The sequence below is a fragment of the Neodiprion pinetum genome, chromosome 2, assembly GCF_021155775.2.
Source record: "Neodiprion pinetum isolate iyNeoPine1 chromosome 2, iyNeoPine1.2, whole genome shotgun sequence".
Classification (NCBI taxonomy): domain Eukaryota; kingdom Metazoa; phylum Arthropoda; class Insecta; order Hymenoptera; family Diprionidae; genus Neodiprion; species Neodiprion pinetum.
Genome location: NC_060233.1, coordinates 7,554,152 through 7,836,936, shown reverse-complemented (window position 1 = coordinate 7,836,936; position 282,785 = coordinate 7,554,152). Strand labels below are relative to the sequence as shown.

Below are 282,785 nucleotides of genomic sequence, written 5' to 3'. Positions count from 1 at the left end.
GGTCGGGTTCGAATGGGACCCGATAAATAAATAAAAACCATAATTATTCAAAATCGTTACATAATGAACAAGAGTTTAAATCGCAGGATTCTTCCTACGCTTAGATCTTCCGTAAAACAGGTATTGAACCTTTTTTTCCATAAGCTTTGACGTTTTGAACATTTGACTAAAAAAAAAAAAACTTCCGCACCTAGCTCCCCGTTTTCCAAAACTCCCTTCCCTTCCCCGCGACATTTCTCCACGCGATCATCTTTTCCGCTCACCTCTCGCCGTCGTCGTTGAAGGCATAGTCGCCCAGGATGAGGTCCCGCAGCCGGTACCTCGGCGGCAGGATCAGAGGAAGACAGGGATCCGGCTCCGCCATCCCGCAGGAAGTGTCCAGGGCGACGGGGCCTTCCTGGCCCTCGTCTCGGGTCTCCGCCCTCGAGTAGGCCCCGCCGTTATCCGGGGCACCTCGAAGGATCGTGCTGATTACAGCCACCTTAACTGGCCGCGATAAGACTCGTCAATTTGGACCCCGCGCACTGTCCAACTCAGCATCACTTGGGTCCGCCGATTTATCGCGAGGCTTACCGATTATTATTATTAACCGAGACGATGAGTGGAATTTAGTATCGGCTCGATGGGTCTTAGCTCTGTTTTTGGAAATCGACAAGCCGCGCGAACGGAACTGACGAATTGATGCTTTTCCTTGGAGCTGACTGAGGATCGAATGTCAATTTAATGGACATTCAAACGTTGCTCTCGATTTTATTTGCCGAAGAATTTTCACGAGGACGTGCGACGGAGTTGAACGGGGGAAAAAGGAAAGGCCCGTTTTCAACTTCTCGTATCTCTGTTGTCAGAGAACAAAGGAAGTCATTCTAATCACCCTGATAATGAAAAGTTTAGCTTTCGCTAGATCTCCACGTTTTGAAGTTTAGACAATCACCTCCAATAATTTTCGGACGAACGTCTGTGTGTATGCGTGTATGTATGTACGTATGTGATCAATTTTTTTTTACGACGATATATTGGTTTGGTAATTTTTCGATTATTCAAATAACAAAATTCCAAAATGTCAAATAAAAATGACGATATCTCGAGAGTGGTTGAATGGATTGGAATGAAATTTGGTACCGTTAGGTTTTTTGCGTCGTTAATCGCGAATCTAAGCTCAGATTTGCGAAATTTAAATCTGGCGTATTCGATAATCCGAAAAAAAAACCTAAAAACATTTGGATATTGATGAAAATTGGTACTCGTCGGTTAGTTGGGTGGCTGACCACGAATCTGAAGTCAGGTTGCCAACTCGAAAATGGCGATCCAACGTGGTGGAAAAAAATCTAAAAATATTCCGATTTCGGTGAAAATTGATAGGCGGAGGTTTTTTGAATCAGCGATAACGAATCCAAGGTCAGACTTCCAACATTTGTAATGATGGATGTATTACACTGGTAAAAAATAAAAGAAATCGTCATGTTTTCACGTAATACAATGTTCGAGGGCTTTAAAATCGTTAATCACGCATCTGAATTTGTAGTTCGAAATTCGAATTGGTTATTGTTCTTTATTTTTCTCTATGAACTTGGAACCCGCAGTGCGAGAACGGGAAGTTCGAGGACTGGCTAACGTCTGTTCTAAAGGTGCTTGTTAATTCTGTTATCGCGCCGAAGAAGGTGGAAAAATGTCGATCGATCGAATTGGGTAAACGTGGAAACGAATTCGTACCACAGACATGTTCGATCTACGCGCAGGAGAATACAATCGAGTTGCGTGCAAGCTGCAGAGAAAGGAACGGAGAGGAGGAAAAACAAAAGGCGAAGAAACTCTTGGGAGTAAACCTATATAAGAGAAGTTGAGGTACGAATGGGAATCTTTCTAACGATCCGAGGAAGTAGTTTCCGCCGCACGGAATTCAGACATAAAACCAACAGACCGACGGATTGAGGTGAAGCGGAATTGATGCATCTGCACGCATCCAGAGAGAATTCGGGGTACAGGAAGATCGATCTCCCGGGAGATGATAATAACCGAAGGCGTATTGAATAACGGGCGTGAGTTGATTTGTCCGTTGCTCGAATCTTCGAACTCTGTAACATCAACGTAGCTATGATAGTCGAAAATTGGGACAAATTTTTAGGCACGTGTGTTTTGAAAATAACGGACAAATCGGTTCAGCGGTGGAAGCTTGATTGAAGATAAGAATTAAAAGAGGACTGTAATAAATCATCTTCAATCACACAGGCCTGCGATGATTTTCCCACGACAAAACTGAGTAGTAATTTCGCTAGGTGTTAGGTACGAATCCGTTAAAAAAATATTTAAAAAATTCCATCACTTAGATTTTCTGAGAATTGTTTCTTTCTGCTTTCTCAGTACTACTGGAGTTAAATTTTAAATTTCTGTGTTAATTATACGTATTAATGGTAGTTTTGATATTTAAATATTCATCTACCCTCACTAGTTGTTGTTTATGGTGATTTTAAGCATATTCTCGAGCTACGTAAGTACAAGAGAAAAATGTTTAACAGAAGTTTCGAAGAAAGTAGAAAAAGATATTACAAGTCTTTTTCATTCATCTCAAGTCTTGTTACAAAACTAACGCTGTTCATTTTATAACCAGACATTCAGTTTTATACTCGTTGTATTTTATTGTTTCGTAAAAATTGTTAAAAGATCTGTAATTCTGCATATCTTGCTTAAAAATAAATCTCTATACGCTGTAAAAAACAACTAGCGCTATATTTTACTTCAACGTACCAAAATACCTAAAAAAAAAAAAAGTGAGGAAATTGGAAGTTATATTTCGCAGGCCTGTGTTATCAATTGACGACACGAACGGGATGAAAGAAAGTTTCGGCAAATCCTCCGACCCTCGATGTACAATTTCGTCTCTCACGTCACGGCAACGGGTTGATTATAAAAATCGTCAGAAAAAAACCGTACACACGTAACAATCGTCCGACCGTTGATTGAAGTAGAAATAATCAAAGTCACTTGAATCGCGTCGCGTCGCGGTCACCGAAATATTCGTCAATCAATATCGCGTTACGTCACGTTGTGTATTATTATCGGCAGGTGTTCCGATTCGTCGGTATCACTCGCGCACTCACCTTGTTCTCAGAATGCCGAATACCGAATCGTTGTAACCTTACCGAAACAATGAAAAATCACAAAAACACAACCGCACAACTGGAAACTCTTCACTGATTACACGCATCTGTTGATCGCCTTGAAATTTCCCCCTCCCCGCTGTAAGAACGTGACCTTTTCGTAGAGTAGAAACAAAAAAAAAAAAAAAAACAAAAAAAGAAAAGAAAAAAAAAAAAAAAACCCCCCATCGTCGACGTCGTCGAACAACGTCTTCGCAGTCTCGCGTTTCCTCCGAGACTGAACGGTCTCGATTTTCAACTCTTTCCCGATTTTCACCCCTCGTCGAGTATCGGGGCGCAAGCTCACGTGCGGCGAGTTTTTACGAAATCTTTGTACCTCTCGATAAGATCCGGAGGATCGGACGTCGGCGTCGCGACGCTTGCGGCACGTGGATTAAGAATGCCGGGAGACGGAGGCCGCGTCCAGGCGAACTCGACGATGCCTCGCGTGTCAATGACGGACGAAACGCGGCGAGTCTCTCGGCGTCGCGACGCTGACGCCCCCCCCCCCCCCCCCCCCCCCCCAATTCCCCCCTTTTCCACCCTATACCACCCCCGCATATCCGTCAGACGTTTATTATTCATTCACGCGACAAATACAGCTCTACTTCCCGCAACGTGAGGGAGTTCTTGAGGGCGTTTTTCAACGCTACTAATTGATCGTTCAAGTTCTTTTTCATTGCGATTTCTCTCTCTTTCACCCTTTCGAGTTGTGTTGCGGAGGCAACTCGGAAAAGCTGGAGACGTGAAACCCGAGCGCCTTTGCCCGGCGATTTATTGTTTGAATAACAATTCGGTGTTTGAATGAAAAAATTTCATGCATATCCTTACACCTACGACCGAGGGGCTTACCACTCTCATAATGACTGTCCCAAGTATGACACCATTGCATATGTATTTCACATATTACATAGTTATTACACTGGTATTACATGTATGGCATAGGGATTACAATAGTATTGCATGTATTGCATAAGTATCCCATAAGTATTGCACGTATTCCACAGATAGTGCACAAGTATTACATACGTATTGCATATGTATTACACATAGTATTACATGAATTACATGACCATTGCATGACTATTGCATACTAATTATACAACTATTACAAGACTATTACATGACTATTATATATTTATATAGATACACATTATATTACTGTAAGATGAGTATTTCTCAGTATACCTATTAACAATGGTTTTTGTCTCACTGTCATTAATTGCATCCCTGAAGTCTTGCTTGAATTACATTAAATAGTTTATTGCAACTATTTTTTTATAACCTCTTTTACCCTCTAAATTTCATAATAAAATTTGCAAATCAACCTTTAAATATAGTAAAGAATAATTCAACGCAACCATAATTTATATATTATAATAATATTCTCTGTATATTTATGCTAATAGTACTCTGGAGAGGTTAACGATACATAATTATATATATTTTTTAGCAATTGAGACGATCTTCAATTAACTTTTAAATCACAGCGTACTCTAACAAATCAGAATCACTGAATACATGATGACGTCTTCGGTCAATTTTCGGGTTGCTCAGAATTAGCTTTATTTGATCTCCTGTTACATAACTTGTATCGTCCACATCTGGAAAAACGAATATGGAGCTCGACGAATTCGTCACTTTTCGCATGAATTTGACTTCATAATCTTCCTCGCAATCTCTGTCTCTTGATTGGATACTTTTAACAACGCCGATGTAGTATTTTTTGGTTTTTTTGGTGAGAAATTCGATCAGCACAAAATTTCCGATATTTGCATCTTTACCTGAAAATTCAAAACGTTGTAACCAGACGTGCAATGATTTCAAATGAAATTTTTTCACAGCAGTATTACCTTGGAGTGAAGTTGTAGGAATAATCTCGAGGATTAGTTTCAAAACTAAATCCGAATAAAAAATATGCCCATCAACTATCTGTGGTGTTGGTAAAGTTCGCATATATCCAGAAATGCATTTGTAATCATGTGACCCCACTGGTGCCGGACGGAGACTAGAACTTATTAATCTATACCAGGTACATAGTACGCCAATACTTTCATTATTGACGTCAGCGCTTAATCTGGAGTATTCTCTTTGTGGGTCTGTTTTTCCAGTTAGATAGACGAATCCAAGAACAAGGCCTACTCTGTATTTCGTTTCTGCCTCAGTGTCTTCTCTAAAAAGCATCCATGTCCCTATACTTATTTCCGGATTCTCTTCGACAGTATTTGATCTAGTAGCTGATTCCTAGAAAAACAATAACATTATACGGAGAACCAAGAAGTTGAAAATTAACACTTTTTGTAGTCATCACAACGACAGGATGTGCCAATGATGGAATCTAAAAAATTTATGAGGTTGAAGTTCGTAACGTTAACGTAACGACACATTATTTGAAAAAAAACTATGTTTTTCAACTTCGTAATTGCTTTACAGAGGCTGTAGTTCTGATGTGGGTTGACTTTGCTTGATTCAAGCCACTATTTATTGATTACTGCATTTCTAAAAAATTCTAAAGTTGCAAAATGGCGATTTTCTTCAAATTGTATCGTCTCGTTAACGTTACGAACTTCAACCTCCTAAAAATTTAGAATCTCAACCAATTGCCGCATAAATTATACAACTCTATTCGTTGGGGTTATACATTTACCATAGAATAATGCTGCATTATATTTTTTTTCTAGGTGTAGGTAGGACATTTTCCGCAGTATTTTAATGAGTCTGGGTCATAAGGAAAGATATTCATTACTTATTTAGGAAGAGTTAATATCAAGCTAATAAGTACCTTCTTGGACAAATGCGGCAGTTCGATTTCTCGTACTCTCTGAAGTCTGTCGCTACTTAAACGGTGCTTGGTTTTATTAAGCAGCCAACAAATGGACGATTTTCTAACGACGTATTCGGCTTGCGACGAATCACGCACGACTGCAAATGGACTCGTTTCATTTAGTTGAACTGTTTGGGTGGAGTAATTTTTGAGTTCCAAAGTTCCTGTTACAGACTGCAACGTAATCATATCATGTTCAAGTTCTGCAGATATAGTGTCTTCATTTGCGCTCTCCGTTTCCTCGCTGATTTCTTCGCTGTCAGATTCGTCGTCTGAGTCTAGTTGAATAGACTTTGCAGAAAAAGGCAGTGTACATAAGATATTGTTGAAAAATATACCAAGGTTCCCGAGATCTTCAATAGCTCGACATTTCGCGTCTTCAACGGTTTTCTGTATTTCTTGATTAGAAGGTAGTGGATATGTGTTGACATTGATTACACTTTTTCTCTCCCTAAATCTTGGAAATATAATATTTTCTGACTCTTCGATGATGATTTCATTTTGTACTTGAATTCTATTGAGACGATGAATGATGTCCATCATGCTGCAGTTGACAATAGTCGAGTACGTGGATGACATTGAACGGACTTGTCGGAAAAAGCTTTCACATGGTTGACTACTATATAAAGATGGCAGGAAGAGTTCTGGTTGGTCCGAATCTCTCAGGCGTATGATGACGTCAATAAGCGTATGAGCATTTATTTCAATGCATGTGTAACAGTTGGAAGTTATAAAATTTTTGCCCAAAGTGTAACTGTCATTTGCCGAAATCCATGCACGCCACATCCTTAAACAAAACACAGAATACCAGATGCTAAATATTCTTTCCAACGGCGTTAATTCAGAATCGATGTATGAAACTACGGTGTTATGTAGTATTTTCAAATACTGACATGTTCCTTCGCTGCCAGGTACTGTATCATTGAGTAATTTTCTGACATTTTCTTGACATATTTTTTGAACAGAAGGGAAATTCATTTTATCCTTTGGGTCCAAGTCAGAATAAGTTATCTGGTGTTTGTCTTTAGATTGTGACTGTATCAATAGTTTCAGGTGACTAACAGTCGCTATATTGTTTCCCATCGGCAGAACAATTGAGTTTTTGATGAAGCGATTTCTTAGCTTTGTACCAATGTGTACAGTATCCTGGCAAACAAAGTACTCACTGCAAAATTCACTGTTGAACCATGTCCAATTTTCTTTACCAAAGAGTAAATCAAGATTCGAAATACCTATTTGGCTTTCAATCCTCATCGCTTTTAACAATCTTGGATCACCATCCGAAGAAAATCCTAATACTCTTATTCCGAATTGCTGACATTGTTCGTAAATAAATTGGAATCTGTTAAGCACGTGTTCGGCTGTGAATTTATTGTCGGTTCCAAATATGCACAGACAAAATGACGCCGCATTTTTTTGTAAAGGCTGTGCCATAATTGTGTACGCCAAAGAAGCAATTGGAATATTTTGCATCGTTTCTTCCATTACTTTTGGTGACGTTGCCATGAAAGATTTGCACTTAGGCATTCCATTTTTATCTGTTGGTAATACCAACCCAATTAATTGGTTAGTTTTTGGGTCATATTGCACGGTGCCAGTAATACGCGTCGCATCTTCGCTTACCCATATGACTAGAGGCAGGTCGGCCTTGATTAAGTAATTTTTCAATTCCTGCAATCGAAGCTGCCCTTCAATGATGTCTGGTCCGTTTTCTAACAAATACCGACTGACAGATGAGGGGGATGGTAGAGGCAAGTTCGCGCATAACGTTTCGTACGACAATCTTCCACCAATCATGAAAATATACGATGCAAACTTTTTCACTGTGCAATCGTATCTGTTCCCGCAAGATTCGGCCTGACTTTGTTTGTCAGAAATTCTCATCAATTTTCGTACTAACAAGTTACTTTTACTGTTTTCATTGACTGTTGGACAAGACTTCGTTAATTTTTTCGATGCCGATTGTGCTAATAAATTTTTCACGCAATCCTTTAATTCTGCATTATATTTCAACAGCAATTCCATTTCGTTCAATGTTGGAAAATAATATGGAATCGTTCTCTCTGTAGTAATACTCTTCACTCTTTGTCGGTAGGATTTGTCACTTCTAGTTCTTAGATCTTTTTTAATTTTTTTTTCACAGTCGGAACTTTTTGTATCTATAGTCTTAGTATTTTTGGTATTACTAGTCAATGGGGTTGATAGAATTTTCTCGGAACAAAGAACCCCTTTTACATTATTCCGAGGTTGAATTCCCCCTGTAACTCATCATTTGTACTTTCAACTATCACAGCTTGTGATCTAACATCCGATTCATCATTTGGCTTGTCACGTGCAGATACTTCGAGTTCTTCATCGCTTTCAATTCGATTTTTCGACCGTTTAGTAGGTTTCGCTTCCGTTTCGTCATCACTCTCAATTTCTCTAGTAATATGCCTTTTTCCCCTGCTTTTTTCAATTTTAATAATATCCCTTCTTATTTCAACGGGTGTGACTAATTTCACGTCTTCGATAATTCTTGGTAAATTTTGGCCGAGCTTCTGGTTCTTGTTTGCGATACTGTCGCTCAAACTAGCATTTGTATTCCAGTTATCATTGTCATTGGTGCCTTTATCGAATACATCCGTAATAAGTGGTTGAACCTCGGGTTGAACCTTTTTACAACTAGAAGTAAAAGCTGTAGTGTTAGCGACGACGTTTTTGAGAACATTTGCTGTATTTTTTTCCGCCTGACCCGATTTTGTATCAATTTTATTGCTATTGTTATGCTTGCGAGGAAATAAATTTTCCTTCGAATTTTCCACAGGGTTCAAAGTCAAATGTTTTTCCTTTACGTGCTTCATAAAATTTTGACATACCCAACGAGTTTTCCTCGGTACTGATTTCCCGTATTCGGCTTTATGCGCGGTAATTTTAGTTTTACACAGGCAACACGATATTTTCCCCGAATAGGTAATTTCTTCGTCAACGTCTTCTTTGACAGATACCTCTATATACCGATTTTTAGGGCTTTCTAAATAATCTTTGAAGGTTTCTTCACCATCTGGTTGCTTAGAAAACCAATTTTTAATGAGCATGTATAATTGATCTTCTTCACTCAATAAGTCCTGTGATTTTCGTGACTGTGGATCTGATTTTTTTCCCGATACAGCTTTTAGCGTTTCCTTGGTTTCTTTTTTTGCTTTGATGTTAGTTAATTTTTCATTAATATCCTGTTCGGCCGTAGCAAAATGGTTCAACCCCTTTTCTATAATATACTTCTGAATTTCGAAGAGGCAAAACCTATGTCCTCGTAGTATGCGGAATTGTTCAGGTGTATTACTGTAGATACCGAAGAAGTCTGATTTTGTGTAACCATCTTCGCCTAACAATCCCAGCATGTCAGTTTGGGCAAATTTCTCCATTTCTAGAAAGGCTTCGCTTGAAAGGTTTTTCAGAGCGGCCGCTGAATCGAAACCCAGACAGGTGAGGAGATGCTTCAGGTACAACGGTGGATCAACTCCAAGTTCCTTCCTAATTACGACCCAAAACTTTTGTTCTTTAACATTTCCAGCGATGGTCTTCGCCATACTCTCCTTTTCTGCCTTGCTCGCTGATTCCTCCATGCCTAACTCCAAGCTAGTTTTAGATCAAACATCACAGTTACCTGCTGACATTGTGAATGTCAACTAGAGTGATTGATTCCAAAATATAGTACAATTTGTGACACTTCTGGAATGAACAATGAGTAAGGAACCAGGACAAACTGATAGAGATCTGATTTCTTAGAACTTTCAACGAAATCGTATGTTTTCATGAAGTCAATTGAAAAACGCATAATTATTGAATCTATTTGGAATTTAATTGAAATAATTGATAGTGTGTCACAATTTTTGAGCACTTGTAGATGATTCTGTCCTGCACTATGCGACAGTTAGGATTTTTCTTTTATTTTTCATTTCATAAATTGGTAGGTGGTAAAAAAATTAGGTCATATTCTTTCTTTTCTCTTGGATTGACGCAAACTTAGAAGCAATACAACGGATCGGAAATTACAACAATATCACGTCACCCATGCTAAGGTATATTTACTTATATTTATATAACAAAAACCGCTGAAATTCAATTGCCTGTAACTTTTGTACAGGTCAGCAAGAAATAATTGAATATTTGCCAGATCTAAGCGACAGATTAAATTAAGTACGTACCTTTCCGTCATTCACGTGTTGTAGCCGGCAGACTCACACAATCAAGTCGAGAAATAACGGTCCATAGGTTATACAAACAGTTGCCAATACGAATTTCAAGGTTATGTCACGAATCCGGTAAACACTGTAAAGCGCATGCGCTTGGTACTGCGCGCGCAGGTATTACATGACTATTACATGCTGTATTACACAGGTATTTCATGGTATTTCATGACTATTGCAACCACCATTACATAATATTACACGACTATTACATGGTATTTGCATGATATTGCATGACTATTACAGGGTATTACATAACTATCGCACAGTATTACACGGCGTTACACTACTATTGCATGATATTACACGAATATTTCATGGTATTGTACTGAGATTACATACCATTGCATGGACATTACATTTGCAGCTGTCCCAACTATTACATGAGTGATAAACCCCTCGCCTACGACTCGTGACTCCATGGAGTACGAACGAACCCCGCGTGAACTTTCAACTTTTCACTCTTAGAATGGGTTTTTCATTAACCAAATGTAAACTAAATCAGATTTATCGTAGATCGTTCTCTTCCTTATGAAAACGAAAGAGGAAAACCGTGCATGAGAAAGTCTGTTTAACGGCATAGGGCCGGTTTCGCGATCAAGAAAAGCCTGGGGTACGTTCGAACCCCGGGCATGCGTTTTAAGGTGAAAAAAAATTAAGTCATGAATTGTAGGGATAATATGCGCGTAACGAGTATGTGGAAAAAAAATGAAAATAACTTGTAGGTAGAAATTTTTTCCCTTCTTTCTTCCATTAAACGAAAATTTAAGGAGATTGAAATTTACGGTTACATTATATGAAAACACCCACACACTTATTATGTCTAAATAAATATATATATACACGTATTTGGATGGTTCAAAGAGAAAAGTTTTTTTTTTTTTTTCACTCTTACACCCTCAAATATTAGCGTGTGGTAGAAAAAAGAAACCTCCCAAAACATGAGTTCTTTAGCTCAAGTCCAGCAGGTCACCTTATACAATTTCTATTTCCCATTCGTTTGACATAGAAAAATTTTAGTTCTCGTTGAAAGTTTAAATACTCGGTAAACTGATATATCTATATACATTTTTTGTTATTCCTATCATTACGATAAGTGACGGTTGGATAATCAACGTTCAGAAAATCGACATCCTCGTCCTATAACTTTGTTAGTTTCAATTTTTTATGCATCTTAAGTAGTCTTTAAAACCTTTGTAGCATAAGAAAAAATTGGCGGTTACGACCTTCTGTTTTCATCGTTTTTTGGTGTATACTTGTATCAATGGAAGGTAGTTGTACCTCCTTAATATACGACCTTTGACCTTTACATTTTCAAACGCATGGTTTCAGTTGCGTTATAAGTTTTGATCATTTTCAGAGTGAATGGTAAAAAAACAAAGTTATACGCTCATTTCCCACTAAAATCGCATTTTTGGCGGTTACGACCTTTTGCCATCAGACACACGATATATATACATAAATAAATATATATATATATATATATATTATATATATTGTATACGAAATTCAATTGGTTATAAATTCGCAATTATATTTTTTTTTACGAAAACGAAACTGTCCGAGAAGATCGTTTTGTAAATTTCTGCTTTACGCTCATACAAAAATTGTTTTGTTTCTTTTCATTGCAGTGGAAAACCAATTACTATTTATTTGTTTTTTTTTTTTTCACAGACGCGATCGCGAAACAAGTCACTTCTTATTCACTCCCATGGAGACGTGAATTATTTCTGACCGAAGAAAACGTGATAATATAAAAATGCGAACATTTATTAATTTATTATAGAAACATAATTCATTCGATTACGAAAACACGGTGAGAAAAATGATGCCGGTTTTATAAAGAGGGACAATTTTTTCGCCGTTGATCAAAATATTGTCGGTTCAGCTGCGTCGACTGTAAGACGGGGTAGAGCTTTCTTTGTTGCTGGTAAAGAAAGACCCGGATAGTAAGGATAGACATCAGTTAATTAAATAACAATTAGATTGTACGAAACTTTTATCTAAGGTTCACTTACAGAACACGAACGCGCGAAAGGCTTGGATAAAGAAGTCAAAACAAGCTTACAAAAATTAAAATCGGAACGGAATTTTTGTTTGGAGACGACTTGTCGGAAAAATTGCGAAACGCAAAATTGCTCGAGGAGATAGAGTTGCCTTTGAAGCCCTTGGCACCAGCTAAAATGCCTTTCTTGGGAGCTTCTTCATTAGGAAACTGGCGAAGCCGGCCTGTCAGAAATTCATATAACCCTCGGACGGGCAACAAATTGAAAAACAATTACCGTCAATTCTAATCGAAGAACCGAGGCTTCCAGAAAACCTGGCACAAAAATAATAACGGTGAGTGCAGGACGTTAAAAATTATTTTTTCACTGCTTGATCCGACATTACAACAGATTAATTTATTTTGGATGTAATTAAAGGTTGTAAATTAAAATTTATAAAACCACCTCATCGGTCTTTTGTGCACGAAGCGTTGTCGTTTTACAAGTTTACGGAATCTGATTATGGCGAAGTCGTAAATCGGTTCGTTATGTTAGACGTAATTTCGATTTGTTTGCCGTGCGGTGGTAAATTAATTTCTAATTATTTAGTTAGTAAATTCTACGCGTCAAATCCCTTTGTTTTGAATTTAAAAAAGCTAAATAAGTTGGTGTTTGCTAATCGTTTCAAAATGCGAGACATTCGTACAGCAATTAAGCTTTTGCCTCAGAACTCATTCATGGCGAAGCTAAATCTTCAATATTCACATTTCATGATTTCAATTCACTCGTATAGCAGAAAATATTTGGGTTTCGTTTGGAACGGTAATTTGTATGATTTATTTTTTCTCTCCATATCTGGTCAAATATTTTCCACTTTCCCGAAAAGTAAAAATTCGTCAGTCGTAAAAAATTATTCCAATCAATTGATGTTTAAATCAATGCTACGTCCGGGCGAAATTCCGCGTCGGCAATTGTTGCTGTTCTCGTAGCAATAGAAGAAAAAAAAATAAATAAATAAATTTGAGAAAAAAAAAAAAAATAGTTACAAAAACGATGCGTTTGGGTCGGAATTTCGCGACGAGTGGACAGCCTTACATGAGTAATATCAAACGGTATAAGAAGTAAGTTCTTCCGGACGATTTACTCGCAAATGCTGACAGCGGTAAGCCGAATGATTCGCGGCAGGTCTCGCTTCGCGATTTTCTGAGAGACCGCGATTCCTGCAGAGCTGGCGAAGGCTCTGCATCTTCATAAAACCCGAAGAGCTACACGTCTCGGTTATCCGCGCCCTGCAATAAATTTTCCAGACCACGAACAGCGAGCTTTTTTTCACCCGGCGCACGTATCGGACGGAGAAATTCTTTCGAATCACATATTGCGTTGATAACGCTCATAAACGAAGGTGTTGGTAAATTATGGCTCATGTGGACGCTCTCAATTTGACGTTCCTTCGCGTTTACCGCCCGAACATGAAATACGCGTACCTATCTACTTGGAAATAAATAACGCAATGACGATCAATAGCTGGTCAATTATAAATTATGAGAAAACAAATGTCCGAATTTGGGTTGAAATTCTGAATTTGAAAAGTTCCGACTGCGTCTAATTTCGAATTTCCTTGTGGCGAAAATTTAAGCAATGAACTCAAACTTTGACGATACATCAAAGTTTCGAAACCCGACGCTCAAATTTCCGATGGTGAAATAGAAATGGGAAAATTTTATGATCTTAAGCATCGAAATTCCGAATGATCGAAGATTTTCAGTTCTGTGAATATCTTGTTTTGTTGAAATTTCACCACTTTGAACTTTCTTTGTTTTGGATTTTCTATATCTTTACGCTCGGAATTCTGACTATTCTGATTTTTAATTTTTCTTTCGATTTTTTACGCCCACTCGTTTAGTAAACTACGCTGTGTGAGTATATTTTAATATTCGGAATTTTACTCTGTCGAAACTTTATTTTTCGGAATTTTGGTCTATCGAAACTTTACTTTTCTTTCAATTCAACCCCGCCCTCCGAATTCCAGCTGAAATCATTCTCGCAGTAAAATTTTCGATTAAAGATACGAAAAATTAAAAAATGAGTCACCTCGGGATACTTGAAATAAAAAAGCGAACAAATGTTGTGGGTCTAAAAATATGAACACCAGTCGACGTCTTCATTTTTCCCGACCACATTTACGGGAATGAGTCCGTGATCTTTATCCTTTGCAAAAGTCTTATCGAGGACATTGTAACGTGTATAAATATTAAATATGACATTTTGATAATTACGCAGGTTTCCCCTGCGTTCTAAATTCCACCGCGAAGTTCGGGTGGCGTGAGTATGTTTTATTCATGAATGATAATAATCCGCGTTGTTTAGCTTTTGCACTTTAATTTCCGAACCCGGCTCCGGGATAATTAGAGGAGAATACCAGAGCTGTAAATTATGTGAAAAAAGATAAGGGCACCGCGTGTTCCATGGATTCGGAAGAATGTAGTAAACGGCTAAGCTTTGCGGAGAAAAAGCGAGATTGACACCTGCTACCGGATATCCGGTGCGATCGGCTCGTGGGCCGTAAGAAAATACCCGTACAAAGCCCCCATCGAAATAGCACATGGCGTAAAGATGGGCAACCATAAAAGCGACGAAAACGGCTTTTCGGCTTTGTCGAGCAAATATCCACCCCCGAAAATTCTCACCCTGCTGCCGAGTCGATTGTCCTCTCGACGATGGACCCGGGGAAAATAAAAATAAAGAAAATGGCGAGGAGGATGAAGGAAAAAATGAGTGGGACTGAAATAAAATAAAACGGCGAACAATCCCTGGCGATTTTACCGCGTGCGTTAATATCTGAAATATGATTTGGCTCGAGACGCGGCGAAGCATGAACGAAATCACTTCGTCCCTTACAGAGACATATTTTACATATTTCGGTGAAATTTCATTCGACAGATTTGAAATCGCGAAAAAACGTGACGCGATTCTTTTCAGTGATTTTTAACCGTTGATTACCACTTATAACTTTCAAAGAAAACAATTAACCGAATTTCAACTTATTACTCGAGTCAAGGTGTGATGTATAATACTTGAAGAAAACGAATAAGAGAAAAGGCGTTATGTTACCTTTGTGAATTTAGGCTTGAGAAATTTGTTTACCATGTGAAAAATTCCTATTTTATCCCCAAAAGAATCCTTGACCAGATTTGTCAATGCTTTGTTATTTTCGTTTCAATTTAAACCGAGTAGTGGATAATAATTTAATTTGTGCGAAAGGATCGAGGGGCATAAATTGACTCGTGCTTCTAACGTGTTAAACGTTCCTTGCTCGATTAGCCAAACTTGCCGAGTAACGATAAAAATGCGAGAAGAACTTGACGTGTGCGAATCGCGTTCAAGCAAATTCGGGAAGTGTGGAAAAAAAAAGCGAGGAAAAAGCAAACAGCGTGAAAATTCAAAGCCCAATCGGACAAATATTTGATCTTCGATAACAAATTGAAAAAATTTATATTTCAAACAGAGAGTATATCTCCGTGTTCGTTAATTTTCGTTTGGCCGCGGGAAAAAAAATTTCCGAACGTACGAGCACTCAAGAATCCGAAAAAAAATCACCAAACACAACTGGTTAAAATAAATTCGTTATAATTATCCGTCGTTCGTACAGAGTCGTTTAATTGTAATCCCCGATCGCATCGGGTTATATAATAATTAAAACGCATCGAAAATCAACCGAATAATAAATTCTGTCAACCGCAGTGCAATCCAACAATCATGTCAACGATTTGTCAATACAATCGATTCTATTCGGCAAGGGTGGGAAGTTGATGGGAAGAGGGAGAGAAGAGAAAGCGAGAGAGAGAGAGAGAGAGAGAAAGAGAGAGAGAGAAACTACAGAGTATAGTATAAGGATTATTATTATTATTTATAATAAATGAAACGTGGTAGCGCCGTGACAAGTTATTACAGGTGCCGCGTATACATATACAGGGATTTCAAGAGATTGATATTGAGCGACGATTTTTGCGCTTATCGCTGACGAGCAACGGCGTATTTCCGTCGACAGGAAATCAGCCAAACATCTTAAGAATTCATCTACGAGAAATTAGATACTCCGATGGAATAACATCAGTTTCTTATACACGGATAAGTTCAGTATATATTTTGAAAGCTGGTGATCTGATTAGTTTATGTTTGCTATTTTGTAGAGGAAGTAGGTTTCGTTTTTCGTACAATTTTACAAAGATACGAGACAGCTATGTGAATTGATGAGGAAATCGGATAAAATATTTAAGGTACTTTGAATGTTATACTTGTTGTGATTTGGGCGGCGGGTATATTTTTTTTACTACGTCGTAAGCAGCTATGGTGTATTATAAAGGTGAACGAAAATAATTCGCTGTAGAATTCATGAATTTTCAAGTTTACCAACAAGTTCCAAGTTTCGCTAATTTAAAAACCAAGATTTTATTTCACATCGCACCAAATATTTCGACTATCCCTTCACAACTACGGAATAATTCCCAGCAACGCGCGGCAGGAGCTAGAATGAATCTTAATCTTTCCATTTACCGGGTGATGGGTTACCTGCCGTCGATAAGTCAGGAAATCGTCGACGCGACGAAACAAAGCTAGGCCTTAGGATCGATCTAAGATGGCGTTAGCTGACGATTGAAACAGCTTTCCGACGTTACCAACAATATTCCAAATTCAGCGTAAGACCCAACGGCCGCTGATACGGTGCGAAAAAGTTTTCGCACATTTGAAACAAACTGCTTTGCGTTGTTTTTTCGTTGTTCGGTGGTCGGTCGTAAAGCGCGGAACCGGTATTACCGACCGTCGGTAAGAGGAGACCTTCGCTTCGTCGGAAGCAAGCCGGCGTTCGAAAACGCGCGTAACACGTGTTACATAAACGTCAAGCGCAAGAACGTAGTCGGCGCGATTACGTAATTAAGGCTGGTGTATTATACCGCATTGCAAACAGAGAACGCGCGGAGTAAGCCGGGCATAAGTGAAATATTTACACGCTCGTGTAACGGATCTCTTACGACGTAGGCTTGCTTATGTGACCCTTTCCTGCCAAGGTGCCAGAGGCTGCTGCCGAGTTGGCAATGCAAGAAAATACGATCTACGCGTGGTCGTTTCGTAACGTCAACGAATGCGATAAACGGGAATCGGAAAAATCTGCAAAGATCGATTAATCCGGCCGCATCGAAGGTCGCCATCTGGCGGTAGGAGATACGCAACAGAGATCGAGTCGTATTTGATTATAAAACTTGTTTTCCGTCGGGTTTTTTCCTCAAAATCAATTCGTTCTAACGAAATAATCGTCCGGCTGCTTGCACGCCGCTTTTCGTCACTCGACGCTCGAGTAATCCACCAAAAACGATCGGCTTCATTACTTTCCTTCTCTCTCTCACCTATTATATGACTGACACATTGTCTGTTAACATCCCATCGATCACTTTCACTATCGAGTTTACATGTTTTCTCATTTTTATACAATTTACTAAGAGGGATCTCGATCGCCCTTCTCTTCAACGTTCGGGTAATCAGATTTTCCCTTCGCTACTTTTCCGCGGTAATTCGCATAAAAGGTAAAAAAAAAAAAAAAAAGTCTTGTAATAAACAGAAATAATATGTACATACCTACGAGTCAGAAAAACTAACTCAGCCGTGTGATTCATTGCGTTACCGCGGAATTAACGACTGATAATAATACACGCGACGTTTCAGTCTCGTCAAGATAATTAATTCGATTAGCTTATTTACTCGTTTGATTATTCGTTGAGTCATTTCTTTCTTCTTAATTTCGTCAGTTCCCTCACTAATTTCAAACATATTATCGCTTCGAGGAATTTTTAAACAAATTTTACCGGTACATACGTTATTTTTTCCTTCTCTTCCTGCAATCTAGATTACGTAAGTTTGGTAATGTAACCAAATGTATGTAACGTGCTTGCATAAGGCGCAACCTCCTCTCAGCCCGCACCGCGGAATAATCTATTGTTTGGTAATAGTTATGGACCGTTGTGTAACTCGGAAATTAACCAGGACAATTAACACTACACAGCTTGCGGTGAAACGGCGCAGGGAAACTTAAAGCTTCCGTACATGTGACACTTTCCGATTTGCACCGTGATGTTACAAATATATTCGTAAATTATCAACGTATAAATATTTTTTTTTTTTTTCTTTCTTTCGTACGAAAAACATAGTCTGACAAGCGACAAGTTACACGCATATGCGTACAGTTATTGCATACATAGTTCAATGCGTGATACCTTGTGTACACACGTATATTATAATTTTTACACATGCCGTATTCATTTTTAGATATACGACTAGGATTGACATTTTTTCTTTTATGCAAATATACTGCACAGCCGTGAATTTGTATGCAAAAAATAGGCCAAATTCCATTCACGTCTTTAATCGGAAATCGTTAAACGCAATTTGCCATAATTTTTCCATATTCTTTTTTCAACACGGGGTGAAAATAAAATCACACGTTTAGTGCTGTACGTGAATGAATAAAAGGATTCGTTCCGACCGAAGCTGGTAATGAAATAATATGCGATTTGGCCTGCATAATCGAATTAACGAAATCTGCATCTTCCTACGACAGAGCGCGAGGCACTAAGCTAAAAATGCATCGATTGAACGATTAGAAAAAAATAATCGAAAGTGACTCGATTAAATCGGAATAAAATTAATCGATTAATCGAATATTTCTTATTTTTTTGAAACGGTACATTTGAAAGAAAAATTTCGTAAATTTCAGCACGTAGTCCTGACGATGGCAGAAAAGTTTTATGATAATTTACAGTTTGATTAAAAATATTTTGTCAATTTCGGGTAAAAATATTCATTAATTTTTCACTAATTACATGAAACAGGTACCTAGTGAGTAAGGCAATGATAATACTCGACACTTTAATCGCATAAGTTGATTTTGTATCGCTTCGTTAATGGGAGTAAAAAAAACCAAAAATCAATTGCGAGGAAAAATAATCGATTATACATGATTAATCGTGTTTGAAAAATAATTGTATTATTTTTGGTCATTCTTAGGACGAAGACGCGATTGCACCACGTGTCGACGAGGTACACGTGATCGCCCATTACGAAATGTCCACGTGTATACAGAACAAACCGATCCGACCAACAAACGAACCAGCTAGCCGAGTTTAATGCTGACGCGATAACCTTCTTACGTTGCCCACTATTCCTAATCAACGAACTTGGCTGATTTTGCGTAACTGCAGCAGCTCACCTATCTCGCGGGCACTCCTTTGTACCTGGCGGTACAAACGCCGCTGGTGAAATACGACGTCCAACCGACGAAAGCCCGACTTTGCGTCACCCAGCCTTCCATATTATATACCTATACGCCCATTATGCATCACCCTCTAGTTACATAATTGTGACACGCAGAGTCCCTCTCGAGTCAACGCTGCCGTAACAAAAGTGCGCGGGTAAAGATTTTCGCCACCCTTCGCCTTGACGTCTATCGGACCATCTGCGGAATCGAAATGTTTTTGCAATCGGGGGATCGAAGATTTGCGAGAGAAATTGATTCGGGATACCGATTGACCGCCCCAGAGACAAAACCACGTCGAAGAGCCAATTGATACGTTCAATTTCCTGAAAACTTTTTTATAATTAAAAATGCCACTCTCTTTCCTCCGTGGAATGAAAAAATAAAAAAATTGAAAAAAAAAAAATAAGAAAATTCCGTCCGAAAAATATCGCCACGGTTTCTATGCAATGATTAATAAGTTTATTGCTTTATTATGGCCTCTTAACGAATTTAATACAGGTGTTGATATGATACGTTCGTATCAATGGTACATCGAAAAATTGATGAAATTTCATCGGTTTAAATTTCCCGCTACGAAACAAACAATTTCTCTTCTTCTCTTAACTAAGCATTACACAATAGTTTGATATTGGTGCACGACAAGAAGTTCATATCAATACTTCGGTTAGCTGAAACAATCCAGTGAACTAAACAAACAGTATTCATTCATTGCATTTAACCGAAAGATTTAGTATCGACAACTAAATAGTCACAATGAATAGTTACTTTCACCTCATTTGACCGGAATCTTTCAGTACACTGAGAGAAATTTTTATTTCCGGTTACCGCTCAATCCTTAACTATTTTCATTTTTTATCACAATCGAAAAATATAGTTCCAGGTAGAAAATGAAAATTAGTTTTCTAGCTGTTGCCGGAAAGTCTAGTATCCGTGACTATTCTTTCTCACTACGATCACCGTTGCTATATTTTCTTGCAACTGTTGCAAAAGTTTAATGCTCGTGCAAGGATAAATTGACGTTAAAGCCTTGTTTAACTAAAAAAGTAGAGCAATCCTCAGAAACTGATTTTGCGTTGCAATTACCAAACAAGGATCGACAATATCGCAAAATGGTCAGGCGTACTTCGTTTTTCGTAATTCCAACAATATTGCAACTGTTTTTTTAACGATACCTGCTTTACTCAATTTTTCTATTTACTGTAACGAATGAACTTTTTCTTCGTGAAATGTAGCAGCTTAAAACACAAAGTCGTTGGAGTGAAAGGGGGGGGGGGGGAGATGAAAACGTTAATCTTGTACCTTCGAAGGAGTCGCCTTGCACCCACTCGCATTGCGTAAAAGACTACAAGTCACTAGTCAGCCAACGGCAATCGAGTATTTCACCTCGTGGCTTGTACTTTCACGTAAAATTTTTACAACCGTGTTTGTTGCAGTTTGTATGCAGTCATTCTACCAGCATGGCAGCGCCCATGGCTGATATACCTACACTGCAACCGGGCCATTCAGGGTATTGCCGACTTTCTTACGTCGCTGCATCGTTGTGCAATATATTACACCGCCTGCAGCGTTTCCACATCCATTTTTCATCCAAAGACTACCTTCGCCATCCATCTTTTTCGACAGCCTCCTCATTTTCAACACCAAGGAGTCACAAAGAGCCCTTGTCTTGTCTTCAAAACTGTGGGAACAAATTGCGCACATTTTCGATACAGAATTCAATATCAAAATCCCTGAATTTAGGCTCATCAAGTTTCATCGATTTTCGTATCAATTATTCTTGTACTCTAGTTTACATCGCGAATGAATCGTCCGGAACAAAATTAGTGAGAAAAAGAGATTTTTCTAACGCGTCTATTGACATCCGTTTTTGTCAGAATCTACCTTCATACACGGCTCACAATTAGACCTATTATACCTGTTATAGGTATAATACCGAGTGTTGAATATAATGTCCGCAATGCTGCCGCACGGGTGGAATAAAGAGCCGCAACAAGCATCAAGTCGAGCGGCTGCTTGTTTTACCATGCAGCGTTATGCAAATCGCAATGTTTTCGAAACAATGAATATTACAAATTGTAGGTACAGTTATTGTACCGTGCGTATCTCATTCTTATATTCCTGCCCACCAAACTACCAAAGTATAATTTTCTCGACGGGTAGTTGCGATTTTAAGCACAATTTTTGAAAATATGTCCATTTCGCACTCTTTCCAGAAAATTCTAGTGAAGCGTGTATCGCTGGAAAATATTGCAGGAGCAAAAGCTCTAGCGGTATACCTACTCTTTCGCTAAGTGAGGAGAAAAATAACTGAATTCGAAACCAGTTCAAGTTCGGGTAGGGAAGAATACAAGTAACGTGAAAGTTATGACGACATTGGATCTGTTCGTTTGGTTTACTATATTTTTTTTATCAAATAAGGGCTTAACATTATTTCATTGTTGCGCATGTCCAATATCAAATTTTAGTCCCAGTAATGATAGTCAAAAAGATCGGTAACCAATGCTGGATTTTTTGGTTACAGCTATAAAAGTCGTCTTCATTTTATAACCAGAACTGTATTTTTCAGTTAGATACGATATATAGTGAGAATAGTTAAGGACCGTACAGCAACGAAAAATTAAAAATATTTTTCGGCGTAGCTACTTGCAGAACCGCGTAAAGTCGAAGATTTAGCAAATTTGGAAAAGAATTCTTGTAATTCGTAGGTTATCAATAGTTTTTTTTCTTTTCAATTATAGATATCAATGATCGGTTTAATTTCTTCCGTCCATAAAGTGACCTTCCCTGATAGGAATAGAAAAAAAATAACAAGACGGAGTAATAAATTTCTAGTATATTTTATATCGCGTTTTACATAATAGGTACGTATTATTCAGGATGAAGTCACAGGTTGTTGACGTAACAAAGCGAGAAGTAGATAATATCTGCGACCGGCCAGACGCGGATTTGGCAATCCTTGAAATTAGTTGAGCGTGCAGCCGTAGTTTCAACCAAACGATAGTCTCGCAATTATATCGTTCTCCCGCTTTTGATACTCCAAAGAAATTCATGCGTTCCTGATGTTTACACTCGATGAATCTGAATCGGATATATTACCGAGCAGCGGATCCGTAACAAAACTGATTGGTCGACGAAAAATTATTTTCGAAAAAGGACCGCAACTTTCCTCTTTGACCAGGAATTCGCATTTGAGATTAGTGGCATTATTCTGGTGTCAGGAGAATGATGAATTATTTTCAAAATTTTTATTTTTAGCAACGATTTTTTTAGGAAAATTTCAAGCCAATTTGGTTTTCCGTGTTTTTGGGAGCAATGAAAAAGGGTCAGACGAGGAATGCCTCGTATATCGAAACCGGAACGAGTAACCAAGACCCCAAAGGACTTACACCGCTTGCATTCTCGGCCCCTCGCATAACGTATCATTCAAATTCACCCGATTACATATCCAGCAGCGGTACGAACAAATTTAATCGCAACGTTGAACTACCTGCAGGTGGAATTCAGAAATAATCTAAGAATCGAGGGCGCGTTAAAATACCATGTACACCAAAATCAACGAAACAGGAGGGATCTATAAATTGACCGGACAACAGTGTTTCGAACGATATAAATTCAACCACTCAACGACTCACGGCAATTGTCTTGCAAGCCTCTGCCAGATGTATATATACTATTATTAGTATATTATAGTATATAGTATATTATGTATAAACGGCCGATCTTTGGCCGGAACAGCGGGTGATTAAACGACTAAAATACAACTGACGAATCACTCATCTGATCGTAACATGGAGATGAATAACGAAAAATCAATTAAAATCGTAAATTGTACGGGCTGCTTCGGAGGTTCGCTTTTAACATTGCGACTGGACCGAGAGAAATTTTTCGTTCCGATTACCGCTCAGTCCTTAAATATTTTCATTTTTTACCACAATCGACAAAATATAGTTCCAGGTTGAAAATGAAAATTAGTTTTCTAGCGTCAAGTTTTCGCAACAGTTGCAAGAAAATACAGCAAGAGTGACCGTAATGGGAAAGAATAGTAACGGATACCAGACTTTCCGGTAACAGCTGTAAAACTAATTTTCATTTTCTACCTGGAACTATATTTTGTCGATTGTGGTAAAAAATGAAAATAGTCGAGGACTGAGCGGTGAACCGAAACTAAAAATTTCTCTCAGTGCATGTATATTATACTGGATCAAAGTCGAAAATCGGCTCATCCTGCGTCCGAATGTCATCATTGTCGAATGTTGGATTGAATATTTTGCGTAAATGAAACGACATATGTAACAACAATCAGCGCTGGGGCATCGTTACGACGATTATGTAACTTAGACCAGGGAATGTGACACGCCGACAGCGAGTCTGTCGATTCTGTAACACAGTTTTACCAGCTGACTATATAATTTGGCCGTGAGGCGTCACGCGTGTTATATTATTCGTGCAAAATCGGTCGTCTGTTAGAATCTGCCTGAGGAGGAAATTCGAGTCTATCATTGCGGTGCACTGCTGATACGTGTATGTATAACAATAACGGTTAAACAATAAATAGCGAATCAATTCCACTCCAAGGGAAAAAAATCAGTAGGAAAGCTTCGATCATATTTATCGTCATTGTTTTACCTTTGTTGCGGCGAAATATCTCAAGCCTTTACAATTATAATATCGGGTCTACGAACTGAATAAATTCTTTCTACCATATGCGTTCAATCCTGAAGAATTGCTTCAATTTCGTACGATTTGTTTATTTGTTTTATTCGATATTATCGCGAGCTATGCCTGTAATAAAAGGAGCGGAGGATCGATCAGCAACGGTTTTCGATACAGAGCGGAATCTTATAAATTTGCGGTTTTATTACCGAGGTAAGTAATGTCGTGGCGAGGTAAATTGATATCGCTTACGTCCGGTCACCAAACGAACCAAACACTTTGCGCTCTTCGTTATTCCCCGTTTATGCACTTTCGAATCATCTATTTTAATTTACTGTTCACGTTTCGCCTCTTTTTCTTCTTAATTATTCTCATTTATTTTCTCACTTAACAACAAACAAACGAGATTCTCTTCACGGAATTCAATTCCTGCTTGCGGGTTCGTTGAAGAGGAAATAGCGATAATACTTAAAATAACATGAAATCAGACTCACACATATGGTGATTGGGAAATTTTTTCTTTTTTGTTTTCTTTCTTTCTTTCGGATACCGTAACGAACGGTGCAACGCGTATAATAATCCTCACCGATTGTGAACAAAGTTCAATAATTCGTTGACGTTGCACGTTTCAGCGACAAACTTTTTCGCGTTATTACGAGTATATAACACCGGAGTTGCAAGGGCGAATAATCAATCAATCCTTGGCTGTGTTGGTAGTAGTATAAGGCCGTTTTTTTTTTACAGATTCCTGTATACCGACATTGGGAGTGTCGGTAATGGGTCGGTGCAGGAATCTGCATCGAGAACCGGCCTTTTACTACTGCTTCGTCAGACCAACTCGAACTCGTAAGTGAAAATGGAACGACGATCGGCCGGCGGTGATTAATTTTCGATCCCTCGTCCTCGCCGGCTGCATCGAGTGTCGCAAAATTGCGCAATTATCGCGATACAGCTGAGAGCTCATGCCGAGATAGACAAGACCCAATAAGGCAGGTGATCCTCGGATTGCGGGATTGCGGGAGCGTTATTGCGAACCTATGCGGTGGGCCTCGCACTTCGGCTGTACAGTGTCATAATATGGTAATGTGTCCCGAGTTACGTAACTAACTCGGCGTAAGACGTCGTCGTCGTGATAGCGTGGCAGCTGCCGCAGCTTTTTCTAGGTATAGGTGTGTATAAAGCCTCCGTGGATACACGGTCCCCGTGTATGCCGTAAGCATGCCCGGCGTGCCGAAGACTCGGCCATTATGCAACAAAGTGTTGTACGTGTGCGACCAGCGAGCAACAAAGGATCGCTTAGATGACACGGTATCGTAATAGGCTCGGACTGCGCTCGTGATACCGATAATTTGCCAACTCGCTTCTGGTGATCCGCACTGCGGATGCGAGTAACGCGTCACGAACGAGCGAGAAATTATGTAGAAATCTGGCATTCCCATCCCGACTCAAATTTTACGATGCGGATGAAAATGGAATGAGAAATAAAAAAAAAAAAAAAAAAAATTGACGAAAAAAACCCGGAATAAATTCCCCGATTGACCTTTCATTTTTCTCGCACTGTGACAAAGCGACGCTGATCGAAAACTAATTAGTATCGATTAAAGAAATAAGTAAATAAATAAATAAAAAACAAAACGCACGTTCGTTTCGATACATCGTAGATTCGCTCTCTATTCGCGACGATGTATACGATATTACATAATATCCAACGCGTCAAAATATTAACCAGTATATCCAGTGTTGAACGTTCAAGATTTTTCGTCGCATGTTGCAATCGAAAAAAAACCACGTATTAAAAAAAAAAAATGAAAAAATAAAAAAAAAAATTTCGTAACTAAGATAATGCACGTAATTGTGTATCTTTTTCATAACCACCGTGCGGAGGAGTGAATTTCCAACGAATCCAGCTCGAGCCTTTGCACAAAATTTCGGCAATAGGATATAATAACATAATAAAATCCGACAAATATTTGTCCAGCGTTAATAATGAGATGTGATTATAGGATAAACCGTGAAAGCGTAACTCTCCGCATTTCGTTTTGCAATATTGTTACTCGCGTACTGTATATAAACAATTCGCTCGGCTCTGCAGTGAGAGATAATCTGTCACGGCGCTGTGCATAATATATATATATATATATCTTCAAAAAATATACCCGCAGGCTTCGCAGAGTGTTTAAGAATAACAATAACGTAACTAAATGCTCAATGACTGTAATTTTACAAAATGTTATTATAATGTCATCTGCACGTTATAAATATTCGGTTAATTGAGTATGATTATAGGAGTCAAAGCTCAATTTCTACCCCACCCTTTAGCCTCTTAATATCGTACCTTACGTAACTTCACCTCATTACGAAAACTTTTTCGCAACTACGTGTAATGCCACACGACTCGCCTAAATAAACGCCGTTGCTGCTGTATAACATCTTCCTCTCCCCCCTTTTTTTCAATCTTATTCAAGTTTCATCCCGTATTTGTTAAACGGTGATTTGTTGTTTTTCTTTTTTTTTTCTCTCATTCATTATCTTTTTTTCACCGCAAGTCAATTGTGTTATTTACGGAAAATCAAGTTTCAATTACATTTTTGTCACGTCACACGTCAATTTGCGAGATTATAATTCGCCGTCGATTTAGTTATTTTTTTTTTTTTTGTTTTTTTGTTCTCTTATTCCTCGAGAACCAAAGATTATGTAACCGATTTTACCATTTTCACGATGCTTCGCGTCGTTTCGTTGAGTTTGGTACGAGACGAATCGTTGAAAAATATATAATATACCTTATTGATTTTCGCTCGGACTTTTAAAACGATTTTTCTACACGGTTGTTGGATTTTTCTTTAGTTTCTTTTTCTTCTATTCATATTCCTTCCGTTTCGACACATTGCGCAATCGGAAATTTGTGTGAATATCTTTTTTAATTTCACAGGTCTTATAGGTGTTGGTAAAAATTGTTCCGAATTATTAAATACGCGAGAAAATCTTCCCGTACACGCGTAATTTGTAAATTTATAACCCTGCACACGCAAGCATAATAAATACATTATAACGTAGTAAATAAAATGGTTCAAACAACTATGTAAGACAAATAATATACAATTTTTTCGTCAATTTATAACTGTGTATCATAAATTTATTCAATTTACACTTATAAGAACTGCAGTTTTAATATCTTCGCGATTCTATACCTCGCGTATTTTGAAAGAAAGGGGTTGACGAACTTTCGCTTGGATCGTCAAGTATCCCGTAAACTATTTCAGTCAATTAACAAGACCGTATTCGCGCAACAGTATTTCGTTATTGAAATACGAACGCGTGAAATCGGGAATAGAAGTAAAAAAAAAAAGAAATTAACCTCGATCTTCGCTCGCAATATTTATAAAACGAGTATAAGATGCAGGTGTACGTATATAATTGACGAAAAAACATGAAATAAAAAATAATCCCCACAGTTCTTGGCAGTCAAGACGAGAAGCCAAAATGTAGGCGTTTTACAGCTGCATCGCATAGAATAATCAAACGAATCGGCTGTGCAGCAGGAATAATCTGCAACCGCCGATGAAATCCTTGGCGAACGATTCGATCGTTCGTTCAACGAGGCTTTATTATTAGATACACCAGTTATGTTACATATGTACTTATACATATATACATACACACATATATACATTTATATATATATATACGAGGCGAACCTTATCGCAGATAAAATCCGTGATTTGGTTAATATTGATTTCTATGGTAGCGGCATGTGGGATAATATAATAATCGTAGAGTTAGGTACGTAACGTATTTGCGTATGCGAAACCGCAAGCCGCGTTATGCAAAAATCTTGCAGCCTCGTGAGTATATATTGATCGTGTATAAAAATGCACGAAATGCAGTAAACGAGCATGCAGGCGGTACATAAAAGCTCGCGAGTCAATTTAGCATAACGTTGTGTAATAAATTAGCGTCGTAGCGAAAAATGTTCATACTCGGTGTATAAAAATATTATGCGAATTATTCTTGCTGCACGCATACGCATAGGCGTAAAGTTTGCACGGTGACTTCTTACACGCGTTACGCAAGTATAATCTCGCACATCACCGAACCGCCAAACAACCTCTGTAAAGTAGGTGTAACAAGGTGTTGGATCGATGCACAACCGTACGTAGGTGTATACCGGGTATACCTCGCATGCTCGCAATTTTTTATTCGCGTTAGCTAGCCGAGAGACGGCTGTCTAATTTTAAAGGCAGACCAGCCAGATTATGTAAACCATTTACTCCGAGCGTTGATGTCGCGTGTTTTATTGGCCAGAGTCAAACGAACCAAACCGAACTCTAGCTTCGGCCTAGTCGCGAATTCAATCCGCGATACGATCAATTATATCGACGATTTTGCGGTTTGGGAAACCAGCGCCGTTGAAAATACCGATACGGTATTTTTCCGAGGTATTATTTCGCCAATTCGTACGCGAATTTCGGAGAATATCCTGTGCAGATCGAATTAACCCAGGAATATTGCCAATTCTTGCGTATAATAAGTCGAATTTTCCAGTTTGGAAAGGTGAGATGGTGGAACGAGTAATTATTAGAATTGCCGCGAGTAATGAGCGATCATTTCCGAGGTGGAAGAATTCTGCAAGGTCTTTATAATGACATCGGATTTACTACAGTTGTTACATAAAAATTCGGACGAATTTTTGTACATATGTATACAGGAAATGAATACCGTAATATGCAACATTGCGATAATATTAATCTGGCATTTCGATCGTTAAAGATTCAAGTAATAAAATTTTACGAAAATCAAGATTTAGAATGTTACCGATTAATTGAACGGTATACGTATATACAATTTTTAAAAAAACCGCACATTTCTTTATTTGAATTTTACACGAAATTTTCTACTTTATTCATCTATACGTAATGACCTTATGGAATAAACTCCGACCAATTGCGAATAAATAGTTTTATTTTTTTCGTCTGAAAATAGGAACATATTTAAATCACTTTAAATATTTCATTACTCTCGAATCTTGTTAATTTTCTTCTACGTGGCTGAAATATTTATACCGATTCAATACTTGTATAAAAAAAAATCGGCCACACTCCAAAACGTGTGAATTTTACCGTATAAAAGAAAAAAAAAAAAAAAACACAATGAATACAATTTACGTTTCGGTCGTTGTCGTATTATTATTAATACGTGAAAATGTAAGCAGAAGAAAAAGTGCTTATTATTGGCAATTTTCGACAATCCTTTTCACGATGCATTACAAATTTGGAAAGGCGGGACTGTTTCATTCTTATCCAAAAATCACTCATTAGTGTTATTTGTTTTCGGTACACAGAGACTGCTAAGAATTCCAGGAAAAGTATCGACGAATCGAAAACGCGTAGATAAAATTTTAGGTTTTCCATATAATTTGATGCTGAGCGTACAAATTGGGTCGTTGAATTAAAAATTTCGAAAAAGTCCGTCGTATAAAACGTCGAAAAATAATTCACACGTATTTTTGTTTTTTTTTTTTTTTTTTTTTTTTTTTCAATTCAGTGTTTATTAACAAAGATGTAACAGTTCGAAATTAACGCGTGACGTCACGACGTGCATAGAGATACAATTATATTACAATGTGAACGTTATGACTTCACGCAAAATTCAACTGCCTATATCTTTGCTAACAAACATTGAATTGAAAAAAGAAAGAATAGGTATCAATCATTTCTCGTAATTCTATCCGACGAACCTAATGGAATTTTTCATTTGAAACGAACTAATTGCAGCGATGAATAAAAAATGTCAAAAATATAACGTGTCTTTAACCTCGCGTCGCAGGACGAAAAGAAAAGGTGGTCCAGGAAGATCTAAAAAAATACGATGAAGAAAGATGAAGCGAGAATTGCGGAACGAAGGGCTGATTCTGAGAGATGTTTTTAGTCCAGTCGAAATAGGTCTGAATTAAAAATATTCCCGATATGGGTGCATTTTTGTTCACGGAGGTTTCAGACTCTCAAGAACTCAAGTCTGAAGTAATTTTTGGGTTTTCCTCAAAAACCGCTATCGATAAATGAAAAACGACTTGACAATCGTGTAGAGCGGAAAATTCTACATCGAATTACGTCGTCAAACGTCAAAAACGAAGTCGGATTAACAAGTTAAGAAAAAAAGTAACTATTTCATAAAAATTCCCCAGATCCTGTCGATAAGTAGAATTTCTTTTTCCTTGATTTGTTAATCCTACGCCATTTCCGACGTACGAGGACACAAATCGTCGTAAAATTTTCCGCTCCACGCGACGGTCAAGTCATTTTTCATCCGTCGACAACGGTTTTCGAGAAAATGGCAATAAAAAAAAAAAAAAAAAAAACGTAAAATTTTGCCGTCTTCCCTAAACACCGGCTATGCGGTTAAAAAATTACTTCGGTTTTGTGTTCCGGAGGTTCGAAAATCCCCGTAATTTTTTCTACCCAGCCACATCCCGAATATTTTCAATTCATGCCTCTTTTGACCGCATCACTATCAGTCAGTCAGTCAGGCAAGGAAGAAAAACATCTCGCGATCCCTTCGCTCCTCGGATTCTCGCTTGGCCGGTTAGCTCCCGCCGCCCCTCATTAAAAGTCGTTGCATTGTGCAGTCGGGGAATGCATCGCAGCCGATGGGATTGACCTTGTCTGGGTGTTCACCTCTGCTCGTCTGGAGACCGACATCGTCGTCGTTTCACCGGCAGCGGCAGCCGTCTGCACGACGACGTTGAACACGTTGGCCGACGAAGAAGCCGTTCTCACGATGGTGCAACGAAACGGTTCGTCGGCCATCGCGAGACCGTGTAGTTTAAAGCCTTGTGTAATTGGAACCAGGTCATGGCCGACCAAAAGTTGGATACCGGCGAGTATTCGACAGTCTGCTTCCCTCCCTCTGGGCTCCGAGCCTTTCTCCGTTTACCAAAATTTCAACAAATTTCTCAACTTCTTTTGGGTTGCAGCATTTTCGTCGTTACAGAATCGTAGAAACAAGCCGGAAAAAAAAAAAAAACACTTTTTTCGCAATACCTTTAATCGTCGCTGTGAATGGGGGAAGAGTTTGTCGCCCCGTTCGACAAACTTCCGCGATGATTTCGAAAAATGGGCCGAGTGAAAATTCTCAGACGTTTGAAAATAATAATTGAAGAGAGAAAAAATTTGTGAAAAACTAAAAATTTATTCATCAAAAAAAAAAAAAAGGAAGAAATTTACACACGTATAAGCTGGGAAAAACTTGATCGTTTACTTTGTTGGAAAAACATTGAAAATCGATTTGTTACCGGTAGAACCAGAAGTTCTAATTTTTTTTTTACGCCCACCGTTTGATTGTTAAATACTATATCACTGTGAACTTTTTTCATCCAACCGTTTCCGAGATCATCGCGATGCTTTGTCGGACAGACATGTTTCTAAAAACCTATTTTTCGGATTTTCATGAAATCTGTATGTACAGAAAAATGATGGTAAAGATGATTTAAAAAAAAAAAACAAAAAAAATAATCGAACAAAATGAAACGGTAATTAATGACGATCAGAGCTAAGCGTATAATCGTTAGAGCTGGAATTCCGAGTCTTCGGACATTTTTATTTTTTGTTTATCAAACTTGTCTCTTGGCACGTTGGCGAATATCCGAAATCGTTAACCCGCGTATCTATGATCAAGCTTAAACGCGCGTGAGTTTCGGATCGCTTAGAAATTCGGCGCGCGTATCTGGAGGCATAGGTACATACATAAATTGAACGAAATGATATTACGTATATACCCTGCCTCGAGGAAGAGCGGCGCGCGTTGCGTAACGGGTTTATTAGTTACAAAGTGAATAAGTTTGTCGGTTGTAATAGTAATAACGATAATAATTATAATAATGATGATGACGATGATGACGATGATGATGACAATGTCCGTGCGAATGAAGGTGGCTAAGATCGCGGATTAAAAAACGTTTGAAAATTTTACACCGATTGAAACCAGCAATCGAGAACTTCGCTTCTTAAAAATTCAATAATCATTTTATTTTATTTCACGCGTCACATCGCCTCTAAATTCAAGGATTAAGCTTCTTCTTTCACTTCCTACTTCTCGCAATCTGACCCTATTTCGTATCGAAATCTGCGTATGATATTAAACGTCAGGTATTCGATCGGCTGAGGCTTGTTGTAAAAATAATTTTCACGTGCAGGTAGCGGCCGTTTGTCGTTTGTGGAACGTTTTCACAGTGACATAATTATCGTGTGACGTACATTTTGAAAAAAGGAAAACCGAAAAAAAGTAAGCTTATTTTTGAAATCCGTTATTACCGTATTACGCATGACCGATTCCTTTTCCCGCAGTGTTGTTTCAGTGAGAAAATGTCGGTGATGAAATAAATCCACAATATCGTGTGTAAGTGTAAATTTGCGGAAGAGACGAAGAATGAGGGGCAGTAAAACTTTACGATGCTCCTTCCAATCCTGCGGGGCAAAAATTGTCTCACGCACAATAATTTCGTACCACGGAATTGTGTTGCGTGGCACGAAACGCGAGGTGAAATCAACCGTCTCACTTTTCTTCCACGATATTTTCACTAGAATTTTTCAGTGAAAAAGAAAACACCCATTTTTTTTTCACTCAAACGTTGTCTACGATTACAACGAACTGCAGAAATCGCGTGTCCCGAACAGCGTCCAAACACGTAATAAGACCCAACTTTCACTATATCGACAATTTAATTCCGTGCATGAAAAAAGCAGTTCAATTATTCATCGATTCAGAGATTATCAGAAACGTTTCAAGCATACGTTTATACACCTTGTACAAAGGCATTGGAATCTTTTTCAGCCTCGTAATTCTGTTTGCTTATTCATTCGGCATGATTTAAACGCCACGAGGAGCCAGTACAGGATGAATGAATGAAGTGGAATACATTGATGAGCAGGCTTCTATCTTTCTTCCCTCACAGTTGGAAGTTTGCATTGTTTAGAAAATAAATTGACAGAGTCGTTGACAGCATATTGGGTAACAAGGAGACAAACTCGGTCTTTTCGGGCCGAGTGTAAATTTGGAATACGAGTCGTAGGTTTAGTCAAATACGAATATTGCAAATAAGCGAGGCGAAAAGACCATTGCCTTCTTGTTGCACACCGTTCTTTATATAACAAGAGTTTGTTGCGCATTTCTTCGCGAAACATGAAATTGAGGTTGGGTCGCGTAATGTCACATTTGTTCGCGACAGCGCATGCGCGCTGTGCAGAAAATACCACTTTTAACTCCTAGTCCTTAAAAGTGGTCTTTTCGGTACTCCGCACATGCGCATTCGCAGACTCACTGGACCGTCATGGAAACCTACACCGAGAGAAATTTTTATTTCCGGTTACCGCTCAGTCCTTGACTATTTTCATTTTTTACTACAAACCGAAAAATATAGTTTCAGGTAGAAAATGATCAATGAAATTTCATTCAAAATGAAATCAATTAAAGTAGGCAAAGTTGTTATAAATACAACCGAAACAACCCAACGGTAAGAAGATAATTTTCATCAATTCGTACGTTTCAGTAAGGTGAAAAAGGACGCAAAACCTTCGCATGAAAAATTCAAAATACTGCAACTCGAGGCATGTATGCAATGGACGAAAAGGAAATGGGAATTTTTATATGCGTTTGACCCGGGACACGAGGAAACGACGACCAGCTCCGTCAGTCTGTACCGCATAATTTGGCATTCGAATACGGTGCAGGAAGGTCGATTGCACGAACGGACGTCGATACCTACGTGTGGAAAAATGGGATCAACAAGTTGTTCAGGAGTCTGACGGAATTCTGACCGCAGAGAAATAAATAAAAGATGCTCGTGCACTCTCGATATTAGCACCTTCGGTGCCACCCGAAACATCCATTCCTCATTCAGATTCCGGACACGTTCTACCGACTCCTCGGCTTACTTGGCTCGACTCCGATGCCACGAGAAGTACGTCATGGGCATGGAAAGGAAGGTTGAAACTCGAGGACCAATCGGCCTGAACGAGAAGTCGGGAACGGAGAAGAAAATCCGTTCCAAAATTCTATGGTGAATTCCATGCGAACCCAACCAACGTTTCGTGAGCTTCGCCGTTTTTCATTTTGATTAAAATTTTTTCAGCAATTTTCCTAATTCTGAAACAGTAACTGACCTGAATTTTGTTCAAAGTTTTGATAAATATTGAGAGTGACGTTGAAAAGGATAACAAGATGATATGTTGCAAACAAAAGTTGATAACGAGAAATAATTTTTTTAGTACGGGTTTATTCACACAGCGTAAAATGTAATAAATTATGATTGCTAATAAGAAATTCTTATTAAGATAAGGGTTTGAAAATATTGTCGAAATTACAAGAAAATTTTTTTCAATTAGTAACTATCTAAAGTGCGGGTGATTATAGTTTTCAACACTACAACTTCCGGTATTTTCAAGTTAAATAAGGCCTCAATAAATCAATTTATCGTTGCACCGACATTAAATTACCGTCATTCATTATTACAAGATAACGAAGTACGAGTTACCGTTGTAACAAAGAATAGTAAACACGTGCTAGATTATCTGTTCACGACTGAAAAACAAACTTCCATTTTATACTCAGCATTGCAGTTTTCGGTTATGTCAAAAAAAAAAAAATTAAAATAGTATAACCGTGATCAGATAGAAACATTGACTTCTGAAAGCGAAGGAATTTTTATTCGCATAAAATGATCCTGCAGTTAAAAATTGACACTCAGTAGATAGCTTTAATTTTATTAGAAGAAACTTTTTATTTCAGTGACAAAGAAAAAAAAAAATCGAAATTTGTGTCCAAGTGTTGAAATGCGAATATAACACGGGAGGGAAAAAATGACTTCCTCAAATTCAAAAATCAGCCCGTGAATTTGGTTGTTGTTTCTGGTTTTCAAACATTACTTCATGTCTGTCCGTTTCGTCTCTCCGTACGTTGTGTTCCTCCTCCTCCTCCCACTATCGCTACTATTTTGGCAGGGTCGACGACCGCTAAATCCGCTCCGACAATAAATCTATCAAAACATTGCTGACAGTCAGAAAATACATATTAGGTGTAAAAAAAAAAAGTAAGTACATAACAAGTGTAAGCAAAGGCGGCTAGATTTGTTTAACGCGATATTTTACACCGGTTTATACACGTATAGGTATGAAATAAAAGCTCTGAGACTGAAGTCGCGGTTAAAGAAAAAAAAAAAAATTAAAGATGCTTAGTCAAAACTCGTGAAATTCTCCACAGATTTCTTAGATATGTTTTTTTCCAAAAACCTCAAAACTAGGATACCTGTCGATGAAAACTTTTTTTTCTCATCTTATTATTATTTCAAAACCAGAAACAAGTCGACCAGCTTCACGTGATGATTTACTTAGAACTATCCATACAACAAAGTGCAACCAATGAAAAAACTCGCTTACTCGTTTTTCTCCTGGATTACAATTTCAGAATAAGTACAACAAAAAACACGATCAAAAATTTCGTAAACTGTGCAAAATTTACTTGATGTTTCTCTGATTCATTTATTATATCGTATTGAAAATTAGAGTGTTGTTACTTCGAACAAAAAGGGGGTGCCGATGATAACTCTGGATGCGAGAAAAATAAATAAATAAATAAATAAAAATGAAGAGAAAGAACGCAACATGTTGGGGAGAATTTCACACGCGTGGAACGGAAAGATGGTCTGAGAAATAAAGATCGTGGCAAATGTGAACCGACACAGCCTCGCATTGTAATCGAAAGATGATATAATCTATATTTAAGACTGGATCTAGCGAGTCTCTCATCTAACGTTAGGACAGTGAACCATCGGGGAATCCCCGGATTAGCAGTTCGTTGAACGGGATTATATTGTTGGTATATTGGTGTCGGTAACTTATGAATTTTTTATTACATTTTGTTTATTTATGTATTTTTTTTTTTTTTTTTTTATTGTTTCAAATTTTCATTCCATCTTATCAACGAAGGAGATCGGTCGGTCGGAAAGAAAAAAAAAAAAAAAGCTGCCAATGAGCAGCGAACTTTTGTTGAAGATACAGTTTCCAATTATACGAGCAGGGATTGATAGAATTTAAATTTTCTTTTTTCTTTTCATATTTTATTCCAGTCTATTCCAATCGAATACAGTAAATCGAATTTTGATTCATCGTTGGAAATCAATAAGAAAAATTTCTGTTTTTGGATCGAAAGGGAAAAAAAGCCCCCCTCCCCCCCACTACGACAAAAAAAAAAAAAAAATAAAGACAAACAAAAATAGCAAAATACAACGCGTCAATCGTGCAGCGAGTAAAATTTTTTTTTTGCCGTGCATACGCGCACCGTAGATTTACTGTAGTTATGAAAAAATACAAGTAAAATTTGAAACAGCAGAATTTGTACGTTGCGCTTGCCTCGCAGAAGGCTACGCAATTTTCTTCAAATCGTACAGTCAGAGTCACTTTATATGCAAACCCAAGTGATTACACAGCGCATTAGTGATTAGGGAATGCATATAGGCAAGGTGTTTAAACTGCGCGGTAGAAATGCGCTCGGCGTGAAAACATCTCTCTCTCTCTCTCTCTCTCTATCTCTCTCTATCTCCCTCTCTCTCCCTCCCTCGCCGCCCTCCTACTTTGCCGCGATTTATACTCATTCATTACATAAATGATCCCAGTGTTTACCAAGCTGCTTTATTTTTAGTCATGCCGCGGGTTGGTATTTATTACTCGTACTAGCGATATATTTTGTAAGGCAAGGCAAGGCGAAGCAACAACGCCAGCGTTAAATTTGTGCCTGTAAAGAGTTTTATCCCTTCTGACAAGCGAATTTCTCCATCGTTTCGCTTTGGCGCCATGATTGTAGAAAAATTTCGACAACGGTTATTTGTTATCAATTTTCTTAAGTGAATTTAATATTATTCACAATCATTATTATACGTAGTTGTAAAAACAACGCTGAGGAACACGGATTTCATCCGCCTTTGTTTGATTGATTGTTTTCTCTTCTGCTCTTTTACTATACTCTAAGATGTAACTTTTGTTTTTTTTTGTTTTTTTCTTAATGCAAACATTCCACTCGCGAATCTTTTAAATTTCAAAGAGTCACGCTTTTTCACAGTTTCTTCAACTTCGAATAATCTATCGTTGATTATATATACTTATTTTATAACAAGAAACGATTATGATTATGCCGATTAGTTGACCACGAGTGAAACAAGTTTTTTCGCATCGGTATACTTGTTTCCAATAATTTATCAATTTTCACGGATTTCTAATCAATAAACTCGAGAAAACGTAACGTAAGTATATTTTAATAATATACACTTGCGTCCGAAGTTGCAAAACTTTTCAAAGCATTTCAAATGCCACATTCAGGTGTAAAAATAAAAAAAACTAAATCCCCGGATGATTCCGCAATAAGTATCGTCGATATAAACCTAGGAACGAACTCCAAGAGTCGTTATTCGATAAATGATCATATAATAATTTTCAAATCGATATGTTCTCGTACAGAAACTCGCAAAGTGAGATTATTTCACTTCAGTAAAGAAAATTGAAACTTTTCAATTCATCCCCGTTAAAAAACGTTACCACCCAGTCGGATTAGATTGACAACTACTTACGTGGCCGATAAAAGGGTCATCAAATTCGTGACGATCGGGATTAAACGCTTTATTATGCACCGAAATCTGCATCGTATTTTACAGCCAATAATAAATAACGAACGATAAATTTTCACGATTCGTCGTAGACTGGAATCGTTATCGGTCGTCCACTATTGCCAATTTAGTTCCAGTCGAGACCTGTTCGCCAATTCTCAACTCCCTACGTCCCTGTACGTATTATATAAAATAGACGCTTGCACACATAGACATAATAATCACAATACACGCATTATGCAGGTGCGTGTGCGTATAATATAATATTGTTAATAACGTACAGAGATAGATGTGTCTTTATGTAACGGTGGGGCTATTTTTGAACTTGTTTGCTCCTCGTTGAGCTCTAAGTGTACGTTTGTGCGTGTGTCTTTCAAAGTCATTTAATTCCACCAAAGTGCATATTGCAATATCGTATACTGTGCAGCGACCGATTGAATTTCAAAATTTCCTTGTCGCTTACTCAATCACTGTAATTTCTTGATTTTCTTTTATAGGAACGAAAAAAATTTCAAGGTGAATAAGTACCGAATCGGTGATGAGATTCTAGAAAAAAGCTCCGCAACTTGCGATTGCAATTTATATTCTCCCTCGTGTAAAATTCAAACAAATTATCATACCTACTTTCTTTCTTCCTCTCTTTTTGCGATATAAATGATTGTGAAAAAATTAACGTTGCAGACCCGATATGCAGTGTAATATGATCACCGATTACGCAACGGAACTTCGAATTCCGTATTGTCAGTGTGCAAATACGGGGGCTTAATTTCACAGGCAAACTGTGAAAGATGGAGAGGTAATATAAGTAGGTAATTGCATGGGGCAATTATAGCACGAGTAGGTATCACGTTTCTCAATGAGGAGGTGAAAGAGCCGAGATGAGATGAAAAGAAGGTGCGGGAAGCGGGAGGGAACAACCGTTGTCGAGATTACTGTAATTTTCAACGTCTTCGAGAAGCATGTAAAGCGTGAATTCCGTACGCCAATGTAACGTATCCCGTACTAAAACGACTGCAGTGAAGGTAAGTGTACCAAGTTTTGACCCTGTTCCAATTATTGGTCTTTTTTGGTTGCATCTGTTTGATCCTTGGATCTAAATTTACGGAAAAAATAAATTTGTAACGTCTGAAGCTCTAAGAATTGGTTCTAATCGTCGAGAAATTTACAATTTGTGACGTCGATTTGCAATTTTGTAAAATATAAGAGTCAATAATTGGGTCTGAACGTGTCAATAACTGATAGACTTACCTTATATGATCGGTGTGTGATCAATTGATATTTATATCTATTTTCGGGCTAGAAAATTTGGTCGCAATCGCGTTACACGTGTAATACGTACGGTATATAGCGTAAAATATATAATTTCTTGCGAAATCTTGTATTCGGCAGTTTTTGCGGTTTTTTTTTCAAATTGGCAGAACTTTTCCAACAACTCGAGGGCAGAGATGAAGCTGGGTATCCAGGATATGACGGTCGCTATTACATATATTCAGCTGTGGAAATCAACGTTTAATATAATTTTTCCATTTCGTTATTAGTCCTGGATTTTTAGCAGGTATATTTGCGCAATTTTACAGACTCACAGAAACCAGTGATATTATTTTTTTGAAGAACATTTCAGGACGCGGGATTTTCTCGCATCGGCATGAACCAGCTTCTGTCATCAAAGATATAGAATTATAATTAGTAACCAAGCGTTCCTTTCCGCCAATATGGCGTTTCCTCTCAAAATATCGAGTAAGGGTATAAATTTTAATCAATCAATCAGCTGCATAGAGTTATACATAGTTATACATAAATATCGTAATCGTCTTTCGAAATAGAATTCCAATTATCAGACTAACGGGGAAAGAAGAGAAAAAACCAGTGAGATCGACATAAGTTCAGAGCTTTAATTTTAGTTCATTGACTTCGAGAAATTGGCGACAGTTGCATAAGCGATTTTAATTGCTCTTCACATCGATTGATCAAAAGTTCTGTAGCGAAAAAAATTCAGATCGTTAACCCTTTCAGTCACAGTGGAATGCTCAGCGTCCCATCTCAAAAATTTCCATTTCCAAGCCTTATCACAATTTATTTACAACTTCAAATGATCTTCGTTACTTCGTACAACCCCAGAAACCACCGAGTAATAAGTTTTGGCCAGAATCATCCAACTTCGCTAGTTTTTTCGATTTTACATCTGACATATTGAATCCGCCATCTTGCATTGAGAAATCAACAAATTCTGACCTCAGATTCGTAATCAGCGATCCAAAAAACCTCCGAGTAACAAAATTCGGGCCAAAATATCGAATCGAAAAATGTGTGACCAAAAGTTTTAATTCCTAGATACGGTAAAAACGATCACCGATTAAGCCAAGATGAGTTTCAGAACGCGCGAATCGCACATTAAGTATAATGTAGATAACAATCAGCATTGCCAACATCTTTCGATCGCATTATGGAATCAGGGCCGTAAAATGACGGTATTTTTATGATATAAATCCTACTCGGGAAGGAGAGCAAGATAATGATTGGAGGTTGTTCGTAATTTTTTTTCTTCGAACACTTATTTACTTGCACAAGTGAATTCCAAAAATATTCTCCACAGTAGCTTTTTGACGGAGAAAAATGAAATGAACAAATTAATAAACTAATTAAATACGTATCGTATGCCGCTTGCAGTGACGTGCGATGATAAATTGATTCTTGCCGATAAAAAAAAAAAATAGTGCGAAAAATGTAGACATCGTTTCTAAACATCGATATCACGTTACAAATTATGGAATAAAATGTGAAATGGGTGAATTATGGTACATCTACGGGTTATGGCACGTGGTACGCGAGATCATTATATATATATATATATATATGTATAAATATACGGTAAGGTTTCCGTAATTATGGTAGGTGTTGGCAACACTGATAACGATCACCCCGAATCGCCGTCGCGTTGACGATGCCGCCGCGCTTTTCGCACGTAGAAAACACCGTGAGAGTGAGCTTTTCCGTACGTCCGTACGGTGCAACATCAGCGTAAGAGTAAAGAGAAGCTCGCGCATGCGCTGAGAGACCTGGGAGCCTGAGTCGAGGCTAGCCCGTGAAATAATTGATCCAATCAGAATCCGTCGAGCTCCCGCCACGGCGTGACGCGTTGTTGACGTTTTACGTAAGCGAAGACGTGCGAGCGCCGACAATCGGAGGGAATTATTGGGAGTGAGGGAGGCCGATTTTGACAATGCGATCGGGAGAATATCAGAGGGAATTTGTATCGATCGCCCAGCGAGGATCCCTCGGTAAAAAAATAATTCTGGTGAGCGTGTAACGAGTGCGGATAATTTTTCTTTTTTCTTTCTTTGTTTTCATCACTTTATACCACGTGGGTAAAAATAAGCTCAATCGTTTCTTGTTAGTTTTTTTTTTTTTTTTTTCCATTCCCCCCGATCAGACGAAGGGAAAACATTATGTCGCTTTCTCAAGACCGTTGTTAAAGCATCTACGTGTAATTGTTTGGATATAATACCGCACACGGTGGAAAATGTTGAAACTTTTCGAGGGAATTCGTTCTGGTTTTGAAATTTTTCTTTTTCTCCAATTGCTGCTATTAATATTTCAATTTATATCGCGTTTATCGCACGTGCTTACGGGTGAAGAAATGGCAACAATTTCACTGCAGGACAGGACTCTGGTGCCCTGTTCATCCGGGACCTGCAAGCTCTCTTGCTGCTCCGCGCTGCGCGCGTACACTTTTATTGATTCGCGAGGAAGCTCTCACGCGTAGCGTGTAGAGGAGGCACAGTGTGTATAATAACAACTATTCCACGTTGACGGTGCGGAGCTTCGCGTTTTTCATTGTTCGTGTATTTTGCAGCATTGCTTGTTCTCAATTTTATTACCATTAACGTCGATTTGATTAAATTATATAAAATTTTTGTGTTTTTTTTTTTTGATTTTCCAAGTTGAAACGTCATTTTCTCGTTTCACAATTGAGACGAACGAGATATTTCGACAATTTTCGAGGCGGCGGTTTCGCGCGTTTTTACCTTGTTCTACACCATGTATATGCATATAATCTGGCTTATACAGCATATGAAATGTCTGTTTTGTCAAATGGCGAATTAGCGACACGCTTCGCGGCCCCGATTCGTGACTTGTTACGTAATTCGGTATTACGTGTACAAGATATCACACGTGTGTAATGGAGCAAAGTGTTACGCGAGAAACTAAAATTTTTACTTGAAAACTTCGAAACACGTGATAGGTAATAATAAATCCCGTTTCTTACCCGCCAATTTTATAACTGCGTACTCTGCATCTTATACATCTTCAGAGTTTATAGAAAACTTTTTTTTCTCACCTGTCAGTTTGAGCTCGTTGAAATTTCGGTATTTTATTATACTGTTGCAAATGTATATAATATTTAATCGGTATTCAACTATTTACGAAAACGATTGTAACAAGTAACGAGGTATAAATTGAACCGAATTTAGTGGAGTATAAAAATTTTTAGTCAAAAACGATGCTTCAAACTCCTCGCTTATAACGACAGCTGTAACAGCATTATGTAACTATTGTAAATCACTAATTCCAGTTGCCAGTTTTGTGGGCATACCGGTTGGTACAGCTTGTAACTAATTGTCTTCCGATCCATGCACCGTTTCAGTGGCATTCCAATATTTAATTATACATCAAACACCCGAAAGCAATGAAATGCCGAAAATAATCGTTCGGTGTGGATTAAGGTTCGGGCTCACTTAGGCTTCTTTCGGATAATACTTAAAACATTACTATCGACTGATAATGATTCACCTATTTTTTTTTTTTTCAGTTCTCTTTTCCCTCTAAACGAGTCGAAGACGTCAATTGTCTAATTTGAAGTTTCAAGGTTGCGTGTTTTGCAGTTAAATCAGTCACTTATTACGCATCTACATTTATTCCGGTTTTGCAGTGAATCAGGAAATATTTAAAAACTAAATATAAAACTAAATATAAAAGCGTAAATCAATATTTTGGCTAAGATATACGTTATTTTGTTTTGAAAAGTCAATTTTCGCAGCACCTGTTATTCTCATACCGGTATTATATTACCTTACGATGTTTCAGCGAGATCAGTTGTTTTCGAAAAAGTAAGAGAGAAATGAATTGAATCAAACGGTAATCGAAACCTAATACGAAAAGAGTGAAATTAAAAAACATTAGTAATTTTTCACAGAATTTTCTCTCAATATAATTTCCTCTGAAAAATATAACTGTACAGTCGATAATAATCGACCGTCAGAAACAAGGCTCGTTCGATGAGATTGATTTCGCATTAATTACTCGTTACGCTGAGTCGATGAGTTTGTGTGTAGATACGTGCATATAAAAAAATAAAAAAAAAAAAAAAAAAGAAACGTATCGCATTACAAATCGAGTGAAAGAATGAAGAATCTTTTCGAAGAAAGTGACCAAGTTTCGTGCGAATTTCTCGTGAAACAATTGCATAGACAAACCGCGTAACTAAATTACGCAAAACCAGTCATCCTGTAGACGTCAATTCGAATATCATTTCGAAAGTTGCGCAAGCTCCCCGAAAATTGGTCGTCGAAGGAGCGATAAGGAGGAGAACCGTGGTAATCGCGATAGCCGGTCAACGGTGGACATAGTGAAAGAAAGCGGTGAGAGGGAGAGAGAGGGAGAGACAAAGAAGGGAGAATTACGTCGACGCTGCCGTTCAGACGATGACGCCGAGGCGGTGCTTTTGTAGTGGGGGCTTCGACGAACGCCGCGCGTCTTTGCCGCGCCGTGGGGGCGCTGCCACTGACACCGTCTGACACTTGCCAATGCTAGCGAGGCCGCTTACCAGTCAGTGACAGTCCGGACACCACACGGACACTTGCGGACCGACTTCGTTGGTCCAGAGATCCGATAGACGACCGCGTGTGCGGCCACAACTGTCAAACTGACAAGTGGATTTTGCCCGTCTTCTTCGTAGCGCGAAGAGTGAAGCGGCAAACTTGGCGATACAACAACCAAAAAAAAAAAAAAAAATAATCTAGTGTAGTTCCAGTGTCTCATTTCAGGAAAGGATTAAAACGCGATTTTAATAATTGGTATCGTGTAGTCGAATCAAACCTTGGTCTCTCTCTTTCTTCTCCGCTACCGCGATGTGATAAGGTTCGTATGAGCGTGCAGTGCTAGATACCCCGTCGAATTGATCGACCGTTTTGTGCCCGTCGAATATGTGCAGTGTGTATATTTTGATAGTCGCCGTCTCATCGCCATTCGGTATTGGCCGTTCGGAATTGACAAGTGCGAGAGAGAATACCTCGTAGAGCCCGATCTAACCCAAGGTGTAGCGTCGTGATTTTCCGTCGCGTTACTACCCGGTCCGAGATAGTAAAAAGTCGTGGAAAAATAAAAAAAAAAAACAAAAAACAAATAAGCAATCGGTAAGAAGAGGGGGATCTCTTTAAAGATGACGGAAGTTGGGCGAGAGCCTTCCCGGAAGTACGGCCTTGCCGAAGAGATCTACGAGCGTTATCTTGACCAGCAGAATCCAAACTACGAGATATGCCTCGGTTACGGAGACTCGCTCTCGAGATGCGGCCGCGTGCGCGAGGCGATTGACGTTTACGCCCAGTGCTTCAGGCTGGGCAGCGTGCCCTTGGAGAGTCTGAAGCACCTGGCCTCAGCACTGCTCGACAGCGTCCGAAGCGCGGCTGGACCGCGAAGACGAAGCGAGGCCTCCTTCGTCTGCCCGGCGTGCGAGGGCACCCTCTTCCAACCGGTGACCGCGGCCTGCGGACACACCTACTGCAGGACCTGTTTCGAGCCGAACAAGGGCTGCAAGGTCTGCGGTCAGAAGCTCGGCGCCATCGGCGAGACGAATGTTCTGGTTCAGAGGCTCGTCGAGAAGTGGTGGCCCCGGGAAGCCGAGGCGAGCAGGGCCCGACACGAGGGCGACAAGCTCATCAAGGAGGGCCAGATCGCTCAGGCCCTGGAGCACTACGACCTAGCCGTACAACTCGGTGAGTTCCTCCTCAGCCACTTTTTCAGACACCTTCGTTCGGTAGAGTAGTCGCAATTACGGATGCCGTGCTGAATCGGGTTCGTGAGACACTCCTGAACTGGACTCACGTGTAGCAAATACTCCTGGACACGAGGTTGGCGATCGGCAACACCTTGCTTTTCATTTCGATGCGATGAGACGGTACGAGTAACGAAAGTTTTAAACGAGACTTAGCAGCCAAACGTTCCAGCGTTCGTTCGAACTAGGTAGTAGAGTCCGAAAATCACAATCTTGTGAAATACCGTCAAGCTACAATATTTTTTTCATAAAATTAAGAGGATAAGACTGAACTGCATTTTTCTACTTCCAAAAAGTTTAACACGTTTTACTGCTAACTCTGGTGGCAAGCTTCAGCTTCGTAAATTTTCACGGTTCCCTTAGTCGTGTGACACGTAGGTGCGGTAAGCCTGCACGTCGTAGCCGACATGTAACTGAGTTACGTTCAGTTCAGGGCGGTCGTACAGTTACGTAGGTAAGCTGGTTATTGGTTATACGCTGATTTTATGACGTAGCGCGCTGCACGAATGACCCGCCTTTGTTGTAACCGATTCCGGGAGTTATCTGATTGCCTGAGTTATTCTTACGAACGGTATTCTAAACAGTTCTGACCCGCGTTTTCGATAATTCACCAACTGATATTTCCACTGGCACTAATGGGCCGAGGCTTGTGTGCCCATGCTTAAGCAGGGAGCGATGATACATGCTCACATGCGCCATGCGCGGAATTGCCCAGCCACTCCAGAGACGAAGAGAGAAGGAGAGTAAATAATGATGATGAAAAAAGCTATTCCCCGACTAACTGTGAACTACTACTGCACCGCAGTAGCGGCCAGCAACCGAGCCGCAGCGAGGCTTAATCACCCAGCCGTATACGACTCTGGTTGATGACCCGTCTGTGACACACGCAGGCAGCTCCTTTGTCTGGATTTCCAGACTTTGAAGTATAACGGGAATTGAAACAGACTTTTGACAAATATTTACCGTAGGGTGTTGCGGCGACTGGTTACGGTGACGCTGCTTCCGACTTTTTCTTCGGGGTGGCCGGATATCTCGTTGCAGGGTGTTCGGAGAAATGGTCAGATAAACGCTTCCCAACCATCAGCCATTCGACGTTGACCGGCTGAAACTTGTACCATTAGATTCAGTTGTTGAATAAGGGTGATAATTGACACGATGACACAATTTCAACACTTCTGTACCCATAATACGAATTCGATGTGTGGTTGAAGTTAGTAACGTTACTGTAACGATGCATGTTCAGGAATAAATCGTTACTTCTCACCGTTAGAATTGCCTGAAACTTGGTAAACCATACCGAACCAAACATGTCCATATGATCAAACAGCCGACTCCTTGAAAGTCATTCTAAAAATGCAAAATAATGAATTTCTTTCTGATATTTCTCAACGTTAACGTTACTCACTTCAATCTCGTAATTCGATCACTTTGCCAATCTTTTGGTGTTACACGGTGAAAAGATATATTATAGAACAAAAAACATCCGCTCCTGTCTCGACTCGGCTGTATGTGGTACTTATGTATAAAGAAGGAAGGAATCTGGTCCTGGTTATCCACTCCCCATTGGCTGCTATATTTACACCTTCGTAAATCTCGTTGGTACGATGCGACGCTTTTTTCGTTGGCTTCCCGTTACGTAAAAAGGAGAAGAAAAAAGAGGGAGAAAGTATAAATCACACGTTATATCCCAGCGTGGTGGTAACGTCGCATCTCCGCTGCCTGTTGCACCAGGCTTTACGAGACTAGCTCACGTCGATTCATCTATCGCCGATATTCTTTATCAGACATTACGTTAGAGCAATTTGATTCCCGCTGGGATCTGAACTCCTGGATTTGAAGAATATATGTCTCGAATACAACGTCAGCAAAGTACAACAAGCCCACACAGTATCGTAAACTCATTCTTGAAAATTTTCCACGTCCTACCTAGTGTGGCTTTTGTGCTTTTATAACCAACCGATCGACGATGATACATATTTTTAGCATACTCTCAAGGAGTTTTCCCGATTCAAGATATTCAGAATCTGACAGACCAGGCGCACATGCGACCGTCTGGCAGTTCTGCCTTGAAAGATAATGGCTCGATGCACCGGCGACGTGCACACGCTGCACCAGTCTGAGCTAACAAAAGACAAAGCCAAGCACCAGAACCCTAGCCTGGTGCAGTCGACGTTCCAACGGCGTAAGTTCATGGCCAGAGTGCAGAGCGCTATACCTGGCACTCTGGGCTCTTATATAAACCTTCTCGAAAAGCCAAAACGATTTTGAAATGTCGTAGGAAAAGCTGAGACATAGTATGCGCACACGAGACCACATTGACAGCGATGACTTGGTGCGAAAAAGAAGAAATGACTTGATAACAATAAAGAAAAAAAAAAAAAAGAAAAAAACACACGATAACGGTGAATAACGGACTGATAATGAACGTGAAACAGAATATCCAAACACATCGTCACGCGGAATTCGTATTCGCACGTGTGTGTTTAACGTGCCTGCACACACTGTAGCACTGCCGATGGAATCTCTACGACGCGATAATACAGCTGACGAGAAGAGAAAGAAAGAGAACGGCTAGTCGGCGTGCCTGTCTCAGCTCGGCAGGGCCTAGGAGATAAGATAGTCTTGAACGGACAAAAGCCACGTTGTCGCATCTGTCACGATGACGTTTATACGCCGCGCACGCTGCTCGGAAGAAACTCGTGTCGCTCATCACGTCTCGACCATCATACACGACGGTTTATAAACACGCTTAGAATAGTTTTTGTTACAACCACGTGACTGAAGCTTTGGCTTTGCTGAAATTAGTTTGAAATCTAAGGAAATCTTTGAACTTAAAAATCAGTAAAATCCAGGCTTAAGCAGCATTCATAGTACAATCCCAGAAATTGTTACCACTGTCAAATACGTGGTTCCATTCCATTGCTGGCTTGGGTCTTCGGTTGCCGCTGACGTTGGTACGAAAATTGGAAATTACAGTCGATGAAGAGAAAAAAATGGAATGCAAATAGAGGCCGGTGGCAGCAGAGCCAGGTGGTGGCACGGGGGTCGTTTTAACGACCAGTTGCTTCAAGCGCAACGCGATGTGTTCCATTTGCTTCTGTATCCTACCACTCAACTGATCCTCGGTACAACTGTAGGAGTAACGTAGAAATCTATTTCTGCTGACGCTTGAAGAAGTCTAAGTAGACTCTTTGACTTCAATTTTTGGACTGTGGTAGGAGACCGCTCGTCGTCCGACGACGCCGGCGTGTAAATGAAACTCGTCTGACGTGCTGGGTTCCCTGATTGTCTCAAACGCCCTTAAAGCTGTGGTCATCGATGACCCATTAATGTAGGTTTAATCGTCGAATCGATGCACCTGGGCAGCGGTTGTCGCCATTACAGTACATCCACACCAGGGAAACTTTCAGAACACTCTAACCAAGTTGCGATACGCGACGTTAGATAACGTTGCATATGTAAAGAGTTATTACGTTCACTAGCTGCTGCAGTGTGGCAGTTATAGTGAAATACGAGAGCGGATTCAATTCACCGATAAAAATCTTCGAATAGCTCGAGCTTTAACTGATGCATTGGCTGGCTCGGTTCTTCGGTTGAAAAAAATTAGCATTCCATTTAAGCGACACCTTCCATGTATGTACGTCGTCCCAGTTCCCGCATGATCTTATCCTCTCGAATAAGTGACGATGTCGCGGAACACGTTCTGCGGATACTTCTATAAATGGTGTACGCACAGGTACTCGGTGCGCCGTTCAGAGTTGAATCATTCAAAATGACGTCCCTGGCTGATCGATTAATTCTCGAAACAGGCCTCGACCTCGTTTCCTAGGTTTGGACGCGCAAGGTCAAATCATTCCGACTACGATCAGGAGGATGTGGCCAAGGACGATTATTATTGGAGGGAGTTTCGTTGTCAATGGAATCTGACAAGACTAACACCAAAGGTGGGAGGTCTGCGAAGCCACGATCAGCGATCTCGAAACTTTAACTCGATCGTTCTCCTCAATTTAAAAATGTTCTATGTCATCGAATCTACGAGAAACCCGAAGATTCGTGTCCAAGCTTCTCCGGGTCAATTTCCTATCGAATTTCTTATCATTCTTTTGATCGTTGAACCGTTCAACGTTGCCGATAAGACGTGACGCACTTGATCGTCACGCTCTTCTGGAAGCGAACCAAACCGAAGTGAGTGTAAGGACTTACATCGGTTCTATCGAGTGCCCCATAAGAGGAGAACATCATCGAATGAATCAATTCATGTCCGGCAGACGATAAGGTGTATCGTAACTATGTAAGTATACTTGAAATCAGAGGACAGAGAAAGGGGAACATCGCCAAAGTAATCCGGCACGTTCACCAGTTTAGAAGGGGAGTCATAAGTCGCGAACAATCACCGAGTCAATTTATATAAGAATCTGACTAATCAAATTGGCAATTGCACAAATCTCCAGCTACGAGTATTCCTGCCACATTACGTCACGAAAATTTGCCCATGGCTTAACAGTCTCGGGTATTCTTCCGTCGAGTTGGTCTCAAGAGCGGGCAGCCGATAATTGACCGACGGATTGCGCGGTTCCATCGCACCTAATAACGCTGCGTTGTCATCGGGCTCGTAACGTCAACCGGATGATGTCAGTCTCGGACGAGCGACTGCAACGAGGCAGGAATCATCTTCCGGGAGCCCGTACTTGGTGTACGTTACACGATCGACCCCCTCGCCTCACCAGTCCGATGAGTAAACGCGGAGATATCCCAGCCACATGACCGGTGGTGTACGTGCTTGTACTGAAAACCGACTCTTACGACGAACGGAGTCAAAAATAGAGTGTCGCACGAGGCGCACTTACCTAGCTATACGGAATCAAGAATCGCGTTGATTACGAGAATGCCGACAACGGATCGTCAGCGAAATTAGAGAAGTTGTCGGTGATGTTACGGCAAGTAGACTTATTTTGTGACCTACGCCGAGCGTTTCGTTTCACGAACGAAACGGCGTTCTATCTTTAACTTTCAAACTCCAATCTGTGAAACACCATAACAGGGTTCACGATGTATTGGAATCGACAGCGTCCGAAGTCCATACCTTGCACGAGGTTATCTTTACAGTGCACCGGTCAACTTGTGTCTGAAATATTGAGGGTAGAGGTAAGGCAGACTATATCTCCATGTATAGACCGTGTCCGTAAAGTTGAGGCAAATTAAGAATGCTTTCTTGCAGGAAAAGTTCCTTAAAGCGTCAGTCACATCGAACCCGATTTAACCCTGATTGCTAAGCGAAAATCGGATTGTGACCCTTATTGCTTATGAGCGCCATTCTGGTGACTTGTCAAACCACTATTTGCTGCTTCTTGGCGGACACTTTTTCAGTTGTAAACCCATACGAGATACTTCTCCTTACCTCTCCTCCTTCCACCTTTCAGGCTTGTACACATGATACCATGAACTCACGAGAATCATACAGGCTTATAACGACGCATCGGTTTTCGTCTATGAATATGCCTCGGTAACGGTTACACGCTTACACGTTTAAGCATTCTAGAATTACGTCCCCACGTAAGGTGCCATGTCTATAATTAACTCTTGTCCTAGGGGATAAACACGTCGGAGGAGGTATAAAGAGTATGCATACGTGCTACGCGATGCGTAGGTCAGCGTTGATAGGAATATGTGACAGGAGAGAGATCAGGAACTCCGCATCGACATTGATATATTACAATTAACGAAACCAATTTACTGCAGGGATCATTTTGACGAAACGTATTTCCGTACACAGTGTAGAAAATTTTCGGCTGGTTGAATCAATTGAAATTAACCAGTTACCTTTCGATGGAACGTAAGAGTCCATAATAGTTTTTCTAGTTTATCGTGTTGATTTTATTATTTCACTTACGCACTGGGGCATGATGTTACATCATCGAATTGTTGGCGTTCCGTTAATCTGTAATTAATTAATTCGATATGATTGAGGTGTGAACAACTTGAGGAGAGGGAAGCAATAGAAAAAAAAAGAAAATAAAATCGAAACAACGTGCGAAAATAAAAATTAGACTACTTAAGCCCCACTCAAAGTATTCGGTCAAAGGTGACGCATCTCTACACGCTCGACCTATGCCTCTTACGTAACGCGAGCAGTCAGCTTGCCGGCTCGATTATACAATGTATAGTCCGAGTACATACGGTGTGTATACGTGTATGTATATACATATTTATACACAGAGAGACACGTTTGTGAGCATAGCGTAGAGCGCACCTTATCGACAATGATAAGCCAAACTAGCCAACCGAGAGGCACGATGAAAATAAAACATACACGGTCTCGAGTTCAGGTCCTCTACAACGTCTTCTAAATAATTCGAGAAACTTCGATCTTCATGATCCGGGAAATCCCGAGATGCTGAGTGAGAGAAAGGGGAGAGGTTAAACCGGAAATGTAACCAGCCACTGAGCTCCAAAGCTCCACCGGGGAGCAGCTTGGTCGAAAATAGACCCGACCCGCAGAGCTTATGCGGCCGAGGAATTTACCAGAAGGAATAAACCACTTCCGATTACACTTATTTGGTTATAGGTATACTCTGTAGGCATTCGGGAGGAACAATCGAGTACCGCGAAAACACGATCGGGTCCATCCGACTCCGTGCGGAACTTGGAAATTTATACAAAGGTGCAACCGCAGCACGGATTACGAAAATATATGGTGGTCGAAATTGTGCATATGATGTACAGTTTCCGGTCCGGGGGTTTCAAGGGATCACACTGAGAAAAATTTCATTTGTTACGGTAACTGGAAAAATTCAGTGAAACAGGTATCGTTAAAAAAATTGTTTGAATATCGTTGGAATTACGAAAAAAGAGGTACGCCTAACCATTTTGCGCTATTGTCGATCCTTTTTTGGTTATTGCAACGCAAAATCAGTTTCTTCGGCTTACCCTATTGTTTTAGTTAAACAAGGCTTTAACGTCAATTTATTCTTGCACAAGCATTAAATTTTCGCAACAGCTGCAAGAAAATACAGCAACAGTGATCGTAATGAGATAGAATAGTAACGGATACTAGACTTTCCGGTAACAGGTAGAAAACTAATTTTCATTTTCTACCTAGAACTATATTTTCCGATCGTGGTAAAAAATTAAAATATTTAAGGACTGAGCGGTAACCGTAACTAAAAATTTCTCTCAGTGCAGATAATCAGTTGGTTGCCACGAATAAGGATAAAACAGCCTTCCGGTATTCACTACGTAATGATTTTTCGGTAAAACTTGATTTACATCTTGATGTACAGATAACGAACAAGTTAACGACCTGAATGGATTACGTAAGGTTCGGACTTACGGAATAATCGTCCGATAGTTATATCGACCGTCAGTAATCGATGATGGCATATTTCATTGCAGTCGCGTATAAACCTGAGATAAAGCAAGAACAATATCTCATCCGACGCATTTGTTTGTCATGACGTTTCTCAAGTTTAGGAAATGGTCTAATTTCTGTCTGTCGGGGTCTCTGAACTCATCGCTCTCTCTCTCTCTCTCTCTCCTTCTCCGTCGTTCTCTAGAAAAGAATCTCTGCCAAAAGAAATGATATCCAATTCGAAATATCTTTCGTACGACATTTCCGAAGAGCCAGACGAAGGTCTGTATCAATTATCGCGTTACGACGAATACGTGGCAAGCTTATTACGCTTGAAAAATGAGCGGCAATCAATGAATTCCGGTTGAATATAACTTAAAAATCTCAACGGATATACCGGCAGAAATAAAACAACTTGACCGATGTACGTACAGAATCGCAGTTCGCTTCAAAGCCTAATTGCAACTTTTATCGTAAATGAGATTCTCGTTCCGTGAAATGAATCCCAAGCTCGCGTACAACGTATAATGTACATAGAAATGGTGAACAGAGGTTTTATCCTGTCGTAAGAATTGTCTCGTAAATTTGTTGTTGGGATGAGAAACGAGATGAGAGAAAAAGTACGGAAGAAAAAGCAAAAGGATTGCGACACTGTCAAAGTTAGTCAGCGGATTTGATGCGCGTCGTATTATGCCTGATGCACAAAATTCACAGTGTGTACCGAAATACCTATGTTTGTTCCGTGCATTTGTCAACGGGCCAAGGCCGAGGTTGAGGGATGCCCGTCGAGGTGTGGAGTAGGGATAATTAAACTTGTATCGATTAAACTTTGGAGCGCCGGACTTTTGGCGCTTTCTGTCTGCGCATATTACATTTAAAATAAGCGTCGAAGGTACGATTAAGCGCGATATTGAGGGCGTTGATAACGCGCGGTAAAGCCAGCTGTAGTTTTAACTGGCGTTATTTTTGCGAAAGTAGATAAGAACTAGCGTTAATTTGTCACCCGGATTACGATCGAGTCTTTTCACCTGGTCCGGCGGCGATTAGACCGGCCTGCGAAATGTAACTTTTAATTTCCCCGTTGAGTAATGATGGTTTTTTTTCAGGTATTTAGGTATGTTGAATTAAAATGTAGTGCTAATTTTTTTACAGCACATCGAGATTTATTTTTATGTAAGATATGCGTGTTTACGGATCTTTTTAACAATTATTATGAAAAAATAAAATACAACGAGTATAAAACTGAATGTTTAGTTGTAAAATGAACAGCGTTAGTTTTAAACAAGACTCAAGAGATTATAGATAAATCAAAAAACCTTGTGAAATCTTTTTATACTTTTTCCAAAACTCCGGTTCAATATTTTTCTCTCGTACTTACGTAGCTCTAAATATGCCTAAAATCACCATAAACGACAACTGGTGAGGGTAGATGAACATTTAAATATCAACTCGACTGTCAACACATATACTTAACACATAAATTGAAAGTTAACTCTAGTAGTACCAAAAAAACAGGAAAAAAAAAATTTCTCCGAAAATCTACGATATAGAATCTTTTAAATATTTTTTTCAAAGATTCGTACCTAACACCTACCGAAGTTACTACTCAGTTTTATGGGGGGAAAGACGATCGTAGGTCCGTGTTATCAGCCTCGATGCTCGTTAGCCGGAGTCTGCAATTCGACCCAAATTTCTTCATCTCCTCGTCTTCCCGCATGGGCTTATTTAGCTTCGGGGAACGAACGGACCTCGTTCGGAATTAATTAAGACGACTAACCGACATCTTCTTCTCTCGATATTAATTCCTGACCGCGTTTAGACTACCTCCAGTATGCTACATTATATACATTATATGTATCCTACATGCCGTCCGGTTAAATTTTTTACGCAATTGGAATTCACGATGGTCACTCGCCGGTTATATGCTAATAATAATTTTACACTTCGTTACTTAGACTATAAATATCGCAATTGTTATTTAATCAAAAGTTCAGTTCGCGCGTCATCAGAAGGTTGACCGCGTCAACTTGAATACGTTTAGTGCCTGCACAGCAGTTGCGAATGAAACTCGTTTTGGAAACAGCTTCCGTCATTACCGCCGATTTAGTTGCAAATCAATACAAGGACAGCGTTTTTCTTTTTTTTTTTTTTCTTGTTTTACTTTACCTCCTTTCGTCTCGATGAAAAATCTCTTCGCTCAAAATTCCGCTTGGGTGTAGTTGCCGCAATTGCGTAAGATCTTTAGTTCGCAATGGAGAGTGTAGCACAATTGAGTCTAATCAAGTTACACGACAACTCTAACGGTAACTTGATATTTTTAGTTAAAACGATTTGTAGGCTGTCCATCGCGCGTTTTGTATAAAATTTGATTAATCGATATTAGAATGATCGAATCGCCGACGCGGTGAAAAAAATATGTATGCATTCATTTTGGAAGTCACACATGTGTGAAAAATTGATTAGATTCGTCGAAATTGCCGATCATTGACGTTGAATTCGTTTGATAGTTTCGTTTTTGATTGTTTTTTTGTTCTGTTTTTTTTTTTTTCGCTTTTGCTTCTCGCTTTGCCTTATTCGGATTTGTAATACCGACGATAGATCGAACGTAGGAGGTATTGTCTTGAATTTCGATCGGCGGTAGGAGGCGTGACCCAATTTTCGTTACACATATTACAAATCCGCGACCAAGTTGAGGTTATGTAATTACGAACGAAATTAATCTACCGTATGCTTGTACAGTACAAAGTGTGTCAAGGCAAAAGTTGTACACTTTCCTCTTTGTAAACCGCGCAGCCGGTGCGGATTTATAAACCTGCGAAATTCAAACTTGTCCTTTTCAAGCAATAGCAACGCAACGGCAGGATATCGTGGCGTGATTATGATCGCTACATCGCGCGGCTGCGTGTCAGTGTTTCGGCAATGTAATTGGGAAAACATATCAATTGTACAATAATAGTAATAAATGATGACTGGTCAAAGAAACTTTTCAATTACGTTAAACAGATTTACAGTTAGGTACAAATTTTTGTCGATAAACATTTTAAAAGGAACGATCTGATTCGTCGGCATATTCCGATTGAAAATTTCCGACGAATTTTGATTTTGATATTTGAATCGTCAACTTCGCCTGCTTCTGTAATCGGATAAAACGTGTAATTGAGAAATCGGGATATTATGTGGAAGAAAAAATATTACCGCTTAATTATCTATACCCACTGAAATGATTATGTTGGAGTTGGTAATGTTGTCGTAACGATTCATGCTGAGGAAAAACCGTTACCTCGCAATTTTGGAACTGTGAAATTCAGTTAAACCGTAATAAAACAAAGCATACTCATATTTTGAAATCTTCGTTCCTTCAAAGTCATTGTAAAGGTAGGAAAATTTTGATTTTTTTTTTTTTTTTTCACCCATTTCGTTACGGTAACGTCGCTAACTTCAACCTCGTTTGAAATGAACCTTTCAAGGTGTTGGATAAAAATAAAAATGAATCACAAATTCTTGAATACTGTGGTGCAATTGATAAATCTTTCTCACCGTCATGACGCAGCGAGGGATTAAATATAAAGAGAGCGAAGTTAGTAAGGTCAACGCAACGATTAATTTTTAGGAAACAATCATTGTCTCTCAACTTTAGTATCGTCCCAAATCGATTAATCTATTTTTAAAAATCAAATTGCATTCAGATTTTGGAAATGAAATTCCTCCAAAGTCCTTCTAAATTTTCAAAACAATGATGTTCAGTTTCGAACACACCGTTAAATTAACGTTACTAACTTCAGCCTGGTCGAATACGCCTACTGGTAGGTTCTACGAAAAAAGTCGCGGATGAATTTTGTCGTACATCGATACAAACTGACAATATACTTATGTCGTACTTTATACCTGCTAGGTATAACCGTACCAAACCGCAGGCGGTAATTCAATGAATCGAAAGAAACGGCCGACCGAGTTTTACACGAGAGTTGAATAATACCTACGCGTTATGTGACTTTACAGACACAACGGTTAGGTTAGGTTACGTCACGCGTGTATTACGTGTGCGCGCGTCGCGGACGCGTCGACGCAAGTAAGCGCGGGAAAACACCGATTCAAATAAATCTGAACAAACGACGATCCGCAGATCGAGCCGAATTGTTCGATTTGGTCCCTCGAGGATGCAGCCTTTTCAGTTTCGCGTAAGGTCGAAGCGCCTTTCGACCGGATCGAGTCTTTCGATTCAAGTCGCGCTTTGCGAACACCACGTTGTATCAGCGAGTAGTGAGTAAGACTTATGTAATTGCTTGGGTGGCCTGCTTCGAGAGCTGCTTCGGAGTGGGCGGCCGACCAATTTAAGTCTGGATCAAACGCTGATATATTCGCGTTAACATTTTTCTTCATCTTTTTTTTTTTAATTTTTTATTTATCTTTTTTATTTTATCTTTTCAACCTCCTCGCTCCACCCCGATTTATTATCGTATATATATATTATTTATACAGTCCGTGAAAGCAAGTCCCAAAACGACAAGTTATTACAGCGTTTGCCAAATTGAATCATCCCGCTTCCATCACACCCCAAAATATCGGATCTCGTTTCAGGATAAATTGCACGTTATAGTTTGGTGAAAATATACAATGATAAATACGTAACATTGTTAATAAATAAATCATGTATTCCTTGGGGCGTGTTTTCAAATTTCATTTTCGACTTACGTCGTTGCGATTCGTTGGAAATGAAAAAATAAAACTGAAAAAAATAAAATAAAACGAAAAAACTGTGCTTGCAAGAATTTTTTACTCATTCCCGATGTGTAGTTCTAGTAAACTGTAACTGTGTTTTATTTTTTCTCTTTTTGCCACGGTCACGAATTCTTTACGCAAACTTCTTTCGCACGAGCGTGATGTAATTATTATCATATTGATGTCTAAAATTATATCAACATTTCGATACAATGTCGAAATTTATCAGACGCGTGGGAGAAGGACTTCAATAGTTACCCTTTAAATAATCGAAGTGATAAGATCAATGGCTATTATTAAGTATGCGGGACATTCGATGACACAGCGATCAAGATTCTACACCGATGTCTCAGATTGGCTTTAAATTTTTTGTGTCAAACTACATGACGAAAAACGCAAACGAGATTTTTTTTTTCTAGAATCTGAAAAATTTCAGAACAATCTTATAGAATGCAAAAAAAATTTTGAAAGCTGTTAGAAGACGGAGATTTCACAACTTCAAAAGATTATTGAGAAAAATGAAGAAAAAAAAAAAAACATTATTATCATTCTATTGCATTTTTGACATATGAATGAACGTCAAAGCTCACTGTAATATGGGGCAAAAAATATCTATTCAATATTTTGCAATGCAATCCAATACTACCTGACAACTTTTTTTTCCATCTTTCTTTTTGAAGTTATGAAATCTTCGTCTTCTAATAGGTGTCGAAAATTTTGTTACATTTTGTAAGATTTTACAAATTCTAGATAGTCGGATTTCTTTGTCCAGTTTCCAAATCACACTCCAGATACGCTGATTCAAAATATTCTGAAAAAAAAAATTGCGATTGCACTTTTCGTCATAAAAAAGCTTCATAAAAAAAAATTATAAAGCCAATCTGAGAAATCGTTGTAAAATCTTAATCGACATGTCGTGAAATGCTTACTTATAGTTCGCATGCGTTTAGAGACTAGAGTGTAAGTCAGGGGAAGGAGAAAGAAATAAAAAATAAATATGACAGACGGAGAATATTTAATAAAGCGATTATATCGGTGTACACGTATATGTGTATGTATACATATAATAACCTACCTAAAAACCGATTGTACAAATATGCATATTCGCAAAGGTGTATAATACGTATATATAAGTATATATATATATATACATATATACATGTACGCACGTCTCTGATTACCGTTGAACAATAATAAGATAAAATGTCCGACTTATCTTCGAACACACGCCGGCGATACTTGTAATTCTAACAGACATCACATTTAGATAGCGGTTCCATGTACGTATGTATGTATGTATGTATATAAAGCACAAACAAATATGTACATTATTGTATTATTATCCGTTAATAATATCATCCTTCTGTAAAGAAATTGAAATTTAACCACCTATTGTATCGTTTGCATGTACGTGCATATAGGTGTAATAACGCAGCGGCAATCAATTATACGTATCGATCCGTGATCCGAGAGGGACCGTATATTTTCAAATATTACGTCACCGATTATTTTTTCATCCATCTCACAATATTTTCGCAAGATAACTACGTCACGCTCGATAATAATGTTCATTATTATTGTATTTGAAATTACAGAAACATTTCTCCTTCGATTGTTTATACATATAGGTGTGTGTATATATATATATATGAATTCCTTCCGGTGTTACATTGTTGTTACGCGTTGTCGTTTTGTTTGTTCCATTTTTTCGCCATTCCGTTTTCATTACGTCTCGCCCGAGTGTCGTACGTGACGTAACGTCTTTACGGCCCCTTAACCCATTTGCTCTTTTAAAGATTAGGTGCTGCTGCAGCTCCTGCTTATGTGCTGCACGTTGATTGAACGCGGATCGCTTGCAGTAGAATTAAATCTTACGTAAACCGTTGGTCGGTAAACGGAGATAACTAACGAGACTGAGGAGAGACGAAATCCAACGGAGAGAAAGGAAACATCGAATTCCTCATCTCGTCTCAATGAGACAATCTTAATGACACTCGTTACGATTATACCGTTATTTCGATTCGGTGTAACCCTAGCGATAATTAAAATAACAACATTACAACGAATCTCGTATTATTTCATTTGAAACCCTGATTATATATATATATATATATATATATATGTACAATGTGTGCACGTATAATTTCATAATCCACACATCTCGGATGAAATTCAAAAATTGTGACACATCGATAAAGAAGTTTCGATCAATAGTTATGAAAGAAATCGTTTCAATTTTCACCGAGAAGAACGCGACATGTCTAATACATATTCAATGAATCGCGTTCGTGGTTAATGGAATTTTTCTTTATTTTTTATTCAATAATTATTACACTCGTTACTCGAGTTTGACGCAAAAGAAAAAAAAAAAGAAAAAAAAAAATGCCACACGACTGTATAACATGTATAATGGTACATATTATATACATGTATACATAATCTAGGATTACGATTGAAGTTGAAAATAGATAGGCGTATACTCTCCGAATCGGTTATTATGTAATGGATGAATACGATTGTTATTATTATTCTCTTTCCTTCTTCTTAATTTGTTTTTTTCTCTCCGTCTCTCTCTCTTCTCTTCCTGAATTAACGACAACTGCCCTCCGCGGCCGCAAACAGTGAGTCATTCCGACATCTGTGTTAAGCAAACGTTATAACACCGTTAAACCTTTATCGCGTACAGATATGCCCAGGCCTTTATGTACGCGTGTCATATACGTACACCTTGTATATGCATAGCAGCGGCACCGGGTATAAGATCGATGTAAAAATGGTGCACAATATGGGAGCTTCTTCTTCGGCTCGCGTCTCGCGTTACGTAAAGCTCTTGCGTTTGTCGTTTTCTTTCCGATGGAACTTCATCGTCATCGTTACGTAGTTTTTAGGTATAACTTACCTACACGCGTGTTCAGCCTGTTTGTTTGATAAAATTATAACCCTGTGTATAACGGGCCCCGAAATTTGGCTAAGAACAAAACATGTGTTTTCCAAAGTACCTAACGCAGTAACGTCACTTAAATAGAAACGGATAATTATCAGTGAATTACGGTTGATTATACATGGATATAAATGTGTATAAAGAATTCTTTCCACGTGATCTTTCGACAGATCATATCGTGGCAGATGACATAACTCGGGTAACGGAGCGAATTTTTTTATCAAACAGATCGAAACTGTGAGAAATTTTCAAAACAATGAAACTGATCGGGAGACTTTGAAATCAAATTTCGATTTCATACGTGAAAGGTAAGGTTGATTTTTATTTTTTATTTTTTTTTTCTCTTTTTATTACTGTGCCAAGTGCACGCAGGCACGTAAGTGTGAATATACATATATACATACATGCATGCATGGAATAACAAATACACAAAGCGACGAGAAGCGATCGCAATTGATGCTCGCGGTTATATAAAGGTTCAAAGATAACAGTGAAATCGTGAGAATTTATTCGGTTAGATAAGATAACATTAAGTCACGTGCTCGCCTTCTGTCAAACTCTGTTATGTAAACTTTGATCCCACCGCGCCGGCTGCATGTCGCCACCTGCCGAGACTTCTTTCAACTGCAGCATGTAACCTCGGACTCACAGATTTATTTGTGGCGGTTAAAACACACTGGCGAATCGTAATACGTTAAACCCGATGCGGATCATCTTTGTCCCCTCGCAGGCATTTCTTTATTTCTTTCTTTTTTTTTTTCATCTCTCTTTTCTCCTTCTCTCCGCCAACTTTGGTAAATTATTGTTGAATTTTACACGAATTTTCTTTCTCTGCATTTTTCGTTTTTTATTGTTATTTATTTATTTATTTTTTTAATCATGGTTGTGTCGATTCTTCAATTCTGGAAAAATTCTATTTTCAATAAAAAAATAAATAAATAAATAAATTGTCAGACAATATACCTGGCATTACTTGCCGGATGACTAACTTTTTTAGTACCTAAATTATTTATATAATAAAACTGATTATTCTTTTCTACGGAGGAGGAAAAGTATACTTTTCTATTATAAGATACAGATCAACGGTATATAGAAATAACGAACATCAACGCTTTTTCCTGTGTACACCGATTAATCGTCTTTTTTTTTTCACTATCAGAGCTTAAGTGACAAATCAATTCACTGTTATTATAGTTATTCCTGTTACAGTTCCAGCTAGACACAATTTCATTGAGCCTACCGATTAAATTTTTAATTCGCTTCTCGTTTCTTGAATGATGATAGAGAAAGTAACACTCTCGTACGAATTGAGCGACACGTGTGTTCAGTAAAACGAGAGAATGATTCAAACTTGACGGAGTTGTTTGGCCTAGCCCAGACTCGCTCGGTAAGTCGGTTCGGAATCCCCGGAATGAGGTTCAGACCGTCAAGTTCAAAAGAATCGGTCCTCGTCACTGAAATAATGTGGTCAATGGAACACAGAATTTTCCCCCGCCGCGTACAAACGCCTAAATATAAATACAAAAAGCCAGATTCTCCTATTTTCATTGATCTGTCATTTATTTTCCACCCCTCTTCTATGTCAGATACGAAATTAAGGCGTAACGCTTGTCCGGTTCATTGTTTTGCAAATTTTCGTCAACCCTAAACCGTGTCTTTGTTCGGTACGTAAGACACTCGAAACAGTCTCAAACTTACGGGGAAAAGAAATAAATAATAAACTATATAATCAAGATAAACGAAAGTTTAACTTCTATTGTGTCAGGTATAATAAATACTGGCAAGAACTGTACAGAGAAAAATAATTCATGTCATTATGGCTAAACTAGTTTATCGGATCGTACGATTCGTATTTCAGGTCAAAAGTTTCGATGGAATAATGTAGAGAATAAATCGGTGAAAAATTTCCACGCTATAAAACATTTTCGAGAAATTTGTCACGTGCAACAGATAAAAAAAAAAAAAAACCCGAGTTCATGATTGCCAAAAAGTTCTGTTTACTCGGTTTTGCGATATTATCAACGAACATTTGCCAACCAAGTATCGTGTATATATATATGTAGGGTGGTGACAAATTTTTTTCAAGCCACCCTCGCCCAAATCAACTTTACATTATTCATAAACAATTCCAAAATTTTTTCACATCTTTATCTCAACTCTAATCCGTGCCACCAACAAGATGGATTTCTCTATTTAAAATACACATGTTTCGAAAACATTCTCAGCATATATTTCAGAGTAAGAGTAATAATGTTAAAAAAAATTTGTTACCGCGAGGTTTTAGTGGACATTAAAATGTGCATCATCGTACCAGGTAATCTAGACAAATTGCACCTCACCTAAACGGAAAAAAAGTCAGACTTCGAGGGTGTGCAATTTGTCAAGATTGCATGGGGTACGATGATGTGAATTTTTTCTCAAATAGTAGCACTAATGTCCACTGAAACCTCGCAGTTACAGATTTTTTTCACCGCTATTACTCTTAAAATAAAATATATGCCAAGATTATGTATACGAAACACGTCTGTTTTAAATCGAGAAATCCCTCTTGCAGACACTAGTTAGAGTTGATACAAAAATCTGAAAAAAAAATTAAGAAATTACGTATATTTGAATTGCTCGAAGTTGATTTGGGGGTGTGACGCACAAAAAAAAATCAACATCCTAAATAAGGACCATCCCAATACATATATTATTTCAATTTGAAAACAAAGTTTCAAAGTTTTACACATATATGTAGATCTCTCTCTCTCTCTCTCTCTCTCTCTCTCTCTCTATCTCTATATATATATATATATCTCTGGGTATCCGAATGTAAGCGTTTCTCGTGTAGGTGTACGTACAAGATAGGCTGTGTGCAGCGTCGCGCGTGGCGGCGATAAAAATGAAAATAATGCCAGCACGTGTACCGAAGTCGCGCGTCTCCGATCAGCGTCGCTCCGCGTTACGGTTTTTCGAGCTACGCAGCGCAGCGCCGCCATACGACCCGTTGCGTAACAATAGATTTATATAAATGCCGGTTACGTTGACACTGCGCGTGGAGAGAGATCAGCCAACGCGCAGAGCTCACGTAGGTATAAACTCTGCCTATCCTATCGAGTTACCCAACAAGTATCCGTCGTTTCCTCGCTAATTGTAAGTTCACCCTTAAAACTGGACAGCGCGAACGAAAAAACTTGCACAAGTTACGTCTGCGTGATGCAGCGTTTTGAAATAATTATGTCGTGTTTGTTCCTCCTCTCTTGTAAGAACAGTTATCAATTTTTCCAATTTTATAGCTGCGATACGATCGAACTTCGATGTACGAAAGATATTACGCGCATCTTGGCACGGAAGACGTCGTAAATTTGTCCTTTTCAATTCGTCGTATTGTACAAATAATGTTCACGAATCCCTCTCCTTTACGGCAAACTTGTTTTCGGTCGAAAACAAAACGCGAGTTTCGATTCTATACGAATTACGTGTCAATGACGCTCAATCACTCGCGTTGACCGCATCGTCGGTCATTGTCACGTAATTCGTATAGAATTGAACTCCCGTTTTGTTCCGGACCGAGAACAAGTTAGCCGTAAAGGAAAGGCATTAAAAAATTTTAAACGCACGTTCGACTCCGTACGAATTACGTGACAATAACGTCCAATCACTCGCGTTGACTGCGTCGCCATTATTTGTCACATAATTTCGGACCGAAATGAAGTTAGCCGAAAGAGGAAAGTCATTAACGATCATTACCGTAGATACGTATTAAGCTATAACTTTTGTCAAATTGTAAAAACGGCAAAAAAATGTCTTCTAAAAAATTATTCACGAGTATATCAAATGTAGCTGCAAAGTGTGTAACGATGAAAAATTGGGATACGGCTAGAAAACTATCATCCTCTTCTTCCTCCGTATAAATTACGTCTAACGAACTTCGGTGCACTTCTTCTCTGCGCAGTTTAACTCGCCTTCTCGCAATTGCGTAATAAAATCCGTTACATAAAGGCGGACGACCGCGAGACGCGACGCCGTGTAAACGATGCAGCTTGCACGTATAACCGAATGACGACGTGACGACGTATCGATGATGCACTCCGCATGCTCAATCTGCGTATCATTATGCTCGAGTTGTAACCGCAAACACGCGGCGTTCGCCTGGCGGTAGTGCAGAAATATGTATAACAATCAGATCCACGTGCAGAGGCGTTATTGTCAGGCGATTTTTCGAAATTTCATGACGACGAAAGGGCATTTTTCAGCGTATAGAATCTACATATATATATACATATATATATAATAATGGAGATTTACATGTGATTGTTCAATTTTGTATAAGATAGGTAAATATATATATGAACAAATAAACACACGAGGCAGTTAACTTAATCAGTTCAATAAAATTTTTCTCGACAGATTTACAGAAATCCAGGTATGTAATTATTATCAGAGTCGATGAAAATAATTTTAAAAAATACAGTGTATTTCGTTTTCGTCGTCTTTATGAGCATACAGGCACTACTATTTTTACTGTGTAAACACAACAAAGAGGAATAAATAAGTGAATAAAGAAGAATCGATGAGAAGAAATTGATAAGAAATTAGAATGAAAAAAAAAAAAAAAAAACTTTAAGACAATCAGAAAAAATCGGTCGTATAATAAGCAAGGATTGCTATATTGTCGATAATCGCTATCGCAAGTTTCCCGATTCATTCGTCTACTTACCGATGCGCGAAATGTATCTAAAGATATAATGGAGTCTGGAATTCAATGTACAATGTGTGCCGAGTGAGACGAGCTCTTCGAACGTTGGTTACAAATTACACTAAATGCAATGCCAATTAAACCAGCTATGCATACGCAATAATCGAGTTTGTTAACGTAGCCAATCCCGGCTCAAGTGACCGGAAAGCATCCAAGTACGATGCTTTGTGTACAAGTGCAGCTCACGAATATGCGTCGCATACCGTAGGACGCATGTACGGATGAATTGAATGCAAAGGATGAATAAAAAGAACGGCATTAATGATGATAGTGCATGATTTGTATAAATAGTTACGGCATTGTTAGGAATTAAATGAAACGTAGATTCCGCGCCTTGCGGAGTAATAAATAAACCGTACGTATCAAAGACGATAATGTAATATGTATATATATATACGTATATATATATGTGTGTAACTACATGTTTTTCCCCAGTTATATCTACAACAACAATTTATTATTCATATTACATAACTGTTCCCTACGCGACGTGAAGTTAATTCCTACACATGGAAAGCGTATACCATGTATACATATATTTACATGTAAGCAGTGCGATTTTTGTCGATATGCGAAGGATTGAGATATTATATACTCGTACTGTACATTCATTGAATTCCCGATCGGACGGAGAGATCAAAAATATAAGTAGAAAATGGATCGGCATTTCCATATTGCGTGTATGTTATTGAGCGATTACATAACGCAATTATACATTCCTCAAAATAGTTGATTTCAAATTTTTTTTTCTGCTACCGTGTCAGCGCACGATAGTCTCGGATATTTGTAAACTTTTTCAGAAGTTTTGTATTTTATTTTTCGCAATTCATGTACGCGGAACAGAAATTACGCATCGGTGATTCAGAAAATTCGGGTAGGGATGAGAAGGAATGCCAAGTAACTCTACGTCAGTAAAACTCAAAGTCTTTCCGACGTATGTATGTTTCCTCATCATTCCAGAACCGCTGAACCGATTTTGATAAATTTTTCTTCTACAGATATCTGCAACGTCCGGATAGATTTTAAGCTATATTTCGTTACAATCAGACCGATAATTTTGGAGATATAACGATATTTGTAAGCCAAGTTGGTAGGATAAGTTAGAAGTTAGGTCAAGTTCCCAGACAGCGCAAAACTGAAAATCGTCAAAAAGACATCTAAATGATGCTTTATGCGTCGTGTTCTGACCCTTGGGAAATATTTTTGCGTCCTGAATATGGGTCTTATAAATCGGGCCAAAAAATGGCGCCTAAGACATCGTAAGGCACAGGTTTAGATTTAGGTTTAAGTTAGGTCAAGTCAGATATTATCAATCTTCATTCAAATATCTTTAACTCATACGTTAGCAAGATTGTTCAATCTAAATAGAATTTTCATTTCCATTCCATTAAGTATATGATTTTCTGCTGTTATATAATACACACATTACATCTCGAGACAGACGACCATTTACAATATACATATACATACACATATTTCAATTAGAAGCGGAATTTTTTTTATTACAAGCAGCGGAGGATTTGGTTCGAGAAATCGGAGAGTCGACAAAGTGGATACGTGTGAAATTGGCTGAAGTGTGTCAGCAATCGCAAAGTCGTCGACCCGAACGGCGGGCATTAAAAAATAAACTGAGCACTGACACAAGGAGACAATGCAAATCACCACTCCACGTATTCGTCGGCTCGAGGTTTCGCCAATTGGTAATAACCCGAATTTTTAAATAATCCCCATGCGCACTGTCACTCTTCCGAATCAGACCGTCTAAAAATAAGAAAACATTCCAGCGAAATTTGGAATGCGAAATCAGCTTATTCGATTGCCTCGGAAAATGACATCGAGAGATAAATTCGATCGGATTACGCTTAGGTATGTACCTCAAGAAATTGGATCGAACGTTATTCTACTCTTTCTTATTATGAAAAATCGCAGCTCACAAGTGAATTCATCTCCGATTTTGATGTCAGTTATATATTTCCTCTCTGTTTTTTTTTCTGTCTCTCCTGTGAATTGAACTGTGATGAAATTAAGGTGTAGGTACACCGTGTTGCGCGCAATGTTTTCCAGAAAATGGCGAATCCAAATTAATTCTTAAACAAACTTAGGTTAACTCTTACTACAGCAATATGCGAAAAAAAAAAACCCCGACACATATACGAATTTAGTAGTTTTTTTTATTACTTGAAAGTTTTAGGTTTTCGCCCCCTCTCATTCGAAAGGTTTTTTCGTCCTTATTTTTCAAGACACGAAGGTGTCGCATAGGACACTTTTTTACGTTATTATTTTCTTTTGTCCCCAAAAACTTTTGTTTGACATGTTTTTTTGATAAAGTTGTCAGGTTCCGAATTGAACGGCTTGAATCTTTTTATTTTTTTATAAAAATCTCGAGGGTTGATTGCAAAATTACCATCACCATTCGATTCAGCGTCGTCTCATAACCCTTGGATCAAGTTTCCGGATTCATACCTGAAAAGTATTATTAACTTTCATGCTTATTTACTGGACTCAGAAAGGAAAGAGCCTGTGCAAGCGGCCGGAAGTTCCTCTACTCGCTTCATGGTTCACGGACTCGCTCGGGTACTTGACCGTGAATCGTGCCAGTCGTACAATTCTCTCTCTCTCTCTCTCTCCCTCTATCTCCCCTCTCCTCACTTCGCCGCGTCTCTCGCTCCGAGCTAAGGATTTACCGATTTTACCGGTTTATTTATCCGAGCTTGCCGAAGAGCGATTGACCCAGGAATGTCTGTAACCGCCATTTTTCGACTTTTTTTTTCTCTTCCTTTCTTTCTTTCGTACCCACTAATTTTTTCCCAAAGCTCGTGTAATATCTACACGCAACGCGCTTACCATGAATTCTGCGGTACTCTTTATCACCCAGTTATTCAGATACGGATAGCCTCCACCGTTGTGCCAGCTGGACGCTTAAATACTTCCTCTCCTCGATTCGAAACTCAACAGCGCAATTAAATTGTATTATACATATACACGTGTAATGAAATTGTGCTCAGATTCAAGCGTTTTCATAGTTTTCGTCATGGGGTCAATTTTTTTTGTGAGAAAAAAAAATTAAAATAAAAAAATAAGGAAACCACAACGACACGTATGTGCGTAGTTTCAGGCTCAATGATGTAGTAAGCATAAATCAATGGATTGCGATCACGGTCGATTTTACAATCAAATATTAACAACATGCAATACAAACGGTTTGACAATTGAATTTATTTTTATATTCAGGTTTATCGCTTGCAAGTATTCATCGTCTTCGTTTTTCATTCAAATTCTCGTATCGGGATTAATTCACATCCATACCTACACTAATATCCAAATTTTCTCTTGAGTGGAAAAAATAGTCGAAAACACGTGGCTTACGATTAGAATAAATTGAAATCTGACGAATCTTCAGCTTAAATCATATTAATATCCTACCATTGTATAATTTGATAAAATTGTCATTCTTAAACTATGCGTAATACGCGTGAATGTGAAGTTTGAAAATTTTCTATCACGACTCAGATAATCGACTATAATTATAAATTAATTATTCACTTCCAAGAAAGCAATCCTGTTCATTATAATTATACAGTTGTAAGAATAATATCCGAGCCTTGTCGCAGAATAGAAAAGGCAAAAAAAAAAAAAAAAATTGAACTATTCTTGTTTCAAAATTTAAGTCGAAAGTATTCTTCGATATGACGACAAAAAATATGCTGTCCAAGTTTAAGCTTTTAATATTAATATTTGTAGGCGTCTCGTCGCAAATTTCCATTTTCCATTTAACTAACATGGAAGAAAATTTGTTCTAAGCTTAGGAATTTTATAACTTGTCAACGCATTAGTGTACCGATAAGACCAGAACGTATTTCTGTAGCAAGTCGAACGCTCCACAAAAAAGGATCTCGTTATCATTTCATGAAAAATATACTCTCTATATACATATATATATATATATATAAAATTAGTATGAAAAATAACATTTATCGCGTAAGAAATAATTGTTAAACGATTGGAAATCAACACCCCGACATAATTAGGTCACAAGTTTAACCGCAAGTCAAAGAATTTTTTTTATTCATACGAAGCTTCAAATATATCTCTGATAGATACGCATGCGAAAGTAGACAAACGGGACCTTGTACGGTTGACTTTGACATTTGCGTTATTCGACACACTGGTTCCACGCCTAAGGCTCCTGATCGAGACAAACCTTTCCCATATATTATACGATATTACACACATGTAAATAGATTACAAGTGTGTATGGAGTAATGTTCAAAGTTGAGTGATAATTCGATGGAGACTGGTTAAAAGTCTCACCGTTACGTAACACGGCGCCAATGTAATGTACCTTGCGTGTTTGAAGAAAAAAAGAAAAAGAAAAAAACAAAATATAAAATAAAAACCAAGGAAACTGATCGATAACGTCTCGAGATATTTCAATACGATCCATCTGGGTTCTGTGATGATTTTGTTTTTTTCTCTTCAATGATTCGACAGTATTTGACACTCGAAGCCTTGCAGCTTCATTTTTATCCCTGTATTATTACCGCCTTTTCACTGCTGCTTTGATCAGAAAGTGAAATATAATTTTCTCCAACGCATCTGCTCGCAATTTGTTTCCATGCATTCCATCTGTACGTGCCTACCTACTCAAAATTAATCTCCAATTTCACAATTTGATTATCACTATCAATTTGTACAATAATTGCAATAATCCCGACTGTTGCAGGTGTTCAAAAGCCAGACAATTACACCTGCGATTTTGCACTGCCGCACCCGTGATCCGCAACATGTATATATATTATTATTGCCCAATGCACAATGTACGTACATATCTATGTATCACCGTATAATGTACGCTATGCAACGTCGGAGGCTTACAGCTTGTACAATCTACCCGTTTATCGACATTTATATTATATATGCAAGCACAATACTCACGCGTATTATCACGGAGCTGCCATTGTACTCACACGCTTGAAACGAATTTGCATTTAACACGGATGCAGATACGTGTGTCAACCATACGTATCGTAAATGATGCAGATAAGCAGGATTCAAAGTTTCACCTTACGCATTGTACATGCGCAAGCGCTTAGGTAATGCCTTGAAAAAGTTGTTCCCACGTGTTCCAAAAACGGGCGTATACGTATAATATAAAAAAAATATAACGGATACCAGACTTTCCGGTAACGGCTATAAAACTAATTTTCATTTTTCACCTAGAATTATATTTTTCGATTGTGGGAGAAAATGAAAATAATTAAGGACCGAGCGGTAACCGGAACTGAAAATTTCTCTCACAATCGGTGTTGATTGACTTGGTAAAGGAAGGGAAGAGTCGCAAGCATATCGTTGCGTAAGCTGGGCTCTTGTCAAAGTCATCGCGAGACGCAAAAGCAGATATGAGTGCAGAAATCTCCGCTGCACTCTTTGTTCATCCACGTATAATTAATGAATTTATTATATTTACGAGAATGAGGTTGGTAACGTCAGTGTAACGATGGATGTTGTCCGAGATTCAGTAAACCACTACAAACAAAAGTATAATTTAATTCTGTAAAGTCAACTCGTTCAAAGTTATTTTTAAATTGTCCGTATAAGGATGATTTTGTTAGCATCACGTTTCGTTGCGTCAACGTTACTAACTTCAGCCTGATTTATATTTATGTAAAAAATAATGAAGATCGAATAGAAAGTCGAGAAAATTCTCCTAGATCATTTATATACAAAAATATCGTGTATAATGTAACCGAGTGCATCGAGTGATTTTCGAAAAGTCTGAATCTTCGTACAATTGTTGCTTAAGCGGGGCAACTGTATTTAAATTTGTAAATAATATAACTTGTAAATCATCCAATAAATTACAACGTAGGTAGAATATCTATGAAAAAAAAAAAAAAAATATGACAAACAAAACGAATCGGTGGTGTATGAAAAAAAGAAAATAAACGATAACAAATCAAACCGTCGAAAATATTTACAGTAGTATTTGATTGTTTCGGTAGTATTTATTTATTTTTTGTTTGTTTGTTTCTTCTACTTCTTAATTTTACAAACCGTGTTTAAATTATGTATATAACGTATGCACGAACGTTCTGTTGAAACTAGAAACGTTACACTCGATCATTCCGGCAATAAATTATCTCCCCCGGCCTTTGCAATGCTTTTACATTGTATGAAATCATGTGCGATAAAGTTCAATTGCAGTTTGTGCGCATTTATGTACGCTAGCAAGAGAATATCTTCGCCACTTATAGCATACATCTACATACGCGATATACGTTATGTACAACGATTTATTTGTAACAAAAAAACAATCTAACGTAACGCCACGGTGATGATGACGCGTTGAAAATTGTTTAAGTTGTGTGCTCTTTTCTTTTTTTCTACTTTATCTTCAATACATTTTTATCACATGCACAGGATGTAGAACTGCGGAAAAACATGTTATTTCGCTTTAGCAAACGAACAAATACCCACGCGTCACATTATACGTACACACATAGGCATCGATGTCCTAACGAAAATTCTTTGAAACACACCATCGCTCGACACATCGTGCGTACGTGTGATACAGATTTTTGTACGCTAGTATAACGTTACACGTATACACTTTACACGCGAAGAGTTAGTCCTACATAAATTGTCGGCATTGATAACACAAGCTTCGAGCTTTTTTATACGTCGAAACGCAGTGGGTATAAAATTAGCGGCGAGTGTGAAATTGAAGGAAAGATAAGTGGATGAAGAGAGAGAGAGAGAGAGAGAGAGAGAGAGAGAGAGAGAGAGAGAGAGAGAGAGAGAGAGAGAGAGAGAGAGAGAGAGAGAGAGAGAGAGAGAGAGAGAGAGAGAGAGAGAGAGAGAGAGAGAGAGAGAGAGAGAGAGAGAGAGAGAGAGAGAAAGAAATAAAGAAAAAAAATATACAGACTGTTCTTATAAAGTATGTAACGCGATATCGTTTACTTTCTTCACGGACAATTCATCGAGGTTTATTACAATCGTGTATTCATTCTTTTTCCAATTATCTCTCGCTTTTATCCATCGATCCATGGATCGTGACGTTTGTACAACGATGCACCGGCACACATAGCAGACGAATTTAACGTGCGTACATGTATAATAGGGATCTATAAACAGAGTAGACACGCTGTATGTAAGTCAGGCGTCACGGCGAAGAGGCCGCGAACGTTACGTAAAGGTCGCTCACCTAGTCGCTAATAGAGTAAATAGAGAATTTCTATCTCCTGCGATTCCTCCGCGATGCACCGCAGACGCCGGATCGCCTTTCCTATAATTAAGGAATGACCAAAAATAATCGAATTAGATCCATTCTTTTTTCCCGATTAATCCGGTATAATCGATTATTTTTCCTCACAATTGGTTTTTGTTTTTTTACTCCTTTAATAATATCAGCTTACGCGATTAAAGTATCAGTTATTATCATCGTCTTACTTACTAAGTATCTGTTTCATGCTATACTGTAAAAGTTGAATCAATATTTTTTACCTGATATTGAAAAATATTTCACTGTTTCAAACCTCGGACTACGTTTATTTTAATAACTGATTATGATTGTCGTGTAATGATTGATTAATTTGAAAAGATTAACTTAAAAACAGTCGAGTCGAAAAAAAACTTGTGGGTGTATGTGTGTTTGTCTCAACCGCAACACAAAGGATCAACAGAGAAAAAACGTAAGAAAACGATCAAATCGAGACATTCTTTTCCATCGTTGCACAGTGATATTAATTCGTATAAAACTCTTAAAAAAAAACAACAAAAAAATTGCAACCAATTTTTCTTCGTTCTCTGTCGCACGATCAACGCGGATAAATAAGTCTTCGTACGCGTAGGTGTCTCGAGTTTCGTAATTGGTCTCTGCAAATAGTGTTTTCACATAGGAATATGTATGTATGCGTAGCATATATCATAGTACATTGTATACATACATATAACAGCGTATATACTTATCGGTTGCCGAATCTTTTTGCGCAAGTGAGAATTGTTTTCTTTTTCAACCAGATGCCTGACGCAGTGTATATTAACGTATATGTATATGCATATATATGTATATATATATATATATATATATATACATCTGCACCGAAATTGTGCAATGAATTCAGTTTGGTGGATTCTATTTTATTTGTTCTTTTCCTTGTATCTCGACCATTCAGTTATTCTCATTGTTTTGTTTTCCTCGTGTGTAACCGGACGGTATAAACGTGTCGTATTTTCGTCTATAACTCTCCCTTTTATTGTTATAGAAGATATTTGAAACAGTTTGGATTTTCTTTCGTATAACGTGAGGCTTACTTCGTGTTCCATTCCCCGAGGATTCGTTTATTGTATTCGCCTGTAACGGGTGAACAATGAATTGTAATTTTCATGAATAAGACAGAAAAGAGAAAAGAAAAATATCTCCCAACTTTGTGCATGAAAATTGGGTGGAAAACTGTCGGATGTATAGGATACGTCTATTTAACGAGGAGTAAAAGAAAAACAATTCTCCAGCAAGATGAACGAAAAAAGAGAGAGAAAAGAAAGAAAAATAAAAATAAACAGTAACAATTCTGCGAAGGTGAATATAAAGACGTTGGAACATCGGTTTAACAGTCGTGATTCCTGAACCGAGAATCTTGAAAGCTTGCAAGTCATTTTCTGACAAGCTCAGCATCCGTAGCCTTTTTTTCCTGCAGAATTCTTTTGTGGAAAATTTCTAGACAAGGGAAAATAAATAACAACCAAAGCACACGGCGCTTCGTTCCCGCGAATTAACCCTCCGCTGGTCAAAGTGAAAGATATCGTCCACCCTGACTTTTGCCCTCATCGTTGTTCTCGAAAATTTTTCATTCTTTAACAGTTTCTACTAATTTACTGATTAAAAATTTCGCAATGCAAAGTATTGGAATATCAAGTAGACAGATGAAACTGATTACCTGAATTTTTTGATAATTTTTGAAAAGCTCCAAGTGGGACAAAAAGAGCCCAGGACTAAGTCGTTCGTGTTGGCCGGAAACGTTGATAAAAAAAAAAAACCACACGACCGACGGAGGATTAATGGAAACGATTTCGGGAGGTGAAAAAATCCATCGGTATGTGTTTGAATAAAACGCGTTCAGTTTTTCCCAAGGTTAATGTTACTGCCGCACATTTTATGCAATTTTAACCTAACCGAGCGTGCTACTTGCTGCGTTATGCTGCAGACGAAGGAGCTCTCAAAGAAAGAGAAAGAGAGAGAGAGAGAAAGTATATTTATTTGATCCTGGAGTGTAACTCGCCGAGGGCCACATGCATAAATTACGAAAAAACCAACAATAACCTAAAACTAATTTATTTTAATGACGATAGAGGAATAATAAAAACTAAATCAAAATAACAGAACAAATAGCGACAAATCAACAGGATAAAATAATACTAATCAAAAGTTGAGTAAAGAAATGTTAAAAATAATAATTATGAGCGCTGGAGACACTGAAAAAGAAAAGCTGCAAATTATCATGTACATTCGTACAGGATTGAAGCCGCCATACCCATGATCTCGGAGAGAAAGAGCTGACGTTATACGTCCGTCCGTTTAGCCGTGGGCTTCTCGCCGAGAAGGCAATGACATTGCGCCGCTGCACAATGCCAGGATGCGCTGTTCTCGCCTGCGCGGCTCGCTTCGGCGCATGTCGCACCGCGCCGGCGCTTTCCTACTACTGTCAACTGCATCGTCTCTGATCATCGCATCGGATGCGCAGCATGCGTCGTGAATCACGGACACCTAATCGTGTGCAAGGCAAGACAACGAAACGACGACGCCGCGTTGAGAAATGTATTGTTTTTTTTTTTCCATCACACCGATAGATTGGTAACAACGGTTTGAATGTTGTCGGAATTAATAAGACTAGAAAATTCGATACCGTGGTTTAATTTAATTATTTTTGAAAGTTACGCGACATTTTCTGATATGCAACATTTCTTCAGCCAAACAAACCCTCAACGTCAATTTATCCTTACAACAGCATCGAATTATCGCGATATTATAGTTATGAGAAAATATGTAGCGTCGTGTGAGTGAGCGTAAGCAAAGAGAATGGTAATACATACCGGTATCAGTGAAATTCGTTCAAACAAATCATTTATACCTTTATATATCAAGGTTTAAGTCATCATGTATTATTTTTATATCTCAAGATTTCAGGTGAAATTGTTAGTTAATTTCGTTATTTTTTTCCGCAATAGTGTGCCGATCTTATGGCATATATTATGGATAATAGTTAGGCATTTCAGTTTTTGCGAAACGGACATTTTTTCGATTACGTACCGCATCGTTGCCTCTCTTTGTATCAAGCCTGGCAATCATGGATGACTGAACAACGGCATGATTTCACGGTTAATTGTCCGCGCGGCTATCGGACCGATCTCCGCAGATCGCGAGATCTCGGCCTCGACATTCGCCGACCGTTTCCATCGAGTTCGTTGCCTTTTAAAACACCGTGCGAGTATGTATATATATATATATATATATATATACACGTATAATCAGTTATAATTCCGACGTCGTCGATCTGTCGGTTTGACGGTCACTCACCGTCACGGGGGAACGGACATACACAATGCGCATGGCAGTATTGAACAATTAAAGGTGGACTGTGAGAAAATTTATTTTTACACAACTCGTGCATGTTTTATTACGCGTTTTTTACGCACGTTTCTTTGACGGTGGAGTGAGTTTGCGAATGCACATGCGCGGAGTACGGAAAAGACCACTTTTAAGTCCTAGGAGTTAAAAGTGGTATTTTCTGCACCGCGCGCAGGGACTGTCGCTACCAAATCTGACATTACGCGACCCTAACCTCAATTTGGTGCTTTGTGAAAACTGCGTATCATACTCTTGTTATATAAAGAATCGTTCGCAACAAGGAGGCAAACTCGATCTTTTCGCCTCGCATGTTATATGCAATATTTTTCTTCGACTCACCCACGACTCGTATTGCAAACTTACGCTCGATTCGAAAGGCCAGAGTTTTCCTCTTTTTTACACAATACACTATCAAACATCATTATAGAATTCCGATTGAACGCGTCGAGCGATATGTAAGTGTAAAGAAAAAATCATCGCCACATTCCACACATATTCCATGAATTGATATAATTTTTCTTCGTTCGTAAAAATTTGGATACCTTTAACTATGCACAGTTGTAAAAGAACTTTGATCGTGTTTCGTAGAAACGTTTCTTTTTTTTTTTTAATCCAAAGTCAGCATCAATTACACGATATCACACAATACAGATTTTCCAACATGTCGAATTCTTATATAAATCGTAATTCGAGCACAGACCGATATAATCGAAAGACTGAATTATTTTAATGCTGTGCGTGTTACCCCAAAAACGTGTTTCCAACATTTCTGCTTAACTCAATTAACCCAGCTTATAATTAAAGATTTAGGTAACGCTCTATATAAATATCGACACGTTGCAATATTCGCGTGCTCCTGATTATAATTACATACAATACCTCGGTGGCGTTTTACATAACGACGCGATTGCGGCATAATAATAGACAGTATAATAAATACGTACATAAGACAGACGCCGCAGACTCTGCATAAATACGTTATACATGTATCCATAAATTGCAAATAGTATAAATACATGTACAATAATAGGCACACAATACACGTGCAGTGGGTTAAATCACGTTTATATGTAAATTAATCAACTCTATGTATACATATTTATTTTATCGTTAATTCCCCGATTCGTTATTTTCTATTATACGCTCGTTAATTGTGTCAAAAATTTATAATCATGATTCCCAATTTGTGTTTCGAATTTCTATTAGGATTTGATTAGGAGTAAGCGAACGTAAGATTGACATACTCGTCATCAAAACTTACACCGATGTCATTTATACAGATAAATCCATCAAAAAAATATATATATATATTTTTTTTTCTGAGCTTAGGTCCATTCTCTATTAAAATCTTTTTTCGCACATTCAGGAAAATATGCAAAAACACTAATGTAGCCATATTTGCCCATTTCGGGGCAAATTGAGTGGGTGGACCAGTCAAATTCCTATTTTACTTTCCCGGAGCTATCTGTTGAAAAAAAATACAGCAGTATTGACTTTTCTTGTTTTCCTTACTATATTCAGGAATATTTGACTGTATTACGAAAATTCACAAATTTAAAGCCGTTTTCTCAAGCCGCAAATATTAACCAAAAATGTTCTTCTTGAGGTGATTTTATTTTTTGGTCAAGATCGAAATTTTCCACTCTAGTCCGTGTCGAAATTCGAAAAACGCGGTGTTTTCGATACATCGTGAGTTTTCTTAACGGCGCGGCGGAACGATCCGTGCGCCTGAAACAGGCAACCGGAATTACAGCTAATGTTTAGTTTGAACACCGTATCCCATTCCAAACGTCAAGCATTATTTGTGATAATAACTTGAATAAAAAATATCAGAAGATTTGTAAAATAATGAAAAATTCAATTCGAACTATCAACTAATATGACGCAATTAAGAGTAGGACGAGTAGTCAACGAATTCAGTTATTCATTGATTCAACGGAGTGTCGCGATGTCGGGACACGTTGCTCCACCCAGTTGTGTGATGTGTAACTCCGGTTGCCTGCCTCAGGCGCACGTATCGTTTCGCTCTTGGAAAATGCTCACGAAATATCGTGATTCGTTGCATTCGTCGCGTTAAAGTTAGTAACGTTTGTGAAAACATTCGTGTTGAAGAAAAAAAAAAAAAAAAAATACGATATTCGTTAAACCGTAATAAAACAAGAGATGTTCATATTTTGAAATCATAATTCCTTCAAAGTTGCTATAAAATTGATAAAAAGTAAATTTTTATTCCAATCTTTCGTAATTGTAATAAATAACAATTAAAAGCCCGTCGTTGATAACCTTTATTGTCATAATTCGCAATTCTTACGTTGTTTTTTTTTTTTTCAATTTCCGTTTCCAGCCCCAGACAGCCCGTTACATCTCAGCAACCGAGCCCACGCCCTGCATTTGCTGAACAGGCCGCAAGCATCGCTGACCGATGCCGATCACGCGGTTAGACTCAGACCTGATTGGGGAAAGGTAATTATACACACCAGTATGTAATTAGATTTACTTTCATTCATCTCACGTTCCCCAAGATGCCTTTGTGCCTGCAGCGATTGTTCGTATAAATATAAACGCTGTGTGCGAAAATAATTCATCTCGGAAAACGATATTCCGAACGGTCGATGAAAATTATTCGTTCGAATGCCGATGTAATAACAGTAAGAAAGTGGGGAACCTTTGAAATTTTGTAAGGATCTTGGGGTAAATTTTTTTTTTTTCATAATTTATCGTATTTTCGTGAGAATAAAAAAAAAAAAAAAAATACGGAAACTCATTGTGCTACGGTTTATTCCAATACGCTATTCGATGAATTTCGTTTTTTACAAATAAAATAAAAAAATAAAGAAAAAAAAAAAACACCGTACACCTCATCGTTTGTACGCTGTAAACGATTTCCTAGCTTTCCAATTTCGAATTTCCACGATTAGGCTGTTTCTTTCGAAAGGAGAGGAAAAAGAGAAAAAGAAATTAAAAACAAGAGGAAAAAAAAAAAAAATATATCGCAGTAATATTATTGCAAATATTGCGTATATATTGGTAATACATAGCAAAAGTATTGCATTGGAAAGCTGTGGATGTCGGGTAGAGGTTGCTTACATACACCTATACATACTGGTATATACTCGCGATATGGCGCAAGATCGTTTATTTTGACATGCCTTCGGCCAGCAATCGAGAATCTCAAACAACGCCGGTGTTTCACTTGAAATGTGTTGCAAACATTCAAGTTACAATGATCGCGCGATGTTGTGCAACTTTGGCATTACATGTATACGTATAGGCGCAATTCCTATATTCCATCCCCCTTTTACGCACATTCATAGGTATACATGTATGCATGTATACTCGTATGTATAACGCCAAAGTGAATATTTATTTGTACATAATGTGCACACAGCCGAAAGTACGACGTTCACGTAACGTCACATTAATAAATAAAGAGATAAAGCGAATTGCGAATTTTTTTAATCATCTCAACATCTCTTCGATCATCACACGTGATCGTGCAAATTTTACAACCGCTTCACGCTCGACGATGAACGAAACACGCGTTGTACGAAACAAATTATCAACGTATTAAGAATTTCGTCTCTTCAAGCACTGTCAAAGAATGTAGTGCGTGGATTAGAGATATGTTTACATTTGAATTCTTACTTCTAATGAGAAGCCACGCAAGACGGGCAAAGCCATCTGTTAAACGATATGCGGATGTGCATATCATTGATTGCGAGACGATAATTGTCGAAGAATGTAAATTCGAAAATTTGGTGATTTCGAAAAATTAACGACGGAGCCAGGAATCGAACCTGACGTCCAGAGATGCTTGACCGGAGCCTTACTCCACCAGACCACCTAGCCGTCCTGACTCTGTTGTCGTTAATTTCTCTCATCGCCGGTGAGTTCGAATTTGTCATCTCTAGACGCCAGGTTCGATTCCTGGCTCCGTCGTTAATTTTTCGAAATCACCAAATTTTCGAATTTACATTCTCCGACAATTATCAACGTATTACAACTACTTGACATCAATGATCGATCGAGTTTGGCACAAATTTTATTCATTGTTTGTCGTAAAGCTGTATAGCTGTACTCTAGAATAATTTTATACGAGTAATCAATTTACTGATGAATAATCTAAATTGCAGGGTCATTACAGACGAGGCGTGGCTCTCTCGTGCCTCGGAAGATACGAGGAAGCGTTTTCCGCACTTTGTACCTGCGTTACCATTGACGGCAATCCTCAGCCAGTACGACAGGAACTGACCAGGGTGAGTCTTCGATAATAATAATTTTATCAAATTTTCGAAATTTTTCCAAACCAAAGAAATGAAAAATTCACGTTAATGAATGACGCGAAGAAGCTACGCGCAAAGTCGTCCGAATTTGTCTTCTGATTTTAAAGAGAAAATTGAATGGAAAACTAGAAAAACGCCTGCAGGAAAGTTTCGATCAGAGAAAATTTGCTGTCCATTTTTTCCTTTTTTTTTTTTTCAAACTAAATTTGTTTAAATAAAAAAAAAGTTCAACCGACTTTATCGATAAGTCGCGGTTTTTGGATTCAATTCTTTGCGTTGCGCGCATTCCGTTCAAACGCCGAAAGGTTTTAAAATTGATTTCGACAACGATGTAGAAAGAAAAAAAGAAAAAAAAAAAAGAAAAGTAAAATAATAATCATAATTTTATCCACGGAATTGAAATCGGTGTCGAACAACGCGCAAGTTTTTATTCGGCGAGCGAAGAAAGAAGATGAATAGAATTATTTAAGAAGAAAAGGATGAAAAAAGAAGCGGGATGTGAGAATGAAACGACTGGCGCAATTGACGTTTTACGAAACTCCGGTTACGGTCTGCCAGCCGTATGCTGGACGTAATTGGATTTTCATTTGCTTCATGTCGGATACGTTGCGTAAGACTCGGCACGGAGTCCGCGTCGCGTGTCACCTAGCAGCAAAGGACTGGGAAGACGAAACTAAACGAAACGTTTTACGTAACGCGGACGAGGAGACTCGCGAATTTGCCCGTGACGCGCTGATATACAAAAACCAGGTCAAACCGTGCGTCACTGTAAACAACGGGAAAATACGGAATCCGAGGGGAAAGATCCCCGCTTTTAGAGGATGTAGAAAAGTTTATCAAATTTTATCAAATAACCAGAGTACAACTTCGATATTTAATTCCTGTTCGATCCGTTCGCTTCAAAATGAAAATATCGACTCAAAACGCCCTTATTTGAGTAAAGAAACACTTTTTGAACGATTTCAATATGTTTTGGACGTGTTTCGGATATCGATTTGTTTTTTTTCTTTTTTCTTCTTCACAATTCCCGTTTTTCACGCAACGTGAGAATAATTCTGTAAAACAAACAGCGGCAATTGATTTGTCAGAAATATTTACCACTACGACGATTCTTTGATACGCAGTTATACATTACAGTGTACAACAAAGCAAATGGGTTAATAAAAACAATGCCGCAATTATAGTGAAAAAAAAAAGAAGGTGGATACAAATTAATGTCAAATGAATTATGTGAATATTGCTCTGATCCGGATTTTCTTTTTCATAAAATTACATACCGTGCGATGATCAAAGATTAAAATACTTGCGAAACTTTATCGATGAGGATATAAATTAGCTCTCATTCGTCGGCAAATCAAGGCTTCAGATTTCAAAAAAATTACTCATTTTCTGAATTGTGTCCTATACATTTATCAAACATGTTACACCGGGGTTTTAATCTTCTTTTTAACTAATCTCGACGATGAAGAAAAGCTTCGTTTTTTTTTTTTCTCACCCTCGATAATGAATGACTCGAAACACTTGTCGAGACAAGAATCGCAAACTCATGAAGTTGAACTAGGAATATATTTCACTTTAAATTAACATTCGACATTTATATAACGAGTATATTCTTCGCCAGTTTAACCGCGTGTATATTAGGAGGTAAAATCGAGTATAAATATTTCATCGACCGTCTCGTCTCGTTTAACCAAAATACCTTGCATAACAAGCGTGAATGATACGAATTTTTGTGCAACCGATGCAAAGTTCGGAACTTTCTGCGTTTTTTTTTTTTTTCATTTCATACCAACAAAAACAAATGTAACGAAATTGATTGAGAAAATTTTTAATCGTTTCACAGCTCCTCCACCGTATGCTGGCGCCAAGTTTGAGGCGACAGAACGTGATATCCTCGAGGGCTCCTTATCATCTTGGCCAGGACATATCGGCCCGCAGCCAGAGGAATAAAAGGCACCAAATGCTGCTTCCGCTGATGAGTCCTATTCAAAATCACCAGAGGGAGGAGGCGTTGAACACTTCTGACTGTGAGGATAACAGCAGCGGCGAGGAGGAAATAACTCAAGTGATTAGACAATTTTTTCTTTATCCATCCTTGTCTCTTCCTTCGCTCGATTTCTTTTTTCTCAAGTTTTATTTTTTATTTTTTCTTTTTATTTCCGTTCCGACGGAAAAGATTTTACGCTCGTTTTTGAATTCTTTCATTTTAATTAACCGTCCGTTCGACGTGGTCTTAAAATTCACAATCGGATCATTTTCTTGTAATATTACTGAAAGATTTCACTGTGCTGTTGAAAATTTTTACGAAAGACATATCGGTTAATATTTCCATTAAAAAACTCGATATAAATTTCAAACTTGTCACGTGTGTCGCATGTGGACGGTGGTAATAATTTTGACATCGACAATTTTAGTTGATTTCTAAAAACATCTTAATATCTAATTCATTCGTTTCTTCGCACTGTGAAAAATTAAAAACTCAAGTACCTAAATCGAGAGCAAACAATTATTTTCACTTCGGAGTACGGAATTAAAAATAATTCCATTCGATAGTTTTCGCGCAATGTTCGGCATCGTTAGCAAGGGCAATTATAATACGTAAACGCATGACACAACTTTGATTGTGTTGCCTAGGTAAATTAAGAATAAACTGACATTCTAACGATAAGTTTAGCAATATTGTACAGATTACATACACACGCAATGATTATAATTATACATCTACGGCAGTAGGCAGGGTTGTAATACAAATGAGGAAACAGTACGTAACGTAGGCACACTTCGATTGAGGTTACCGCATAAGAAATGATTATTATCATTGTTGTTATTATTATTTATACACGCTATAACCGTCGCCGAGTACCGGCTGATAATAATCCGTTTTCCAATTTCTCGTTACAGTCGATATGTCGAAGGCTATTGTTCGCCTCCGATTCTCCGGACAATGGGAAACTCCATGCCATATTGGACAGGGTCTATCAAGAAGTTAGGAAACTCAAAAGTACGTAAGACTCCAACGATACGTGTACGTTAGGGCGTGTCGGAAGATGATGATTTGCGATTTTCCACAAAAAGAAAAAAGTTTGTTTAGGTTAAAAGAAAGATTCCGCGAAGAGATGAGCGTTCTACGTTACGCGGAAGATCGCGCTCGTTTGATTTTTCACTTTTGATCAAACTTTTTTGAAGTTGCGAAGAAAGACGTTGCAGCACTTCAATCAGTATTTCTATACTGACATTTAGGTTCAACCCAAAGATCACGATCCGTAACACGAAGATGTGTCAGCCGGGTATCTTATTCTCCTAAATTGAAAGTTTACATTAAATTATAACCGTTTTATGAGATTTAATTGATAGTGAAAAAGTCGTCGAATACGCTTCTCAAACATCAACCGGAGACTTGACATCACAATTGTGGCTCTCCTTTGTGACGTAAATTGATATTACGATTGACGTAAGCGATAGAAAAGATTTTTTATTCACGATAGTTCATGAATTCAAAATAACGTATAAAAGTGAAAAATCAACTGAGCGCAATCTTCCATATAACGTGGAACGCTGATATTTTGAAAGAATCTTTCTTTTGACCTGAACAAACTTTTTAGGGTGTTCTGTGGTGAAAAATTGCAAATTATTTTTCACCGCAACACCCTTATGCATAGTGTACACCATATTACAAATATAACCCATTATACTCTATTTACGAGGCCAGGATACAAACTTCAAAAAAAAAACTGCACGCTAGTGAAGAAAACTTTAAATTCATATTGAATAAATATTCACTCGAATGATTGATCAATTATTGTAAGAATTACGCTACCTTGGCGATGAAGTAAAAGTTTTAATTGCCATCCGTTAATTAATTTCGCAATGTATATAATTGAAAGGGGAATAAATTATAATATAAGAATAAACGAGTATTGTGCACAGAGATATGGAAAAAAACTTAAAAAAAAATTAAACATCAATTTCAAAAATACAATTTTTTTATTTCAATCACACGTCTCGCTTGTAGCTTCTAAACCAAAAGCTTGCCCACTTTCATCTTACCGGAAAAATTTTCCTTTTCTAACAAATAATTCATGAGAAGAATTTGACGTTTGGGTTAAAAAGCCTCGTGCGTGTATATTTGTAAAATATAATTCGCAAAAGTAATTTTTAATTAAATTTACTCTTCGAATCACAAAAAAAAAAAAAAAAATGTTCAACATTAAACAAATGTTTAAATGGTTATTTCTCTTTCCCGTTCAGTCGATACGAGGCCGGCGGAAATTTTACTACCACCGTTAACGGCGGCTGGTAGCGGGGGCGGCGAATTTGACTGCATCCTCTGCTGCCGGGTGCTTTGGAAACCGGTAACTACGCCCTGCGGTCACACCTACTGCTGGATGTGCCTCGACAGGTGCCTCGATTACTCCTCGGCCTGCCCTCTCTGCATAACATCCCTCGCCGACGTGAGTTGCGATAACGTTTCTCATATTACATGTAATGTACTGTACTACCTTTTCTTGTTTTGTTTTGTTTTTTTTTTTTTTTGTTTTTTTTTTTCACACCGAGCTTAGGCCAGCTTTTTAGGGCCAGAATCACGAAATTTTACACACGTCACACAACGCGGGATGTAACAAAATTCAAATTATCAGGCCTTGCCGATTTTGAAGAATACTATTTTTTTTTTTTTAGTCAATTTTCAGTCACCTTTGTATTTTTTATTTCGACCTAATCCTTTCACCTTCGAGTTTCTCGCATTTCCTGTCGTTTGAAAGATACAAAGTCACGGGCTAGCCTGATTTATGTTTAATTAAAAATTATCCGATCCTTCCGAATATAAGATTCGTTCGAATGACGCAGATCCTCGCCAACTGTAACGGAAGACCAAAAACCCGAAAAAAAAAAACAAAAAATTCATACGATTTATCGAAAAAGAAATGAGTTCTATACATGCATAAATGGTCATCGACAAAAAGTCGTTCTTATTGTTTTGTCCTTCGAGCGAAGACTGAAAATTATGGAAAATTTGTCTAATGTTTTAGAGGAGTGCTTAAAACGGGATGAAAATTGAATCGCTGTAATATGAATATTCTACGTTAAGAATTTGCTGAAGATATAACAATGTTTTTATATATTCCCGGATTTCTTGTTTTTTTTTTTTTTTTTTATTTCCATCACGCTTTAAAGATTTTAGTACATGCTCCAAAGTTTCAATTTTCTTCATCAGAAAATGTCTAAACACATGTTGTTCTTTTTTTTTTTTTTTTATCGAAAATTCCCGAGGATCAATCTTGAAATGAATTTCATATTCAGCGAAAGTTTTCCGGCTCTTTCTTGCAAAGAGAAAGATAAAAAGAAAAGCCGAACACATAAATTATCCGTCAAAATTTTCCAAGACAAAAATTAAATGATAAATTTGATGAACGCGTGTTTCTCGTATGCGGTACAATGTAATATATTATATACAAATTTAAAAGTGTTCTGAAAATTGGAGAATTTTCATACATATAACGGATATCGGTAACGAGCTGCGGGGAACGGTTGAAATTAACTATCATTGATCGAAAATCTAAGTAATTGTTTTTTGCGGCTAATCCCGACGCTTCCTGGTCGGTGCGACTGTCATTAAGTAGAGACGATATTAATTGAAGTACGAGAGAAAGTATAATGCAATAATAACTATTCGCGTATGCAGCATGAAAAACCGCAGGAGCTATTCTAAAGCTGACTTAATACGTTCTGTCGGTTATTATTGTAATTTATCATCATGGTTATATTATTTCTCAGCTGTAGCTTCGAATTGTGAACCGTAAGACGATGATACGCACCGATCATATTTCTCATCCAAAATCATTGTGCAAGAATCATGAATTGTTGATATTTAATATCCGAGTATTTTTAGACGCTGCATTGTTTTTTTTTTTTTTTTTTTTTTTCATCACCTCACCTTATTACTCACGAAAATTTATCAAGAGGTTCGAGATTACACACGCAGGAAAAATATTTTACAATTTGAAAATATGAAAATTTCAGTATAACTTTTATACCTGACAATATTGCACGCAAAATTAACTACATAGCTGGCGGGAGCCAGTATAAATGCAGGTGAAATTTACCGGGGCCTCCAATGTGACGACGAATGTACGAGGTATTTTTACGGTATACGATAGTAGTTCCAAATTCCAACGTTCTTCAAATACGAATCATTTGAAATTTACAAATGTCAATGCAGTTTTATCAAAAGATTTCCATTGACTCGTATTTTGAGAACAGGATTTTTCACTCTACGTTCACTGTATATAATATTACACACACGACAGCAGAGAAAAAAAATGTTTTTCGAACACCGTGATCCTCGTAATTATATCATACCTGAAATAAAATCATTCATGTTTTTTTTTTCTTTCACTCGACTTGAAATGAAATCGAGAAAAGTATTATTCATTCTGTAAAATACGACGGCGCCAACGTACTTTCGTATGAGTATTTAAACCTTTTCTCGATTAACTAATTGTATTAATTATTATTAATTATTAGATAAATTATTAGATACAATAAACAGGTATGACAACTATTTTTTCATGCCAAAGTTAGCCTCGCCTGCAACAAATTGTGATGATTCTCTTACTTTCGAAAAACAAAAGCAAAAAAAAAAAAAAAAAACGTCGAACTATTAATAAAAATTTATTCTCATCTAATCGAGTACAGAGATCGCGTTGATTCCAAAAATTTTTTTTTCACTGTGTCATATGATGTGACATGGATAAAAACTTATAATTATACCCGTAGCTACCTGGCTGGTAGGAAATTTTCTCGCATTTCTCCAGCCTGTGAGATCGAAATGGGGATGAAACGAAAAGAAAAAAAAAAAACGAAAGGGAAAAAAAAATTGCCTGACTCGATGGTTCACGTTCTGCACTTTGCACACATTGTGTTTTTCGATATTGATCAGCGCAGTTGTGTGCTTCATGTGTATGTGTGGGTGTGTGTGTATAAAATTCGTGCCGCAAGCTTCTATCTATCAATCTATATATTTATAAATAAATATATATGTGTGTACATAGATATATATATATTTATGAGAGAGAATTATTCTATACAAAGAACGAATTTCTGATGTTTCCAGTACTTGGCGAGCAGTCAAAAAACCGTAACCGACTTCGTCGAAAGGGCGCTGAAAATCGTAACGCCCTGCGAATACGCGGCAAGGGCGACTAATGACAGGGCGGAATTGGTCAAGGGTTTGGGTTCCGGTCTCGGAAGCGAGGAGATCGCTGTCTTTATATGCACCACGGCTTTTCCATGCGTCGCATGTCCGCTATTCGTCTACGAACCGAGATACAGGCTGATGGTTCGACGATGTCTCGAAAGCGGTATCGGACAATTCGGAATCGCCGCTTGTCTGAACAGAGATGAGACGGGGACTAAAAAGTGAGTAGATTCGATTTTCCCAAATATTTTAATTTACGTGCTTGTTGCGAGAAATCGAATTGGGTATATTTTAAAAAACAAAAAAAAAAAGAAAATGCAAACTCGCATTCAATTCCAATTTTACCAATTTTTAATTACTTCTTTCTTCGTTAGTTTCGGAGAGAAAAGCTTGCCCATTTTCATCTCGTTCTCCAAGTTTTCGTTTTTTGACAAAGTATTCGTGAAACGAATTTCAAGCCAATCAATTCCGGCTATTTGTTCGATAATTGGGTTTTCGTTTTTGTTTTTTTTTTTTTTTAGAATTCTTCACGAAAAATTGCGCATGTTTTATTGAAAAAATTTAGTGTACTCGGCAAAAAATCTATTTACAACTTTTTTTTTTTTGAGTTACGGTGAGAATGAGATGAAACTACGTACAATCGATTTTTTTTTTTTCGGAAAACATTCAACAAGTACTTCCTTGTCTTCGATTCAACGCGCGTTTCTTGAAATGATAAAAAATCACATTTTTTTCCAATTACACTCGATTTCTTCAATAAAACTTGCGTATTTTTTTACGATGTATTCAAATCTGCAATAAAAAATGGACGTTCCCGTTTTCAAATTTTAAACCTACTATCCCTCCCTCCCTCAGAGTTTGGAATGAAATCGGGTCTAATTTTACGCAGTCAGTTTTTCCCCTTCGAGATCGAAAAGTTGTTATTCCGGACGTTTTTTTTCTACGATGCGTATTTCTTGAGACATTTCGATGTCTCGCAATGAAAAAAAAAAAAAAAAAAAAAAAAAAAAAAACACCCAGTACACAAGCTTCGTTTTTTCCAATCCAACGTAAGAAACCTAAATCGAAATATTTCCTCCGTTTTCAATCATCCGTTTCACCTTTCAGGTACGCCGAGTACGGCACGATGCTGGAAATCAGGGACCGCGTCCTCCTCAAGGATGGCTGCAGCATTTTGAGCACGACGGGTGGCAGAAGGTTCAGGGTACTTGGCGGGGATGAAAAAGACGGATACGACACTGCTCAGGTCGAATTCCTGAGGGATTCGTTCGTTCAGCCCGATCAGCTGTCCGGTCTTCTTGAACTCCACGATAAGGTAATGCTCAAAAAAAAATACCTTCAACAAGTTTCATTTTTTTTCTCTTACGTATCGTCGAATACATCGCTGTGCTTTTATTTTTTCCACGTAAAAAATGTATGCGCGGTGATTTGTCTACTTTAAATTGTTCTTGTTGCTTTTTTTTTTTTTTTTTTTATCGCAATTCGACAAGGACCGAAATGCACTTTCTATTCTCGGGGATGAAAAAGTTGAAAAAAATAAAAAAAAAAAACCACAGATGCGTGGACGATATAATTTTGAGAGAGAAATTAATTACGACATCAATTTGACACAGTCATGATCTAGTTGTCTCCTTACAAATATTTTGACGAATTTCTTCATATTTCCAATTTTCAACATTGTTTCCGGAAGTCTTCTACAAAATCTCGGATGTGTGATTATATTTTCGAAAACATAAAAAAAAAAAAAAGAAACAAATTTACAAAAAAAGAAACTAATTTTCATTTTCCACCTAGAACTGTACTTTTCGATTGTGGTAAAAAATGAAAATAGTCAAGGACTGAGCGGTAACCGGAACTAAAAATATCCCTGAGTGCGCACACGCGTTAAAGATATACTTGGACAAAAATCCAATTAAACCACGATTTGTCCGTTTCAGGTTCGGTCGAAGGGTCGAAGGTGGTGGTCAACGGTCGCGCCCTCCCAGCAGGACGAAATCCAGCGTGTATTCGGAAGGATGCCGGAAACGGAGGATGACTGGCCCCGTCTTCCGGACGGGCCGTCCTGGACCTGGTGGCTCCTGGCGATCCTGCCTCTGGGCCCCCAGCTCCAGGCCGGTATCCTGGGAACTACGAGTCTTGAAAAGCGTCTGCGTGCGATCGAGAAGACCCTCGACCACATGGAGCAGTGGCAATTGACCGACGCCGCTCAGCCCTCCGGGGAAGCTGAAACACCCGCCAGCATTTGCAGGGACGAGGACGCCGTTATGGACGAAGTTTCCGTCGTGCAGGACTCCTAGGACTGCCTTAAATCGGCCAAACAACAACAATAATACCAACAATCTGCAGCTGAACCCGCTCATCTTTGGGGGATTCGAACGTCGCGAAAATGCATTTAAGGTGCACAAGATAAAAAAAAAAAAAAAAGAAAAAAAACCAAGAGAAAAATTGGACCCCTCGTAATTTTTGCCAATTAATCGATCGATCGAGCGTTTCGCTGTTGTTTGTTTTTTATTATTATTATTTTTTTTTGTTTTTTCTCAATCAGAAATCCGTCAATCGCAAATCCCCGATATTTCTTTGAATAGTTTTCGTTAATTTCTACCGTCTCATTCTTCAAGACCGCAACACTGTACTGCTCTTACATTTGAAACGAGGAAGATTGATTGCGGGATAAATTAATTATTATATAATATATACATGTAACGCGTATACAATATATCTGTGTATACGATATGTGTATGGTGGATATGAATGTCGTAAATGTTTTTGCACGCCAATCACTACGTTTACGCGCCGCGCGTCACGTGCTACGTAGCTACGTGTCGTCGCAACTTTCATTCAATTTGCCAAGATTCAAAACGGATCGTATCTTTACGTGTAAAGGAGCCGGTGAAAATCGTTTATGCTCGAAATCGAGTAAGACGAGTAAATTATCCAAATATTGTGCACGTAAGCGTAGTAAATGTAACAACGATGACAATGATAACGATAATGATAACGATAAAAAAAAAAGTATTGATAATTCAAGTTTCGAATTTCGTTCGCAACTCAACTTTATTGTCAATTTTATTATGCGGCGTGAGAAAAGCATAAGGTGCGTGATACGAGAATGTAGAAACCAAGTACATTTCTAAAATATTATGATAAGGGTATTTTGTAACGTTGAATACACTTTGTTTCGCATGTGATATTGGTGAAAAAAGGATGAAAATGGTGTGCAAAAGAAATTGATGAGAAATGGGAGATGGTACGGAGCGCGTGGCACGGGCTGAAATTAAATACAATATCATACGGATACGTAATGTAATAATATTGTCCGAGATGCAGATAGAACGAACATTCACTTGTCGACACAGTTGAAATGCAACACAGTGTTAAAGATTCTGCGTAACGCCATTTCCAAATATAATTAGGTATACTTTATACTAAAACGAGATTCGATAATATTCAAATGTTTATTTTTTACTTTATATACCGCATATCTTAACTTTTTTTTTCGGAGTAATCGGAAAATCCTATTTCTTTACATTATATATCTATGCATTAATAACTATTATTATTATATATATATACACTAGGGTGCTTCGTTTGAGACGACTATTTTTTTTCTTTTTCACTCCATAGACGAAATATCACTCTGAACATATAAAAAAAAATTCCCACCAAAGCCTAGCTCTTAATTTTAATTTTAAGTACTCGCTAAATGAATTTAAAGTTTTCCCATTTAATTAACACGTAGAAATAATTTTTTTTTTGTCAATTATCTGTAGCATCGCGAGTTTTCATACTATTTAATTGACCATGGCCGGAAGTTTTAGAGGGATCCTTCCTCTTCAAAAGTTCCTACAGCTGATTTAGAATGTATGAAGTATCTCGCCAGTAAAAAATTGTAAAGTTGATTTTTGCTAAAAAATTGTGGTTTTTTTCATTTTTCTCCTAAACTACTAACTTTACAGCAAAATTTTATGTACATTGTACATGGAAGAATTGAAAGTTTTGAGTTCGATTCCCCGATGCCTCACTTGTTTTTTTTTTTTTTTTTAATTGATTAATCACAATAAATAGCTAGATTGGAAAAATTTTATCGAGAATATTAAAATCATTAAATGTTAATGTAAATAATATAAAAAAGTGCTCAATAAAACAGTTGGAGGACAAACCTATGTTCTCTGGTTGAGAGTAGCAGTAATTGGCGAAGACATTTGATGATTAAGATACATTACAATCACGTCTATTTTATTACATTTATAACAATTTGGGTATAAAAATTGTCAAATATGCGGATAAAATAGTGATATTTATAGTTTTCTTATTATTTAATTTTATATTGGAAACTATCAGTTCTACAGTTTCAGCTGATGAAACTTTTTTGTAGGAAATTAAATTCTCTACAAAAAAGTTCCTTCACAATTTTGCTGTAAAGTTAGTAGTTTAGGAGAAAAATGAAAAAAACCATAATTTTTTACTGGCGAGATACTTCATACGTTCTAAATCAGCTGTAGGGACTTTTAAAGAGGAAGGATCCCTCTAAAACTTCCGGCCATGGTCAATTAAATAGTATGAAAACTCGCAATGCTATAGATAATTGACAAAAAAAAATTATTTCTACGTGTTAATTAAATGGGAAAATTTCAAATTCATCTAGCGAGTACTTAAAATTAAAATTAAGAGCTGGTGGAAATTTTTTTTTATATGTTTAGAGTGATATTTCGTCTATGGAGTGAAAAAAAAATAAAAATAGTCGTCTCAAACGAAGCACCCTAATATACACATACATATACATATATATGTGACATACGCATAGACGTGTATGTGAAGAAAATTCAATTGAATGGAAGAAATTTTTTTAATACAAATACAAGATACATATATACATGTCAAAATATATTCATATGTATACATGCAGTATATCTTAATTGTTTATTCCATTGCGTATATAAGACTTTCAGATACACACTATTGTATTGTTACATATAGATAGAAGATAGTAATTTATTTTCGCACAGTTGTAAAAATCATTCAAACCTTGTTACGAATAATATGAATAACGATACAAGGAGAGCATAGGAAAAAAAAAAAAAAAACCAAGTTACAGTCCAACCTCGAAATGGTTCCGTCAGTCGAGATGTTATCTTTTCACGCGTATTTCCAAACACAAGTGCAAAATTAATGATAAATTTTCATCGAGTTAAACATATGAAATTCTGTATCTTCCGTTTCAATCAAAATTTTAATATTCAGCATATGTTCAACACGCGTGAAAATATCTGAGTACATATTCCAAAAGATGAATTGTTTCAGTGTCCAATATAGCGCACAATGTGTATCTGAATCTTAATTTTCTAAATACATACGTATGAAAATCGTCCTCCTCGCACATTACTAAAAATCTTGATGTTGTATTATAAAATGTTCGGATAGAAAGTTAAAACGATTGGTATCGTCACGGTTCTGATTTTTTTCAACGTCAACATTTGTATGGCATTTGGTGCGAAAATCAACGTACAGACTTTGAAGTTTCGCTGATTCGGATCCTGGCGAACCTTCATCCGGTACATTTTGTAATTGAAAATAGATATCATGAGAGAATATTCTGCGTGACTGCGTGAGCGGTCGGAACTATTGAGAGGTAAGTGCAAAAGTCTTTGGGATACCGGTTTGTAGAAAAACTCGTCCCCTGACTGTAACGCGATTCGTCGTGAAAATGAGATGGAGAAAAAATCGCGAGTTAAGCATATCAACCATGCAATCATCAAATAATATAACGAGTATATTTATAAAATGAAAACAAAATAACTGTCATGCGTATAAATGTACATAAATATATATGAATAATAACTGTCATCCAATATTTCTATTTCTAATTTAAAACAAATATATGTATATTTGTTTTAATAAAATATACATCTTATTACTGATACTGATATTGACGATAATATTAACAGTAATAAATAAGTGAGTAATTACAACACTTGTTACGTTATTAATTATAAAATTTTCAACTTTTTTCAATTTTTACTATGTGTGTATACGTATATTACGTATTTGTACTGTAAAATGTTATTTATACATTTACTCAGCTCCGTAATATTATTATCTCTTCTACTTGCGCTGTATAGATTTTTATGAAGAAAGAAATGATAATCATGATAATAGTGACAAAAAATAATAATCTTAATCTATTAATCATGCAATATCATATTACTCTATAGCCCTCATACATGTTGTATGTATATCTTTTCTGCATATTCTCCAATCAATGAGAAGCTATATATATATATATATATATCTCATATATATATATATATATATATATATATGCATGCAATATACATACGTGTTACGTATACCTAATTAAAATTTCCATTTTTACTTCAACGACATTTCTACAATTATTATTATCGATATTATTATAATATTTATGTAAATCTGTTCATATCGGATTATTATGTTGTAATAAAACTACAAAATGAATCTATATGAGTGAAAGAAAAGAAATGAAAATTACTATTCAATAATATCCGACAACTTCGTCCTTCTTATTTTATGCGCACAGGTATGAATGAATACCGTTAATTGTAAATGAACGTCGATATGACTTTGAAAAAATATGACAGATGTATATCCAAAGCTGGCGAGAATTTATAACCATGCAGACTTTGAATTCGGAACCGATCGTTGAATATTTGGAGAAATACGCTGTCGCGCCGTCGCCGAGCAGGGATTATTACGGGATTAAAGTTTTAAAGGATCAGGTGACCGACGAAAATCTGAAATATCAATTCACCGATCGTTCGAAGATCGAGTCAACGAATAACCTAGCTTTCGAATACAATCATGTATCTTTAGTAAATTAACCATCGAATATCGCCAAGGTGAAACTCTACATTTGGAAGATATCCCACGGTCCTCACAAAAATCCGATCCACCGAGTGGCGAAATTTTGCGATTTCAATCGCGACAAGACGATGCAAAATGACATACAACGGATATTCGGTACACACGGAAATTATACGTCACGGGATTTGGTTTACGTATTTGCTCCAACGATCGTGATCGGTCTGATCGGTTATTGACTCGCAGGTGATCGTCTGCTTCAACACCTGAGGGATATCGTTCAGGGTAAAGAAGGATCTCTGCTAACGCTGCCGAAGAATTTGATCAAGAAAATCACCGTATATTTGGGACTCAAGGACGTTTTAAACTTGGCCAAGGTTTCGAGGATGGCTAACGAGGTGAAGAATGATTTTATTTTATTTTTCTTATTTATAACAAAAATAATTAATTATGAAAAAGTTGAATTTTGGAGTTCCTACATTCCAATTTAATTATATTCGTTTTTCTTTTTTCTTTTTTTTTTTTTCTACAACCAACAAATGAATTCAATTAAAAAAAATCATTCGCTCACCGAGCTTCTGAATTCCGTACAAGTTATTTAACCGAATTGGATAAAATCTGATTCTAAGACAAAGTCTTCTGTTAAAAAACTGTGAATATATATCGTCTACTCTTATGTTTGTATAAAATTTTCAGTACGCGTTTGTTCGTTTAAAAATTTTTCCAGTATTATTCCGTAATCTTCGATAATTTTTCAACTCGAAAGACTAAAGTAACTTTTTTGATTCAGGTGAAATCGAATCGTAGGAATCGATTATTGCGATACGAAAGTTCCAAGCCCTCAGATACTTTACAGTTTTTAATGATTTCCCAACGCTGCAAGCTTTGTTATTTCAATTGCAAATCTACTCATATCAACGACTTCATTTAAGTGATTCGTAAAATCATTGACTCAACACCATCGATACATACACGTATTGAATTGAAACTTTCAATCGTATTTGATCATATTTTCGAAAGGTATATATTTCAGTCAGTCAGTGAGGTTGCATTATTGGCAAAAGAATGAATTAACGATTTCGAAGATATTTCATCGTACAACATCTTGGATCAAATCAGATTATTTTGTATCTCCCTCATACACTGAGAGAGATTTTCTAACTCGTATGGCGGGAACTGGCGGTGAAAAATAAAAAATAAATAAAATAAATCATCACACTTCCGAGGCCTGAGATATCATCATTCGCAAGAGTTCAACAGAGTCATTACAATAAGCCGAATTCTGATATCTGCCTTTTATGACGCTATAAATTCACACATTAGGTATTCGACGGGGATGGAGTCTGGGAAGTTTTGTACAAACGGCACAAAATGGGCCTTGTCTGCAGGGACGAGAGGGAACAGGGTTCGTCTCACGGTTGGAAGAAACTTTTCAAAGAACGGCAGCTGCACAAACCTGCGAGGGATCGAAAGGTAAAAAGTTTGTTCAACAAATTGCTTTGTTCAATTATTCAAATACGATACCGGCTATTCGCTGTTTCAGCGGGTTTCGAGTCGATCGTGCGGTATAAATCACGAATACTTGTTGAAATCGGTGATTGGAATAAGTCAGAAGTGCCTTTTTTTAGGTTCCATAGGTTTTACGATTTTCAATTAATGTAGCGGAATTTTGTTGAATTTTTTCGTCTCGCATACTTTGATACGAACAATTTTCACGTTTCGTTGGCAGGATTTATAATCTATGATTTTGGTTGACGAGATTGATCCAGAGTAAATCATCGAGAAATGGAGCATCGAACTTATCGTGAGAAAACAAAGGCTACGAATAGTGTTTGGAAAAGTGTTAATGCCGTTATTTTGTTTATAGATCTATAATTTGCGTTATTTATTTGACGTCGACGTAATAAGCATAACTTCAAAACGATACTCGCGCTCGATAAATTTCCTAATCTTTCTTGAAAATCATACAACCGTTTACTTTTATTCTTATTCCCCATTTTCGAAATTTCTCAAGTTTCAAATTTTTGTTTGATTCAATCCAGTTAAATTTGATCAGCTCCAATTATTTTTCCAACAACTTTAACGTACGAAATCTGTTTTTTCACATTGTACTTCTTTTGAACCTTCCCAAAATTACTTGGACGTATAATTTACGTGAACGAGCGTCAATCTTGAATTGATAGATCATTCGCATCTGTATAATTTATCTATACGACCGTTTTTTGTATGTTTCAGTTAAAAAAACCTTGCAGCGATCATCGCCTCCTCAGCCAACCAATTGGGGCAAAGTTGACGAGGCCTTCGACAGTTGGAGTTGATTTACCGTTGAAAAATAGAACGGCATCAGCATCGGACGTAAAATTGTTTCGCCGAAAAAGAATAACAAACGACAATCCAAAATCGGCTGAGCGCAGGTCAGAGATCGATTATCAAAATTCCGGGATAAATATCGGCCGAGAAGAAAGCGCAAGAATTGCAAAATCCGACTTGAAAACATTCGAAGATCCAGGCGGTTCACTGCCGGTAAAAAAAATGGTGAAAAAATCCACCCCGCGTGAAAAAGCTCGCACTTTGAAGATCGCACCGATCAATGAAAACTATGAAAAAACTTCGGCGAAGATGCAGGAAAATATCGAGAGGAGGTCGAAAATTTCTCTCCATGGAGCGAAGAAAATTCAATCAATTAAGCCGGCACAAAAGATCTCCGAGATGAATGCGAAGCAGAAAACTGATAAAATTAGCCGGCGCGAAATTTCTGTAAAAAAGAATTATTCGGGAGTTCGTTTAGACGCGAAGGACGATTTCGGACTTGACGATCTGATAAGAGCGTCTATAACGGACAAGTCTCTCAGCTGTGAGAGAATTTTACGCTCGAGCAGAGAGGATAAATCGAATAACAATCATGTAACGTGTGCCGCGGTGATTCGCCGGAAATTTCCAACCCCTGAAAAGCCAGAAACAGCGGCTGGCGAAGGGATGAAAAATACGCCCAGAGAAACGAAAACTGTTAGAAAACGGCGCGAATCAGTGAGAAAATTTTTGCCGAAAGGCGATTGTGAAGAGAGAAAATTTTCAGGAAAAATCGAAACAAGGATAAAATCTGTCTCGACGAAGGAGAAAATTATCCCGGATATAATAACAAGGAATAAAGGTCGAGATTTGGAACGGATCGCAAAGAGTTGCGAGAAATTTGATCCCAGATTAATTAATCGCGCCGTCGAATCGACGATGCTGAGAAAATCCAAGAATGTAAAACGTGCGGCTGTTTAAAAATGCGACGACACGTCCAGATCGGAATTATTTGCGAAGCGAATTTGTTGAGCTAAATATTGATTCTGATTTTGGATATTTGTTTACAGTTACAAAGAGCGGAAGAAAGCTAGAACGATTCGTCAAATTTTTATGCAATTAATCGAAGTTCGTAATTACACATTATATACGTTAACGTGTAACAAATACATCCAAGATCACTTTTTTTTCCGCGTTGTTAAAATCGTTCAAGTCCTTTTCATGATCCGTAAAAATGCAATTGTGGATATGACAAGCTGATAAATTTTACTAATTCTTTTGTCTTATATATAAATTTTATTGGCGAAAAATACTGTTTTATCTTTTAATGAACCGTATAATTCGTTGCTTCAATTTTTGTTTAGTCCAGAAGAGAAAAAGCGTCGTCCAATTTTTATTTTCAAATGTCAAGATCCAATTTTACGAGCTGACGTATTTTTTTAACCGTCGAAATAGGATGTTGATTGATTGACGGATAATTACAATCCGCTTTTCAATTTCAGTTTGCATCGGGAGAATCTCCGATTCGATGCTTGAAAAAGCTTCCCTTATGTTATATGACGCATTCGTATAAATGTAGCGAAGAAATTCAAGGTCTCTTTTCACGTGCATTGCACGTGACTTGCGGTTAAGCGTACAACGACGCAATTGCGTTTCATTCGTCAAAATGGATTTACGTTACAACGGATCTTCCTCACACGTGGATAGATAATCAAGCTGCAGGCATGATCAGTATCGTTCGGCCAACCTTCTCCACTTTTCCCTTACCATTATAAGTTCAGAATTAAACTCTGACAAGTGTCCGTAATATTAAAAAAAAATATCAACGAGTAGTGCCTGAACTTTATTGTAGGGTACGTTGAAGCTTTATTTGACAGTTGATAAAAATATATTTGAAAAAATGAATAATTGACCGCGTAAATTCTGCGACGACTTGCAGCTATTATTATTATATCAGTTTCCACTCTCTGCCGTTTGACAAATATCGAATTATAGACAAAATTTGTACGGAATTTTTCCACAATGTTGAGGAAAATTTTCGACGTGTACTTACAGCCCGATTTTAAGTTTCTCATCATTTTTCCATCATTTTGCGACTCGAACCAGAAAAATAACTTGGCTGATTCGAATGAAATCGGAAAGAAAAATTAAATCTGAGATAAATTGTTACATCCAGCGCGATACGAAACTTATCAACTCTCATAGATTTTACAGTTTAAAGAATTTCCCTGCGGTGAAAGAATTTGAGTTGTACAAATCGATCATTGACTGTAATACAGTGAAATATTATCCCCCTGGATACCTTTAGAATATATTTGAAAAAAAAAAAAAAAGAAAAAATTATGCCTGTACAATTGAAACATTCAATTTCTAAATAACCACGTACTCTGAAGCTTCGAAATTTTCAAATGGAAAATACGTGTAATTTTTCCGATCGGTTGCTGTTTTTCATCTCTCTTTTTTTTTTTTTTTTTTTTTTATTTTCGCTGAATTTGGTACAAAAGAACGATTTGAAAGTTGAAAATTTAAAATTTCTTTACAGCAACTATTACCCATATCAGTTTCAGAAAATCCTTTCCACTCTATCGTATCGTTACTACGACGATGCGAGGTACGAACTTGGCCGTATAGAATTTTCAGGTAACTGCAGTTGGAGTGAACGATATTTTCCCCAGTATAACAACAACAATCAATGCTAAACTGAGCGCTAGGAACATTTCTCCCCTAGCAGTTTTCCCCCCCGTATCGGTAAAATGACGGCCTGCCTCCCGCCTTCGGCGCATTCTGCGCAGAAAGTTCGTCGAAGGTGGATCGACGACTTCTCGATCTTGGCGTCGGTTTTTCCAGACAAATGACGTCCCTTTTAATCGGGCGTCGTGACAAGTACGACGTATCAGCTGAATCCCGGGGACCGGGAAACGTGGAAAATCCTAGTGAAAATAGCGAACCGTGATATTTGGTGTTAATTAAACTTTCGGGAAATTGCGTGACGCTGTCCCCCCCCCCCCCCCCCCCTCACTTGGCGCGAGTCCCGAAGGTGAGAGAGATCATGTCTTCCTACATTCGTGGCGGGACCATGTGCCACTCCGAGTAAGTTTCCGTAAAATTTTTCCAAATATCACATCCTTACGAAACCTTTCATTTCAAAATGACCGAACAAGAGGTTCGAATTTTAAGGAGGTGTAACGCGATTTTGTCGAGACGTCGGGGGGGAATAGAAAGGGAAAGGGAAAGGGAAAGGGTATGTACGTGACGTTTATTCGATCACTGTGATAGACAGAAGTTGCGCAATACGTCGCGCGTTTCGTAAGTTTAATGTAAAGGAAAACAACCCCATTCTTTGAAAACACTGCCTGTATCGCGATAAGAAAATGAATTAAAAAATAAAATTGTACAAAACGAAATTTCAATATAACAATCTTTCATGGGAGGTATAATTATTCCTGGTAAAAGCAGCATATGGAATTGTTGTATTGCACGTAGCCGGATGAAAGAGAGCTGTGTGTATACGTATACATACCCGTGTAATAATACAAGTTGCAGAGAGAAAGCGGTAAGCGCGGCGACCTTTTTCACACACACATACGCGCGCAAACTCACACCCGCGCCTTCGACATAGACGAATTAAATCATCGATTCGTTATCAATATTCCCATCCCCCCACCCACCAACACTTGTGTCATCACCGGGTTAATTCATTCGTTATTTTTCTGCTCTGTAATGTCGCTCTCACATACCGCACATCGTTTCATTGATTCCTGCGTGTCATTCGAAAGAAGAAGCCGCATTGCAGACGATGCATCGAATGTTTTTCTTTTAATGTACCCTCAGGTTTTCTTTGCGTCGGATAATCGCGGGTATTTCTCTTTCTTTCTTTCTTTCTTTCTTTCTTTCTTTTTTTCTTATTTTCTTACTTAACGGAACGTCGCGCCTTATCAGGAATTGGGCGATAAGGGGAGGGGGATGAAGCCCGCCTATTCTGCTGACGATTGCGAAAAGCGTCGACAGGTGGCGGTGATTAAATCGATTCCGGTGTATAATGCTTGTAAAACACGCTATACATTTCTCCATATTTTATACATATATATATATATATATATATGTATGTATACATGTACGTATTGCGCAACCTCAGAGTTTCGAATTATTTGCGCGGCCAGTTACAATACGTATCGTACGTAACTTAGTTCGCGGTCGTGAAATGGGCGAGGAAAATGGAATGAAAAAAAAAAAATTAAAAAAAAAAAAAAACAGATTTCGCCCCAATTATTACGCATCTACGTGGAGCATTCCGCGTCAAATCAGCAGTCCATTCGATTTATCCTTTTCGATTTTGATTATTTTTTTTTAGTACGATCGTTCTTACCAACCGAAAAGAGATGCGGCAATTTTTTTCAAATTTTCTCCAGCTACTGGCGCAATTTTTGAAAATTCCAAAATAATCACACCGATTCTATGATTTAAATTGTAATTCTGAGCACCACCCGATAATGGGATCTCAATATTTACAATTCTTCTCGCATGCTTTCAGTTTTTCCCACATCAGAATTTGTTCTTTTTTCAAAGATCTCGATTATATAACTAGATTGCAGAATCACATTATTTCATTTTTCCGTGATCTATTTGGATCGAGGAACAGAGAGAGAAAAAAAAAAAAAACTCCAATTCCGACATGGACAAGGCAAATACTTGCAAACAAATCGTAAATATCGAGCTCCCGGTATCGTGCGATGCTTGCGAACACATTTTGAACAACAGAACCTGTGTCAATTTTTTCAGCCTTTCTATAATCATGTTTTCGGACTTGTTTCTCAATTTTTTTCAAATCTCACCGGCGGCTAAAAGTAAATCTGAAAATAATTCCGAGACTTTTTTGGGTCAGTGTGAACATCTTACATAGAAATGATTGAAATCAACGGGGGTGAGGTACATGAGCTGCTGATTTGACGTGGAATAACCCATGTACATATACGTGACGAAGCTTGGTGCTATAATAGGTCGTGGCGATGAAATGACACAAAAAGAGGATAATATTACGGCACTACTCTGTCCTCGTAACGGGGATGATTGTTGTGCAATTCCCGAGATTGTTTTATGTTGCATATATACACGTCGATACAGTTCGTGGTTTTCGATTCAAAAGTATAAAATACAGGAATCGGCGATCAAAAGCTTGTAGTCAGATATCGACGCTTCGTAACGGATTGCTTCGAATTTTTTTCAAAACGATTTTCGATTAACTAAAATTATTGTATCTTAGTGCTTTAGATGAAATGAAATAAGATTTTGCACGCTCGATATAAACGCATTGCAATTTTTCTGTACGCAAAACAAGAGCCACGTGACTTGTTAGATAAAATTGATGACAATTAATTCGTAAAGGGTGGGTCTGGTCGTCGGCTAATATCGGAAGATTTGGCAAACATTCTTTTTAAACTTCTCTCAAATTCCAATTGCGAAAAATATAATTAGTGCCTTTCAATTCAACATCCGAATTCTTATTGAGAATACTATAGTTCCATACAATTCTTACGATTTGTGATATTCAAAATACTTACGTCTGGATTTGTTTTTGGAAAACTTGTTATTTATTTGATAGTGATAAAATCAAATTTCCCGCTGTTATCTGTATTTATACCATGATTATATCAGGCGAATGCGATGTGCACGTTCAAATTTTAAAGTGTGGCATCGTTTGAAAAATGAAAATGAGATACAAAAAAAAAAACGGTAAAGAACAACAACTCGGTGGATTGATTAGGTAGCAAAGGCTTGATGAAGTAGAAAATAATCTGCTTGTACGTAGCGCTTGAAAAATTGGGTTTCCTTGATATTTGGATGGTTAATTGGTATTACAGTGACATAATGGACGATGATACAGACAACAAAGACGGCACGAAGCGGTAAGTGTCTCGAATTTACGTACAACTTTTTTTCCCCTTCACTTCTGCCTCTATCACCCATTTTAGTTCTTCCTTTAATTATACTTTCTCATCAAGTAGCTGAATGGTCTAGTAATTTTGATTTTATTACAGCGGTAGATACAAGAAAGCTTCAAATATACATCGCGGTTTAACTTTGGAAACAGATCGCAACCGAATAGATGGGAAATTAACGAACAGTGCTTTAAAAACTAAGCGTGCGTATGCGTGTGTGACTGTTATTGATGCGAAACTATAGCTTCAATTAGATTGACAACACGATGCTGGTTCGTTATTTTTTAAACTGGCGAGATTACAAAGTTCGTCTCGTGTTCTTGAAGGCCAGACGGGCAGGACGCATGTTTTTGTACGTACGTTCATCGTCACTGGTCTTTTTCCCGCATGAGATTAAGGTCGTGAAGTACTCCTACCTTTACCGACCGCGTAAACTCACCCTTCTTCTTCCTATATCTAAGTTTCCTGAATTCCGCCATAAAAGAGCAATGCATCGTCGAAATTTCCACCATTTCCGTTCGTTTGTTTATTTAATACCGAAGGAAAAACGGTGAGTCTGCCCGGTCGGTAAAGGTAGGAATACTAAACGATCTTACAGAGGTGAAAGAATGAAAGCTGCGAAGGACGAAAGGAATGTAACAAAAAAAAAACATGAATAAATTCATCGTTCGTAAGTTGTGCGACAAATAGACGCTGTTCCTTTCAAAAGAAGATGTAACCATTGGAAAACTTTATGACTGTAGTTTATTCATAATGCTGTTATTGCTGTTATTATTAAAGCTCATCTTTCTGATCTTAAATTGAGTTTTTTTTTTTTTTTATCACAATGCAATCCAAGGATCGTGGCTTACGATAAATATATCAAACAAAAAAGATCTCCAGCGGTTTGGAAATCACGACGAAACTATAATATTAATCAACACATCGGTTAGTTTGTCCGATTGAAGTTCCAAAATTTAAAGCTATTAAGCTATTATTCACAATCCACGGTGAGAAAAAAAAGAAAAAAATCGTCCCTAAATAATAAAAAAATAATTAAATTTAACGAGGATAGAAGAAAACGTTGCTTCTGTTTTTTCTTGCGCAATAATTTAATCGCTGGTTTTGTATGTGATTATATATACATATTTAGTTAGTTAAAACGTGGAATAATGATTACGCAAGAACGGTTCATATTATAAACACATCTCTAGAGTTTCATGGTGACTGCGATCAGATGAAATCTGCAACAAGCAACGAATTTCAGGAAGTCGCGGAATCTGAGCGAGAAGAAACGACGGGATCAATTCAACATACTGGTGAATGAGCTTGGCGGCATGATCAGTACAAATGCGACGAAAATGGATAAATCCACGGTGTTAAAGTCGACGATATCCTTCCTCAAGAACCATAACGGTTAGTAGTAGGCGTAAAGATATCGCAGAAAAATTGAATGAAAGAAAAATAAAAAAACATGACTAGAAATTCTTAGCTAATTAGAAAAAATCGAACGTTCTGTAATTTGATTACGTATACAGTGTGTCATGAAACTTATTATCTCTGCTTTTCGCAGAAATAGCAATGAGGTCAAGGGTTCACGAAATTCAGAAGGACTGGAAGCCGTCGTTTCTTTCAAACGAAGAATTTACGCATCTAATTCTAGAGGTACCTGTACGCCATTCGAACCAATGTTTCGATTAGAGTTATGAAAAAAAAAAAATCTCTTCTATCCCGGTGCAAAGTATAAAGATTTCAAGCCATATAATTATATCATAGCATGGTGGGAGAAAATTAACAAAATTGCAAAAAAATCTAAATACTAAATACATACATACATATAAGTAGTTATTGAGTAAAACAGGTATCGTTAAAAAAAACTGTTTCAATATTGTTGGAATTACGAAACACGAGGTACGCCTAACCATTTTCCGGTATCGTCGATCCTTCTTTGGCAATTGCAGCGCGAAATCAGTTTCTTCGGTTCACTCTACTTTTTTAGTTAAGCAAGGCTTTAACGTCAATTTATAACAATAAAGTTGCACAAGCATTAAATTTTCGCACCAATTGCAAGAAAATATAGTAACAGCGATCGTAATGAGAAAGAATAGTAACGGATACTATACTTTACGGCAAAAGCTAGAAAACTAATTTTCATTTTCTACCTAGAACTATATTTTTTGATTGTGATGAAAAATGTAAATAGTTGAGCACTGAGCGGTAACCGGAACTAAAAATTTCTCTCAGTGAATAGATTCAATGATTGTTTCAATTATTTTCTCTCACCTCCACCGAATGAAAAGTACGATAGGACTTTAGCCTGCAGTTTGTAACGTTGATGTAGCGATACACCTTTGGAAAAAGTCGTTATTTTACAACTTTTCGATTACCTGATATTTAATACACTGTTAATACAGCACCAACAAACTCAGATTTTGTCAATTGGACTTTCTTCAGGCGTTCTAAAGGTTCAAAATAGTAATTTTGCTTTCAACGTTTCGATACGTTAATGTTACTAACTTCAGCTTTGTTGTTTTGTCCCCTTCGAAACGTGAAACCTTTATCATAAACGTTTTTGTCCAAGGCGCGTTGTTCTCAAAATAATTTCTGTTGTGTCAAATTAAATGGACCATCGTGCTGACGATCAATTGCAATCCCTGTTATCGATTGATTTGATTGAACAGGCGTTGGACGGTTTTATAATGGTCCTGTCTTCCAACGGACGCATAATCTACGCATCTCAAAGTGTGATGTCGTTGCTTGGTTACCTTCCAACCGACCTTACCAACACCTCGATTTACGACATTGTCTACCAGGATGACCATGCCCTTCTCTACAACGTCCTCACGAATCACACCGAAGCCCATGACCAACGCGAGTGGAGCAAAGGTGTCGAAAAATATTATTATACCAAATTTGGAACGAAAGAGATGAGATATAATTGCGTGACCTTTGTCATATGATAATTAATTATGAGACGAGATTTTCGTCGCTCTTCATTTCTTGTCTGCAATCATCTCGTTCCGTTAATTTTCAGACAATCAAGTACCATTCGCGTGTCACATAAAAATCGAGGGACTTGAGTTTCGAGAAGAACCTGTTTATGAGCTCGTCCAATTTGTCGGATATTTCCGTGAGTCCTGGATAATTTTTTATACGCCCTGCGCCAACGTTAAAGCGTTTAAACTTGAAGAAATTAGAAGCAAACAACAACAGTGAACCTATTTCTTTACTCTTCGTTTCAGGTTCGAATCTAAACGTCAACTTTGAGACGAACAACTTCATCCCGACCGGTCATTTGGACGGAGTTTTATGCGATGACACAAAGTTCGTGCCTCCGGTTACGCATGTTATCTATCACAGCGAGAATTGTTCGATTATTAATTGGGTTATGTAAATTCTTGAATTAGAAATTGTATAAATAACGAAATGAACGAATAAAGAGTGAAGTGAACTCGCATTTATTTTCATCGCATGTATGTTTCAGGCTAATATTCGTGGGTACCGGGCACCTTCAAACGTCCCAATTGATTCGCGAAATGTACATCGTCGACAGTGCCAAGTCTGAATTTACATCGAGACACAGTTTGGAGTGGAAGTTCCTTTTCCTTGATCATCGAGCTCCACCCATCATCGGCTATTTGCCGATTGAGGTCCTCGGCACCTCGGGATACGATTACTACCACGTGGATGACCTGGACAAGGTCGTCGAGTCCCACGAGACTTGTGAGTCGAATTTTATCCCTAGTCGTTAAGTGAAGATTCATATTGACGATGCCGTATTGCAAAGTTAGTGCAACGATTAATGGAGCAGTCACTCAAGTCGGACATAAATTGTAAATCAAAGAAACCTGTGGGACTGAAATGTGATCTTCGAAATGACGAGGAATCTGTCAAGTTGACCGAATTTAAATGGAAATCATGGAAATCGTTCCAAGTCTTGCAGTAAAAGCGAAATGATTTCGATTCGTTAAAATTCTATTGACTTCTACCTTTCCAGCAGCTTTCTATCATGTCCAATTCACCAAGTGGCTTCTATTGATTTCCAACGATTTCCCCGGGCTCTGGGAGATTTTCACTAATTTCCAGCGACTTGTCGTAATTTCCCGTGATTCTATCAGATTTGGAATTTACTTACGATCGTCTAGAGCGCTAGGAACTCATTGAAAATCACTCGACATCCACGTTAACGAATTGGAATCATTCGTTTGATATCCAAGTGAATGTCCTTCCGTTAACGATGCATTTTGAGGTAAAATTTCTCATCACGTAACTTTAAGATCGTTCAAAATTCAGCAAATTGTATTCTACTTGAGAAAAAAATACACAAGTACTTCAGAATCATTTTAAATTTTCTAAGTGGCGATTTTTTTTATTCCGTTGTTTCAATTTTACTTCACTAACTTGAACCCCGTGAGAAATGGAGATGGTATTGTGGTAGCAGACTTTGTCATGTAGGAAACTGACGGTTGGAAAAAATCTTACCCTCAACCGCGATTATCAATCAACGGATGTTTTTTCGTGCTTTTTGAAACGGCTGGATGTACCATTTTTACAGTAATGCAGAAGGGTGATGGTACAACGTGCCACTATCGTTTTCTCACCAAAGGACAGCAATGGATTTGGCTCCGGACGAGGTACTACATCAGTTACAATCAGTGGAATTCCAAACCGGAATTCGTCATTTGCACTCACAGCGTCGTCAACTACATCGACGTGATGAAAGAGTCGAGGAGAAATTTTGGGAATTTCGGCAAGTCTTACAGCCAAGATGTCGACGTACCCGAATCACCGACGAATCACCAACAACCCCAAGTACGGTAGCAATGATTTACTAATCGTTAAATTCGAAACAACGTACGAATATTTCGTGCAGACCTTGGCGGTGAAAATGTCGTTGGTTGTGCTTAACGATATCATTTTTTATTCTTGGGCTGCAAATCTTTTAATAGTTTACAGCCTTATGTAGTATACAAGTCTGGAATTTTTTTTGTTCCTTTTTGGTATATAAAATTTCAACTAATAACGATAAAACTTTCATGCCTTTGTTTTAAATTAGACGTGTTTAATATTGTCCTAGACGTTAGTAAGGTAGATAAAGTTAAAGAAAAGGTACAGAAGTAGAGTGAACAATGCATTACTGATTACTCACCATATGATCAATGGCGACAGGTCCCTGGCGATTCCGTCTTGTTGAAATTGAACTGAAGTTCCACTTGGATTTCACTTTGATTACACTTAGATTTCACGGTATAGATCAACATTTTTTACACTGTATTTTCACTGTACTTGCATTAAAAGTATACCAAAGTCCGACCGAAAAATCACAGAAATAAAAATTATCGACTCCACCACTTGAATAACACTGAAACCGAAAAGATTTCTCACTCCACTGAAATTAAACTGAATTATCAATTCACACTTATCACTGAAATTACATTTGAAATCTACTGAAATTAAATAACGCGGAAATAATTTATTAAAAAAAAGAATAATTGAGTGGAATTTGAGTGATTGCCTGGTATATCAATCTAATATCACTGATTTTCGAATCCGCGATTGTTGTAATCACTTGTGAACTTCTCGGCTTCCCGGCTGCGACTTAAGTTCCCCGTCTTACGATCGTCAGAGCAGACGCAATTCGAAACGATTTCATTTCAAAATCCAAATTACTCGTGTTCTCGCCGGTCGGTTCGTGAATGATATAAAATTCCGTATTTACCAACCGCGTTTGGCCCGGAAAATTTGTAGCAAGCGCAATTCTGTACGTAAGTGATATCGGGCACAAATTGTGTATAGAAAAATTATTGTAGCACGCTGTTTAGAGAGAAAGTGATAAATGCTGGATCATTGAAGTGGGATCCGCGAATTAGTGATGACAGACAGAATTGAGTAAGGCGTGATGATGATTAAAAACAGTTGGTGACTATCCCTAATTGGTCCCTTGGAGTCACAAAATAACCCCAAACATTTTTTAAACTATGTTTAATGTTTCAGGAATAGACTTTCATAGCTTTTTTTGCTCGAAATCAATTTTGTAATAAAGAAAAAAAAAAATACACGCGCCGTTTTTTCGTTACCTTGTAACTTCTCCGATGTTTTACAATGTTTAACGAATCAATTTTGTTTATGAAAACTGAGAGATCTTTTTCTGCGATCTTTAACCAATACTTGGATTATTTTTTTCTAGATTTTTAGAATTCATTGTTCAAGCACTTTTTTGGGGCTGGGGTGAATTTCACCCCGTGTGACCGTTACGCGATTCTACCCAAGTGTGAACCATTAGGATTATACACAATAAAAGATATACTTTATTTGAGAGAGTTATGTGCGAACTACGAACTGTATCGCGCGATATCAGACCGACAACTGAGGTTTAACAAAATCCAGAGGATACACGGATGATGCACAGATGTGACTTTGAGACAGTGTATCGTACATGAAGTAAACAGGTGATCTGTTTCAAGGTGCGACGCGGGCAAGTACAAGATCTGAGATAGAGACGGACAGGTAAACATTGCACGCGAGTGTGAGTACGTGAGCATGTATGAGGACGATTCTAAATACCGAGTGAAATGAGAAGGTGAGACGAGTGCGATACGATACTTTGACTTGAACTGTCAAATTCGCTACTTTGCCGAAACACACGCAGCAATAATGCAACCGTGGAAAATTTGTTCCAGTTGTTGAATTGCCACTTTGTATTTGACCGACCAAACTTCGCACAAGAAATAAATATCAACGAAATGAGCATTTAATTTAATACCTCGGCCATCTGTTTTTCACCACTTCTCCCCTATGACACCCGATAAAACGTAGTAGATATCTCGTATCCACAAAACAGACAAAAAAAAAAAAAAACAACTAATGTTTTGAATTTATGAAATAGGTGAAAAAAATATCTTGTTGATTCAGCTAGCACTTGTTTCAAACCATGAACCAAATTGTGTTTCCGTTTTACTGGATTGTTTAAAAAAAAAAAAACAATTCTTTCGCGATATTGAATAAATTCAAATTAGTATATTGAGCAACTAGTGCGCAAAACTGGTTATTCCCGCGCATGTTAAGCATATTATTTTTCCCAACCTAGTGCGCGAATTTCGATTTTACGTATCCAAATGGGTGTGTGAAATAGTACATTACCGCACTAGTGCGGAAGTGAGTGTAAATATTTAATTCTACTGTAAGAAAAGACGTTAAATGTGACAATTTAATCGAAATATCTAGTTGCACTGCAAAAAAAGATATCTCGTTTCGATTCCCGCACTAGTGCGGGAATGTATCGTTTAACGCACTCATTTGCGTACGCAAAATCGAATTTTGCACACTATGTTAGTAAAAATACTTTCTCTATGCACGTGCAATGTTATTCATACGTTCGTATTTTCCGAGCAGGTCGCAACGTTGTCCCTAAGTGGTTTCGCCCCCTCGCCGTCGTCCTCGAGGTCCTTGAAGACTTCTCGTTCGGTCGCGGCGACGCCACATTCTCAATATCAGGGTGACCCGGGATCGGACACGACGTCGAGGTCGGACGGATCGCCGAGCTCGAGGCACTCGCATCAGAGCCCGCAGAGCTTAAGGCCCAAAGCCAACTCCCAGTCCACGGTGACGATGCCGACGACGGTCCGGGAAGGAACTCCGGCTTTACAGCCAGGCGAAATGAACCCCGCGTGCCTTGAATTCGTCGGTCAGAATCAGGTCGTAACGGCGATTCCCGTTCAGCCGATCATCACCGGAAGTCCCGCGGTCCCGACACTACCCATCGGAATTTCAACCCTGCAAATACCGGAGGTAATGAATGCATTTTCGACACCTTTTTGGTAACTTAATTTACCCATCAAATTTATTTTCCACATTCCTGAAGCTAAGATGATTTTTGAATTTCAAACAAAAGCTTCGGTAACGATTTTTTGTCTCAAGTCAGTTTCAAATGATTGGAAATTTTGTGGATTAGTTCGACGAGAACTCCACAATGATTTTATTATATTGGGAAAACTATTTTTCTTCTCTTCTTTATATGTGTGAATTTACCGAAACAGATTTTTTTCTTTTTCGATGTTGAATTCGATTTTTTAATCGAAAATAGTCTCTCTCCCGTCTTGAAAAATTTACCATGTACCGACACCAAAGTGATTTGATACGAAAAAAAAACGTGTCTTAGCGGGATTGACGAGATTGTTCAGTTAACGATTTGGGTTTTTTCGTTTCTTACATTTCTTAAACAAATCTTCGTGGCATGTGAATTTGATGAATTATAATTATACGAACAAACATCGCATGGTGAAATAATGAAAAAAGTATCGATTCTCGACTCACCAGCCTCGTTAAATGTACAATGTTATCATTGAAACGTCTACGCATTGGTCTCCTCATGTATCACAATTTATTGACGAAACGTTTGACAGTAACATTTCAAATTGCAAATGATGAATAATTTGAAAATGAAATTCCCCCAATGTACGAGAATAATAATTCGCGTTTCTTTACGCGTAGAGCTTGAACCAGCAACAGAATATAGTAATAACATCGACACAGAAGCAGATGCAGGATGAGCTGCACAGAAAGCACGAGGAGCTTGAACAGCTGATTGTTCACCAACAGGAAGTACTCACAAGAGCTTACGAGCAACTGTTGTTCTCCAGATATGGGATCAATTGCCCCTCGATAAACGTAAGTCAATCCGGCGCTTAATACATCCTAAATCCGACAATCACAAGGAAGATGACAGGCAGATTGCGATAAAAGCTCAAAGTAGTAGCTCGGCTAGAGCAATATGGCGTCACACAGAATTAACAGCTGATCCGTTCAGCTAAAAAAAACGAGCCTAATGGTACAGCAAACTTCTTGCAAGTGATTCAACTTGTCTTTAGAATATATGTCGAGTTAATACCCAGTGAGTAATATATGTTGAAAGACGACTTTTGCGATCAAATACGCCCTTGTCAGTGTAGCAAATCTTCTGCCACCGGATGACGACCCTCGATATTGCGGATTAGTGACCATCTAAGGAGTGATTGAAAAGAGCGTCCAACTTTTCTATTGATCGACGCAAATTTGATCGAAACCGGAAGTGTGTGAGAGAGAGACAGAGAGAGAGAGAGAGAGAGAGAGAGAGAGAGAGAGAGAGAGAGAGAGAGAGAGAGAACGGCATATGACAATAGACGAAGGCAATGATAGAAAAACTAGAGATAATCGTTTGTTTGTTGGTCTCTTCTGCCATCAAAGACGTTATACATTTCCGCACTAGATCCACATGGCGGTTGATTTTCTTATCACTCCCCAGAGGTTCACTATTTCGGATCCCGATCTATTTGACCGGGTGGCGAATTACCGCAGGGGTAGATAATATTTGCAAATAATAGTCCAAAACTGCTTCCCATCCAGGTTGGCGTGCCGTATCAGGCTTCCTCGTGTCCTCAAACAACTCGGTGCGTCAGCGGCGCAGGCGCCGCAGAACATCGTCCAATGTCTGCGCCGGGAGTTCAAGACGCCAGCGTATTTCCGGTATCGATGCCATTGTCGGTCTCCGTCGTTCCGTCGGAACTTTTCGTCCATCCACTTGTCGTTAGTCCGGTACCCACAGCGGCCCAGGTTACACCCTCCCAATTCGGCGCGACAAGGGTCGCGCCCGTTCACCAAACTGGCAACCTTCCGAGCACGTCTCAACACTACCACCATCAACAGCATCACCCTTACAATCATCATCATCAGCAGCAGCAACAGCAGCAACAACAGCAGCAGCAACAGCAACAGCACCAGCAACAGCAACAGCAACAGCAACAGCAACAGCAACAGTAACAGCAACAGCAACAGTAACAGCAACAGCAACAGTCCGATGGCCAATCTCCTGCACCGGTACCATCCAAGGAAAGGACATCCACGGTTTCCGAACTGATACCATTCCAGGTTGGTCAGCGTTCGGGAATGCTCTTTTCCCACATCGGATCATCCGGTAGCAATCAGTATGTTGGCCATATTGATCACCGATTAATCAGTGATCAGCGGCTACGTTAAGACTGTATCATGTTGATGGATTCCGCTTGTCAAAAAATTTATGCAGTATCGCTACAGTGTAGTCGAAGTTTGATCGCTGAGGTCAATGTGTAGTGGCACCTTTATTTTTCTCTCGTGAGAACTGTGTAATGTACCGCTGGGTTAAATCAAATTTTTTGTGTGATGAGAAAGCATACCGAGACGTTCTCTTGAAAGGACTTGCTCGACCATTGCAACTCGTCTGGTTAATAGGCGTGGCCAACTTCGTAAAAATGTTACTAGTATGGTAGGTTACTAGCTGAGAGACCGATGCGTGATGGATTGCGGTGGCGCTGTTCTCACTAGATGAGAGGTTATGGTTGACTGTCACTTTTCGACAGACTTATTCTAGGGAATATATTCATGTCGGTGAAAATTTGCTTTCGGTTTCGAAAATTAATGTCAGCCAATCAAAATTAAGCAAGTTGAATTTCGTGCGCTACGAGCAGCAAGTCCTTTCAAGAGAACTTCTCCAAGGAATCGTCTTTCGGAATAAGCGTAACGTACACACTCAGAAATATTCATGACATTTAATATGTTATGTATATGGCTATAAAACGTGTAGTAACCTTACCTGAACGGACCTAAAACACACACTATGCTATATACATTATACGTCCATAGTACGAATGACAATATTACAGTAGCTCATGTGTAAACTTTAATTTTAACTATATTCATAATAAGAATAGTTATTGGAACTACAGCATTTTAGATCTTTTTTTGTTTTTGATATTCTTCATTCTATTTTTTTCCATTTCTTCTCAGTTTACAAGAGAGGAAAAGGAGGATAATTACATTATTCATATGGTGGGATAGGTATGAGAAAAAAAATTAGGCATGAATTAAGATCAACATTCTGCTAAGTAACCAAACTTATACATTTGTTTATGTAGTTTGCCGACTGCACATGATTATGAAGATATAGGGAAACGAAATTTCGAAAATCGTGCAAATGTTCAAATTCGATGATTAAATTTAACGTCACAATAAAGTTTGAAATCATTGCTGCAAGTGACTCGAAATTTTACAAAATTTCCTGCAGCCAAGTTGAACAGAATTTAAAAAAAAAAAAACGTAATTACAAAGCTGACAGTTGGAGCAATTTTAAAAATAATGCACTCAGCTTGATTTACGAAGACAATTAACCGATCGTGGCACATTACTCGGACCGAATCTTAGGTGCATATTTATTTTAACTCTTCAGACTGTTGGTATTACAGCCTTGATTTAATATTGGTCTATTTCACGCTCGCGGGTGTAATTTTATGTACCGCGTTACAATACATATATTTATATAGTGTTTATATAATGCTAGAAGAGCGAGAGAGAGAGAGAGAGAGATAATAAGAGAGACATATTGCGGAAAAATCCGGTGACGCCGTTGGCAATAAAGAGTCTTCGATTCATCAGTAGAAGAATCAGCCAAATTACAAGCTAAAAAGAAAGAATTAAAAATCGAACAAAATAAATACATAAATAAATAATCATATGGTGAAATGAATCATAACATAGATTTCAACCTTAAAAGGATGTAATGAAAACTTGAGATATCGAAGGAGTGTAAACGGTATGAATACGTGAATCGTACGTGTAATTAAAGATTAAAAAAAAGTGAACCCGGGACAAATAAAACTTATCGCTTTCAGGGGCATTTACTTACTTACTTAAGGGCAAATTTAAAACCGATATGACATAAAGATTACCTCTTACGTCGCGGAGAAATCGATAATCCAGATGTACGGTAGAAATACCGTATTAAATAAGTGATATCGGCTTATCGAGAGTATAACGACAATATACGGTGTACGAAAAAGTCGCTCAAAATTGATAATTTTTTATTATCAGGTAAACGCCGATAAAAAATATCAGCTCAATTGCAATATTATTATCATTATCATTATTATTATTATTATTATTATTATTATTATTATTATTATTATTTAACTATATTCATTGCTATCATCATCATCATCATCATCATCATCATCATCATCATCATCATCATTATTATCACTATTATTAAAGTATTGCTGAATTATTATTAGTATATTATTTGCATTATTGTTATTATTAATATTATCATTATATTATTTCCATTATTATTATCATCGTCATTATTATCATTATTATTGAAATATTGTTAAATAATTATTTTCATTATTATTTTCATTATTATTATCGTTAGTATTATGAATGATATTTTAGTAATTTCATTATTGTAAGTAGTCATTATTATGAGATGTTGACATATTTTCTTAACGAATTTTTCGTACTCTAGTGCAATGATTAAAATACAAGAAAAACATTAACTAGTGAACGTATTCATGGACGTGTACGTACCTATGTGCTTTATACATACAATTAGATAACGGCACATCTTTTATAAGTAACTGGCAGGGCCAGAATCGCCTCAAAGGGCATATCGTGATCCTTGGCCAAAAATATCGATCGTAAGGAGCGAACAGAGAAAAAAACAAAAATTAGAAACAAATTTCTGTTTTTTTTTTTTTTTTTTCGCGATAAAAAGTAGAACGCGAAAGTATTAGAGACAAATTCATTTGCACAAAATTATGATAGGAAGCCTATTACGTATATATATATATGTAATAGGATTCTTTTCATAAGTTACATACCATCGAAAAAAACGACAACTAAGCACCACTCATTCTTGGAATTTCAATTGACTCACTCTGTATATTAATATATATATATATATACTAGGATATATATGTATATTTATGTATAATAATTATATTTGGCTTACTTTAGAAGGCCTGCAAGTACGGAAAAGTCAGAAGAAAATTAATCGAGCTTAAAAATTAGAAAATTGATCGAATAAAACTGAGAAAAACGGTTGCGTGCATTAGAGTGCATAATTTATTAGCTTACAGCAGCATTACCGGTAACGCCACCCTGAACTTAGCATGACCAGTTTTTAATCACGTTTATTGGTAACACAGATTCCGGCCGTCTGTTGCATACATTATGTTTTATTTTCATTTTCACTTTCATTTTTATTCATTTTTTATTTTTTTTTTCTCTGGCCAAAGTAGCCGTGAAAAGAATGGATTTGGCGAAAGAAATTCTATCGCTTGATTCTCTTCTATTAGCAGGAACTCAACAACTCTCCCTTGAGCAAAACATATTTTTGATAGCGAGTTTAATTAATTTACATTCGAAAAATAGTCTATATAATTTCAGCGAGTGGTTAATATTGGTTAAAATAAAATATGTAAGGTAGAAGCACCGTTTGTAACCACTGGACCATCTTTGGCCATTATCGTAAAAGGTTTCGATATTATTAGTTTTCGGTACCATAAATCTATTAAATTATAGAATTTTAGGAAGTTTTTGATAGTGAATTTTTTAAAAAGCAATGTTAGCAGCGACGAAAGCTGATTTAACATTTTCTTCACCATTCGTGGCCACGACCCCTTATTTGTGTGTGAAGAATGTGGCTATGAACGAATCAATTGATGGCCACAGACGTTAATTGCTAAATTGACCGAAAACGGCGCATCCACCGTATGGCATGGTATAAACAGGTCTCGGCTTGAACTTTGGTCAACTTCGTTCTTACATCTATGGGCAATAATATGCGCTTTGAGTAATACGATTGCCCTTGATAGTGCAGTTATAGGGTGGCTCAAGTGACTCACTGTATCGAAAATTGGGGCGGTGTCAAAGTTTCGAATTCGAAAAGTTCCTAAAGCGCAGAATCCCGAATGTTTTCGTGGCGAAAATTAAAGTAAAGAAACAAAACTTTGACGAAACATCAAACTTTCGAATGGTCGAAAATCCGACGCTCAAAGTTCCGAAAGTGCAAAGTTCCGAAAGGACAAAATACCGAAAAGACAAAATTCCGAAAGTGCGAAAAGAATAAGGAGTAAAATGAGCCATCGTGAGACTGTTTTCATGCAGACCATTCTGATTTTTGGTATTTCTGATTTTTTACCCGCACCCGACAAAAATGTAGTAACAACAGATTTTGTGTATGATAAAATTTCCTATAACTTTTATTACAAACTTTTTTCTGTACAATGTATAGGTTTTTATTTATAGCGCGTCAAACTTTCTTTAACACGGTTATTGCTAAATATATAGGTAATGGTTATTGAAACATTGAGAATGGTGTGAACCAAATTTGTAGTCCATAAAATTTTCAGTAAACTTTGTTTCAAGTTTTTTGCTCTATTGGAATTTTTGCTTTTCGGAATTTTGCTCTATCGTAACTTTACTTTTCGGAACTTTGCTCTATCGGAACTTTACTTTTCGCAATATTGCATTTCGGAAATTTAAGCCGTCGGTTTTCTGACCATTCGAAACTTTGATGATTCCTCGAAGATTTGTTTCCTTACTTTAAGTTTCGTCACGAAAAAATTCGGAATTCTGCGCCTTCGGAACTTTTCAAATTCGGAACCTTGACACCGCCCCCGAAAATTGAAGAATAACAAGGCGGAATAAAAGTAAAAAGTAACGATTATCGTTTAAAAAAGATTAAGTAAAATAATAACATAATCATATATTATACCGCGTGTACGGCGAAAAACATTCGAGCTTTGATTAGTAAATACGTACGTATAAATACATACAATTCATCGTTCATAGGGTAATTTTAATGAATTTAGAAATGAGAACTAACATTATTTATGATAAAAAAAAAAAAAGAAATATTACAGCATAGTTCTGAAATTTTCGTGACTATTTGACTGGTTTTTGTTTTTTTTTTTGTTTGTCTCTCTTTTTCCAACCATAATCATTGTGTAATTTATGTACAATGTATCTGCGTATTGTATACATGTAATAAATCAATATGGGGTAGCACAGTGAGTGGTGATAAAATGTTGACATGTATTATTGTATTATGCATATGCGGTATGTTCGAAATTTCAAGGGCTACTTTTTCCTGATATTGCGTGTACCACAAAGGTATATGGGGGATTCCACGTTAAATCGTACGAAAAAACGAGATTCCTTCGACTTGACGACTTCAGATGTTTTCGCCCTTTTGCTCGCTTGAAGTTCGTATTTAATTCATCAAATCTGAATTTTTTCAGACTTTCCTGACCAAGCATTTTTTTACCACAGCTAGTCGAAAAACCAGCTTTCGACGATATTTCAGTTCTTCAAGTTACCGTAGCTTGAAATTCAGATAACATATGGAAAAAGTTCCTATACAAAAGTTTCGCATCTCTGTATGAAATTTGTAAAAATAATTTTGTCCGATTTTTCGTGCCCCGTTAAAGTATAGTTTTCGTGAGAAAATCTTGGTAAATCTTTGGCAACAAAATAGTGCCGGAATCGAATTGGCTGAAATTTTTACACGGCATGTCTTCTCCAATACCAAAGATTGTCTATAAGTTTCGTAGTGGGTGGTAAAGTAGTTCAAAAGTTACAAGGCAATGGTTTACATGCAACTTGGAAATTTCTCGTTCATACGTACTATAATGTGGCGATACGAACGGTGAAAGTTATACAGTCGGTATTACGATTCGCAACACGTCGTTGAATTCTTACCTTGGATGAATATGCTTCGATAATATTATCCGGCGGTACGGAACTCGCGTATCATGACGGGAATCGTGATAAATGATTGACTGACCTATACTCCTCGAGAAAAAGTCGACGATCGAGATTATAAACAACAGGCGTAACAATTGACGATCGCGCTCGAGTGCGCAGCGGCGCAACGCGCAGGGTGAGCAGATTGCTTGCCGCGCCGCGAAGTTTGAATCGAATTCTCGCCACGGTGTGAATATTTGTTGATATGTCTTCTGAACCACTACACCGCCCATTATAAAGTTTTCAGATAACCTTTCGCATTAAAAAAAGCACGCCGTGTATAAATTGTAGCCAATTCGATTAGGGCAATTTTCAGTTACGAATAATTTGCGCGCATTTTGTACCAAAACTACAATGAAACGGGGTATGAAAAATACGGAAAAAATACTCTCGAGCGGTTCGTGAGAGAACCGAAAATTTTTGTGAAGGAACTTTTTCATATGTCGTCCAAGTTTTTAGCTACGAGAATTCCAGACATTGTTGAAATCAATTTGTTGGATGAGTGATCGTAAAGAATTCATGGGTTGAAAAAATTCAAAGATCATCCTTTCGATATGCAGTTTTACTGTGTGAAAGGGCAATCAGGTTAAAGTGGGTCGGGGAAACCGACCGTTCGACTTGACGTGGAATACCCCATATACGTATATATTTTATATGCGTAAATAGTAACCTAGCACTTGAAATACAAACGAATCGTTGGAACAAATTCAAATTGGCAATTAAAAATGTTACGAAACATATTTCGGAAGCAAGCGTATTCTACCCTCACGGAAAAAAAACCCAAATTGGGTGTAAATTCGTACCCCTAACTTTTTTCTTATGGGACATTAGCATTGTCTATGAGTTTTGGGTACGAATTTACACCCAAGTGGGGTTTTTTCCCATGATGGTACGTTTCATTCTCAATTCGTAAGGGCCTCACGTTACTTGAATGATTACATTCAATGTATAAAATTCTATCCAAATGGTTCGGGATAAAAAACTTCATCTTGCAATTAGTTACACACATGAAGAGTGCCTCAACCGTGAGACACCTTTTATATTATGGTAAGTTCTTGTGATTCCATCAAGTGTCTCCCTTAATTCACGGCGTTCTGCCACTTCTTTTTTTTGTCAACTAATTTGTCTTAACTCGGGAGAAAAGTTTATTCATACGATTCCATTGTCACGCTCCGACTTGATTATTGTAGATCAATGTCCACGCGAATTTCGGTTATTATTTTTTACCTATGCTGTTCGCTCAAAACGTGCCAAAAATTGTCAACATACCAGTGTGAAGAAATTTGTCATGATATTCATTCTTAAATTCAATGAATGTATCTAGATAATGAAGAAAATAACCGAGGTCTTCCTTTGTTCTATAGGATGCTTTTCTCAAATGCAGAAACGATCTCTGCTGGTATGCTTCCTTGCGATTTATTGAATAATATTAGATATATATCTCATCTGTTCATTGGCATATTATTATAAGATGTATTGAGTGAAAGAAAAAAAAAAAATCTACGACAAAATGAAACCTGATAATAAATAGGAAAAACCGAAATGCCGCTGGACACGGTTTAAAAATATTAATAAATATTATACTTACGTGTCGCACAACATGAATGTTGTGAAAATTGAATTTTATACGTGTGCGTAATTTACATGTGTATGTAATTTATAATCCATTAATGTACGAGTCAATATTAAAATGTAATTTCTATATACAATATACTACGAGAAATTGGATTAGACATCTGATTTAGAAAAACAACAAACGAAAATTTGGCCCCATGTGACTGAAATTTGAATTTTCGGTAAACAGTGTAAGGTGCATGATGCATATCAATAAACAATTTTACTAGGTGATGGAATTAATTCGTAGCGTTTTTTTATTTCTTGAAAACAAATTTATAAAATCCTACGAATTAATTCCAGCACCTAGTAATAAATTTATATATACATGCGTGTGTATATGTATATGTATGCAATATATGCGTGTGTAACGAATATTTGTATTGAAGGAAATTCGTTAAAGGAAGAAATCTTTTTCTACCGCGATTGTGTTGAAATTTGAAAGTAATATTTTTGACTCGCTGTAAGAGCGAATTAAATATTATTCATAGCAATCGGAATATTGTCATAAGTTTCGACGATTCCGTTTATTTTAATGTGCAGGTGTACCGCAACACGTAATTTTTTTCCCCGCAATGAATCCCTACAATATCAAAATTCTACACCGTTTAGAAATAATTCGCTTATATCCACCAGTATGATAATATTGCCATAGATTGTTCGTTGTGAAAAAACGTAAAAATATATGACGTCATAAGAAAGAATCAACTTGTTATTTTGTTACCGTTCATTGCTTCTCTTAAACCGATTATACTTGATGCTGGAAAAAAAAAAAAAATATACGGAACTGTGTATAATAAGAAAATGCTTGATATCGACAGAAAAAAATAGATTTTCATACACACCACACAATCATGATGTATAATCTACCTACATATGTATTTCCGTCTTCACTTTTATAATAAAAAAAAAAAAAAAAAAAACTGACATTACTTTAAATATAACAAATAGAAAATTTTATACCGCGTTCACAAATTCGTGTACACAATAAACGTTGCATCGCAATGTAAACAAGAATTCTTATCGTAAAATGTACATAGGTATAACAATAATATCAATTATGATTAAAAACAATAAGTTTAATCCTTCAGCTTTTTCAACGCGTCCATCAAAAGTTGAACTTCCTGATTAACGTTCGTGACTAAATCTTCGATTTGGTGTTTGCTGTCGATGATGCTAACACTTTGCGTGTACGGATCGTATCTGACGCCAAATTTCCTCGGAATCGTTTGGGCGAATTTTCTGTAAATTGAATTGAGAAAAATCAATGAATTTTGAATTACACGGATTTCATGCATCGAACTCGGCGAACGTTTCGTACCAAAAAACAAGCTCAGCTATCTCGAATCATGAACCTATACCTACAATATAGTCAGACGAGATGACGCTATCGCGAATCACTGGCGTCTCTGAAAATTTGCGCAACTTTCTCATAATGTGTAACAATTATTTCGAAAGTATTGCGTTAAATCAGTGCTCGCAAGAAATCTTGCAACATCACATGTGACATAATGTGTATACTGGTATAAAAAAAAAAACAACAAGCGTATCGTCTTGTTTAATACCAGCCAAGCTATTTTCAATTCAATCACGATCGAACCACGTCAAGCTAAAGATAACGAAGCGCAAACAAACATGACCGAACGAGGTGAGTAAAAAATGAAAAGAAAGCAGATTGAGACATCGGTACTCGTCGTCAGGGATCGCGGATACTGGAAGAGTTACTTACATCATCTTTTCCTTCGCGTCCTCGAAATCCTCGGCGACGAAGTAGACCGGCTGATATTCGGTTATTGGGTATTTCTGAAGCGCCGTTTTTGCCGGATCGAATGGTCTCAGCTCCGGCTTGTCGCTCAGGCTGTATTCCAGCTCACCGTAGGACGACAAAAGCCCGGCACCGTAAGCCTTCAGTTCTCCGTTTTGTCTACAGAGGCCGAATTCAACGGTGAACCAAAAGCACTGGGGAAAAAAGTAAATACATATACATATAACGTATAACACGGTTGATGGAACGGATGGTTTTTGACATTCGGTTAGAACTGCGCGATGGTTTTGCGATTCGTCTTACTTCCATTCCATTTCCAATTCGGTATTTTTGCGTATAACGCTTGATTTATCATATAATAGCTAAAGACCCCCACTCACGGTGGCGAGCTTCTCGATGTACTCGTCCGGAGCTCCGAGGGAGGCGAGCCCGATGACCTGAGAGAACTGCGCGAATGCCGGGTCTGCGAAAAGTGGAACATGGCCAAGGACCTCGTGGCAAACGTCGGGTTCCGGGGTGTAGAGAGGTTTGCTGCTGTGCCTGATGTACTGGGTGCTGTGAAAGACTCGGAAGGCCAACCCGGCGAGGAAGTCGCGCGACGAAAGAAGACCGGCGACTGGACGAAGCGTGAACCCCGTGCAATCTGGAAGCCGACGATAAAGGTCAAAGACGATTGCAGGGGATGTTGCGGAGGGAGGTAATTGGGTGCGCGTGAGCATGAGAGAAATTTTTTGCTCCGGTTACCGCTCGGTCCTTAACTATTTTCATTCTTTACCACAATCGAAAAATATAGTTCTAGGTGGAAAATGAAAATTAGTTTTGTAACCGTTACCGGAAAGTCTGGTATCCGTTGCTATTCTTTCTCATTACGATCACTCTTGCTATACATTCTTGCGACTGTTGCGAAAACTTAACGCTCGTGCAAGAATAAATTGACGTTGAAGTCTTGTTTAACTAAAAAAGTAGAGTAAAGCGAAGAAACTGATTTTGCGTTGCAATCACCAAAAAAGGATCGACGATAGCGCAAAATGGTTAGGCGTACCTCGTTTTTCCTAATTCCAACAATATTCAAACAGTTTTTCTAACGATACCTGTTTTACCGAAGTTTTCTAGTTACTGTAACAAATGAAATATTTCTCAGTGCACCTTTTAGGAAATTCGAGATATCCTCAAGCTGCGGAATGTTGTCCTCCCTGTAGCCGCAGTTCTCTATAAGCAGCGGAAACACGTGATTGTGTTCCCTGCAGGCGTACTTCGGGTACATCGACGTCAGTTTCCTGAATACGACACCCCACGTGGCGGTTTCTGCGGGAGTGTAATCGACCCGTGGAATGGGCTCTCCACTGCGAATCATTCGGAAGAGTTCGAGTCAGTACCTCTTCAAGGTTAAATAGACGAATCATTGAATGCTCGAGAAATGCCGGCATAGACGAGCAACCCTTTTAAAATCAGAACTAAATTTTTTTTCGATCTCTCACTTCGTGAAATCATAGTTTTAACGTAATATTAAACCTCGCGAAAGGAAATTACCGGGTAATTTTTTTAAGCGGTTCCGTATTGAGATTTTGTATTCGCCGTTCAATTAACACGTAAGAAATCCAATTATGACGGTTGGAGGGAGACAATAATAATTGTTCTACTGTACGGTAGCGTTTGACAACTTGTACGTTCTCTTCGAATCGGCGCGTCGTAGAAAATTTTTAAAAATAGATACTATTTTATAGCTTGTTACTTTACTGGTGCCCGGTTTCCCACTGTACTCAACCATACTCCAATTTCCTCACAGACTTACTGCTTGTAGTGGTAGGCGATGTCGGCGAAGTACTTCCTCCTCGCTCTGTAAACCGTGTCTGTAAATCCGGGGTGATCAGAGTCCAGTTCAGAACCGTAGGATAGAATCTGGTTCGCGAATCTGTCCAAGTCTCGTATCCTGCCGGGGAACCACGGAACGGTGCCCAGGTTGTCCTTGTGGTTCCTGAACAAAAATCGAAGGTTCTTTCCGAGCTTCAAACCACCGAACCACCTCTCGTCTCAAGTTGGCGGTAAGAGAAACGAACGATCGCCGAGGAGCGTTCATCGTCAGGTGGTATAAAAAATCAGAAATCCTGACCTGGATATTATAGAGAAGTATCCGCACTGGTCGCGCAGAGTTTCGATAACGGCAGCCAAGTCACCGCCAGGTGCGCACTCCACCATGAATTCATAGTTGTCGACGGTCCGAGCCGAGCTCCTTGACTCGATGTGGAGGAGGTTGACTTTGTGCTTCTGTAAACAGTGGGAAAGGGTACGATTTTACACTTGACGATGCAGACAAATCAGAGAACGATGCGTTTGCACCAATGGTCTACAAAACTCACTGCGAATAGTTTCAAGTAGCGTCCTAGACTCCCGACCTCGTCGTCTTCCCGGGGTGAGAATATCAGGCAAGTGCTTTTGGCCGAGTCTCTGCCTTCCTTGATGTAGTTTCCACCGTCCATGAGTTTCGGCTGTTGGATGAAAAAAAAAAAAAAATTAAAGTCGTCAAGGGTTAACGAATGGTCGAATCCGGTGACACAAGTATTTTCAAATAACTCCAACACCGTCGCAAAGCTGATCTTACATCTGGGACCATTGGATTCGGTGTCATTTCGATGCTCGACGATAAATCGACCCGGGTTAGCGTTCGCTTCTCGATTCTCTCAACGCATTCACGCGCCTGCAGTGAGAAACAATCCATCCGGCAAGAGAGTCTCAAGTTTTATTATATACCGAAGGTGGAGTGGCCCCCACCACGTGGCACTAGGCGGAAAATTGGTTTACGAACAATCGTGGTTCAACTGCGCAAGATATGACTGGAGCAACAGGCAACGCCGATCATTATACCATGATTCAATCGAGTCGTCACTGGGTGGTCATTTCTGGAAATTACCACCGTTCGTTTATGTCCTCAGGTGATGGCTTATGTGGTCGGTTCGCGTGTTGCTCTCCAGCTAATTTTTTCCCTCGCCTTTCGCTGCGCGCAATCTCAACCACATTCCGCGAATCCGATATCTCAATAGTTTGCGTTAATAATGAGCAAATATACTATCGAGAAACAATAAAAAAAAAACAACTGTAAGATGTCCGACGAGTCTACAATAATATTTGTCTCGTGATGTGCAATTTTTCTTTTTTTTTTTTCCTTTTCATCACCTTTAATCTTAACGCGCACCGATGAATCGTTCGAGATCTATGCTTGTCCAGATCAATAGACAACAAGATTTACGTCCAGGTGTTGCAGGTGTTACCGAACGCAAACTTGAGAGAAAAAAGTAAATGCACGACCTTGAGTCATTGCAGACGGCTGATGAAATTCGCGAATAAAATTGAGCCAGGCAGCAGATCGATGTATAAGTTTCTGTATAGCCTTCGCACTGAGAACTATCGGTGTGCAAAAAGTACGCAGACCTTTTGTAAGTGTAGGTACGTTATACGGACACTTGTGACGCGGTACCTGCCGTATATTTCCCGACGTATATTGCAAGATCTGGTGGGGAACGAACCATTCTTGGTTCACCGAAGAACCACGTCTAAGGTTACCGGAAATCGACAGACCGGAAGGTAAGTACCGACACCTGGTAATTTACAGGTTGAACTTCGAGGTTGAGATGGTTGCGAAAGTGTGCAGATTGTTCAGAGAAATGTGACGAGTGTGAACGGACTTTTTCAAACAATTATCCTGAGCTTTCGAAAGCGGAATTCTGACGTAACTCTTCGTTGCAATCCGGACGAAATGTAGGAAAAAGAAAAAGGAAGAAAATAAATGGATTTCGAAAGCGAATTTCTGCGAAGTTACAATATCACATAATATCGCTCAAGGATAGTGACGGTTAATGACACGCGTGATGTGTAACGGGGAAACGTTCAATGGATCATTTCCGTGAGTTGTGAAGGTCACCGGGATATCAGTGCGGTTCGAACTTTCCTCTGTATGGGGGATTCCACTTGAACCTGCTGATGTATTGCAAGACTCGTCACCAGCATCGTGTTAACGACTTTCTTACTCGTCGTGTTAACGACTTTCTTACTCATCCTCTTCCGATCAAAGCGCTAAACGAAATAGTTGACATTCTGACTGATGAGAGAAATTTCGGGACTGAATACCTAGCCTGTGATTTATTGAACATTTACTGCAGCGTAAATTTCCATTTCGCCGTCTTTTTACACGGAGTTTAAACAGCGACGCGGTAACAATAGAGTTACCGATCAAATCACAGTTTGTAAGGCACCTATAACTCTCGTTTCTTTTATCTTCTCCCATCGTCGATGACTTTGAAATCTAGTAATGACAGGTTAAAAATAATAAAAATAAATAAAAAATCCGGAAGATAATTGTTTTTGCAAGCATCGTATCACTGGTCGAAATTTCATCATATTGTATAACAACAATTTTCAATGCCAATGAGCAAGAATTATCTGGCAATATCGAGCTGCACTTAAAAATTGATTACAGCCACGTACATCGACATGTATTACAATATATACGTACATGCGTACACATGTTGCACGAGCGGAATTAGAGGCGTGCCTTGTGACCTCAGTGGCTTGCGAGTTTAATTGAAATTGATAAAATTTTATCAATTTCAATTAATTAACCGACTTGTGATAAATATTGGCACTGACCCGTGGCTCATCACGTCATTTATAGAGGGCGAAAATATTTCACAACTATGTTTACATAAACGTATCACGGTATTAACGGTATACAATATTTCTTCAAAAGTCAATTTATAGACTCTGCCTTTCACAAGCGATATTATAACTACGCACGAGGCAATTAAAACGTAAATCAAACTTACGTTTGAAAACAATATGACGGCTCGTTAGACGCCATGCGGTTACTGTTTACTAATAATTGTGTGTTTGTCTTATGGATTAGGAAGACATTGTAACATGGCTATTTACCACGTTGTCCATTTCCTCGTCGCTGCAGCAGTGCGTCATTTTTGAATTCTGAACGAGAATAGAATCCGATCAATTAATCCTTGAGATCTGATGATGGGGTATCTTTGCGATCAATTTTCGCTGATCTCTGTTAGCCTTTTACAAGGAGCCTCGTTAGGTTGCCGAAAACTTCACGCGTTTCGAACGCACGTTGAAAACAGAAAGAAAAATGAAGATGAGTTTTCATTTATTACCTAGTTTTCTTTTTTTTTTTTTTTTTATTTTAAGGCTAATGCTTCCTAATTTGTTGCACATATTTTATTAAAGAAAGCACCAAGTGGTAAGCTTACAATCGCTTTGAAATTCTCAGGAAATACGGTTATTTTTCACGGTGCCGTTTGGAGTTGTCACAATTTCTAAAATCAAAATGTCAAAATTTGACACTGAAAAGATAATATACAAAGTTAATTTTCATGTCTTTGTTTAAAAGTTAACTCAAGACATCGTCGACCCCGTTTCATTTATCCTCTTGCTCTTTTTTTTTCATACGAACAAAGAACGCAGAGTTCAGAGTGTTCTATTTAAGTATTGATTTTCAAATATAAAACGAGAAAAATACGCGTCTCATTCAAATATTTTGAACTTTTATTTATCTTCGGACAGTAGATATAAAATGGTAAATGAGATCTGAACGTCTTAATATACGTTTTAAATTTCATCACATTGTCAACATATAATCAAAATTTGTAACGGATGTAGTCATTAGAATTACTAACGAGGCACGGCTCCCGTTAAAACATCCTGAGAAATCGATTTTGAAAACTCACCACCCGATGTTATATCCTTTTTCACATAAAATCAACGAAAACTGCATTGAAACTTGAGCTTGTAGATCCGATCGTATTATATTCTACAGAATATTAATCATCTTCATTACTTTGCAATGAATCGCGATTTCACTTCATTCACCCTCAACGGTGGTCGTTCACTCGTTCCGCGGAGATTTAACAAACCTTTCGTGATTTTAAAACCGTGCAGTTCGCTAATTCATACGTGTTCGAAAAAAAGATCTTAGCTCGGCGAGCGTCGGAAACTTACTGGTATCGATATCCAGTTGAACTTCATTAGATATGCAAACCAGAGACAGGGTGGCTCGTTTTACATATGCCGACGGATTTCCCTACGGTTGAAAACTTTGCACTGGCACTCCTCGAAAACCTGACTTACAGAGCGTTCCAACCAAAGTGTTTCCCAGCAGTGGAAAAATTTAGTCTGCGGTCTCTGGTTTGGTCTGCTGATGCGGGTAAAACGATGTCGCACGTTAAACTGGGCGAGAGAATAGCAGTCAAAAAATATTCCCACCAGTGTTTTTATGGTAATCGAGCGGCGTGATAAGACGGGAAAATAGAAACGATGTTGAAACGAGGCTGCAAACTCGACTCAAACTAGTCACGAGAAAAAACTATCTTTTCAAGTATTTACGGAGCCGTAATTGAATACGCTGGGAAAAATCAACATGGCCGCCATTGCCGCACCTGCGATTTAGTTTTGCACGTACGATTGTATTCCGTAGTCACAGGTTATCGGGTGCTTTTTTATGCCAAAACAAAGGATGGCAAGATTGATTCGATCACGATTTCAACTTTTGACGCGAGCTCAACAGCTGGGAAATTATGTTTAGAAAGTCACGATAGCGATGCATTCAGGGTACAAGGATTGCCATTGTGGTCGAGGATAGTGTCGCTTCAAACTGAATTTACCTTCGTCTCGACAGAGTTCTTTTGCTTCGTTTTTCCTTTTATAGCTGGGCAACTTTGTCGTTTTGGTCTTTTACTCTCCAATATAACCTGCTCTTAACTTCTGGTTTGCCTTGTATCTTGCTGCATTATATGCGTATGCTGTTATGTGTATAATATGTCGATACCTACGCAGTGTTCGCAGACTGCAGTGGCGTATTTTTTCCGCACATTTTCAAGCTAGCAGAGAACGTTGTTCGGAAAAATATTTTCGCACCCTTCATTCTTGCCTCGCGTCTGATATATAATATGGCACAAACGCAATTTTACTAAAAAAGTGGGTGAAATTCTACGTGAAAATCACGAGAACGACGGATTTTTATGCGTCACTGTGACATGTCAACGGTAATTAAACAGTCCGAGTTGTAGCTGTATGTATAACGTATACGTAAGTACGTAAACTCATTATTAGGCAATCAATACGAGGTTGAAATTGTTATATCCCGTCATCGTTATGCCACAGTGAAATACCTACCTGGAGATATTTTACCGTAAATTTTATTTCTCACTGCAGTTCGATTCTGATTTCCAAACAATGCAAATTGAACAAAAGTGATATCAGGTCCTGTGCAGATTTTATCAGCATTTCGCAAAGAATACTTCATTTTCTCAATTTCGAATGCAATAAGTATTTTCAAATCCATATTTCTGTACACTGTTCCGAAATTGATCATAAACACGATATAGAAATGAATAATAGAAATTTTGCACCCACCTTGTCAGGAGGGGAACCCTTGCCTACAGAATCTCGATATTGCTGCATGTCCGATGAATTTCTGGCGATTTGCGTACCGATCATATTAACGACAAGTGAAGGAAGGAAGTGTAAGGATTACCTTTTGCAGATATCGAACCACTGCTAGTGCAAACGGCGAAAAGTGCCTTCAATCTAGGCGAGATGGGAAATCTGTGGCGACAATCGATAACGCCACCGCGTCAATGAATTATTATCATCAATCTGCCAAGTGCCGAAGGCAAACTGACTCTGGCTAGGATGTTACGTCGTCTATACTTGATCAGGCGTTATAGTTCCACCACCACGTTCGACGAATGTCAACACACGAGAATGTATCGGCAAACGAGAGTTGGAAGGGAAGATTTGAAAAATGACAGCATGACGTCGCCTCGATGCAAAAATTAGAATTTTTTATCATTATCGCGACGCGTGTGAAGCCGAGGTAGAGTACGGACGATAGGCAGGCTTGTTAAAACAGCGTACGAAGACGGAAACCCTGCAACGTTACATGGGTGTAGCAATTTCTTACTGCGCAATCGTTTCAGCCCATTTTTATCACCGTTTTCAGAGGTTAGCGAGTTATCGGTTCTACAAACTGTAACAAGAAAAAACCAACTAGAAAATAAGTAAACAAAAGAACAAAAAAATTATAGCAATATTGAATTTCGTCATGTCTGTATTCTATGTATCGCATATCGCGGCAAGCATGTTGACAGATAACGATAATCAGAGTCTTAGTTAAAAACATAGAAAAATGGGAGAACCGAGCCTGAAAACTACGTGAGGAAATCAACTATGTAAATGACATTTTTACTGCTTGAACATTTGTCGCGACGATAATTCTACCGGATCTGCTACTATAGGATGACATTGTTTTTATTGTTATCAAAACGTGTAAATTTATCAAGTTCGCTGATTGATTCATGGCATCTGATGCATCAACGAATGGACGAGAATTTTAAAATTGTATAACAGGGTGTACTTCTATTGCAAATAAATTCTGTTTCACTCGGAATCTATTTTATAAATTGAATAAATGAATTTTTTTTATACCAGCTTACTATGTCTGTTCGGAATAGTTAGCTGGCATTATCTTGTTCAACTCCATCAGCTTAATGAAAATTGATAAGAAAGAAGAAGCTAGAGATATCGCGGATAAGTGATTTTGTAAATACCAAGTCATAAATTTATTCCAAAATAAAAACGATCGTTATCCAAATTTCTCGACATTCTCAGAAACGGCCAACTAATCATCGAATTTTTGAGATTCCACTATTACGTCGAATAGTTTTGATGGAAACTGCTGTTCGTTGGTCGCTTTTAACTGATATGAAATCAAGTTCGAGTAATCAATCCGTCAGGAGATGTTGAATATGCTATGACAGAAAGTAATAAACCTGCTAAAACAGTGATTCAAAGGTATATAATATAATACCTCTGTCCATTATTTACTCACTCAGGACTGTTAGACAGACGACTGAACTCTTCACATCTCGTTTCCCATTTGTAATTATATGTAAGGAAACAATCAGAGTTCGGTGAACTCGACATTAACCCAATTTCCATACCGCGAGATATAAGTTTCGACGTAAGAGTAATTTTCCCAACGGACCCGGAGAGCTAATTGTACCTCACGAAACGCAAATTACAGCGTTCATCGCTACGAGCAATTTCATCTTGCCACCTATTTTTACATGAATTAATAGGAAAAAAAAATTCAAATAGCTCGTCATCGGGAATGCTAATCGTCATCGAAACATTTCGACCGTTAACGGCGCGATTTTATCCCGTCTCGCGAACTAATATTCTCGAATAATCCGGCTTCAACATAAATATACGGTGGTATTCATTAGCTTACGGCAATTTGCACGCGAGTCGCATGAGTGTAGGTAAAGAAATATAGTTTGCCAGATGCTAGCTGCAGATTTTTATTCAATTCACTGCAACCGGATTCGTCATTGCGAAAACATGCCGTTGTATTTTGCAGAATCTGTTTTTCTCGCTTCGCGACTACACGGAAATGTATATAAATTACTCCGAAGGAATAAATATTCATTGAAATTATATTTGCATCTGTTTATGAAAGTCAGTCGGAAAAACAAGGAGATAAAGATCAGATTCCGATATACCTTGGTGATAATATCGGCAACATAGAAACGCAACCTATTCCAACTTGTGCAGTAACTATTACATTGAGGAGAGTAATTGACTTGATTTTATGATTATTCCATGATGTTTTGTAATCAAATAGTTGTAGTTCACCTTGCTTCAATTTTTTCAGCGAAAGCCTCAGACCGGTATACATATAATACACACGTTGATTCGCAAAACCATGTATCGCTGAAACAATGTTTCACGGTCGCATAATCGGCTCTAATTTCAACCAATTTAATCCTTTAATTCACGCTGAGACGCTTCACGTCCCACCTTTTTTTGCAGCTTTTTATTTATCAAACAACGTTTTTTATAACAACTGCCAAGTTCTTTGGTTCCACATGGTCCCTGAAATATTTCTAAGTTCATTAAAAACACAAAATTTATTTGTTTATTTACAGCAAAAACAGGGCATGTAAACAACAAGTCGAAATTCGTACTTTTCCACGAAAAAAAGCATTTTTTGCTAATCTAGCATGAAAATCCGAATGCATATTTTCACACAAACTTAATACACAACAAAAAACAATTTCTTCTTGTTATTTTTGTTTTACCGCCGTACTGGATCAGCCATTTTGAATTTTCGAATTTCGTATTCAGACTCGTAATCAGTGACTCCAAATACTCATGTATGCAAAATTTTAAGCGAATCGCATGCAAGAAAAAATGTATTACGCACGAAAAGATTAAGCGGAAAAATCGAATGGAAAATTTATCGAAATATGGGGGAGGAAATATTCAATTTTGCGCTAGATGCGAGGGTCGTACATTTACATAATATGTCTGCAAATAATTGCCCGTACAGTATGGTTTCGATTAATTGGGCGGTCAGATTTCGGGTAATTCATAAAAATTATGCCTAAGTACAAAGAACCTGATGTAAGCGGTGACGTTTTCATTCTGTCGAAATAAATATAAAAAAGATACTTGAGAATCAAGTACGAAATAAATAATTTTGTTCCACCAGATGCAAACGCGTCAAATTTTCGGTCCATAGATAAAGAGATGTTAATATGCGAAACGTATTACGTACTCTCGTAAAAACATATTTGAACCATCTTAAACCCATGCTTATCGTGTGAAAATAATATTTATCTCAAAATTTCAAATGATTCGTAGCATCGGTTATACAGATAAAAGAACTAACGCTTCTTTAACACGGACATAGTTCAAAATTCTACCATCGTAACGATCATCTTTCACACCGACACAAAACTATCAAAAATTATTCATCATAATTTGGTAAAGAGACAAAATGGATTAAAAATAAATTCGAAGCTCGTGAAAACTTTTTCGCGACGAAAGGTGATTTGATTCCCCAACTTACCGATAGATGGTAAGAAGTTCAATCCCGCGGTCGACCGACCGCCTGGGACAGCATCGTTACGAGAGTAAGCAAGACCACGGAGCGAAGAACTGCGTTGAATCGATCGTGAAATCGTCTAGTGGCGCCAGCTGGCGGCACAAATCTGAAGCGCGTCGTTTTGAGCGTGGCGGGTTCTGGCCTCGTAGGCGCCGGTCTGCCGGTGGTCCTCACCAGAGGCTGGATAAGGCCGTGTCGGATCCTGATTGTGAGTAAAACTCAGAGCCACGCGAGTGGCCGCGCGACTCGGTCCGTGAGTTTGAACGATATTTTAGAGTGATACGGGCCATGTGGTCCAAGGGGGTCATGAACGTCACTAGATTAAAGTGTCTGGTGATAATATTGGGACTCAACCTGACCCAGGGTGAGTACAACGTCCCGATTAATCGATGTTTAATTTCAATTCTTCTTGAAAAATAATCGTCGACATTTTTACGAGGATCGACAAGTCCCGTCGTTTGAACTAACGAATTCATAAATAAGCGAAACACACTGACAAAGAAATTTCATTAGAGAAGACGTCTGCGAAAAGTTTTTGTTTAGTCGACAATTTTTTTTTTATACACAAAAATCAGATTAAATTACTGAATAATTTTATCCGCATTCAACTGTCTTGAATAGTTTTTTCGGAACGATTGATTAACGAATTTCTGTAGCAATCTGTATGCCCCTGTCGTTAGCTGAAATTTATTTCAAAGACAGATATATTCAATACTGAAAATGAAGTCCCGGACAACAGATCAAGTAACAAATTCACACAAGTTATACATGTGTGTACACTATTGTGCCATTACGTTTTTAATCATAAAAAATTATTATTTCGGTCTTCTAATTGTCGGGCAGTAATATATTCCACTATTAGATGGCAATTGCGCATCTCGTGGTTTCGGCTAGATCTCCAAAAATAAAAACTAACTAAAAGATATTTTTACACTCGACAGAATTGGAAGTTAAAAAAAAAAAAAAAAGAATTAAGAATAAACTTGAATAACAGTTTTCGTCTACAACAAATATAATTGGGACAATAAGACGAGTGCCTTGAATTTCGAAACCTCCGACTGAGGAAAACCGACCAGAGTATCTCCGACAAGTATTATTCACCCCCTTACAACGGTGGATAATCGAGCGTTAATTAAGTTCGAAGTTATCAACTACGAACTAGAAGTTCGTCGTCGTGTTTCAAAAGTGAAACCGAGCAAATCGGGATCAGGTTGAGATTTTTTCCACTAGAGCATTGCATATACTCTTCGTCTTTTTTTCTTTTTGACCTGCATAAATGGGTTGGCCGATATCGGAGCGCGCTGGAGTGTTTCTCGATTTTCCAATAATTAACGAAGCTTCGAGTGAAACTTTTCAATATATTATAATATACATATATATATAATGCACATGGTAAGGGAAAATTTTGTTGACACTCCGTCTCACGGGATCGCATTGAAAATCAATATATAATGATGAATCGGCGATAAAAATACGCGGTGAGACGCGAAGTCTGGAAGGAATCGGAAGAGAAATTTCCCATGTCAAAACACCCCTCTCGGTGTTTGTCGTAACGGAGCAACGGCTGGCGCGACTTTTATTAAAATTGAAATCCGGACACAATTTCAATCCCCGTGGTTTTCCCTTGCTTTCAAATTTCATTCCACACACGCAAGAAGCTGCCGTTTAACAGTTTACTCTCCGGCAGGTAATTTTATCCAATTACAAGCTACCTGATATTCGTGGCTCTGATAAAAAAGGAAATTACGTGCGCGGAATGTTACGAAAAATACCGGTGGCTTTTTCGGAATTTCTCAGTCAGCCAAGGCAAGGCTAATTTTGTTCAAATTCTTGATCTCTTATATGACGTTGTGCCGTAATGTCAGAGTAACCACTGAACTCACAACAAACCTTGTCCGATTGACCGTATTGTGCATAAATCAAGTGTTCATTCATCGTTAGTAAGATAATAATTTTCAAATTCAGATCGAGTGATCAAAGGATTCCGCAACTATAATTTGCAATATATTGCCAGTATTATCATTTGGGGAAATACTGCAGAAATGCTAATCAATTTTCAACGATATCAAGTAAATGTTTCACTTCCTTATTATTTGAAAACTGACAGACAAAGTCTTCGATCGCTTTTGAAAGTTTTTTGTTTTTCTTCAAATTGAACCACATTTAAAGCAACATCGATCGGGAATCGCCACGTTATCAGAAACCAGGACAAGTGCAGTCACAATGTGAAATATTTGATACTATTTTAGTGAAAGAAAGAGCGTCGTGAGATAATTCAAAGCGAAGTGTGCGCGTGTAAAAGCTGAAAATCACGAACCTGATTTGAACTAAGTGGATAAGTTTTGCACCGCATTTACTCTTCGTGTTCAATTTTCTTCGACGAGACAAGGGTCATGCCGTGACGCATATGGCAAACCATGCTTCAGCATCTTTGTGATCCCACGTAATCGTGTTATCCAGCGATCCAATTTCTCGTTCGTTTAATTTTCGAGCTGTATGAAAGTATTCATGTTTCCTTCGCTGCTTATCTAAAAACTTTGGTTACTGGAAGTGTATTTTTTTTTTTTTTTCTTTTTTGACGTTTACAGATATGTTTTTAAACTTTGGTTTTACTCTGTATTTTCAAAACGAAGGTCAACATTTATTCTCTCCTCTTCTGACGTTCTTTAGAAAAAGAAATGGAACAACCTTGTTTTCTTCTTTTTTCCAGGTAACTTTCTTCGAATTATGCGGTCTGAAATTCTCACGGTGTTCCGTTTTTTTTTTTTTTCACAATGCGGGTGTTATTTTACACCCTTTCACCCGTGATTCATTATTATGCTATATTTTTAGAGGAGGTGCAAGAGGCGTGTGAAGATGAGTTCTGAGATTGTTGGAAAATTACAACGAAAATCGAATTTTTTTTACTCCTTAGCAACGAAATACGGAATTAATCCAAATGAAATATGATTCTTTCATCCATATCAATTAAATTTCCATTTGTCAGAAATAAACGACTCATCGAATAATGTTGAGATAAATATCTTGTGAATAATAAAACGCAAGGTTTTGATTTTGGTTTTCTTATCTTCTTCATCGCTAATCATTTACCAGAGTCCTTGACGAACCCTTGAAAATTTAATCACACATTTTGCATACACAGTACTCAAACATCAGACGCTGTAATTGGCTGCAGGCGTTTGGGATACGATAATAGGACAACTAACTTAGTTGACGTAGCAAAAGGGGGTCGTAGTTCAGGAGGATCAGCCCCCGAGCAATACACGTCTCGACAACTCTGCACCTGCGACGTTTATTGTTAGCTAACAATAAGACGTCGGTGTGAACAGTAGAGGGGGTGAAAAATTACTTGCGGGGGGGGGGGGGGGGGGGGGGAGGGGCTAATTGGAAAACCGATAGATTGAGCTGCTATGCATCGTACGGCAGTTTTGTAATCAGCGATGCGTCTGTAATCGTAGACAATAACCGGATATTCGGGAAATTTTAATTATTGTTCGTCGCTGCGGTGAAGACGGAAGTTTAGGAAAGATTCGCACGAAATCAGAAGGTATGGAAATAAAAATTGAATGTAAAATCTTAGGGCGCGAATAATTCATGACTCTGTACAATGGAGAGACGCAAAAAAAGATCCATCGTTTGAAAATGAAGTCTTTTGGCAAATTTTCATTCTTTTTAGGTAATTTGATAGATTCGAAACGTACGCTTTGGTCAAAATAATTATTGTCTAAATAAAAGGTAAAAGATAATTATCAGAAATATTTCAAGCAAACACTGAAAAATCGAATCAGAATCGAATTTGTAAACTTGGATAGTTTTTTAACCCACACAAACCTCTGAAAACAGAGAATTTGAGTTTTACTTAAAAAAAAAAAATAAATAAATAAATAAATAAAACTGCGTTTGTAATTTCGCTCTACAATTTTGTTATTCATATTTCTGTAGATTTTCTTACATAGTTTCAGTTTACAATAAGATCGGCTGTACGGTTTTCTATAAATTTCCCAACCGATACGATTAACACTTTTACTTTAACAAAAAATCTGGGTAACGTACGGAACTCTCTAAGAGGCTGCTTGCTAAAAGAGACCCTTGCAAGCTCGTAAATTGATTGTGATCAGTCCAGCGCCGATAATCCGGGGAATCGCGTATCGTGACGGATGTGAAGTAGAGAACATCGTCGAGTAAACGATAAGTGCAGGCATCTACGTATCGCCGAAGGCGATGAGCGACAAGACTAATGGAGTCTGCACACAATTTAACTTGCGAGATTAAAGCGCGGCGCCCGCGTTGCATTTGCTGTAGCCAATTAAATCGGTCACGGGCTTTCCTATTTCTAGGCAAGGCCGATACTTTGATCACGGATAATAATATGCCGTAACATCGAGCGACGGAACCGCGAATTCCGTTAGGCGTATCTGCACTACCTAATCCTCGAAATAAGGGGGTCGCAGATTATTCTAATGTGTAATCGGGGCATACGCAGGGAAATTTCGCAAGCACGTTTCGCGAGGCGTAATTGCCCGCGGATTATTCATACGCTGCGCCTTCGTCGTGCGAAAATTCCGCGCCTTCGCTGCCTGGAATATCAAGATTCGTTTCAAGGAATTCGGAAAGTACAGTAGATAAAAAAAAAAGAACATAGTCAAAAATTCTATAACCCAAGTTGAAAAAAAATATTTTAATACAGCTACATGGAATGTTTTTGGTAAATATTACGCTTTCGAGTGTCTGAATCCAAAAATGACTTACATTTTCTTCCGTCACGTACAGTATTTTTGTAAAATGCAAGGTATTTGCATAAAAATATCATAACAGTAATGAAAAACACTGCGATTTCATTACAATGAACTAAACAATATTTCTTACAAAATTGAACAAACAATTTATTCATGAAACGTACTCAACGTTCCGTGTTCATTCTTTTTGCGTACGAAACCTTTTCTTTTCCGAACACGCTTATTTTCTTGAGTTTTCTTCCCTTATTTTCCCTCAATCCCGCATATTTTCTCTTTGTATTTATTCTTGAGTCTCACTCTAATGCATATTAAATGAAAGTAAGAAATCACTTTTGCATAGGATTTTTAAAACGAAGAATAAGATATCAGGTTTTGAGTTGAACGAGAGTTTCACTCTACGTGAAACTACAAACACGAGTTCAAGAAAAATCCTCATGTGATGGAAATTATTTGAGAATTTTTCCCGGTTTCACTGAGTTAAAATCTATAAGAAACAGTATAAAAAAAAATTGTGCAGTTTTTTGGTTTCATAACTCTGTAATCATGTCTAAGGAAACCTCAAAAATCACTGAAAATCTTGTTTAATATTCTGGTTCAAATGTAGAAACTGAAAATGAGTTTCGAATGATCGAAAAAACATTTGGCTTGTATAATGATCTACATAAAAATTGAATAAGAATTTTCAATGAATTTCAGTTAGTTGCGTATATAATCAAATTATTCGAATTGACTTATTCGTTTGAAATGTATATTCTATGGAAAGTATTTGAATTTGATGAAAAGCTGGCTTGAATAGATCATAATTTATGATAAATATTTCCGCAAAATGAAATTTCCGCACCGCTGTAGAAGGTACAAAGTATACATGCAAAGTATAATAGGGCGTGAAAATTCTTCGGTTATAAAAATAAATCTTTTCCTTCGTCCAAGATGCAAGTTGACGAACGATGTAGGTCGTCCATTTCCCCCGCAGCGACACACCGGTAGTTAGACTGCACATGTCCGATGCACCGATGCACCTATGCAGCAGAGCTCCCACCTCGCTCTCCGTTGGAATTGCAGGCGTTTCGTAGGAAGCTATTTTACATCGACGTACCCCGGTATCCTGCGAGGCTACAGGAAATTGGCGCAATTTAGGAAAGCCTTGGAATGCACCGTCCCGAATCTAATCTCGCGCTACGATAACCGAAATAACAATCCCGAACGTGTTGCGCCAATCTGCGGGTGACGACAGCAGAGCTTTCACATCTCCTAGTGTAAAAAGCTCTTCCTTTGCTTGATTGGAAATGTAAAGCAAAGGACCACTCCGAATCCGTATGGAAATTGGGTCGAATTGGCTGGATTTTCCGTATGTTGTAGTACGTATCATCTCGATCAAAAGTTCTGATGGCCACAAGTCCCAAAAATCACTAGTTTTCGAGGTACAGGCTTAGGAAGAAGGGAGTTCAGATTTTTTGACATATATCGATTTCGTGATTTTCATGAGTTATAAAGCTTCAAAGGGACTTGAATCAAACAAATCACTCTGAAAATTGCACGGTCGATTCTCAGAGATAGGCAGGCAGCTGTGATTAGTTCCATGAATGCGTCGATTCCATTCATGAACTCGCTGGTTGACCGGAAGAAGGTGCGACGTCAGATTTTGCGTGCAGAACGAGACCCTCCGACTCTTACAATAATCGACTTGTCCTGTTTTTCACGCGTCTGCGGAATCTCGGCGAATATGCCGTGCAGTTTTTGGGTGATAAGTTTGATTTCAAGTCCCCCTTGAAGCTTTGTAATTGGTAAAAATGGCGTAATCCATAGATATCAAAACATTCATACACCCCTCTTTCAAAGCCTATATCTCGGAAATTACTAATTTTTGAGACTTGTGTCCACGAGAACGATCAATTTCACTGAGAGCGAATTTTCATAAGGATTTTGCGGATTCCTTTCCGCAGATGCGGAGCGAAACTCAACGCTTATACAGCGATCGTCTCATTCATTTTTTTCCCTGTGCACCGAATCGAACGTGGATAAAGCTTACGGCTGTACAAAAGTTTTGGTTATATGAGATAAATTTTTCTCTCTTCTCCTTTTTTTCTGTTGGTTTTTCGTAAGTCCCAAACATTCGATCAATTGTCGAGCTTAAGCCGAAAGCTGCTGCCCGTGATGATCGGCTTATAGCTGTGAAACGATTTAGGACGGGATTTTTTTTTTAAATAAAAGTATATAACCGGGGGGATTGAAATTATTTTACTTTGATCTGGCCATATATATATTAACCGAGTAGAGTATATCTGGTGTATCTGAGGTTGCACAGATTCAACCAGTCAATACTGTTACAAAGGGTGAAATCACCCGTTTTGCCTCTCTTTCTGGTCTATTAGTCGTCATAGATAAAAGACGCATAAAAGCTTTCGTGTCTTGAAGGACGAGTAAGGCTGCTGCGTCAACTGATATTATTGTAATAACAGTCTTGTTTCTAAGTTTTATCTAGAAACACGTATCGCCAATAAAAGCATTTTGCATTGTTTAATTTATTTGTGTCTGTTGGATCATTTCTTCACGATCAACGAACCCCGTTATTTTATTCCGTAACGAGAAATCGTTGCAATACGTTGGTTCCTTGAAAACAATTTAATATTCAATGAATTTAAACAATGCTGGTTAAGTTTTATACACGCATTCGCTTGTTTTCGGTAAGTATGAAGTAAACCTGTGGAATTTGAGTGAAGAACGTTCGTTTTATTAGATTTGATAATCGTGATGTAGTATCGTGCAAATTGGCGGATGAAAATTGCAAAAGCCGTCCGTGGCATAGTTTTGCAAAAATTACCAATACACTCCTGGAATCATGAGAAAGTCATGCGTCCAGAGGTCAAAGGCACGTCGATGAATCTCTATAAACTTTTTTAATTTGCGTGAAATTTCAACTGTCGACAAAGTTTCGTGGAACAAATATTTCCCTGCTTGGTCTGATTGATCATTTTTCGATATCGGTTCAAACTACGAGAGAAATTGGTGTTCTTCAAAAAGTTCCCTTCGTCACGCTATTTATTAGACATACTATAGAATAAAAAATATAGCCGTGAATTCGCGATCCGATGATTAGCCATAAAGTGATTTCGATTATTTTATACGGTATATAAAACGTTAAATTCATAAATAATCTTACCTACCAAATTTCAACAGTATTTTTTTTTCCCCAGTCATTTAAACTTTCACGTTATGCAAACAAGTAACAAAGTTTTATACAGTCAATAACGAGATTGCAAATTGGATACAAACTTTCATCCTCTACGCTTATACAGTGGAAAAGCTGGTTGGAGTTATTCGAATCATTGATGAGAAAAATTGTACATCAAGCAAGGGCAAATATCGATTTGAATCAATATCCAGCACCTACTTGCCGAATACAATTCATCCGCAGAGGCAAACAGGAAAATACTTACTCTCGAAAAAAGTTTGAAGTTTGAGTGACGTGTCCCCTTGAGGGTATAAGTTAAGCAAAAAAGTAGAAAGTGAGCCGGAGGATGGAAATAACACAAAACGAGAAGGAAAACGTCGAGGGACGGCTGACTTCATGTATATATGCAAGAATTCGAGGGATCCTGCAATGCAGGCGAGCTGATCGTCGGGTTGTAATATCGCCGAGGATAACGGTATGAAACTGCGAGATTTTTCATCCGCGAATAAGAGGATCTGCACCGCCTAGCTGCACGCGCTATGGGATGGAAAATCGACATTTTCCCATACCTATTTCGCCGCGTGATTGCCTTCGGCAATTTTTCCGTGCATAATTTGCCGCCGCCTCAGTCTTCGAGTTGACAAATAATCCGGAGCAGTCTCGCAATCCAGCCTCGAAGTCATCGCTGCGTTTCGGTTACTACGAAAAATCCTGAAACTCTAAACCGACTGCGTTCCCACGGTAACGAATTGTGAAAGTCACCAGCAGCAGGGCAAAGGGCGAGGTTTATCGTAACGGAAGATTTGAAGCAACGTTTTTAGAACGCGGTTTTGCTCCTAATTTTTTTTTTTTCTTTTATTTCTTGCTTATCAGACAGAGAAAATATATAACGTGAACTTTTAAAAATAATTGATAACTAAAACTTCTTCTTTTCTTGTTTTACATTCGGGAGAGATTCTTCCAATATAATTCATGTCGATTAACTTGAGCTCGATGTTTCAACTTTGCTGTTAAACATTTTATTTGCGCGATACGTCCGTAAAAATCATGATGAAACTGCTGCATAACGCAGTGCAAGTGAGAGAAATCATTGCGATCACTCGAGTTCTCGAAACGAAAAGTGAAGCGAAGACTCGACGTAAACGAACTTTGTACCGTCCCGGGCTGAAATATTCGAGATTACCTTTCACCCACGCCTGAGAGAAGGAAAAAAAAAAAAAGAAAAAAAGAAGCGGAAATCTCGAATCGTCGAACAGCCAAAAGGCGATGTTATAATACGTAGTTGTATTCGAGCATCACACTAATGCCCGAAAAATATGAAAAAAGAAGAAGCAGAGATAAAAAGAGCAAGAAAAAAAAGAGAAAACAGCAATCTATCAAAACTTTTCTGATCGAAGGGAAGACGGAACGTGCCTGTCTTATGGGACAGACGCCGGAATGAACCGGATACCAATTTGCTCCGAGACCATTATTCGTATATAACACAAGTTTTCCTCAACGCGTGCCTTATATATCTCTCCGAAACAAAACTATACCGAGTCTTTGAAACTCTCTCGCATTTCTCTGCTTCGACGTCTGCGTAAATTCCGTTAGATATCCACTTTTGCTTCGAATATACAGAAATCTGATACTAAATCTAGCCGTTCGAACAGCGCGAACTTCTCCTGATTGACCGGGTGCACGGTGTCGAGTTTCGATGTGTACCCGAGTACAAAGTTCAGATCTGTCAATAACGTCCGCTCAACTTGGGCGTCGATTACCGCTCCGCTTTTCGATCCTTCCAACGATGGAGAAGCTCTCCAAGTTCCCGATCACGGGACTCGACAGACAATTTCGCACTAATGGTCGGAGACGTCGCGTCGTCACCCGGGTGCCGTTAAGTTGATAGTCCCAAACCATTTTCGTTCCCTGTCGTAATCGTCGTCACAAGTGAAAACAAGTACGTTATAGATGGAATCAGGTGATGAGTCGGTACGTGTTGCCATTCTTTTTTTACGCAGTTGTGATCAGCACTATGTTTTCTTGTGACTTTTACGATAGTTTAATCTCAAGGACTCGGTGAACCGAAGAAATGAGACATACGATAATTTCTTTCATTGTGTAAGTCGAAATTCAAAATCGTTCACATGTTTTGTGGGTTGAAAATTCTGAAAGTTTAACCTCGCTAAAGTTATGCGTAGGTATATAAATAAAATACCGAAAGCACCAGGAATTTAAAGCCCATAAGATTTGACATGTCGGTGCGCCTGAATTTGAATCACAGTAAGCTATTTTAACTCTTACCCGGCACACTTCTGTAGAATCACACACTTGACACACTGGGGTCGTTTGTGTCCCAATGATACAAAAACCGTTTTGAAAAGTGAGCCATTAAATAGTTTCACTTGAAAACTTTTTCTTTTTGAAGTTTTTGATAGATTACTTTTTAAAACTACGTAGGTTTTATAAAAAAAAATATGAAAATGCCAGATTGCGCCGAAGATCCGATTTTTCTAGACTTAGTTACTCGAAATTAACAAAGAAAGGTGCGGGGTCGTTTGTACCCCAGAGTGTCAAAGAAGGGTTAAAGAATAGAGACAAAGCTGATCGTCGAAGCTGCGAGCACTTGATCCTTCAGGTTGTAATTGGTTATCGCGGAGGCTAGGCATGCGGGGGATGCTCGATTCCGACCGCCATTATCTTTCCGAAGTTTCCGGCGGCCTGACCCGAGGGAAGTTTGCCGGTTGGTTAATCCCCGGAGATGGTAAACCAGGTGGATCTCGCCGCAGGACGAGCGGAGATGTAATCGCAAAATCCGCCGGCATAACGATCAGGAATACAAGGGTGAAACTCAGGCTCTGGTCCAAGGGCCGTAGCACGTATCGGTCGCCAAATGCGGTTCCAGGGATGCAACGCTGCCGGGTGGAAAATGTTTCGCAAAGTTCGAGGAGCGCGGAGCCGGGACATCGGCTCGTTTCGCAAATCGTGCTTTGCAAACTTGACCCCCCTCTAGTGGCGCAGCCCCGTTATCGCCTACGAGTTGCTATTATTCCTCGAGCTACGAGACTGATCCCCTAGTTTTAATTGGCAAAACGGCTTAAACTGCCCTCTGAAAATCGCCTCGTGGTTGGACCAATTCTGCGGTTTCGTAACAACGCTGACTTGCGGTTATAGCGACGAGAATTTGGCTAGGCTTGTCGTTAAACCGTAAAATCAAAATAAGGACCGAATGAGAGTTGAATCACGGAGTAATCGCGTGATGCTCGCCTTGGCTAATTCCACGTGTCTCCCCGGAGACAGGCACTCTTTATCTCTCTCTTTCATAGAAACCGTCGACGGGGCAAGGGGTGGAAATTGTAATTGAACAAAATACGGTGTTCTATTACTCGGCAATGAGCTAAGCGATCCAATACAAGTTTCAAGATTAACGAAGATCTTCTATGGAACAAGTAGTCGAAACCCAGAACATCCGTCTATGACGAAAATCCATCCGTTTATCTTCAAAATGTCTGAAAATATTTCATCACGTCGCAACGCGTATGTCGTCATCATTTCAACACTTTCAGGTATTTGCAAAATACATATAAAAGCTAACGTATATCAAAATCTTAATAAAACTTCAGTGGACAAACGAAAAAGAGAGGCAATTTTTCATAGTTTCAAAGTTATGCACCTTTGTAATAACCAACTTATACACCGAATAAATGACTAATGTCCGATTAGATGAATGAATACTTTTGTTTATTTAGCTAATTTTCAGATGCTCAATTTCGTTTGTGACTTCTTGAGCCTTAAGTAAATGAAAATAGTTCACACTCTAACATTTCATGTGACAAATGAAAATCGTTTTATATACATATGTTTGTCTGTTACCAATAAGCCATTACTACACGCCGAAATTGAGGAACGTTGATCGTGTCGGCTAGTTTCAATTCCGATAGGTCGTTACTTGGACTTTTACACATTTTTCTATTCTCCATTGTTCGGAAATCATGTATTAATTTTGAATGCGGTATACTTAGAGAATATAAAAAAGAAATTTATCACAGAAGTAGTTTTATAACAGCGATGGTCTACTTCAATAAGCTTGATAATGATCTGAAATGATTGAACTTCAGGAAAAACAGTGTAAAAGAGAAACCGGAAAATTCTTCTATAGGATATAACGATCAATCTTTCTCACACTCAACATGGTATTATCTGGCTTTGAATAGATGAATAAATAAATATCCTGACTTCGCAAAACGAAGCTGATGTTAGAAGTTTCAATTTTGCAACACCGAATGTAAGTTTTTCCGAAATTTCTATCCCTTCATTTTGTCGGCAGAAAAACATTTGCTCTCCGGCCTTTGTAGCTCCGAGTTTTTTTTTTCCGTCCATCAAAAGGTCTGCGAAATTATACGAGCGAACGTATATTTTGCGAGGCTTAAGTCTAGCCGAGATTTTATAGCTCTTTCTCCGTCTCCTCGTCGAACTTTGTCGTCGAATTCTCGCACGCGCGGCAGCTGATCGTCGAGTTGCACGGACGAGTTGGTTTCAGATTAATTTACCGACAAGGATCATATTTGCATACGATTTTGGATCTGGGGTTTGATTGGATACTCTAACCCGGGCGTCTAACGCTTCGGATCGACGAGAAATTTATCAGCTATCTAACAGCCGCACTTCGTAAACTCCGACATCTCTCTCTCACCTCCGCCCAGCAACCTGCAGATTGATCCATATATAAAATTGCCTGACCTTTTCCAGACCGAGAAAATAATATTTTATTCAAACGAATCAAAGTCCGCGTTATATCATGCTGTGGTTTCAACGTCAACCGGACCACCTTTGTTTTCTCCGTCCTTTATGGAGCGAGCGGATGATCATCGGTTAAACGGCTCGAACATGGTTCGAAAGTACGATCTCCACTCATCTCGTCCGTACCTCGGTGATCAGAAGCATGGTTCCAGGGATTTCTCACGCATCGGCGAAGCGCCGAAGGCAATTGAAACCGATCGAGTCGGTTCGATGCTTCCGTTTTTTATCGATACAAAGAAACGAATTCCAGCTAGAAACGCGAAAGAATAACCGATAATTCGTATTCATTGACACGGTTTTCCGACTCGTCGCATCTGGTCGGCGGCACGAGGTATGCGATCTGAAAAGATTCCGTTTCACTCTCGTTGCACGAACCCAATTGTTGCAAATAATGAAAGAAAGAAAGATGAAAAAGAAAAAAAAAAAAAAAAAAGATAACGCCTTCGGGTTTCCGGTGTATAAATGTCCCTGACAAAGCCGCCGGAGGTGGTCGGAGCCTCCTTGCGTGATGGACGGGTGTCAGTTGGCCGGTTAATTGAATTAATAAAGGAAAAGGAACTGCGCCACTCTGTCATCGTTAACCCTCGCACAATGGAAGACGCCGCGTAGCTCCGCTGAGCTCAGCTCTAAATGGCATATCACGTTATGTAACCACGGTAGCGTCGCTGAAGCGAAGCAACGTCGAACCGCAGCCTTCATCTTTCGGCTGATGGCATTCGTCGTCTCCGTGTAACGAGCCTGAAATCTACCTACCTCCGAAATTAATCGGACTCGAGGTCTGCTTTTCACGATGACGATTCTCCTTTAACCCTTCGAGTCGTACGTTATTCCGCTGAGTCAACTTTTACATCGAGACAGTATTCGACGGTGTTTGGAGTCGCCGATTACGAATCTGAGATCAAAATTCACAAATTCAAGATGGCGGATTCAATGCGGCGGACGGAAATTACAAATTTGATCGAGTTTGGTCAAAAAATTCTAAATACAGAGATTTTCGGGGCTGTTGTTCGGTTTCGCCCTACTGAATTTTCCTAATCAGCTACCCCAAAAACCCCTGTACAGAGTTTTTTCTCCGGATTCAGTGAAATTTGAAATTTATGTCAACCTTATTGAATCCGTCGTCTTCAATTTTTTTAAATCCGATTTCAGATTCGTAGTCAGTGACTCCGAGAACTTGTGATTTATGTCAAACATGTACCTAATGCGTAGAGGTGTGAATTTATCGGAAATGAATTATTCCTTCAATATTCACAATTTTTTTCAAATCAATTTCTTCCTAACAATAATAACTTATATTTCATCGCTACGATTACTCCCGAGTATCGAAAACCTGTTGGTATACTATCGGAAATAACAAAAAACCGTAAAGAAATATGTTGATAAGTACTCTAAATATATTTAAAAAATGGGTATAAAACAGATTGTAAAATTACTTACCACTCCGAGTCAACGGGTTATTAACTAATTGCGACACCCTCACATCCCCGCGTATCAGGCTTGAATCGATCCTCGCAACTGCAAAACTTTCGTTAACGTTTAGTCACGGCAAGCAATACCGTAGCTGTCCGGCAATTCCAATTTCGAACGAGGTGTCGAGCTGTTTAATTCGCTTCGTTTCATTTATTCCTCGGCGAGCGGAATCGGACCGAAGGGTTCTTAAGTCTGGTCAGTTATTGGACTCCTTCGGTATCCAAGACACTCCCGGACAATTGAATCCGTGTAGGTTCTTACTTGTATCTACCTAACCTCAGACAATTGAGTGACTCGCGAAACGGTTGGAAACATCCGTCTTCCTGCTCGGCTACAACAACTCGGCTAGACAATATAATGGAACTTTTCGATCAACCGCACACGTCCGTATTTCGGTCATGCTTCCACCTCTTCCTCAGATTCCGACAGCCGACTCCTCGGTCTCGCGTTGAAACTCCTTTTTCACCGTCGAGCAACCGCATATTATATGCCCGTTTACCGGATATCGAGGGAAGGAAAATCGCGGGTTGTGTTACATCGATAGGCGATCCGCGGAAGATGTACGCGAATCAATGGCGGAAGCTATATGGTACAGAAGAGACTCACAGGGTGGCCACAAATTTTTAGGAAAAACATTCCATGACATTTCCACGGTTACCGGGACCTGAAACCTAATTTTCCCTGACATTTTCCCAGTTCTGGTAAATTATTAAAACCTGAATCTTTCAGCCTGTACAAAAAGGGAAACTTTTTACCATAAAAAATCTGAAAAAGACTGATATTTTCAATTTTTTCCATGACAAAATTAAAAACCCCCTGACAATTACAAGCTTTCCATGAACCCTTTTTAAGTAACCTGACATCTCCAGGTTTTCCAAGTGTTCCAGGTGCGTGATTCACCTTGAGAAAGTTACGCGATTCACCCCGCAGTCAGCAGCGCGAATTTTCATTGGTGTGAATCATGAGATTTCGTATTCTCAACGAAATTCTCAATTACCAACGTACAGGATCTTCGATTGATACAAAAAAAAAAAACAACCAAAACAATCAAATTTCGGAAACTCATTGAAGCTCGTCCTTCAACGTTTGGTGAAGAAATGCGGCATTGCGTGAATAAAAAAAAAAAAACATGCCGCTTCTAAGGGTTAAGATAACGTTTGCTGAAGCTTGACTGAAGCCGCAAACGGTACTCACAAGACCAGCATCAGACCTCCGCGTCACAGAGTCTGCTGAAACTTCTAGGGGTGGTTCATTGGCCCAAAATACGGAGCTTCTGACACGTAATTCCATCCGTTGGGCCTTCCTTTGCCGAATCCATAATAGACTAGGTTGTCGGAAATTCGCAGTTTACACTTCACTGTGCTCCTGAAATAACAATAATATAATATTGAATTTTCAAGGCATTTTACTCACAAAATTACTGGTAATATAAATTTTGACCGTAGTGAGAAAAATTTTATCAGATGAATCGATGCATCGCGCTGGCTTCGCGTCTCAGATCAAAAAAACGGTTCAAAAATTTTGAGTAAATTTTTCGGTTGATTTAACCATTTTTTAACGTATTATTCACTGAAAGAAAAAATACAAATTGAAGGTTAGTGTGACGATTTGAATGTTGAAATTACAAAACTTGTGTCATACTTACTAACAGAAATGTAGTAAATAACAGAAATATAAAGTGAATCTGTTGTGACGTTATATTTAGTTAAATTCTTTCAACAGTGTAGAATCCATGATCCAGAGATCTGACACTATCCTTGTCGGCTCTCTCTAGTTTCAACTTATACACGTCATAATTTTACACTTACACTTTCTGTTGTATAAAAACCTGTATCTTTATTAACCCACGGGCTATAGTAGATCGTAGAATTGGTGTCAAATAGGTTCGGTCAGAGATCGAGAAGGCAGCTTGCGTGTCTCGCGAAGTTTAAAGCTAATGTAAAAAGCGCAACGTGCCGCGCGCGTTCAACTGAACAAATCGTTAAGCGAATTTTTATTAACGTGCGCGGTGCTGACGGGTAAATACAAAACCTTCTACGATCTTGCCGGCGGTGGATGACGCGTGAAATTTCCCACAGCATGCAAATCACTCGGGTCTAGGTCGAAGGGAATGGTCTGAAAAGCTCGAAAGCTCAGGCGAGAGCGGAAAGCTAATAATAACGAGGAAAGTAGTACGGCAGCTGCGTAACCGTGAAATGGCATCAAACAGCCGACTCGGGAATTTGCAAACCGATGAAAACCGTAATTGCAACTAATTTCCCGCAAACTCTGAAACACCGCGCAAATTTTATCGCTGTCCAATTATTTCTTCGCGTTGTTTACACCGCGCAACGTTACAATCCGGTTCGTTGAATTAGGTATAACTGTGTAATCAAAAAACATGCGGAGGTTGCGGCGTTAGCGAAAACTGATTCCGTCACTCCATTTTTCTATTAACCGTAAGTACCTACTACGCTTGAAATTATACTTACATCCGGAACGAGTGAATTTTCCGGACACTGCTCTTCGTGATTCTTCATAAGATTCCCCGATATCCTCGTATTTACGAAATATCTTCAGACTACGGAAAGAGAATTTTTTTCAGTCAATCTCAGCTGAAACGGCGCGCGACGATTTAGCCCTTAACGATTAATTGATCTAGTTCCGCCTTGTCGTGAATTTTCATATTGCAAAAAACTCACGCTGCGTGAATAGCTGAGAATAATAAATTAGTAACGCATTAAATCTTCTCTATATATCGGTTATTCCGCCATTGGTTAATATATTGAGTTCGATGGGTCGAAATATGTCAGAAAAATCAGACTTGAACTTTCGGTTGACAATAATTAAAGCTGGCTTCTCGATTCGCGAGTATGCCGATTACGGTTACGCTCTTCAGTGATGCAAAACCCTAGTCAAGTTTTTGCGAACCAGCGTCTTGTTTGAAGAAAAATTAAACAAAGTGGCTTTGCTTTTCATCATCGCTCAACCTTTGAGGCCCTGCTTAATTAATTCTTTCTCCGTTATACGGCTTGAGTTATAGAAATGAAAGAGCTTAAACCCGTGACGCGTATACCTACAGCGTAAATTAATTAAACGCCGGGAAACCGACTCGTCGACGACCTTCCAGGGTCCCGAGTTTTCCGTCACGAATCCCGAGGGATTTTCCTCCTCCATTAAATAACCGGCATTCGGATGCGCGTAAAACGTCGTCAATCGATGCGCGAGCGGTTTGAAAAAATGGCGCGCTAATTTTATCGGGAAACGAGGTGTTCGGGGGGAAAATGAATCCCCCCAAAATCGCTGCGGGACTTAATTCCTGGCCGAAGTATCTAATCCGCGGGAAGACCTGAACGATCTCTTTTCGTTTTATGTCCGGAAGTCGAGAACGGGGACGAAGACGTAGCCGAAGAAAGAGGAGGAGAAATCGACCGAGTTGAGTGGCTCGGAGACGGGTTAAACCTCGTTAAGGCAAACTCCCTCAAGATTACGTTTTTGCGGGTGCTGGTACTCCGTCTCAGCCACCCTTAATTTACGACTTCTCTGTTAACAGCCTCGGCGAATACGCTCCGCAGCTTGTAGTTTATAAGCCAGCGATTCTGAGATTATCCACGAATCTAGAGCCACCTCGAGACGAAACTTGGTCCGCGAACTGCGAACACATTCGCGATGTGCAGATCTATAGCCACGCCGTCTTACAGAGTCAACTTCGCCAAGAGAACATTGATAACTCCTCGGCAATTTGACGGGAACGTTGTGTCGCGTCTTCTGGACCACAAACCTCGCAATGCGCGATTCTTCATTGCGTCCATTTGGGGCTTGCAAAACTAAAAAATTTACCAATATCTCGAATAGTTATTCGCATTAGGTGTTTACCTAGTAAACAAAAGAAAACAAATTTATATTTAAACATTCCTTCTCAATACGTTTACAAAACATTATAGAAAAGTAAAATTTTTACTTTGTTTTCTCTTTGAAAAACTTGTTCGAGGACAGTCATTAAAATATATCTATGCTGTGTGGGTACAAAAGTCATAAAAACCATTTACATTACTTGAAAATCTACAAAATGCCGCGCGTTTGTGTTAATTCTCCTAACTTTTTTTCTTTTTTTATATCTGTGGTTAATTTACTCCAAAAAGTAAAAAAAAAAAGCCAATTTCCCCGTTCTTTGAAAAGTGTTGTGAAGCTTATTTCAAGACTGTAATTGAAAATCAAGACAACTCGTTGAAAAACATATAAGTATTTTAATGAAAATAAAATTTTGTGTCGCTTATTTATGTGATTTAAAGAAAATCAATAAATGCTCTTCGCTATGAAACCTGACGTGATGTGACAATTTTATTTATAAACCTCGGTTGACTTTAAGGTGAAGAATCATAATTACATACTGTAAGCCAAGTGAAAACAAAGTATTTTATTTGTTGTACAATGTTATCAGGGACTAATCGTCAACTCTCTGATTCGACAATTGCAACCACGACAATTACTCGGAATTCAACAATTGACTGGAATTACTTCTCGACCTGATTATTCGACGTTTCTTATTATATTTTTCTGCAGCGAGTCAAAACGCGATTGAGCTTGTTGAATCCTGCTCCGTTTTCACCCCGTTTTCTTCTCATTTCTCTATCCTTCTTGTGAGTCGAGAACAATCAGTACGAATTCAATTCCAGCACGTGAAATAGACAACCCTTTCGGCTATTAGGTACGGTTTTGACCAGAGTGAGTTAAAATTGCTGACCTGCCTCACGGCACGCGCTCTTGACCACCCGGAAGGTCGATGAACCTTGAGACGCGGCTTTTTTCTAAGGTCAACCAGGAACGAATCGCTGGCTGGTCACCGGATCACGTGACGATTGTATTAGAGAAAATTGATAGCATGTCAGCAGAGAAAAGCCACACGTGCAGACTCACGTTCTGTAGTTCAGTGGATATGCGAATTACTCAAAAGCCTGCGGAATTCTCGAAGGTCTGAGAAAACCGGAGCGTTTGGTGTAAAAAATATTGTCTATTCTCCACAAAGCGTGGAAGCGTACTTAGAAATCCAAGAAAAGAACCTTGAGAAGATTTTCTTTAAGGGATAAACGTGCAATCTTGCAGAGTACACATTAATCATCGGTGGAAACAATTTTAAGGGGGGGGGGGGGTTCTTCGAGAGAAAATTTGCCGAGTTTTTGGCGTCATAGGGTTTCCCGCGTTTCGCAAACGATTTTTTTATCTTCTTAAATTCGCATCAAATTGTTTATTCTCATTCGCTTGCACAAGTCTGAAGCTTACAGCGTGAAATTGGTGGAAGAGAGCTTTTCCTGGTACGAATAAATGGGACGAGAAAGGGGAGGGTAAGGGTGGGTAATGAGGTTAAATAAAATAGCCTGCGTCTCAGGTTCCACGCGCAGGAGCTTTGCTTTGTATATTTCGTGTGAGAAACGAAGATCGAAATAATAGCGCAGTGAAGAAGTTAAGATGGATGGAATGAGAAAAAGAGAAAAAGTGAGATATAAACGCCCACAGGAATCGGAAAAACCTTCTCCCCGGCGAAATTAACTTTAACAGCTTCGATTTATCGGTCATAATTCTTCACGATCCCCGAAGAAGTACTTCCGTCGACGTTCGCGTGGCGTCGATATCTAGTCGCGTATAAGTGTTCGCCATCGCTTCCCAATTTCCGTTTACCCGTTTATATCCGTTCCTCTGAATTCCGCATGTGCTTATACAGCCTCGATTTCTTCGGGATCGCCGTGTCGGTCAGGTGTACCCAAATTTGTTAAAGTGCGCAGCTTGAAATGAAAGGAAATGGGATGATATGACAGAGGCGAAAATGGGTAATTGGAAAGCTCACCCCGACAGGGAGGCGAGCTTTTCACATCGTAAACCTACCCATACCTATTTGGAAGGGCTGACCGTCGAGATGTGAATGATTAATCGATTACTCGGACGAGAAATAATATGTCTTCGACTCATTTCTTTATTATACTACTTCATCTCGAGTCTTCCGAGTCTGGAATAATGATATAGGTGACGTAAGATGTGTGAAGCGGCACCTGAATATTCTTTCCAAATCGTAAACATGCCAATAACCAATAATAAATAATATTTTCGCTTCGCATTGACCCGCCGGAAGTGAGAGTTATACGGTAAAATACACTCGAGCTCTGGTCCACTACCCCCACCTTAATGTCGCGACAGTTTTGCACAAGATGAAGAAAAGCGGGCCCGCGCTGGCCAACTCTTGGGGGATTAATCATCGTTCCATTACCGTCTCGTTTTAAACTTTGCTTTCACGGTTACAGGTCACAATGAAAATATGACGGTAATGCTTTTCCACAACTTGCCTCGATAAGTCAATTTACTATTTTGCTTTGGTGGTGTTTGCAGGCTTTAGTCAAAATGCGGAGCCCGGTGGAAAGGAGAGACGGAACAGCGATCGAGGGGAAGTTGCGGAGCGTCCTTACGACGATTCCGGCCTTATGACCACTCCTGGCAGTGTCTTCGTAACGAGCACGCAAAGGGCGAAGCAGCCTTTCGAGTAACGTATAATTGTATACCTGTGTATAATTGAATTAGAACAGTCGTAAGAAAATATTCGTTGTTTTTGAGAATTAAAAATTCGGGGGACCTTTTTATTCTCCTTCGACGAGACAATCTAGCGTTTCGGAATCGTCGGGACAGCTGACGTTGCTCTCAACTCTGCTGCAATAGCGGGGAATTACTTTTCCGGGAGTGAAAAAATAGAACGGGAACAAAGCGTCGCAGAATCGAAAGTCCCTTCTCGATCTTGATAGTCTGGGTCCTTTGACAGAGTCGAATGAACGAACGAACGAACGAACGACGAGGTAAAAGGTGATGAGAGAAAAAGGATCGTGACTTGAATGAGGACGCTGAAGGGCAAAACTTCTTGATATTTCTCTGGCGAGTTGAGAAGTTAGCGCTGGAAGGAGAGAGAGAGAGAGAAGGAAGGAGAAAAAAAATCATAATTTGTTGTCCATTAGCTGGGAGGCGTTTTCCAGGCACAAGGGAATGCTCGAGGAGAGAAAGGAGCTCTTACCGAGGAGCGCCAGAGGAGAATCAGAAGTGGTACAGCAGACCGTGATGCCGCAGGGCAGTAAAAAGGCCGGTGGGACATTCTCGACTTCGGCATCACCCGCGGAGGTGGGAAAATCAAACGGCGAAGACATCAACGAGACGAGTGAGTATTCGAGTAGTGGTTCATTTCCTCGACTCCCGCGGTATACGTCGAGATGTGATTTTCTTGTCGAGTTATGCTTGGGTCGTAATATACGGTATTTCGGACGACGTGTAGTAGAGCTCGAGTGGTTCAAAAGCTGAAAAGATTCCCCCAGTCCCCGGCTCTGTGTCCCATATTTATGAACCGTTACAGCAACCCTTCTTCCTCCTCCACGGAAGAGGAGCCGAAACAGAGGCGGCGAACGGCGTCGTAGGCTGAAACAGTTCCTGGCAGTAATGTCCCGCGGAAACGAGAGTAATGCGATGGCCTCGAGTGTCTCAGGCGGTCCTCGTGCAGGCCGAGTTAACACTGAGCTGAACAGCGTGGTCCGGAGGCCTAAGAAAGACAGATTGAACACGGAGCATGGAAGGCCGACTCAGCGGCGAAAGTCTGGCAGGACGAACTCTGGTGGAGATAAAGAGCTCAAGGAGGCCAGGGAGCGGCGGAAGAGGTTGAGGATGGAGAGGCGCAGAAGACGGGCGAGAGAGCGAAGACGGAGGAATAAGATCCACGACGGTTTGAAGGGAGGGAAAGGCCGGAGGAACCGGAAGCAGAAAGAGCCGGCAAACGCTGAACATAACGCGACTGACGTTGGGAACGTATCTCGAGTCACTGATGTGAAACCACCGCAGGGTCGCGTCTCCGTCAACCAGCAACGTGACGAAGCGCTCATCCCTGAACCTAGCCTCGAAGAGGGGGCTTCCGGTGGTGGGATAAAGCTCCAGGATCATAGAGAGCAGCGTCCGGAGAACGTGGAGAGGGAATTCTCGAAGCAGTTTGAAAGGGAGCTTTCGAGGTCCGCTCAACCCTTGATAGGTAGTCGTCATATGCCGCAGCCCAAAGTGGTCGATGGAAAGGTTGGGAGTCTTGAAAATCTGCGATTCGCCGGTGAAAAGATTCTCGGATATTCCCGCACGGAGAACGAACTGCCCTCCGATGATGCCAACAATGAGGTTTTCCCCGCCAACCACCTCGAGCACTATCGAGATTACGTAACCAACGGTCTGCTGCTCGCCAAAACTTCCGCCGAACTCCGCGGCGATTCATTCCCCGAGAATTCCAAGCTCCACCCAGAGACACCCACTTTCCCTGGGAATTCGTCGGAGTCTGAAAATTCCGTTTCGAACGGCCTAGATTCCGATGAAGTTTGGAAAACGGATGTCAGCGAGCTGAAGGGAGATCTGTCGTGCATAAACGGAACCTTCTTACCGGCACCATTGTCCAGGAACGCGTTGATCAAATACGTCAAGTAAGTATAAAGGGTCTCTACGACTCGGCAGGGATTAAGAACTTTACAGGGTTTCTGCCAAAGGTCTTCGACGCCGGGCCACGAGTACCTCGAAGCGGACTACGAGTGCACGCCGGGATACAGCATGACGAAAAAGACCCGTCGTCTGCTCTGCAATAACCGTCGGTGGATCGGCGACATGCCCAGGTGTAAGCCACGACGGAATCCGAATGACGTTTGCGCTGATTCTCCGTGCGACCAGGTCTGCAGAGAAGTCAACGGCACCCCGACGTGTGCCTGTTACAAGGGATTCCGGCAACAGGGGAGCAAGTGCATCGGTGAGTCTCGGCATTGACGCACCGCCGTATAACTTTCTGAATGATATTTTTGATCTCTTTTCGTTTTTCCATTTTCACGCACGTATCAATTTTTCGCTGAGCAGACGTTAACGAGTGTGAGAAGGGAAACGGTGGGTGCGAATTCATCTGTCTAAACACCCCCGGCTCCTATCGCTGCGAGTGTCCGAAGGGCATGAGGCAGGGGGAGAACAGATATACATGCATGGGTAAGCTTAACGGAAAGAATTCGAGACAAGATCGGTTTTCTACTTTTTATAGCCATAGTATAGCCGAAGGTTGCCTGAAACAGGTACAGCTGTCCGAATTTCTCATGATTCACCGATTGCTGAGCGTACATTGAAATGCTTTTGAAAAAGAGTTTCCATTTGTAGTTGGCAGTGTCTCGATTACACTGACACTCTTTTAAGTCACTGAGACTGAGTACATGAATGATTTTTTTTCCTTCATATCCTGACTTATGAAACCATCTATGTTTCGATATCTCGTCCATTCGATATGTTGAAAAAACTTACCAGCAACCACCGTTGAATGATCAGGAATTGAAAAGCTCGATTAGCATGACGCGATTTGAAGACACCACTGATCGATATACCACCTTGGGCAACCAGCCAGGGCACGTTTCGATAGAGTTTCTTTTCGTGTTCACCAGACATAAACGAGTGTCTGTTGAACAACGGTCACGGACCGTGTCAGGATACTTGCCGGAATTTCGAGGGAGGATACGGGTGCTCGTGCGAAGGGCTTCCAGGTACGGTGCTGGGGCCCAACAATCATACCTGTCAGGACGCAGGACCCTGCGGCACAAGCAACGCCGGATGCTCTCATACGTGCCTGTCGACAATGGGGAGGGTCTTTTGTCTCTGTCCTGACGGCTTCATGCTCGAGGATGATTGGAAGACCTGCCAAGGTGAGAGTCCGAATTGCCACCACACGACACAAATTGTGAAGGAGATAAACCGGCGCCCTATAACTATCCGAACCTCTTGCCACTTCTCAGACGTAGACGAGTGCGCGGTACCTGACCTGCAGTCCGTCGTTTGTCAGCACGGGTGTATCAACACTCCGGGATCCTACCGGTGTTCCGAGCCATCGGAAATAAACGACGAACCGCCCTCTGACGTCTCCAAGAAGTCCTGCGAACCCGGATTTGAACCCTCCGTCAACCACGGATGCGTTGGTGAGTCTTCAAATATTATGACAAGTTGAAAGTTTGTTTTAAACCAACAAAATTGACATTTTTCCATCAATTATGATTTCGCAGGACTGCGATCGGTCAAACTAATGGTTAATATCAAAATAGTATTGATCAGCTACCACACCCAAGTCGAGAGATTTAGTGCGATATACGCGTCTTGAGCAAATATTATTATATTGCCAAGTACAATCGGTCAGGGAAGTTTCATTAGTAGAGAAAAAAGAGAAGAAGAAAGCATCCTTTGAGGTCCGTATCTTTGTTCAAGAACTCGGAAATTCACTTTGCTTCGAATAGAAAGAAACCCTGAATGCCGTTGGACAGTGCCATCATTCAACTCGCACGTAAGTTCGCCCTCGTTAACGGCAACGTTCGACATTTCAACTGCGTATTCCATTTCCGGCAGTATTCGTAAGTTCGTTAAAAGTCCAAACAAATTACAGCTCGTCTATATATTCGTCGGACGAATGTTAATGGGTTTTTTTCTCCATGTATACACTTTCCGAGGAGAATGCGCGGGGCCTTTGACTCAGCCAGCACCGACCCCAAGATAGTTTATACCTGCAGTTTCACTCACCGTTGCGAATACTTCAACATTGATAATTATTTACATACCTCATGATTTATTGACAATTCTCCTTCCGTGTACCAAACTTGTAAAAAGAGTGTGGCACGAAGTGGAAAAGTCCATTAATCGGTGGAAAACTTGTCGTTCCCGAAGCTGTCAATTCTTTTTCGATCCATCGCGGGGAGGAATTTTCTGATAACGCAAACATTGCCGTTCAAACATGTTCGGGGCTACTTGAAACGGACAATAACAGTACCCGAACCCACAAGCACCGTTCAGCAGCTCGGCCAAACACGCTTGTCGACAACGCTTCGCGTATTTTCCTTCGTCAGAACGTTACACAGCCTGCAGCTGTACGCGGCCACGCTAGACTGATGGCGCATCTATAGATTTCTCGGCATTGTTGAGCTCTGTAACGAGAAACGAACGAAGCCCCATACGTGTACCGTTTACAAACACCGTAGCGTACAGTTTGGAAATTCACGAACGATTAATGACTTCGGCTCTGAGACTGGCCTTTGGCACGGACTTTTCTTCACTCCAAATAGAAGTAGGTAGGTACCACATACGAGTATGGGTAACCTAGAATAAATGGTATTATTGGCAAATGTTTGGTAGATTAAAGTTATCGTTATGGGAGCGTCTACAGATTCTGAACTTTATGTTGAAAGTTTTCTACTATGGGTAACTAATTTGGAAAGTTCACGAGTTGATTTATCACAACCGGTACGTGTATCCTACGTACCCTAAAAACACCCTTCGTTGAACTGGAACAATTCGAATCCGTCCGCCGTCTCGTTCGACGGGGTACATATATCACCAGGCCCTGATTCGAGTGGATCATAAGTTACATATTGATTGGCGGTACGCTACTTGGTTTCACCCACATCGAACAAGGGAGGAGAAATTACCCAGCATCAGTGGTTCCGCGAACTTGAGACCGTGTAGTAAACTTGGTAATAGAGAAATTGCACCAAGCCGCCTAATTGACGAATATTGGAGCAAGGTTGCGGTTTGGTACGCTGAGAGCCTCTCATCGTGCTAGCCGTGGGCACCGGTCGGAGTACATACCTACCTATAGGCTGGCGATATTGTCTGTTAACGACAAGAATAGTAACCAGCCCACTCGGACGAGGGGATGCTCTTTCCCGGGGGAGAACGCGCGACGAAGACGCGACCAGGAAACGTGTGATCGAATAAACGAAGCTGGCGCAGGACAATCTCAGCCGGCACCATTATCGTTTAAGTTAATTGAAGATGCGGACACCGAGTGATGGAACGGACTCGATCATCATCCGACGAAGGAGTAACGGCGGCCGGTTTCGAAGAAGTATGCGCTTCGGACGGTGTATTGGAGCACGTTTAGCGCACGCGTATGTATAGGTGGACCGGGGTGTCGAGTGGGCGAAAGGTCGGACCCCATTCACCAAACCAGCTGTCTGTGGGAAACACCGTCGGATGAACCTAAGTGGGCTAAGAGCTCGTATAGCAGGAGATATGCGGCTACCAGAGAAGCTCGCCGGCCGACTGCCGACTCAACTTGAATAAATGGGATATCGATTGACGGCTCTGCGAATAATGGTATGGGCTGGGCCCTGCACCGTTGACCCCCCGTTCCACTGACCCTCTTCACCCGACCGCTGATGAGACAAGCTAAACCAGCTGCTGCCACGCAACCAACTCTTCAGTTGTTCTAGCGATTAATGGTCATGTATGCTGCGAGCAGATTTATGGCAAGAATGGATATGAACTCGTCCATCTCGTGATTCCACGTTCGATTATGCAACAATGGCCGTCTGTTGAAGGATGCTTTCGGTTCCGACGCGGTAACTTGGATATTTGACTGATCGGTAGACCGTTGAGATGTGTCAGGTTTTTGCAGAGCTCCGCAAGTCCCTGAACAGCGATACAATAGCTTAACGCGACACGCTCGCCGATTCGTTAAGAAGCTTCGAGCTTCGGCTTTTGCTGATTGATACGGGTTCCACGATTGCAATCCCAAATTAACGGAATATACAGACGAATGTCTCAGGCAGTTCAGCCGGTTAATTCGTTCAGCACTAATACCTTTGATAGCACCTTCGATAGAAGCTTGATCTTTGTTGAGACGTGAAAGTTACCAATTTCAATGATTTTGAAAATCAACAAGGGATTGCCAACGGAAAAGTAAGGGTCAATAGTCAGTACTTGAGACACGATGCTTTGGTGAAAAATATTGACGGCAAAATTAGTCAACTTAATTTAAATTGATTTTATACAGCCTCTGCACCATAGCAGTACTTGCACATAGAGAGACCATTTTTAGCATCGAAGAAGAAGGATTGGCGACAAATCTCTCGACAGTACTCGGGGTATCTAAAATCTCACATCACGTAATTGAAATGACATTGAATGATACTCTCGATTTTTGACGAATTTATAGAAAGCCATTGAACAAAGCATTGTTTTGAAATGGACGAATATTCTTGATTTACCGAGACAATTTTTCAGTGTCAAATTCAATAATCAAAATATGTCCCTCCTGTGCTAGAGGGAATATTTTTGTCCGATGCGTACGGGAAGTAAAATTTTTCGCGGTGTTGGACATAATCATGCTAATTAATTTTCAAGATATCAACGAGTGCAGCTTTTCGAACGGGGGCTGCAGCGAGGTCTGCGAAAACACGGTGGGGAGTTATTTCTGCGCGTGTAACGGCGAGGAGAGGCTTTTGTCATCGAACGGAAAAACCTGCCTGGGTAAGTATATATTTCGAGATTTTCGCGTCGCGTGTAATTTGTCTCGACGTACGTTACGTGACGCATAGGGTGGTCCTTGTTCAGGGTGCTGCAGAATTTTTTCCGCCTCACCCCCCAAAATCAATTTCAAATAATTCGAAAACTATTGCCTAACATTTTCAGATTTTTACCTCAACTCTAAGATAGTTTGCCTTGTGATCGAAGTCTCTTATGGAAATATTATGGTAAAAACTTCTTTTCTCAGTATATATTCTATTATAGAAGTAATAATGTTTCAAAAAAATCTGTAACTGTGAGGTTTTAGTGGGCACTAGTGCTACTATCTGAATAAAAAAATCACATACTCATACCAGCCAATCTAGACGAATTGCACACCCTCAAATCTGATTTTTTTATAACATTATTACTTTTACAGTAAAACATATACTGAGAAAAAAAGTCATCACAAAGCGGACTATCTTGGAATTGAGGTAGAAATCTGAAAAAATTAGAAAATTGGTTTTGAATTACTTGAAGTTGATTTGGGGAGTGGGGCGGAAAAAATTCTTCAACACTCTAAACAAGGACCACCCTAGTGACGCAATAAATTCTCCAGCGTTTCGGAAATTCATGTACATACAACGTCCGCAGCCCTGTTTCCGGTTTATGGAGCAAGCCGCAGATTTACGAGGACAGAGGTTGAGCATCCGTTGAGTTAATAATGATTCGCGATTCTCATTAATAAACCTTGCGTGACAGCTCCACCCTGCCACGCGAACAATAGCCATGCATTGCAAAAATTCAGGCCCCGATCTAATCGTCGTAATTCAGGACCAAGTCGGGATTCCATTCTTGTGCCAACCGTCGCCATTAGCATTCGTGACTCATAGGCACGTGTCACCTACGCATCACGAGGATCCGTCGAAGAAGTCGAACGCCTATCGCTGCCACCCGTAACCGGCGTTATACCCTCCGGATTGTGTCATGATACATCGTGACAAACGTTCGAGCAATCATTAGTTAGACAGACGTTCGGTTAATATCATGCGACGCGGTAAAATGAATATAAAGTGCAATCGAGTCCCGATGTAATACCATTACTTTCGTATATCCATGTATTTCGAACATGAGACACGGTCTGAAAGTCTTGAAAAAAAAACGAAGTACTTGCAAAAATTACCGATTTTATTTTTGAACGATCGAGTACTTAATCTCCCTTACCTTGGTACTTAAATAGTTGTTGTGTATCGAAATGTGTAAATCTTTTCGTTGTCCCGAATTAAATTCGAGTGTTGTCCTGATTATTAAACCGTCGATGATGGCACGAATTACATTTGATTGCGATGTATGGTTTCAATTGTATAACGTATAGAGAATTTTATGAGAGCGAAACTTTCTATAAATCTTTTCGTTGTCACGAATTAAATTCGAGCGGTGTCACGATTGTTAAAACGTCGATAGTGGCACGAATTACATTTAATTGAGATACATTATTTCGACTGTATAATCTATATTTCAACCGTATAATGTTATGAGAATGAAACTTCCATTAATTCATTGCTTGGCAATGTTATACTCAAAACCGTAATTGTTCCTCTTCCCGCGAGAGCGCTGAAAGCTCCCCCGCCATCTGGTGTGCAACCTGTTGTACCAGCACGATGATGTCATAATTACCCAGTGTTTTTCCAACGAAATAACCGGATCTTTACATATCTGGCGCGTTTGAAAGACGTGTTTTAATTTCAGCGCGGCACACGCAATTCCTTGGAAATTATTTTCAACTTCAGCCGTGAGGCATGCGACAGAAAGAATAGCAAAATAAGTATATAGTCGCGATAACCTCGGGCTACACAGCGAATGATTATTCATCGCGTGTAGTAACGTATATTTGAGAATCGCCTTGATTTACGGCCCGCTGTCCCGGTACGAATGAATTTTTTTCCTCCCACCACCGCACCTCTTTTTACCCCATCGTAGTTTTTCCCTGTTTCTCGGGAACCGCACGAGCCGTTTTTGTTCGTCCACTTCGCTACGGTTTTCCTTTTCTGCTGGGGCCTGAAGAAGAATTGCTCGTGCTGCGGGGAAGCCCCGAACATCCGGCAGCGCTAGGGCGGTTCATTTTATAATTTTTTATTTTTTTTTCTGTAGGTGCAACTAGAAAACTTTGTGCCAAATACGGGGAAAAAAAAAAACTGTCGCAAAACCTGGAGGAAGTAGGAAAATATATAGAGGTCGCACTGAAGATCAACACTGAAAACGAAATAAAGACATTAAGGTGATGCGATACTTCTTTTTCGGATAGCAAAAACTGTTATACAAATTTCTCCGAGACGATTAATCCTTCGAATAAAAGACGAGAACAGGCAACTGCGGTATTTTTAGGCGCAATTTGCTGTTGATTGGCAAGTGATTAATTGGACCACGATAAAAAAAAAAAAAAAAAAAAAAAAAAAAACACTAAGCTAATACATGTACAAGTCCTTGAGGTGTACACATAAAAATAAATAAACAATATGACAATGATTGGTAGCGAACTCTAAACATTTTCCTACCTCGTCCAGGTCTTAGGAAAAATTTTTATCAGTATTTGACACAAATTTTTCGCATAGCACCTTTAAAAAAGAAAAAAAAAAATAACGGTTAAACAATGAACGACCCTGGGCAGCACCGTGCAATCCGGCCTGTTTTCAGACACGAACGACGTCTCCTGTCCGATTCTCAACCCCTCCGGCCGGGGCTACGTCATGTGCTCGCGTCTAGCAGCCCCCCAGGCATGGCGCGGCAGGAAAAGGATGATTAACCGGCCCGGTACGAAGTGCTTCCTTAAGTGTCCTTACGGCTATCAGCTCAGAGGGGAGTACGAGCTGACCTGCGGGGCTGACGGCAACTGGCTTGGATCCAGGCACGGGGAGTGCGTCAGTGAGTGAATTCGAGGAATCTTTTACACAGATCCGCGTTTTCGGGGGTGCGTTTCGAGACTTGACGCGAAGCGAAATATCAATTTATAAAGCGTGCTGCGGTGGTTGAAAAAACCCGACCGAACCGCAACATCGAATCACTTGCTGTGTTAGTGCCGAGAAATATTTCAGTGAAAATTGAATACCGTAATCCGTTGTAATTGCACGGGTGCCAATTTTAAGCTGGTTCGCGTGTCACGAATTAGTTATTTTTTCGCTTATTTCGTCACGAGATTTAATCGCACGCTGAGGATTCATCAAATTCATATATTTGTAATCTACGAAGATTTGACTAATAAGAAAAAAGAAAATTAAGAAAAAAACACTCTGATAACACAGGTCCGCAACGAAAGCATCCTTTGAAGAAAAAACTGAGAAGGATAATTTTCTGTTAATTGCATTACGATACATTTTTCGTCTCGTTGGTATCCGTGGATGTTTAATTTTTCAATACATCACTGATAGTGATTTGGATTAAAAACAGTCATATTGAAATTACTATTGACAGTAAAAAAATATTTGTTACAGTGTAAATTTGTGAAAGACAGTTTTCCCGTCAATACAAATGACACAACGTGGAGCGAAATAGAACAAATTTACTGTAATTTTACCCATTTCGAAGCGATTCGAAATGAAAAATCGATATCTGCGCTGTTACTTGCATTTTAAATCATTCTTTTCCTAGAATTTTCCATAAAAAAAAAATCGTATATCTGGCGATCACATAACTTCCATCAATCCTCACGGTCTGATTATCACGTAACGAAATTACCAAAAAGATATTGAATATCGACTCACCTGGGTATTTTTCGCCCATATACGTTAATATCGCCTACAATAAAGTCGACCAGAGTCAGGTTCCGGAACGCGTCCCAAGCTGCGATCAAATCCCGGACCATTTCCTCTTCCTTCAGGATACAGCAAGCCTCGGTTGGACTGTCCGCCAAACTTTATCGCGGAAGTTCCGCCTGGGCAGTCGGAAGCCTTCGTCACCTTTGCTCAACCCTCGACGGATCTCGACTGGTTCCGATACGTCAGATCCGAGCCGGCTTGGGGCACCAGACTGGAGGCTAATCTCACGCCGGGGAAGCACGCGGTCACGTTCACGGCGAAGCATCCGGTTTCGAAGAAGCAGACAACCTGCACGCTCGGCATAATCGTGAAACGTGAGTGACTGTTTCCGCAAATTTGAATTTACACTTTTACGACCATCGTTGCTGGCTAGATTTTTTTTGCTCTCTTTTTTTATCCACGTCGCGAATCGTTGTACCCTCAAATTCTACATCCGTGATTTGGCAGATTTTGATATATGCAGGAACTATAAGGGCCATCCAAGTGTTGGTTAACGCTGAAACAGGGGTAAACCGTTCGGAGAAACGTTATCAAATGTTACCCTATTACAGTAGGCATTCCGGGCAAGCGTTAGCTAAGATAGGGAATTCGAAGTGCGTGCTCGAAGTCAACACGCCACCTGCTCGAGAATAATGAAAAATTTTTGTCTTTCAAAGGAAGTGTTAATAATGCACGAATTGCTAAAAAATAATATCTTAGGAAATGTAATGCTTAATGCATGCATTTAAGAAGAAATACTATGTATAATGTATTCAATACTCAATGAATAATGAATTCACGTTTTACTGAACATGTTAGGGTGTATTAATAATTAATAATATTTAATATGTAATAAATTAGGAATAAATTGATCAGGATCTAACTATGAATGGGATTTCTGCCATTCACGGGTAATAAAACCGATTTGTCGATAAACTTTCGAAAAAACGTTAGCTAATATTAAAAACTTTAGCAGGCAAAACAAGCAAACGTTACTAACCGTTATCATCAGGGGTGGGATGCAAACATTTGCAAAAAAAGCGTTAGCTAATACTCGAATGGCCTCATAGGAAAATCGTAAACCAAGCTGTATAGTCTACTTGCAAATCTGCATGTATACCGCGATATCCGCGCTTCCATGCCCTGCCTGCAATTTCCGGGCCTGAGATAACCCGTTCGAAAGTTATCGAGTCAGAACGATCCGCGTACAGAGTGGGAGGAAATCTTCCACTAGAAATATTTCTCCCAAGATAAAATCACCCAGGGTCGGAATAAACTCCCTTGGTATATAATATACAGTGAGGTGTAAGAAATCCGATCATCGCTGAGATGAGCATCAGAGATTCATCAATGGAATCGGTTACATATTTGTTTTTTTCTTTTTCTACGAGTAACGTTTTTCCTTTTTTCCTTTTTCAAGCCGGTGAAGCTCCACGGATAAAAAATTGCCCGGAAAACATTGTCGTCCATAGTAGGAACAGCACGATAGTCACGTGGACCGAACCCGTTTTCACGGATAACGTCAATATCAGCAACGTCGTCAGCAACGAGGTGAGTTAAATTATTCGGCAATTTTCATCTGTGAAGAGAGCGCGACGCTTTACTCGCAAAAGGACGAACGATCTTTTTCGATTCTATCTGATCCGGTTTCGTGTAACTTCGTGTTCGGCGTATACGTACCGCGTGTTATCGGGTAATAGGACAAGGTTCGTTTCGAAGGAAGCTGTATGAATGGGGAAAGAGCCTCTTTAAAATATCGTCCCCTTTCATTCGACAACAAAAGACTCCGTTATTCCACGCCGGTGAAAAGGCTCGGTAAAAAGGGAATGTGTATAATATACGCCGGCAGAAGTCGACCTTTTTTACTTATATACCGACTTCACGAGCAGCTCGCGAAGTTGAACATTCCAAATTTATTTTACGGTCTATCAGACGTACGGTACTGGGTGAAAATTTGTTTATTCCCGACTCGACCGTAATGTTCACTTTTTTTAACATATTATTCCCTCTTTACTTTTCTTCCCAGTTCTTAATTTTTTAATTGCTCCCGTTTTCTCTACTTCTTTTCCATTTTGAACTACTCTGCGTTATTATCTCTGCGTTATTATAAACTATCAATAATATTATACTTTTTAGACTGATAGAGCTCATCTACGCATAAAAGAAAAATACTTTTAAGTTAATGATGTGGCCAGAGTTGATTCGGGAATAAATAAATCCTGTCTGTAACACAGGAATAAAAGTCGATTATTCCCGCGGGCGATTACTGCCCTGGTAAAGGAATAATATTCGACTTTGTTCCCTTGTTACATAATGTAATAAGATCGCGAAATCACGAGGTTTCGGTCTCTCCTGTAAATCGGAGCAAATTGAAATATAAACAGTTCCTGTTTCTTGCCATTTCAGTTTAAATATATTTTAGTAAATGAACAAATTTGTTAATCATAGCTTCTGACAATTCTGTACGCCTTATTTTTTATTGTTGACATTCGATTCGTTTACAAACGAAATGAGCTGCGATACCGATGAATGAAATTGAAAAACGATACGATAATGTAATTGCATTAAAACTTTTTGTAATCGAGATTATTTAGTAAATATTTATTGGTTTTAATTCTTCCTGCGATATCGAGAAGAAGTTGTTTGACTTTAATTGAATTTTATTTCATAAATTAATACCTTTCGCCAAGTCTTTGTTCAAACAAATTGCCGTGTAATGTAACGCCAGAGAAAAGATCTCGGAGTGAGAGACAGTCGTAAATCGTCGATACGAAGAAAACGGGACAACTCGCGAGCGTAACCTGATGAGCAATTAGGATTCAAGTAAAGTGGAGATAAAAAAAATTAGTCTCGAAAGCCCGGAGCGTGGCAACCGTTTCACGACACGCCGCTGTCCAAGACCCCGTCATGAAATTAGTTGTGCATAATTTTCCGCAATGAAATGCAAATTTCTGAACCCTCGCCACCACCGGCTAAAGGGAGACCCGCGGCGAAGAAGTTCGCAGGGAAACGTAAATGGCCGGGAAAAAAGACGACGACAACCGCCGTGGCAGCAGCGGCTCTCTACCTGCACGCTGGAAATTCGCGAGACAAGAAGATTAGGAGAGAGAATCGGGGTGGAGAACGAGGGAAATAAGTGAACGCTGAAGGATTTTAGTTTTCATCTTGAGAGCGGAGGTTGGAAAGCGAATTAACGATACGCATACCGGCTCGTTGTCAGAGGTTTACATCCAGAGACAGAAATTCGAGTACTTTTTCCTTTTTTCTTTTCAAAGAGACGTTCGTAGCTTGTTTGAATATAATAATCCGGTTGATGAACATTATACTCAAAGTACGATCATCTCGTTATATAAATTTAATAAAAAGTACGGATTCTCAGCTAACCCTCTAACCTCTTTAATTTTAGATGTAGTAAAAAATTAAACAATTATGCGAGCTATCCGATAATCGAGGACTGAACTTTAGCCACGTCAATTACAGTTTCTAATCTTCTCAAAATTATAGGGCAAGTATTTACAGGTAAGAAGCCGATCTTGAGAGTCTTTTGAGTATAAAATAAAGCTAACCGTACAATAATTATACTAAAAATGAGAGATTTTATTTTTGTACATCAAACTAGATGTTGATGATGAAAAAAATCAGAGCGTGGGCAAGTTTGTCGAAACTTCGGCTAACCCAATTCGACGCAGCGATTCACGCATAACCGGCATTGCTTATACCTCTAACTGTGTAGAGAGACCCTCGAAATGACCGTTGTTTGCACGCAGCCGTTCAAATCCGAGCGTTATATACACGTGTATACGTTATATAGCAAGAGAGGGTTGGAAGAGCAGAACGGCAAGAAAACCGCTGACCGGAGAAAAAATACAAGATATCCGAGCGAATGTATAAATATGTTAGGATTTACACGCGAAATGGACCACGAAATGTGTAGTCAAGGGTAAAAATTTTCTTGCTATCTAAATCAAGTCTTTTGAAAACGAATCAGCGGATCCATAATGGAAAAATCCGTTCCAAGAATCGCGAACAATATCATTCACGCTAATGATATTGAACACGAATTAACTCTTTGAGTCATAGGGGTAAGTATTCTTACGACCTGTTTTGTATCCATTTTTTGTATGTTTAGAGTACTTTTCGACATATTTCCTTGCGCTTTTTGCTATTTCTGATAGTATACTAATAGGATTGCAATACTCGAGAGTAATTATTGCGATATAATGTGAATTATCATTGCTGGAGACAAGTTGTTGAAAACAATCGTGAAAATTAATGGAATAATTCATTTCCGAGAAAGTTTCCCCTCTACACGTTCACACGCTTTACATAAATTATAAGTTTTTGGGCTCGCTTATTGCGAATCTGAAATCGGATTTACAAAATTCAAGGTTGCGGATCCAATACGGTGGATATAAATTTCAAAATCGATCGAATCCGGAAAAAAAACGTCGCTGATTAGAAATCTGAAATCGGAATTTGAAAATCAGTATGGCGAATCCAATCAGAGACCCCGAAAACCACAGAATACTATCTTTTCATAAAAATTGACCCTGCACAATAATGTTTGACTCAAGGGTTAAACATCATCTTTACCATGTAATAGAATTTAATCGGAGCAACAGTGTTCGCAATTAGAAAGTTAAAAATGATTAAACTCTCGTATTTGTAATCGGGCTTCAAACTTTTTGGGTTTGTTTTATTCGCCACAGAAATCTCCAGAGATCACGCGGCAGAGTTTTTTGAAATCGTTTCCGTTAGAATCAATAACGTTCCAAAATCCGACTCCGAACCCCGCCCACAAGTAGGTATACGATCAACAAGAACTGGGTTTTTGTCACTCGGATCCCGGCTATCCCCAATACCGACTCCAATTATCGCCGTAGGCTACAGGAGTATACGGCTAGTGTGTTCCTTGATTAAATTTTCCCGTTGTTCGTTCCAGAATCCGGGAGCCTCGTTTCCCGTCGGCGATCACAAAATCCACTACGAGGCGAGCGACGAGGCCGGTTGGACGGCGACCTGCGATTTTCTGGTAACGATTCGCGACGACTGAATTCCGTACCTACGCAAACGAAACCGCAATTGTACAGCTTACTTCTGAGCGGAAGTTGCGATCTATCAAAAAGAAACGACGGAGCCGCGACAAGGAGCGTCGATTCCTCTGATCCTGGACCGTATAAGTCGATATATGAATAGGCGACGTTACACCCCGAAACAATTATTATAATATACCTGCCAGTTGCGAATGAGAGTCGAAGATTGAGTTTGGAGAAAGCGTAGAAAAAAGATTTACTGGTTTTTTTTTTTTTTTAATTTTATTTTTTTATATAATTTCGGTATACCTTACATCCCCGAAAATTACGATTCAAATTATTGAACACGGTGATTCGGGTGATTTGAGTTAATCCGTCGGCCACGAGAACTGCTCATACTTCCTTCGAGTACCTCGCATTATACGTACGTCGTCGCTCCGTTATAGTTATAGCTGAAACCCGGACGATAAAACATATCAAAGTTAAAATCTGTGTCACGACTATAGACAAGTGAGACGTAGGTATAATAATATTCTGAAGACAATGGGAGTTTGAATAAAGTACGTAGGTATGTAGATAGATAGACGGATAGAGAGAGAGAGAGAGAGAGAGAGAGAGAGAAGAAAACGATACCGCGAGATCTGCTGGAGACGCGTTACGTAATCGGGTAAATTATTATTGTCTAGAGCTATATTATGATATATACGTGCTCCAGGAACTGTTCTAGTTTTATATAAGTCTAAATATAACCATATTGAAGAATTTATTATATGCATGATGCAATATCGTATCATTAACCAACATTGTTTATCAACTTACCAGAATGGTTGAGAAATTGCGTGGAATGCGCCAAGATCATCCGAATTCCTTTTATTGTAAACGAAAACGTGACGAGGAACGTATCGTATCGGTTATTATTATGTATCATTATTGTTTAGACACATGTAATTCGCCAGTTCACGACGCCGAATCCATACGGAAAAATATTAATACACATATTATATATTATATATATATATATCAGATTGGAGATAATTTTTAAAATTTTATTCATTATTACTGTTATAATTATTATTATTATTATTATTATTATTATTATTATTATTATTATTATTATTATTATTATTATCATCCCGTACTCCATTCGCATATCATTGTTACAATTTATGTGTAATGATTAATAATAATGTGTAATATTATATTATATAAATGTATAAAATTTATCTATAAAATATATTACAGTATTATAACATTGAATTGCTATATATCATATTACCGCAATATGGACCGACGACGGAGTTAACAATTATATCGTTTATATCTATTTTGTATCGTTAATCGTACGTTAACCGATCAACTGCAATCTATATTGTACAGTTCGTTTTATTAATAGCAAATGGCGATGGGGCGATGAAAATTATATTCGTTCGGGCAATGGCAAACGATTGTATGTATCAGGAAAATAAGCCTCGATTTGAATGCTCTGTTGAAGGGATCAACGAGTCCAAATCACAGGAGGATTCGTTAAATGGACGTTTAATTTTCGCTGCTGTATTAACGTAAGTACAAAAATTGGGGCAAAACAAGTTGGCACATTTAATATTCGAGTTACCATATTCGTGAAATCGATGCACCAAGAATAGGACAAGCGATAAACGTCTCGACATTTGCATATCGTATCGACGAACATGAAATTCGACGTTCTTCTTGGTCGCGTGTGTGCACAACTGCACACGCGTCATGTATCGGCTCGATCCTTTAATTACGAACAACACTTGCGCCTTGGTATTATCTTCGTTTCAACGTGACCGCGGCCCGTGTATCTGTGCCTTACTGTAAGTCCAGGACTCGCTCGCTGATAGTACGGCTGTTGCTGGAGGCGTTGCTGCCTCTGCAATTGTAGCTGCCGGTGTCGCTGGAGCTCGATTTCGTACTGCTGCTGTCTCGATGTGCGATCTGGAAATAAGGGAGGCGGTTATTAGCCATGAAAAACGGCCAGTTGGACTCTTACGTCAGATATGATTTGCGGTTGACGAGACGAAACGATTAAATGGTAATGAATTACACAAATCGAAAGTATTTTCACTCTATAATATCATCGAATGATAAGCAAAATCGTTATTTATTGCTTACAAAGCGTGCTTTTGTCTTCTTTACCTTGATATAAATAATAATCTTGAAGCTTTTGATTTATAGCTATGACCAAAAGTTTTTGTTGTGACCTGTGATTAATTATTATTTTTTAATAAAAACGACTCAAATACGAAACTCTGGAGTTTGGTAAATTCTTATTTACAACAAATGTTTGAGGAAATAGGTAATTCTAATCTCAAAATCTGAAATATCGTTCTGGTTTCTACAAAAGTAAACTTTATTCAATAAAACCGTTTTTTCTTTTATTAGTCAAGTGGAAGTAATAAAAATTTGGCACCTAGAATCCCGGACTAAAAATTCGTGTTTACAGGTGTTATCAAATTACAAGCACAGGGTTTGTGTTAGGTTCAATCACACTATTTATCAAATTTTAGTGAAAACTTGTAAGCCATGCCGTAAAATTGAACAGGTCATAAAGCTGATATTATCGTAACGTGACAGAACTGGATGCGTACAGACGATCCTTAACACCGTTATAAAGATGAAATTCTCGAAAACACGATGTCCAATACGTGTTATCTCTCGTTTTCCACACCGAAATCCTTTTCTTTGTCGATGGTTATACTTGCAGCAGATATTTTCGAGGAGGGTGTTTGCATGCGTAGATGCAAGCCAAGGAGGAAAGGGTGGCAAAGGAAACGGCCGCACGTAGAAAGGAGCGGAAATCTTATAACAGAATCTGTACGAGAGGAGAAGTGCTTTGATAAGGGTAGCCGATGTGCCCCCGTGTTGCAATTTACAAGTTCCCCGAACCAAAGAGGTCGAAGATTAGAGGCTCGAAAGGGGAAGGGCATGAAATATGCAGGCGCTGTGATGTTTTTTTAATTCACCGAAAATCTCGGATTTACAGAGCGAGATGGTCTTTGATCAAGAAATCACCGCGTTGCGAGGGATTTATTATTCTCTCTGTTATTCCTGCCGCTACCGCATGGCTGGGCTGCAGAAAATTTTCAATGAAACGCGTCGCGGGGTAACTTTTGTACCAGATTCCAGTTTCGTCGTACTGACCCAGCTGGAACTCGCATTCTCGGTCCGTAACATCTCCTTCTGGGAAGCTGCGAGTTTAACGAACGATCCGCAACGAATCCGGGCTCACGCGTCACCGCGTTTTATGATATTATACGACGCAACTCCAAGCGCCGTTCACAGTACATCCTCAGCGGGACTCTTGTACCATTACACAAGTTTCTACCGACAAAAACCAGGCGGAGAAAAATAGCCGAGATACGTATAACATCAGCGCGGAAAGGGTTGAACCCTGCCGCCTGTGGCAGCCGACTACGGTGCCGTATCGATCAGCGGAGAATGTCCACAAAAAACGCACCGACTGAACGGAGTTGATCGCTAACGGCCGGCTCGTAAAGCGCAAGTGAGAACCAACGGGTAAGTAACGACTTTTACACGGACAAGCCGGCCAGTGTCGTCATCCTGCTGCTGCTGCTAGCTGCTATGCAATATAATAATGAGAAAAAACGACGAAGATGATGATAATGGCAGTGAGAATGGCTTTAATAACGCGGATGGTTGCGATGGCCGGATGAGAGCGACGGTGCTTCTTGATAATCGCGAGCTGTCACCGTCCGTTCAACGCCTCCTCGACGAATCACCTTTTCAAACATGGAAAGTAATCTGGGTACGTCAATGGATTATGTAGGTATGTACGTGAGGAGTGCGGAAGTGTTTCAGGAGTTGCCCGTAAAGAGGCAACGACCATGCTCTTGGCCACGAGACGTTGGAGAGTTTGCATTTAAGCCGTCTAATGTACCCGGGCAACATCTTCAAGCGTTGGATACGGTTGGTCTTACTTAACGAATGACTGTTTTTATTGTCCCCACATAACGAACAACTCCACGGTTCATCCCACAAGGTCGATTTTAACAAATACGTGCATACGCTGTTTAAGAGGCTGGTTTTTTTCGCGAACCATCGAGCTTCGTTGACCGTTCGGCAAGTTCCAGTAAATCTTCGAGTCTGGTGAGTTCGGAAGTGTCGAGAACTGATCTAAGGTCGGGAAGAATCGCCTCGCTCAAATTTAAGGAGGCCATTTCTTCGGCTGCCATGCTGCTGTTCTCGTCCGAAAGCACGACTTTCAATTTCTTTATGTAGTTGCGTAGGCTTCGTTGAATCGTCGACTCGGCTTTGCTGTTGCGTCTTCTCGTCGGTCTCGTCGTGCTCTCTTTGTCAACCTGTGACTCGTCGTCGTCAAAGGGCCGATCTGGTCCCGTTTTCCATTGGCCAACCAACTCCGGCGCATGTCGACGTGGCCTCGTGCTACCCCGTAAAAAGTTAGAAACTTCGGTCAAGTTCGGCTTCGAGACGTCAGACACGTTCTTCTCGTTGAGCAGTGCCTCAGGCAACTTTGATTCCGAACTTTTGATAGCAGCGAGCTTCGCCGAGCTCTCCGTAGTTTTCAAGCTCGTCGTATTTCTCGATGTTTTTTTAACCGTTGCCAACCCGTCCGGAGTTTTGATAAACCTCGTTGGAGCAGGACTTGGAATTCGAGACTTCCGAGTGGACGATGTATCTCGTTTTACATCTGCGATCCTGCAGGTTTCATTAGTTGAATTGTCAGGACTCGATTCTTGGGCTTGCCAATGCAGCGGGTAATCCAAGCAAAATATCATCTGAGAGTCAATTTCCATGGCACCTTGAGCCATCTTCTTTTTACCAGCTTTGTGTTCGTTGTTAGAAAATGAAAGAGATCGCGTAGCTTTTTGACCGACGGAGGTGTTTTTCAAACTCCTGCCTATCCTTCGATCTTCCGAAAGTCCTCTGCTCATCATGCTCCTACATCTGTTCGTTGTCTTTTTACCAGTATCAGTTTCGTCCACAACCCCCAGTTCGCTTTGAAGTACACGTCGGATTTCAGTTGCAGCTGAGCTTGCGGGCTTTTCATCAGGATCTACCGTTCTGCATTTATAGGAAGCGGCGGAACCGACGCTCGGGGTTGCAACTGGACTCGGAGACGTAATATGACCTTTGGGAACGCCGCTAACGGAATCAGATTTTTTTTTATCGAACCGAGTTATCCGTTTTATCGAGGCTGTTTGATTTTTCTCGCTCGAATTCCGTGCCTCAAATTTCTTCGGGTCTGTTCTCTGAAGCTTTTGCTCACTGTCAGCCGAACGATCTCGGGATATTTTACCCTCTAAACTAGCAAACCTATCCCTGCTAATATTTCTGGCCTCCGATTTGGCTCTAGATTTTGAGAACTTATCAGTTTTCGGGGGCTTCAATTGACTTAAAGTAGCCTTGGTTCCATCCATAGTTTCAGAAGCATCAAAATCCTTAGCGGCAATTTCCCGTTGCGGAATACCGACCGGTTGACTCAAACGTTTCTGTGGAAGCATCCGTCGCTTCTCAGCAAGCTTCACGTAGCTTTCTTCATAATGCTCAGGGTTCGGAGGACTGCGATCAATCGAAGGACACGCAAATTTTTCGCATTTCCTGGCCTTCTTTGATTCCTGTAGGCTCGCACTACCGCTGCATATCCCGATAGACGAACTCGAGGAAATGTTTAATGGAAGTGGCGGTAATTGCATACATTTAGCGGAGTTTGAGCTGTTCAAACTCTGCGCTAAGCTGCCCGAAGATTCACTCATAAGATTTCTGGACTGAGACGAGTTTTCGCACGATGCTGAGAGGATGAGAGAAGACTTCTCAGGTGGCGTCTTCGGTGCCGAAGTTCTTGATTTTCTAGTCGGAGCGGCCTTGTTCACCGAAGCCTTTGCCTCTTTGTGATAAGTCGAAGCACTTGAAGGCCTTTCAGATGTAATCAGAGCACTGGCAGTCTTCGGTCTCCGAATCGGTGACGAATTTCTGCTGACCATGCCCGAGGGTGGATTGCTACCACATCTACGGAAAGAGCCGCTGTTCCTTCCTTCGAATACCTTGGCTCGAGGCGCAATAGTTTTACGGTATGAATTCGAACTGCGTGTTTCCTCCTCTTCGGCAGCCGAGCTACGCAATCGCCTGGCGCATGGCCGCTCGACTTTTGAGCTACTGTTCGAGGTTGGCGTCGGTGACGGACGTCTTGGTGACACAAAGTCCAGTCCTGTAGAGTGCAACTTTTGTAGTACAACGGTCGACGTCGAAACAACTTTTTCAGAATCCATTGAAGCGTCAGGTTCGGTGGCGGAATCTTTCATCCGAGAAGATAGCTTTCGGTCAATTTTCAAGTCTGCATCCTGCATCGACGTTGGTGATCGCTCGCAGTCAATTTTAGGCTTAGTTGGTCTCGGGATCAGCGATACTGGTGTTGGTTTGACAATGAGTGGCAGAGACTCTGCTGGATCTGTTACTTCCGACGACTTCTTTACGAGGCTTGCTCGATCCTTTGAAATAGGTTTGGTCGCCTTGGGAAGCTTCCTTTTGGCAGCCCTGAGCTTTTTGACGGTTGGCTCAACACATGAATCAGGTGTTCCCGGGGGCTCGGGAGTCCGTGAATTGGTGTAAGTCTTTGTCTGAGTTTTGACGACCGGAATCTTCGCGTCAGCAGCTTGGACTTTGGTTCCAAGCTTGCGAAGGGGACTCTCCCTGCGATAGTAAAGCTGCCGAGTAACTGGAACTGTCGGAGAGGTTTTAAAAGCGTTCGAAGTATTTTGTTTTGCGCTTTCGAAGGACAGACTGCGCGAGCTGACGCCACTGGGGGGCCGAACTGAGGGTGACCTTGAAGAAACTCGACTCAAGGGGCAGCGCGAGGAGGCGTTCGACGCCACGGACGCACGTCCGGCACTGCTGGGTCGTCTCCTGGTGACGGGACGACTGAGTGGAATGCTCGGTGCCTGGCCGTTTGACGCATCCGTGATTTCATCGTCCGTTGTGTTCATGGTTTCAGTGTGCTTTTCGTTGGTCAAGGGTTTCTCGACAGGCCTTACAACGAAGTGGTCCAACGGATGGAGGTACTCCACCTCCGGCTTGCTTTTCGGTGCTTTCGCATTACGGTACTGATCAGCGAAGTCGAAAAAGCTTCGGCTGTACTTGTCGCTGAGTTCAGTCTCAGCCGAGGAATCGATGGAATTGAGTTGTATCGAGTTCAGGATCACGTTCCCGGGTGGATAGTTGCCACCGTACTGTTTTCGCAGGGCCGATTGGATCAGCTTGTGCCTGTACGAGCTGTAGTTGAACGAAGAAATATCAACTATCGCCAGTTCCTTGTTCGTCGCCACGTACGACGAGGAGTGCTCGGGCTGTCGAAATTTTCCACGGCTAGGTGATGCCGGATTTCGAGCCACGGTGATCGAGCTCAGCGCCGGTGTTGAGTTGGTCATCCTGAGCGAGGGGACGTTCACCATTGAGCTCGAACTGGACTCGATGCCGAAGGGAACGGGCGCCGGGTAATGCATCACGACCAGAGGGGCTTTCGGTCGAATTCCATTATCGCTAAGTCGCGCGTATCTCGGTCGCAGTGCTTTGCACGTCTTCATCGTATCGTCCTACGCACAATAAGCTTAAGCAGTAAGAGGTGAGCCCGTAAATTCCGCCGATAGTACTCACGAAGAATAGTTGAATCTGTGCGATCAAAGGCACTGCGAGTAGGACGGTTAACGCCAGCGCTAATATGCTCTCCACAACGAACGGCGGAACTGACTGCAAGGTTAAAATCAACTGCGCTGGCGCCTCGATGTTCAGCATCACGTCAATTTTGATATCGACCTTGCTTCTACAATTTTCAACGCGATCAGCCGCATATTATCGCCCGCACTGGTGAACGACCGATAAATTTTACTGTCGACCAAAAAAAGTAAGGTTCTCCTCAAACGCAATTTATCTGTAACAGTTGACGACCATATCACCCTGCCGCGTGAAATCATCCCCTAATCCGCGCACGTATCTTGGTTCACTCGTGCTCGGTTCACAGTTGATGAATTTAACAACCAAGAATCACGTCATTCGACATTCGACATTCGACATAATTTCAGACTCTCGGTTGGAAGTATCGACTCCTTTGGATTAGTCTAACAAGGCGTGTCAGAAATGAAGACCGATTTTCGCTCACTCTGCGTATATCCAAGATGACATCACTCGAAATCACGTAAATAGGTTACTTATCCATTTCCGTGCATTCCATTTGCGGAAAGTGCCAATTTGTGCAGTGAAAAGTTGAAAAAATAATAATGTAACCGCTAAAAGACAAAATGTCATGGCTATATGACGTCACCTTGGACATGCTTTCTGATTGGTTCAACTAAAGCGTAAGCGTATTTTTTCATCTCGGATTAGTCACAACGTGTCAATTCTTCGCCCACCATTTCCTCCATGTTATTTACAGTTAGCGTTAATTGTGTTAGTGATAACAACACAAGACTCACAGGCAACACGTACACTTACAGTCCACCAGCTGGTACGGTATCTGCGTTCGCCGAACGGTTTGTACCGGGTGCACTTTGTGATAAGCAGCCCTTGACTCCTGGTAGCCATCCTGAAGAGTGTGGTAGTGCTGGAAGGTGTAGGTGCCGGAGAACGTCTTCGTATATCTCATATAACACCCCGGTGGAACCTGCCACTGAAACCGGATCATAAATACGGCGGTTATTCACTTTTTTCAAGACACTCCCTGCCGATGTCATTTGCAACTTTAGAATGACAAAAGAGCCACAGTAATTACCATATAAGAGGTGGTCGGTAGCACTTGAGGAGATTTACCCGGGCACATCAGCATCTTTGTGAAAGTAATCTTTTGCTGAACAGAAAATACATCCGACAAGTTAGCAGAGTGTAGAGCGAGGAGGGAGAAAAAAATTGTTAAATCCGATTGCGATTTCACACCAGTTATAAACGTCGTTAGAATTTGGTTTTCATGAGCTTATTGCAGCGAAATCCCCGTCCATGGTGTAGTAACTTTTACGAATATTTTTTTTTCAACCTTGTTTCCAAACTCGGATTGGATTATGAACATGAACTGATCTACGTGAACGTTGAGAGGATACAAAGATTTTTTATGAAATTCAATAAAATGGTGAAGACTGAATGAGAGTCGCGTATTTTGTGATTGTGTTGAGGCTTGACTTTGCCAAATTCTTTCAGGGTGAAATAATGTTAAAAACTGCGGAGGTCTCGGTCGTTGGATTCTCTTATCTCGTTCTCCAAGTGGCTGCGGTCGGAATTAAGCTATACATAGTGCAGTTAAAATTCATTCAGCGCTGCAACGAACCAGAAGCACGTTTGCAGTCGGCTATTTGGGCTGCGTTATATCTCTGCCGGACGTTACACCGGAAATGCGGTCAATCCGCCTTTTGTGCCTCTGATTTAATATCCAATAATTGTTGCTGCATTCACACGTGAGGAGAATGGAACGTAATAAAATTAGATGAAATTTTACTCACCGGTTGTTCCCTCCGAGTTTCAGACTCTGCAACATATCAAATAATCATCCCATTTATTTATGCCCTGAACTTCTCCGTGGTGGAAATGAAAACTGACAAGGAAGGTATCCCAGTTCGACCTCTCCGATTTGATGTCTTTTATAATATGTTATAGTAGACTAAAAACTCAGTGACGCGTTTTTTTTATTTTTTTTTATTTTTGTGTGCCATTAAACACTTTAAGAGGAGAAACTACTTTTCAAAGTAAGGCATGTCAAGGGTCGATTTGGCAGGTTGTTTTTTTTTTTAATTCTCAATTGAGAAAATGACCTTTTTCATTTCTCGTTATGAGAAAACTTGTTCAGTTGAAATGGTTGAAAAATATTTTGTTCTTGTCGGTGAAAGTGCGAAATCACCCCTCGACATGCTTTAATTTGTAGGGTGGTTTCGCCCACTTAAAGTGTTTGATGGCAGACAAAAAAAAAAAAAAACAAGACGTGTCACTGAGTTTTTAGTCTACTATAACATATTATAAAAGATATCAAATCGGAGAGATCGAACTTGGATACCTTCCTTGTCAGTTTGATTCACTCCCGCACTCTCTGCGACAGGCTGCAAGGATCACTTTACCTCGTACGTGGATGCCGAAATAACATTCGGCTCTGTTCCCGGCAGCATCCGACGCGATGTATCGTACATTGTGGTTTCCTGCGTACAGAAGCTCTCCAGGTTCCTGGTTGTGGTGGCAAAATCAGTGAACAGTGACGATTCATGATTGAAAGACAAAATGAATAGATATACACGATGACATTTCCGATAATTTCGTTTCTACGGGTTCTAATAATTCACTAATGAAGTGAGCGATTAAAAAAAAAATCACGAATATTTGACGAGTCTACCTCGTTAAGAGACCATAAAATCCTAATCTAATTTCGAGTTTAATTATTTAATTATTGGTAATTGGAAGCAAACTTTCGGTGGGCTACGCTTCGAAATTAGCATGTAACAAGGGGAGGGATGATTGCCGAATCTTTCGTTGATGGAGGTCATTTGAAAAGTGGATGAGAAGAAAAGAATTGGGAGGATGAAAGTGAGCTCGAATAACCCTACACCAATAATATTAATGGACGGACTCCGATGGCTTTGCGATTAATTCCACCTCCGGCACTGGATTGATTTATGAAAAGTTCCCGGGGCTAACTTCTGTCGAGTTTCTTCACGACGATACAATCGAGGAAGAATTCGAGCAGACGATAAAGTAAATAAGAATTAGGTAAGTGAATTTTACCGTTTCCAGGAGCACGGCAAGTGGTTTCATACTCACCCTTGATTTGTACGTCTGTTCAACTTTGACGTTGTCAGTGATGATCGGCTCCGGCCAAAAGACACTCCGCGATCCCTCGCCAGGATTTAACCGGACTTCGAAGGACTTCGGGCAGCCGATAATCTTCGGACTTTCTGTGTCTGATGAACGAGATTCGAGTTGAGTAAAATTTTTGTTGAAATCGCAGTTTAATCGGATAATATATGCATTAACCAATGTCTCGTTTAGCGCCAGTAAATGCTTCGACTTCGCTTGAGTTTCCCCTTTGTACACGCATTAGAAATATGCAAATAGCTCCTTCGCAACGTATCTAGTTGAATAAACTTGTAAGCTTGATTAAGTGGCGCTTTTGCCTCTAGGGACAATAAATTAACCCACTCTCATTGCGCTCTGCACTGTAGAACATTAATATTTCTGTACTGATCTCGATTCTGATATATCACCTGTATGAGCGACCGCCATTTTATCGCATCATTGTTTCGGGCGGTAATTATTTAGATAAAAGTGACCGATTTTATTAACAGGCAAAGATAAAACGGTTCGATAAAATGTGAACGGGAAATTTTCCACTGCAAAACACACCGTCACCATCTTTCAGGTTCGTATCTTGCGAGTCTCATCAACGAACAGCGCTTGCAGTTAAGGGGTTGTTAAATGTTCAACCGAACGAGGAAGACAACTGCGGGATCTCGATTACACCGGATAATTGCATTGCCGTTAATTGAGATAATTTTGTAACGATTCCGCGATAGCTGAATCAGAATTAATTTGAAACTTTGGAGCAAGACATCGCGATTGTATAAATACTCATTTCCACGCTGCAGTGCGACCCTTGTTTCGTATACTAATTTTCCGTTATTAGTTCTCAACTTCTTCCCTCGTTCCTGTTTCTCAAATTATCGCGTATCTCTGCACACGCGTATAGAAAACGACGAGAAAATAAAGAATTTAATCAGAGAGCCGTTACAGCATTTCAGCAGGAATACCGGCATATCTAAATTAGATGCATAATTCAATGCTATTCCAGAAAACTCATACATGTTAAAACGTAAGTACAGAGAAAGTCTGAGCGTTTCAAAAATACCACGCTCAACTTTACCTTGAACGTAATATCTCTGAAAAATCCTCTTGAGATCTGTGAATTGGAATTTTTCATGCATGTTAAATAAAAATAATATCAAACAAAACTTGTTTGCTAACCTCGTCTATTTCACAGGAATAAGCTTTTAACGGTAAAATTTATGTCAATCAGAATTCCGCCAACATCGTAAATACGATATCGGTTTTCTACACGGAAATTAGTTGCTCGAGGCAATGCAACGTGATCAGTGTAAGTGGCAAAAATAAAACCAATATCGAAATGAAAAAAAAAAAAAACATAAACAAAAAATCAATAAATGAGACTAGAAGTGCGTTCGTATTTTACAAAAAATTGTGAAAAACATCAGTAGGTATATAATATGCGAGTCTTTCTTTTTCTCTTATTCCTCTGACCGTTGAAGGCAGAAATAACGGGCGAGTCCTTATTCGCCTCAAGTACCATCGAACGAGGAGTGTCAAGGTACTTAATTAACGAACAGGAAGTGAATCCGGAGAGAATCTCTCAGGTACAAAATTACCTGGGAAACTTTTCCGTCAATGTATCCACGCGTTATTACCGTTCTTAAAACTATTGTCGTCATCCCGCGTGGGAGAAATGGTGTTTGCAGACATCGTCATGATGCCCCATGAACCAAACGCTGCCCGTCGTATCGCCCACCGGGAGCTTTACACGTTCATTCGAAAATTCAACGGGTTACGAAATCCGATGCGAACGCCTTACGCAGATTGCAGTGTCCGCATTGCACGCCTTGCGGTTCTTATTGCGTTTATTACAACCGGTACATTACCCGGCACACCGAGTGCGTTAGTCTTACGCACGGCCTATTTCGGTCAATGAGCTTAGCTCGGCCGCACAGGCACGTGCCGAATTCCAATAGGGTTGCATCACTCGAAATTTGAACTTAATATCTGGCAAAGTGTATATGGGCGGTAGTAGACGCCCTAAGGTAGATGTGTGCACGCGTGTATGTGTATCGTATACGACAACGACGCAATTGTTAACAGGTCGTTAAATTCGACCCCACGTCATGCGAGCCGCTATGGTCCTAATGAATTCAAATTAATTCCACCGAACTCCTCGCGAATCGAGTCATACATGTTTGATATCACATGAATTATAGGCGTCTTGCTCCGCGGTGTTGTCGACTTTTTTTTTTTTTTTTTGTCTCTCTTTCTCTTTTTCTTCAGCTTGCGTCTTACATTTATATTTTTCAATACTATTGACTTCGTGGAATCCGAAGGAAATCATTTTCGCCACCCACTCGCAGAACGCTGCGGGATCGGAGTTTCGAGATCGTTTCAATTCATTTCCGGATTTTTTTTTTTTTTTTTTGGTGCCCCGAGGCACGCGCACACATCTACACGTGTCGCAACCCGCGTAAGCGACGTAATAACCTGCACTCGGATAAAACCTCAGGACCTGACACATCCACGTCCCATGTTCATGGCTCTTGGCTTTATCTCTCTGACGGCGAGGTTCGTGTCTGACAACTCTAGTTCAGGGTTCATCTCGCCCTAGCTGAGACACTGAATAAATCGCGCTGCAGCACCGGCAACGGTGATATCTGCAGATTTGCGAGAAAAAATGTGATAGCAAATTTATACCCCTTGCCACGAGTCGATGGCTGAGTTTTTTCTTCAATTTTTTCTCTTCCCCAGTTATTTGACGAAGGTTCGTTACGTTTGATCCACAACATCGATTTGCCGAATTCCACGAAAACTTTGTACTCACCTCGAACGCGTATGACGATTCGACACGAGCTTGTGTAATTCGAAACCGGAGACCACGCGGTGAAGGTAACGATGTTTGTACCGGGTCCCAAGTCAGCGTGCAGCTCTTTGCCCCAGGAGGGGGAAGCATTGACGTACCTGAAACATGCACAGTAGGGGATATACCTAGATAGATGCAGCAGATTAGGTTTTCAAGATCGAGAATCCGATCTGGAGAAACGATTTTTGACAGTATAATTGGCCCGCGAGAGGGTTTCGCAACCAGAGACAAGCCTTCGCGGGGTCACGTTTCGCTGACGGTTATACATGTAGTAGGTAGGTACTTGGCATGCGTGAGCCTAGGCAGCCTGTCCCTTGTAATTACGAACCGGCCTGACATTCTTAAATACTATAATTAAGACGAGACTACCGTGTAAATACGCTGCCGCGAGATGATAATTCGTCGAAATCCTTTCGTGTGTTAAAAGTTTTAAATTTATCGCCATAAGATAACATGCGAGATGCCGCTTTCACTTTGCGATGCAGACCAGCGCGTTGCACGCATTGAGTATGCACAGCGGCCGATTATTATAGGTGTTTTCTAACGCTGACGATCGCTCAAAACTGATGGATGCAATTTGTATCAACGTCCCCGAAGCTTGCCAACGCATAGAATATGAAATATCGTCTGTCGCGCCGCGTTTGTCGCGACATATATTATGAAGACGGTGATCCGAGTACACGGATGTGAGCAGCCGCCTTCGCCATTGCTTCAATTAACTTTTGTCCAACTGGTACCGCGGACCAGCACACGTACTTTGATTGGAAAATGCTTTCGATCTCCGGAGGAGAATATCGGTAGCATCACTGATGCCGCGGATCAGCTGTCGTAACTTATACGCGGACCACCGACCCTGCACGAATCATGGTTGAAACAGATTTGACTGATGCCGGCTTTGCATATAAACGGCTATCAAATGGGATTATCCGTGATTGATGTTAAACACGACGGGGCGGTCGAGTTCTCGCTAGCCAAACTCTAAGCTCGTACGGAATTCTCATTGTACGGTGAACATCTCAGTTATAATGCAGTCCTGCATGAAACATCAAGCCGAGATTTAGATACGGTAGATATTATACGGTCAACATCTGTGTTCAATCGACCTACCGTCTAACTATTCATCTCAACGAAAGTGATACACTTGCGCCGTTTCATTCTTAACGTGCACTCACTGACACGCTCTTCGAATTAATAATTCCTCTCGGTATTCAAATTTTCATGTTTCCGATGTCGACGCGCTTCTTTCACTGTTCGGTTTCACGCGATTTATTTTTACATTGATCAAAGGTAAGCCAATAATTTTCAAGCAAGTTTCAACGAAGACCGAATTTCGAACCATTAGAGCGCCGAGAGAATCCGGACTTCGGATGGAGCGCTCTACTTGAGACTAATTACGGAGTGAGTGGTCCATTTGATAATATTGAAGAGTATATTCCCGTTTATGATGTTCACGCAGTTCTTTGAACCCTCGGCGTTGATTTTATGATTGATGAAGAGAGGTAGAAAATACTCACCTCCACCAGTCCATATTAGACTTTGGCTGTGCGAACGAGACTCTAGCCGTGCTTCGCCTGGCTGGTAGTTCGACGTCGATGTCGTTCGGACACCTGATAAATGGCCTCGGCATAGCTGAAACACGGGCGACAAATGTAGTTGGACATGTCGCATGATTCTTCACAAAATACACGTACAGATACGTATGTCGTATACGCTGTAAGTGTTAGCTTACTCTCCGCCACGCTACCCGAAAGATTGGAAAGAGGGAGAGAGATGGAGAGATAAAGACACCATCCTTGATTACTTACTTATTTATTATTTATTTCTCAATCTATCCACGCGTGCCGTGAACTTAACTGTGAGATAAACATTAGTCGGACACCCTTCTACGCGCGCATGTTGCTGCTACGCGTACGTGACACGAATCGTTTATCAAACGTGGAACAGCGGCAGCATCACACCCGTCCGATTGCCACACAGCGCTCGTAAAGCTCGGAAAACAATTACAACTAAATAAGTATTATATACGTGACGGTGATTCGCTCGAGATTTTGTCCGACGTTTAGCCAGTGGGGAAAGCATACTCCGGTTGCTCCGGTACAAAGCTTTGGAAATCACGTCACAAACTTGGAACCGAAATGATCCTGATACTTGTAATGAAGAATTAGCCAAGTCACCAGTGAGGACGAAAGTGAATATCGTGAAACGCGCCTCGTCATGCAAGCTATGAATGCGGATGGAAGTACGTGGGACAGTCCAAAGTACCCACTTGAGGGAAACCAAGGAACACGTGCTGGTGAATTTACTCGTTGAAGGTACGTAAGCCGATAAATTCGCGAGCGCGAAATGAAAGTTTGAATTCGAGATGGTGCAGAGGCGTGGTTGAATCTCGTTAGCTTGACAGTTGAAAACAAGCCGGAGGTTTAACCGGAGCGCGTTGCATTGGACGTGGTGAAAATAAATTTGAGAAGCGGAAACCAAGAGGGATTTAAAAAGTTTAAAAGTTAAATCCGCGAGCAAGTGCCGCGGGGAGCGGCGTAGAGACGCTGGAAGCTCGTTAAGGTGTTCTGTTAACTTAACTACTCGTTAACCACGGGCGGGCTGCGCGCAAAATGAGGCAATTATAAAAACAATCACGAGCTCGTACTCCGAATATCAATATTCCGCATGACGCATTTACTGTTCTTTTTACACCATCAACCCCGTCCGAGGTTTAATCGACACCTCGCGGAAATCCATCACCGACTCGCAGAAAGTCTAGTTTCGTGAGCCGACTCAGCTCGAACCTATTCTAACTATTTCCGTGCGAACGAATAGATCCACTCACTCTGACAGGATGGTTCTTTGCCGTTCCATTTGCCCCCTGATGTGCAGTGCCGCACGTGCGGACCCTCCAGTCTGAACCCTCGTCTGCATCTCACGTGGCACTTGGCGCCTTGCGGATAGTCCAAAGCCCTGGACGGTTGTCCGGGACATCTGATCTGGAAACGGAAGTTCGGGGTAAACGCCTAGAACGAAGTGACTACGGTAACCAAGCGCCTGTCGCCTGACGCGAGGTTCTCCTTTGAGCGAGAAAATTAATGCATTTGTAATTAACGCTCACGTCGGCGTAACGAGGTATTTCCATGGCTCGGCAGCGAGATTCTCGTGGCACACAAGTTCGCTGGTCGGAAGCCAGGACCTCGTCGTCGCTGCAGGCGCAATAGAAACTTCCGACGGTATTCACGCAGTCTCCATTACAGCCGACGTTGCGGTCCAAGCACTCGTTGACATCTTGGCACCGAAAATTATTCCTGCAGGGCGAAAAAGGTTACGGTCATTAACCGTAATCATCACTGGCTAATTATTGTTCAACAAAATTTTCCGGCCACCTTGGATTCACAGTGAAACCAGTTCTGCAAGTACATTTGTATGAGCCTATTGTGTTCACGCAGTCATGAGCGCAGCCTCCGTTGTTCCACTCGCACTCGTTGATGTCTGTAAGAACGATACTAAGTTTAGTCGAAGGTGTTGAATTCGTGGATTTACAGATGAAATTTGTGACCGTCGCTCACCGATGCAGGTATCTTCGTGGGACTGGAAACCAACGGTGCAAGCACATCTGTAGGATCCTTCGGTATTTATGCAACGACCTTTACAAGGTGTTCCTATCGCGCACTCGTCTATATCTGCAAGCATTGAATTGCCTTTAATTGAGCAAGACGTTAGACGCTATTTGGAATCACGTCTAATGTGTTGCCGTTAACGAACGATCAACTGACCTACGCAAATACCCTCTCGAAATTCGAAACCTGGAGCGCATTCGCAGCGAAAGCTTCCCATGGTATTGATGCAACGACTCTTTTCACAAACTTCGGTCAGGCATTCATCGATATCTAGAGCACGTTAATTAAATTGAAGGTTAATTAAAGGTTCTAGGAATTGGCAATGATCCGGGGACGGGAAAGAGTTTTAATTGAAAAACTTAGGAATCCCTACCAATGCAGGAATCGTTCTTCCTGATGAATCCATCCCTGCATCGACACTCGTACGAACCAGGGGTGTTGATGCACAGTTGATCACAGCTGTGTGGGCCGGTAGCGCACTCGTCGACGTCGACACAAGCGGAGAAGTTGGTACTGTGAACTCGGTAACTTTCCTTGCAGTAGCAGATCGCTCTCCCATTGTCACTCCTGCACAGCTGTTCACACCCGCCGTTGTTAGGGTCGCAGGCATTCGGGAAGTGGCAAACTTTGCCTCGCAAATCAAGCCCTGAGGGACAATCGCAGAAGTATGAACCCGGCGTATTGAAACAGTGATGAGAGCATCCGCCGTTGTCGAGTTGACACTCATCGATATCGCTGCAGGTTCTCAAGTTCGCAGTCAAGTAGTAACCGAACGGACACGTACAGTGAAAACTTCCGTTCTTGTTTGTGCAAATATCCGAACACCCGCCGTTTTTGGTAGCACACTCGTCGATGTCGACACAGCTACGGTAGTCATGAGACAAACGGTAACCCTTCCGACAGCTGCACTTGAACGTACCGTCCAGATTTATGCAGATCTCCGAACATCCACCATTGTTTGTCAAACACTCGTTTACGTCGGAACAAGTCCTTCCGTCGATCGAAAGTTCCAGGCCGATTGGACAGCTGCACCTTACTCCACCAGGAATGTTGAAACACGCGTGTGAACATCCGCCGTTTCTGATCTCACATTCGTCTATGTCGACGCACAATCCGGAATCTGATAATTTGTGACCGTCTGGACAAATGCATTTCCATGATCCCGCTGTGTTCAGGCATTCGTGCGAACAACGAGCTATTCCACTGTTACACTCATCGATGTCTTTGCAAGTCCTTTCGTCATTCATCAGGTCGTACCCTTCGGGACACGAGCAATGGTACCCGCCAGCTGTGTTGACGCATCCGTTTGAGCATCCGCCATTCCTTTCACTGCACTCATCGATATCCAGACAGGTTGCATTATCGGTGTGCAAGTAGTGACCGTCGTAGCACTTGCAAATATAACTTCCTAGCAGGTTCAAACAGTCATGAGAACAGTTGTGTGATTGCCAAAGACACTCGTCCACATCGACACAAGTCTTCTTATCCTCCGGAAGTAGGATATACCCTGTCGGACATTGGCAATGATAGCTTCCGGGAAGGTTGATGCACCTGTGCGAGCAGCCTAATTCAATGTCGTTCTCGAATTCCGCGCACTCATCGATGTCGTGACAGGTCTTTCGATCCTTACCAAGTTTAAATCCTGGAGAGCAGGAGCACTCAGGAATGCCATCTTTGTTGTGACAGTGTTGCGAACAGTTTCCATTATTTTCACCGCACCCATTCACAACAGAACAAGTGCGATCGTCAGCGTTAAGCCTGTAACCGGATCTGCAAGTGCAGTGATGGGAGCCTATGGTGTTCACGCAGCTGTGAGAACACCCGCCATTCTCCACTGCGCATTCGTCAGTATCGTCGCACAGCGTCGAATCGTCGTCATTGATAGTGAAACCTCGATTACACCTGCACGCAAAGCCTCCGTCCTCGTTTACACATAGGTGGGTACAATTATCAAGGTTTTCATGACACTCGTCAATATCCACGCAGGTCACGAAGTCATCTTCTGATAATTTGTAGCCATTAAAACAAGAACAAGTCACGACACCGTGAACAAAGCTGCAGATATCCGAACATCCACCGTTATTTACGAGGCATTTGTCATTTTCGATGCAGTCGGTATCATTCGAGGTCAACAAGGTCATGCCCTCCGGACACGAGCAAGTAACAGTACTGTTTTCGTAGTCGCAGAAGTGTGAGCACCCGCCGTTATCGATAAAACACTTATCGATTTCTATGCACGTCTTACCGTCATCCTCTAACAGACTATAGTTCTCTGGACAGGCACACTCCATTCCGCCGTCGGTATTCGCGCAAAGATGCGAGCATCCTCCGTTGTTCCTTACACATTCGTTGATATCCTCACATGTTCTATCGTCTTTGCCAGTCTTGTATCCCACTGGGCATTTACATCTGTAGCTTCCAGGAGTATTGAAACATTCGTGAGAACATAGATCTTCAACGTTGTTTTCCTGCATGCATTCGTCGATGTCCTCACACGTTTTATTATCCGTTCCAAGTATAAATCCAACTGGACACTTACACCTGAACCCGTCGTCAGAACTTTCGCACGTATGCGAACACCCGTGATTAGATCCACAAAAATCAATCTCACGACAGGTCCGCCCATCGTCGTGAAGTACGTGTCCTTCGGGGCACGCGCAATCATAACCCGAGAAAACATTGATACATATGTGACTGCAATTGTGCTCAGCCAGGCACTCGTTGAAGTCAATGCACGTCTTGTTGTCTTTGCTGATGGTCAAGCTCTCCGGGCAGTAGCAAGAATACCCACCGTCAAAGTTTTCACACTCGTGCGAGCATCCGTGCGTTTTATTCAGGCACTCGTCAACATCCTCGCACGTATGTAGATCCGTTCCCAGCGCGTAGCCACTAGGACAGGAGCACTTGTAACTCCCCTCGAGGTTCACGCACTCATCCGAACACTCGTTCTCTTCTTGAGCACATTCGTTTATATCCTCACACGTGGTCCCATTTTCGGAAAGGGAGTAACCCGACGGACAGACGCATTTGTAGCCATCGTTATCACTCACACAATCATGGGAACAAGCCTGACCAAGTGAGGAACACTTGTCAATTATTTGACACGTCTTACCGTTGTCGCCAAGCGAATATCCCGGCGAACAAGCGCAGTGAAAACTGCCATGCCCGTTCACGCAGATGTGTGCACATTCGTGACCCTCGGTGCACTCGTCACGATCGACACAGGTGATGGAATCATTTGACAGGCGCAATCCCTCTGGGCATGAACACTCGTATGACCCCTCAGTATTAATGCAACTATCACTACACGTGTGGCCGAATTGGCACTCGTCGATATCGCGACAAGTTCTTTCATCGTCTCCAAGCTCGTAGCCCTCAGGGCACACACATCTGTAATCATCGTCCGCGTCGTTGACGCAGGTGTGTGAACAGTCGTGTCCCAAACTGCAACCATCCAGAGGTTCGCAAGTTCTGTCATCCTCTCCAAGGTCGTACTCGTCGGGACAGTCACAACCGTAGGTTCCTACCTCGTTCACACAAGTGTGAGAGCATCCGTGGTCACCTAAACACTCATCGATATCCTCACAGGTTTGATTATCCTTTCCCAAGGTGAATCCAGAGCCGCACGCACAGTGAAAACTCCCCACCTCGTTTACGCAGGTGTGCGAACACTGCTGAACCGTTTGGTCGGTGCACTCGTCAAAGTCTTGACACGTCTTATTGTCCGCGCTTAGTTCGAAGCCCTCCGGACAACCACAGCGAATTTCTCCATCCTCGTGTTCACAGACATGAGAACATCCGTGCGAACCATTGATACACGGGTTGTGAACTTCGCAAGATTTGTTTCCGGGACTTAGCTTCCATCCGGTTGGACAAGTGCAGTTATAGCTTCCAACAGTGTTTACACAACCGTGCGAACACTCGTGCCTGAAATCCTGGTCCTCGCATTCGTTTATATCCTGGCATGACTTTTCGTCGTCTAGAGAATAGAATCCCGAAGGACAAGTGCAGGTGTAACCTCCCGGGGTGTTGACGCAGCCATGCGAACAGCCGTGCATCAAAGCATCCGGCTCGCACTCGTCGATATCCTCGCACTCTGCTTCATCATCCTTAAGTCTGTATCCTGAGTGACATTTGCACTCATAACTGTTACCGTCCTGAACACATTCATGGGAGCACGGTGCACGGACGCATGGATCTGACTCCTCGCACGTAACTCCATCCTCTCCAAGAATCAATCCTTCCGGACAGACACACCGATATGTTCCTTGTTCGTTAACGCATTCGTGAGAACAGTCGTGGTCCTCTTCCGCGCACTCATCGATGTCCTGGCACTCACCGTTCTCGACTTGACGCAAACCCTCTGGGCACGCATCATCTCTACACGTCAATCCATCCCCTAGAAGCTTAAGTCCCTCTGGACAAATGCATTTGTAACTTCCTTGTGTATTTTCGCAATCGTGGGAACAGTCGTGCTCATCAGCTGCGCACTCGTCAAGGTCCTCACACGTCTTTCCATCCGTCGCCACAGTGAAACCTGAGGAACAGGTGCACGTTTCCGCTCCTTCTTCCATCACACATTTTTGTGGGCAATTCAAACCATCGCAACTGCTGTTTTTTTCACAGGTCCTTCCATCCGCACCCAGTGACCAACCCGTCAGACACGCACATCTGAAGAAACCATGTTCGTTAATGCAATCGTGTGAACAGTTATGCCCGCCCTCAGCACACTCATCTATATCTTCGCAGGTCCTACCATCCGATTCTATCGTAAGACCTAAAGGACAGCTGCACGTATAACTGCCATCAGTGTTCGTGCAGTTGTGCGAACACTCGTGAACTTTCGTTAAGCACTCGTTAACATCCTGACAAGTTCTTCCGTCTTCGCTCAAGGAAAAACCCAAAGAACAATTGCATCGATAGCTACCTTTCTCATTGACGCAATGATGAGAGCACTGGTGAACGTTTGTTAAACATTCATCCACATCGGTACACGTGTAACCATTTTCGTCGAGCGTATAGCCTGAATTGCATTGGCACTTCGGACCGCCTTCCGTGTTCACGCAATTGTGAGCACACTTCTGCTCCATATCGTTGCAGTCTTTCTTTGGCTCAACCTCGTGTTTCACCTCCTCGCAGGTCCTGTTGTCGGTACTCAAATTGAATCCAGATGGACAGCCGCACTGGTAGGACCCTTCGGCATTTATACAGGTATGTGAACACGGAGAAACTCCAGCCGTGCACTCGTCCACGTCCTTGCAGCTCTGTCCGTCATCTTCAATCTCGTACCCGGGTCGACAGGTGCAAATGTAACTTCCAAGCTCGTTGACGCACTCGTGTTCGCAGCCGTGAGGCTCACCCTCGTCACCCTCCAGGCACTCGTTGATGTCTGTAATAGAAGCATGAGCTGTTTGATCAACACGGCTCTTGCTGAAAACGCAATGTACTCATTATTGTGGCTACTCACCGATGCATTCGTCTTCTTCGTTCCTCCTGAACCCTTCCGAACACTCCCCGATTTCCGGTATATCCGTGATTCCCTCTTCGTAGTCATCGTACTGATCTTCGTCGTCATCTTCGGCATCGTAGTCCTCATCCTGAAGCAGTTTCGTTATCTTATTCGGCTTAACTGTGCACTTGTACGATCCCAGCGTGTTCTGACAATCCTTCTCGTCCCCGCAGACGTTTTGCTCGCTTTCGCACTCATTTATGTCTGTGAAGTAAAAATTAATAATTTTCCAGTTCTTCGCGAATTCGTAAATTTGTTTTCAACTCATAGGTGACTAGAGTTTAAATGAAGCGAAGCGTAAAACCGACCGTTGCATGTCTTCCAATTTTCCGCAAGAATGTAACCGTCGGGACAAAGACAGAAAACGCTCCCTGGCGTGTTCAAACAAGTATGTGAGCATCCCGCGTTTCCTTCGGCGCACTCATCGATATCTTCGCAAGTGTGATTGTCCGTGGCCAGCTTGTAACCTGGAAGATCCGTACAGGCACATTCATAGCTGCCATTATAGTTGCGGCAACTTCCCTGGCAGGGTCCGTGACCATTGTTCAACAGGCACTCGTTCACGTCTGTGTGTAGAAAACAACTCAATTGAATCGTGTTGTGTTTACGTTATGGCATTGTGTTCGGTGCCATGATGTGTTCAAACAGAAAGCTAATCTATTCTTACGTCCTCTTAGAGCTGAGAAACCTGTTTCACCGGGAACCATAACGATCTACTTTGAGCTTACACGAATGAATAGAAATGAAGAACTTCAACTAAACGGAGAGTTAGGAGTAAAAAACCCATCAGAGACCGGGCGGGGGGGGGGGGGGGGGGGCGAAAAGATGATTCCCAGCTTGTAAGTTCAAAGAACATGCACAGAACCCACAAGAGACCCTCCTTGATTAAAACCAGGTTGATGCGGCCCCCAATTGAATCGTTTCAAGCTCCAGGCAATCATGTACCGTTGTCTCAACACTCACTTTCTCTCGCTTTCTTTCTGTACTTTCTTCGCTTTTTTCTCTTTGATCAAATATTAAAATGGCGAAGGACGCAATGTTTGATCTGTCCTATCGGGTTAAGGGGCTTTGAATCAATAATCGTGTCTAAATTGCCTGCCTCCAAAACAGAGAGTCTTGGATTCCATCGATCTGCTTACCTTGACAAGAACGAGCATCTACATCGAGCTGATATCCCGGACGGCAGTCGCACCGGAAGGAGCCAGGATCATTATGACACAGGTCTGCACATCCTGCTGTACCATCGGCGCACTCGTCGATGTCTGTTTGAGGTAAATATACCAAAATTAAAAGTGACGTTACAGGTGTGAGGTACTTGTCCTGACGAAATTGTGTCTGACATTGGCTACGTCATGATTATAATATCAACAGACTGAAAACTGATTTACTAATCAAAGTAAAGCAACTCCAATTACTACAATATAAAGCATAAATTTCAGCAAAGAATGGAGTGAGTACAGATATTTAGATATCTAGGGACGATTGAATACAATGGCGGTACAAGTTTAGAAAGTTACGAATTCTTCGTGATTTTTTGTTACATCACTTTACACACTGACGTACGAGATGCCTAATTATCACAGTTAAAATAAATGTGAGGCGGAACAAGGAGAAGCATGACTTATGAGTTTAATTAATTCGTCAGTGAAGATTCCCGTGCAGTGGCAGTGATCAAATGTGTGTAAGTTCTGTTACACCGGAGTAGATAGTTTACACCTTGGATGTTCGCAATCAGAGGTACGCATCTCCTGTCCAGTTCAAGCGGGTTTTTTCAGTCGAGATCTTCTACACGATCAGATTAACATACAATGCTGCTGGCGCCTTTGGTCGCTTGGCTACGCTTCTCCTTTAGACCGAGCCGTCTCCCCCCAACGGAGCGAGTTTCTCACCTGAAAAGCCAAACCTAACACCACCGCGGGTCTCGTCGACTAATAGTGATGCTCAAGATCTTATGCTAATGGAGCAAGCTGGCGCTAATCGCCTTAGCGGGGCCTTTGTATCCCCGGGAGAAACAGTATCGGTTACCATCTGCGATTTAGTTTTTCAACGCTCTCAAATGGACTTTTGCAATCCAAATGTAATCAAGGAACCAGCTCATCTGTACCATCGCATTCAGTATCCAATGATTCCAAGAATGATCGTGACTCGTTTCAACATCACGGTTTACAAACGACAGACAACCTTGTTTCACCCGGTCAAATTGGATTTTGAATCGCCTAGATAATAGCCACGAAACGGACCGTTTTGATCGGGCAAAAACCAATCGACGGAGCATGAGTGATATATCGGCTTGCATGGGGATATCGCGCGATCGGTAATCAGTTTAGACACTCGAGTAATTACAGGTCGGCCTGGATACCGCGTCGAATCTCGATTCCACCAACCCATAAATAAGCGGGTCAGTCATTCGTCTTTTACCAAAGAAACTCCTGCAGGAGACCATTGTGGTCACTTCCGCTTGGATGGCCCAGGTGTAGGCGAGAAACCTCGGATTACATTACAGAAAAGAAGCATAAAAAAAAAAAATAGACTCTGGAATACACACCGCTCGGTCATTCGCCCACGCGACGACCAAATGGCACCGCGACTTCCCGGCGCTAGATCCTTTTTCGGTATTGAGTTAATTTCTAAGAGCCAGTTGACCCACGGTGACGCTATCGTCCGAGGTACGGCATAACGTCCAACCCGCCGTCAGTGTAGTTTAACATAAGTGCCATGAGGTATATATCTCATTACAATGTAAAAGTAATCGTGGGACTATCGCCTAGCTACAGGATTACGCAACTCGGCTGTATGATCGTTTTGTGGGTGGTTAGAGGTGACAATAAAACTTCACAATAGTGTCTACCGCCTTCACTTTCGACAATTAACATCCGACTCTATTCAATCGGCTTTGCCATAAATTTCATACAATGGGGTCCACCATGAGATGTATTGTTTTTTTTTTGTTCGTCGTCACACCACCGCATCAAAGATCAAAGCCGCCAATGCTGCGCGGATGAAAACGTTCGACTCGATACGATGTACCATTTTTCAGGTTTGAAAGTATCTTCCAAAAGTCGTTTCATCACTCGATTATCGATTTCGCATTCGCATGGTTATTTACTCACCGACGCAGCTGGGACCCTCTGATCGAAACCCTTCGAAGCACGAGCATTTCGCTCCAGTCGGTGTATCCTCGCATATGTGATCGCATCCGCCTCTGTCGCCGTTGCAGCGCCTCAAGATCATCGGTAGGGATTCTGAAAAGATGAAATGACAGGGAAGTCAAATCTGGGGCGTCGATTCGGTTCCACGAATGGCGCAGCGATTCTGTACGCGTTTCTAGTTTCGGATCTGTGTGATCTGTGACACTGTATCGGAGCGAAGAGTCAGCCAGTGATACGAATCGGAACGAGTATTTTGCCACGATTGGGCGTCCGGAGATGGAATTCAATTTAACGAAACAAACAGATGGAGAAGAAGGGAGCCGATGTTGTGGCGCTTGACAAGAAGTGGTCTTTGACCCAGGATTCCGGCCGCATAGACTGACGTGACATTCTATCTCACTACCGTAGGCGTGTGACGCGCAGGTAGATGAAATCCAACCCGCTTAGAAACCTGACACATTGACAACTGAAGAATTATTACGCTCCCGTGATGCGTATCATCCGTGTCTGCCTATATAACTGACGTCACGGCATTGCTGGAAAACGAGAAGAGAACCGGTTTATACGTGTCTCAAGATTAAGAAATCATTCTCATAATATCCGATATTGTACTACCGATGATTAGCCAAAGTGTCAATATTGAGAGGAACGTCTGCTTAACTTGACATGTAGCGCAAAGTCGAGAAAAATCCGAGCCTTTTTTGACTCATTTCAATGTATACTTGATATTAACGACCAACTATTTTTCAGCAAAATTTAACGGCAATCACAGCATGAAAGCTAACAATGGATTTGATTTGAATCTCTGGAGCTTTTCTTTCTACACAGAATTACCTTACGAAACATTTATACATGAACTTTTGTAGAATCACAATACGTCGAATAGTTGAAAAAATATCAGGTTTATCTCGTTTTCTCGGGAGTATTTTCATCCTATTTCATAAGCTGAACAAGATTTCACAAAAAAAAAACTTGAACTTCCTTCGAAAATTTATCCATGTAAGTACACGATATTTGTAAATTATAACAAGTCGTGACACATTACAGAACCGGTTTTACATCAATGTGATTAATTGAAGTTGCTACAATCGTGTTAGGAAAAGTCCAACGGGCCCGACGTGAAAAACTGCGTATAAGAAAAGACGAGGTTTCTGAAATCGTGATTGATTCGATGGCGTCCCACCGTCGCAAAACGTGGCACAGAAAACGCAATCTAGATTCGGTAACCGGCGTATATAAAAAGCTCGCAAACTGACCGGGCTTTTTGACGCATTCCGGCAGAGTCCCGACCCATTGCTTGTCGCTGCAGAACAGACGATAGGCCTCGTAGTTCTTGAACTCGAATCCTTCCTCACAGTCGTAAACAGCAACGAGATAGACGTTGTACGGAGGACGGATGTTCTTCTTCCTGCAAAGATGGGAATATTATATTAAAATGGATAAATATCCGTGTAATGATACGAGTACAATAGTCTCGAATCACTGACCTCGCATATTTTGCCGGATATGCGTTTTCCACCCGTGGAGCCTTCTGCAGCCGACCTCGTTTCCTGCCTTTCATTGAACAGCTCAAATCCAGCCTAGAAGCTAAAGTCTCGTTCAACTCGGCGCGACGATTCGCAACCGGGGCTTCGGATTGCGAATTTTCGGCCAATTTCTTCCGCATCTTCCGCCTTTTTATCTCGCTAATTCTCCGGCGCACCTGCTGCCGTTTCATGCTCAAAGAGTCGAGCGTTGACGGATCATCTCCGAGGAAAACGTCTTTTCCAACTTTCGACTCGGACTTATCCTCATCTACGGAAACGGAAAATAAATTCTTAGGTTCGATTTTTCGGGCCTGAATTTCGCTGGATAGATCAGCATTCGCTTGACGAAGGTTGTGCAGCGTTCGTTGGATCGTGAAACCCAAGTAGACTCGTATAAACGTGTCGCCGTAACGAAAATCATTTTTTCAGTATAATCAAACTCGTACTTGCTGCAATGTTTTCCGAATCACAAGAATTTCGGAAGGATTCAAAAATACATATACTTGACATAAATTCGCAATATTCGGAGTTTCATATACCGATCCGATAACGCGACAAGCTTTTGAATCAATGTTGATTCCCTCGATCTCGAAAGACCCGACCGATCCTTCTAAAACCCGTGACCTGAAACCGATAGTTTGGCCGGATGCGTAGCCGATGGCTCGATCGAAGGTGGCATTATACAAGAATACACGCTGCATGCTCGCAGTCGCATCCGTATATGGAGCCGAGATGAACGCAGGCGATACGCACTTTGCCGAGTGTCATGCCGAGTAATGATTCCACGACGTAAAGGCTCGGGCACGTGGTACAGGGACCCTGCACACAAGTACGATGAGAAGGAGTCCACCCGAGTGATTCGCGGACGCGAGAATATGACGAACGTCTCCCGGAGCAACGAATGGATATCTAGCGAACCATTGTGCCCGCGACTCGTGCATGATGCAAGGTACGTGGCGTAATGTTTCGGTCCATTAGCCCTCGTTATCTCACCGTGTTCCGCGTTATAAATTTCACCTTGTCTGACAAACAACACCTTGGTCTGTTGTATAGAGGTTCTGTATAACCCGATCAAAAATTTCCCCTCGCTTGTAACCCTTCTGAAAAAATATCTTCCACTATGATAAGTTACGGTAACTTGACGTTACTTTTTAACAAAGTTAGACGGAGAAGGTTGGAAGCGTGAGCAATTATTTCAAAAAATTAAGCAGCGTAATAACTAGATTCTATCACCGTTCGCAGAGCGCTTATAGTTATTTATTTTCGATCGCGAAACTGTCGCTTTTTGGAACGAATGCAAGAGCAATTTGCGTTCGATAATTCGGTATTACGTTTTAAAAATTAATTGCGCTACGTGGTCAACGGAGCTTGTGAAAAACTGGTTAGGTACGCGGTCGCATCCCGACCGAATTATTATTCCTGAGTGTGATTAATCCGACTCCTCGGACTGTCGACGTGAGGTGTTGACGTTAAGGAGTACAAGTAGCGTATGAAATAACAGGAAACTCCCTTGAAGGGGCCCCGAGAGGTCTCGGAGTCTCGGGAGGGCCCGAGGGCCCCGAGGGCAATGTACTTCTCGAGTGTGCGCGCAGACCGCGCACTCCACACCATCTCCGAGGCTTATCTTGATTGCACCGATTCCGAGGTATGCCACGCGAGGTTCAACTGCCCGGTCACGAGAACACCGAGACCCGCAACAAAATGATCTCTCTCTCACTCTCTCTCTCTCTCTCTTACTTTACCTGTTATCTCAAATTTTTATTTTACTCATCTCATCCCAAGTCTTAATTTACCTTTCTACTCACGACTGTAATCCACTGTAATCTACTTGCATTTCTACTCATTCTCTTTACTTCACCTATTTCGAGTTATATTTATGTCTATCTGCTCGCTTTTTCTGTTTCTATTTTATTGCATCCTTTACCATTTTTCTGTCGTTAAATATACTTTCCCGACATTTCTATGGACATCGTAAACATCTGTCTATCTATCTATCGATCTATCTATGAATCCATCAAGGAAAAATTCGTCGTTGTGATAATTGAGAAATTGTAATGATCATCGAAAAGTATACATTCAATCTTCTCAACACTTAGAGAACATAATTTTAAGTCATCGTTGTAAAATTATAAACCAGAAAATTAACAGCTGCGCAATTGCATGTCATAGTTTGAATTTAGGGCACACTTTCGATTTTGAAAATTCGTAGATATTTACGATTGAACCAAACTGGATCAAGCGAAATATAAAAGAAATGATTCGCTGTAAACAAACGAGATTGATTTCAGTGGTTGACAAGATATTGTTGTATAAGATTGTTCGAAACTTCGGGATGCCTTTTGTCGAGTCAACTAAGCCGAAATGGACCTGTTCTCTAATTTGAACACCGTTGACTATTTAATCAAAACGATTTACATCAATTAGAGATAAGAGTCTAAAATTTTTACGCAAGTCATACAGAGCTCCAACTCTCTGCTTGCTGTTTTCGTCTCACTTACGCAAAAATAATAATACTTTGCGGCTAAACGAATAAACTGTTCAAACCTGGTCCTAAAATTTTATGCCTAGAATACCTAAAGGAGTTTCGAATTTTCATTGAATTTCTTGAGCATCGTTGTTGGATAGAAAAAAAAAATTGTAGAGTCAACACTGCAATTTACTCCGGAATTCTTTGATAATTCAGTGAACAATTTACATCAATCGTCAGCCAAGAATTGTCAATAAATCTGTTAAAAAGCGCATTTAATTGGCTATTTGTGGGAAAACAAATTTCCGTAGCGCGTAAATTTAGATAGAGAAAAAAACTCTCATCATTCGGTTAAAATGTGTATTGTCTCAAAGAGTTTGAGTCTGCTTTGAGGAAGAGGAAAGAAACGAGATAGCAATTTCGTCTATGCACGAACGAAAAGAACAAAAAAAATAAATAAATAAAAATGATACACGACAATCGCGCGTGTTGCGGCTCTCAGATATATGTACGAAGTGAGTCAGTTTTTTTACGCGGGATAAATTGCGTGAACAAAACTGCCCTCTCATTCATCTCGGATGACTTGTCCCCGGGCCGTGATCAGGGGACGACGCCCATTTTCTCGGGGTAGAATGACACCGAGGATTAAAGGCCCGGCCACGATTCGCCGGCACTCCCAATGATTATCACGTTCCTCGAGACGAAGATGAGGTTTTAATCAGCGAAAACCGCGGGTGGCATTCGGGGGGCGGGGGGGGGGGGGGGGGGGGCGGATTGATTGACTCGTTTAATATTTCTTTTTCCCCCGACGTAGTTTGATCACGAGGAAGGACCTTGAGGCAAAAATTATCCCTCTACTTCTCACCCTGTTCAAACACTTTTGCAAGATTGATTTGCGCGCTGCAGCATCTCGGATTCCCGCCCCGCAGCCTCGGGATCGACTCTTGTCTGATTCATCTCGAGGATTGGACGATCGACCGCGACCTTCCCATGCGGGAAAAATATCTCAGGAGGAGTTCCTCGCCGCGATTGATTTACGGTGTGCGAGGGTGTTTTGCCGGAAGGGTGGCTTCCTCCTCGTCGAACTTTAATCCGGCTCCTCGATTCCTTTTCGCACCACGGATTCGGCGAGAGTTCAAAAATTCGTTTTCCAAATTTTAACGCGAGGATGTATTTCACGGATTAAATATCTCGTGTTGAATGCTATTCGAAACCCAGGAATTTTGGTTGACAAAGTACGACTGTTCATCATTTTAGTACTACTTCTTAAATACCTAGAACGTACCACGCATTCGTCGAATTTTAATTGATTCATGCACACCGTGTTTGGGTAATTGACTTTTTTTAATTTACCGGTAATTGGTTATTTTTCAACTTTTCAATGAACAACAAGAAGCCTCGAAAGCCCAAATTTTTTTCTGCTGTACATAATTTTCTAGATACACAGACATTCCATTATTCTTGTAACACTTATGTTAAACTAAGAACAAACTTAAAAAAAATTTTACAATAGTAGCAACGTAACATAGTAAATTATCCCATTATCTCCTGAGTTTTATCGTCAGATTTTTATTAAACTACCGAATTTTTATTAATTTCTTTTTCCATTTTATTTTCCCCTGGCGAACACAATATATACAGCGTTATGAGATTGAAGGTAACTAGAAATTTATTTTTCCAGACCATTTTCTCCCCGTCAATATTTCTTAACTCTGTTATAAAGTATTTACGGCTCTACTGTACGAGTTGTTCGATTTATCTTGCCACAAGCTGTGTACCAGACAAATGAAATTTACCGCGGCAACTCGTTTGAGAAAATGAAACTGCGTGTTGAAAAAAATATCGATGGTACAGGTTCGTGGCAAGTAATTCCCTCTCTTCCACCCCCTCCAAATAAAATGTTGTTCGAACCACCTTTTGCTTTATCTTTCACGCGCAGCCATCAATATGAGCGTAAAAATTGGCTGTCTTTTCCTAACTCGAACATGCCACCTAATAAATCGGATACCGGATTACTGATGCGTTAGTGTACAGGGACCAGAGAGTGACGAATTGAACCGGCACATCATCCCCGAGAAAACATCACCTGCAACCACATCCTGATCGGATTGAATTTGTGTTTTTTTTTTTTTTGCTTTTTTTATAGTCTCTCTTGACATTTTACGGTCTCGCGTGTATTCCATTCAGTCAATTCTTGGCGAACGGAGAAAAGGCGGAGCCTACGATTTTCGAACAATTTACCAGACCGGTTACTTTTTTCTCGTGTAATTCGTTTATGGTATTGGAAAACAAGAAAAATTAAAAGAATTTTTTGATGAAACCTCGATTCAGTTCGAATGACGGAATTAAGTTTTTCCTCGTCATAAAAAATCAACATCATCTTGCATAATTTTGTTCGCCATTTTTTCTTGCAATCAACATCTGCAGTGGAATTTGGGATAGTGCAGCGTCTCTGTGATAAATCTTTGAGTATTTCGCAGGATATTTTGAACCTATGCTGAAAAATGTGGAATAATTCATCACCGCTAGGGTGATTGCAGTTTATTAAAATCACGAGGGATTAAATTTTGCTTGAAGAGGATGGAACGGAATTAGCGAAGCTGAGGGTATTAATGCGCATTATTGTTGTATAATCGATGGTGCTCCGTACCCGCCGTCGAATTTGTGAGTAAGCCGGGCTGCATATTCATTTATTATATCGCTCTTTGCCCGGCGGGAGAAGGAGAATGGTCCAGGAGGAGGGATAAACGGTGTCCGCCACTCGCCGACAAAGTCAAAGCTTGTGAATTATAAACGCAGAGAGGGCACATCTATCATTTCAACCACGTGGAAGTAATTTAATAAACTCTCCCTAGAGAGAGATGGAGAGAGGCGTAAGTCGGCCGTCGATCCTGGGCCCCGAATCATAGCTCTTTGGGCTTTAAACCTTCGCCGCTTTCCGCTGCTTCCGGTTACAGAATTTTACTTTCGCCTCCACGATCTGGAATATGATCTCCAAAGTCGGGATTTCACGGCTCTAACCATACCTGACAATCGTGGGGTTAGGGTATAATTATAGTTTAGTGTAAATCGTATTTGTGCTTCACTTTCACGTACGAATGTAAGATACATTCACGGGATACTGGTTGAACAAACTGATATTAAATAAAATGTTTCCTGATTTTTCGAAGGTCTCGTGAGAAGAATAATTTAGTTGAACCAGCGTTTAGAACCGTACTGCAGATTTTATTTATTATTTAGAACCTGAAGTACACTCTGAGATAACGAAAACTTTCACATTGGAATTGAATTTCGAAGAATTGAAATTGGGTGATGGAACGGATTGGAAGTCACGTGAGTAAATTCAGTTGGTTTAATACTTAATAGGACCCATTTTGAAGAAGGGTAAGAAGGGTTGAGAAATTCATAGGCTCTCACCCTTCGGTCATTGTGCGGGCAGTAACTGAAACGGGTCGCGCAAGCGGTATCGAGCTTCTAGCACCATTAGCGGATAAGAATCTCAAGTCGAGGACTCATTCGGCCACGTGGTATAATATAAGACCAGATATCTAGATCCAGTCGGAGAATTCCAGTCAGGCATGGTCCCATCTCTTGGTCTGATAGATTATACCTGCAGGGATTCGATATCTCGAACGAGCGCATTCATGCGAGCGTGAAACACGCGTGTGGACTAAAGCACGTCCAGATCCAAGCATCCGTTGGGATTGTAAATCGAGGCGTTTCACTCCCCGAGCAAAGCAACCGGGCAAGAGCGTCGACGCGTTATGAGGACACCCTTCTCCTTAGTTCCGATACTTACGTATAATATAGTCAATTAAGTTGGTCAACTAAGGGTGGTTCTTATTTGAACTTCCATCTCGAAGCACCACGAAACTCTGACCCATTCGACTTATCACCGCTGCAACGAACAACCGCCGAGGCTCGGATGCCGGTCGGCACAATGGGAAGGGAGGAGATGGGGGATAAATTTATCATCCTAGGACGTGGCGCGTGTAGATCTGAGATAGGAGATAATCGTCCTGTGCAGCGCGCGGTGCGTGTTCTGGCCGGAAAGCTTGTATATACACAAACACATATATATGCCGAGCACTTCTCGATCTTGTGTAATTAATTTCAAGTGTCCATCGGGACAAATGGGCGGGCCCTATCTATATTGGATCAGCAAATATTCGAATTGATCGAATTAATTAACCTTGCATTTATTGGACAGATAGTAATCAGGCTTAATTCTATTTGGGCTTTCGATAGGCTCGAAAGCCGCGGCTGCCTCTCCGTTACTTCGAGACGATCGTGACGTCCGGTCAACCACAAAAGCGGATCGGTTTGCTTCACGGCGACGCAATTCCGCGGGACGCGTGCGGAATCCGCGATATCCATATTTCGGCGGTGTATAAACGAAGTAACGCGGTACGATCGTGACGAAGGGAGATGATACCACTTATCGGACTCGATGGCTACCGAGAGAGCGCTGCTGCAGAAGCACGCGCGTATCTCTTGCTCGGCACCATTGAAGGTGGAATGACGCAACGTCGTCGGTGAAGAGGGTCGTTAATTGCCGCCATTCCGAAGGTCTGTGTACGAATAAGCTGATCCGGCACATCTGCACAGTCGGTTGAGCCTCGGTGTTTATGTAGTACGGTATCGAAGCGAGGGCGGGAACCGACTGTTTGCCTCGACTCGATATGGTAATGCGTTCGAGTTGCTCCTCGACTGGTAGACGTCAGTTTGATCGATACCCATCGATCGGTGTTAACTTAATAATGTGAATATTAGGCATCACGACGGACAACGGAGGCTGCAAACGAACTGTTCGAATATGCCGCAACTCACTTCAACTCCGATTGGCTTTTTCGGATACCGTTATCGTCCCTCCATCCACCTACGGAACAAACGTCTTCTCCCCACAGCTCGTACCTACACCATTTCGGCTTCCTGCAATAACCCGATATTGCTTCCGCCCAATCAGGAAATAATATATCACCGACAAGAGACTCGAGTACAATGGAACGTCGACGCTCATTCGTCGCTCGTCTTATATACTGCCCTCCACGAGGATGACCTCTCGCCGTTTTGCCCCCGGACAGCATGCGCTCGTGTTGTCGTCAAACACTGGATTGAGCGATTTCTTTCGGTTAGCCTGAAAACTTCCAGCGAAATCAGGACTATTTGGAAGACTCCATAAACAGATGGAATTGATCTTTGAAGAAATACTTGAACGAACAGCATTTGCGGTATCCAACCTCATCCATTCCGAACGATCGAGACTTCCAATCGTCCAAACCCCGAAACCAGTTATAATCTTCAAACGCGTCCAAGGTGAACTTTCTTTCGGGGCCATCGGGGCATTTTTCCGACCGGGAAGTTGAACGCTGGTCCCGGTTCGAATCCTTTAACCTGCACGTAGCGCGAGTACATGCATATGTATGGGTGTATAATCAAGTGTCTCCACGGAGGACTGCAGCAGACATTCTGGCGCAGAGCCCAGGCACGGGACAATGAACATGCGAAAACAAACACGAGTCAGGCTCGGGTATCACAGGGGAAATGGGCAGAGAAAGAAATAGATAGCGAGAGGGAGAGAGAAAGAGAGAGAGGGAGAGAGAGAGAAATGAAGAAGAAGAAGAAAAAAACCGCAGTAAGCTCTGCGGCGGAGGTATTATACATAGGATATATGACCGTTGAAAGCCGTCCGCCAGGCTTTTGTCCGTTCGGTTCGCACTGAAAAATTCCGCTCTGACGGTTCTACATAACTGATCCAAGTATGGTGATGGAGAGAGAACCGTAGGTCTCTGTGTAATCGGTTCGAGTATCGAAACGCGACGAGATCGATCGTTGATTATGAAGTGTGACACCACTGACGGTGAGAAGCTTGATCGATCACTTGGGTGTTTAGAGTGTTTCTTCGTCACGTTGTCATTGATAAGAGGCGTACTTGCTAATATGCCATCGAAACAGGACCCGTGACGAATCGTTCCGAGTTCAAAGTCCACCGCAATTATGGCGAGTGTACGACTGCGGTGTAACCGAAACTTGTGAGCTCAGTTCGTACTGTCCTGCGAAGAGAAATTGAAGACGAGACTGTTGAACCCTTCCTCCTCGGATCTCGTGGGAACGGAACTCCATAATAGGACAATGAAAGTTCGAAGGAATTTGTCCAGCGATACGAAGTTTGCCACCGTACGTTATACGTACCGGGTCTCTTTCTCTCCTGACGAATGCTTGTCGACCAGCGCTGTGATCGAGCCGTACCGTTTTCTTCCAAGAAAAGTTGCGGAATAGCGCTATGGCCGCGGTCCAGGGGTCGGGAAAGTTGGACAGCTGGAAGTAACGCTCTATTATACACTGTCGGAAAAACGTCCGGACGAAACTTTACTCTCGTACTGTTATAAACATAACACCGGACATTTTTGCGTCGACAGGTGTGACCAATCATTAGGACCAGTTCTCATCCCGCAAGTCAAATCTAGATGAATTATGAAATATCGAATAGCGAAGATAACGAGTTCGGTGTTGATGGTCACGTAGCTGAATCGCTGAACGTCTAAGAAACTGTATCGTCAGTCTTTGAACCCCAGCTGTGCAACTTTGAGAACATGCGATTTTGTTTCTTCTCATTGTCAGTGCACAGTTGGACATATACCTGCAGGGTTATGCAGGAATGCTGGGTGATCTCAGCTTTGGTAGATCTCGTGCACGATCAACAGACGCAAGAGTCAACAGCACGTGCAAATTTCAAGGATCTCGTGCTCCGAGAAACATCCGAGTCTGAGATCTCAGCCGTGACAAATGTCACCGTCTTGTTGGGCAGCTATAATCAAGTATATCCAGTGAGATGACACGAAGCAGGTTATTCTTGATGACCTTACGCTGCAAGTCTGCCGGATCAAATTCGCATACCGATCACTATCCGATTCTGCGAGTGTGTCGAGAGAACACTGGGGATATGTGACCACATCAAACGATACTAATTGGCCCACCCTTTATACCTAGTAATCCAGCCACCGACTAACTACTTTCCCAGAATTCATCAGCTTTTCATCTTTCGCTAAGAATCAGCTCACCCAGGGTACAGGATTTAAGCGTCCGGTAATCGGCGCCGTGTGTTTGGATTACCCAGGAGCATGCATAATGCGAGATCGAGTGCCGATCCAGCGCAGAAGCAGCGTCCAGGTCACTAATTAGGAGGATTTACGATTCGGTGTACAAGAGAACGTGTTTGGAGCAGGAATGGTGCCTGGAGGAGCAGTGGATAACCGGAATCAGGTGAAACTCGGCACGGTGTTTGTCCTGTGGGAAGCCGGACGACGTGACGTTCGACATACAGGGAAGTCGAATACGGTAAACTTTTCTCAGCACACGTGGGTTCGGGAAACAATGGAGTCTTGTGTTGTGGAAAGGCTTGCTCGTGTGCCTGGTGCCCCGAGCAAATAACTCCTCATCCCTGCGTCCCGGGCCTTGGCAAAGACCCGGACCTGAGCCCGCAGTCCTGGTTCAAAGTGCGTACGACTAACCACGACCCACCATGACCCAGGGGTCCGCCCCTGACCCTCTGGCTCTTTTGACGCGCGCCGACCGTTCGCCATGGGGCTTTTAAAGCGCCGTCCGAGTTTCCGTCATACTTGTTCTCTTCGCGTAGGGCATAACGATAGTCACCGTTGTTAACGAACCTGCTCGCCAGGCATGATGTCGGTTGTCACAAACACACCGTGGACCGTATTTCGATCGTTTCCTTGGCGCCCACGACAAGATTCGACGAACAGCGCAAGCCTAAATGAAACCAATGACACAGTTTTTGACCGAATATAAGAGGATGAGGAGTAACGGAAGCCCGCGGGAGATCATGGAACCCTGAAGGTGACTTATGGCGGCTTTTGGTCACATTACTCCAGCCTCCAACCTCCGTGCAGGTTATTGCAGAAGACCTATTTACAATTGTCTTGTAGAGCTTGGTCCCGCGTCGAATGCAAGTCCAAATAAAGCCGTCGTTAAATCGCTGAACGTTCAGGCGGCACAGTGTGTTTCTACACGAGGTAGACTCGTGTCGTTTAATAGTAACTACGCGTAGGTACAGCGGCGTTGGGATCTCAAGAGAAAAGGCCCGTCGGTTGTCACGGCGATAAATCATAACCCAATATACCAGGACGGACCAGCCGTCGTTCACGTTTCAAAAGAAATCGGCTGCTACACCGCAAAAAACGTCTAAACCACCTAGCTGCTTCCTTTATTTCGAACTCGGGGTCGCCTTGACGCGTGATCAAAGATAGGAATTACCAGTCGCGAAAGTAACGTTGAGGGTGCAGAATTTTCAACAGATTGGAAATAACAGGGAGAAGCTCGCTGGGTTGATGATCTATCTGTTAAAAGGGTGCTCCTTGGTCTCCTCTTCTATCATCTTCTCACGCTCCGTGATAATGGACGATCAGGTTTGAAACGACAAGCCGGTAAGTCGTTCCGAAAGACCCCTGAACTCGAGGGTCGATATTGTTCCTAATCAGGATTCAAATGGGCAGACGCGTAGACGGTAAAAAAAAGTTATCAATTTCTCAGGAACGTTGTACGCTTAAGAGTATCGAGATGCCCGAGCGTAATTATCCCTCCACAACCAAGCCGAACCACTCGGAGAGAAAGAACGAAACTTTCCTCAAGCCTGCTTCCGAATGATTAAACGATGATCGAGGACTACTCCAAACATTGAGCGACACTTTTGTATCGACAAATTCTCCGACCTTGTATTGCATACTATTATTCAATAGAACACCGCTCGAGAAGGAGAGTGATGAGGATTAAAGTCAGGAATTCAATTGTATCTGGGCATCGCGATTGCCGGCCAACAGACCACCTCCTTTCAATCCGGGATCAAGTCGATAGATAGACCGTTTGACCGGGACTGTAGGCGTACCTGCCTAGCCATTCAGGATGAAGGGTACCTCGTCGATACAACGTTGGACCGTTCGGTGGATCGGTAGACCTTCGATATTGTACAACAAAAACGCGTAGCGAGCTATTAGCGAGGAAACTTGAGCTGGTTTGATTGATAGATCGTTTATCCCAAACAAAGACGCTGCACGCCCGAAGCCTATCTATCATTAAACTTTTATTCAATCTTATTAATTAGCGAAGCCTGTTATACGGGTGCGCTGATAGAACCTTGTAGAAGCATGATTACCATTCGCTCTACCCGCAGTGCACTTGCCAAGATGTGTTAAGCCTCAGAGAAGAAACGTCTTGCACGAATTCAGAGAAGCGTCTGATAGCCGATCTGATGGAAATATCCTGACAAATTTCACTCGAGACTCACCGGTAAGGATGCACTTTGGAACTTGGTGATTCCACGCGTCGTCGAGGCATGTCAGGACCCTGTGTCCAACGAGTTTGTGGCCTGGCTCGCAGGAATAGATCGTCTGCAGGGATCCCGAATCAAGGACACGCTCCTTCACGGAACCCCATTTCGGAGGTTCCACCGATGGACATCCTCCGAGAACCCCTTGAAATAACAGAAACGAAGACATAAATGCATCGTGAAAAAACCGTGAAACATCACGAGCCACAAATGAAGATAAAATGTTTTTCTCAATTAGGATTAAGTCTTAGTGAAGTCATTTCAGAAGCATTTTGTTCTTGTTCAATGTCGATTCACCCATTCAACCACTGATTGTTGAACAACCTTCGGGACCGCGAATCTGCAAAGTTATACAAAATTTCTGGACAGATGTGAGCAGACTTTCGGAAGCAGAGAAGCCAGCTGATCCGACCGAAGGGGATCAACTTGTGCGTAGGTAGTAGTGGAGGAAATTGGAAGAAGTACGGAATGGTAAATTGGGAATTTCTACGGGTTGGCGGGTTGGAATCGATGAAATTACCTCATCAGCCGCCGTAGGCCGAGCTTAAGCACTTCACCTCGGTCACCCAACGAAGTCACGAACCCTGACCAAACACGTCCGATGCGAAATTAGTAACGCCTCTGCCTAAACATTGGTTGGACATGGCTTTCAATCTCGGCACGGCACATCTGCTGATCATAATTCTATTTTCTATTCATTCCTGGTCCCATTTTTTCCACGACAAGAACGTTGCTGATAACGATATTTTTTCTTCTTATTTTCTAATTAGCCAAGATACATAAGTGTAGGTAATCTCAAAGCCAGCAGACAAAGGAATCAGGATGTTCCTCTCGTTACGAATCTCATCTCTATTTTCAGCCCACCCCTAGATATCGATTAAATTGTGCCGCATGTTTCTCCCTCTACAACAATTAACGAAGAATGAATTAAATGACACCAAATGACTCATACGAAATTTAACGACAGTTAAGTATGGCCTATTTTCGAAAGAATACTTGGTATTTTTTTTATTCCCTGTTTATTCGCCCTCCGTTTTTGTATCAAAGGACCTCGATTTGAAGAAATTAATTTTCAAATTATTTAAAATCGGAAGAGAAAAAGACGAGTCACGAATTTGATCTTGCATACAAATCAAATGAAAAAATACATCAATATCAGTTCTATTCTATCGATTTTATTGTAAATGACGATTCGAGCTTTCGCCTTTGGTTCAAATAAGGAAAATCCCCCATTAGTTTCCCTTCTTTCAGTTCATAGGAATCCGTTATTTGGCAGCGAGGTTCCTTAATCGATTGCTGAGGGGTGTATCGACGTGGGCGACGCATCAAACCTCAGCGGGTGGGAAGAACATCGTCGCCGGTTAGCAACATCTCAATTTTGTTAAAACCATGCACGCGCGCAATCTTGCGGTATGTTATTATCTGCACGATGTGTTCTCGTATAAAGATTTCATACTCGCGATGTGCGGACGTAACAAACACGTAGGAGAAGGCCGAGGGCGGAGACAAAAACGCCGTATTTCTTCGCCAGCATTTTATTACGTCGGTAGGAAACTCCCAGAAACCATGGCGTAGCCTTAGCCATCTGAACCGTGGTTAGTTGCCCCTGATAAAATCTCGGGCCAAGCCTTATTCGTAAAAGCCGAACGATACTCGGTGTCGCCGGTTGTTTTATTTATTTATTTTTTTATTTTTTATTTTTTTTTTAACGAGAAAGAACAAAATCAAGGTAAGTAAATGAAAGAGAAACGAAAGTTATTCTGCGGTAACGTAACGATATATTTTTCTACAAATATCTCTTTGAAGTATATTTCTGTGAAACGTCCTTTGAACGACGTATCATTCGCTATGAACTGAAAGGATTGCCAAAAATAAACTTTTTATAAACTTCTCTCAAACATATTTTGCAGTAAAGGCTTGAAATAATCTGATTCAAAGTATAATACGTGACAATCTTTTACTCGTAGGATCTAATTTAATAAAATCGTATTGCCCCTTCAAATATAAAAATGACGTCATCGTTTTCGGCGGTGATTCAACGTTGTAAAGGTTCTTAATTAACTGCGGTCACGTTTACATCGGAATATGTTTTCCACCCGTGATTACATAACCAGCTGTGAAGCGAGTAATTATTCGGTTTCGAACCGATAATTCATTGAACCAAAATTATTTATGAATATTACCTTTTTTTACTTCTTCCTTTTATACATATATATGAGAACAAGTGATTATAAATTTAATTGATTCGGCCGATGGAGCGAAACTTTATTAGATTAAAAAAGAAGCTTTCGTTTTTTGTTGTCTAAAAAAGACTAGAGCCATGCAATTTTCCTTCAATCAATTAACTCGCGCCATTATTTCTATTAAACATATGAACGTTTGAACCTAAGTATTGATCGGTTGAATCAAATTAATGCGAGTCGACTCGTTGTTAACGATGTAATTTCAGTTTGGTGTTGTACAATTCCTTTGGCTGTGGCACAAGCTCGTTGACAGGGTTCAGAATCCGCCGGAGCCTCGAGGGCAGAGGGAAAAGCAGCCATTATCCGTGTGTAAACAATTGTGTGCGTGTGAGTGTGTCTGTATCGTAGACACATTGTGCAGAGGCGTTTTTCCTTCTGCAGTTGAATTCGCAAGCATGCGAGAAGAGAGGAACTCGGAAGGAATTACCTGACGTTTGTTAAGTAAAACTCTGCATGCAATCACCCACGCAAATCGATGCTAATATTTCATACAAATTAATTAGACTCTTGACTGATTGTCTGAAGATTTTGCGACGTAACCCTGAGAGATTTTAACGAGCAGGAAAAATCAACTCGTCTGAAAGGATATTTCCTGAAACTTTTCTCCGCTGTTTACCTTTCATATTTGCCGAAATAACAACTTTTAACATCAATTAGAATTTCTATGTTGTAAGAAAGGAAACGAAGCGAAAACAGCCGCTTGAAATTCATATCAATGTTTTATTCCGGCAAAGTGCACGAATCAAATCTTAATTAGAAAGATTCGCAACGTTTAAAATCAAGATCAACAAAACTTTGATCTGTTCTCGAGATATCGTAAAATATAGAAAATAAACTCGAATTTACTACATTAGAAAAAGAAAATTCTTGAACATGCACTTCTTTGATTGAAAATGACGGCACGGTTTCAATTAAGTTTGTTTTAACGAGATAAATATTTATTTGTATGGATGTAATGAAAGACTGTTTGGTTGGATTGAAAAAATTAAATTGCTTTAACGAAATTAATTTATTTCGGGCTCCCGATGAAATGTTTAACCGATTTTACCTTATTTTTCCTTGCATACGTTAAGCTCGCAGATAATTAACTCAGCTCAAATAAATACCGATTGCTTCAATTAATTCTTCTTCTTTTCGTTCGAACAAATTTACGATTTTCACCTTGTAAAATATTTTTGCGGTTATATCGCAATTAACTTATTTCCGTAAAGAAAGAGAAGTTTCTTAATTCAACTAAATAATTCTTCATTACGTAGTTAGGTACAAGAAAGGACTTGCTTATGTGAAAGTGCAAGATATCACGGCACCAAGTAAATGTAAATTATTTATTATTCGTTCGAATCTGGAGAATTTTTTTCCCAGTGCACTGAACATGGTTAGAGATTCAATTTCCTAGACCTCAGTAATCGTCGAGTTATATCGAAAACTTCAATTTCAGAGGTGATTGTCTCGTACAACTTTCCCTTTTTTGCTCTCAATGCACAGAAGCGATAAGGTGAGTAAAAACGAACGGATAAAAAAAAACAAGAACACTAAATTATGGGGCAAGGCTGAAGTTCCGAATTTGAAAAGATTCGAAAACACATAATTCCGAGTGATTTGGTGGCGAAAGTTGAAGTAAAGAAATCAAATTTTGAAGAAACAAGAAAGTTTCGATTTGTCGGAAAGCCGACGGCACAAAGTTCCGAAATGCAAGATTCCGAAAATTCAAGATACGAGGGAAGAAAGTTCCGAAAATTGAAATATACGCACACAGCGTAGTTTACTAAACGACTGGGTGTAAAAGATCGGAAAAATCGGAATTATCATAATTCCGAACGTAAAAATATCGAAAATCCAAAACAAGGAAAGATCAAAGTGGTGAAATTTCACAGAGCCATAAATTCACGGAATTGAAAATCTTCAGATTTAAAAATTTTACTCATTTTCGCAATTTTGGAACTATGACTTTTCGGAGTTGTGCCGTCTCAGCATTTTGTTCTTTCGGAATTTTGAGCGTCACGTTTCGGACCACTGAAAACTTTGATCTTTCGACAAGATTTGATTTCTTCAAGCTTTGCGATGAGAAAATTCGGAATTTGGGTATTTCGGAACTTTTCAAATTCATAATTTCAACCCCGCCCCCTAAACGATTATGTCAAGATTTGAAAAGCGATATTCAGGTTAATGGAGTTGAAATTATACCAAGCATCTCTTCTCACGACGGTAAAAATAGACTAAAACCGCAAATTCAGTTTTCGGGTCAGATGCACGGTTCGCTTCTCCCCAAGATGAGGGATATTAATGCGTCGTTTAGGGCGGTCTAATCGCGTGCGAGAAATTCGTCTGACACAAGGAGACAGGATATGGGCAGCTCTAAACGAATCGGCTGGCTTTCGGAGCCGTTACACGATAGGTTTACATACCCAGGCTTAATTTGGAAAACATGATTAATTGCCGCAAGTTTTTACCGTGCGAGCTGGTTAATGAGCCGCAGTTACGCAATTCAACTATCGGAATCTGTTGCGGGTATTCGTATTGCCCTCCAGCCGCAGCAGCAGCTTCAAGCGAGAGTTTGCGGCTTCGGAATTTCCGCAAATCCTGCAAAAGCAGCAGCTGATGCGCCCGGATCGGGATGACGAAATCCTACAAATTCCCGCATCGCTCCGCTGGACCAGTTACAAACGGATATTCAACATTGTCACCGCCTGCGAATCGTCGTCTCGTTTGTACGCCGAATGATTCCGGCTCAGTGCGCCGAAAATTAATTAATCCGAAATGTAACGCACGTCCACTAATCCGATCGTTGATCTGCTTATTTGTGTTATTTTACCACTTTTTATCACTGTCTACCTCGGTGCTAGAAATCGACCATCGTTTTTTAGCTCGATTAGCTGCCGCGAGTAATGCAATTAATGAATCTGAACAGATTCGAAAAACACGAGCTGATACATCGACAACAATTTGAGACGAGAACGTTCTAACCGATTAAGCTGTGGCAATTTCTATCCAAATCTAATCTATTTCGAAGAATTATTTTCCCTGATATCTTACGTCACGATGAAGCCATTAAGAGCAAACGTACCTAATCGTTGGTGAACGTCAGCGTAGTAAGTAAAACGAGTCGAAGAACGTCAGAATTGGATGAAGACACCAGAGTTTAATCGTTTTGAATGTTCTGGTTATAAAACCGTCTCTTAAATTGTTGATATTCTAGCTGTTTTAAACGGTTTACCTCCAACTTCTGATTCAGATCCGATCGATTGATCTTTAAATTGGAGTGATCGAAACCTGCACATGGTTTCAAACCATCAACGCGAAGTGATTGAGGATTTTCAGGACCTGTACAACAATTCTTTTCTCTGACTCGTCTCGATGACTAGTAAAGATCGTTCCTTGATTGCCTGCACCGAGTCCTTCCGAAGTTTCCCACTTTTCGAGTAAAACACCACTCGGCGGATGCCCATTTAAAAAGTAAAGAGGTCGGCATAACCAGCGCCAAGAAGGGCAGACGCTCGTTCGACCGTGGATAAGATCGTTCCTGACTAATATCTCAATTTCGACGGATATGAGATTTGAGGGGACCAGTGCCACTGTCAATATTTGATCACGACTCGAAACCTGCGCCATTACTGTACCATTCGAAAGGATATAACAGGTGTAACGCACCTATGTAGGTATGGTTGTGTCGTACGACGCTTTTGAAATCGAGGATACCTTGGAAGATTGAATCGGGGCGGGGTTGAAGTTCCGAATTTGGAAAGTGCCGAACGTGCATAATTTTGAATTATTTGATGGTGAAACTTGAAGTGGAGGTATCAAACTTTGAAGAAACAACGAAGCTTCGAATGGTCGGAAACCTGACGGCTCAAAGTCCCGATAGAGAAAAGCGAAAACAAAGAAAGATAAAAGTGATAAAATTTCACCGAGCCAGAAATTTACGGAAATGCGTATCTTAGATTATTCGGAATTTAGGTGTTTCTGATTTTTTAATTTTCTCATTTTCGCTTTAATCTTTCGTCGAAGTTTGATTTCTTTAAGCTTCGCCACCAAAAAATTCGAAATTCGGGACTTTCGGAATTTTTCAAATTCGGAAGTTCACTCCCACCCCATTGAATCCCTCCCACAATTTTTTGACAATCCGAACGATTCAAACCGACTTTTTTAAAACCTGTCCGATCCACTCGTTCTTCGACTTACTTTTTCGAGAAAGAATAGTAACGGATACTAGACTTTCCGGCAACAGCTAGAAAACTAATTTTCATTTTCTACCTAGAACTGTATTTTTCGATTGTGGTAAAAAATGAAAATAGTTCAAAGGACTGAGCGGTAACCGGAAATAAAAATTTCTTTCAGTGTGAGGACTATAACGCTCCCTCCGAAGTCGAAAGAAGGGCGTCCAATTCGGGCGTTTCGCGTTTCGGGTTTACGATATTATACTTCGAAGGAAGTTGAACGCGTGCCAGAAAGAGGCGTGCATTCGTGGACAGGATATCGTGGGATTTGAGCCACGTGTGGCTTGCGGGAGTGAAAAGTAAGGATGAAAAAGAGGGTCAAAGCGCGCGTCGCTTGCCTCGAAGATGAGATTTCGACCACATCCTGAAACGAAGAGCGCGGTCTCTCGTAATTTCTGCACCTAAGAATCAAGCTGGAGAGGAATTATTCGGGTGCTGCTCGCTGAGAACGAACCTCCGAATCAACTTTGCGCTTTGCTTTCACCAGATATTTCTATGCAGAATAACCGGAAGGACTCGGTAAACAGGAAGAAGAAGAAGAAGAAGAAGAAGAAGAAGAAGGAGAAGCAGGGTCAGGATAGGAACATGGAGCTGAGCAGGTTTCCGTCCAGTCTACAGAAGCTTCACGAAGATTCTAATCTTCGAATGTACGGCAAATTTGTTGTCGGGAACTTTGAATCGCGGCGAGCGAAATTCAGGATAAGTTATAAATTCGTATTGTATCCAAAATTCCTGTGAAAAAAACAAAACAAGAAAAAAAAAAAAAAACAACATGTAATATGAAACGATAAGGGCAATCAGCAGAATTAATTACCGGTTTCAAATTTTAATCGAATTGGACCGCTCTGATGCAATATAATTTGGTCCCGTTCGAAAGGTTTGATGGTATAATTTGATATTAACGATCAAATTGAATATTGATTAATTCCGCCGGCCATTTGATGAGAAAATATCCGTAACAAAAATCCGATATAATAAGAAGAGAACGGAAATTAATTCGAGTTTAAATTGTTTGTTTGGGATAATATAATACAAGAATATCCGTTTAGCTCTTTGAGGCAATATTTTCATAAGCTTGAGGTTAAAAGCAGCCTAAGGTTTTACATTGTTTTATTTACGATTTTTCTTTTTTCGTTTATCTCGCTAAAAATTTCTTCAATATCGATTCCAAGCAGAGCGCGAATCTCGACTGCAAGATGAGTAAGAAAAAGGAAAAACAAAGGAAGGAAAAGGGAGCTGTTCGGGATAATTTCATCCAAATCTTCAATCTCCTCGTTGACATCACAGAGCATCGTTTTACAGACCGTAAAGCGTAACTTAAGACCGGCGCGGATTACCTGCGGAAATCCTTGCCGAGTAAATCCGAAGCCAAATATGGCATCACCGCGGCTGGAATCTGCTTCGATAAAAAAGCTTAGATAACAGCTGCCATCGTTCGTCAAGGAGTGGAATATTTTTCAGTGACGGATGCATTCCGTGGAAGACCCTGAAATTAAAACGTCTAATCGAAAAGGATATTAACTATTCATTCCTCACGTCTCTCGCAAGCCGCGTGGGATTTGGCTATTTTTATGAGTATCGTAATAGCTTAGAAATGTAACTGTACATGGGCGAAATAAACATATAGACTTGTGTTTGTGTCTTTTTTTTTTTTTTTGTTTTACGTTATTTGTCGTGAGGCTTAATATCGGATCATATTACTTGGCTCGAATTTTTAAATTATTCATTCAAACCCGTTGTATCAGTCAATATTTAACTTCTACATCGGTCGCAATTTGTTTGCCTTCAGCTTTCACGTAAAATTTGTAACTTGATCGCGAATTGAAGAATTATTCTGTGATCGAGAATTTTTGAAAATTATATCGGAATTCCTGTACTTTTCAATTTCGTTTGGGTAACAGAGGATAAACGGCTTTTCCTGTTTCTCGATACTTGAAACTAATACGAGTTATTGAATTAGACCTAAATTCGGTTCACCTTAGAATGATGATATTCCTATTGCCATGCGGTATAAAAACAACATTGATTCCAACACAGGAAACGGAGTGTCATTGAACTGACGAAAATCTCGTTGATCTTCGTGATTTCAGAGGCGAAATGTGGGAGTCCGGGTATAGATATGCATACTTGGATCTTACAGGTCTAAGAAAGTGTGTGCGGAAACTGGTGTTAAACATACGCAAAAGCGTTAGCGAGCACGTGTACTTTACGAACCTTCGTAGGCAGTTGAACAGCGTCGAATTGAATTGCTAATTCAAATCCATTCAGTTTTATATCCCGTATAGACTCCCACGATTCTAATGATTTCATCTTTCGAAAATAACACTAGTCAAAGAGCTGCAAAATTTCCTACGCCGGCAATTTACGACATTTATTACGATTATAAATTATTTTATCGGCTCGTTTTGCGGATATTATACATACGATTAGTGGAAATATCCACGGTGATAAAACACGGAGAATCTCGAAATGTCGGTTAGGTAAAAATTCAACCACGTTAATCGAGTAAATTATCCGAATACTTATTTTCCAATGTATTTAAATAAAGCTGTGTAGTCATTGTTAAAAATTTTGTCAAGTAAGAAATGTATATTGTTTGAAAAACGGGTTTTTACTCGTCTTTGCAGAAGCATGATCGAGTGTACAGTCTGAATAAAAAAGAGTAAAAAGATAGACGTAAAAAAACCGTGACTAACCCCAAATAAGTTGAATTCTATCGAAGCAACAACTGCTTAGCATTAGCGATGAATGAATGAAGATTTTAATCTGACAAATTTCAGCCGAGAGTGATTAATAGATTCAAAGAAATTATACGCTTTCCATAAACATACAGTTGTGTAAAGTATGTGTAAAAAAAATTATCTATTTCGAAACGAAATCAGTAAAATTGTAGTTAATAATTATATAATTGCCGTACTGTCTTGGCACTTTAATTGTGCGTTAAAATTCGCGACAAATTTGAATTTCTTCGAGTATAATATTCAACCGAATCGACGTCAGTTCCACACTTCAAGCGATCGAATAATCTCACAGTTCCGCTACAAAATACTCTCGATAATTCTAGGATCTGACATCTCGGCCTTTGGCTGTAATTTTTTCCACTCTCCACTGTCGCATAGGCTTCTAAAATCGTAATCCAAAAGTAATATCACATCCCCGGAACTGGTCGCCGAGCTTCTAAAAATTTTCAAAAATATTCAGCTTCAGATTCGACCGATTGAAATCCAGCAACGAATCCTGCGATTATCGGCATCGTTATGCTGTAAGAATCTATCGCGATACAGCCGAGTATCTCACGGCTTCGTGATCATTCGGCTAGCAAGAAAATACACGAGCGAGCTGCCCGTATTACTAAATCAGATGTTAAATCTGCGACTCAAATTACAGAGCTGTTCGCGAGGCGATAGGTGACCCCATGCACTGCGGTATGAGTAACAGAGCTGCTTCCGAAACATCGCCGGAGGGTGTGATGATACTGAGGAATCTTGTTGTGTAAGAGGCTGCTGAAACCATTGACACTAGCGACGTGAACAGTCGCGAGGAATGCCGAGACCGCATCTGCGAACTTGGCGCGGCATTCCACAAACCCAAAGGAAAAGACATTCCAACGCGACAACTAATCGTCTCCTTTGGTGGATTCGGATTTCTTCGCTGCAAAGAGACTTGCCTCTAGGTATTATCGAATGGAAAAAAAACGGAACCCTTACGGGAACACTTTCTTGTCCGTCCGTTCGTCCGTCCGTCAGTCAAGACCCTTTATCTCAAGAACGGGTCGAGGTGTCAAGTTGACATTAACGTCAAACATCAAGGTCCGCGGTCCCTTGGAGGTGTAAAAAATCCAAGCTTCCAAGTCAACCCAATCAAAAGATACGGCCATTTATGTCTAGTATTTTGATCAAATAAAAATCTATAGGGCACTTTCGGTTTACCTGGAATCGTGAAATTTGGAGAGAGGCAAGGTCTCGTAGCACAATTGAAAGAAAAAGTCCGAAGATAGTTAATTTGTCGACATATGTCGCATGACTTCCTTGGCGCGAGACTCTACTTAGTCTTTTGACGAGCAATTTCTGGCTCAAGCAATTCGTCGGAGTTTTTTTTATTATTTTTGGTTCATTCGAGTAATTTCATGCGACTTCTACTCGTTCACGATCACTTTTTCTCGATGTTACGGAGTGTCCAATCATCGTGTGACAAGAATTTCGCTCATCCAGTACTCTCCAGTGTAACGTAAGAAAGTGAGAGAGAGAGAAATAGATTGAGAAAGAATTCACAGACTGCCATCAATCCGTACCAAATTCATCGAGGTTGCGTATAAGGTTGGTTTATTCTAGTGATAAATCGAGGAATGTTTCCTTCAGGGTTGAACTACCGTCAGCTTATATCTCTAGCAATTTACGAGTCGATAGCTTGAGTGAGACATTTGGAGCAGCAATGAACGATATAACGTATGACATTTGAAACAAGTTGCGTGTAACGTGTAATTGCTCTTGCCGTCAGAATGGGGTCGCGCGTAAAGCTCGGAGTGTGGGATCATTAAGGGCAATAAGAAAGCGGTAAATCATAGTTGAAATAAAAGATCCCTACTTTATCGGTGAGTTAACCTTTAGACACTGTGGTCTGCACTCTGTCCTGACACCAATGATCATCCGCGACAAATTATTCCAGACGTAAGTGCGGACAACGGTGAATTGGAATTTGGTTAGTTGCGATCGGATAGATTTGATGACCTCGTTTGATTCGTCAAATCAATGCAGGAATATGGGAATCATTTACATCTTGCTCCTCGCTTACGGTTCCATCTCAACACCAACCGCTTGTGTGTACGTACATTTAACGACCGTAACAATTTCGGAAGTTCTTTTCGTATCGGGTCAAAGTACGAGTTATAGACATGCGCAAATGAATCGCCGCACTCGTAATTAAAGTATACCGGTTGATCGAGTTCGACAGTTGGCAGTGTGAATTATGGCAACGGGGAATTCCTCGACAATTTGTTTTATCGCCTTCCGTACAAACAATGTCGACGAATTGACCCTAATTTGATGCTCGCTCAGCTAACCCAGTACCCTCGTTCTAGTAATTTGCATCAAATGTCGCGAAGCTTTGTACGCGTGAAATAGAAAGGGACTGTTGGCGGTAATAGCGTTTTTTTCTGAAGACATGACTTTTCGACAGAGAAACGTAACTCAGTTTTCCTGAAAAACAAATTCCTTCGCGAGAAAAAGAGAAAAGAATCTTGAACAGCGAACTACCCGGTATATTAACCGCACTCCTCGCTTCGAAGGATTCACAACGTTTACAGTCCAGTCAAAAAAAAAAAAAAAAAGTGAAATGAGAAGATCACGTAATATTTTCGAGGTTCGAAACGAATGACTTATAAATTACTTTCCAATTTAAATTTTGTTGAAAAAACTACCCCCGATTGCTAGTAAGAACAATTTTTTCTTTTCTCGTCATTTTACAACGTGAAATTTAATATAAATAATGTTTTATCTGCTATCGCGTAAGCGAAAGTCGAGTCTTATTCTGAAACTGTAGCGGATTAAACGTGAAACGAAGCTGGTGGAAAATTCGCTCCCTTTCCGCAGAGCAGTTTGACTCGTACATTTTCACTTTGCGGGTTTTGATGCCGCCGGTTTTCGATCCTCCGGTCGATCCTTCCGCCGACTCGTTTCGAACCCTGTTACCGCGCTGCACGAAGCCTCAGACAACGTTTTTCCATTTGGCTCAGAGCAGACGCGACTTGCATCTCACCGTGAATTTTTCACGTGCGGATAAATCGCTCGAGGCGGAAGCCGCGCGCGTATGAGGTGTCGAAGTGTGTATTTCGTAACCTCTGTAAACGCCCGTGAAATTCAACATCGAATTTATCTCTCACGATCATTTTCCCAAACATTTTTCAGATATGTATTAAAAATTTCTCCTTCATTATTATTATCCCTTTTATTTTCCACCGACGAATTTTCATCGCATACAATTCTGACCTACGTGGTTAAAGCGATTTCACACAAAATGTTACGTACAACGCCCCGTTCAAATGTTACTTGACGCTGATTTTTGCAATTTTTGTCTCCCCAGGAATTTTTTTTTTTTAGAATCATATTCAAATACATTTTTAGTGTATTTATCAACGGATGTGAAATATTCTGCTGTCACGTAAAATTCTACGTTACTTTAAAGTAACGTAACATTTATGTTCAAGCCCCCCCTCCCCCCGCCTTCTTTCCTAGCGTTACGTATAATTTGAAGTAATTAATCACAGTAGAAAAATATAATATGTAATTTGAGCTAATTAAATTATAACGTTCCGTTATAACTTATCATTACGGTGTGAATTGTTTCAATCTTGTTTAGATTTTTTCGCGTTGCAGAATAACAGCCGAAAGCTTCGCAGGTTAAATTCAATTCGCAATACGAACATCGAACGTTCAATGATTTCCGCTGACAGGGGGAAGCTGTCGGTAAGCATTGTTGTTCAGAGATTGTTCGATGCACACGCAGACAGACACCGGTAATGAAATCAAGTCGTATTAAATCGGGTCTGGCCCTGTCGAGATCAATATAGATCCTCCGGCGTTGATTAATAATCATAAGTTCGTGGCCGCGGTCACGTTCCTCGCACGGAGCTTGTAAGCCGCATAATTTTTCACAAGCCTCGGCACAGTTCTATCAAATTACCACCCGCAATCCAGCGGTAAAGAAATCAAGTCACTAGGTTAATATAATACGTTATACATCATAGTAGAAAGTCTGCACAATTTTTTTTTAATCTTCTTCAATTGTCAATCTAATAAATGTAAAATCGCTCTGAGCTGGTTGATTCATAAATTTTTCACACTGCTTGCGATGATACTGCCACAAAAACGAATTAATCGGTATTAAAAATCGAAGAGGATTTTCCTAAATATCGGTAGAATGGGTTATTTTTCAGTCAGAAAATCTTGTTTCCAACATTATTCCAACTGTGGCAATTTTTATAGTCGCGTTCTTGACTATTTCCATTTTTTATCACAACCGAGAAACATGGTTGTAGATGTAAAATGAAAATTAGTTTTCTAGCTGTAAACAGAAAGTTAAAAATTTTTTGATAGTATTTTTGGCTATGGTAACTCGTACTATATTTTGTTTTGTAACTATTACGATAATTTGATGTTGATCCACGGATAAATTGACGTTAAAACTTTATTCGAACAAAAAATTTTGCTACTTAATCAATCAGATTTAATTTAGCAACAACCAAGAAACTTAATCATACCGACAGTCATAATCACACCAATTAGTTAGCTGCGCCACATTTTCTCGTAATTCCAACGACATTTGAAGAGGAGAATTAAAAAAGGCTACAAGTTTATGTATATATATATATATATATATATATATATATATTTCGTTGAGCGGTTATTTATTAAAATTTATTAAAATGGAAAGAAACGTTTTGTCTCAATTTTGAAAAAGACTTTTATTTCAGGCACTTAGGCAGCCTCTTTTAAACTTGTATCTCGAAGCTACCGATCATTTGACTAGAATTTTCTGGCGTACCGTAACGAACGAAATTTTTCTCAGTGCGGCGTAACGTGGAGGCCCGATTCTCGAACGGCAGCACTGGCTCTTCCGATCTGTTAATTCATGATTGATAACGTGATGAAAATATTCAAGTCAGAGGCTCGCGGCGAGTGTAATAACGCGTGTAACCAGCCGGATTGTAGCCGAGGCTGTCGGTTCCATCGTGAGCAATGCACAAAGCCCAGGCCCTCCATCATTCGCGAGACAGCTGTAATTAAGCGTGCCGATCACATACCGCACAAATTACCGATTCAATTAATACCGGGGCATCTTAAATTATTCCCCAATTGTTTTGATAATCTTATTCCTTGGCTTCCGCCCAATTACCTCCTCCTCTATCTCTCTTCAAACATTCAAACTCGGCCGGGCGTAATTTTTTACGGTTGGGTTGGGTTGATACGGGATGAAAATATCTCCGATATAAGTAGAATCGTCCGTAGAATATAGACGCAGAGGTAAGATTTGTTGAAGTTGGCAAATTCGGTGAAAGGAGTCTTTTTTTTTAACGTCCCGTTTTTCTGTTTTTTTAGAGAAAAAAGGAAGTTATTGCGATCACCCCGGAAATGAAAAGTTGACATTTCGCTATATCACATCAATTCTCCTTAATGGTAATAAATTTTTATTATTCTTTTTTTCTCTATGAACTTGGAACCTGCAGTGTGAGAACGAATAGTTCGAGGTCTGGCTCATGGCCTGTCTAAAGCCACTTGTCTTTATACATTTATTTTTTGTTATTATTTATTCTTTTATTCAAAGAAATATCATCTGATTCACCAAAATAATCAACGGATAGCAATGTTTTTGGTCATGGAGTGAAACCACACCTTTATTGCAATGAATAACAAAAAAAAAAAAAACTCTTTTCCTTTGGAAGACGGGTTCTCGAAACAGAGATCGAAGAATTTGCTTCCTGTCCCGTTAATTGCAAAATCGATATGCTTGTGCATTCGAATCGTTACTGTAACGCACGACGATAATATACTTTTCAAAAACGTGTTGCGGTATCCGCTGATCACGAGCAATGTCAAAACACGCGCCTGTCTCTAGTTTCACGCGGTATTCTCGAGAAACCGCAGAGTTAAGTCTGGACGAGCAGACCGCGGATTCAATTTGCAGTATAAAAAACGAAGAGAAAAAAAAAACAAAAAAAAAGACACGGAATCAGCCAGTTCCACGTGATCGTGTATGTTGTAAATTTTATTATGGCTAGTTTCACATACATGCCTCATAAGATCGCAGGCCTAGAGGCTGATTTTTCGTCACATGCAAAGAGAAGTGTCAGGGTGACGCCTCGTTTCTTAGATTTATCGGGTTAACTATTTAACCAACTGCATTTGAATACAATACGATCCAACTTTCACCCGCTATCGTATATTGTTATAATATGTGTAACGTGTGTTACTATTATTATTATTATTATTATTATTATTATTACAAGTTTCTTTTTTTCTTCTTTCCTTATTAATTTCTCGCGCTTAAAAAACATAATACATATTTCATATGATATTTTTTTTCGTATTAAACAATACCTCGTAACAGGTATTACTTCTAGTCGAGTTCGGGAAGCGAGAAAAAGTTAAATTTCTCAGAAATCAAAGCAGTCCTAAAAAGCAATTAAATGTCTGTAAATTAATAATTGATCTAACTTCGGGTAATCCGCGCGCCGATATTCCAGTAATTAAGAAACTCAACGGTACCGCCGTACGTTATTGATAAATTTTCCAAACGCCCGAAGCGTGTTGTAATTCGGTGGATATTTATTATTCAAGAATATACCGAGGTTACAAAAGTTCAATACAATACCGACAAGATTGACGGCATAGTTTTTAAACACGCGTAGACAAAAAAAAAAAAGAAAGAAAAAAAAACGCTATCAACTGCAAATTCGAACGAAATCAGCCATTAATCATTTGTTTGATAATTTTGCGTTTACCGTTTCACGATCGACCAACACTTTCCACTCGGTTATTTCAATTTTATTTACTCCAACCCTTTGCCCGCCCTCACGCGAATTCCAAAGGTTCAATTTACTCAAACTGCCCAATAATTTCCTCAAAACTATAAAACCTCTCTAAAAATGATATCACCATAATAACACGGCTCGCGTATACCGGAAACGTTTAAAGTGCAAAGCGTGCTTCCTGAAAAGCGATTTTCAACTTTTGACAATCAATCCACGAATAGCGACTAATTTCGTCATGGGCGGCGTTAAATCCGAAAGCAGTAAGCTCGTGTATAATTGCATGTGAATTGCGGTACGATGTAGAAAGGGATGGTAGTGTATGTTGGGCGGGGTGGGGGGGAGGACGGGGGGGCAAGGAGAATAGGAATTTAAAACACCCGCGACTGAGAAATAATCACGCGGTGTTAATCTCGATGCGAGGAAATGGCAGGGAACCCGTGTGCCCGTTGTTTAATACCAGGCACGTGATTCGAAGCCGATGGGCTGCTGCAGCTGGACCAGCAACCGTCGGGTCATGGATTCAATTATGGGCGCGTCGTACGTCGGCGCCTAGCTGCAACGGTGCTACCGAGGAATATGGCTAATCATATTGTCCTATAATTAGATTTGCGCAATTTCTTTCTAGAGAGACTCACGACGGTTCGCTTTCCTTCCTTCCTCCCTTTTTTAGAGACAAATTTCTAATTCCAACAACCGTACAGTCCTTAACTGTTGTTTTTATTACCGCTTTTTTTTTCTTTTTTTTTTTTTTACTTTTTCTGAATCGACCAATAACTATCCTTAATTTTTCTCAATTCTCCTTAACAGTAATAATTTTCCTTCACCTGTGTTTCGTTCGTCAAGTCCTTGACCGTTATTTCTGTTAGCTTTGTTCGTTGATTATTAATTATCCTTAATTGTCCATAGTTTTTGTCCTTAAAACCAGTGGTGTACCTAATTGATAACCGACCTTTACTCACCTTTAAAGTTATAATATTTGTTTTACAGTTTTATCCGCAAGGTTCTTAACCATTGTTTTCATTAGCTTTGTTCATCAATTATTAATAACCCTAATTGTACTTATTTTTCCTTAGTGTTTGCCCTTCTTGTCCTCAACTTTTTCAATAATCTCCCTTGAAAATAATAATTTTTCCAACACAGTTTCGCCTGGTTAGTCCCTAAACTGTCCTTATTATTTTGACTGGTTTCGTCCTTAATTGATAGCTGTCTTCAATTATCCTTATTATATCCTTGAAAACAATTGTCCACAATTCTTCTCTTTCTAGTCCTAAGCAATAATTTTCTCACCAGTTTCCTCCTCGATTAATAATTGCCCTTAATTATCCATATTGGTCGCCAATATTTCATCAGTAATTGTACCGACTGGAATTTCTTCGAAGCGTGGGCTTCCTCCTCCATACCGGATCTGTAATCGTTGTTTTCCCTCGCAAGTTTATCATACCTTAGATACGAGGTGTCTGGTCCGCAGTTTCATATGCAGTTAACGAACATATGCTTACAGGCTTTACAGCGACAAGAAGTCTTGAGATTGCCTCTACGTACGACCTAAGTTCATACAACCGATGCGGGGTTACGAACAATGCCTCTCGGAGCGTAATTCACTGCGGAATTGTTCCCAGGTCGGGTGAATCCGTCGCATGAAACTATAATAATAATCATCGCCAACATGCAACGGCTCGGCGAGGAGATTGAGGCTGGTTGTAATCGGAAAATAATCGTGTTACAAAGTGAATTTGAAAAATCGTTCTCGGATTTAGGCGCTTAATGACAAATATAAAAGCTGGTAAGTGACTTGTGTAAATAAATTTGTAAATAAAACCATTTAAAAAAACATCGAAAAATCATATCCTCGTATCGCGTTAATTAACGTATTAAGCTTGACTTTGAATACCGCGTCTGGCTTAATCACCGAAAACATTATCTTCTAATGGGAATTTCCGCAAGGCTGCAGAATTGCAATAATTCCAGACAATGGATTATACATTTTACGATATTCCGTCACAGAAGGATATTATATATATAATACAAAATAATGACGCGTGATGAAATCCGGTTCCCCTAAAACGAAGCAATATTATCTAATCTACACGGTTTGTATTTCAATATATCGCAGATAAAGTTAGCTCACGAACCGCTGGAATGAATGAGATGAAGCTGTTCAACGATACATAATACATTGTGTGCAACCTAGGATGCGGCCTTTGGGAACAGAGGTCGAAAAAATGCTCTCGAGCCCTTCTCCTGGCGTGTGAAGGAACGATAAGAACCCATTATCAACGAACCGATGCTGCGAGGAGCCGGGAATAAAGAGAAAGCAGGAAAAGGGTCGGTCCAAATACCGAGGAACGGAATTTGAGGTATAATCGTTTGGCAATAAACGAAATCGTTGCAATTACGTTGAATGAAAATCCTGGCATAGTCTCGTAATTTCGGAATATTATTTCCCGCTAATTAGAGATTAACAACAACAACAACAACAAAAAACAACAACAATAATAATAATAATAATAATAATCACTTGGCAGAAATTCGATGTTATATTAATATCTGTTACCCGACGTCGCGGTGCTATTGTTATAATACACTTTCGATTATTGTCATCGAATCGTGAGCAATCGCGTGTTACGAAAGTTGATTATCGGTGAGGGAAGATGTGAAATTTGAAAAAGAAAAAAACAATGAAAATAAAAGATCCGTAAAGGCAGCGGCGCGTCTCGAGTGGCCTGTCAATTCGGAGCCTGGCTGTTAAGCTGGACCCAGAGTACGTATAGATTTAAAGAGATTGTCAACGAACAGCCATGGCCTTCGGCGACGCTTATTCAACTACCGTTTCTTTTTGTCTCGAGTTATCTTCTTTTTCCTTCACTTCCCCTCGTATCTTTTTTTCCGTTCTCCTTCGTCGTCTTAATTTTCTGCTTTTACATACACATATATATATATGTATGTATATGACTCCGTATATAGCGCGGCATATGTAAATCACCGTAATGCGTACGCGTCGCGGACGTACTATACTACCATCGACTGTCGGCTTCTCCTGTCCGTTGCAAAGATGAGGGTAAATTCATATTTCGACAGCCCTGTGTAGGTTAAAATGGCTCTTCCAGGCAAGGCGCCACGCTTCGACGTTACACCGTGTACGTATACATATATGTTAAATACATATGCGGCGAAATTATTCAATTACATGCATATTGACATTTTTGTTATACATGTATCGTTTACCTGTACATTCACGTTTTACAGTACCTTTCTACACGTGTTATGTACAAACCCATGTGTGTACAGACGGTCTAAAGAGAGAGAGAGAGCTTTCAGACATTTCGCTGAGAGGTTTCAATTTTTAATGGGATCAATGAATCGTTGTATGGACAATTCGGTTGATGTGCAAGTCTTTCAAATTGCCAGGTGTTGAATTAGTTGAAAATTTTGCCTCGTTCGCTCTTCGATCATTGACGTATCTGCAGAATAACCTATGTTCCCGGCTTACAGAAGTACGTCGCGATTCTATTCATTGATTTCAGAATCAGAAAATCGCGAAGGAAAACCCGATATGTTATCAATGATAAATTCATTAGACCTTCTTTCTGGCTGACTAATTTTCACAAACAATTTTACGGTTAATTGTCGGAAATTTTCAATATTTTTGGAACAAAAAAATTCGAGGTGAGAACGTTTCCTCAAAAATTTCAGGCCGTAAACAGGTTCAAACATCGTAAACAAAATCGGACTGTAATTGCGTTGAAACATTTGTAGACGAGTCACGCGTCGAATGCGGTTCAACATGATAATATGGCCGGTAAAGGTAACAATTTTTTATTTTATTTTTTTATTTTTTTTGTTCTTGATAATTAAAATGCAAATGCAGTGAACTTGACCGCATGACTGAATGTAGCCATAGAAAATGAACGGTATCGAGTTGTATGTACGGATTGCCACACACGCGTCAAACAATCAAAAGCCTTACAAACGTGCGTATCGTATGACGACACGTATTGAAAACTTTTATCACGGCGAAGGTTCGAGCTTATTCGAAGAGTTGAGAGTTGTTCAGAGAAAGAGAGAGAGAGAGAGTAAACTTTTACCCGTAACTTAAATATATCGTAAATAATTGCAAGGGTATGTATATATATATATATATATATATATATATATGTATATATGTATATTCCGTCGAATAAAAGAAGTTCCAAAAGCTCAGAGAGACCATCCAACTTTCGCCTTACCCCCGTGTATTCAATCAAATTTTCATTGAAAAACTCGCTGCAGTTTTGGAACTCTTGGAAGAGTTTTTGTTTCTTTTTTTTTTTTTTTTGTTCGTTGGTAAAAAATTCAAGAAAAAAATCAACTTCGGAAATCGGAAGTAAGCGAAACATCCAATTTTCAGTAGGACGGACAGATCCATTTCCACTTCTTGGAATATTGATCCTCGAACGAATAATATATATATATACCCATGCGAGGCAAAAATTTCCGACAGCTTTCATCAAAGTTCAGAGAAAACTTTTCTCGAGGAAAATCGTCTACCTGTAAAATTTTTAAATCGAATCTAAATACTCACGATTATGTTTAATCCCAGCTACGCTACCCTGGCTTTGACACGTGATATGAATTTCATATGGTTTCGATTTATCGTTTCACTTTCTTTTTCTTCTTCTCTTTCAAAAATATCGTACCTTCATTTTCAAGGGTACGGATAATTTTTTTTTTTTTTTTTTTTACTTTTTTGACGAGTGCGTTTGAGATATGCCGACCAAAATCCTGATTCTTCTTATCGTTAGCGGCTTATATTTATTATGAGAAAAAAAATTGACCCAGACGATGCTGAGCCGGAGTCTGTATAAATGCCTGTACGTACTTAAGCATCCTCGCTACTTACCGTAGATGTAAGTAAAGAGGTGTACCTATGATGAAAAGTTATGCTCTTGGAGTTTTACAGGTGCAGTAAGAAAAGCTCTGATTCAGAGGTCGGCTTACCCATTGAAAAGTTACTAACGAGGTTTAAAAACTTTTCAGGTATACGCGTATAAGTGCCTTCCTCTGAGCCCCTAATACCGCACAGTAGCTATTTTTCCTCGGCTTTTACAGCGTGACGCAACGTCTGAGAAGCACGTTATTCGGAGGTCTGACCTCTCCGTAAAAACCCGCTAAACCTGCACTGCTTTCCCTCCACCGTCAGTTCACCCGAAACTACCTGCAATACACTCGTGTTTTTCTAGTGAAATCCCAACAGTCGGCATGTGGTGAAAAAAATAAATAAATAAATAATACAGGAAAGAAAGATCATATTAAAAATGAACCATCTCACTTCTACCTACGAGTTTATGTATCACGATTTTAATTGATATTAGCGAATCGAAACGTTACTATCTACGTTGCAACCGTTGAATAATTAGGATTGTCGATCCTTTTTTGGTAATTGAAACGCAAAATCAGTTTCTTCTGTCACTGATCACGAAAAATATTTTCACTATCTCCAGAGACGGTGAGAATTCGATAATTTTCCTATTCACCCCACATGGATAAATAGCTTCTTCGTCGAGCCGGTAACTCCTTTATACCGTCTTGACGCTAGTATCTGCTAATAGCAACAAGTTACTTTTGTCTTTCGGCGAGATCCACCCGGGTATATTTAGTCGGATGAAGCCGCTAAAGCCGAGGACCGATAAAGAGAAAATAAACTGCATCGTGGAAAAGTAGCGTGAACGAGTTGTTAGGCTGCGTTCACACGGATTTCACTTTTGATACCGCGATGATAAGGTTGCCTGAAAATCTGTCCATTGATCACCGAGTATGTGTATATTCTGGGATTTCCTCATCGATGAAAAGTGCTTAATTTACAATTGGGCAATAATAATAGAATATTTTCAAAAAAATTTCCCCCTACAAATACTATACGTTTAAAAATAAATAAAAAGTTCCTTCCTTTCCCTTTTTATTTTTTTTTTTTTTTTTTTTGAAGACCTGTTTTTGCGTATCGATTTAAATTCCGTTTAGACTTTGAGAGTCGATAATCGGATGAAAATAACCGAAACAGTAAGATGGGCGTCATTTTTTTACTGATAATTCAACCCGGCTTCAATTTGTCTTTATTGTTTTCACATGTCCTTTTTTTTCAACCCAGCGTGCCTACTCGGTGACTGAAAGGAAGACGCTGTGATTTAGGTAAATTACACAATTCTCGAACACGAGTGCAGTCCATACGAGCCACAACACATCAGGTGCCGGTAAGCCGGCTGCTCGGTTCAGGAAGCGTGCGCAGCGTTGTGTTATAAGAGACGTGGAGAGGCTTCCAGGTGTTAAGATGTCTGCGTTTCGTCGTTGACTAATCGATGGTAATTAAACCGGGCATGAAACAACGTACAGGTATAATAATAGCGAAAAAAAAAGATAATTTTACCCCCGTTGGAGCTTGCGAGCGAAAAAAGTAGCTCGATAATTGCAGATTAAACAACTGCTCGTATAATATCTCTATTATTAACAATATCACGAAACATTTTGTCGAAAAGGCCATAACTCGGGTAATTCGGTGGAAAATAAAAAGTAAAACACCGTGTTGGGCTACTTTTTTCAATTCGGTACTCTCCGCGATTCTCGCTAACGTCGCGAAGCTCACCGTGATTTTTCCCGAGCAATTCAAGGAACGAGGAAAGCTCCGAAGCTCCGGCGATATTGATAAGAAAATGTAGGAAGACGGAGACCGTGTAACCCGCCTGATCCATATATTTCTAAAAATGGTTTGACATAATCAAACAGCGTCCCGAAGCGGCGTGGCCCAGATATCGCGGTGGGTAAAGTTTGTGTATACAGTGTGAAAAGCGAAAACAAGAGGTGAAAAGGAAAAGGTATATTATTATCTATGGCGTGTGTTTGCCAAGTGGCAATAAAACCATGCGCTTATACCGGTGTGTGCTCGAGATAAAAAGATCGCGCGTCTCCTTCCTGTGGTACATATTATTCGTAAAGAAACATTAACACCCGGTGCGTCAATGTGTACTCGGTACTTGGATGGTATACCTACGACAAAAAATTACTAGGATGCGGTCTAACAGTTTCTAGGAGACGGATATCGCTGCATGGCAGCTTCCAAGTATAACGTGTGAAAAAGGAAAATGATAATAAAAATGAGCAAAGAAACTAACGTTCCTTTTAACGACCGAATAAAACCTCGAAACGGGGTAATATTTTCCTTAATTCTCCTCTCCTCTTCTTCCTCTTCCACTTCTCTTCATCTTAATGCTATTTTCGTTTCACTCAGCACGAGCAAAGGGGCGAAGCAGCACGTCCAACTTTTTCTTGAACAAGTTGCACTTGATGCAAGCTTCCTCTGTACACCCGAGAGACTCGGTGCATGGTATGCTGATACACCCTGTGCAGCATCTCGGCTCTTAAAGCTCACGGTGTAACAATTCGTAGCGCTCGTTAGCGGAGAAACGCGCATGCTCTGTAAGTGGCAATGTAACAGAAGTTTTTAAAACTAATACCTGGACCCCTTAAATACTCGGTCGATGCTCAATCTCGCTCAGGACGCCTCGTTCGAGCGCATTAATTTCGAGTTGCACAAATCGCCTTTCGCCGATTTTACACGCTGTCAGAATTTGTTTGGTTTTCCTCCATGCAAGCTACTGCGTGGCGTCAGAAGAATTCTTGGATCTATCATTCGACAGATTCAAGTGTTTTCCCATAGCCGAACGATTGGCACTCCTTAACGAAGCTGATGAGATTAATTCGATGTCAGTCGCGTTCTTATTACATTTTTCTAAAACACATTTCATCTCACCGACCATCAAACAATCATGCCAGTAATTACATGTGGAAATGAATATGAAACGAACGTACTGAAATGAATAAAAACTGGAGATTTTCTCGAGATCTTTCAGCGTGGTAAGTTACTTTCTTAGCAGTAGAAAATTAAATAATTAGAATTAACATTGAACCAATTGTCGAATTGGAAGTAAGTTATAGCAGGGAAATAGTTTTGCTGAAAAATTATACTCATTTCGTCATTTCCGTCCACTTTGATACAAAACAATCAGTCTAATCAATGGATAGATCATTAATCGCTAATAGTAAATAAGCTGAAACAAGTGTTATAAAATTCAGAAGGTCTGAATGTTCTCTAAAAACATGCAGTATTTGACAAAGTAATCAATCCAACTGAATGTCCTCTTTTTGCTATAAAAAGAATGATACATTAAGAATGAAAAAAATCCTATAATTTTTCCATGGACATAAAAACAGAGGTATAATACTGAGAAGAACTAAAGAGTATAAAACGATTAGAGGTAGATGGTAATTATACCTGCTGCGGCCGAGAAAAAGATGAGTCCAAGAATCACGGTTCGATAAGTCATCGTCTTATAATCGGCACATGCAACTTTTCACTCCACTAAAATGTGATCACCGTTCAACTCACGATTATGCTAATCGAAATTACGTATGAAAATATACATTTTTGATCGCAAGTTCTCAAACGTCTGCAACGATTTTTCGCGATAAATTGAACCGATAACAAAAATCGATAGCTCAAAAATTTCCCTGATCACATTAACGAGAATCTGAAGCGCGGATGAAGATAATGTTGCGTATCTTCGAAAGCCGTACAATATTTGTGGAAAATGAAAAACAAGAAAATTTTCTCGATCCTCCGGCCCTCGAGGTTTAACTTCCGGTGCCGCACAGCCGTGGCCAATTCCTGATCGCTGTAGTTTTCATTCAAGAATCGGCTCGCTAAATCGTAAGCCGGACGATACACGTGGTCCGGATGCTGCGATCGGCCAAGTTATGGACCAGCTCGGCACTGAGGCGGTTCGAGAACTGAGGCTGAAGACCGAACTCACAGGCCTACCAGTGTCGTGGAGGCATGCTGGTTGAGACAGAGCAGATACCGATTCTGCCACGTTATACCATGCAGGCCTTCTCGACGAGTGCTATGGGTCACGTAAGTAAACCCGAATGTTTTTGACCTTAACCCACAGCTGCAACTTCGGTCTCGTAACGATTCAGATGTCAAGTCGTCTTGCAGCGAACATTTTCAAGCGAAACCAGTCCGATTGCCGATCGTTAAACTTAACGTCGCTCCAAAATCTTGTACGGAACACGTCGAATACTCGCGTTTCTCGTGTAATTCTAACGAATTCGTTTTTCTTGATGTAACGGATGGATACAACCTTGAATAATCGCAAACTTTGAGTTTTCATTAGACTCAATCTATGTAAAAAAAAAAAAACAAGTCTTACACAATGTAATATGCATGCAGAAATAATTAAGCAATACTGCGAGAACGGCACTTGAAGATTATCTCGATTTTTGTCCGATATGATCGACGTACAATCGAAAAAGGGACTCTTCAATACAACGCGTGGGTTTCAAGTTCACGTGATAAAAAGCGCTTGCAAGGGAACAATCGTTCAAAACTAACCAGTTGTATAATTAGTGGATATACGTATGTTAGTCCAGAGAAATCGTGAAAATACGGTGTGACAATTTTCTATCTGATGAAATGCCAAGTGAAAATTTGAAATGTACATCAATCTTCAATGAACCTGCAAACTGTATCATTCCTGCGTGAAAATTTCACGATTAAATATTGAACAATTTTTTTATTCTCGATGTATGAAAATGTTTTTGTCGCAGGTAAAAATTATCAATGTGAGTTCAACGTTGATGTTCAAATAAATCAGTTATCTTGTCAGTCAGTTAGTTTTACAGTTTTCAGCTCTCGCTTATAAGCAAGTATAAATTGCTAGCTCCACATCTGTCTTCATATAGAATCACGGTCCCATTTATATGTATGTATACACATACATATAAGTATAATATCTAAACTGTATAACTGTGTAGATATATTTGTTACAGCACGTGTAACAGTTGCACGTAATCTGAATTAATTCTAACCAATTTACGTAAGCATATGGCGCATATACATATAAATGGCCCAACGTTTTCAGTTATTAATCACGGGATCACATTATTTCGAACTATACCGTAGATATTTGACCATGACGAATTAGATTCTGTCCGGACAATCAATGGGAGGTAATCACGGTTGTTAATCTCGATATACAAGAGTTCACAGTATGTTCTTCCTTGCAAATCGGCGTTAATCATACCGCGGCAATAAGTTTTAAAAAATCATCCGGAAAATCAATTTAACGATGTACAGTACCGGTTACCACCCGTCCGCTTTCGGCTTAAGCGGCTTCAAACACTTGCCAATATCGATCATAATCGGATTAATCGATGATCGAGTCAATACCACCTGGGCCGCCTATAATAATGTCGTAATCCCAGTCCCACTGTAAGAGAATACTCGATAGACTAAAGTATTCAACGTACTCGCACGAAATGATAATTGCATAGAATAAGGCGTCGATTTTTTTCATAGTATTATAATTATGCAAGACACGGATGATGATGAAATTTGTGAATGAAAATGACGTTGGCTTGGTATTAATTAATGCTTCCTTCATTACTAAATATGTTTCACACTTTGATTGGCCTGTCGACATTTGTCCCTTATTGCGTACCGTACGATAAGAAAAGACTCGGTATACGCGAACGGGATGCTGGTTGCATAAAGTAAGGCGCATACTGGCACAGCGCAAGGAGTCTGGTTTGCTACAGCACCATCAACCGAAAATCTTGTGTTCGCACGCAGAGCAGCTACTTTTAGCAAATGACTGTGGGCTTGCACAAATACCGTTACAATCAACGACCACTCTAAAATTGACTATCAAATATTAATAATTTTCACTATCATGATACGTCTGTTTTTAGAATTACGTAGAGAGTAAAACAAAAATCATCGAAATAGGTGTGACGCTTTTTGTAAGCGAAGCTTTTTAACGCTCATTTGGGGTTGGAACCTAACTCAGAATAAGTGAAACTTTACGGAAATTGCAACGCTCCTCAATTTGTTCATTGTTGCGATCCGTGTTTCTTTAAGGAAAAGAATAAAAAAATAAATTACACAACATAATTGATGATCCTACAATATGTAATATGTAATATATAATATATAAAAAAATAGAAATCAAAAATACGTATTGTGCGACAAATAGCTCAGAAAGTGATAAATAATTGGATTTTGTATCCAAAGCCTAAAAAGCTTCGTTTCTGTCGGATGTCCTACGACACCTCATTTTTTTTTCGCCACACGAGTGAGCAGCTTGCGGTTAGCGATCGCCGCGCCACTAACATCGCGTAGGGTGAACCAACGGTTTGATCGCCTTATGGGAGTCCAGGCTAATCCATCTCAATGTTTGTATACTCGTTGCCGTAGTGTGATGTTTTCGGGAGCGTTAACGAGTCGATGATAAGCTCGTATTGAACCACGTATTTCATCATTCCTGTGTTAAATGACAACGTAAGTACACTGTATACGGCACTCTTCGTTTCCAAATATCTCGCGATACCGCTAATGCGGCTAAAATTCACCCCGTTTGTGTAGTAGCAGAATTTAAGCGAGTGAAATTTACTCCGAAGCGGACCGTCCTCACGCCCGACTCGCCAAAACAAATTAACACACTTGGTTTGCCTGAAGAATAATTGTTACTCCAGTCAACTTAATTACACATTTATCTCATCTTATCGTCTCGAGTTCCATATTCTTCGAACACACAACCACCTGGCTGCTCTTCGTGCACGGAACAATTTTAACCCAATCGATCTACCTGGTCTAAATTTATCACCAAACAAGTTTCTAATTATTCGGACATTATTTCACGGCTATGTAGGGTATCACTTCGCACGAGGTACTCGAAATCAAACAACCTACCTTTCCCACTTTCATTCATCACATCTACCGATACGTTGGCCCAATTTTCTACCTTATTTCATGTATATATGTATATATAAATATATGCCTGAACACACACACACACACACACACACATATGTAACTACATACGAAATCCATCGACCTTGAGATATCGTGAATCCAATTTTATTTTATCTCAAAGTTTTCATCTGTGTCTTACGCTCGCACATGGCATGAACTCATTTAACCATCTAGACTACTTTTTACTGCCGAAGCCCTGGTGGAAAATCTTCTTAATATTTAACGCCGTCTACTATGTCTTCCGCTAAATGTGGTAATAAATTTGGAAAATTTACAATTTTTTTACTTGTGTGTGAAAAGTTTGGGACAGCGAGATCAGTAATTTATTTGATCGAAAGTCAATCCTCAGTCTGCCGACTGGTGAATCCATTTGTTAACATTTTATCGATAAGACAATTGACTTATAATTATAACTCCGAATCAAGATATTAGGATATTTTCTTAGCGATCGTTGCATCGTGACAATGATTGAATAAAATGAAGTGGAAATTATTCTTTTCGTAGTTAAGATTCTATAATTTTGAAATTTTTTTTTCACACATCATTGGTTGTTGTCAAAAATTATCCAAACATTGTATCAAATAATCTAAACATACGAACACATGGAACAATTGTGTGCTTAATGCTATTATTAATGATCACGAATATGTTAAAATCTAGTTAAATGTATTCATATTGATCAGGCATGCCAAAGAGCTTCAGAATATCATGAGACTCTCTATGCTTGGGTGAAAATAAATTGGCATGGTCTTTCTGCTCATGTAAAAAATACTTGAAGGAAATCAAACGAACATTTAGATGAATTTTACTGTCTGATACTAGTCCAAAGTATTTTAATTTATCTAATATTTCAGCATGCTAAAGTAGCAAGATGTCTGTACACTACAAGTTCAAGTCTACTTTAGACTATGACACCGTATCATTTGACGGCCTGCACATCTCTGTGGCAGACTTGAAAAAGGCAATCTTTCATCAGAAGCGTATTGGCAAAAATACAGATTTTGACCTGCAGATAACCAATGCCCAAACTAAAGAAGGTAATTATTATTCATTTTGTATGGTTCATATTCTAGTTTAACTGCGTCCATCTGATATCCCGACGAACCAACAAGCAGAATAGAACGTCTAATGTAAAACTATCGACATTGATCGTATTCCTTAAAGATATTGGGACACATGTTTGGGGATTACTTCAGTCAATTAACAGCTAAATTTCATATTCCTTATGAAGGATCTACCAACACCAAATCTTGCTACACGATTAGTACATAATTTTTTTTTTTTTGTTTTACAGATTATACCGATGATAATGCTTTGATAGCAAAGAACACAAGCTTAATCATAGCTAGGGTCCCATTGACCATCCAACAAAAACGTTCTTGGGATCGGAACGAAGGACCAGCCGTTGGCAATTCGAAGGATGAATCAAATTTGGGCAGGTCAGTAGACCTAACGCGGCTCGATGGCTCGGAAGAAGATAAGATTCGTGCAATGATGACTCAATCGACTCAAGATTACGATCCGTCGAAGTAAGTAGAGACAATCCTTGCAATTAACTATAAGTGACAAAAATTCCTAAAAGACTAATTTCACAGATTCGAAAAGCCGGAGAATTTATCCGATTCTCTTTTTTATTATGTCTAGTGTACAGTATCACAGATATTGTGGGTGTTAAACCTTGTATCAACTTTCACAGTTACATGAAAATTCGAGGGGCTAATCAAACCGGTGATGTTCCTCCGAATTACCGCTGCTACAAGTGTCACCAGCCTGGTCATTGGATTAAAAACTGTCCGTTGGGCTCTAATCAAGAACCAATTGAGATTAAAAAGAGTACTGGGATTCCCAGAAGCTTTATGGTTCCTGTAGAGGGTCCGTTGGTACCAGGTGCTATGATGACACCAACGGGACAGTACGCCGTTCCAGCTATTGACCAGTGAGTATCAAAAAGTGTAGGACTTGATGGTCTTCAGAGTGTGACAAGTCTTTCAACATCACAAAACCTCGTTTTTTGCCCTTTAATTTCATTCTGAATGCTCTTTTTTACCTCAGCCAAGCCTATAAAGAAGGAAAGAAAGAACGGCCGCCTTTTTCCCAAGAACCAGAACCTGTCGTAGAAAAATTAGAAATTCCAGAAGACCTGGTATGCACAATATGCAAAGATTTGTTAACAGACGCGGTGATGATACCATGTTGCGGGAATTCTTTCTGCGACGAATGTGAGCATCGACTTGGACTACAGCCTCGATTAAATTGACAAAATTTCTGATCTGTTCAACTGATTTTGTTAATTTTGTTCACACTTCAGGTATTCGAACTTTTCTGCTTGAATCAGAGGAGCATGAGTGTCCCGATTGCAACGAGAAGGATGTATCTCCTGAAACACTGATACCGAACAGATTTCTCAGAAATGCAGTCTCAAATTTCAAAAATGAAACCGGTTATGCCAAAAGACAGTCGTATCGATCAGCTATGCAAAGAGCACAAGCTGTTATACTGGCGGATCAATCTAAAACTGAGAACCAACAGGCCGCCACTTTAACACCTCCTCAAGTTCTGCCATTACAGGCGCAGGAAGTTAGCCAACCGATGGCAGTTGAACCTGTTCCTCAACAGCCTCAATTAGATGCGATTCCTCAAGAATTTGACCTTCATCGTCCGCCACCAGTGATGTCCAGTAAGTGGCATTAACTTTTCTGGTCTTTGGGTAGCTTTGAACAACTTAATTCTATCTAATGTGACTTCCTGTTTTGCAGTTCTTCCCGAGTCTACCTCAGAATCAGACTTGCAGAGTGATTCTGTAACAAAATTGACAACGGACGAAGAGACGGAAGTACCGCCGCCTCCAGGCACTGAACCTCTCCTACCAATACCTGCGATAGGAAGTTCACCAGAGAGGGAGAAGGAACGAAGGGAACCGTCGGTTATCGACAGAGACGATCACCGCGAGGATTACAGAGGAGAAAGGCATTCCAGAGAGCAAAAAAGAAGCTTCAGCAGGGACAGTCATAGCGACAGGTCTGTCAAGTCTTGTCATTCGGATCTTGTATAATATTTCAAATATTTGAACTCACCCAACTTACTCAATCAACATTTCGTAGCTGTCTTATGGCAATTCTAATACTCTCACTATTAACAGGAGTAACGAAAGAGGTCGCAGGATAGAAAATCTACGAACAGTCACCGAACAGAGAATAGTGAACCGGAGGAGATCCTTATCTCCTAGACGCTCACATCGCGGTGACTATCCCCCTCAGTCCGGACCTCCTCCACACGTCCCAAATCATTCTTTACCATCCAAATCATACCAGAGACCACCTCCTGGTGAAAGCCATTATCCACCGCCAATGCAGTATGATCCAGGCATTCGACGATCCACTGAAGACCGACCTGGCACTCCAACGGTCAGTAAAAAGTACATCCTAGTTAGAATGACAATTATACAGATAAGTTTTTTGTGCCAAATGTGGATAATAACTTATCGTCGATGAAGCAGATTCATTTGATATACTTATTTCATATTTATCACAGGTCGACGAACCTCACCTACATCCCCCACCAACCAACACACAACCTCCGCTTCTGCCGTTTCCACCAGGTGAAGATCGCGTTCCTGCTCCAAACTATAATCAACCGCCGCCGAACATGGCTCCTCATAATCCACCACTGTTGCCAGATCCTTACATGGGTCACAGAATGCCGATGTATCAGCATCAACAGGAACCGCATTATGGGCCACCAAGATATGAAAGACCTCCTTATCAGGCCCCTGGTTTCAGGCCTCAGCAGCCACCAAGGGGTTTCACAGGACCAACAAGACCTCTGCGTGGAATGCATCATGGTGAGTTTACTCCTGTATGCACAGCTACTATCAATTTGAGAAAAATTTTGATCTTAGATAGTAATATTTCTCTATAGATCTCTCATAGGTTTTTTTTCGGACTTCAACAACATTTTGCCTTGTTTTTCCAGTTGGATATAGAGGAACCCAGCCACCGCCACCAGGAATGGGAAGAAACATTCACAATGGAAATCAACCTGGGTAATTGAACATTTTTATTTTCATTGCAATTTGACATGTCAAATCTGTTGAGGCCTAAATTATTACGACTTTGGAATGGAAGCTGAGGATTCGATAGAGGTATTAACAATGATTGGCGAAATTTCATTGTTTAATGCTTTACCTTCGATTGCTCACTTACAGTGTGATTGATGATCCGCTTGAAGCTTTCGAAAGAATGCTTCGTGAAAAAGATGAGAGAGACAGAAGATTGGGTAAGCACAGAAGGCGATCGAGAAGTCGTTCTAGAACTCGTTCGTATTCGCGATCGAGGTCCAGATCTTTTGGCAGACGATCACCCTTGCTGTCTAGAATTAGCAGATCTCGAAGTCCTCCGCCTAAAAGACGTTCGTCCAGATCTCCTTTACCGTTAAGAGCGAGAAGCCGTACTCCAAAACGACGATCCAGAAGCCGAAGCTTCACCATCAGCAGGTAGTTAAATATAACGTAGATTAGACTAGCCTAGAGTATAACAACGTGAAATATTTAGACCAATAAAATTGGTTTACTGTTTTATAGATCCAGATCGTATTCGCGAAGCGTATCTCCGCGTGGTTCGTTACCGCGAGATAGAGACAGAGACAGAGATCGAGATAGAGATCGAGATCGGGAAAGAGAGAGGGAGAGGGAGAGAGAACGGGAAAGGGAGAGAGAAAGGGAAAGAGAAAGGGAGCGGGAGAGAGACAGAGAAAGGGATCGTGATCGTGATCCGCCACCGAGATATAGATCCCCAATTAGATCGCCACCGAGGTAAGGATATTCATTGATATTTTTTGTAACTGTTGAAATAATTCTTCAGCAATGGTAGTTATTCTTGAAAACTATTACAGATTTCAAAGAGACCGAGACAGAGATCCACGTCCTAGATCTCGGGAACCACGCGATAGTTATAACAACTACTACAATGATTCGCCTGCGAATGATTATCAGTTCCGGGACAGGGACCGAGAGCCACTGCCAAGGGAAAGACCTCCACCCAGATATCCAGCCAGGAACCCACCCCCTCAACATAATATACCCCCACTGCTGCCGCATCTTGGACCCGGAAGTCATCCACCCCCGCTCATGTCGCTGGGCCCTTCGCCACTGGACAGGAAAGACTATTATGATTCCTACAACAGGTATTTCTGCCTCAATAGTTCTCTAATACAAATACACGTAAAGCTATCATCACAACACGTTCACACAAGTTTAATATTTCAAGTGAACAACGGTATGTGTCTGCACGGTTTACTATTGATGTTTGTTACTCTGGTTTCGTTATTCGGTTGTAACATTTCAAACGACTGTCTAAAATATCGTGTTATACAAATACCGTTGTTACAAAGAAAGACTTAATGAAAAGCGGGTGATACATAGTGGAGTTCAATAAAAGCTGATATTCCAATGATGTATGATATTCTTATATTTTTACTGTGGAAAAGCTAAGAATATCACATATACTGCAGTATGGGTCAATCGACCTCTACTATACAGAAGGGGGGCGAAAACAGAGCAAAAATTGTGTCATACATATTTTGGATGCTAGTTTTTAGATGTGACTGAAACTATTTTTATATGAATGTATGTATCGTAGTAATGTGAACACACTTTTTATCAATATTATCAAACACACTCCCCCATGCACGTCTATAATGTACTATAATTATCAAATTAGTAAAAAGCAAGGGAATCTTACATACATAAGAAGCAATGGTCAAATGTTCATATTTACATGCTGTATGGACGCATAAAGAACATGTGCATCCATATACTAAAGTGGTATATATGAAAGATTTGCTGTACGTATTCGAACCAGCTGTGATATATCCGAAGAGCCGATTCGGTATTCGATATTCTATAAGAAATTTCTATTGTTTCATTCCCAAATCTAGATTTAATTACGTAAATTTCGCTAATATAAATTTCATGTATGACAATATAACTTACTACTGATATTTAAGTTTAAGACCGCGGTACTATAGCAGTGTGGCAATCTCGAATTTGCCCAACTCGTACATATTCAGTCTCGAGTACTAGTCATATAATATGTCTTTGTACACTTATCGATGACGGTGTAGCAACCCTAGATTACGATACACGTTATTTTGTTTTCCTTTTTTTATTACAAATGTTGTGCTTCTATTCATTCTATTGTTTAACAATTCAATCTCCGACCACGAGTATAAAAATATAAATCATTTATCGATCTACATAGTTATAGGTGTTTAATGAAGTCTTTTAAAGTAATCTTAAAGTATTATATAGTCATTAGTTCCCCATTGACTATTACCTAAACTGTGATATCTGTTATGTAGCTTTAAATACAACTTTAATATTTATATGATCAGGTACTTGAAAAGAAAAGTCTATCAATGTCATTAGTTATTCAATATCTATTCAAGATATAATATAATGTAAAAGTATTTATAGCTTTGGTCAGTATTCAGATAATTCGAACCATTGAACTGAAAAAAAAAATTTTCCTATACTTATCTTTCTTCTAACTGCATCCCGTTTATAAAGGTATGGTAGGTCAATCTCTGTGTTTTGTAAGCCAAATTACACATATGTCTGAAATTTGAAAACGCATAAATTTTCCCATCTCACTCGGTAATCAAAAGAATAGGAATATAATTTTTTTTTCTGCTACTACTGTTTCACGGCCGCTTGTTACTATTGGTGCAGTACCTTGTCTCAGATGTTTAATTGATTAGACATAAAAGATGAGAAATTAAACAGACGACTGTAATCTCGAATAAAAAATCGTGTATTGAAAATCTACCAATGCAACGTAAAACTTTCTCATTGTTAAATGTTAATTATATTTACCTCGTAGTGATGGGTTCAAATGACATGGAACCGATGATTTTGCAAGGCATCAGTGTCAAATCAAGATAGCTCATAATTTTTTATACATTTGGACCTAACTGCTTTGTCATCCGATTATTAACAAGTATGTAACCTCTGAATTAATCATAATTAAACAGGGAAACGGAAAAAATGTTAACTTTTACTTAGAATGACAGAAAAATTTATAATAACTGGTAGAGATTGCATAACTCATGTTTTAAATGAAGAGAATAAAATTTTCCATTACATTGGAATATTTTATTATCGAAAAATAGAAAATCTTATATGTTTATATATAAACATGAATAACATGGCCACCAAATTTTGTGGCGAATTAGGAAAACACAAACCATGAACAGTCTGTAATGGGCAATGCAAGTCATTGGCATTTAGTTACATTCGATATATTTTCTTTTTTTTCTAACACACAGGGTAAGACAGGTTGAAGATATACTCATTGCACACTAAGGCAGTGAATCGAATTCACATAAGCAAACCGCTACAACAACTCTTAGATATAAATGTAAAATAGCACCTAGGTGCACTGGTACACAGTCAATTTATTTACTTGTAGAGGAATATCTCATGCTTAAATCCAATTCTTCCATTATTCCGTATGTGCCGAATAAAACGCACGTTAATCATAAGCTTATAAACCTTCGTTTTTTCAACAAGTTATCTTAAAGATCGATCCTTGTCAACATGAATTCTGAATTACAAAGGATAATTGTGCACATGTATAAATTATTTATAGGTGTATACATATCAGATAAACCAATGTTTCATTTTTAGTACTTCAAGTGTACTGAAAAAATTTGACTAGGGTCTTGATTCACTGTTTTGCTAATATAATTATTCTCAGTACTGAAATAGATACTTTATTAGGTCGTAAACTCTTCTTCTGGTATATCAAGACTTGAGCAAATAATATTATTATTGACGAATCACTGGGTTTGTCAAATCTTGAGTATTCATCCAGAACGGACCAATAGAAAGTAAAGTTTGATTTGTGTCACCACATTAGTATCCACATGTTGGATGTATGTATATTAAATAATACACATAGATGAACTATTATCAGTTTTCTATTTTGCTAAATGTTGGTTATGGTAATGTATGTTATGTTACGAATGGATTTATTCACTAGATACGCGGTACATTATTAATACAATACTTTCAAAAAAATGTTATTTAGTATCACTAAGTATTGTGATTTAAATGTCACAAAGTATATCTCCACTAGTTTTAAAACCACGCAATCATTAGTAGCAAGTGAAAAATGTTCTAAACTGTTACTGGCATTCTCGTTACAGCTGATAGTAATTAAATATTGTATAAATTAAATAGATTTGTTTGACAAAATTCGGAACTACTTTTGTAAAACCTATTTTCTACAACTACTTCGAATACAATTCACTGCTTTTGAAGATTCTTCTAGATATACAAACTGCAAGCTGCTGTATTCAACAAATTGTAATCAACAGAGGAAATGCAGCATTTGTAGATTGATCTCGTCGAAAAGAATTAGATAACTACATTTTTTATTCAAAAAAACTGAATTAAACTAAATTACGATTCGTTTGAAATGGTGAAAGCCTTGACGAACCTTTATAAACCATATTAAATACCATTAGTTCAATTATTATATGAATTTTTCACATGCTACAGATGTTGAATTAGTTCACAATCATACGCAAACATTGTGCTTCTCATATTTTGTTTAGACATTTATATATGTAATATTGATTTATTTATTATGACTATTATCTAAGGGAGTTTCTTGGAAGAGTCTCGCATCTTTTCTGTTCCTTTATTTATTCCTGTTTAATTAATTTTTTTCTTTTTCCGTAACGAATTACGATATATTAAAACTGAAACTGTAAACTGGTGTTTGTAAAAAAATAAAATGAAAGAATTTACCCGGAATGAAAAAAGTGAATGAAGAAAGAAGGTCGCAAGAGATTTTGATCATCACGAAACCAGCCTGGATTACGGGTCCTGTCCAGCAGCCAACATGTCGGCATGGTTTCTGATTCAGGTGAATTCAGGGCCTAATCAATATTTGTAACAAAAGATTTTATTTTTACAGATGTACATATCAGACACATGTGTATGTTTATCAATTAAATTTGAATGCATGAATTGCCATTTATTGTGTATTCGGTAGGTAATTATTTAATTAAGATTCTCAGTGATTTTATTCCTTCATTCGATCGATGTGTTAGTACAATTGAAGAAAGTACATGCCTGAATTTTTCCCATAAGAAATAGTTTTTCTTGTTTAGCTTAAAAAAACTTCTTACCTACTCCGTACTTGATACGGTACTCCTGACCAGTAAAAAAACATCAAAGTGTTACAAATATTGATTTCGTATTACTATGGTACTAATTATTATTTTCAGCAAAACGGTTAAAAGCAACTGGCACCGTCAACACAAGGTCTAAGGTTTTTATAACTAATTCAGCCTTCTAGGTTTTTATTATGCCTTTCAATTTCGAAAATGAAACTTGAGAGATTTGGGCATACACAGTTGTTAATTCTTTACCACCAAACCGAGCTTGTGTTGAAAATATCCATAAAAATGTTACAATATTTCATATTGTGTAGTTCATATTCAACAATGGTTTCATTTTCGATAATATGAAATGTTAGTATAAAAAAAGCAGTGTTATTGTAAGATATATAATTATTTAAAGGTTGCTGTCCAGAAAGCTTCTCTTCGCCATACTTTACGACAACCAATTTCCTAACGATCAAATAATAAGTTGGTTTCACATTCAAAACGAATGAAAGTAATGTGTAAGATATTACTGGTGTTGAAACCGGTTGCATTTCACATTGATTGTGTAACTTTGCGTATAAATTTCAAATTATTTCCGAACGTTTTGCAATAAATTGATTTACTCTAATTTTCATATAATACTCTTGTCTGCTATCCGATCCCTATTATTCAGATCCAAATTAGAACCAATATTTTGAAAATTTTGGTCATTGCTAGTTTCTGATTGACCCAAAGTAATTTGGATGTGGGGGAAAAAATAAAAACCAGTAATTTAGGCCATTGAATTTTCTTTATCTTTTACCTAATGCATAATTATTTGTTACCAGGTACGCAGGCCCTCCACCGCAACGCTTTGCTAGTCCTAATCGTGAACCGCCACCAAAGAGATTCGACGATGTCGCACCGCCAGGAACCGAGGGTTATTATGACCTGCCACCACCCGGTGTTGACCACCTCGAGAGACCAGTGAAAGAAGATCGTGATAGATTGCGCATATCACGGGAGCGCGAAGAACGTGAGCGTGACCATGCGTCCAAAGATCTAGACTTGGAGGACAGGGACAGATTGCCGATTAGAGATGACAGGTAAATTATAATATTAGAAATTGATTAATAAGAAAGTTGAATCCAAAACTGGTGGCGATATATACTCATTATGCTGGATCTGTGTTATTCTGTTACAGAATTCGAGAGCGTGACGATCGTATAAGAGATAGAGAGGACAGAGATAGAAGAGGGTTAGAAAGGGAAAGAGAAGAGAGAGAAAAGATTGTCCCGCCACCTCCGAGAGATCGAGAGGAGAGAGGAATAAGAGAGAAGGATGAACGAGACAGAAGAGAAAGAGAACGGGAGAGGGACCGTGAGGAGAGACACCCACAAAGAGATCGCAGGGAGGAAGAAAGAGTAGTTGAGAAACGAGATTACGATAAAGACCGGTAATTTGATTTGTCACTATTGAATTAATCAGTATGTCTAAAAACGATGGGACGGTTGCATCGTTTTATAATCCTCGCAGTGTTTTATACGTATGAATTTCTGTTTACAGATATCGAGAAGATAGAGATCGTTACAGAGGAGATGATAAAAATCGAGGACGAGATAGAGACAAACGTGATCGTGATTACGATCCAGATCGTGAACGTCACGAACGTTACGAGAGGCATTCGGTTGACAGAAAACGAACACGCAAGAGCCAGAGTCCAATTAGACCAAAGTCGAGGAACGAGGCTAAGGATCAAACGCCAGAAAAGGTAAAGAGGAAAGAAAAAGACCACGATGATAAAGTGGATGAGAAGAAGAAAGAAAAGAAGATAAAGGATAAGAAGAAGAAAAAGGACACTGATGATAAAGAGAAGAAGAAGAAGAAGAAAAAAGAGAGAGAGAAAGATAAAGAGAAAAAAGCAGCATTGAAAGAAGCGGCTAAAGATGAAACTCTGTTGAAAGTCAACGAAACTGAGGTCCCGCGTATCGAAGAACCAATCCATGTGGCGGAAGAGATTAAACCTGAGCCATTAGAAGTGGAAAAAATTGTGCCAGAAAAGATTTGCGAAGAAGCTCCTATACCTATAGTGACCGAAGAATTTGAAAAGAAATCTTTGGCCATAAATCCTGAGCCACCAGAATTGAAGGAAAGTACACCCGAATGCTCAGAGGAGCCAGAATTCGGCGCGAATCCTCCAAATCCAAATTTCAAACCCATTCCCGAATTGAAAGCTGAAACTGAACCAGTGGATTCGTTGTATGGCGGACTGGACGATACAGAAATAAAAACATTGATTACAGAAGATTATTCTCTAGCGCTTGAGCAACAGAGTAAAGAAGAACAGGAGGAACGAGTTGAAAATGTCGAGAAATCGCCTAAAAAAGACGAATTCCTTGCACCTGTTCCTGAGTTATCTAAATGGGAAAGAGATGAGACAGCTGAAAAATCAGACAGCGTCCCTGAATCGCCACAAGAAAAGGTAAATACCGATGAACCCAAATCGACCAAGGTTGTAACATCAGAGGTACTGAAGCGTGCTGAGAATGCAATATTCCAAAAAGCTATCAATGCTATTAGACCTATAGAGATAAAGAAAATAAGCGAAAGTCGTAAAATATTGTATCAGAATCCTGAGCCAAAGATTTTGGACCCTGAGCCACCACGAAAAAGTGTAAACGTTACTATAAATGTTGGAAGGAATGAAAGAAATGTTGAAATCGCTGAGCCGTTGAAAAAAGCAAAGTTGGATCGCTCCAAGTTCAAACCCGTTCCTGAATCTCATTCGCCAACAAGGTTATCGGCGAAGGAGAGACTCGGCGATAAAATTGAAGATGATAAAGAAAGAAAAGTCATTCCTGTCAAAGGATTCCTAGATCGACACGAATCTAAGACCGAAAGTACATCCAGAAGCAGATCACCTAGATCAGGCAGAGAAAGGAGGATTTCTCCATTGATGGAAAGGCGCATCGAGCCACCACTGACCGTCTCAAACCCAGAGCGTAAAGTCTTTTTGGATGAGAGAAAGAGGGATAGAGATAGAACCGACCGTCCAAGGGATAGAAATGAATCTAGAAGTGAACGTCACGAATCGAGGTCAGATAGAAATGAATCGAGAGGGGATCGAGAATCTAGAACAGACCGCGGGGACATTAGAATGAACAGAAATGAGACTAGAAGTGAGGCTAGAAACGAATCTAGAAATGAGAGAAATGAACGCGAGAGAGAGCGAGATAGGAAAACTCGCACCCCTCCGATAGCTTACAAACGAGATGATCCAATGAAGATGAGTTTTGCAAAGCGCAAAGAGGACGAAGAAGATAAAAAGAAGGATAAGAAAGTCAAGGAAGACAGAAAACGTAAAAAAGAACATAGAAGTAGAAGCAAATCCAAGGATCGCAAGAAACGCAAGGAAAAGAAACACAAAAAAGATAAAGAAAAGTCTTTGGAGAAGAAATCGAAGCACAAAGATGAGTCAATCATTAAAGAAAAGTCACAAGCAATTGCAGTAAAACCGGTGTTCGAAAATTCAACTTTATTGCCCACGGAAGTAAAGAAGCAGAGAAAAAATCCAAGACTCGTCTCAGATCGGAAGCGCAGTGTTTTAGATGAGGCCAGTTTTGAACCTGACTATTCGGCTACAGATTCTGAATCTGATGGTGAGGAGACCAAGTCAACTCATGTTACCGTGAAAAAAATTAAACCAGACGTTACTGAGCCGCAAAAGGAGTCAGAAATTAAACTAGTGAAAAAACGTGTTCGTTCAACGAGTACTGAAGACGATACAAGTACAACTGAAACTTCATCATCGGATTCTGACAGTTCAGATGACTCCCCTAAAAGGAAGAAGAGGAAGCGTAAGAAGCATAAAAAACGTAAGTCGGCTAAAAAAGAAAGCACAACCGAGTCTGATACAAACTCAGATTCGTCAGATTCCAGTTCGGAGGAAGATAAACACAGGAAAAAATCAAAGAAATCGAAAAGTAAAAACAAACCTTCTAAGAAGAAGAAGAAATCAAAACACAAATGACGGCGCTAAACGTGCAAAGAGAACATTTTGGGTAAGCTTAACACGGATATTGCAAACATGAAACACTGTCATAATACAAATTAATGCTATGGCAAAAACTTTTTAATTGACTTATTATATTTATTTTATATTATACTGTTTTGAGGATATCAAAACTGTCAATGTCTAATCATATTTATCTTTACGCAACAGTGTTTGACGATAGTTGAATTAAGGTTTACAAAAGAATAACTGCTAATTAAAAGAAATTTCGACTCGATCAATATGCTGTCATTCAAATTATAATAGTAATATTATTTTAAGTCTTGTCATACATTTCTTGCAAGTGTGCCAGAATATTACTTAGCACTTCATTATTCATTGCTGTGTCCACGTGTAAAATGCAATGTTTGTAATTACGTGTTACAAAATTTTCATTTTTGTTTCCGCGGCTATTTTACAGTAATACCAGAACATTCATTATTATTTGAAATGATGTACAGTGTAGCAATCCTAGCTCATAATAATCGATAGTATCTTGAAAAATAAGATTTCAGCAACTGCAGGAATAAGAATAGCATTATATTATACTTTCGTAATATGTACTTTCAATATGTAGTTGTAAACTAAAAGAAAATAAATGAATAAAAAAATAAAAGTTGAAAAAGTGAATTCTATTGTACTCGTAAGTAAGACTTCCCGATCTTGCATAACTACACTTGTTTAAATAGTTGAAAGATAAGGAGGTAATCCTAAAATACTACATCAATTGCCATGCGATTGGGAAATACCACTTTTATTATAAAATGATTATAAATACACAATAAGAAAATATAGCACGGTTTCATATCTCAAGTAAATTCAAAAGGTCTCAAGTATTCTTGAGAGTCTTAAAGGTCTCCACAAGACTAATCAGCAAAGGTGAACTCTTCGTCTTCTCGTTCTCCTTTACTCCCAAATCTTGTGCTAAGAAAGTCCGCTCTATCGGCTGCTTTGGGAGCTGACATTCTGTAACATTAGAGTAAAAATAATTCTCAAATTAGATTTTTCTTTCAAGTTTTAGTAGCGTGGATAAAGAGCAGTGGTTGCGATTTATTTTCCAAATATCAAAACATGCATAAATTTACCTGCCATCAATACCGTCGAAGTGTACTTATAGCCAATCCAATCCAGGTATTCGCGAATTAATTCATTAAGGACCAAAATATCGTGCGGAGGATGCGGACGGGTGGATTTTTGATTTTTGCTTGACCCATCCAGAAGCTTCATTACTTCTGTGCGCATTTCTGCCTTCATGCTTCCCAGCTTGCCGTCAGCCTCCAGAGAATCTCTCACAGCTAGAAAAAAAAATAATATTTAATGACATAGAAGTAGTGTAGCGTCAGTGGAAGAATGCCAGGAGCTATGATAGTATGGAGACATATTCGTTAGACTTATAATACTTTGATATAGAAATAAATTTTTTCGTGTTTCACCATTGATCAAGTCCTTTTCTGTTGCCATTATCAAAGAGCGTTCGCAGCGTCAATCGATTCGGAGTGAATATGACCGCGGAGCTGTCAAACGGTAAAACAAATGACAGGTGGTCATGTAGAAGGTTACAATAAAGGGGAACATTCATCTCAATTTTAATTTATAAAATCGTTTTCAGCATGTTGATCTGATTTCCGACTTCGGCAGGTGACGCTGAATAACTGAAAAAAATTGATTGTCATTTCAAAAATAAAATATTCTGAAAGTATATGGTAAGTTATCGTATATCGAATGATGATGCTTTTCATTCGAAATCGTCGTCGCGTAGAAACGGCGGACACACACGACGATTTCCGAGGGCTGCCATCTGGCGAAGCGAACTAGGGAGAAAAGAGCGAGTTGAGGCTGGATGTTCACCTTATTTTCGCGGGCGTCAAATTGACGAGGCAAAATGTCGCAGGCCCAAACCCACGTGGCTAGGTCAGTGGATCTCAATTATATATTTATTCGAGGAATTTAGAAATGTAGAATTGTTAATGAGAAGTGTGAAACAATGGAGGAAATGAAGAAGCGAGATGAAGTAGCCGATGATTTTCCGGACTGCGCGCAATCGATTCCTCTCGAAAAATTACGTCGATATAGTGCATCAAAGAATTGATTAGAGTATTTTTCAAAATCGGCCAAATTTCGACTGTATTATTCCTTTGTTTGCGATTTACCGAGCTCGGAAATTCTTCGTCTCAGAATCGTTTTGCGGGACTCTTTTTCCAATAATTGGACCCTCGGGATTTACTAAATACATCTTCGGTCAACGAATTTTATTCGCCTGGAAGTCGCCAGAAAATTTCAATTGACGCCTGACGCCGTGTGCAACGGCAATTTTTTGATAATATAGCCGCGTTCTGGACAGCCCGCATGGCGTTTCCGACCGGTTGTAACTTGGTCCGAGCGCAGCGCGGCGTCAATCGGTTCCGAGCAGACGTAGTGAAACCACGTAAGCCGTAAGTCGAGAATTCAGATCTCCGTGTGCAGGCTTTGTATTCGGAACATGGCCATCCACCGATACCTTATGGTTTAAAAAAATAGCTGTGTAACGTGATTCGATTAGCGAATTCCCACGAAACATATTGTGAATAATATATAAGTGGCATGCAGCGTTTGGCCCGTGAGAGAACCAAGTTTCTGAAATAGAAACAGCCTGCAACATCGAAGGTGAGTTTGTTGTTTCAATTTTCATTCTATTCTGCAACTTCAGGTTTTAGCGATTTCGATTGTCGATTGTCTTTGCGTCGCGTGTCGTTTGTTTTTGTTTGCGCGGCTGACTTTCGGTAAGTGCGTAGTTGCATTCTTAGCAAGTTTAACTCGGTCCGTTTAGGTTACTACGACACAAACAATTGCTAATGGGCTTTGAATCTAGTGTAATTATTACGCTGCATTGTGACAAGAAAATGCTCCGATAAACTTCCACTTTGTTTTTCTTTCTAACATTCTGAAAACACGGGTCTTGCGGAAGGTGACCTTTGTGTAAGTTGTGTCTCTGATTTCGATTCACAGATCGCGTCTTTTACGTGGACACACGTTTGTGAAATGAAACTAATGTTACTGCGTAGTTGATTTTGGCATTGTTTCGTACGTAACACAAAACTGTAAGCGGTTACATCTTTTTTTTCCCAATTTCTTTCTGGAGATCTATCGGTAGAGGGATCCTCGATTTCGTAATCCTTTATTACCATGTAACAAAATCTAACGCATCAAGGCGTTACTAATCGTTTCGAAATTTCGTCTGAATCTAAATCGTCAACTGTTATTGACTCCTCGTACCTGTTATGTTTTGGACAATAATGGTAAATTTTGAACGCTGTTTAAATCATTATTAGAGTTACATTAAGTATTAACAAAATATTGTGTTATGTTACCTGATTGCAGAAAGAAACTGCAACAACGTTGATTGGCATATTGATCACCTAGGTTTAAAGGTCCTGTCAATAAACCTTGGAAGATATCACTGGGTAGCGGAACTGATGAATTTATTGCATATAAACGACAGGTATAAAACAATCATTTCTCACTTGTTAATGTAATCGATAAGATGTTCCAAAGCTTGGCATAAAACCAAAATTGCATGTGTTTAAACATTGAGTAAATGGTTGTCGAATTAGATCAAATATTAATAAAATTTTGTTGTTTTACTTGATTACAGAATTGAACTACTGCAAAAATGATCGAGGTTAACGAGTATTTTCATTAAGTGACCCTGGTGATATAATGTTGGAAAACAAAATGCAGAAGCTGAACAGGTCAAAAGTTCTTCATTACATTTAAAGAAAATAATAGAAATTTTTCAACGTCTTATATGCTAATTTTGCAAAAGAAATACTAATAAAATATCGCTTTTTCTTACTTTTTTACAGGGGTACACTACATTACAGCACTATCGACCACATTCAGCGATGATCCAAATGACATAACCCAATCAATCGATCTCTGACAACAAACTAAAAATTAAACCACCCGCTATGCAGTGAATAGAACTGAAAGGTACATACATATTTGGTATGATTTTTAATTACAATGTTCCTTTTGATCGTAAATGATTTTAGCTGCTCACTAATTTGAGGCATTTATTTTATATCTGTGCTTGTTTTATTAACCCTCTAGTATTCATTTCTGCAGTTCATTTACAAATAATTCAGAAATCCCTGAAATATCATACAAGCAAACTACAGACAATCTGTAGTGACATGAAGTCTGATCCAAGTACATTGTGCGAGTAATATTTTATTATATTCTTATTCAAGTGTAATAAGTGTGTCCAACCACCATAAAATCTGGATGCGACGAGAACTACTACATATGCATGTAAGGTGTGGAGCAACCCGGAGGAGGTAAGAAAACTTATCTTAATTATTGTTTGATAATTCGGTATGGTTTATTTGAAACCTAATTTTGGTTATTGCGTAACATGAGGTGAATAAATATAGAAGCTGACAATAACAATAATTTATCTCAGAACTGAAAATCCAGTTTGTTATTAATTCGAGCTTCCTTTTTCGCCTTTTCAGAGTTACGCAGAGACATCTGAGTAACTTCTCCATTACTCAGCAACGTTGGTGAGTTTGCATGTGTTGGGTTACGGGTATTTCCCTGGGACTCCTCTGTCACGTGGCGTGGCGGTAACAATTGTTACACGAATCTTCGATTTCTTAGCTGCATGGATAGGCTCATTCATGATCGCAACGATGCTTTACTTTATGTTGGATCATTTTTTTTTTCTGCAGTTGACCTATTTTACCACAGTGACTCAAAGTTAGAAATTTTGCACGTTGCTGAAAGTGTAATGAGCATCGCGACAGGTTACCATCACTTACTCGACATTCGCGAAAACAAGTAGTGCATAGCTACAGATATAATTGCCTACCGATGTTTGAATTTTCAAATGACGTCGTTTAAGTGGTGAATACACCTGAGGTTTAAACATGTTCCCATGATTGTTTAATCGATAACATTTCAAAGTCTAGCTGAACTTAACATAATCAAATTGCATGATATACCTCGAATCATTTTCAATTTCTTAATACTCAGCAATTATCCACAACTACAGGCTTAGCTCGCTTAGAAAAATGCTGATCGGCATACAGGATGTTTTTAATCTATCTTACAAAAGGTTGATGTACCGATAGTCAGCCAGCAATCACTAAAATAGTACTTTCGCTGACTACGGTACAAAAACATTTTGCTCCCGACAGGTAACCAACGAAAAAGTAAGTCACAGTGACCACGGCGCAAATGAGGAAGAATAATTTGTGTTGGAAAGAATGGAGAATCGTTTAGAGCGAATATAGGTAATCGGGTAGGTAGGTGGTCGTTTTGGGATCCGTCGCGGGGTTTATGCATGTATGTGTGAATCTCTTGTCAACATTTCCGTTGGGTGGTTTCGTTGGGAATCAGGCAAGGGTAGGAAGGTCGCGATGTTACTAACTTTTGTAATCCACAGCGTCAAATGATCACAGTGATTTTTCTCCAAAAGCACGTGAAAGACTTGGTAGAAGAGTCTCCAAACTATTAGTAAGCTTTCAAATTTTAACGAGGTTCAATTACCCATTTCTTACCGCTCTGCAATCATTTTCCAGTCGTTATTCAATTTAATTATTTAGTCATTATCGATAATTACTTCATTCAATTTATCTCTGTGATCGTCTGAATGGGCAAACGCATCTTTGGACCATCTATCGCGTTCCGTGGTACGCTAGGTGGGGAGAGATGCTGAGCTCGAAGACTTCGCGTCGAAGAGGACCGCCGACCGTCACGCCACACAATAATGCATGCCCTCCAACCTCCCTCCCGGACTTGACTCGCGTCTCAGAAGAACAATTCGCATCGCAATGTGTCGGATTCAAAAAGACGCAGATGCGGATTGGGTTTCTATAGAATTTTGCGACAAGTCCTAGATATTTAAGGTTTTTTGACAGATTAATCGGTCGCGCCTTTTTGCGCGTAGATTAATCATGGGAATCAGACGCGCCTTTGGCGCGATGATTGATAATCAGGGTGACGACAGACCGGGAAAACCGGGAATAGTCAGGAAATTATGATGAACTATAGGGGAAAACGCACTTTTTTTTATAAATTCTTTTAAAACTTCAACCACGCTTCGTAAATTCAGTTAAGCTAACTGTCGGAAATGGTGTTGTTTAAATTCTAATTATACGTGCGAAACGAAGTAAAACTATGTGTTTTTTAGGTTCAAATTTATATATTCAAGGTGAACAACTTCTGCAGCTTTTTGTCGTAAAAGCTGCCAACATTACCCAAGTTTCGTGGGAACACGCCAAGGAATTCTGAATTTTTTGACCGGAAAAGTCAGGAAATTTTATTTGAACAAAATCGGCGTCATCCTGCGAATTATCGAGTGATCGCGTGGTATCCAGTAATCGAATGATCGAGTGATCGAGCGATTTAGTCCGGGAGGTAGCGACAGATTTCATTACACAATTTTCGCGAGCTTCATTTTCTTTTTGTTTGAGTTATCCGTGTAACATATAATAATAATATAAACGTCTTTCAACACACCCTCGCGACGAGAGGTTACGGTAGAATTGAAATTACAGTAAAACATGAACAGAAAAATGTATAGTTGAATACGCGAAACTTATCGTACACATTAATTGAAACATACGAAAATCAAAGAATATTGTCTTCCGCCTAAATTCCACGAGACAACTCAACGAAATTGATTATAATGCTTCTTTTTATCAGAAAAAGCAGAAAAATAATATTCTTCCACCTATAAGATACAATAGGACGGTTCAGAAGAAGCCTTTTTTTTTAGATTCCGCTATTCTGTTAGGGTCTGTTGATAAATATGAGGATTGTAGCAGAAATTAATTTTGATGCTGGTAACAAAACTTACGTTGGAAATACTTCAGTTCACATTCGCAGTATTTCCGACGTAACTTCTGTTACCAACATTAGTTTAGGTGTTTTGAATATTATTGTGTAATAATGATACGATCGGTTTATTCGTCGCGTATGAAGGAGCGCTTGTAAAATGATGACCATTTCAAAATTTTGTAATCAATTTTGTTTTTAATTATTCTTGCTGCAACAACATCATTTGTTAACATGGTCGTATCATCACATAGAGAATGGATCGCGTGTTCCCTACCTTAGCAATGCACAAAATATGTCCGCCGCTGTGCAAGCGAGATACAGCATCGTTAACGCTAATTGCTGTCTTTTCTAAGATCGATATTGACTGAATATCCCATCGACATAGCCCAAGCAAGACCGCTATTGGTTAAATATATTATCGATATAGCTTGAACATGGACATAAATAGGCCCGAACTGCTTATATCTCTTTCTATTCGGCGGATACGTTTTTGGCCTGCTCTGGCAGTCCATGCTCTATGTTGATGGATTAAATCATGCAAACGAGCCATCTCTTCACGTCTCAAGAACGTATGAAGTGGTTGGCGCCCGTTCCGATATTAGCTTTCACTGTTTTAAACAATCATTTATTTCTTTCGCACTGCCGAGTTCGTGAGCAGCTGGGCCTGTGTCCTACGGAGTTTTTAGCGCTGCCAGTTATTTTCGGAACGCACCCTTGGACGTCATGCAGCCTTGATGGACAACGGAATGTGACAGTGAATGCAGGAAAACGAAGTGGGCTGTCATTCTGCAGGTGTCCAGCACTCGGTGAGTCCAGGTATCGCTGATGTGTTATATTATAGATAGTTGATTTTTCGTCGATCCGCTGCACTAGCAGAGTTGGCATTGCATTCACCTCTATTTTTTGCGCTTACTCTGGCCCTTGGACGTGGCAGCAAAATGTAAGCAATTTTCGAAATCGACACATCTAGTCTGAGTGTTAATTTGAGTCAAGTCAATAACAATCTTGTTGGATTTTGCGAAAGAAGTTCGATTCCGGAATAGAGTTCCTCAACCTGTTGTTATAAAACGTATCGAAACACGATATTGTATTTCATGAAAAATATGTACTGTTCATTGTTCATGACAGCGATTAAACGACACGAAATAGTGACTCGCACACGTTCAGTGATACAAACAGCGTTAGTGAGTGATTATATAATGAGTTTGTTCGTACACAAGCCTGATTACAGATATGAATCAGTAAGGAATATGGTAATTTACGACTTGTGACTCATGCGAATATTTAAAAAAAATGTGAGCAGCTTTTATAGAACTGATACCGATGTCAGGTATCCTTGTCAATATTCATTACTGACTTCTTTCGTTAAGCTTGTTGTACTGAATAATTTATTTTAACTTGTAAAGCTGCTGAACTGAGTGGATCAGGAATTTAAGCTATAGATGTAGTTTCTAGTTTGATCAATAATCAGATATATTTGTCGAATAAATTTCATATTATTCATATTTCTTTCGAAATCCTGTTACGAACACGTCGCTGAAATATTTTGACCAAACATAACTTGGAACCACTCGTAATGTTCCGACTTAACGGATTTCTACAAATTAAAAACTTCAAACTACAACGAAATCAAAGAAGAATTCGGCCGGCAAGGGAAAAATATTATATAAAAACGTGGCGTACGAAATTTGGGTATCTAATGGTGGCACTGGACACACGCTAACTCTTTTTACATGAATTTCATTCTTCTTTCCATTTGTTATTGCCTGTATGTAATAACAACATACATTTCCAAAAGACATCACGAATGTCGTAACCACTGACGACCTTATCTTTTACGCGTGGACTTGATACTTCGCGTTTCTGAGACTGTTGTGTCAATGCTCTTCGTGTCGACAAGCCTGTATAAGCTTTTACCGATTGCCGAGCTGACGCAGACATACCTGACAAAGCTTTGCGACCCCGACGATAAGCAACTGTGCATTCGCGTTACGGACGCTTACCGACTGGCATTACACTTGCTTACCGCGTTGTGGGTTCTTTGCACTTAGGAGCTTTCTATTGAACCAAAGTTTACCATAAGTTGATGCCTTTCTTAGCGTAATATAATTCTCAAGCTAAATATATTAGTATCTGTGTTTCATCAATTTGTTCCCAACGAGTTAAAATTAACCCCTGATTTAAACCACTCACAGATTCTAACCGTCGGGAATGAGAGAGAAAAGAACACCCTAGATCACACAGAAGCATACAAAATGTCAGCGCATATTTCTTCACGCGTTTCAATCAAGTTTTTTGTATCCTTCATCGGGGTTTACGTGAGATTTTCAGCAGCGCCAAATGTAATTGAGATATTAAATTTACCGATTAGAACTGCATGCATCATTGAAGTAAAAATAATGCCGATCAGAATGATTTGAATACGGTTTGCCTAAACTCGGTAAGCAATATTGTGCTTAGACTCCCGAAGTTTTTAGAACACAAGCCAATATACACAGTGTATATAATTACAAGTCTACGTGCGAATCAGTCGGTTAATTCGTTTGTTACTTTTTTGCGGTTCCACGCTACCCGAAATTGCGGATTGGCAAGAATGTGGTTTCTTTCTTGCTCAAAGATGGAGCAAAAATTTTATACGTTCACCTACTTTGCATGCAAATTGATTTTCGTACTGGCGACAACTTTCAAACGAACTATTGATTTACCGGTCGAAATGTTTTACGTGCATAATTCGCTGTCTTTTTGTAACTAATACACTTTCACGTTAGTCTCTGTCGCGATCTTCGCGAACTCTCAGGTACATACCTAACTGTTATATGCTCTGCATCTAACCCGATTCACTCCTGACATCTAAACAAACGGAGCATGAAATAATATTCTTGAAAATCAATAACCAAACATTTCTGAGGAGCTTTTGGTATGAATTTTTTGGAAATTCCTGTATATTCCACTAAGATGTTAGAAAAATCGATCGTCGAACGCTCTCCAAAAATCAGCTGGCTTCTTCAAAATTCGTGGAAAAGGTTCACACAATAAGATTGATAGATACATTTGATTTGTCTATAAATTGATTCGCTACAATTGCAATCCAACGCAGCGGTATCTTACATCTCATCATCAAGGAATTCGCAATTTAGTCGATGTTGTATTCTCAGTTTCAAAAAATTTCATTCAGGTTCGATGGTTTCCTCGTCTGTTTGTCGAGAAGAAGATAATTTTTTGAGAAATTCATTCAAAATTACAATTCAAAATACCGTTGATGAATTTCACTGTTAATCGAACGTCAAACAATCGTTACAATAGCACGGCTTATGTATTACAAAAATTGTATAGAATTTTGATAAAACGAGCGTCTTTTCCCAACGGCAGGTGTGATTGTCGTGGATACTGAGTCTGATTTCCAGCTAAAGAATTAAGCGCACCTTTGTACAGGTTTTTACATGTAACTGAGCTCGTTACCTGCTTCGTAATTAGTCAAGCCTCGTCTTATCATTAACCCGGATGTGGCTGTCCGATCTGGATAGATTTTTTCCGATTTCACCTGCGAACCAGAGAACCGCAGTAGTTGTTACTCCGTGGTAGAAAATTTTCTGCAAATTCGCAGATAGAAACAGAGGTTCAACAGACTCATCTACCATTTTGCAAACTTGTTCAATTACACGGATACTGGACGAAAAACACAATGGTACACGTTGTTAAAACAACTCTACTTTTCTTCTTCTTCTTCTTTTCCTTATTCTTCTCTCCTCCGTTGATCCGACAAATTCCTTGGCGGCTTATTACGAGTCACGGATAGAAAGGTAACAAGATAAACAAATGCCTTTTATGGACCGTGTCTGAATTTGTAATTACTAACCGGCCACTTTTTATCCTTACATCTTCTTCCTTGTATACGCGGTCCGACTACACATAATCACATATATGCACATATGGGGCATTCCATACCATATCGAACTCTTGACGATCGAGTCGTTAATCGTAATTAAATTTTTGATGAAACTTGCGCCGAATGATTCGAATTTTTTTTCTTTCTTCGCGAAGAATTCACCGCGTAAATTTTTCTCAAAAATGAATATTCACATAATAAATAGTGTTCTCGCTAATCGAGCGATTATCGTGAAATAAATTTTTGTGCAATATGAAACTCGCTAAATCGTGTTTTTTTTTTCTTGTTACGTGATTTGTTTATGTGCGATGCCTTGCGACACGTGTTGCGCCAAAAGGAGAATAAAATGAAAAAAACTGAGGGTGATATTTGGGTTCAGGTGGCATGGAATGCCCCATATAATATGCATGATGTATATATACTCGTACATGTATCGGGGGTAAGTACAGACCGGTAGATACGATGTCGCGTCGGCGTGAAATAGGACTTTGCTTTGCTCGCAGAAAAGTGTGGGTACGCAACTGGTTCGATCTCTCTTACTCGTCATCTCGTTTAATCTCTTGTAACTCGTTCATTAGCCCTGTTCTTCGTGTAACGATACCGTATCTTTTTATCTGCAAATGAAAACGTATCATTCTCTAAACCTAGATTTCGAAACTGACGAACCGCATTTTATGCATATTAACCGTGAATTGTTATTATTATTATACCTGTATCACGCGATTCTCAGATCTTCAAAGCTCACCTAATGGCTACCTAGTTTTGCTAATTTCGCGTTCTCTCCTTTCATCGCATCTGGGAGTAGAACTTGATCGAGAGAGATTTTTGTTATATTTTATCTCGCAGCAGTCTGTAATTATTGTTAGAGACATTCTCAGGTCAGATTTTTTAATAGATCGCGAATTTCTTGGATTATCTTTCTCACACGAAACGTTCCGATTCTTCTACACTTCTCAACGTCATTGTATAATCTTCTTTTTCGATATTCAATGCAAGATTGAGCAAGTTTTTCAGTTTTATGAATAAGTATCGTATTGAAAGATCTGCCGCTATTTCAAGGTTGAACGATCCGTTGCACAGGTGAATTCTCATTCCCTTTTTTTTTTTTCAGGGAATAAGATAAATAAAGTAAATAACGTATGAATTTTTCATCAACGCGTGTAAAGTGTACGAAAAAAAATTAGCCGAATTCGATTACGTCATTTAATAATCACCCGAATCAGGATCAAAGTATCTGCAATATTTCATCTATTATTCAACGGTAATGTATAATAATAGCTAACGGAACGAGGAGCCGTCAATTCGAAATACGAAATAACTCTTCCTGTATTTAATTTCATAAAAAGTCCGATCGTCGGAACTCGAGTAGCGGTCGAAAAATAATCAAGTGTAAAAAAAATAATATACAATAATATACATATGTACAATGGCTGGTTGCACGAATGATCGTTAGATCGACAAATGAGTCGAACCGTAAGAATTAAGATCGGCATCCGATCTGTAGCTCATTGATCTTCTTCTGATTGTAGCTTCCCTGAGTTCATCGCCACTGCGGATGGTCATTGGCCATTTCGTGTCGGTAAATTATATCGTCAACTATTTTTATCAATCATTTTTATAAACTCTTCAGACGTTGGCTATTGACGTCTAATTAAGCCGGTGAGAATTTAACTTGAATATAAAAAAAAAAAGAAAAAAGAAAAAAGAAAAGCAATGCGAAAGGAAGAAGAAAAAAAATCTCCCCAATTGTGAAGGGATTCGAAAATGTGTAACCGCGATAGAGAATTCTCGTTCTTTCTGAGCCTGATTCCTTCTTGCAGGAAAGCCGCTTATTATATATATCGTAAGATCGAAGTACGTGGTACCAAGACTTAAGACAAAAATTGGCTTGAAAATTGCGGTTGTAAGACGCGATAAAATGCGAACGGAGCAATGCAGCTGCTGTCGCGCTCTGAATCACATCTAAAGCCATTTTTTAAGTGTAAATAGTTAGGTTCCCACGTTTAGTTTATTAGAATTAGTTACACTTGGTCAAATTTTGGTTAAACTTTGACTTCTTCTTTATAAGATAGTTGAAATTTGCTCGGTATTGTTGGTAAAAATAATTAATGGATATGTTTCTTTTTTACATTCTCGATTCTGCTTTTCCTGAAAATTTCAATTCCGTTACACGCTTGTCAAGTCGAACATATTTTATTTAAATATCTATCGAGGGTTTAAACGTATTCAGTACAAGATCGGTGCAGTTTTCATAAATCGATGTCGCATAGATGTTCAAAATATTGTTTGGAGAATAGAAAAATTCACTTTACCAGCGATTCCGCTGTTAGATTTTTGGATTTCATTCTTCTTTTATTCGTGTTTTTTAAATAAAATAGAAAATGGGTTTTTTTTTTTTTATAATATAATCAACGGTAATAAATGCAATTGAAAAGGAAATCTAATTTGGTTTCGGAGCTGAGAGAATTGTACAAAACGGAACGTGCCATTTGTTATTTTAGTACTCAAGGGAAAAAGGTTGAATGTGTAAAAAGGTACAGGGAGTGAAAGATTGACCACGTAATTAATCGCTAAATTAATATTGATAGGGCTCACGTTACCCATTAGGATCGATTTATTAATCGCTCGCGGCCGACATATTCATATCGGTAGGTATTAGCCCTCGTATCTATATATATATAAATGCATACGAAGCTCTTATTATGTCATATAACTTCTTCAGCAAGCTGCACGTCGACGCGTTCTGGAATTTTAAACATCGCTTCAACAGCTTTAACCGTTAGTGCAGTTAATATACGTATTTACGTTTAAATTATGCAGAAATAAGACATTCTATGGTGAGAATATGTTCGTTTAGAGAAAAATTTGACATTCGTTATTACATACATTTGTCCCGGTATTATGTATAACATTACGTGCGATGTAATAATTGATGGATTGTAATTGAAAAAGTGCGGTACAAGATTACAGTAATTAATTATTGAATGAGAGAATTCATTCAAGAGAGTCAAATTTTCCTCGACATGTTAATAGAAATTTCAAAACACTGCGAAATTCGTTGGAAAAATTGTTTTATCAGAACTCTTTCTAATTATAATCGAACGATATGCGGTTCTCGAGAATTTTTACAATATTGCTGTAGTGAAAAGTAACATAATTTTAAAACGAAAATCGTCGTTGTCTTGCGAAATCGAAAATGCATTGTAAGATTTGTTTTGAACAAACGGGGAAAATTATGGATTGATAAAAAGTGACGAAAATGAGAGAAAAAAAATCGAATAAAATAATGATAAACAATGACAGTTCATATAATTTACACCATTTCATTGTCAGACGAATGTTTGGAAGAATTTGAAATTTTCTCTTCCAACAACTTTCCAGGAATGTTTATCAAGATTATTAAGATATTTATCAAAAAAATTTTATACACAGTGCGTTGAAATCTTTGTGGAACCTTGTAAAAGAAACTTCTGAAAGTTGTATGTATATATAACTATTCCATAGTCCAGGGTTGTCCAAAACTGTAGAAATTCCGAAAAATTCAAGAAACATGATTCAGCAATTTTTACCTCTAACTATCCAATAGAAAATTCCCATGCGATAGTGAAAATCATTCCACATTCCACATTCTTATCGATTGTTGTAAATATACGACATGTTTAAAATTCGTCTCGTATAGATGCGATGTAAATAGATTGGAAATGGTTTATTTGAACTAGAATTCATAATTTGCATTCACAGTACAAAATTGAAATGGAGAGGTCTGCATTATTTATCATGTATCATGATCATCATTCTGATCGAAAATATCACCAAATTAATTGAGCTTCGTTGCATCGACTGAATTTAATAACGATTAAAATACTACGATAAATCATGATGATAGTAGTTCTTATACCTCGCGGTCTAATAATAATAATAATAATAATAATAATAATAATAATAATAATAATAATAACTAACAACAACAACAATAACGATGATAATAATAATCGTTTAGTTCTATCGCCGAATGGATCAAGTTATTACCTAACATCGATCTAGCGATGATTTATACCGTCAATCAATTCGGAGATCGCCGAGTATCGATCTATCGATCGGTTATAAAACGTAATACGTATGGGTAATATATTTAATTGTAAGTATGGGTGTGCTACGAACGTCGTGTGATATGATGCGTTTGAAGTGTATCAATTCATGCGAAACCCGCGACCCGAACCGGAATTTTAATCTACGTAGTTCAATTTTGCGCCCCTCCTCGTAATCAAAGCCTTTTTATTTATTTAATATAGTCATTACCTTATTACACTATACGCAGTCCTTGATTTACTTCTTTTTTTTCCGATACATAATTCCTTTACTTGCGGATAAACTTCTCTAACGTTTCTTCAAAATTTTATTGATCAAAACGTTGCTTGTATCTGTTAGTTTGTAAGTTTTCTTTATTTGGTACAGAAATTCGTTTATCATTTCATTAATAAAAAGTTATTATTATTCAAATATATTTTTGACGTAAGAAAAATTGTCAAAAAAATGAATGACTATTATTCGAATCCATTTTTGACATAGGAATGAACACAAAAATGTTCATTCGTAATAATATTAATATAATTTTAACGAAGATAATTTTTTGTTTTCAGTTTTCTTATTTATCTTTTAGAGTTACGAAATCTCCATCTTCTGATAGGTGTCAAAAAGTTTTATATTTCCTATAATTTTTCTGAATTTTTTCGGATTTTAGAAAGTCGGAGGTTTTTGTTTCAAGTTTTTAAATCACACTTCAGATACGCTGGGTCGAAAACTTCAGAAAAAAATCGCGATTGCGTTTTGCGTCATTTACTTTCATCCAGAAAATTATAAAGCCAACCTGAGACATCGACGATGAGAATCTTGATTTATATGTCATGGAATGTCCCATATACAAAAAATGCATATAAAATATGTGATAAGTTTTTGTGTTTTTGTCAGAGTTGGTAAGAATTTTGATACAAATTGAGAAATGAAGTAATAATCTAATGCAATTGACATTCCACAAATGTTGGGTGTCGATTTATAGTGGAAAAAAATGTATCTCCAATTCCGCAACTTCCCTACCATCTTGAAGAACATGACTTGAGAACATGACTTTACTCCTGATATATCATATTCGCGTGTAGTTGTACAATATTACACACATTATACATTATTTTTTGTGTTTTCCAACAACAACATTAAACAGTTAACGTAGCAATAATTAGAAAAAATATAAATTGCAGCCTGTATTGCCTGCCGTTTTTATTACGCACGTAATTTATCTGCAAGGTTTATAAAATGGAACGCATTCGGTTACGTGACTCGAAGCGTGCAGAATTATCCCGCGGGTAGGTTACAAGCTCGACGGGTTATTTTCGTCGAAATTGTTACCCTCGTCTTATACGTCGTCCCATTAATCAACGGGATCGATACTTTCGGTAAAAATCAGTTTCACGCGCTGCTCGCTGCAGCAATCAGGCCTTGCAATTTGTGAAAAAAGCATGAAGAAAAAAGACGTAATACACAGGCATAACAAAATTATTGCTGTCGATATTTAGAGATCAATTTATTCTTCATCCCAAACCCAATTCCTGGAAAATTCGAATAGCTGTACTCTGGTAATTTTTTATGTTCACTTTTCCAATGTTTTTTTCTTACCAACAAAATTTTTTCTTTCACGCGTTTTAATTGAAATTTTTGAAACTGTGGCAAAACAAGAAAATAAAAAAAAACAATCTTCAACTCCGTAAAAATTCTGTCAATAATAATTAAATGCTGCGTAGAATAAATGTAGATTCTGTACGTATGTCAAGATTCTACACTGAGAGAAATTTTTAGTTCCAATTACCGCTCAGTCCGCTACTATATTCATTATTTACCACGATCGAAAAATATTATTCTAGGTAGAAAATGAAAATTAGTTTTATAGCTGTTACCGGAAAGTCTAGTATCCGTTGCTATTCTTTTTATTGCGATCACTGTTGCTATATTTTCTTGCAACTGTCGCGAAAATTTAATGCTCGTGCAACGATAAATTGCCGTTAGAGCCTTGTTTAACTAAAAAAGTAGAGTAAACCTCAGAAACTGATTTTGCGTTGCAATAACCAAAAAAGGATCGACGATAGGGCAAAATGGTTAGGCGTACCTCGTTTTTCGTAATTCCAACAATATTCGAACAGTGTTTTTTTAACGATACCTGTTTTACTGAATTATTCTCGTTACCACAAAAAATGAAATTTTTCTCAGTACAGGTATAGGCATGTTATACTATTACAGTTTGTCTATTTTGTTGGCGTCAAAGGGGGAGGAGGGATATCGTATCGCCTGATATTATAAAAGGCTATTTAAAGTGTCGATTCTTCGCACGATCCGTTCCTTTTTCTATTTTCTCTGTTGGCTTTGTTATTTTTCTCCTATATTTCTATTATCCATTTCTTTGTTTTTTTTTTCATGTCTTTTCTTTTCTTACATAGTTTTTTCGTATCTCGCAAAGAAAACGAGGAGATCATTCATATTTAACAATCTTTTATTATTTCCACTCTCACGATCCTCACGCGAGTATTGCCGCAGGCTCACTGTAATTTAATTCACTAAAAAGTATCTCTCTCTCTCTCTCTCTCTCTCTCTCTCTCTTGAAATCATGGGATATGTGTATATATATACTCGTACTTACCGCAAGCCTGTCATTCGTTTTGCACTTCCTAGACGAGCTCCGATCTCTGTATGCATGCATGGCACGTTTCACGGTCTGAAAAGCAGGCGTGTAATAACCATTAGGATCCCATTATTCTCACGTTAATTAATCTGGGCCAGGTACGTGAAAAAATCAAGGGGAGTCACTGGGTCTGGGTACAACGAAGTTTTAATCTAGCTTCAAGAAAGCTTGAATGAATTAAAAAAACGGGACTGTTTCAGCGGAGGAATATTATTTTAGTAACGAATGAAGGGAAAAGGGCCGAATCGTGACGCTTCCCCGTTTTAAGACCCGTTACAGACCTTGATTTCAAATTTACCGCGCACCATGGGCTGACGGATTTCATTTGAATTTAAATTTATCGTCACAGTTGCTTCTAACGAATGACATTTACTCGCTAATATACATTCGATAGGGTTGAAAACGATCTTTGATTATTAAACTTAACACATGCTTACTTTAGTATTTTTTTTTTTTTATTTTAACATTCATTCCGAAAGTTTTTCTTACTAGTAATTCGTTTTTACAACGTTTGGAAGATTCATCAAGCGCACGTGATGTGAAATATATACCACTGAGTGGTATAAATAAAAAAAAAAGTGCCACAGAATATACACTGTAAAAAGTGTTAAATTTTTCATAAAAATTGCAGCATCGGTATCACGGGATGAACGGATCATTCTGACAAAACAGTTTTGAGCGATCACGATGTTAAATTGTCTGTGTCATTCGATTTGCGGTTAAACTTTTGCGGTTCGTAACACAAATCAAGAGCTATTATACCGGTGCGGATGCTGCACGATCGGTTTATCAGTAAAAAGGAAAGGAGAGAAAGAATAAAATGAGAGTAAAAAAGAATTTGCACTGTTTTAATATACCGTCGACAAGCGTGTCGCGATCGAAAGAATTGAAACGGAAAATTGTCGAGCGTTCAATAACCGAGGAATTGTTAGAAAAATAGAAGGAAAAAAAATTGGATTTTCATCGCTGCAATTGTTTGTAAAAGTTTCTTAATCCTTTTACGTATTAATTTCGTTCTCGCGTTCTTGTTTTATCCTCTATTTACGTTTTTTCGTTTCTGATCCGTACAACGTTTTGTTGTGCGCACAGTTGTTCGCGAGGCTCTCACCCTACATAATACAAGTGATTTCATACTGAAACTCTGTATTACAAACGAAAAGAAGATCGGATCGCAACTGCAATTATTATGATAATAATGTAATTTCTTGGGAATATACGCGTTTTTAATTCGTTAATTATTCTGTTATTATAAACGTGTTGCATGTATTATAATTTAGTAAATGAGAAGAAAAAGAATCGCGCATACGTTCGTATCCGCTATGTATAATATTATTGTAACAATGACAACGGCACTTTGGATACAGTATCCTTGAGACTTCTTTCCGTAAACAGACATTTATAAGTTATAAATAAAGGTTTCGGTTACCAGTCGATGCATAGAATTGAAATTTATTTATCTCAATAGGAACTAAGAAGAAAAAAAAATAACAATCTTTTTGCCGTCAGAATTTTGACCATTCTGTACTTGAAATTCCGTGTGAAGCATAATTTCGCCATTTTGTAAATTCAATGTTCGTATCGCATTTTCCGATCCTTCCGCATTTTTACCCCCGTATCTGAAAAGCGAATTCTCGTCGAACCCGAAGCCTTCGGGCTAACCACGGTTATAAACTCAGTCACGAAAGAGCGTAGAATAACCCTTTTCTTCCTTGACGGAAATACTCGAGGCATTCGAGGCACGCATTCGCGTGTCCTTTCTGACCCTCCTTATACTTCCATGTCTTTACGCAGACCGCGACAAATCTCGAGTACCAACAGGTGAGCCTTCTTTCTACGGTTCACATCTCCGGCAGGGTTCATTCTTCTTTCTTATTCCGCGAGTATCACGCGATTTTATTTCCATTCGCAGTGGGTATAACAATATACGTATTATACATGCACACGCGTATCCATCCGCATCGCGATGCGCCGAGTGCAAGTTGTAGGTATACGATATCGAATTCATCTGAGACGACTTTTTGCTAGAACTGAATACCGTCGTTGTTGTTGTTTCGTAAATTGTCTAAATCACGACCAGAATTTTTATTCAATACACCATTAAACGCGATTAAAGGTCAAGTTTTGCATTCGAAGGTTAAGATATGGGATCGATACGTGAAGTCGTTGTAATGAAATAGATTTCGAACTGAAATATCGTGGCAAGTTATGGAAAATCTTGAGAATCCGTGAATCGGTAACGCAAAAAAATAAATACAGCAATCTTGGAGCGAAATTTGATGAAAACAGAAATACAGTTTTATAGAAAAATTCTTTTTTTCCTCTGCTTGTATACTGATAATTATAATTATAAGTTATGGGCGTGAAAACGAATGCAAATTGCGTTAAACATGTTTTGAAATTTTTATGACGAACGTCGTAAAATTGGAGGAAAAAAACAAAAGTAATAAAATTTACAGCTTCGATGTCTAAAAGTGGATATCGAAGCTAAAATCAAGATGCTGGCAAACCTCGCATAGAAAATATTACAGGACTGGCCGCGATACTTTTTCTCACCGCATCCTGCACGAGTGATTTTCTCTCTCTCTCGTGATAATTTCGAATCGGTTGAATATTACATATTATCGTACTCGCGAGGATTTTTATCCTGTCCGATCTCGTTCGAGAGTCGATCAATTTTCAAACGGATCGTATGGTTACCGATGTTCAAAGTGATCGAAATAACTTGAACGACTTCATACTCTCTAAATCTAGTCCAAAACGTGATTAGCTAGATGATAATAGAGAAATTTATACAACCGGTATTTCAGCCGTGACAATGATCGACGCATGATCGGATTTTGCCAGTTTCAAGTAATCCGAACAAAGTCATTCCGATCACTCTGCCAAATAAAAGGCCACCAAAGCGCTTCGATCATAAATCCGTAAACGCATATCACTACACGCATACGTACTGTTCCATCTCACGAAAGGTTACTCGGTCGTTCAATCTCTCTCTTCGAACTATAAATTCCGATGGGCACAAGTTGAACGGATAAAAGTTTGAGTATTCGTTGCAACCCCGCAGTGTTTCGGTTAAACGTTGCACGGGATGAGTTTTTTTTATCTAAATACACAAGACAAATATAACTATTTGCGATTACAACGCCATCCACTAAAGCTTGTGTATTTTCTCATGAAAAATTTGAATCTGCGATAAAAAATAGGGGTTTACATTCAAGGTTTCGAAGTTGCTGCCCCTCACGCCCTCAGAGGTTGTGCCGGGGGGTTGAATTTCACGAGGTTAGTTTTCCCCCTCAATATCGAACAGTTTTTGTCATTTCTTGACATATTTCGATGTCTCAAAATAAAAAACGTCACCCTTCTGTACCGATCATGTGAATAGATTTTTTTCAAGTTTTTAAAATTCTTTTCAACGATTGGAGAACCTTCGCGTTGTACAAGGTTTATAGGTAGTTACCTATACAAGTTTCATGCCCGCGGCAGTAGGGCGTTGAATTCGGTGCGTGAAGAATTATTTATCCAATTTGTTGATTTATTATTATTATTATTATTATTATTATTATTTATTTTTTTTTTTCTTTACCACCTTTCAACACACAGAAGATCGGAAAGATAATTTCTCCGAGGGCCGTCAATTTCTCATAATCATCGTCTTGGGTGTGATCTGCTGCACCGTATACATACATATATATTATATATATATATAGATTACCGTTCGGACGATTGGGATTCGATGTACCTACGCATACCGTGTATTATATGGTCAGCGTAACTTCCTTATGCGGGATTCTTTCGACCAATAATCAGAGAACTGGCGAGGCGATACATATTATATTATGCGAGAAAAGAAATGGGTTAACTCTCTTCGCGTGGAAAAAGAAAATAAAGTATAATAAATATCGGTAGAGAGAGAGAGAGAGAGAGAGAGAGAGAGAGAGAGAGAGAGAGAGAGAGAGAGAGAGAATGAGAAACTACTGATTCCTAATATATAGGCTATTACACATACCTGCGGTAATATATCGTCTTGTAGTACATACTAAGAAGATACGGAATAAATTGACCATCTCGCAACACCTTTCAAGGTTGTTTCGTGACTGTTTTTTTTCCCCTTTTTCTTCTTCTTCTTCTTCTTCTTCTTCTTTCGGAAGCCTCATTTTACCCTGCACGCTGCTGCCGCTTGCTCAATATCCGATGAGATATACTTGCGTCGAACCTGTATATTCATCCGTAAAACGGTATGCGTGGTGCACCGGTTGGTCATTCGGATAAATTGGAGAAATTCATATAATATGCTCTACCATCATATACATATGTATATAGGGCGTCCCGTTTTAATTTAAAAAGAAGGCTCAAATATGTCGAAAACTAAGCATTGGATTGAAAAATGTTTCGGACAAGAGGGACGTCGGGTGAGCTTCCCAATTTTTGGGTCCGGGGCCTCCGCTCGGTCTGTTGAGGACTAACTGTTGTTTTTCGAACGGAAGTTTCTTATTTTTAATTGAAAGGTCAGTTAGTTTTATTCGAAAACTCGCCGTTGCGTAGAAAAGGTAACGCTGATACCGATGATTTTTAAATGCTTGGTAACGCTTGGAAAACAATGCAAACAAGCGCCGAAACACTCGTGAATGTTGAAGAATTCTGTTCATCGTAGAACTCGTATTCGTTTTTAAATTCTTGGCAAAAATTGACGTATCATTCAAAGACTAAAAACCAAAAAATTAATACAAGTCAAACTCACTCACTTTTCAACGAATAATAAGAAAATGCGATAAAAAATAGCAGGTTTCGTTTATATACATTTTTAGTTAGATGCGATTTACTCGAACCTTTGCAGATGTAGACTTTTGGGGTCGATGACTACGAATCAATATGGCGGACGTTAATTTAAAACGTTGTTTGATTTCGATTAAACTTTATGTTACATGGTTTTTGGGGTCATTGATTACGAATCTGAACTAGGAATTCGAAAATTCAAATTGGCGCATTAAATATGGCGGACAAAACAAAAAAAAAAAGAAAAAATTCTGTAAAATTTTTTGACGTGCGTTAAGTTTGTGCAAAAATTGGCATACCTACGGATTTTAACCGTGGATTAGCAGAAATGCTTTTTTTCGTGGAAAGTATAAATTTCGACCGTTTGTTTACACGTGATATTTTTACAATAAGTAAAGAAATAAAATTGATATTTTTTTTTAGACTTGTAAATATTTCAGGGATAACGTGGAACCAAACAACTCGGCAGTTGTTGCAAAAAAAGTAGTTGAATTAAAGGGTTAACACACCTAGTTACAATTCGCAAACAACGCGTATTCACGTCTCGCGGAATGAAAAGCTGAATCGTTTTTTAACAAGATGAGTGTGTATTATAGGATATTACAGGCTTTGTTGTCAGTCTTGCAGACGGTACGTGTTCCAATTGTCAAAATCGAATTGACTCGATTCGTTTGATATCGCGTACCTGGATATAAGATGATGGATGGTTGCAGCCACTTGTTAAATGGGTCTCTTTCTCTCTCTGTGTGTGTGTGTGTGTTGAAGTTAAAAATACGTGCGGCCTATAAAAGATAATTGTAAAACGAGCACGTTTGCAGTATTCCGCGTGTGATGTATTACCGTCATTCACCGATGCATATAATAATCTCACCAAATCTCGTATCGCGGAAGTGATTGTATTATAATGTAACACGAGGTGAAATCTTCACCTTTTATTTTCGTGTCTTATTACCGGTAGATAGAAATTTCACCGTGTTATTATTATAACTCTAATTTGGCAAATTAAAGACCTTCACAGAATTCCCAGCCTGTATTCGGTACAACAACAAAGCGGTGGCAATTTATTTATTGTTTGGTTAAAATTTAACGCGTGCCGAAACTAGCGCTGCTCTGCTTTTCGTCCGAGCGAAATTAGTGGTTGGGAAAAGAGAACCGATGTTGAATAAAATTTTCTTGACGGCCAACTGGCACGCGTCGAAACAAAATTATTCCAACGAAGTTAGAATTTTCTTTATCGTCCTATTTTTTTGTTGCGACGATGAAGAGGCGTTTGAATAATAGTTCGTTTATAACGCTGCATTTTGCGACTACTCGTCACAGTTTGACTGAATTAATCTCACACTGAATACTTCGCTCCACACCCATTGAAAATTCTTTTCGCATTTTACAGATCTTTTCGTACATTTCGTACATTTTATGTTATTTGGCAATAAAATTTCTGGATAGTTCGTTTGGAATTTGAGAGAAATAGATGCTAGCAAATGGTATACACGCGTATGTACTTCTGACGTGTAGTGTAGAGACCTTGATGGAAAGCGAGTTGGACATTCCTCGCCTCTCTTTCATTATTTAATGCATCTCATTTCTTTTCTCTTCTCCTTCTTTTTATCCCGACATCAAAGGATCTAGGTCTCTCCTGAATTTCATCGTTCAAATCAGCGAGAAACGATACGTGATACGAAAAAAGACAATTATGAATTTTGAAAAAAAAAAAAAAAAGAAAAGAAAGAAAAGAAATCAAGGGAATGTACGTATTAAACATTATCTGCAGTCCGTAACGGAGAAGATGAAAGAAAATACAATATTCGTCGCATTATATGACAGCTATGAAGATTGCGATTTATTTTTCATTACATGTATAACAGGTTTGAGGTGTTCGTTAAACCCAATTTTTTCCTCAACGTACAAATCGCATTATTTCACCGTTTCATTATAAATCTATCTTCTTCTTTCTCCTCGTAGATTCTGGTTATAATTAGTCTCCTTTATTAAATGTATACACTACCTATTATTTACTTGAAAAACCAGCGCGAAATTCAATAATATAATACAGTATAAACGTGACGTGTTATCGTTGAAATAATTTTAGAAGATTGAAATTCAATTCAACGTCTTTTCGTGCACGCTGTCGATGGTTCGTAATAAATCTAATTTGAACGGTGTGTGCGTGGAGCAGAGAGAGAAAAATAGATGAAGATAGACAGCGCCGTCTCCATGAAGAAGTAAAAAATCCAGACCTGGTTTTCAGACGCGGATAGATATGTATGATATATACATATACATTATACATACATACATACCCATATCGAATAGATAGAATGTGGGTTGCACGTGAGGGAAATGTTTCTGTGCCCAACGACGGTCAAACTGTCTCTTACAGCGTTAAACATGATACATTCTACAACGATCCTCGATGGATTTTCTCACTCCTTCGGTGCAAAGAGTCAAGTGTTTGAAGACGCGTTATTATAACTCAAGCAAAAACGACGTTGATCGCACTTGGAATTTATTATTTACAAGGTAAGAGAGGGAGAGAGAGAGAGAGAGAGAGAGATTTTAAATGTGACCAGGGAATTGTGACGATTGGGAAATTTTACTCGAAATCACCTTGATTCGGTCGAAGTTTCGTCAAATCAGTTGAATTTGACGCACCGTTGAACGAGCTGTGATCGATGAATGAATAAATGAATCTTCAACATCGGCAGTATCCGACTTTCCAGACTTTCGCTAACTAAGTACGTGTCCTTTGCTTGAAATTTCTATATAATTTCACTCGGTTTCTTTCTTTCTATCTTTCTTTCTTTCTTTCTTTCTTTTATTTTGTTTTCTCGTCCTCCTTAAATCGGAGCCATAGCCGAACAACGAAACGGACCCGTGTTCACGATCGTTTCACCGATGCGATTTAAACTAGTAGAAATTGTTATTATTACAGTGGCGGATGTGCGCGGAGGACGATTGTGGTGCGCTCATGACTTCCACACAAGCTGGGGACAAGGTTCAAATTGGCAATTTTGTCATTTTTCACAACCCACGCTGTGTCATTACTCTCGCGAATTGCATTAGACTTTTCTCTCTTAAGCCGAGCCACTGCGCTTCGCGTATGCGCTTGTATTATTATTAAGGGTTGTTGGACAATTTTACGCACGTTGGATACACAATATACAACTTCTCGAGTTCGTACGGACTCGTTATTTTCACTGTTTCTATTTGCAAGGACGGTGTAATTTACGAAGGCAACTCGATTTTACTTGGAAAATACTTCGTAGGGTTGTAAAAACGTGAAACTGCACTTGATTCGGTTGATTTATGTTTGAAAAATTCATGCCCTGTAATATGAAACGGTTGGAACGGTTGGAACGATTACGCAAATTCAGACACGGAATATAATTCGCTTACATGCAAACTGAGAGAGAGAGAGAGAGAGAGAGAGAGAGAGAGAGAGAGGGAGAGAGAGAAGTCAAATTACTTTTTTGATGTTCTCCTATTTTTCAACGCAAAATCGATATAAAATGATAAATAACGAAGGTTTTTTTTTAAATTAATTTTTCTGAATTAACAGTAATTTTTTTCCCACGAACAAATTTCATTCGTTGAAACTCTTGACGGTGAAATAAATTGAAAATCATACCTCTGTGAAGTATGAATGCAGCAAAACACAAAACGCAAACCGTGGTCCGAGTTCGGTATTATATAGGTATAAATAATACGCTGCGCAATTCAATGCGTGCATAAGCACTGGTGTAATGTTAAATCTACTTAATTTAAAAATATTTTTACACCGAGTTTTTGCCGCCGCGGCGAGAAAACGAGACGTGAACTAAAGCTGGCCGTATTATTCCCATAATAAGCGTCCTGCAGGACATATATTTGTATAAGTTATGTACAAAAACTGCTCTTCGTGCTAACGTACCGGGTGTACCGTTTGAATTTATACCTGTGCAAGTTTAGCGGCTGTAGAAAGAGGTAAAAATAAAAAAAAAAAAATAAGAGCAAAAAAGAAAAGAACGATATCCGCCGAAAACAGGTTTTTGTTTTGAGTTTCATTTTTACCGCGTCAATGTTACTTTCGATTTTTCAAACGCGCAAATCTACGCAACTTTCTTCTCTCTTCTCTACTGGTTGAATTTTGAACCCGAGTCGAGAAATGATACGAATATCAGATCCGCATCCGCCTGTCGCAGGGTATCTATTACGATCGATCTTGATAATCAGAAAAATTCCCGTGACGTGTTTGTATTGAAATCGAAGCGGCAACGTTACGTAGAAATATTAGAGTGATGTTAAAGGGTCATATTTTATTACACTTTTCAGCTTTCAACTTGTGGCTTAAAAATACCTTCTCTGCATTCTCCTAACCGACTGCCGTGTTCACGAACTACTGTTATCGGTACAATCGTATGTATTTATATTTTGTACACAATTTTAAGACCGTATCAGCCGAAATCGAAAGTTGGGAAAAGGTAAAACTCTCCTCTCTTCAACGATTTTTTTCACAACAGCTTGCGATATAAATCCAACTCCACTCGATTCGGTCAAATTCGTGCGATCAACGCGTAGCAATGCATCTTTTGCTTATCATCTATAGTCTATCGCCCATAATCTATCGTCTATCGTCTATCGTCTGTCATCTATGATCTGTCATCCGTCATCGATCGTCCATTGTCTATTATCCATCGTCTATTATCTATTATCTATCATCTATCATCTGTCGTCTATCGTCTGTCGTCCATCATCTGTCATCTGTGCGTCTCTTACAGCCGCACAGACGTGCATCAGTGATGAATGAACTCGATGCGTGCAGGAGTGCAACAAACGACCTTGCACAAGGCAGTGCAGCGTACAAGTATGTGCAGAAGAGGAATAACGCACGCTTTTTCGTATCTTTCTCTTTGCCTTTACCGCTCTTTCACTTGAATAATACAAACCAACTTGGAGGCCGTTTTTAGGTTCTCATTTCAGATCGGACGCCTTTCACATTGCAATATCACATTGCGTTCTAAATCATGAATATTCAATAAAAGTCAATCGTTGTACCTGCACAGTGAAATTTGAGAGTGGCGTATAGTTGGAACTATTCCTAATGATTTCGGCATTTTCTGTTTTGGTTTTTCTTGTTTCCTTAACATAATGTACGATCATTTTATTAAATGAAAAGTGTTTTTTTTTTTTTTGTACCAATTATTGATTTGGACTGTTGCAATTGATGATTTTATTCGAATTTAGTGCAGTTAATTACAATTAGAACTCGCGAGAATGAATTTTTAAATAAAATATTTCAAAATTTCGTTGTCAGTTTCAACTTGGAAGTTCCGAATTGAAAAATTGATAGCAAATCATGAAAAATTTATGTCGTATTGAATCAAGGGTGGAAATTTTAATTTTTTTTTTTTTCATCCATCGTTATCTTCTACGATTTGAGTTCATTAAGTTTTCGTTGGAAAAAAACTGTGGGTAGAAACGATCATCTCGCGTCTCGGAAATTTTTGTTGTAATCCGATGATTCTTCGAAATTATTCGGGATTAAATAGTTAAAAGTCAAAAAGTTCAACAGAAAAAAGAAAACCGAAAAATAAACGCAACGGAATATAAACAATATTGGGTTAAAAAAGAATCGTGAATCAAGCATGAGGCAGAAAATTAAAAACTCCTTTATTTCACCCGGGCGAATCATACGAATTTGAAATAAAATTTGTCGTTATCATCATCGGACGAGGTTGACTATACGTAAATCATATTCCATCCGTTTATTAAACGCCATTTAATAACGGTCGTGACGATGAGATTATGCTTTGCTATAATCTCAGTACGCAATAAATTGCGGTGAGCATGATAAGTTTACGTTAGATGTGCGTATAATTTAAATTCCTGCGACTCAATTAAAATTCGTCCCCTCACTGGCATCGAATCATTCCGACCATTCACGCATAACCCGGTTTATATACCTGTAATACCTATAATCCATACCTAATCGAAGTCTTACATACCTGCCTACATTACTTTGCACACCGGGTATATACTTACTAGGGTGTTTCAAAATAAAATATGTATATTTATAAAAAAACAAAAGTTCTTCTTTCAAACAGGCTTAAAAGTTCCATTTAGATATAAAAATACGCCTGTTGAAATTTGAGCTTTTAACGTTAACGTTGAAAGATCGCGCGTCACACTTTTCTATTCTCCATAAGATTAACACGGAAAAAACAGTTTTATACTCCTCCTCATTTTTATAACTAGCTAACGACGCGTAGTACAAAAAGTTCACGGATCTATTTTTCTAAAAAATATATCGCTGTTCAAAAAAAGGTCTCGTTATCATTTTACGACAAATCTACTCTTTCAAAAGTTATTCGAGTTCCTCGAATAAATTTTAAACGAGTGACTTTATCAGAAAATAACAAGAGATCTTTTTTTCCAGAGCTTTCAATTCCCTACAAAAATATACTTACGAATTTTGTGTACGACGTATAGTTGGATAGTTATAAAAATGAGAATGATGAAAAAAACTATTTTTCCCGTGTTACGTTCTTACGAAAGGTAGAAAAGCGCGATGCGCGACTTCTCAACGTTAATTTAAAAGCTTTAATTTTACACCCGAATGGAACTTTTGAACCTGTTTGTAAGGAACAATTTTTTTATTTTTCATTCTTTGAAACATCCTAACGTGTAACGTATACAACACGTTTACACAATGGCTGTGTACGAGACAAAGCAAGGATCTAAATCCATTCTTAACTAGAAAGGCGTGTGTGAGATCCGAATTATGTATGTGCCGAAACGATTCGGGCTGTCATTTGTAACTCGGTCTCTGCGGGGGCAGAAACGCGTGGAAGTATCACGTAGATAGAACGGTGATTAGCCGGGTTGCGTGAACGTTCGTAAACTTCAGCATGCAAACCGCTCGAGTTAGCCGTACGACGACGATGTTGCGGTTTAAGCTCGGTGAGAATTTTCCTCTCTCGCTTCTTTTACGGACACGATGTACCTTGTCGCGTATAGGTACGAATATACACACCTACCTGTACCGTACTTACCTCCACGCGAATGCTCTGAATTTAAACGATTTAAATTTCAAACGGTTTTTACGCGTAGGACGCACGTATTTCTGGCTTTGCGTTACTTTGCCTCGCGTTGCGTATACCACATTCCCGATTTCAAAAATGCCACGGAAGATGGAATTGACGGCTCGAGCGATTGGAATTTTATTTTGGAAGGAATTTTTTTCTTTTCTTTTTGCCAAAATCAGGGTTTACACGCCGAGAGAAATTTTTAGTTCCAGTTGAGCGCTCGGGCCTTAACGGTTTTCATTTTTTACCACTATCGAGAAATATAGTTCTGGGTAGAAAATGAAAATTACTTTTTTTGTAGCTGTTACCGGAATTAAGTCTAGTATCCGTTGCTATTCTTTCTCATTACCGTCACTCTTGCTATATTTTCTCCTAACTGTTGCGAAAATTTACCGTTTGTGCAACGATAAATTGACGTTAAAGCCCTGTTTAACTAAAAAAAAGTAGAGTAAACCGAAGAAACTGATTTTGCGTTCCAATTGCCAAAAAAGGATCGACAATAAAAATAAGGGGAAGGGGAAAAAATAACTGTTCGGGAAGTGTGTGCAAGTGCCTGTCAAATCGATTGAGTTTCAGTGATTCAATGCCGGATGAAATAGAGAAACGATGGAATTTCAACTATCCAAAGCTAACGATGAGCAAATGCCTTCTCAATCAATTGTACTGCCAGAGAAGTTGTATGCATGTCAATTGTATTCTCTGTATATAGCAATAAACATCGGAAAGTAGAAGTGTTTTTTTTTTTTTTTTTTTTTTTTTTTTTTCATCGAAGGCGAAATAGTTTGAAAATTTTTTAAAAAATGTCTCGTCTTTTCAAGATAAAAAGAAACGTTCTCAAGTATTCGATTAAATGAATTATTCCTTCTATTTTCACGATTCTTGTCCATCAATTCGCTTCTAACAATAATAATTTACATTATATCGCAATAATTACTCTGAAGTATTGAAAACCTATTTTAGTGTACAATGAGAAATAGCAAAAATTCCGGAAAGAAATATGTTGGTCGAAAAGTTCTCTAGGTATGCAAAATATGGATGTCAAATACGTAGTAAGAATATTTGCCACTATGACTCAAAGGGTTAACATTATGAAAAATACATTATGCATACAAGAGCCCAAGAGAAATTTCCCCGAATACGTGAAAAGAAGCTGATGAGACGAACCAGATACGAATGCAAATCTAGACGTGATGTGTTGCCGCACCGTTTTCGAAGTGAAATTGAATTTCGTAATTATCGTACAATTTATCTATTTTTTTTTTTTTTTGGTAAATAATTGTGTGACCATTTCTATTCCGCTTCATCAAGAATCTAACGAATCGTATTAAATTTTCAACAATTATGCGGTCTCAAAAATTTTGCCTCCTTTTCATTAGAAAATAACGATTATACAGTTGCGATTTTATTTCGCATTTGTCAAACTTATGACGTATATGTAACAGGATCCTATTCCAATTAATGAATTTTTTCCATTCTCTAACAAGCAGATTAAAAACCGAGAAAAACTTCTCTTATATATATATATATATATATATATATATATATAGCTGACAATTAGTGGAATCGTGTCAGTTGCATTTAGCCGATTTACAGTTAAGAATTCCCTGAAGAATCAGTTGATCTGCAGATCGTTTTGAGATAAGAAGCGGGGGAGCTCGGCTACTTTTTTTTTAAACTTGTACCAAACTACCGCCGGACTTAAAATACAGCTAAATATATCTCAAGGAATTAATTGTAAAGTTTTTAATTACCTCCAATAAATGGGCCGCGTACACAGAATTTTAGTTTAAATTTCATTCGATGCTAATGTTTCCACTCTTGTTTCTCTTAATACGTGTTGTACCTTTATGTTACATACCATATGTGTACACGGTAATTGTCACGGATGCTTAAGCCCGCTGTGATTTAAACCATATCACATACCCAACTCACCGTTTCTTTTTTTTCCCCGTTAATCCGACGTCTCCTCTTCGGAGTTTAATACCCATCTTATACGTACACACGTGTACACACAATGTTGATCTTAATTTAGCCAATTTCTTTTTCACATTTTCTTTTCTTTTTTTTTTTTTCTTCTTCTTCTTACCCCTAATTACCTCTCCGCTTGTTTCAATTCTGTACTTTAATTGACGTATAAGATATACCCATAACGCGTAATTGCTTTGTTCTTAAACGTATTTAGACGTTCAGTGCAAAACGATCGAGATAAGAACTGTACCAAGGATTCAATCGGAATTCCCAGCGAATATTCTCAAATTTTGTTAGCATTTTTAAGCGTTGACCTTGTTTTTTTATTAATTTCTTTTTTTTTTTTTTTTTTTACCCCGACCACTAACGGGATGCTTGTCTGAATCATACCTTATTGTTTGCAAGTAAAATGACGAAGAAGATAAAAAGAAATTGCGAAAAATACATCTGAAATTTGTCGATCAATACAAGGGTTCGAATTTCGTGAACGATTAACTTGTTTGGTTCGTTTTTTGTTTGCTTATTGATTTCTATTATTTCAAACAACGTTAAACACTTGGATGAAAATCCATGCACTTGAAACACGCACGGAACTTGTATAAGAAAATAGTTTGGAAAGTGAGAATCCACATACCGGGACAATATCTTGAAACTTGGAAATCAACCGCGCATGTGCCAAATAATTAAATCTCATTGGTCGGCGAAATTTTCCCGCGGTGATATTCTTGACTGCGATGCAGGCGGGCCAATCTACGCGAAATGCGTGCGTTTGAATTTTCGAAGAGCATAAGCATTAAATTCCGACCGTTCTTCGAAGAATCAACTCTCCGACCCGACAACAAATGCTTTCCAAATCTTTCCGAGTCACTACCTCAATTACTTGAGATTCCAACCTCGAAAATTCGTATCAACTACATCGCCGGCAGAAACGGTTTGACAGCTGAAAACTCGGGATGGCCAACCTGCGCGAACAGCCGATAAAACTCGCGCATGCGCGGTTGATTTTCAAGTTTCAAGAGATTGTCTCGGTATACAGAAAAAGTATACATGTCCACAGGTTGCACCTATGCAGGACGATAATTGGAAAAATCTATACAAAGGGTATTGTTTTATTTACTCTTATGTTAATCGACGCGTATGTACGTACGTAGAAACGGTATGTATTCGGATATACATAATATGTATAGTCGATTCCGGGTGGCGTCGGATTTAATATTTGATTGTGAACCAAGCCGGTCGAATGTTTTTACTTTTATCTTATCCGCGCATGGCAGGCGAGTTGGGTAAGAAAAAAAATGAAAAAAAATGCTTGAAAAAGATTCAATTAACTTAATTAGTACAAAGGCGACAAATTGCTCCCCATTTGTTTTATAAATCTCTGCGGTTTACGGTAGTAACATTAGTACGTGTCTAGCTGTCGTCGAGACCTTTGAGCCTTTCTTTAAGATTGCGTATATAACCTGATGGAAACCGGTAGCGTTGTGTGCGTTCGGCAGCTATTTCAAAAGGTTCAAAATGTGTTTTTATGCAGCCGCGCGATCATTTAAACCGTCAGCGAGACCTGCAGAGACGGAATTTTGTTGTTTTACTTTAATCAGAGGTTTCGAATCGGTATTAGCCTAGATTACTAATCGCCGGTGAAATTGTATGATTGCAGACCGAGCGTGTGCTTGTAGAAAGAACTTGTACCGTATTTCGATTATTAGGATGCTTCGTTTGGAAATGACGTTCGTTTTCTATCTTTCTCTATTTCTCTCTTCGTCTTCGTTTCGAAAGAAAAACTCGCTGCTAACGACGAAAAAGAAATTCTACCGAAGGGGATTTTCTCGATCCAATTTTAAAAGATTGCTGTTCGATCAATTCTAAGTTTTTGAACAAGAGTTTTGGATTTTTTTTTTTTTTTTTTATTTATTATTGTTGTCAAAATTTTTATTACCGAGCCGAATTCAATGATCGTACCGACTTGATCTTGGAAATATTTACCACAGTGTTCGATTCTGTGCGCAATTTTTCATCGTGATCAAAAAAAAAAAAAAAAATTCTTGGATAACTCAGTTGACGATTGAAAAAATTCTAAACCTCGAAGGTCTGTTTCTTCGAACGTTTCCTTGCGGTTGAATTATCGACTTTACGGCAACAGTTCAATTCGATTCTCCATCAAAAAAATATATGTCGAGAAAAAAGTCTATTGCTTTAACGATTTAAAAATCGTGTGCGTGTGTTTTTCATGTAAGAAAAATGTACAGATCGTGTTCACTTGACGAAAAAAACATTTCAAGCAATATCTTTGTCGGTATTTAAATTATCTACAAAATTCTTTCAATTATATTCGGACGAGTTGTCACGGTTACGAAAAATTTAAAAAAAAAAGAGAGAAAAAGAAAAAGAAAAAGGGAGGAAAGGAAAATGGAAGAGGAGAAGGAAGAAAAAAAATACCATCTTTAACCGAATCGTCGCTCGACTCAAGGATGCATTTAAATTGTCGTAAAACTTGATGCAATTTCAGTCACGCGATCGTTGCATTAGAAACACACCCATGTATACATATATATATATATATATATATGTATATGACTTATAGGTATGTATTCCAGTTTTCGATCATGTGATGATAGCAGCGGTGAGCAATGTACGTGCGTGATGTCCGGACGAAGCTGAAATGTTGAATGAAATTGGGTTAACACCTACGAGACGACGACGACTCGCCTCCTTCTCTCTGTCTAACAATAAATACACCTTTCAATATACATATAATAGATTGTAGGTATGACTTTATTTTTTTGGCAAAAAGTGTGCCGTGATTCCACGATGTGCATGTTCGACTCAACGATCCTTTGATAGAAATCAGAAACGAATTTACCCCACTTGGGAGTAATGATCGTGCGGAGGTTTTTTTTTTTTTACCTTGTTAAACCGACTGTCTCTTTAATCGATTGTACGTGTTCATTTATTCGCATGTACAAGTTATCTTTTTGCGAATGATAGTGCAGGATATTTCGAGTCGGATTGCACACTCTGTAATCGGTGGAAAAACTGAAGTCATTTGAAATTTTAAGTTACTTTAACGATCAGTCATGCTGCAAGTTTTCGTAAATCGTTACATATTATTATCGCTTTTTTTTTTTTCTTTTTCCATGTTCTAATTTATTCTAGCTAACCCTGCAGGTCAGTGGTACACCAATCTCATTAGGATTTAAAACGAATGGATACGTGTTGGTAGGTACAAGAAACGTACTTAACCCTTTGAGTCATATTGCAAGTAAGAATATTCTCACCACTTATTTTATATCCATTTTTGTATAAGATTTAAAGAACTTTTCACTATATTTCTTCGAGGATTTTTGCTATTTCTCGTAGTAGTATTTCTCGTACTGCGTGA

General features: G+C 39.3%; 8 protein-coding genes across 15 annotated transcripts; 4 read left to right on the top strand and 4 right to left on the bottom strand.

Annotated features, from left to right (window-relative positions):
- Window positions 1-3,997: 3,997 nt before the first annotated feature.
- Window positions 3,998-7,986, bottom strand: LOC124213163 (uncharacterized). 2 transcript variants are annotated; one of them, XM_046614151.1, is made up of 4 exons: window positions 7,191-7,314; window positions 5,917-6,745; window positions 4,988-5,378; window positions 3,998-4,918 (listed from the first exon to the last, which is right to left on the bottom strand). In XM_046614151.1, the coding sequence occupies exons 2-4, from the start codon at window positions 6,742-6,744 to the stop codon at window positions 4,614-4,616; spliced, it is 1,524 nt and encodes a 507-aa protein (XP_046470107.1). In that variant the 5' UTR covers window position 6,745; window positions 7,191-7,314; the 3' UTR covers window positions 3,998-4,613. The 2 variants fall into 2 exon arrangements, with proteins under 2 accessions (XP_046470107.1, XP_046470106.1); XM_046614150.2 differs by having other exon boundaries at window positions 5,917-7,986.
- Window positions 7,987-43,173: 35,187 nt separating this feature from the next.
- Window positions 43,174-92,527, top strand: LOC124213165 (LON peptidase N-terminal domain and RING finger protein 3). Its single transcript, XM_046614154.2, has 9 exons — window positions 43,174-44,768; window positions 77,545-77,663; window positions 79,334-79,456; window positions 81,327-81,548; window positions 82,385-82,484; window positions 83,732-83,934; window positions 86,595-86,899; window positions 87,786-87,993; window positions 88,616-92,527. The coding sequence occupies exons 1-9, from the start codon at window positions 44,216-44,218 to the stop codon at window positions 88,973-88,975; spliced, it is 2,193 nt and encodes a 730-aa protein (XP_046470110.1). The 5' UTR covers window positions 43,174-44,215; the 3' UTR covers window positions 88,976-92,527.
- A 6,072-nt stretch (window positions 92,528-98,599) lies between these two features.
- Clk (circadian locomoter output cycles kaput protein Clock) lies at window positions 98,600-113,728 on the top strand. Its single transcript, XM_046614152.2, has 12 exons — window positions 98,600-98,894; window positions 101,663-101,707; window positions 102,987-103,135; window positions 103,293-103,384; window positions 104,401-104,605; window positions 104,754-104,849; window positions 104,962-105,109; window positions 105,204-105,442; window positions 106,275-106,531; window positions 109,112-109,507; window positions 110,210-110,386; window positions 111,101-113,728. Exons 1-12 carry the CDS (start codon window positions 98,854-98,856, stop codon window positions 111,512-111,514), a joined length of 2,259 nt encoding a protein of 752 aa, XP_046470108.1. The 5' UTR covers window positions 98,600-98,853; the 3' UTR covers window positions 111,515-113,728.
- Window positions 113,729-119,741: 6,013 nt separating this feature from the next.
- On the bottom strand, window positions 119,742-128,385 carry Hn (phenylalanine hydroxylase). Of its 4 annotated transcripts, none has more exons than XM_046609801.2 (8): window positions 128,227-128,385; window positions 123,050-123,178; window positions 122,803-122,957; window positions 122,485-122,667; window positions 121,839-122,035; window positions 121,073-121,335; window positions 120,657-120,886; window positions 119,742-120,169 (listed from the first exon to the last, which is right to left on the bottom strand). In XM_046609801.2, exons 2-8 carry the CDS (start codon window positions 123,167-123,169, stop codon window positions 120,007-120,009), a joined length of 1,311 nt encoding a protein of 436 aa, XP_046465757.1. In that variant the 5' UTR covers window positions 123,170-123,178; window positions 128,227-128,385; the 3' UTR covers window positions 119,742-120,006. The 4 variants fall into 4 exon arrangements, with proteins under 4 accessions (XP_046465757.1, XP_046465755.1, XP_046465756.1 ...); XM_046609799.2 differs by having other exon boundaries at window positions 128,106-128,381; XM_046609800.2 differs by lacking the exon at window positions 128,227-128,385 and adding an exon at window positions 125,616-125,783.
- A 3,436-nt stretch (window positions 128,386-131,821) lies between these two features.
- On the top strand, window positions 131,822-168,505 carry LOC124211685 (uncharacterized). 4 transcript variants are annotated; one of them, XM_046611008.2, is made up of 13 exons: window positions 131,822-132,007; window positions 152,158-152,308; window positions 152,790-152,968; window positions 153,161-154,256; window positions 154,320-154,573; window positions 154,678-154,800; window positions 155,244-155,501; window positions 155,592-155,771; window positions 158,965-159,090; window positions 161,761-161,988; window positions 162,941-163,192; window positions 164,278-164,408; window positions 167,800-168,505. In XM_046611008.2, the coding sequence occupies exons 1-13, from the start codon at window positions 131,932-131,934 to the stop codon at window positions 167,908-167,910; spliced, it is 3,165 nt and encodes a 1,054-aa protein (XP_046466964.1). In that variant the 5' UTR covers window positions 131,822-131,931; the 3' UTR covers window positions 167,911-168,505. The 4 variants fall into 4 exon arrangements, with proteins under 4 accessions (XP_046466964.1, XP_046466963.1, XP_068989571.1 ...); XM_046611007.2 differs by having other exon boundaries at window positions 152,772-152,968; XM_046611009.2 differs by lacking the exons at window positions 131,822-132,007; window positions 152,158-152,308 and adding an exon at window positions 152,336-152,622 and having other exon boundaries at window positions 152,772-152,968.
- Window positions 168,506-168,976: 471 nt separating this feature from the next.
- Window positions 168,977-231,902, bottom strand: LOC124211684 (fibrillin-1). The gene is made up of 22 exons (XM_046611006.2): window positions 231,423-231,902; window positions 207,096-207,281; window positions 195,292-195,598; window positions 195,061-195,212; window positions 193,766-193,897; window positions 191,795-191,917; window positions 190,964-191,221; window positions 190,614-190,859; window positions 185,520-190,535; window positions 185,303-185,416; window positions 185,096-185,209; window positions 184,913-185,018; window positions 184,645-184,834; window positions 184,369-184,522; window positions 183,059-183,173; window positions 181,506-181,642; window positions 178,673-178,812; window positions 177,979-178,081; window positions 177,370-177,395; window positions 176,652-176,726; window positions 176,375-176,549; window positions 168,977-169,846 (listed from the first exon to the last, which is right to left on the bottom strand). The coding sequence occupies exons 1-22, from the start codon at window positions 231,472-231,474 to the stop codon at window positions 169,653-169,655; spliced, it is 8,115 nt and encodes a 2,704-aa protein (XP_046466962.1). The 5' UTR covers window positions 231,475-231,902; the 3' UTR covers window positions 168,977-169,652.
- A 2,476-nt stretch (window positions 231,903-234,378) lies between these two features.
- Window positions 234,379-248,749, top strand: LOC124211519 (something that sticks like glue). The gene is made up of 16 exons (XM_046610654.2): window positions 234,379-234,488; window positions 235,817-235,999; window positions 236,257-236,491; window positions 236,659-236,898; window positions 237,015-237,181; window positions 237,271-237,639; window positions 237,719-237,980; window positions 238,102-238,366; window positions 238,494-238,803; window positions 238,935-239,004; window positions 239,167-239,454; window positions 239,542-239,772; window positions 239,853-240,143; window positions 244,964-245,221; window positions 245,320-245,571; window positions 245,682-248,749. Exons 2-16 carry the CDS (start codon window positions 235,834-235,836, stop codon window positions 248,143-248,145), a joined length of 5,868 nt encoding a protein of 1,955 aa, XP_046466610.1. The 5' UTR covers window positions 234,379-234,488; window positions 235,817-235,833; the 3' UTR covers window positions 248,146-248,749.
- Window positions 248,750-248,893: 144 nt separating this feature from the next.
- LOC124211126 (centrosomal protein 20) lies at window positions 248,894-249,963 on the bottom strand. The gene is made up of 3 exons (XM_046609890.2): window positions 249,600-249,963; window positions 249,252-249,461; window positions 248,894-249,132 (listed from the first exon to the last, which is right to left on the bottom strand). The coding sequence occupies exons 1-3, from the start codon at window positions 249,625-249,627 to the stop codon at window positions 248,996-248,998; spliced, it is 375 nt and encodes a 124-aa protein (XP_046465846.1). The 5' UTR covers window positions 249,628-249,963; the 3' UTR covers window positions 248,894-248,995.
- Window positions 249,964-282,785: the final 32,822 nt, after the last annotated feature.

What these genes read in the sequence shown, in the direction of transcription:
- LOC124213163 (XM_046614150.2), bottom strand. Translation starts at nt 7,983, where the DNA reads ATGGAATTGCTGTTGAAATATAATGCAGAATTAAAGGATTGCGTGAAA. An exon ending in TGCCGCATTTGTCCAAGAAG is followed by an intron (nt 5,379 to 5,916) that starts GTACTTATTAGC and finishes TTGTTTTTCTAG; the next exon opens with GAATCAGCTACTAGATCAAA. An exon ending in TCCTACAACTTCACTCCAAG is followed by an intron (nt 4,919 to 4,987) that starts GTAATACTGCTG and finishes TTGAATTTTCAG; the next exon opens with GTAAAGATGCAAATATCGGA.
- LOC124213165 (XM_046614154.2), top strand. Translation starts at nt 44,216, where the DNA reads ATGACGGAAGTTGGGCGAGAGCCTTCCCGGAAGTACGGCCTTGCCGAA. An exon ending in TACGACAGGAACTGACCAGG is followed by an intron (nt 79,457 to 81,326) that starts GTGAGTCTTCGA and finishes ATCGTTTCACAG; the next exon opens with CTCCTCCACCGTATGCTGGC. An exon ending in GATGAGACGGGGACTAAAAA is followed by an intron (nt 86,900 to 87,785) that starts GTGAGTAGATTC and finishes TTCACCTTTCAG; the next exon opens with GTACGCCGAGTACGGCACGA.
- Clk (XM_046614152.2), top strand. Translation starts at nt 98,854, where the DNA reads ATGTCTTCCTACATTCGTGGCGGGACCATGTGCCACTCCGA. An exon ending in AACAAAGACGGCACGAAGCG is followed by an intron (nt 101,708 to 102,986) that starts GTAAGTGTCTCG and finishes AACGAATTTCAG; the next exon opens with GAAGTCGCGGAATCTGAGCG. An exon ending in CGTCGAGTCCCACGAGACTT is followed by an intron (nt 105,443 to 106,274) that starts GTGAGTCGAATT and finishes CCATTTTTACAG; the next exon opens with TAATGCAGAAGGGTGATGGT.
- Hn (XM_046609798.2), bottom strand. Translation starts at nt 123,408, where the DNA reads ATGGATTGTTTCTCACTGCAGGCGCGTGAATGCGTTGAGAGAATCGAG. An exon ending in CGAATCCAATGGTCCCAGAT is followed by an intron (nt 123,179 to 123,291) that starts GTAAGATCAGCT and finishes TTCATCCAACAG; the next exon opens with CCGAAACTCATGGACGGTGG. An exon ending in GCTACTTGAAACTATTCGCA is followed by an intron (nt 122,958 to 123,049) that starts GTGAGTTTTGTA and finishes CACTGTTTACAG; the next exon opens with AAGCACAAAGTCAACCTCCT.
- LOC124211685 (XM_046611007.2), top strand. Translation starts at nt 131,932, where the DNA reads ATGTGGTCCAAGGGGGTCATGAACGTCACTAGATTAAAGTGTCTGGTG. An exon ending in ACAGGGGAGCAAGTGCATCG is followed by an intron (nt 154,574 to 154,677) that starts GTGAGTCTCGGC and finishes TTCGCTGAGCAG; the next exon opens with ACGTTAACGAGTGTGAGAAG. An exon ending in TGATTGGAAGACCTGCCAAG is followed by an intron (nt 155,502 to 155,591) that starts GTGAGAGTCCGA and finishes GCCACTTCTCAG; the next exon opens with ACGTAGACGAGTGCGCGGTA.
- LOC124211684 (XM_046611006.2), bottom strand. Translation starts at nt 231,474, where the DNA reads ATGACTTATCGAACCGTGATTCTTGGACTCATCTTTTTCTCGGCCGCA. An exon ending in CTTTTTCTCGGCCGCAGCAG is followed by an intron (nt 207,282 to 231,422) that starts GTATAATTACCA and finishes TGTTATTTCAAG; the next exon opens with GGGTTCTCGGAGGATGTCCA. An exon ending in AAATACCTCGTTACGCCGAC is followed by an intron (nt 184,523 to 184,644) that starts GTGAGCGTTAAT and finishes TTCCGTTTCCAG; the next exon opens with ATCAGATGTCCCGGACAACC.
- LOC124211519 (XM_046610654.2), top strand. Translation starts at nt 235,834, where the DNA reads ATGTCTGTACACTACAAGTTCAAGTCTACTTTAGACTATGACACCGTA. An exon ending in CAATGCCCAAACTAAAGAAG is followed by an intron (nt 236,000 to 236,256) that starts GTAATTATTATT and finishes TTTGTTTTACAG; the next exon opens with ATTATACCGATGATAATGCT. An exon ending in TTGCCGATTAGAGATGACAG is followed by an intron (nt 245,222 to 245,319) that starts GTAAATTATAAT and finishes ATTCTGTTACAG; the next exon opens with AATTCGAGAGCGTGACGATC.
- LOC124211126 (XM_046609890.2), bottom strand. Translation starts at nt 249,627, where the DNA reads ATGGCAACAGAAAAGGACTTGATCAATG. An exon ending in AGAAAAGGACTTGATCAATG is followed by an intron (nt 249,462 to 249,599) that starts GTGAAACACGAA and finishes TTTTTTTTCTAG; the next exon opens with CTGTGAGAGATTCTCTGGAG. An exon ending in TTCGACGGTATTGATGGCAG is followed by an intron (nt 249,133 to 249,251) that starts GTAAATTTATGC and finishes CTAATGTTACAG; the next exon opens with AATGTCAGCTCCCAAAGCAG.